This window comes from Pelobates fuscus, chromosome 3 (genome assembly GCF_036172605.1).
Source record: "Pelobates fuscus isolate aPelFus1 chromosome 3, aPelFus1.pri, whole genome shotgun sequence".
Classification (NCBI taxonomy): domain Eukaryota; kingdom Metazoa; phylum Chordata; class Amphibia; order Anura; family Pelobatidae; genus Pelobates; species Pelobates fuscus.
This window is the reverse complement of record NC_086319.1, coordinates 423,180,606-423,429,226: the sequence shown is the minus strand read 5'-3', so window position 1 is coordinate 423,429,226 and position 248,621 is coordinate 423,180,606. Positions and strand designations below refer to the sequence as shown.

Here is a 248,621-nt window from a genome sequence, read left to right as displayed (position 1 = left end):
GTCTGCTCCTCTGTAATGCAGTCTGGCACTTCTGTTGGCTGCAGACTATAAGTAGCTGTCTTTCTAGCTCGGGATAATCAGAGCGCTGCCGCAGATTACCACAGGACACTGCAAGTCCCTGAGCTTGCGAGACAGTTACGCATTGTGGCAAAACTAACCTCGCCACTGGGTCCTGGAGACCTGCTGCCTCTGGACTATGGGCCTCATGTTAAAACCTTCTGCTATGGCGTTTGGTAAATTCAATTTACCGAACAAACATTCGAATGACCGGACCACCTGTGTATGGAGTGTGCAGGCAATTGACCTCCCAGAAGCTGCAGTTAACCGCAGCTTAATTGACGAACGCTTGGTGGCCGTCGTTCGTATAGCCGAACACATGGCGGCGGCCATCTTAAACTGTCGAATGCCCAGCGGTGTTCGTCGATTATTTAATGGAACTGGAAACGGACACTATTCTTCACGAACACCGCTGAAGCCGCCGACCTCCCTTCTCCTGCCTCATTCGTTCATACGAACGCCGGGTCGTTCGGGAGATTAAATAGATGAATGGAGCTACCCCAGATAGCTATCCCATGGAGCCCATTCGTATAACGAAAGACTATGTGAAAGACTTTGGTTCCATGGCAATTGAACTGTATGTATGAGATCTGAGCGCCATTCAGTAATAATGTGCGCTCAGACCTAAGCTATCTGGGGATATGTTGAATATGGGGATTCGGTTCGGGAGTTTTAGTATTATGTATTTTTATTAGGATGTATAAAATGGAGTTTGGCCTCTATCCTCGGAGATAATTAAGTTACTTCCCAATTATCTCCAGGATAGAGAGGAGGGTTTACAATGTACCTTTGGGAGTGTTTATCTCTGTAATTCTCTGATTAGTAAAAACCAAAGAAAAACAAGTTACCTGCGCTCTCTCCTTAATCCCTATGTATTTTTAAACAAATGGAAGGTTTTTTAGTTACCTCCAATGGCCATGAGAGGATGAGGCCACCTGCCAACGTCAAGCCGGACCCCCCTAGGTGGGTCCTAACTCTAACCATTCACCTTGCTTCCTTGAGCCTCTGTCAAAAATCTCTACTGAGACAGAAAGGGGTATTTTTTTTTATATACACCCCTATATATTATTAACCCTTAATAGGGAACACATCAGATGGGCGGCTGCATTGTAACTAGGCTGAGTGATACAAAAAATGGATACAAATGCAGATAAGATAAGTCCTGCGCTCACTCCCATCACTGGGGGGCTGCAATGACTACAGTACACATCAGCCCCAATATATAGTAAAAAACAAAGAAAAACAAGTTACCTGCGCTCTCTCCTTAATCCCTATGGCTCATTAGAGATTTGGCCATTGGAGGTAACTAAAAAACCTCCATTTGTTTAAATATACATAGGGATTAAGGAGAGAGCGCAGGTAACTTGTTTTTATTTGTTTTTTACTATATATTGAGGCTGATGTGTACTGTAGTCAATGCTCTGATTAGCAACTGTATATTTTTGTCACAGTTTTCCACCAGGTCCCCTAGAGGAGTGTCCACCTGGTGGGAAACCTGCATAAATACCGGGCGGTTAGCCCCATTAAACCAGATCACTTCTTGACCCTCAATACGTAGCCTTGTCTCGTACTTGAGGGGATTTATTCGTATGGTTTTTCCTGTTCGGCGGTTTGGTTTATTCGGTAGCTGCCTTTATATCTGGAAAGGGAATATCTCCTAAACGACTTTAACTTCTTTTATACCCGGGGTGCCGTTACACGCATGGTCTGAGGGAAGACCAGATTCAGATCAGCATGACCCTCTCCCAACTAGGCAGGGCCGGATTAAGAGCCCAGTGGACCTGGTGCTGACAATTATGATGGGGCCTAATTACAGAATCTTCTCGACCAAAAACACTAAAACAGTCATACCTCTCAAGCGTCATGTATCTGATGGAGTTGGTGTTGGAGGGGAACTCAAAGGATGCGGCTATAAGAAAACACATACTCTATGGTAATCTCTTTATCTAATTTATGCTTTCATCTTTCAAGTAAATCCATAACCCCTAACAGCAGTGTCCAGTGAAGCAGGAAATCAATGGGCGGTGTAAAAGAGTAGGCCACTGATGCGAATCACATGACCAGAACTGCAAAAAGGGACGAACATGCCCAAAAAGGGAGTATGTCTGTCCAAAGAATTGGAAGGCCAGCCTGGCATCAGTTTCCCCATGCATCACAGTGTCCGTGTCCCCATGGCACCCAGTCCCCTAGTCTCCCAGTGTCTGTGTCCCCATTTCTCCCAGTGTCCCCATGTCTCAGTGTGTCCCGTGTCACTAGGATACTAGGGGACACAGAGACATGGGGGCACTGATACACTTGGGGAGACTGGGAGACATGAGGGCACTTGTGGATACAGACATGGGGACACAGACATTTGGGGACACTGGGAGAAATGGGGTCAGAGACATGGGGGCACAAACACTGGGAGACATGGGGACACAGACACTGGGAGACATGGGGACACAGACACTGGGAGACATGGGGACACTAGAGACACTGGCTGGAAGACATAGGGACACTGGTAGACATGGGGACACAGACACTGGCTGGGAGACATGTGGACACTGGGAGACATGGGGACACAGACATATGGGGACAATGGGAGACATGGGGACACAGACATTTGGGGACACTGGGAGCCATGGGGACAATGGGACACTGGCTGGGAGGCATGGGGACACTGGGGGCCATGGGGACACTGAGACACTAGGGACACTGGCTGGGAGGTATGGGGACACTGGGAGACATGGAGACACTGTGTCCCTAGTGTCTCCGTGTCCCAATGTGTCTACCTATGTCTCACGGCGTCCCCATGTGTCTTAGTGCCCCCATGTCTCACAGTGTCCCCACGTCTCCCACTGTCCCCTAGTGTCTCAGTGTCACCATGTGTCCCCTAGTGTCTCAGTGTCCCCATGTCTCCCTGATGCCTTTCCCCTCATCCCTCACTTCCCTGAGCTGTAGTCTGGCTCTGCAGGCTGGGAGTTGCTGTCTGAACTTTCTGTGCTGTGTAGCTGCTCCCGTGTGTATCAGTGAGTAGAGAGAGGCAGGGAGGCATATGCTGTAACTTCCTATCCCTGCCTCTCGCCATACATAGTGACCCCTACTGGTCGGTGCTGGTATTGCAGAGTAATCTCCGTTTATACTGAGAAAAATATTTGCATTTGTATTGCCGGTTTTACTGCAATACCATCACTGCCAGGCAGCCTCAAATACAGGCTGTGCCTTAAAATACCAGTCAGGTGGCAAACCTAAGAGTAGTGTGTAAAAAAAAAAAAAAAAAAAAAGTAACAAAAAAAAATTTTTTTTGTGTGTTTTTTTTAAATGGGCCTATTCCATGGGCCTGGGCCTGGAGCTGCAGCTCCATCAGCCCCTATGTTAATCCGGCCCTGCAACTAGGTAACAACAGGAAAGGAGGAATGAATATTTGTTTTTAAATCATTATTAATTTAATCCCCTATACAATCACTACACTCTTATACACACACACTATACATGGATGAGGGGGGAGGGCGGGGGCGCTGTGAAGATTTTTCGCACAGAGCGCATAAAGGCATAAGGTCGGCCCTGGCTGTAGTTCAGTAACATCTGGAGGGTCAGAGTTTGGAGAACCCTGATCTAGCATGGTCATGCAACCTTCAGCACTCCCGATATATCTCCCATAATGCTCTTACAGCTATAATGGTGGCAAAGCACCAGTAGAGATATAGTCCCCAACGTCAGGAGAGTCGAAGGTTGTCTACCCCTGCACTAATAGTGTTATCCCCAGATCATGCTGTATGTAGAGTATAATGAAGAAACGTCAGAAATAACTATAAAACACGCGTCCTCCCAAGGCATATATTCAAATTAATCCGTATTCGTTTTTTGTTTTTTCTTATTTATATTTTTGTCGTGCATAAAGAACCTGGAACAACAAAACACAAAAAATGCCAAGGGGAGGTGGGGGAGGGGGTGGGGGGGGGGGGGTGAATACTTTTGCAAGGCACTGTATAATTGAATAGTTCATCCAAGTGTGAAATCATTTGAAAAGCTTAATTCCTGTCCATATTTAGGACGGTCTGTCCCCAGGTAAAACTGTAATAAGCATAGACCAAGATAAAATGTTCGTTAATTTTCACATTAATCTTATCTCCTTTACCATACGACTAGATCAAGAAGGGATTTTTGAAAATCCCAATTCGAATTGTTTGGACTCCTTCGTAACTTATTGTGTGTTTGTTTATTTTCATGTGTTTATTACCGGCTCCAGTGCTAAAAAGGAAACCCTTGTTTTGGCTTGCTGCAATATGAGAAACGAAACCGAGGGAGCCGTGCCTGTTACATTGTATTAAGTTGCATTGTCTGTGAAATGAAACAGTCCGTCATATACAGCAGAATGAAAGGTGTCAGATTAACTTCCAGTAAACACTCTAACACGTCACCTGGTAACGCTCTCTTCTCCTCTTAATGGCCTTGTCAATCAAAGCGGATCATGTGACATATCAACCCTAGGTAAACCTGTGCAGGTAGGAGCAGCTAATGTCAAAAACGCTGTGTAATAAAAAGGTTAGGAGCTACACCTATTATTTATCTTTATTACATACCTTATCTTTCCCTCGGACATGCTGTACAATGTCAAATACGTCACTTTGTCTAATGTCGCTGCAAAACATATTATGATGCTCAGCTTTCCATGTTTTTATTAGTAATGAACTCTGTGCTGCTAGGTAATAGCCAGTAGGTTGGCCGTTTACGGCATGGTCAGCAGTTTGACAATTTACGGAATGGCCAGCAGTTTGACAATTACGGCATGGTCAGTCTGTTGACCATTTACAGCATGGCCAGTAGGTTGGCTGTTTACCGCATGGCCAGTAGTTTGAAAGTTTACGGCATGGCAAATCTGTTGACCATTTACGGCATGGCTAGCAGTTTGACAATTTATGGCATGGCCAGTCTGTTGACCATTTACAGCATGGCCAGTAGGTTGGCTGTTAACCGCATGGCCAGTAGTTTGAAAGTTTACGGCATGGCCAGCAGGTTGACGGTTGTGTCTAATGGTAAGTGGAAGTGAAAGCCGGTGGTAAGGAGCCAAAAACCGTAGTGACGTTGGCCTGACAAAGTTCTCGCCATCGTAAATTTGTTAAAGGATGAGAAGTTGCAATTATATGAATAGCGATATATAAAATTGAATTTTCTCTGGTACACCTCAGGTGTGACCGCAAATCTGGCCAATAAAATCTCCTTAATCTTAATTTTGAATGTCCTCATCAGGTACGTCCAGTTAGGCTTCCGCTGCCTGCCCTGAGAGCTTGCTGCTGAAAACCGCAGCCCAGTTATCTGCTTCCAGTCCTTCCAACGTACACTGCCATTCAAAATCCTGCAGGTAATTGTCAATGTCTGTTTCACATCAACAAAAGCTTTAAAGGCTGCATAGTTTATCTTTTTTGGGTGCCCATTAGTATATCCTGGGGAGGTTAGGGAATCCCCTTGCAGTGACCCTGCTCTTGATTCCCGAGCAATTTGTGAATCTTTGGCATGTGTGACGATTTGTACCACTGCCTCTTGTGATGGATTGGGCCCCAGTAGACTAATCATCCATCTCACCTCCTTCTGGAATTCCTTTTCCTCTGGATGCTCTCCTTCCCTGCTGCCGGTTCTGTCACTCTGCACTAGCACTGCAATTAGCGTGGCTTTTTTCTTGTTGCTTGCTGCTATGCCTCGAGCCTCCAGCAGGTCCTTTAATGTTGTCCTTTTCAGTAACTCATACTGCTGAGCCATTCAGTTTCCTCTGGTTCGGAACGTCCATTCGGGATATGAATCCCGCCGCATGTCACCAATTGTAACGAACCCTGAAGTGGTAGCTAGGGGTTCGTCGGTTTTTGCCTGAACGGCTAAGAGCAAGAGTGATTATAGCTCGCCGTTCGGATCTCCGTTCGTCTAGTATTCCAGAGTAGATGAAGCGCTCAAGCTGAATTTCCCCAAAGCAGTAATCAGGTACCCAAACATCAGCCGAAACATGATGAAGGGTGTGACAGGAATGAAATTGTATTGTGCCACACTGGCTTTTAATATAAGTCTCCAGGCCAGGGGAACACCCCCTTGGACCTGGTGGGAAAACAGGGACACAACTTAGTACAACCAATAGGAATACAAAGCAAAACAGTGACACTCCCAGTACAAACAGTTAATCCCCTCCTCTCTGCCTAGAGATAAAGTAATAACTTAATTATCTCTGGGCATAGGGGACACAATTTTCACAATATCTGGAAAACACCCCAAAACATACAGGACCCCCACAAATGTCACATCCCCGGATAGCCCCGATCAGGGTTTTTTGAATTTTATGGAAGTCCCATTTGACCAGCCGCACACAAGGCTCCTGCCCAGAACAGTTTCATGAGTTTAGGCTGTGCGGTCGATCTATTTAGTTAAGTCATAAAAACTGAACATATACACAAATGGATCCCTCTGGCTCATAGCAGCGATTGTTCCCCTGGTTCGTGGGAACCAAACTACCGAACAGCTCTCTCCTAGCTGTTCGGGAAAAGGAAGCAGGCGTTCGTCAGTTTGACAGGTGTTTCGGCAAGTCGAGTGTCCGATTTTAGTTCCAGACACTCGGCCACCAAGTCTCGCTGGCTCCGTTCGTGCAAACAAGATGGCCGCAGTTTTCTCTTCCATGTGGCGTTCGGCTATATGAACGGCGGCCACACATAGAGAGTGCTTAATTGAAGGTTTCCTGTAGTAATAATGTGCCAGATGGGTGGTCGAATGTTCGGTAGTTTGAAAACTCCTAAACAAATAAACAAAATATAAACAAAAATCCGAAATGTTGCATGAACAAAGTTAGAATAGGCTGATTTTCTCACAGAGACCAATGTCCCTATGTCTCAGTGTTTCCCAATGTCCCTATTTCTCACAACGTCTGCATGTGTCTCAGTGTCCCCATGTTTCCCAGTGTCCGCAAGTGTCTCAGTGTTCCCACGCGTCCCCTAGTGTCTCAGTGTCCCCATGTCTTCCTGCTGCCTTTCCCCCCATCCCTCACTTCCCTGAACGGTAGTCTGTCTCTGCAGGCTGGGAGATGCTGTCTGTTTTTTTTCACATGGGCCTGGAGTTCCAGCTCTATCAGCCCCTATTTTAATCTGGCCCTGTATAGAAGTGAAATGTATTGCTCTGTGCTTCTCCCCCTCCCCCTCCCTCTTCCTGTAAGGATGTGTACACAGGGACACTGACAGCTCAGGTTGCAGGGGCTGCTGTGTCCCTCTTCCATTCCCCCCCAATCAGCTTCTTGGGATTGAAACCCCTGTTTTGTGTTGGAGACCCCATGTAGGGGTCCGTGTATGTAAAATCATGTGTGACTTAATAAATTAAGTCAGTCAGTGTTGTAACCTCCAGAGCTGTGTCTTATCCAGTTACTGGGGGGAAAATGGATGCCTGCTTGTTGTAAGGGTTCCTAAATGGCTGAAGGAAGGGAATTAGTGGAGGTGACCCGCGGAGTTACCCGGGGATCCGCTACAGTAACGACCTGGGCAGAGAACCTCAAGAGGTCATGCCTTACCACATCAATCATTTTTGGCTGAGATTCACACGCCACAGGTGGCGCTCGACACTGGGATTTTCCGACCACCCCCAAAGTGGGATAGACTAGGTTCCAAAGAATCATCAAGTCTGTGAATTGTGGATGATGGCCCTCATACAGACCTGGGGCTGGAGGGGTGTTCTGACCCAGCAATGTACCGCAGTTGCCCTCTCTTGGACACTCTCCTGTCTTGTCACCCAGAGGGATTGGCTGACCCGGGATTCGGGTCATTAATTCCAGATGGAGATAGCCATTTATCTTGCAATTCCTTGATAGATGCCCGGTTATTATTTACTATTTTCCAAGTTATTTTACTCTGATTACGAGCAGTTTTACAGCGCGTTTCATTGATTCAGTGGTTACTTTATAGGCAAGCTAAGCTTACTTATCCCTCGGAAAGGTTAATTCAAGCCTATTGTGACTTACAACTCACCATGTCTAAGTTTACTCCACTTAATATGCTTTGTTTATTACTATGACATTAGACATGTCTCCGTAACATCCTAGATAATTTTATTAATAGGGGCTGCTTTTATTAAGCGTTTTCCAATGATGACTTATGTTATTGTATTGCCTATACGCCTAATTATTTTTACTGTATGACTAAACTGCCTCAATAAAAAGAGAATGACAACAAAAAAAGTGCAAAGGGTCTAATGTTCAAATAAAGACCCAATAAATTAGTAATAAGTAGTCAGAGGTCAAATAAGAAAGTAAGACTTTGACTTGGTCAATGGTTCCCAAGCCAGTCCCCAACTCACTCCAGTCCAGACCCTGTCACCATCCTGGTTGGAGCAGAGCTGGGAATGTGATGGATTGCTAGTAAGCTGCGAGCACGGGGCTGGGAACCACTACTCAGGGCTACAATGACATTTCAGGAATCGTTTAAGATTCTTTTTAGAAGTTTTTATAATTTTGTTGGAATAACATAAAACTTTTTGGAGATTTAAAAGTTTATTTTTTTATGCAAAAACAAGGGGAGCGGAGACAAAAAGTAAAGCGATGGGAGGGGGTAGAGAGGACCATTAAAGTGTAGGATACGTAGATACCTACATGGTAACATTGACAGTACAATTTATTTATAATTGTCCTATTTATAGTTAAATCCCCTCTCATAATATTGTAAAGCGCTACGGAATCTGTTGGCGCTATATAAATGGCAATAATAATAATAATAATAATAAAAGGAAAAATGTGAAATACAAACAACAAACAGAAATGGAGAATGAGTGAGACCGAGCTATCCGTGCCTGTCAGTCGCAGTTATTAAAGAGGATGTTATCGTGTCCCCTGTGCTAAAATCAGCCATTTACTGAGATGTCGATGACACGTTTACCTCGAATTTTCCTAGAGCTTTAGTGCTATTTATTACATTTGCTATTTTTTTTGGGGGGGGTGGTGGGTCTGAACTTGTTGCTCCTTTTGCAGACTAACCATGATTGTTTCGGTCATGCCATGTATGTACGTGTTAATCTTTACACCCCATTCTGGAATGTAAGTGTTCTGTTTCACTTCTCTGTTTTTCTCCACTCTAAAATGTGCAATCTGCTCATCTGGAAATTTCTGCCAAAACAGGCAGTGTTTACTAATGAGAAAACTGTCACCTCTAACTGTGGTCAAAGTAGTGGAGGAATGTAACTGTCAAGTTGAAGGTGTGTTTGAAGCACAGTCGATGTGGGAAGGTGTAGTTTACGGCGATTTTCCATATAGTAGTTAGGGGTGGAGGGGAGATGTTGGAGTTATCATCTAAATGATACTCTTTGTAAAAAGAAAGTATTCTTCCCTCATGCCCCAGACACTTCATTTCGGAGCTGGTGTGACATTGTTTTCTCCTGATGAAGTACGATAAAGAGGTAAAGTCATAGTTTATTGGGTCCAGAGCCCAAACCTGCTGAATCACCCCACCAGCGGTAACAGTCTCTGATTTGTAAAATAAGATGCAATAAGGTTTCACTCAGAGACCAAATCTAGTATGGGGACAGGGTGACGTCAGAGTTAAGCTGATAATTGGGAACTATTTCCTTTTACAACTACAAATGTCTCATCCTGCAAGTGCCATTTATTTACTCTCAGGGAGCCTTCACTCAGTGTACGGATCGCTGGAGCGTGATGGGACCAGATGATATCACGATACCATTGTATGAGAGAGCACTGCTGGCCACAAGAATGAGTCCATTCTCAAAATAGAATTTTGAACCTGAGTCATATGTAACTTCCTTGGCAGTTGGGTTACTAAGTCTCCAGGACTCAAACATGTTGTGTAAGTCTGAACAATATGGAGGGCTGGCTGCATAAAGACAGCAATTGTTTCTTATGTTAATCCGTCACTCTGCCGAGAAGTCGTGTTCAGGTGATTGAATAGCATAAAAGTCACCACAGGTGACCTGGGCCATATTTATAATCCATTTGTATTCAGGTTTGAAAGGGAAATGTTTATACTTCGATGTTGTGGATGGTTTGACCTTTTCAGGACTGGAGGCTGATTTCCCTCAAAAACCAAAAGGGTAAAAAATTGGCAAAGTAGTATAAAAAAATAGAAATAATACAATATTTTGCATTTACTCGATCGGCACATTTTCCTGTCATTTCGTTCACATTTCAAATAGGAAAAGTAACCAATAAAGGGAAAAACAGGAGAAGCCATATAAATTCTATATTTCTATATTATATATTGTGACGGACCACCTGGTACCCCGACTGGGTGCCTACGCCAATCGATGCTCATAGTGCTCACTGAGTACACCAAGCACTCCACCAGACACCATCAGCACTGCAGTCCAGCGTTACAGCTTGGCTGGGGTCTCGCTGTCCTCCACCCACCCTGGAACAAGACCAAGATCCAGATTCCAGTGGGTAGACCTCTCCTCAAACAGAATGTAGCAATATGCTCTTAAAAAAACATGTGATTATAACCCAGGGGAGTATAGTGATATAACAATCCCCAGGGTAGGTACAGCGTTTCCCCCACACATGAAATTAGACTCTATGTTGAGGGTAAGCAGGAACTCATTTAATGGGAGCCACATATGAAAGTCCCCATGCAAGGACACTCCCCCCTGGACCTGAGAGTAAACCACAGTATAAACAATTACACAACCACATTGGCTCTCAGATCCAGGGCACTCCCATACATAATCAAATAATCCCCATTGGGAGATAATTGGATCAGCAACTATACTAATCTAATCCAATTATCTCCAAACACAGAAAAACATACAATTTAAAAGTTATATCCCCCTGATAGCCCCGATCTGGGGGACCAACATATCCAAAGATCACCCATATCGGTTCAGGGGTACAAGATTTCCATGGAAGTCATATTTTGACCAACCGCACAGGAGGCTCCTGCCCAAAATATTCCATGAAATCAGGCTGTGCTGCATTTTGGGAATACATGAAACAGTCTAAATACGGAACGTAGATGTTCATATGGGTCTATGTCTCTGGTTCGGGCGTGTGTTTCCACCGAAATCCGCTCTTCTCATACGAATGCAAATGAACGTATGAATGTATGGAAGTCCCAGCAGTGTTCGCGCCGCCAAGTGTCCGATTATAGTTCCATGCACTCGACGACCAACCACAGCTGCATGTGTTCGCGGCTAAAGATGGCCACCGCCACGTGTTTGCACATATGAACGGTGACCACCCAGCCGTTCACCAGTTAAGTTGCGGTTAACCTTAAGTCAGGGAGGTTAATGGGATGCACACTCCACTTGCGGGTGGTCTGACTGTTCGGTAGTTTGTTCGGTATACGAAAACAAACTCCCAATCCGTTCGGTAAGTTCCGTACCGAACCATATAAATTATAAATCCAAACATACGAACAGGGCTTTTAACCAAGCTGTATCTCTGGGGCCAGAGTCCTGGGGTAGGAGGCTGGCAAGCAGGCCAAATTTGCCACATATGCCACATGCCACATATATTTATACAATACATTATATATAAAGACACAGTCAAATCTTAAAACCAAAGAAAAATGTTACCTGCGCACTATTCCAAATACCAATGCATGTTTATATAAATGGAGGTTTTTAGTTACTCCAATGACCATGAGATGGAAGCCCACCTGCCACATCAAGGCAAACCTCTCAGGTGGGTCCTACACAGACTAATCACTTTGCTTCCTTGAGCTTCAGGCAAAGATATCTCTAATGAGACAGAGACGGGTATTTTTATAAACCCCTACATACTTATTAAACCTTCAAATCTTCATTCAACATAAAATCCTTTAAGAGATCTATGGCGACATACCTCAAAGCAGAATGCACCTCAATCATGGTTGATGATATATTTCTTACTTGTTCAATGTTACATTTTGTGTTTGTGTGTATGTGTAGATTTATAGTATATTGTATTTTTTTTTGTAATGTTATGTTGTACCCGATTGTAATAATGCAGTGTTTGAGGGACCAGGAAAAGAAATCTCAATGTATACTTCCTGGTAAAATATTTTATAAATATAATAAATAAATATAGAAATATAATAATATTTTTTCATGGCTACTCCATTAATTTCATGTAAGCCACAATAATGTCTGAAAGAGAGACTCTCAAATGGCACGTAGCATATAGAATGCATAGACCACCTCGGGGCGTGAGAATAAATTAGGGCATTGATGTAACCAGAACGAGTTATTACGAAATCTGCTATGGTAAAATATAACACTGATAAATTGCAAGTCAAACAGAACCAAAAGAAACTAGTCTGATCGGATTCCACGAGAAATTGCAGCATTAGCAGAGGTGTCACATTAGGAAATCAGAGATCCACTCTGGGGAGTACAAATAATTTAACAATTATATCTTACAAAGGCCACGAACTTATCAAACAGTTTTATATTAATAAATAAATGAAAAACACATCTGATACCATTTATACATGACCGGTTTATAGTCGCCATATGGGCAGTCGGATTCCAGGACAACCCTCCCACCTACTTTCCCCAATAACGCACTGACACTAGGGTATATGGGAAAAATTGTCCACAGCTTTATTAAACAATCTTGAATAATCCTAATAACAATATTACTTATAAATTAATAATAATAATAATCACAATAATAACTTAACAAATAAACATGGGTCATTGCCCCCATACTCCGCCCTCGCATCCGAATCCTTCTGTTAATATAAAAGGCAATGACCCCCATATAATAACACATATATATAACATATACCAACATTATTCCAACATACCAACTTAAAGTGCCAAACACAATTTAACCATGGCAGGGGTATACCCGGATACCCCTACCCCACCAGGTTCTGAGCCACCGACAGGACTCGAAACCTACCAACCACCAATGACCACAGTTTTCCGTTTCTGTTACGTTCATCCTAGGGAGCCTATTCCTTCTCCTTCAGCTCCCTATCCCGCCGCTGTGAAAAAACGGGAGAACCCCCCCACTGGCAACAAAATACAGGGAGGGTGGGCGGGACAAACTCGGTCAGGTAAGAAATTAAAAGTGACTTCACTCAAAATGGCTGCCTATTTAAATATCCCATCCCACTTACCCATAACTCCATACTTCCTTTCCTCCTCCTATGCCCGCCTGCTCAGTGAGTTTACATGTTAGAGGGAGTGGGGTATAGTGACACAGTAACAGAGGGATTGAGGGACTGCTCAGTGAGTTTACATGTTAGAGGGAGTGGGGTATAGTGACACAGTAACAGAGGGATTGAGGGCCCTGCTCAGTGAGTTTACATGTTAGATGGAGTGGGGTATAGTTACAGTAACAGAGGGATTGAGGGCCCTGCTCAGTGAGTTTACATGTTAGAGGGAGTGGGGTATAGTGACACAGTAACAGAGGGATTGAGGGCCCTGCTCAGTGAGTTTATATGTTAGAGGGAGTGGGGTATAGTGACACAGTAACAGAGGGGTTGAGGGCCTGCTCAGTGAGTTTACATGTTAGAGGGAGTGGGGTATAGTGACACAGTAACAGAGGGATTGAGGGCCTGTTCAGTGAGTTTACATGTTAGAGGGAGTGGGGTATAGTGACACAGTAACAGAGGGATTGAGGGCCCTGCTCAGTGAGTTTACATGTTAGAGGGAGTGGGGTATAGTGACACAGTAACAGAGGGATTGAGGGCCTGCTCAGTGAGTTTACATGTTAGAGGGAGTGGGGTATAGTGACACAGTAACAGAGGGATTGAGGGCCTGTTCAGTGAGTTTACATGTTAGAGGGAGTGGGGTATAGTGACACAGTAACAGAGGGATTGAGGGCCCGCTCAGTGAGTTTACATGCTAGAGGGAGTGGGGTATAGTGACACAGTAACAGAGGGATTGAGGGCCTGCTCAGTGAGTTTACATGTTAGAGGGAGTGGGGTATAGTGACACAGTAACAGAGGGATTGAGGGCCTGCTCAGTGAGTTTACATGTTAGAGGGAGTGGGGTATAGTGACACAGTAACAGAGGGATTGAGGGCCTGCTCAGTGAGCTTACATGCTAGAGGGAGTGGGGTACAGTGGCACAGTAACAGAGGGATTGAGGGCCCTGCTCAGTGAGTTTACATGTTAGAGGGAGTGGGGTATATTGACACAGTAACAGAGGGATTGAGGCCCTGCTCAGTGAGTTTACATGTTAGAGGGAGTGTGGTATAGTGACACAGTAACAGAGGGATTGAGGGCCTGCTCAGTGAGTTTACATGTTAGAGGGAGTGGGGTATAGTGACACAGTAACAGAGGGATTGGGGGCCCACTCAGTGAGTTTACATGCTAGAGGGAGTGGGGTATAGTGACACAGTAACAGAGGGATTGTGGGCCTGCTCAGTGAGTTTACATGTTAGAGGGAGTGGGGTATAGTGACACAGTAACAGAGGGATTGAGGGCCTGCTCAGTGAGTTTACATGTTAGAGGGAGTGGGGTATAGTGACACAGTAACAGAGGGATTGAGGGCCTGCTCAGTGAGCTTACATGCTAGAGGGAGTGGGGTATAGTGGCACAGTAACAGAGGGATTGAGGGCCCTGCTCAGTGAGTTTACATGTTAGAGGGAGTGGGGTATATTGACACAGTAACAGATGGATTGAGGCCCTGCTCAGTGAGTTTACATGTTAGAGAGAGTGTGGTATAGTGACACAGTAACAGAGGGATTGAGGGCCTGCTCAGTGAGTTTACATGTTAGAGGGAGTGGGGTATAGTGACACAGTAACAGAGGGATTGAGGGCCTGCTCAGTGAGCTTACATGCTAGAGGGAGTGGGGTATAGTGGCACAGTAACAGAGGGATTGAGGGCCCTGCTCAGTGAGTTTACATGTTAGAGGGAGTGGGGTATATTGACACAGTAACAGATGGATTGAGGCCCTGCTCAGTGAGTTTACATGTTAGAGGGAGTGTGGTATAGTGACACAGTAACAGAGGGATTGAGGGCCTGCTCAGTGAGTTTACATGTTAGAGGGAGTGGGGTATAGTGACACAGTAACAGAGGGATTGAGGGCCTGCTCAGTGAGTTTACATGTTAGAGGGAGTGGGGTATAGTGACACAGTAACAGAGGGATTGAGGGCCCTGCTCAGTGAGTTTGCATGCTAGAGGGAGTGGGGTATAGTGACACAGTAACAGAGGGATTGAGGGCCTGCTCAGTGAGTTTACATGTTAGAGGGAGTGGGGTATAGTGACACAGTAACAGAGGGATTGAGGCCCTGCTCAGTGAGCTTACATGTTAGAGGGAGTGGGGTAAAGTGACACAAAAGGTAAGGGAAGTGTTAGGGAAGTAGATTGGTAGAATAGTATTCCATGAAGGCTTAATGTGGGGTTTTGGAGCCATTAACAGTTTAATTGATACGATTTTGTTAAAAGGGGAGTTTTTATGGATTTTTTGAATGAGTGGAGACTGCGTGATTGAAAGACTATCAGTCCAGACCCTGTCACCATCCTGGTTGGAGCAGAGCTGGGAATGTCTTGTGATGGATTGCTGCGAGCACGGGGCTGGGAACGACTACTCAGGGCTACAATGACATTTCAGGAATAAGATTAAGATTCTTTTTAGAAGTTTTTATAATTTTGTTGGCATTACATAAAACTTTTTGGAGATTTCAAAGTTTATTTTGAATGCAAAAACAAAGGGGGCGGAGACAAAAAGTAAAGTGATGGGAGAAGGTAGAGAGGACCATTTAAGTGTAGGATACGTAGATACCTACATGGTGACATTGACAGTACAAAGTAAAAATGTGAAATACAAATACCAAACGAAAGCTGGTCGGACGAAAGCTGCCTGCAGCAGTATGGACGACGAACCCACACCTAGCACCCAAGCTCTCCCAAAACCCGCTCATCAGAGCCTCCCTGAAGGTGTGGATGTCCACTCGGCTGAAGAGCACGCTGACCACGACCCCATCACCCCTGACATCACTGACCCACAACCCAAAGGTAGCAGGAGGGCTTACACTTGAGACGTCACGGAGCTGGGAGGTTCAGACTGGCTGTATATGAAACAACTATGCGCGACTACGAAACTCAAGCCCCTCCACGACCTGGCTCCCACAGCGGTCCCCTCGTACATGGGTAGTTATCGTTACCACCAGATCCAACATTACTACCACTCCATTACGGGCAAACACTTGGTCCACAGAAAATAACTGTGCTCGTCCAGAGACCGCCCAGACAAGGGCATCTCACTTCTCTACTCCCTGCTACACACCTCTACACCCCGTGTACCCCCGAAATACATGTCTAGATGGGAACAGGCCACGGGGTGCACACTGACGGACCCACAATGGGAAAAAATACACATACTAACACACCAGAGTACCGTCAGTGCTAGAGTGCAGGAGCTCAACTATAAGCTCCTCGTGAACTGGTATCAGACCCCGGCAAAACTACATCACATGAAGAGTGAACTCTCCGTGATGTGCTGGAGGTGCAGGAGTGAACCAGGGACGGACCTACATATTTGGTGGTCGCGCACGGAAATTGCACCGTATTGGCGAATGGTACACACCGAGATCACCGAAATTCTGGACCCGGACTTGCCCTTTCAGCCACTGCCGATGTTGCTACACCACACATCTATTTCCCTTTCAAAATACAAACGATCTCTCACCAGACACCTCCTGAACGCAGCCAAATCACTTATACCGCTTAAATGGTGAACGGCTCACATACCGACCATCAAACAATGGATGAACAGTGTGGAGGACCTATACAGTATGGAATCTCTCATGGCCTCACTACGAGGCACCTTGGCGAAAGGTGCCCTAACATGGTTCCCTTGGTGCACGTATATGGCGCAGAGGGCACCACGGAGAGTCGCAGAACCTACAACTTCCACCAAAGTCGTATAAGAAGACATCAGGCCCACCTCACAGGATGATGCGGCCTCCAGAGTGGCCCAGGTGGAGGGAGGGCCTGATGGGGGTCGCCGTCCCGATGGTCAGAAGCTCACAACACTAACATCACCGTTACACACACACTAACAGCACCCTTATACATACAATAACAGCACCCTTACACATACACACACACACACACACACACTAACATCACCGACACACATACAGCACCCTTAGACACACATACATCACCCACACACACACACAGCACCTTCACACACACACACACAGCGCCTTCACACACACACACACACACACACACACACACACACACACACACACAGCACCTACACACACACACAGCACCTACACACACACACACAGCAGTATGTGTGTGTGTGTGTGTGTATATATATTAATACGCGGCGTGTGTTTCTGCTTTAGGGTGCACACCCTTATACAATAGGCTGTGCACGCTTATGCCTATACTTGGTCTCAAATGTGCTCTGTTATCTATGATTGTCATTCATGCTTGTTGAATATGTCTTAATTGCCGCCTTTGCAGAATAGTGCACCCTCACGTACCCGTCTATATCTGCATCCTAAATATCAAGTACTAGCCTCGTTGTATACTCATGGCATATCCTACTGTGCCATTCTTGGCTTGTATATTTTCTCTATGCATCATTTTGCCTCTATTATAACCTAAGAAAAATGCAACAACTAAATAAAGATTGTCTAAAAAAAAAGAGGGACGGGGAGTGATCATGAGAGGACAGGTAGATCTGCGTGTCATCTGCATAGAAATGATATTGGAAGCCAAAGGAGCTGATGAATTTACCAAGGGAGGCAGTATAGATGGAGAACAGTAGGGGACCAAGGACTGAACCTTGAGGAATGCCAACAAATAGGAGTTGTGAGGAAGAGGCAGAGCCAGAGAAATACTAAAAGAGCGCTGGGTGAGGTAGGAGGAGCACCAGGAGAGAGCAATATCTTGTAGACTGAGATTACGGAGATGAGAAGAAGCTGTTGATGATCAACAGTATCAAAAGCAGAAGAAAGGTCAAGGAGAATTAGGATAGAGTAGTGACCATGAGATTTTGTAGCGAGTAGATCGTTTGATACTTTAGTCAGAGCCGTTTCCACAGAGTGCTGAGCGCGGAAATCAGACTGAAGTGGGTTGAGCAGAGAATTGGACTGGAGGAAGTCTGTCAATCTCACATACACAAGTCTTTCAAGGAATTTGGATGCAAAAGGCAGTAGCGAGATAGGACGATAGTTGGGCTTTTTTAGATCGGGGTTACAGTTGCATGTTTGAAGGGTGATGGAAATATGCCAGAGGAGAGGGAGAGATTGAGAATTTTAGTGAGAGTCAAAGCAAGAGAAGGAGACAGAGTACGGATGAGATGTGAGGGAATAGGATCAAGGGAGCAGGTTGGGGATGGGGAGGATCGGAGCAGATCACCTATTTTCCAACACCGTGCCAGTCTTGCCGCACCTGGCTCGCCACCATAACTGAGATTATCAATTACCAATCAGCATCTCCTCATAGTGAAGCATTAAAGCAAGGCATCTTTATGGGGAACGTTCAGCAACGCCTCCTCGCCGAATGTAGCACTGAGACATTGTGCAGCACTGAGATAGTAGACACTTTAGTGGCCGTTTGAGTGACTGCCACTAGAGGTGTTACTAGGCAGCAAGGTAAACACTGCCTTTTCTCTTAAAAGGCAGAGCTTACATAGATAAACCTACAGGGACAAGTGTTTTGACACCAGTGTCACTAAATTAAGCTGCAGTGTTTCTGGTGACTACAGGGTCCCCTTAAGAATTATATTTTTGATGCTGAAATAAAATGGCTCCTAATTGATTGAAAGCAAATTTGTCAAGCCCTGATAAAGACTTGCGACTCTCAGGCCTAACTCTCTTTGATTCATCCCAGGGTTAGAGGGATCGTACAGCCAAGCCAACAGGTCCAAAGACTCTGTCACTGGGATCCCTTAAAATCCAAACACAATTCCAAAATAAACTTAAATACTCAGCTTTATGTTTTACTCGGGACTAGCTCATGTGCTCATTACGTATAGCTTACTGTGAAAACTCAATAAAATTTACAAATAATCAAATCACATCAGACAACATACAGCAACTTATTATAACACAATAACATATTTATAAAGGGGAGGGGAAGACAATAATTAACAGAAAATATCTCTCCTGCTTACAGAATTAGCAATATGCAAATCTCCTTATTATGCAAATTAACTAGCCTAGCTATTCAGGTAATGCATATTGCTGTTGCTACAAACAGAGGGTACTACACAGGCTCCATAGCTAAATCCACTTAGTTGGTAGCAATCCTCAGCAGAACAGGAGAGCACAAAAAACAGAAGATTGGAAGTTAGCGAATGTTGTGCCCATTCACAAGAAAGGTAATAGGGAGGAGTCGGGCAACTATAGGCCAGTAAGCCTTACTTCAGTAGTGGGGAAAATAATGGAAACCATGTTAAAGGATAGGATTGTTGAACATCTAAAAACACATGGATTTCAAGATCAGAGACAATATGGGTATACTTCAGGGAGATCATGCCAAACTAATCTTATTGATTTTTTTTGATTTGGTAACTAAAATTATAGATCAGGGTGGTGCAGTAGACATTGCTTACCTAGATTTCAGTAAGGCTTTTGACACTGTTGCACATAGAAGGCTTATCAATAAACTGCAATCTTTAAGTTTGGATTCCAATATTGTTGAATGGGTAAGGCAGTGGCTGAGTGACAGGCAACAGAGGGTTGTAGTCAATGGAGTATATTCGAAGCTTGGGCTTGTCACAAGTGGGGTACCTCAGGGATCTGTACTTGGACCCATTCTCTTTAATATTTTTATTAGTGATATTGCAGGAGGTCTTGATGGTAAGGTATGTCTTTTTGCTGATGATACTAAGATATGTAACAGGGTTGATGTTCCAGGAGGGATAAGCCAAATGGCTAATGATTTAGGTAAACTAGAAAAATGGTCAGAGTTGTAGCAACTGACATTTAATGTGGATAAGTGCAAGATAATGTATCTTGGATGTAAAAACCCAAGGGCAGAGTACAGAATATTTGATAGAGTCCTGTGACGGTACAATCCGTTACTCCGTCAAGCATTCCCTTCTTCCCATAAAATAAAATCAGCAAGTAATCCACAGAGTAATAAATTGCTGGTCTCGCCAAATAATCCACACATGAGCCAAGGCTTAATGCTGGAACAAGAATGACTTAATGACACACACTCTGCTTTTATGCAATTCTCCCCTGCAAGAGAGACGCCCACAGACAATTATGAATTACCCAATCACACAATGGTTACATCCCACATATCTCCTCCCCTTAGCCTGAGAGGTAACCCAATTATACGTACAGTTTAAAACATACTTTTTACCTAACATTCATAACTCTAAAACCATACATCACATTCACATAAAAATTGCATATTCACAATCAATCCATTCAGGGGAACAACATATTAAAAAATGGCATGAATCAGACCAGGGGTTAAAAAGTTAGTAAAAGTATATTTTGGTCCCTGGCTGGCAGCATGGCAATCTGGTTTAAACCGGTTTTACAGAGGCCTCTTTCCTGGAGACAATGGGGAAAGTAATCCAATTATCCAGGGCTAGAGGCAGACTCCATTGAGCACATGGTTGCAAAAAGACATAAAACACTTTATACATTTTAAACCGAACCATTTTATACATTTTAAACCGAACAGATACAGGTATTTAAATAGCAGGGAGAGGGTTTAACTGAGGGCCCACAGGCAAGTACATGGAAAATCCTTCACAATGGCCCCCCTTTTTCTCCCTGCTCCGGCAGACATGACTGGACCTTTCCGGGTCCAGTGGGGCTGACGGGACTGCCAGTCATTAGTCCCAGAATAAGTCTGTTTGGTGGGCCAGCCCACATACAGCATTCAAAGGGCCAGACCTCCCCGGGTCCATAATCCCAAGGCAAGAGGCCGGCGAGTAGTCCTCTCCAGGCGCACAGACCCCTGACCTTCCGCCTGTCAGTACCCCGGTTAGTCAGGCAGCCCACCCACAAATAAAAATTAGCAGAGTAGCCCCCCCACAATAACCAGTACTGGCCTGTAGGTTCAAGTTTGTAGTGGGACAGCTCAACACCCTCGGTCTCCCTGGTGCAGCTAGGTAAACTGCTGATGATGCTTGGTGGGTAGAGGCCAGTGGCGCTCTGCCCTGTTGCCAGCTCTTCCACTGGGGTACCCCGTGGTAAGCCAGGCTCTTGACCCGGGAAAAAGGGAGGGCAGAGGCTAACAGCGCTCTGTCCAGATGCCAGCTCTGCTGCTGGGGGAATTGGGGCATAGTCCTGCCCGGTGGCAAAGGGAACGTGGGGGTCAGTGGGGGTTAACATCTCCACTGTTAACCCTGGGCCCAAGTTAGGAGTTAGCTGGGGAGGGGGGATTGGCTTACCTCCTCCTCCTGATACTCCTGCGGCCGTTGGGAAGGGAGGTCGATGCTCTCCGCTCCCTGTGGAACATGCTGCGGCTGGGGGGAGAGACCGGTTGTCTCCTCTCCCTGAAAGGCACACTCTGGCTGTGGAGGGAGGTCGATGCTCTCCCCTCCCTGTAGCTGGGTCTGTCGCTGGGGATCTGGGCCGCCTGCCCAGGATCCCTGTAGGGCCGGTAGAGAGACTGCGGTCCCATCTCCACCTGCCTGCTGGGGGTCCTCCCAGGACCATTCTATGAGGCCTGCTGCCTCGGGTACCCCTGGTTGTGGTTGGGGAAGGAGACCGGTTGTCTCTTCCCTCTGTACGGTGCACTGCTGCTGGGGAGGGAGGTCGCTGATCTCCTCTCCCTGTAACTCAGGCTGCCGCTGGGGAGGGAGGTCGCTGCTCTCCGCTCCCGGTAACTCACCCAGGGGTTGGGGATCTGGACCGACTTCCCAGCATCCCTGTAGGGCCGGTAGAGAGACTGCGGTCCCATCTCCACCTGCCATCTGTGTGCGTCCCCAGGACATGTCTATGAGGTCCACTACCTCAGGTACCTCTGGTTGGTGAAGGAGAGGAAGGCCGGTTGCCTCCCCTACCCAGGACGCTGGTTGCTGTACGGTGGAGGGATCTGCCATCCCCTCCTCCTGGAACTCAGGCCGCCGCTGGAAAGAGAGACCGGGTGTCTCCTCTCCCTGTGATATGCACTGCCGCTGGGGATCTGGGCTGGGTACCCAGCATCCCTGTAGGGCCGGTGGAGAGACCTCGGTCCAATCTCCACCTGCCATCTGTGGGTCTCCCCAGGACCGCTCTATAAGGTCGCTCACCTTTGGGGCTGGTTGAACAGAAGGGGGTACGGTGTCCAGGTGATCCTCTGGGCTGAGGGACAGTGGTTGGGCGAAGTCGAACAGTTGATGGTAATCCTGTTCTAGCTCCCATTCGATGGTGATCAGGCGGGTGATATCTGGTTCCAGGTCAGTAGCATCAGGGAGCTCCAGTGCATCCAATCGCCATTCCCTGATGTCCCAATACCGGGACTCCTTGGTGCTGCCAAAGTCACTGTCCTCCTCCAATGCCTCCCATAACAGACCAGGGCCATCGTAGTCACTGCCCTCTGGCCTCTCACTCTCAACCATCCAGGGGCACCTCTGGACTGAGAACCACCGTAGCGCCCGGTATGCCTCATCCAGCCACAGTACTTTTCTGATCAACCTCTGCAGTTCCAGCACCCCCTCGCTTGGGGGTAGACACCCCAGGAAGGGCATCCTCAGCGCCGCTTGTTTCTGACTGCGCTGTGCTTCACTTGGGAGATTTTCTCCCCATGAACCTCGTGTCCGCTCCAAGGCCTCGTGCCAGAGATCTCGCCGTAACCCATCTCTCCAGGCCAGCTCCTCCTCGGCTGAAATAGGGCCACACTCCTGGGCCAAGGCATTTTGTAGCCTCCATAGGAACTCCTCCTCGTAGGTTGACACTGCCAGGGGGCTAGCTTGCTCCATCCCTTTGAGTTCCTCCGAAGCCAGGGTTTCAGCTAGCTTCATTTGCAGCTCTATTTCCCTCTTTTGTTTCGCCTCTTTCGCTACAATGGTCATTACCTGTAGAACAATGTCAGCTGTTGGGTTCGGACCGAACCACGCTAGTCTCTCCCGAATCTCCCTGTTGGCTGGCAATTCATTCTCCCGAATTGCTGGTGTCTCCATCTCTTGAATGGTTGGTGTTGCTGCAACCAAGTTCTCCCGGTCTAGCTCCATTAACTCAACCATAACGACCTGCTTGGTTTTGCTGCTAGCAATCCTTCCATGTTGCTGTGGATAGGGACGCTGCCCGTAGCTAGCTCTATCTCTTGAGTTCCTCCGAAGCCAGGGTCGCTGCACGAGTGCTAGCGTTGCCCTCCATGCACTATACACCAGTGCTTTCCTTGAATCCTCTGTGCAGGGAAAAAGAAGGGAAAATCCCGCCGCTTGCCACTGATACCGGAGAAACTGACGGAAGCCAAGCACAGAGAGATGGACACAGGTTTCTTCAGGAAGGAAGAGATTCTTTATTCGATTCACCGAACGGGACTCAGAGGGACTAATGTCACCAAAATACAACAAGATCTGAGCCCCGGACAATAGTGTAGGCTCCTTATATAGGCATGTAACTCCTCCCATAATAAGCTCCACCCACACAATCAATCGAACAAGAACTAACTTCCTGTTTGACCGCATGGCTTGCCCAGCACAATGGAGGAGGGGAATACTACTTCCTGTATTCTCACACATGCTCCGTACACTACTGATTGTATCTTTGCCACGTGCAACCAACCGACCGATACACCAGTATATGCACGTAAACATGCCACGTGGTAATCTCGGCCTACTAAATTTATTTTTACCGAGATTCCACCACACCACCAGTTGTGACGGTACAATCCGTTACTCCGTCAAGCATTCCCTTCTTCCCATAAAATAAAATCAGCAAGTAATCCATAGAGTAATAAATTGCTGGTCTCGCCAAATAATCCACACATGAGCCAAGGCTTAATGCTGGAACAATACTGACTTTTAATGACACACACTCTGCTTTTATGCAATTCTCCCCTGCAAGAGAGACGCCCACAGACAATTATGAATTACCCAATCAAACAATGGTTACATCCCACACATCTCCTCCCCTTAGCCTGAGAGGTAACCCAATTATACGTACAGTTTAAAACATTCTTTTTACCTAACATTCATAACTCTAAAACCATACATCACATTCACATAAAAAATGCATATTCACAATCAATCCATTCAGGGGAACAACATATTTAAAAATGGCATGAATCAGACCAGGGGTTAAAAAGTTAGTAAAAGTATATTTTGGTCCCTGGCTGGCAGCATGGCAATCTGGTTTAAACAGGTTTTACAGAGGCCTCTATCCTGGAGACAATGGGGAAAGTAATCCAATTATCCAGGGCTAGAGGCAGACTCCATTGAGCACATGGTTGCAAAAAGACATAAAACACTTTAAAATACATAAAGTCACCTTTTACACATAACACACACATTTATTTTATACATTTTAAACCGAACAGATACAGGTATTTAAATAGCAGGGAGAGGGTTTAACTGAGGGTCCACAGGCAAGTACATGGAAAATCCTTCACAAGTCCTAACCTCAACATCTGAGGAAAGGGATTTAGGGGTGATTATTTCTGATGACTTAACGGTAGGCAGACAATGTAATAGAGCAGCAGGAAATGCTAGCAGAATGCTTGGTTGTATAGGGAGAGGTATTAGCAGTAGAAAGAGGGAAGTGCTCATGCCATTGTACAGAACACTGGTGAGACCTCATTTGGAGTATTGTACGCAGTACTGGAGACCGTATCTTCAGAAGGATATTGATACCTTAGAGAGAGTTCAAAGAAGGGCTACTAAACTGGTTCATGGATTGCAGGATAAAACTTACCAGGAAAGGTTAAAGGATCTTAACATGTATAGCTTGGAGGAAAGACGAGACAGGGGGATATGATAGAAACATTTAAATACATAAAGGGAATCAACACAGTAAAGGAGGAGACTATATTTAAAAGAAGAAAAACTACCACAACAAGAGGACAAGGTCTTAAATTAGAGGGACAAAGGTTTAAAAATAATATCAGGAAGTATTACTTTACTGAGAGGGTAGTGGATGCATGGAATAGCCTTCCAGCTGAAGTGGTAGAGGTTAACACAGTAAAGGAGTTTAAGCATGCGTGGGATAGGCATAAGGCTATCCTAACTATAAGATAAGGCCAGGGACTAATGAAAGTATTTAGAAAACTGGGCAGACTAGATGGGCCGAATGGTTCTTATCTGCCGTCACATTCTTTGTTTCTATGTAACAGTATACATACACACACATTATAAACACCCTGCACCTATAATGGGCACAGGGTGACTATGACATAGGAGCTATTTAGGAACCTTTGTAAAGTGTCCTTCTGCTCCCAGTAATGGTGACTGCCGTCACACTTACAAAATGTACATTTTTTATTTGTTCATCTTTTATAGGGACAACAAGGGAAGAATGTTTTAGTTACTTTATGGTGTCCTTTTTCTTGTAATATATCAAACAGGGAATGGAATATTCATATACAGACAGAAGTAACACTAGTGTATGACAAAAAGAGACAAATACATATAGTAACTGTAACGGAACCTTCCGTTAATGGGCGCTTTCTAGCTTGCGCCGAGGACAACAAGCACCGCACCGGACACCACAACCACCGCAGACTCCACAACCGCCACAGCTTAACTGGAGTCTTGCCGTCTTCCGTCCACCCTGGATCAGCTTCTGTCTTCCAGGACCGTGTGGGAAAGACCTCTCCTCCAGGATATTCCATGCTATAGAGCCTGGGTAACATTAAATTAGTCTGATATTCCATGCTATAGAGCCTGGGTAACCTTAAATGAGTCGGATATTCCATGCTATAGAGCCTGGGTAACCTTAAATGAGTCGGATATTCCATGCTATAGAGCCTGGGTAACATTAAATGCGTAGGATATTCCATGCTATAGAGCCTGGGTAACATTAAATGAGTAGGGTATTCCATGCTATAGAGCCTGGGTAACATTAAATGAGTCGGATATTCCATGCTATAGAGCCTGGGTAACATTAAATGAGTCGGATATTCCATGCTATAGAGCCTGGGTAACATTAAATGAGTCGGATATTCCATTCTATAGAGCCTAGGTAACATTAAATGAGTCGGATATTCCATGCTATAGAGCCTGGGTAACATTAAAAGAGTAGGGTATTCCATGCTATAGAGCCTGGGTAACATTAAATGAATTTTGCAGTTGCTCCCAGTCAGATTTGAAGTACGTAGAAGCCACCAGGATGGCACCCCAACTTTATTGTATCACCAGTTGCCTCTTCACCTCCCTGACATACTCTCCAAAGAGTGCTCTGAGAATCTGCACCCAAGCAAAAGCTTTTTGAAGTTTCACCAAGTCTCGGCTATTCTCCATTTCAGCAAGGAGTTCTTGGAGCTCTGTGGAGAGGAGAGCTAGCAAGTCCTGAGCATCTTCCTATGTCTCATTACCTCTTCAACAACCTCTCCACATAGCATCATGACTGGTCATTGTGAAACTGAGCAACACCCGATCAGGTTCACTGATTATCAGTACAGGTTCCATTTGGTTAGTAGTTCCACACCGATCCAGGATATCTCCAAGTCAGGCGCTCGATACAAGAATGGGTCCAGGCTATTCCCACAGTTCGACCAGCTGCAGCTTATCAAAATAAGCTTGGTTTCTGTTGTGGTGATTGCAACATTTATTTTGAGGAATCTAATTCTAACCACAGAATCAAACAAGTTCTCCAACTTTTATCTCACCCATATGCAAACGAGGGATTAAATTTACCAAAAGGAAGCTACACATCCCATCTCCTATCCCTTTTACTCCTGAGGATGGGGCAGTAATGACCTACCAGATGGGCCTCAGATTCCCAACCAAGACGATGTACCAACTGATAATGTAAAAGTAAGGAGCTGGTCTTATTTGTAACAGATATTAATTACCCAATCCTCAAATCCTACTCTCCCACCAGAGAGTTACCCAATCCCCAGATCCTACTCTCCCACCAGAGAGTTACCCAATCCCCAAATCCTACTCTCCCACCAGAGTTACCCAATCCCCAGATCCTACTCTCCCACCAGAGAGCTACCCAATCCCCAAATCCTACTCTCCCACCAATCCCCAGATCCTACTCTCCCACCGGAGAATTACCCAATCCCCAAATCCTACTCTCCCACCAGAGTTACCCAATCCCCAAATCCTACTCTCCCACCAGAGTTACCCAATCCCCAGATCCTACTCTCCCTCCAGAGAGTTACCAAATCCCCAAATCCTACTCTCCCACCAGAGAGTTACCCAATTCCCAGATCCTACTCTCCCACCAGAGAGTTACCCAATCCCCAGATCCTACTCTCCCACCAGAGAGTTACCCAATCCCCAGATCCTACTCTCCCACCAGAGAGTTACCCAATCCCCAGATCCTACTCTCCCACCAGAGAGTTACCCAATCCCCAGATCCTACTCTCCCACCAGAGAGTTACCCAATCCCCAGATCCTACTCTCCCACCAGAGAGTTACCCAATCCCCAGATCCTACTCTCCCACCAGAGAGTTACCCAATCCCCAGATCCTACTCTCCCACCAGAGAGTTACCCAATCCCCAGATCCTACTCTCCCACCAGAGAGTTACCCAATCCCCAAATCCTACTCTCCCACCAGAGAGTTACCCAATCCCCAAATCCTACTCTCCCACCTGAGAGTTACCCAATCCCCAGATCCTACTCTCCCACCAGAGACTTACCCAATCCCCAGATCCTACTCTCCCACCTGAGAGTTACCCAATCCCCAAATCCTACTCTCCCACCAGAGAGTTACCCAATCCCCAGATCCTACTCTCCCACCAGAGAGTTACCCAATCCCCAGATCCTACTCTCCCACCAGAGAGTTACCCAATCCCCAGATCCTACTCTTCCACCAGAGACTTGCCCAATCCCCAGATCCTACTCTCCCACCAGAGAGTTATCCAATCCCCAGATCCTACTCTCCCACCAGAGAATTACCCAATCCCCAGATCCTACTCTCCCACCAGAGAGTTACCCAATCCCCAGATCCTACTCTCCCACCAGAGTTAACCAATCCCCAGATCCTACTCTCCCACCAAAGTTAACCAATCCCAAAATCCTACACTCCCACCAGAGAGTTACCCAATCCCCAGATCCTACTCTCCCACCAGAGAGTTACCCAATCCCCAGATCCTACTCTCCCACCAGAGAGTTACCCAATCCCCAGATCCTACTCTACCACCAGAGAGTTACCCAATCCCCAGATCCTACTCTCCCACCAGAGAGTTACCCAATCCCCAGATCCTACTCTCCCACCAGAGAGTTACACAATCCCCAGATCCTACTCTCCCACCAGAGAGTTACCCAATCCCCAGATCCTACTCTCCCACCAGAGAGTTACCCAATCCCCAAATCCTACTCTCCCACCAGAGAGTTACCCAATCCCCAAATCCTACTCTCCCACCTGAGAGTTACCCAATCCCCAGATCCTACTCTCCCACCAGAGACTTACCCAATCCCCAAATCCTACTCTCCCACCAGAGTTACCCAATCCCCAGATCCTACTCTCCCACCAGAGAGTTACCCAATCCCCAGATCCTACTCTTCCACCAGAGACTTACCCAATCCCCAGATCCTACTCTCCCACCAGAGAGTTATCCAATCCCCAGATCCTACTCTCCCACCAGAGAATTACCCAATCCCCAGATCCTACTCTCCCACCAGAGAGTTACCCAATCCCCAGATCCTACTCTCCCACCAGAGTTAACCAATCCCCAGATCCTACTCTCCCACCAAAGTTAACCAATCCCAAAATCCTACTCTCCCACCAGAGAGTTACCCAATCCCCAGATCCTACTCTCCCACCAGAGAGTTACCCAATCCCCAGATCCTACTCTCCCACCAGAGAGTTACCCAATCCCCAGATCCTACTCTCCCACCAGAGAGTTACCCAATCCCCAGATCCTACTCTCCCACCAGAGAGTTACCCAATCCCCAGATCCTACTCTCCCATCAGAGAGTTACCCAATCCTCCTATTAGCATCTAATCGCTGAGCTCTTTCACAACTTTCTCATCTTCAAAATTAAATGGCTTCCAAACAAGTCATTATATAACATGGGAAAAAACTCCATGAAACACTTGAGAAACCAAATATGATACAGCCGGTATAGTTTAAATGACAAAATAAATACATAAAAGGGAACCATTAACCCCTCTCTCGCTGGCATGCTATTTGCCCCCTTGGTGAAATAATCATAGAATAACGCCCCATCCTCCCGACATTCCCAAATCAGAATAAATAGAACAATAAATATAGTAATAAAGGGTCAGATATAATGAATTAAATATGAAATAAATCCTGAATAAGGGATGCAAAACTATCTAGAACAAGGTTAGACAGCATCACCCTCTGCTGGTCAACTAGAGAACTACACCCAAAGTCTAGTAATACACACAGAGCTTAGTATAATTAGAGATACCGCACTATAGATTAGATGAATTCGTCGTTTTGTTGTTTTTTTACTTACGCAAATGAGTGTTTTAAATTAATATCAGAGAAAGATAAATTGTACCAATATCAGATTATACTTTGCTGCCCCAATATACGCAGCTCGTATATACACAGTCTGAATACACAGTCTGAATATACATAGTATGTAAATACATTTAGTAATGGAGTGATATTATAGCATTATAGAGATTTGTTTATGAAACATAATTTAGCACAATATATCAATAATGCATTGACAGACTCCTGAGTCACCGCAATAAATGCTTGGTCAAAGTAATTTTATTGTAACACTATAACACGGCTCAGAATGCAGTAGGACAGCTGGTAGCATCTCACCAAGGAGGACGTAGTTGGTCACGCTGTATTCCTCTACATTATATTTCTACAGCACCTGCTAAAGTCAGATTGTGATTGGCCAGATTCACACCAGCGCAGGCTTCATAAAGCTATTTCATTGCTGTGTAAATGGTGAAAGATTCATGGTTTGGCAGAATCCAGGCCTTGGACTGCGGGGTCTGTAGTGATTCGTCGCAGGGCATCCGGTGGGAATCGGAACATTCGCCATCCCTCTTCCTTAGATAGATTGAGAGCCCCTCGAGACATGTAGAAAGAGATGGCTGGACTATTCCAATCCAAGCATGACAACTGCAGGTGGCAACAGCCAAGATCCATGCAGGACTGAAGAACAAAGAGATAAATTAATAAAATGAGGACACGGCTGAGCTACCAGAACACCTTACTATAGAAGATCTTAGTTTTAAATAGAAGCTACAAAGAGCACCTTACAATAAGTAACCAGAAGTTCTCAGGACCAGCGACAGCAAATTTGGGTCAACTAAGTATCTGAAGATACTCCATCATCTGCTAGTGATCAGGAAGGTATCAGTACAAAGACTATGTTCTATAAAAGCTGCAGCACTTACCTTGGCAACCGCAACAAAGAGCGTTGAGCCAATCCCTTTACCTGTCAGAAACAGGGGGTTCAGTTTAGATATTCATACAGTGCACCCGCGGGTCCTCTGTTCCCCAAGACTCTGAACTAGAACGGAGTCCTGTGTGACAATATAGCGTTCTATACTCACCTCTAAAGGCTGGCATGACGTATAGATCCTCCAGGTACAGTGCCCGACCCTTCCATGTGCTGTATATAAAGTACGAGAGTGCATACCCCACGATGGCAGGGCCTGGAACACACAGACATTCAGACTCGTTAGTATTTTATTAGTAGTCATTCTATACAGGGAGTGCAGAATTATTAGGCAAATTAGTATTTTGACCACATCATCCTCTTTATGCATGTTGTCTTACTCCAAGCTGTATAGGCTCGAAAGCCTACTACCAATTAAGCATATTAGGTGATGTGCATCTCTGTAATGAGCAGGGGTGTGGTCTAATGACATCAACACCCTATATCAGGTGTGCATAATTATTAGGCAACTTCCTTTCCTTTGGCAAAATGGGTCAAAAGAAGGACTTTTATTTTGATTCTTATTTTTTATTTTCAATTTTATTTCTATTTCTATTTCTATTTTTATTATTTTTATTTTTATTTTTATTTTATTTTATTTATTATTTCTTATTTCATTTTTATCTTTATTTTTATTTATTTATTTATTTTTTTTCCCATTGTGACTCCAAATTTTACTTAATTTTCTTATTCCGTTTTTTTGCATCAATTTTTTTATCTCTTAGGATATTTTTGATTGTCACCCAAAAGACATATAACTTATGGTATTTACCTTTAAAAGAGAAAGAAACAAAGGTGCAACATAAACGGGTTTCACCATCATATCGATATCAGTATATATACATTGTTTATGGTACCAGAATCATAATATGTTAAATCATATCGCTATTCTTTCCTTATATGTTTTCTATAAGTGACATCATCATCCTCTCCCTATGTTTTTTATAAATAATATTATTATCCTCTTATTACCTATGCTGTATAAATGATGTGAAAAGCATAAAAAACATAAAATATGTAAGGGAAGCAACTTCTAGCAACTTTCATCTTTTATTTTTCTCTCATAAAAAGGGATGTATACACATGCCTTTACCAACATGTTATATGGTAAATATACAGTTCTGATTTTGTTTTATAATTGTAAGTGCCATCCAGAGAACCGTTTTAACTACTTTTCCCTCCCCCTCTCCGTTTGGTGCACCCGTCTACACATGTTCTGAGTCTTTGCAATGAAAACAGACCAACGATCGCGACCCACTTCCGGGTCTGTGGAACGCATGGTGGAACGCACGTGGCGTACGCGATGACGTCATTCGGCCCAAGACCGCGAAAAACGAAAAGTGAACACCAGCTGAAAGACTTTGAACACTAAATGGGGATGTATAAAAGGACTGCGGGAGGGATATTTTTATTGCTGTTAATATTTGTGATTGCACCTTATCTCACCAAGTCCCTGAGGAAGTCCAGTCCAAGGACGAAACGCGTAGGACGTCTTATGGTGACATGCTGTTTATTTTTTACCTGAATGTAAGTTATTAAAACTTTTTTTACTTAAACTCTGGAAGTGCACTACAATTTCTGTATATATTTTGTCTTCTGAGATATATACGTCCATCCGCTGATGAATATGTAAAGAGGGACAACACATTGGATACTGAAGAAAGAGATACCTTTCAAGGCTGTTTTAACTCCACTAATTTGTGAGTGTCCAATTGTGATTACACATTAACACCAGTCCCCACACAGTTATACGCTATGTTTTTTTATTTTGCTTGTGTTTAGCAGATTTTCCCCTATCCTATTTGCAAAAGAAGGACTTGACAGGCTCAGAAAAGTCAAAAATAGTGAGATATCTTGCAGAGGGATGCAGCACTCTTAAAATTGCAAAGCTTCTGAAGCGTGATCATCGAACAATCAAGCGTTTCATTCAAAATAGTCAACAGGGTCGCAAGAAGCGTGTGGAGAAACCAAGGCGCAAAATAACTGCCCATGAACTGAGAAAAGTCAAGCGTGCAGCTGCCAAGATGCCACTTGCCACCAGTTTGGCCATATTTCAGAGCTGCAACATCACTGGAGTGCCCAAAAGCACAAGGTGTGCAATACTCAGAGACATGGCCAAGGTAAGAAAGGCTGAAAGACGACCACCACTGAACAAGACACACAAGCTGAAACGTCAAGACTGGGCCAAGAAATATCTCAAGACTGATTTTTCTAAGGTTTTATGGACTGATGAAATGAGAGTGAGTCTTGATGGGCCAGATGGATGGGCCCGTGGCTGGATTGGTAAAGGGCAGAGAGCTCAAGTCCGACTCAGACGCCAGCAAGGTGGAGGTGGAGTACTGGTTTGGGCTGGTATCATCAAAGATGAGCTTGTGGGGCCTTTTCGGGTTGAGGATGGAGTCAAGCTCAACTCCCAGTCCTACTGCCAGTTTCTGGAAGACACCTTCTTCAAGCAGTGGTACAGGAAGAAGTCTGCATCTGTTACAAATCGCTATTTGTAACTGGCCCTTTAAATGAGAAATTGCCCTGCTTCCCTGGATTGTGGAGAAGCATGTTTGCCAGCCTCCTGCCTCATGACTATGGCCCCTGGAAGATTGTGCCCCTGAAAACTTATTAACATTTATTGGGTGTGTATGGCCCTTTAAGAACCGTCTGGGGACATATTGTGACTTTGCTGAACAATACCCCTTTAAGACTATGTCCCCAGACCTGTAAAATAACTTGCCCCTGGGTCTCTCCCACTTGGTTCAGTAAATAGGGCTTACTGAACCAAGTACCACACAGGCGGACCACCCAGAAGTTAAAGTGTGCAGGCAATTTACCTCCCAGGCTGTGAGGTTACTGACTGTTAATTGCCGAGCGCTGGGTGGCCGCCATTCGGCAGCCGAACACGTGGCGGCGGCCATTTTGGTCATTCGAATGCGGTCAGCGGTGTATGCTAAAGATTCTGTGGAACTAAAATCGGCTACACATTTTGCCGAACACCGCTGACCCTTACCTTCTCCCATACTGAACTTGCAGCTCCAGAGACCAAGTCCCGTTCGAAATGGGACTTAGTCGTTTTTTCGCATGAAATTGACCGACCGCACAGCCCAAATCTATGGAACTGTTTTGGGCAGGAAATTGTGCTTGCGGTCGGTCATAAAGGGACTTCCAGCTAACTTTTGATCCACTGGAGGGATTTGGCTGATTTTTGGAAGGGTTTATGTTTGATGTATGCTGAGTCTGAATATGCATTGGATGTATGGTTTTAAAGTTACAGTGTGTGTGTAAAAACTGTATTTTTTATTGTATGTAATAATTGGTTTAACTGTTTATCTGAGGGGAGGGAACCTGTGGGCTGTACTATGCTGTTATTGGTTAATTTCATCCTCCCCCTGGGAGTGTCCTGTGTGTACCTTATCCTAATAAAAAGCAGGCTGGGTGTTCCACTCCTCAGACCTCTTCTGACCCTCAATACGTAGCCTTGTCTCGTTATTGGAGGGAACTGCTATATCACACTGGGGATTGCTATGCTCTGCATATTCCCCTGAGCTCTTAATCACTTAGCTCTTTGAAGAGCTTGTTCCGGATACGCTCTCCTGGAGGAGAGGTCTTCCCCACACGGTCCTGGAGGACAGAAGCCGATCCAGGGTGGAAGGAAGACGGCGCGGCTCCAGTTAAGCTACGGCGGTTGTGGAGCCTGCGGTGGTTGTAGTGTCGTCTGCAGTGCTTGGAGTCCTCTGAGAGCGCTAGGAGCATCCATCAACGGAGGGTACTCGGTCGGAGTACACGGAGCTCCGTTACAGCATCCTTCAAGAACATCCTTCAAAAACATGATTTTCATGCAGGACAATGCTCCATCACACGCGTCCAAGTACTCCACAGTGTGGCTGGCAAGAAAGGGTATAAAAGAAGAAAATCTAATGACATGGCCTCCTTGTTCACCTGATCTGAACCCCATTGAGAACCTGTGGTCCATCATCAAATGTGAGATTTACAAGGAGGGAAAACAGTACACCTCTCTGAACAGTGTCTGGGAGGCTGTGGTTGCTGCTGCACGCAATGTTGATGGTGAACAGATCAAAACACTGACAGAATCCATGGATGGCAGGCTTTTGAGTGTCCTTGCAAAGAAAGGTGGCTATATTGGTCTTTGTTATGTTTTTGAATGTCAGAAATGTATATTTGTGAATGTTGAGATGTTATATTGGTTTCACTGGTAAAAATAAATAATTGAAATGGGTATATATTTGTTTTTTGTTAAGTTGCCTAATAATTATGCACAGTAATAGTCACCTGCACACACAGATATCCCCCTAAAATAGCTATAACTAAAAACAAACTAAAAACTACTTCCAAAAATATTCAGCTTTGATATTAATGAGTTTTTTGGGTTCATTGAGAACATGGTTGTTGTTCAATAATAAAATTAATCCTCAAAAATACAACTTGCCTAATAATTCTGCACTCCCTGTACAGTACAAAACACAATCGCTTTGATTTGGGCCATGCCATTAAACCACATCGACATAAACACACAAATCGGCAAAGTTAAGACCAAAATAGCAAAAAAATAACAAAGGAGGATTTTTAAAACTTTGATCTAAAATGCATTTTATTTTCTGGTGAATTCCCAGTTTTTGTGAGTAAATCTTTTTAAATAAATAAATCTGCTTTTTAGCTACTCTCTCTCCTATTTTATTTAAAGGGACACTGCAATGGAAAATATAAATACAAATCACTGTTTCTTAGATATACTCCAAAAAACATGCATTTATTAATGATGTGTTTGGGGATATATCTAAAACAGACGTCAGCCTTTAAAAATACTCCTCTCCGTCCCTGACGGACTTTCAGTAAATGGTGGAATAAACCAGATGCTTCTCAAATCAGAGCTTTTATAAAGTATCAAAAACAGGACAGGCTCCAGACGTTCCTCTGTGTGGCGTGTTCCTTTAAGCAGAGACCTAAATTTAATAACACAGCATTTTTATACCATGAGTCCCTACTCCCATAAGAAATGCACAGGAAGAAAGGAATATATATTTAAATAAACAAGAACTGTATTAAAACAAATCAAACAACAAATTTACATCATTTGTTATTTTTGTTCATGTTAGACACCTCACTTCTACCATCACTTGTCAAGTTGGTGACACAGAGTACCAATAGGACGGAGCTCCCCCTATCCCGAAGGGCATGTGACAGTTACCTGATAGACCGGTCTGTAATACTGTGACTGTTAGCCGATAGACCGGTCTGTAATACTGTGACAGTTACCTGATAGACCGGTCTGTAATACTGTGACTGTTAGCCGATAGACCGGTCTGTAATACTGTGACAGTTACCTGATAGACCGGTCTGTAATACTGTGACTGTTAGCCGATAGACCGGTCTGTAATACTGTGACAGTTACCTGATAGACCGGTCTGTAATACTGTGACTGTTAGCCGATAGACCGGTCTGTAATACTGTGACTGTTAGCCGATAGACCGGTCTGTAATACCGTGACCGTTAGCCGATAGACCGGTCTGTAATACCGTGACCGTTAGCCGATAGACCGGTCTGTCATACTGTGACCGTTAGCCGATAGACCGGTCTGTAATACCGTGACCGTTAGCCGATAGACCGGTCTGTAATACTGTGACCGTTAGCCGATAGACCGGTCTGTAATACTGTGACCGTTAGCTGATAGACCGGTCTGTAATACTGTGACCGTTAGCTGATGGACCGGTCTGTCATACTGTGACCGTTAGCTGATAGACCGGTCTGTCATACTGTGACCGTTAGCTGATAGACCGGTCTGTAATACCGTGACCGTTAGCCGATAGACCGGTCTGTAATACCGTGACCGTTAGCCGATAGACCGGTCTGTAATACCGTGACCGTTAGCCGATAGACCAGTCTGTCATACTGTGACCGTTAGCTGATAGACCGGTCTGTCATACTGTGACCGTTAGCTGATAGACCGGTCTGTAATACCGTGACCGTTAGCTGATAGACCGGTCTGTAATACTGTGACCGTTAGCTGATAGACCGGTCTGTCATACTGTGACCGTTAGCTGATAGACCGGTCTGTAATACTGTGACCGTTAGCTGATAGACCGGTCTGTAATACCGTGACCGTTAGCTGATAGACCGGTCTGTAATTCCGTGACCGTTAGCCGATAGACCGGTCTGTAATACTGTGACCGTTAGCTGATAGACCGGTCTGTCATACTGTGACCGTTAGCTGATAGACCGGTCTGTAATACCGTGACCGTTAGCTGATAGACCGGTCTGTAATACTGTGACCGTTAGCTGATAGACCGGTCTGTAATACTGTGACCGTTAGCTGATAGAACGGTCTGTAATTCCGTGACCGTTAGCCAATAGACCGGTCTGTAATTCCGTGACCGTTAGCCAATAGACCGGTCTGTAATACTGTGACCGTTAGCTGATAGACCGGTCTGTAATACTGTGACCGTTAGCTGATAGACCGGTCTGTCATACTGTGACCGTTAGCTGATAGACCGGTCTGTCATACTGTGACCGTTAGCTGATAGACCGGTCTGTAATACCGTGACCGTTAGCAGATAGACCGGTCTGTAATACTGTGACCGTTAGCTGATAGACCGGTCTGTAATACTGTGACCGTTAGCTGATAGACCGGTCTGTAATACTGTGACCGTTAGCTGATAGACCGGTCTGTAATACTGTGACCGTTAGCTGATAGAACGGTCTGTAATTCCGTGACCGTTAGCCAATAGACCGGTCTGTAATACTGTGACCGTTAGCTGATAGACCGGTCTGTAATACTGTGACCGTTAGCTGATAGACCGGTCTGTCATACTGTGACCGTTAGCTGATAGACCGGTCTGTAATACCGTGACTGTTAGCAGATAGACCGGTCTGTAATACTGTGACCGTTAGCTGATAGACCGGTCTGTCATACTGTGACCGTTAGCCGATAGACCGGTCTGTAATACTGTGACTGTTAGCTGATAGACCGGTCTGTAATACTGTGACCGTTAGCTGATGGACCGGTCTGTAATACTGTGACCGTTAGCTGATAGACCGGTCTGTAATACCGTGACCGTTAGCTGATAGACCGGTCTGTAATACTGTGACCGTTAGCTGATAGACCGGTCTGTAATACTGTGACCGTTAGCCGATAGACCGGTCTGTTATACTGTGACCGTTAGCTGATAGACCGGTCTGTAATACTGTGACCGTTAGCTGATAGACCGCTCTGTAATACCGTGACCATTAGCTGATAGACCGGTCTGTAATACTGTGACCGTTAGCTGATAGACCGGTCTGTAATACCGTGACCGTTAGCAGATAGACCGGTCTGTAATACTGTGACCGTTAGCTGATAGACCGGTCTGTAATACTGTGACCGTTAGCTGATAGACCGGTCTGTAATACTGTGACCGTTAGCTGATAGACCGGTCTGTAATACTGTGACCGTTAGCTGATAGACCGGTCTGTAATACTGTGACTGTAACGGCTACCCAGATAGAGAGAGGGTTTCTGCCGTTGGAGACGTCCTTTTTCCCTGCAAGCTGCTGTGGAGAAGTAGGCTGATATAATCCCATCCACGATATCCAGAGCGAAAATCAGGTTCAGCTGCAACAGGAACAGAATAACCTTCCCAAACAATCCCCTTTCAAGAACGAGACGAGGCTACGTTATGAAGGGTCAAGATGAACTGAGGACTGGGACACCCAGCCTGCTTTTTATTAGAAAAGGGTACACACAGGACACTCCCAGGGGGAGGATGAAAACAACCAATTATGCACAGGGTAACACCCCCACGTCTCCTCCCCTCAGATAACCACATAATACAATTAGAACATACAATATTTTGCCCCAGTTCTGGATGTACCCCAAAAACAGGGGGTACACCTTTAAATCCGGCACCGCTTGAGAGATCTTCGTTCGGGGAACACTCTGTCCAAAAATCAGCCCGATTGGGTGAACGGTTCGGGAGTTACAGAGTTTCAAAGTTTTGACCGACCGCACAGACCAACTAGCCGAAAATAGTTCCATGAGTTTTGGCCTTGCGGTCGGTCTCTGTTCGCACGGTAAAACGGTATGAAAATCTTGTCATCCATCCGAATCGCGGGGTTCGCTGAAATCCCCATAGGTGACTGAGTATAACTACCGAATGGTGGGGTGTTCGGTAGTTTCTGTGCGAACTTGTGGAGGTCTGGAGGACTCAGCGGTGTTCGCCTGTTTGCGTATCCGTTTTTAGTTCCATGCGGTTACAGGCAAACACCGCTGTTCGCACACAAGATGGCCGCGACCACGTGTAAAGTCCTGAAATGGCGGCCACCTACATTTCACATACGGACTTCGCACGAAATCAGGCGAACAGAGGCATGAACCGAACAAAAGAAAAGACTAAGTTGGAAGGATCTGTTACACTGCTCCCCTTTTGTGGAACACTCCGGCAGACCCGGATTGATCCTTTTCGGGTCAACTTGGGGCTGTCCGGTTCCTTGTTAGGGTAATAGTTCTGTTTGTCTGGACAGACCATCGGCATTCCCGTTGAACCTGCCCGGGCGGTATTGAATGGAAAAGTTGTAGGGTTGCAGTGCTAGGCTCCATCTCAACAAGCGTCCATTATCTCCAGCTACTCTGTTTAACCACACCAGGGGGTTATGGTCGGTGATTAATGTAAATTCCTGTCCGTACAAATATGGGGTGAGTTTCTTTAATGCCCAGACCAGGGCTAAGCATTCCTTTTCCACTGCCGCGTAGCTCACTTCTCTAGGTAACAGTTTCCTACTGAGATACGCGACAGGGTGCTCGCCTCCATCTTCTCCGACCTGGCTTAGAACTGCCCCCAGTCCATACATGGATGCATCTGTATGAACGACAAATCTTTTGTTAGGGACGGGGGCAGACAGGACAGGTGCATGAATCAGAGCATTCTTTAGGGCCTGAAAGGCTGTTTCACAGGCGGGAGACCACAGGACTATCCTAGGCAAGTTCTTTTTGGTTAGGTCTGTTAATGGTTTTGCGATGGTACTATAGTCAGGGACAAACCTCCTATAATATCCTGCGGTTCCCAAAAATGCTAATACTTGAGTTTTGGTGTGGGGTGTGGGCCAGTTAGCTACAGCTTCAATTTTAGCGGGTTCTGGGCGCTGCTTCCCACATCCCACTCGATGTCCCAGGTACTGGACTTCTGCCATGCCGAAGTTACACTTTTCTGGTTTCAGAGTCAACCCTGCGGCCCGAATCTGATCCAGTACGGCCTCTACATGCCTTAAGTGCTCTCCCCAGGTTTCGCTATAAATCGCAATGTCATCCAGGTACGCGCAGGCGAAATCCTGGAAGCCATCAAGGAGGCGGTCCACTAAGCGCTGAAATGTAGCCGGGGCGTTTTTCATCCCAAATGGCATGACCTTAAATTGGTACAAGCCAAATGGGGTGACAAAGGCCGACTTAGGGATAGCCTCCTTGGCCAGGGGAATCTGCCAATACCCTTTACACAAGTCGATGGTGGTCAGATAACGTCCCCTGGCAATACGATCTAATAGCTCGTCTACTCGGGGCATGGGATATGCGTCTGTCAGGGTTTTGTCATTGAGACGTCGATAATCGACACAGAACCGGGTAGTCCCATCCTTTTTGGGGACTAGGACCACCGGTGAGGCCCACGGGCTGTCAGATGGCTCTATCACTCCTAGTCTTAGCATCTCCTGGATTTCCTTCCTCATCTCATCTTTTACTGCCTCAGGGATCCTATAGGGAGTTTGCCGGAGAGGGGGTTGGCCTGGGGTCTCTACATAGTGAGTTGCTAAGGGGGTGTATCCGGGCTCTTGGGAAAATGTCAACCTCTTTTCAGTCAGCAGTTGTCGGATCTGTCCCTTTTCAGCGGGGGTTAGTCGCTCCCCTAGCTGTATGGTATTGAGCAGGGTCTTAGGTTCCGAGTTAGCTAAAAGGTCGGGTATGGGTAAGCTGTCAGGGTCTTCAGTGGCTGGTATACATATGGCTGCTATATCCTCGGGCCTTTCTTGATATTCTTTTAATAAATTTACGTGAAAGGACTTCTGGATCCTTTCATCTTGGCTGCTGGCAATTACATAGGTGGTGTCACATACCTGTGCTACCACTTTGTAAGGGCCCTGCCAGGAGGTCTGGAGCTTATTCCCTTTGACAGGTCTAAGCACCAGCACCTTCTGGCCTACTTGGAACGTTCGCTGGCGGGCGCCCTGATCGTACCAACGTTTCTGCCGGCCCTGGGCCGCATGGAGGTGGTCCCGTGCCATCCGGGCTAACTGTTCCATGCGGTCCCGCATTTCTAGTACATATGGTACGATGGGGACACCCTCATGTTCTGTCTCTCCCTCCCAGTGCTCTCGGATGAGGTCGAGGGGGCCTCGTACTCTCCGGCCATAGAGCAGTTCAAAGGGAGAGAACCCTGTGGATTCCTGTGGCACCTCCCGATAAGCGAACAGGAGGTGCGGCAAGAATCGTTCCCAATCTTTGTATTCCGCTGTAAAGGTCCGTAGCAATTGCTTTAGGGTACCGTTAAAACGTTCACAGAGACCGTTAGTCTGAGGGTGGTACGGGGAACTAAGTAGGGGTTTAATACTACAAACCTTCCATAGCTGCTGGGTTAGGTCTGCGGTAAACTGGGTCCCTCTATCGGACAAGATTTCCTGAGGAAATCCCACTCGGGTGAATATCCCGACTAGAGCACTGGCGACAGTGTCAGCCTGGATATTCGTCAGAGCGACAGCTTCCGGGTAGCGAGTAGCATAGTCCACTACGGTAAGTATGTATTTCTTACCAGAGGGACTGGGGTTAGGTAGGGGTCCCACTAGGTCGACTGCCACCCTGCTAAATGGTTCCTCGATCACAGGCATAGGTAACAGTCGAGCTTTAGGGTGATCTCCTCTCTTCCCTACCCGTTGGCATACGTCACAAGTGCTGCAGTAACGTCGTACATCCTTTGAGATCCCCGGCCAAAAGAAGGTCTGGGTGATCCGGAAGGTGGTACGGTTACCCCCTAGATGCCCTGCCAACGGAATGTCGTGGCCGATTCGGAGAAGCTCCAACCGGTACTTTCTGGGTACCACTAGTTGGCGCTTCTGTGAAGGGGGACAGCCTCTCTTTTTCCCTTCTGTCAGTCTGTACAACCTGTCCCCATCCCATAGGAAACGTTCCTGTTTGCCCTCCCTACTGTCTGCTAATTCTCGATACTTTTGGAGGGTGGGGTCCTCTCTAGTTTCCCTCCCAAACTCCTCTGGGGTGTCCCAAGCTATGGGCCTGCTTGTTGTAGTGGGGTTACATGTGGGTGCTTGGCTTACCTGGGTCTCCCGGCCTGTATTAGGGTCATCTGTGACACGGGCCTGTGAGCGGGTGGTTACGGGACAAGCGGCAGCAGGTGTGGGCAAATATGCTGAGGTCAAGGGGCCAATGTCATTTCCCAAGACGACCTCGGCAGGCAAGTTGTCCATGATGCCAACTGTAGTTTTCCCCGATCCGACTCCCCAGTCTAAGTGTACTCGGGCAGTGGGCAAGCGAAAAACAGCGCCCCCTGCGACCCGAACAGCAACAGTGCGGGTAGACACATTCTCTGGCTTTACTAGGTGCTTTTGGATCAACGTGATGGTAGCCCCGGTGTCTCTTAGGCCTTGTGCTGTTTGTCCATTCACCCGAACTTCCTGCCGATGATGCTGTCGGTTATCTGGCGAAGCAGCTTGTATGGGATCTGCTTCATACAAAATCCCCAGGCATTCCTCAGGGCCCATTTCAGCTTCCACACAGTGAGCTGCAGAGGGTCGTGATGCAGGGGCCTCTGCGTTGGGAGTTGTGCGTCTCCAATTGTTACTAGTGGATCTTAGGGGACAATATCGAGCAATATGTCCGAGGTTGCCGCAGTGATGGCACGTCACTTTCGACAAATCTCGGGGGTAGTTGGTAGGTCCCTGAGGACGGGGTGGTCCTGGTGGGACTGGAGCTCGAAACTCTGGGCGTGAGACAGTGGCTGGGGTACGTGGCTCTATCTTATGAGCTGGTCGTGGAGTACCCTGGCTTACTCTCCTTGTCTCGGCGTATTCATCGGCCAGCCGAGCCGCCTCATTTAAATTAGCGGGGCGCCGGTCTCGTACCCAGTCTTGTAGGTCCGCAGCCAAATTTTGAAAGAAATGTTCCATTAAGAATAATTGTAATATCTCCTCTCCGGTGTTGGCCTTACATCCTTGGACCCAATGTGATGCCACTCTTTGTAGTCGGTTGGCCCATTCCATGTGGGAGTCCACAGCTTTCTTTTTGGACTCCCGGAAGCGGCGACGGTAGGCTTCTGGGGTTACCGCATACCTGGTGAGCAGTGCCTCTTTTACTGTTTGGTACTGCGTGATCTCCTCTGTAGTGAGCGCTCGAAAAGCCTCACTAGCTTTTCCTGATAGTTTTCCCGCCAGGATAGTGACCCATTGCCCTGGCGGTATTTGATGTAGCGAGCACTGTCTTTCAAAGTCCGCCAAATACCCATCAATTTCCTCTTCATTTTCTGCAAAGGTTTTAAATGCATTGAAGGGAATTTTCGTTACTGTAGTAGTGGGTAGCGGGGTAGGAACTGTCTGTGTAGTGAGCTGTCTGGCTCTTACCAGTTCCATTTCTTGATCCCTCTTGGTTTGGATCTCTTCCCTTGTTTCCCGGAGTAGTTGGGTTATTAGCTCTGTAGACGTGACTGGATACAACGCTAATCTCCGCTGCACAATTGCCGTAATCACATCGTCCTCACTGATGGGTGCCCTGGGTTCCGTTACCTCCATGGACCTATCCATCTCGTCCAGCTCCAGCAGGTCAGCTATCAGCTCCCTCCGTGGTCTGTTGCTGGCACTTCTACCACGATTCTCCAATAAATCCTTTAGTGTGGGTCTTTTCAGCTTAGCATACTGAGACTCCATTCAGCACTTGCTCCTTGGATAAAAGGACCATCCCACCGCTTGCCACCAATGTAACGGCTACCCAGATAGAGAGAGGGTTTCTGCCGTTGGAGACGTCCTTTTTCCCTGCAAGCTGCTGTGGAGAAGTAGGCTGATATAATCCCATCCACGATATCCAGAGCGAAAATCAGGTTCAGCTGCAACAGGAACAGAATAACCTTCCCAAACAATCCCCTTTCAAGAACGAGACGAGGCTACGTTATGAAGGGTCAAGATGAACTGAGGACTGGGACACCCAGCCTGCTTTTTATTAGAAAAGGGTACACACAGGACACTCCCAGGGGGAGGATGAAAACAACCAATTATGCACAGGGCAACACCCCCACGTCTCCTCCCCTCAGATAACCACATAATACAATTAGAACATACAATATTTTGCCCCAGTTCTGGATGTACCCCAAAAACAGGGGGTACACCTTTAAATCCGGCACCGCTTGAGAGATCTTCGTTCGGGGAACACTCTGTCCAAAAATCAGCCCGATTGGGTGAACGGTTCGGGAGTTACAGAGTTTCAAAGTTTTGACCGACCGCACAGACCAACTAGCCGAAAATAGTTCCATGAGTTTTGGCCTTGCGGTCGGTCTCTGTTCGCACGGTAAAACGGTATGAAAATCTTGTCATCCATCCGAATCGCGGGGTTCGCTGAAATCCCCATAGGTGACTGAGTATAACTACCGAATGGTGGGGTGTTCGGTAGTTTCTGTGCGAACTTGTGGAGGTCTGGAGGACTCAGCGGTGTTCGCCTGTTTGCGTATCCGTTTTTAGTTCCATGCGGTTACAGGCAAACACCGCTGTTCGCACACAAGATGGCCGCGACCACGTGTAAAGTCCTGAAATGGCGGCCACCTACATTTCACATACGGACTTCGCACGAAATCAGGCGAACAGAGGCATGAACCGAACAAAAGAAAAGACTAAGTTGGAAGGATCTGTTACAGTGACCGTTAGCGGATTGTGACAAAACCCACTATTGTACCTTCCCCAGAGCTGTTCTCTTCCTCAGTTCACTGACGGGTTCCTAGACTTCATTTATGCTTTCCCTGCATTTGGTATAATAAACTACCGAACACCCCCCCCCCCCCCCCCCCCCCCCGGCTCATTAAGTACAAAGAAACCGCAGAATTACAGTGCCTTGCAAAAGTATTCACCCCCTTGACTTTTTACCTATTTTGTTACATTACAGCCTTAAGTTCAATATTTTATTAATCTGAATTTTATGTGATGGATCAGAACACAATAGTCTGAGTTGGTGAAGTGAAATAAGAAAAATATATACATAAAAGTATTTTTTAGAAATAGAAAACAGAAAATTGGCATTTGCGTATGTATTCACCCCCTTTGTTATGAAGCCCATAAAAAGCTCTGGTGCAACCAATTACCTTCAGAAGTCACATAATTAGTGAAATGATGTCCACCTGTGTGCAATGTAAGTGTCACATGATCTGTCATTACATATACACATCTTTTTGAACGGCCCCAGGGGCTGCAACATCTAAGCAAGAGGCACCACTAACCAAACACTGCCATGAAGACCAAGGAACTCTCCAAACAAGTAAGGGACAATGTTGTTGAGAAGTACAAGTCAGGGTTAGGTTATAGAAAAAAAATCCAAATCTTTGATGATCCCCAGGAGCACCATCAAATCTATCATAACCAAATGGAAAGAACATGGCACAACAGCAAACCTGCCAAGAGACGGCCGCCCCACCAAAACTAACGGACCGGCAAGGAGGGCATTAATCAGAGAGGCAGCACAGAGACCTACGGTAACCCTGGAGGAGCTGCAGAGTTCCACAGCAGAGACTGGAGTATCTGTACATAGTATAGAGAAAAGTGCAGACTCTTTCACCATATCACTCTGTGATATTATAATTTCACCAATATTGTATATAACACCAAGTGCCTCCAGTGAATAAAAAATTCAGAAACTTCCCTCTAAGTTGTGGATTTAAACCCGAAGATCTCCTCAAATCTTCCACAAATACATGAATACAAATATGGGTCAATCCAACTATAGGGAAATAAAAAAATAACATAGTGCAACTCCGTATGATATTTTTATATAATAGTGATATGTGCCAAATGGATCACTCACACTTTTTATACTTTGCGCACATCTTTCTACTTTTCATTCTGGATGCATTTTATTTTTTCTATGTAATTGAGGAAGACCATACATTGGAATTAGAAAACTGCCTGAGAGCTACATGGATTTCTGATACCCACTAAAGCCGACAAGCTCCAAGCCGCTTGGCTGGGTCCCTTTAAAATAGTCAAAAGAATCAGTGACATGACCTATATAGTCGTGTCACTGATGAAAGGATCAGAAAGTCCTTTCATGTGAACATGCTGAAGCCTTATCTGGAAAGGACAGAGAAGGTGTCTGCCGTTTGCACTCCTGCCTTTAAAGACAGTGAAGGGCTTCCTTTGCCCGATATGCTTCCCACCACCCCAGTGGGAGTAGAGCAAGTCAGTTTAGGAGGCGACTTAAGCACATCTGAGAGCTAACAAGCCTACCAACTGCTAAGGAAATTTCGGCAATATGTTTTCTGCCCTACCAGGGTGTACGACGTTGGCGGTCCACCGAGTTGAGACCTCAGGTCAGGCACCTTTCCGGCAGCAACCATATCACATCCCCAAAGCCAGTAGAGAAAGCATGCACAAAGATTCAAGACATAATAGAGTTAGGGGTCATAGAACCCTTCCAGAGTCCTTGGGCTTTCCCGGTGGTTCTGGATGGTACAATCCGCTTTTGCATTGATTACCGCAAGCTCAACGATCGGTCAGTTTCGGACACCTACCCTATGCCCCGAATAGACAAGCTATTGGATCGGATGGCAGGAGGGAATTATTTGACCACTATAGACCTGTGCAAAGGGTATTGGAAAATCCCCTTGGAGCCTGACGCTGCGCCTAAGTCGGCATTCGTCACCCCATTAGGCTTGTACCAGTTCAAGATTATGCCATTTGGGATGAAGAATGCCCCCGCCACTTTTCAGAGGATGGCGGATCGGCTCTTAGAGGGAATTCAGGACTTTGCGTGTGCCTACCTGGATAATATTGCTATCTTCAGCCGCACATGGAAAGCCCACCTGGAACACATATCTGTAGTGCTCAAAAGAATTTGAGCCGCCGGTCTAACGCTCAAATACGAAAAATGCCATGTAGGGATGGCGGAAGTCCAGTACCTGGGGCACAGGGTGGGCTCCGAGAAGCAGCGGCCCGAGCCAGCCAAAATAGAAGCCATAACCCAATGGCCACAACCCAATAGTAAAACGCAAGTAATGGCGTTCTTAGGCACGGCCGGATATTAGCAGAGGTTTGTATAGGATAACAGCACCATAGCTAAGCCCCCTCACCAGAAAGTCCTTACCCAGGCAGGTTTTATGGTCTCCAAAATGTGAGGACTCCTTCTAGAAGCAGAAAGTGGCCCTGAGCAAGGCACCTGTATTAGCTGCACCAGGCCAAACTAAAAGATTTCTCATTCCTACAGATGCCTCAATGTTTGGACTGGGAGCACGCGGTGACCTACCTGAGTAGTAAGTTATTACCTCGTGAAGTCAGTTATGCCACTGTGGAGAAGGAGTGCCTAGCCTTAGTTTGGGCACTAAAGAAACTACAGCCTTACTTGTGTGGGCGCTCTTTACCGTCATGACCAACCCCAACCCCTTAATATGGCTTAACCGAGTGGCCGGAGATAACCCCAGGCTGTTAAGATGGAGCTTGGAACTGCAGCCCTACAACTTTACCATGCAATACCTACCAGGAAAGCAGAATGCCAATGCCAATAGGTTGTCCCAGCAGACCGAACTGGAAAAATAGCGATCACTTGCCCGGACATCCCCAAGCCAACCCGTTAGGGTCTAGGCGGGTATGCCGTCCCATAGATCTGGGGGGGAGCTATGTGACAAAACCCACTATTTTGCCTTCCGATTTTTCCGATTCTCTTCCTCAGTTCACTGACGGGTTCCTAGACTTCATTTATGCTTTCCCCGCATTCGGTATAATAAACTACCAAACACCGAACATCCCCCGGCTCATTAAGTACAAAAAAAAAACGTAGAATTACGTGATCTCTCCATGCCATCTTGTCGCACAAACGCAGGCAGCAGGACTTGGTCATCGAGTGTCTGGAACTCTAAGATGGACACTGGACGGCCCAAACAGTGGTGAAATCATACGAACGACTGTTTCTTTCCGCGACAAGCCAGGAGAGCGCTACCTCGAAGCCTATGTGTGACAGACCACCCTGTCACTGGATTATTAAAGCTCTTTTTATTCTCTGGTTCATTCGGTATACTGTGTTCGCCTAAAATGTTACATGGAACATAGAATGTGATGGCAGATAAGAACCATTCGGCCCATCTAGTCTGCCCAATTTTCTAAATACTTTCATTAGTCCCTGGCCTTATCTTATAGTTAGGATCTCATGCATGCTTAAACTCCTTTTCTGTGTTAACCTCTACCTCTTCAGGGTGGTGATTTTAGGATTTATACAAGGGTTGTTGTCATTAGCTTGGCTAATATAGCTTGGTTGCTTCATCTAAGTGTTGCTTCTAAGTGTGTGGTTGGAGATATTCTGGAGAGTGTTGCTTCTTTTTTTTTTATATTCTTTATTTTTCACTCAATAGAACATAGCAAGTGTACATTCCCTGTGGGCGAGCCAAGGGTTCAGGCATAAATACAATTCTCAAAGAACATAAAACATGTGTCAGGATCGGGACAGGGATCCAACACGCAGAGTACAAACAGTAGCCAGATACGTATACCGGACCTTAGAATGGCCGGACTAACGTAAGTAGTACAGTATAGAATGGTCAAAGACAAGCCGAGGTCGAGGGTAACAGAAGACAGGTAAGCGAGAGACAAGCCGAATCAAGGGTAACAGAGATAAGCAGAGTAAGGTAAACAAGCCGGGTCAAAACCAAAAGGGATAATAGAATACACAAGCACTGAGTGACTAGAACAAGCTAGAACCACGACAGGGCAATGAGCTAATGAAAGAAGCTCTGTTAAATACCCTGCTCAGAGCAGTAACCACGCCCCCAAGGCGTCCTGATTGGTCCTGCAGCCATTGACTGACAGGTTGTTCTGGGGGAGTGTCCTGATGACTACTTCCTGCCTAGATGCTGTAAAAGGCAGTCACTCCCTCGCGGCCGGCCTAGCATGACCGGATAGACCGCGGGGAAGGGAGCCATCAGACCGTCTGGATGGAGGAACAGCTAAGTCTCTACCTCTTTCGGAGGTAGAGACCACAGGTACCCTGACAGTACCCCCCCTCTCAGATACGCCCACCGGGCGGAATGAACCGGGACGAGATGGGAAGCGAGAGTGATACGCCCTGCGAAGACGGGGAGCATGAACATCCTCCTGAGGTACCCAACTCCTCTCCTCAGGACCATATCCCTTACAATCAACCAGATATTGTACTCTCCCCCGGGAGATTCGAGAATCAATAATAGAGTTAACCTCATACTCCTCCTGACCCTCCACCTGAACGGGGCGAGGAGGGGCTATTGTGGAGGAAAATCTGTTACATATGAGTGGTTTCAGCAATGAAACGTGAAACGAGTTCGGGATGCGTAAGGTATTAGGAAGAGCTAAACGATACGCAACTGGATTGATACGGGTCAGCACCCTGTAGGGTCCAATATAACGAGGAGCGAACTTCATGGAGGGCACTTTTAAACGGATGTTCCTCGTGCTCAGCCATACCCTATCACCTGGAACAAAGACCGGAGCCGCCCTTCTACGTTTATCAGCGTGTTTCTTGACCAACATAGAGTTGTGCACAAGGATTTGTCGAGTTTGATCCCACAACTTCCTCAAATTGGCAACATGAACATCAACCGACGGCACCCCCTGGGAAGGGAAATCCGAAGGAAGAATAGACGGATGAAAACCATAATTCATGAAGAAGGGGCTTGAATGAGTAGAATCGCAAACGAGATTGTTGTGTGCAAACTCCGCCCAAGGAATCAAACCGACCCAATCATCCTGGTGTTCAGAAACAAAGCATCGTAAATATTGTTCAATTTTCTGGTTGGTACGTTCAGCAGCTCCGTTAGACTGAGGATGATAGGCAGAAGAAAAGTTTAATTTAATACCAAGTTGAGAGCAGAAGGACCTCCAAAAGCGGGAAACAAATTGGGAGCCTCTGTCCGATACAATTTGAGAGGGTATCCCATGTAGGCGAAAAATCTCCTTAGCGAATATCTCTGCCAATTCGGGAGAAGACGGGAGTTTAGGCAGGGGAATGAAGTGTGCCATCTTAGTAAACCTGTCAACCACGGTGAGGATAACAGTCTGTCTTTTAGAGATAGGTAGATCGACAATAAAGTCCATGGCCAAACAGGACCATGGTTTTTCTGGAACCTCCAAGGGTTGCAGGAATCCACATGGAAGCGTATGGGGTTGTTTGGTTTTAGTACAAACTTCACATGCAGCGATGAACTCCTCAATGTCCCTCCGTAAAGCAGGCCACCAGAAGTCCTTAGAGATCAACGCGTAAGTTTTGCGGATACCAGGATGTCCCGCCATCTTGCTATTATGTAAACACTGTAAAAGTTCCAGTTGAAGAGCAGGAGGAACGAAATGACGGCCCGCAGGAGTCTGTTTAGGTGCTAGATGTTGCAACTTAATGATCTCGGCCAGTAATGGAGAATCCTGAGATTCGTATTAGCAATGATATTGCATTTCGGAACTATAGAAGAAAGAACTGGTTCAGGTACAGTAGAAGGTTCATATTGGCGAGATAATGCATCGGCTTTAGAGTTTTTAGAACCAGGTCTGTAAGTCAGTACATAATTGAAGTGAGTCAGGAATAAGGACCAACGAGCTTGTCTAGAGGATAAGCGCTTAGCCTCCCCAATATAGGACAAGTTTTTGTGGTCCGTCAAAATCGTAATAGGGTGTAGGGTCCCCTCCAACAAATGTCTCCACTCCTTTAAGGCTTTAATGACTGCTAACAGTTCCCTTTCCCCGATGTCATATCTGCTCTCAGGCCCAGAAAATTTCTTAGAGAAGAAACCACAAGGGTGTAACGGTTTATCCACCCCTAACCTTTGAGACAGAACAGCCCCAACTGCTGTCTCAGAGGCATCGACCTCGAGCAAGAAAGGCAGAGTCGTATCAGGATGGACTAGAATGGGAGCCGAGGCAAAAAGTTCCTTGAGAGTCTTGAAAGCACCCAGAGCTTCCTTAGACCAGAACTTAGTATCAGCCCCTTGTTTGGTCATATTGGTAATAGGCGCAATGATAGAGGAGTATCCTTTAATGAAGCGCCTATAGTAGTTGGAAAAACCAATAAACCTTTGGATAGCCTTGAGTCCTTTGGGCAAGGGCCAGTCTAAAATAGATTGAAGTTTTACAGGATCCATTTTAAAACCCTCCCCAGAAATCACGTATCCAAGAAAGTCTACCTGAGACTGATCAAAACTGCACTTCTCCAATTTGCAATATAGACCATGTTGCAGCAGCTTGTGTAATACCTTTCTGACCTGTCTATGGTGAGTCTCAATCTCCTTAGAGTGTATTAGTATGTCGTCCAGGTAAACAATAACACAATCATGCTGAAACTCCCTAAGTACCTCATTAATCAAATCTTGAAATACTGCAGGAGCATTGCATAGTCCAAATGGCATAACAGTGTATTCGTAATGGCCATACCGGGTATTGAATGCCGTCATCCACTCGTGACCTTGCTGGATTCTCACCAAATTGTAAGCCCCTCTGAGATCTAACTTGGTGAAGATTTTGGAGCCCTTAAGACGATCAAATAACTCGGTAATCAGTGGGATAGGATAGGCATTTCTGACAGTTATTTTATTCAAGCCTCGGTAATCGATACAAGGTCTCAGCGTGCCATCCTTCTTCTTAATGAAAAAGAACCCAGCCCCAGCCGGAGAAGAAGACCTCCTGATGAATCCCTTTTCTAAATTCTCCCGAATATACTCCTCTAGAACCGAGTTTTCCTGAACAGACAAAGGATATACATGGCCCCTCGGAGGCATAGTGCCGGGTAGAAGCTTAATCTTACAGTCAAATGACCTGTGTGGAGGCAAAGAATCGGCATTCTTCTTGTCAAACACTGCCCTTAAGTCTAGGTAAAGGTCTGGTATTTGTCTTTCTGTGGACTGAGTAGGATTCTCCGGTATGTTAATATTAGCTAATGGAGAAACCTTGCACAAACACCGATCCTGGCAGCCCTGGCCCCACGAGAGTATCTCTCCTAACTCCCAATCGATAATAGGGTTATGTTTTTTCAACCATGGGTACCCCAGAACTATGGGAACGGAAGGAGACGAAATGAGCAGAAGAGATAAATTCTCCACGTGTAGGATACCCACATTTAAATTAATGGGTATGGTCTCACGAAAGATAACAGGGTCTAGTAGTGGTCTACCATCTATGGCCTCAACGGCCAAAGGTGTCTCCCTTAGCTGGGATGGGAAATTGTTCTTACTAGCAAAGGCTTGGTCGATAAAATTCTCAGCAGCACCGGAATCTATCAATGCCATAGCCCTTACTACTTCCTTCCCCCAAGTTAAGGAAACTGGTAGCAGAAGCCTGTGATCTTTATAATCAGGAGTAGAGGACAAAATAGAAACACCCAAGGCCTGTCCTCTAGAGAGACTTAGGTGCGAGCGTTTCCCGGGCGGTTAGAACAGTTCGAGAGTAAATGACCCTTGGCTCCACAATACATACACAAACCCTCTCTTCTCCTGTGCTGTCTTTCCTCCTCAGAGAGGCGGGTATACCCTTTCTGCATAGGTTCAGTAAGCAAAGATATCGTGGAGTCAGGACTTGGAACAGCGGGAGCTAACCTAAAAGAAGGTCTCTGGTTCCCCTCTCGAGTGTTCTGTCTCTCTCTTAGACGTTCATCTATACGAGAGATGAACGAAATTAAATCCTCTAAATTCTCAGGGAGTTCTCTGGTAGCAACCTCATCAAGGATTACATCAGATAGGCCATTCAAAAATACATCCATATACGCCTGCTCATTCCACTTGATTTCTGCCGCCAGAGACCTGAACTCTAGTGCATAATCCACCAGTGTTCGGTTCTCCTGTCTCAGGCGCAACAGTAATCTGGCTGCATTAACCTTTCTACCTGGAGGGTCAAATGTTCTTCTAAAAGCAGCTACAAATGCGTTATAGTTATAAACTAATGGATTATCGTTCTCCCATAGTGGGTTGGCCCATCTCAGAGCTTTCTCAATGAGTAGGGTGATAATAAATCCTACTTTTGCCCTATCTGTAGGATAAGAGCGAGGTTGCAATTCAAAGTGGATACTAATTTGGTTTAAAAAACCACGACACTTCTCAGGAGCCCCACCATAGCGTACTGGGGGGGTAATGTGAGAAGAAGCACCCACTGTGGCTACCTCTAGACCTGAACCGACAGGAGAAACAGGGGTATTACGTATCTCCTCTGGTGGTTTATTGGCACAAGCTAATAGAGCCTGTAGCGCAAGCGCCATCTGATCCATTCTGTGATCCATGGCTTCAAACCTAGGATCAGGAGCAGCCAGCTGACTGTTTGTACTTGCAGGATCCATTGGCCCTGTCGTAATGTCAGGATCGGGACAGGGATCCAACACGCAGAGTACAAACAGTAGCCAGATACGTATACCGGACCAGTATAGAATGGTCAAAGACAAGCCGAGGTCGAGGGTAACAGAAGACAGGTAAGCGAGAGACAAGCCGAATCAAGGGTAACAGAGATAAGCAGAGTAAGGTAAACAAGCCGGGTCAAAACCAAAAGGGATAATAGAATACACAAGCACTGAGTGACTAGAACAAGCTAGAACCACGACAGGGCAATGAGCTAATGAAAGAAGCTCTGTTAAATACCCTGTTCAGAGCAGTAACCACGCCCCCAAGGCGTCCTGATTGGTCCTGCAGCCATTGACTGACAGGTTGTTCTGGGGGAGTGTCCTGATGACTACTTCCTGCCTAGATGCTGTAAAAGGCAGTCACTCCCTCGCGGCCGGCCTAGCATGACCGGATAGACCGCGGGGAAGGGAGCCATCAGACCGTCTGGATGGAGGAACAGCTAAGTCTCTACCTCTTTCGGAGGTAGAGACCACAGGTACCCTGACAACATGTCAACAAAATACAATACATGCCCATACATTATAATACCAACAGTACTTGCCGTCCAAGTAAAGGAGTTTAAGCATGCGTGGGATAGGCGTAAGGCTATCCTAACTATAAGATAAGGCCAGGGACTAATGAAAGTATTTAGAAAATTGTGCAGACTAGATGGGGCCGAATGGATCTTATCTGCCGTCACATTCTATGTTTCTATGTCCATTGAGGGCTTTTATCATGAAGGACAGACATTTAGGCGATACCAGTAGCCCAATCTATTCAAGAATTAAGTTTGCGTTTGAGCTACCTTGTTCCTCCAACCGTATAATCATGCCTGGAGAAAATAAAAAAGAAAAAGAAAAACCACTTTCCGTGGCGGAGCCCTGGGAAGGGCTATAAAAATGAACACAAATTAAAGTGAGACCGAAAAAGCGAGAAAATCTAGAGATGAGGAAAAGATAAGAAGAAATGAAGTGGAAAAAGGAGAGCAGAGAGGATATGGATAGGAAAAGGAAGATAAGGATGGGAAGGAAGGCGGAGGAGAGGGGGGGGGAGTGAGGGCGCGGAAACCCCGCCACATCAATGTGGGAGCCATGTCCCCCTCCAGGAGGGATCCCCTCTAAATCTGGACATATACCCCAATAAAAGGCCCTGTCAGTCCCCGTTTGAGCCCACTAAACTGTTGTCCCATGGTTCCCAAAGTTTTTGAAACGTCGCAATTGTCCCTCTCACTCTTGCTGTCAAGTCGTCCATGATTCTACATTCTCTAATCCTAGATATTACCCCAGAGAATTCTGGGCCCTCTGGTGAGAGCCATGCAGTCGCTATAGTCTGTCTCAAAAGACCCTCCACGGACCTCCAGAAGCTACTTCTCTTCGGGCAGTCCCACCACATGTGGATATATGTGCCTCGGGATCCACAGCCCGCCAACAGTCGTCAGTAGTCAATTTGTGCATTCGATATAATTTAACTGGCGTGGTGTACCACCGAAGCATAGTTTTCCATGCTTGCTCCGGAAGAGTGACACAGATTGAAACAGAGGCATTTGCCTCCCATGTCTCTTGACTTGGGAGGCAAACTCCCTCTAAGACTTCCCCGAGATCCGTTTCCCATTGATCAGTATAAGTCAGACTTCCCCATTCTCCATTTTCTGTACTCAGATGAGCGTATAAAAGCGTGATCATACCTATAGGGGCTGCTCCATCCATACAGAGCCTTTCATAAAAGGTCAGTTTTCCCAAGGCTGCTGTTTTAATGCGAGGTATTCTAGCAAAGTCGTGGATCTGGACATATCGGAAAAAAGTTAAGTGGGAGCCTTGTTGGATTTCAGCAAATTGAATGACCGCTCCATTCCGATATAGCTGATGGAGCCGTTGGAGTCCGGTCTTTTCTATATTACTAAATTCTCTGGGTGCCATGCCAGGGAGAAATTCTCTGTTTCTAAGGATTGGAGTTATAGGAGAGGGAGACGCTGCTAGCCCATATTTGGTATTGCAAGCGTCCCAAATTCTGAGTGAATTGAGTATGGCAGGACATGTGATCCATATCGCAGGTCTATGTTCCTTGAGAACCCACATGGTAAACTGGGGGACATCAACCCCCACCATCATAGACTCTATATCCACCCACCGTCTCTCTTCCGGCGGGGAGTGCCACATGGCCACCTGCGTCAATTGAGCCGCGAGATAGTAGAAGTATAGGTTCGGGAGGCCTAACCCTCCCCTGTCTTTACGTCTATATAGTACTCGTCTGGAGATTCTATGCCTCTTATTTTGCCAAATAAAGTCCCCCATTGATCTTTGCAGAGGGATCAATTGAGTTTTTGTGACACGGATGGGTAACGCTTGAAACAAGAATAGTATACGTGGAAGTATGTTCATCTTCACAGAATTGATCCGGCCTATCCAAGAGAGAGGCCTATCCGTCCACTTGTTTAGGTCTCCTATCAAGGCTCTAATCATCCGGGTGTAGTTCTCAAGGCATGGGCGCCCAGGGTCAGCCGTCAGATGAATCCCTAGGTACTTTATGGAGTCTGTTTCCATCCGTATTTGATAGGTCTCCCTTATCCGAGCAGCATCTGCCTCCGAGAGGCAGACCGGAAGAGCGCTAGATTTCTGGATGTTTGCTTTGTATCCCGATAAAGCACCATATTCCGTTATTACCTCCTGTAGCGCCAACATAGATTCCATCGGGTTCGTAACGGTCAGGAGGACATCATCCGTAAATTCTGTATCACCCAACCTAACTCCTCCAATGTTCGGATGCTGACGAATAGCTTGCAATAAAGCCAATACGAATAGGATGGGGGAAAGAGGGCACCCATGTCTGGTTCCATTGTAAAGCTGAAAAGGGGTCCGAGGGGCTCCCGTTAACTGAACCTGAGCTCGCACATTATGGTACATTGCTTTTGTTATCGCCAGATAACCTTCCGGGAAGCCCATATTCCTCAGAACCGGGAAAAGCAATTGCCAGCGGACTCTGTCGAAGGCCTTTTCCGCATCTATGGACACTACCAGAGTGGGTGTCCCCGTGGCCACTTGCCTCCAAATCAAATCAATATTCCTCCTGGTATTTTCAAACAATTGCCTACCCGAGATAAAACCTACTTGATCTGCATGGATGAGCGAGTTCAACAATGGGTTCAGTCTGTCCGCTTGTATCTTTGCCAAAATCTTCAGATCGTGATTAATTAGTGATATGGGCCTGTAATTTTCAGGAAGAAGTGGATCCTATCCTGGTTTGGGCAGCAATACAATGGTAGCCAGAGACATATCAGGGTCCAATTTTCCTCTCTGTCTGAGGTGTTCGAAAAGGCGCACCATATGAGGAGCAAGCTCCTCCCGAAAGGTTTTGTAATATGTGCCGTCAAATCCATCCGGACCCGGCGCTCTGTTATCTTTCAAACTCAAGATAGCTTTGTCCACTTCGTCCTCAGTAATTTCCGCCTCCAAAACGCCCACCGCCTCTCCACTTAGTTTATTCATCCCCAGGTTGTCCAAATATTGCAATATATGAGCCTCCTCATGGTCTCCATAGGGACTTCTGCCCGGTGTGTGGTTGTATAACCTTTTATAGAAATCTTCGAATACCTTAGCTATCTCGGTGGGTGTCGATTTCGTCGTACCGTCAGCGTGTCTAATGGCTGTAATGTGAGTCCGTTCCTGCCTGGGCCGGAGTGGCCTAGCAAGGAGAGTGTCCATCTTGTTTGCCTTTTTTAGTATGTCCGTTTTGACCAAACCATAGATCTGGCCGTGTCATCCAGCAAAAGGGTACGGATGTCTCTTTGCACTGCTTCTAATTGCCTGTATATTCTCTCATCCGGCACTGTTTGGTGTTTCTGTTCGAGAGTTCTCAATTGTCCCAGTAAGGTCTCCAATTTCTGGTGTTTCATTTTCTTCCTCCTGGTAGCGAGTTTGATCAAATTCCCTCTCGTGACCACTTTATGAGCCGCCCATAATGTGCTCGCGAGAACTTCTGGGGTTGTGTTCAATTCAAAATATTCATTGATCCCTTTCTGAATCTGTTCTCGTATCTCCTCGTCCCGTAACAAGGACGCGTTTAGTTTCCACGTCCAAGGTGATGCTGCACATAGGTTGCCCAAGGTAATAGACATATCCGCGTGATCCGACCACGATATATTACCCACCATCGACCCCACAATTCGAGACATGCCTGTCGTGTTAGCCATAAAAAGGTCTAGCCTCGAGTACGTGCCATGGGGAGCTGAGTAAAACGAGTATTCTTTATCACCCGGATGATGAGCCCACCATATGTCCATCAACCCCGTTTTTGCTATGAAGTCTTTAAGCAGTCTATCCTGACAACCCCTGCCCTGGGATCTAGGTATTCCATCACGCAAGCTCCTGTCAACGGCCGGGCATGGGACAGCATTAAAATCGCTCCCCACGTACACCATGCCGTGGGGTAGTGCCGATAGTTTTTCGCGGGGCATAGTCCAAAAACCTGGGTCCGGCTGATTTGGCACGTAAATGTTTATCAGATGTACGATATGCGAGTGTAGAGTACCCGAAAGGAGGACAAAGCGCCCCTCCGGGTCTGTCTCCTGAGAATTCACTTGAAAAGGGCAGCTGCGTCTAATAAGTATCGCCACCCCATTACGTTTGCGATGGGATCTGGCTTCAAAAGAGCCGGCAAAGGTGTGGTCTCTAAGCCGAAACTGGGCTTGTTTTGGCAGATGGGTCTCCTGGACAAAAGCTATATCAGCTTTCTTCCTTTTCAGTTCTTTAAACATTAGTCGGCGCTTCCTTGGTGCGTTAAGACCCTTTATGTTCAAGGAGGTGATCTTAATCTCCATCTCGTGATGCGTTCACACCCACCATATATACTAGACCTATTTTCTTATCCGTGTCGCTCCCTTTCAAGTCCCCAGGCTCCGGCGTCCACCATCCCCCAGCCCCCGCCGCCCCCCAGAATAGGATAAAAGACAAAGTGAAGAAGGAAAGAAGAAAAGGATAGAAAAAAGGTGAACAGCATCTGGACACAGTCCGATGCAGAACTACTCTGGTCTTACCAGTTGCCAGAGTTATGTGGGGAACATGTTCCCACATCCCTGCCATGATCAATGTTGGGAGGAACAATGGGTCTATGAGCTCCTACAACCTAGGCGCCTCTCATTGGATAAATTGGCCTCTGGTTCGCCCCCATCGCATTGGTGTTTCTGTGAACCATTAGGAACCCCATCCTTCCTCCTGTTCACTTCTAGTATTCTCGGGAATTCCCGGGTCGGGGCCTTGCCGTCAACTTGTCTATGTAAGTCGGTGGTGGTCTATACATGTTTCCAAGGCGAAATCTCATTGTTAGCAGTCGTAAATGACCTATATCGTCCTCCGAAGGAAAAGTACCCGTGTCCATTTCTGGTCATCCTGTAAGTCGGCCTTTGGCCCTGTTCCGTATTCCCTCGGTCCTCAGTACCTCTAGCGTACCGCTTATGTCCGTCAGTCTATGCTACTCTAAGTCTTCATGCCTCCTTGCACCGTAGCCCCTTCCAACCCCGTCTAGATATGTGTGGTAGCCTGGCTGCTGTCCACCAGCCGGGGGGGAGGAATCAATGTTTCTTACTGTAAAATTTTGCCTGCCCGCTTCTGGAATCTCGCCTATAGGCACGGTTTAAGTCTCCCCATAAAAGGGCCCCTATTATGTCGGCTACCATCCTTTCTATCCAGTGCTAAAGCTACTAGATCCCTACCGCGGAATGGGTACGCCATGTGATGGTGTGCATTTTTGCCTTCCAAGGAGCCCTCGAAAACAGCCAGACTATATTATCACTTGAATCCAGGTTTAGACCCTTCAGCCACTCCAGTTAATCAGGGGGAGGGGAACCGCTACGTAAAAAACATCCTCCCGCCACCCTCAGATGCAGTAGTGACCCCCCCACCGGTGTCCCCTATCCCGTTCAAGAAACAAAGAAGACTGTTTCCCAGTCTTCCATCTGGTCCCCTAGGGGAGTGTCCACCAGGTGGGAGACCTGCATAAATACCGGGCAGGTAGCCCCAGTAAAGTTCTGCTTGACCCTCAAACGAAGTCTCGTCTCGTTCTCGTCTCGTGCTGTTACAGTGCGTCTGCCAGGAATGTTAACTGTTCGTATGGTTTTTCCTGTTCGGCTGTTTACAGCATTCGTGTGTTTCCTGTTCAGGAGTTTGGAGCATTACCCTGGTTCCAGGTCAGGAGATTGGTGAATTCATGTGCTTGCAATTCGGGAGATTGGTGATTGCAGTAGCTGCCTGTGCATCTGAAAAGGGGAATATCGCCTAAACGGTTTTTAACCTCTGGGTGAGCAAAACGGTCCGTTACAATTTGATAGAGTCCTAACATCAACATCTGAGGAAAGGGATTTAGGGGTGATTATTTCTGATGACGTAAAGGTAGGCAGACAATGTAATAGAGCAGCAGGAAATGATAGAAACATTTAAATACATAAAGGGAATCAACACAGTAAAGGAGGAGACTATTTTTAAAAGAAGAAAAAATCAGGAAGTATTACTTTACTGAGAGGGTAGTAGATGCATGGAATAGCCTTCCAGCTGAAGTGGTAGAGGTTAACACAGTAAAGGAGTTTAAGCATGCGTGGGATAGGCATAAGGCTATCCTAACTATAAGATAAGGCCAGGGACTAATGAAAGTATTAAGAAAACTGGGCAGACTAGATGGGCCTGAATGGTTCTTATCTGCCGTCACATTCTATGTTTCTATGTTTAATAAATACATTCACATACCCCTCCTCTGTGCCTGAGAGATAATAGAGTCAGGGACTGTACAAACTCCATTATCTCCAGATACAGAACAACACACAATTTTCAAACACCCCAAAAGTACCCCCAAAATCCATGGAAAACCCATCATATCCAAAAATTACTCAGATCGATTCAGTGGTTCGTATTTCCTATGGAAGTAACTGTTTAACATGTCTTTTTACATGGCCAATAGTCTTTGGGCAGGAGGTAGCCAGCAGGCCCTTCCAGGAACACGTGACAGAGGCATCTTTGCCACATAACCCAAGTCTAGGCTGATGTTTGGGGACTTGGGAGCTATAATCACTATTTCGCTTGAGACATTGGAGCTTCAAAACAGGTATACTCGGGGCGGGGCCTGACCGCCGAGCTGTAAAGAAGTGACTTACATGAGCTCCTCATAGCATTTGGCAAAAAAGCGATTTTTAGCCTAAATAAATCGGAGACAAACCCTGCTACAACCTTCCCTGCCTCGGAACCGAACAGCAAGGAACCACCAAGGGCAGAAGCTTGACCGAAACCGACGAGCGGCACACTCCGAGCCATGCGGCCCTCTGACCACCGGGCGGGAGGGACGGCCGACCTCCCAGCTCTGAGAGGCACAGGGACATACAGGGTGGAGCAGGCAACCCGTTACCCCCCCCTTTGGACCGGCGGGGGTGATCCCGGTCCAGCCCTGGGAGAACTCTCCGACCCACAGCACAGGGGGGACGGAGGGGCTACACTTATGGGCACATCTACTGACTCAGCCAACATGGCGGATGCCACGAGGCAACCTGACAATGCAGCAGTAATGGCAGACATCGAGATCAGACTGGACAGAGCCTTTGCAACATTCTGGCGCAACCTGGAGGAGAAAATGCAGCTCTCTGCCCAACAGCAAGTAAACGAACGCTCTCCCCCACCGCCGCTGCTAACCAAACGACGGATGCATGCAGTCCCAACACGGATGAAGGGCCCAAAATGGCGGGATGTCCCCATCGCACTGGCGGAGAACAGCCACTTAACGCAGCCTGGGAACGCTGTAACACTAAGAGCCACCGCGATGACCCACTGCACCGGTGCAGGGACGAAACAGATACTCACCCCTCCAGGTACTACCGCTCCAATGCCCACAGCTATGCCAGCTTCCCACCACTCTCCTGGGCCGGGGTCCCTCCTGGAACACACACCAGGTAGCCGTCCATACACCCTAGGGGGCACCGGAGTAACAGGACCCCTGGGGGCAAGAGGTCTTACCACGGGCAATGTACACAGGGCACTGGCCCCCTTTCAAGCCCGGAGCCATGATCGTGGGAGACAGCGGCTGGGAGGCCTACTACACCTACACAGCACGTATAATGGCGGGCCGGAGGGGATGCAAGACAATCCAGAGATGGACCACTACGCACATGCCTGGACTGTCAGGGGCATAGGGTGAGCTGATCAGCAGACACCCAGAGCAGCACCGCGACAAGCTCCTAACACTAGTGCTGAGAGAAGAGTCCCACCTGTGTGCCATGTGTTTCCCTTATGTTTTCCATTGTGCTTCTCTTTGCCTCTCGTTCTTATTATATGTCTGCGAGAACGTGACAGGATAAACCTGTTAAATAAGTATACTGTATACCCTTTTCGAAACTGCAATATCACATACCTTCTCAAGTTCTCATAACTTTAAGCATTACTAATAATCTCATCTACCTAGCCTAGCATTCATATAGAAAAGTTAATTTGTTTAGCGGGCAATTTGTTTAGTGTGAAGTTTAAGTAAATAATGCACAATGTACCAATACCACAGATGAAACGAAAAAGCCTAAATACTATATGTTCTGACAAAACCAAGCGAAGTAAAATCATACTGCTGATACTGCTTTTATATTAAGCTTTATGTGCTCAAGCTACCCACGTCTGAGTGCTAGCATGATGTGAAACCAATTACCCACAGCTTAGGCAGACAAGTGAGATGTATCACCACTCGTTCATCAGCCTAGCGAGAGCTAACTAGTATAATCTTGAACGTAGATTGTATGCTCAAACCTTGTTCTCCTCCTTTGTCTCTCTTCTACCTACTTTTCCATGACATGTACATTTTAATAAGCATAACTTTCAACAATTCGCATACTGTTAATGTTGATTGCATGTATTAGTACGCATACTTACCCACAAAAATGTGCAGATTAAACCTGTCATAACAATGTTTACGTTGATATACCTGTGACTGCTGTTGTGGCATAACAGGCTTGCTTGTAACCCATAATGCACAACAAAAATAAAGAATAAAAAAAAAAAAAACAGATATACTCTCCTGGAGTATAGGGGATCCGTTATACTGACAGGCCGGTCTGTAATGAATTGCATTTATAAATCGGAGAGCAAAGCCAATCTGTAGGGTGCAAATAATGCTAAATCGTACAGCCTAACCACTCGGTGACTATCGGTACACAGCTACAAAAACGTGAACAAAAGTAAATAGTTATTTAAGGTTCTCTCAAGTTGAAGTAAAGATACTAAATTTGGTATGTCGTCCAATTTATAATTAAGAGGATAATTAAGGGTAATAAACTAAAAGATTCAGTATCTTAGAGGGCTAGTACTGTCGAAACGTATTTATTGTTTTATTGTCTATATATTTTTTTTCTTTTATTAAGTCCTGTACTGTCCTGTATTGTCTATTGTGATACATTTTTTTGAAAAAAAAAAAAAAAACGTGAACAAAACGTCACCATGGACGAAGAACTTACCTCCATCTTCTCGATCTTTCTCTTCAAGTTCTGCCACTAGACACTTAAACAGGGGTGAGGGCTCCTCAAACCCATCACGTCGGAGAACTGGAGAAGACATACACATGCAGTTATAGTGATACAGTTATAGAAATTTAGATCATACGATATTAGATATAAAATATAATACGAGATTCATTGTTGGCCGAACATGGTGAAGATCCTAGGAGAAACATGCAGAAACGATGAGTAGAAGAACAGTGTGACTGTAACGCACAGCGTCCATTTGATACACACATACAGTTAGCACCACACAGGCGTCCATTAATACACGCATACAGTTAGCACCACGCACAGCGTCCATTTATACACACATACAGTTAGCACCACACAGGCGTCCATTAATACACACATACAGTTAGCACCACACAGGCGTCCATTAATACACACATACAGTTAGGGTCACGGACAGCGTCCACTAATACACACATACAGTTAGGGTCACGGACAGGGTCCATTTAATATACTGTGAGGATATTTATGGGATGATAATATTAAACAGTTAGATCTTAGAGATCGTTATCATGTAAGTGAAACGTATTCCATACAAATAAAATCACAATTTGTTATAAAAATAGATACAATTTATTGTGACAAATTAAATAATAATAATATGTAACATGCGTGATAATAATCAGTGAATATTTAGTATAACATGGTATGCAATACAATGGCAATGTTAAAACACGTTCCAATGGCTAACAGCATCAACTGTCAAGACTTTAGATTTATGAGGGTACTTCACAGACAGAAAAAGCAAAACTTCACACAGTCCAACGAAAAGCTATAAAACCTTGGTTAACAGCATCAACTGAGTAACCCTTTCAATGCTGGCTAGATCCTCCTTGGCATATAATATCCTATTCTCATGTAATTTTCAATTAAAATAACATTTAAACCAGCTTATTAATCATTTCCTGGAATCATCCAATAAGAATAATCTACCAGATTCTATAAGCCGAATTTTAATTTGCCTAAAAAGATATATCTTATTTTAGAGCAAATCAATACACCTGGATAAAAACAACAGTATGCCAACACGTGAATATCACATTAATATATGAGAAAATGTTACTTGCGCTTTCTCCTTAATCCCTATGTATATTTAGACAAATGGAGGTCATTTAGTTGCTCCAATGGCCATTGGAGGGAATGCCCGCCTGCCAACGTCAAGGCAGACCCCCCTAAGCGGGTCCTAACACTGACCCTTCAGCCTGCTTCCTTGAGCTTCTGGCAAAGATATCTCTAATGAGACAGAAAGGGGTATTTTTTATATACACCCCTTTACTTATTAACCCTTAATAGGGAACACATGGGATGGGTAGCAGCATTGTAACCAGGCTGTGTGATACAAAGTAAATACAAATACAAAAAGAGAAGTCCTGCGCTTAAGCAGCAAGGACTACAACACACATCAGCCCCAATATATAGTAAAAACCAAAGAAAAGAAAATGTTACTTGCGCTTTCTCCTTAATCCCTATGTATATTTAGACAAATGGAGGTCATTTAGTTGCTCCAATGGCCATTGGAGGGAATGCCCGCCTGCCAACGTCAAGGCAGACCCCCCCTAAGCGGGTCCTAACACTGACCCTTCAGCCTGCTTCCTTGAGCTTCTGGCAAAGATATCTCTAATGAGACAGAAAGGGGTATTTTTTATATACACCCCTTTACTTATTAACCCTTAATAGGGAACACATGGGATGGGTAGCAGCATTGTAACCAGGCTGTGTGATACAAAGTAAATACAAATACAAAAAGAGAAGTCCTGCGCTTAAGCAGCAAGGACTACAACACACATCAGCCCCAATATATAGTAAAAACCAAAGAAAAGAAAATGTTACTTGCGCTTTCTCCTTTCAATCAATCCATTCAGGGGAACAACATATTAAAAAAATGGCATGGATCAGACCAGGGGTTCAAAAGTTAGTAAAGTATCTTTTAAAACCCCTAGCTTTCCAGCTTCCTTCTCTGTGCTGGAGAAGTAATCCAATTACCTCCCAGCACAGAGACAGACTCCATTAACCACATGGTTACAGAAAGACATAAAAACCACTTTAAAATACAGAAAGTTACTTTTTATCCATAACACACAGACATTTCACATATCCCCAGATAGCTGGGATCTGAGCGCACAAAACTACCGAATAGCGCGCAGATCCTATTCACACAGTACAATTGCCATGGAGCTAAAGTCTTTCCCATAGTCTTTCATTATATGAATAGGCTCCATGGTATAGCTATCTGGGGTATCACATTCCCATAAAGTCTGGTCCATAGTCCAAAGGCAGCAGGCGGGCAACCAGGCTTCTCCAGTTCACAGTGGCGAAGTTGGTTTCGCCACAATTCTCCCCTTTACCAATTAAACTAACAGGGTACCTGACCTCCTGCCGGTCAGTGCCCTGGTTAGTCCAGCAACCCACCCACAAAACAGAAACCGCAGAGCAGCCCACCCACAATAAACAGTTACTACACCTGGGTGAGGGAGAATCTTGTCCAGGTTCAGGTGCTGCACCACGGCTGTGTGGGGGACTGGTAGGCTGCCTTGGTGGGATGCTGAGGGGGCAGAGACCAGCGGTACTCTGTCCTGTTGCCAGCACTACCACGGGAGTAGTCTGGTTGGAGCCTGGTTGCTGGAGACCGACTGTCTCCCCTTTGGATATATCGCTCTGTGGCTGGGGGACAGGACCGACCATCCCTACCCCTGGTGCTGTAAGTGCCGAGACTACGGTCCCATCTGCACAGATGTGGGGCTTAACATCTCCCCTTGGTGGGTTAGGCTGCCGCTGGGGAGGGGGGTTAGCAGGCTCCTCTCCCTGCCACTCTCTCTGCTGGTGGAAAGGGAGACCAGCTGTCTTCCCTTTCATTCTCTTGTCCTGCTGCTGGGGTGCGAGACTGACTGTCTCTGCTCCCTGCAGGACACACTGCCGCTGGGGAGGAAGGACGGCACCTTCTGCTCCCTGGGTTACACACTGCCGCTGGGGAGGATGGACGACACCATCAGCTCCCTGGGGTACACACTGCCGCTGGGGAGGAAGGACTGCACCATCAGCTCCCTGGGGTACACACTGCCGCTGGGGAGGAAGGACGGCAACTTCGGCTCCCTAGGTTACACACTGCCGCTGGGGAGGATGGACGACACCATCAGCTCCCTGGGGTACACACTGCCGCTGGGGAGGAAGGACGGCACCTTCTGCTCCCTGGGTTACACACTGCCGCTGGGGAGGATGGACGACACCATCAGCTCCCTGGGGTACACACTGCCGCTGGGGAGGAAGGACTGCACCTTCTGCTCCCTGGGACACACACTGCCGCTGGGGAGGACGGACGACACCATCAGCTCCCTGGGTTACACACTGCCGTTGGGGAGGAAGGACGGCACCTTCTGCTCCCTGGGTTACACACTGCCGCTGGGGAGGATGGACAACACCATCAGCTCCCTGTGGTACACACTGCCGCTGGGGAGGAAGGACTGCACCTTCTGCTCCCTGGGACACACACTGCCGCTGGGGAGGACGGACGACACCATCAGCTCCCTGGGGTACACACTGCCGCTGGGGAGGAAGGACGGCACCTTCTACTCCCTGGGGTACACACTGCCGCTGGGGAGGAAGGACGGAACCTTCTGCTCCCTGGGTTACACACTGCCGCTGGGGAGGACGGACGACACCATCAGCTCCCTGGGGTACACACTGCCGCTGGGGAGGAAGGACTGCACCTTCTGCTCCCTGGGACACACCTTTGAGTCCCCGAAACGCACTCTGCCGCCGGATAGGGCGACCGATACCCTTGGCTGGATCTGCCATGAATCGCAGGTACTCGTCTGCCTGGCTCCTTACGAACTGTACGTATTTCTCCTCTGGGTTGGGTCCAAAGTACGCCAGCCGCATGGCAACCTCTCTGTCAAACTCCTCCTGAGTGTAGCTGGGTGCCATGCTTGCTCTGCTGCAGTTGGTTCCTTGTAGATAGGGGCGCTGTACGGGTACTGGCGTTGCCCTCACTTTGTAATCCAGGAATGGTGTTGTCTGTAGCTGTCCCTCTGGTTGTAGGAACGATCCCGCCGCTTGCCACCAATTGTAACGGACCGTTTCAGCATAAAAGGGAATAAAACCCGTTTAGGCGATAATCCCCTTTTCCATAGACCAGCAGCTACCATAAGCACCAATTTCCCGAACTCCCAAACTGCACGAATTCACCAACTCTCGAACAGCAGACACACGAACCCTGGAAGCAGCCGAACAGGAAAAGCAATACAAACAGCTTACACTCCTGGCAATCGGCATACAGTCCCCTTCCCCCAAGAAAGAGACAACACTTCAGCTTCAGGGTTAAACAGGAACTCTAGTTTAACCTGGGTGATATGTATGCAGCATTCATCTGATTGTTCGGTAGAATCACTCCATTCATTATATTGAGTGAAACTACCGAACAACCAGACCACCCAGGAATAAGTGTGCCTCCAATTACAGTTTGCAACAATGTTGCAAACGGGTAATTGGCAATCAGTGTAATGTCTTCTTTGTCCTCTGGGTGGCCGCCATTCGGGAAACAAACACGTGGCGGCGGCCATCTTAAACTACCGAACAGCGGTGTTTTGCCGTCGAGTGTCTGGAACTGAAATCGGACACTTGACTAGGCAAACACCGCTGAGACCTCCATACTCCCAGAAATTCGTATATAAACTACCGAATGACCCGCCGTTCGGTAGAAAGAAACATACGAACTAGGGGATTCATGCGAATCCCCCTTAGTCTCTATAACCCAAGTAATTCGTCTGTTTCATTCACTTGTTTGTGACCGACCGCAGGGCCAAAATGCATGGAACTGTTTTCGGATACTTTACCCATGCGGTCGGTCAAATCTTTGGAACCTCATATCTCCTCATATCTCCCGAACCATTCATCCGAATGACCTGATTCTTGAATATGTTGTCCCCCTGAATAAGGGCTATCAGGGGATGTAACGGATCACCTGGCACCCCGACTGAGTACCTCCATTAAAGGATGCTCCTAGTGCTTCCTGAGGACTCCAAGCACTCTGGCAGACACCATAATCACCGAATCCAAGAAACCTTTAAATTCTCCCAAGCGTATGAATGCTGTAGACCATTGAATAGGAACCATACGAATAGGCTTGTACTCCTAGCAGTCAACTGGAACAGCATGCAATAAATCCTTCCCCCAATAATGAGACGACACATCACTTTGAGGTTAAAACAGGAACTCAGGACTGGCTCATCCAGCCTGGCTTTTATTCACAAACAGGTACATACAGGACACTCCCAGGGGGAGGATGATATTGACCAATCACATGGATGTACCTCCCACACATTTCCTCCCCTTAGATTACCACTTAACCCAATTATACAGTACACACTTTTCCCCAATTCCTGGATGTACCCCAAAAACAGGGGGTACACCTTTAAATCCAGCATCGCTGGATAGCCCTTATTCAGGGGGACAACATATCCAAAATTCAAGTAATTCGGATGAATGGTTCATGAGATATGGGGTTCCAAAGATTTGACCGACCGCATGGGTAAAGTATCCGAAAACAGTTCCATGCATTTTGGCCCTGCGGTCGGTCACAAACAAGGGAATGAAAACAGGCGAATTGCCTGTGTTATAGAGCCTGGAGAGGGTTTGAATGAATTCCCTTGTTTATGGGGTTCTTTCTACCGAACGGCGGGTCATTCGGTAGTTTCCATACGAATTTGTGGAAGTATGGAGGTCTCAGCGGTGTTTGCCTAGTCAAGTGTCCGATTTTAGTTCCAGACACTCGACGGCAAAACACCGCTGTTCGGTAGTTTAAGATGGCCGCCGCCACGTGTTTGTTTCCCGAATGGCGGCCACCCAGAGGACAAAGAATACATTACATGGATTGCCAATTACCCATTTGCAACATTGTTGCAAACTGTAATTGGAGGCACACTTATTCCTGGGTGGTCTGGTTGTTCGGTAGTTTCACTCAATATAATGAATGGAGTGATTCTACCGAACAATCAGATGAATGCTGCATACATATCACCCAGGCTAAACTTAACACATGAATACATATACAATATTACAGGCAGCACACTAGAACATGCTTCACAGTCTTAAAGGGACAGTAGTCCCAAAAGTCCCAATGTGTCCATAGATGCTGTTAAAAGGGCCAGTAGCAGCAATATACAGTACAATATGCCCAAATATAAATCTTTAAGTGTACCAATTTTCCGGGGGCCATAGTCAGCAGGTAAGAGGCAGGCAGCCAGGCCCCTCCAATGTCCAGTGGCGAGGTGGGTTCCGCCACAGGGGATACCTGTTTTGGAGGTGTAGCATATGTATACCCTCTATATAACACACGTTCTGTATACCCTCTATATAACACCCATTCTGTATACCCTCTATATAACACCCATTCTGTATACCCTCTATATAACACACGTTCTGTATACCCTCTATATAACACACATTCTGTATACCCTCTATATAACACACATTCTGTATACCCTCTATATAACACACATTCTGTATACCCTCTATATAACACACATCCTGTATACCCTCTATATAACACACATCCTGTATACCCTCTATATAACACACATTCTGTATACCCTCTATATAACACACACATTCTGTATACCCTCTATATAACACACATTCTGTATACCCTCTATATAACACATCCTGTATACCCTCTATATAACACATCCTGTATACCCTCTATATAACACACACATTCTGTATACCCTCTATATAACACACATTCTGTATACCCTCTATATAACACATCCTGTATACCCTCTATATAACACACATCCTGTATACCCTATATATAACACACAGCCTGTATACCCTCTATATAACACACATTCTGTATACCCTCTATATAACACACACATTCTGTATACCCTCTATATAACACACATTCTGTATACCCTCTATATAACACATCCTGTATACCCTCTATATAACACACACATTCTGTATACCCTCTATATAACACACATTCTGTATACCCTCTATATAACACATCCTGTATACCCTCTATATAACACACATCCTGTATACCCTCTATATAACACACATTCTGTATACCCTCTATATAACACACATTCTGTATACCCTCTATATAACACATCCTGTATACCCTCTATATAACACACATCCTGTATACCCTCTATATAACACACATTCTGTATACCCTCTATATAACACACATTCTGTATACCCTCTATATAACACATCCTGTATACCCTCTATATAACACACATTCTGTATACCCTCTATATAACACACTGTAACGGAATGCAGTAGTATAGTCCACGATCTCCGTTGGTATTGTAGGTAATCCACAGTCAGAGTTAGAAAGCACGGCAATATTCCCAATCCTCCCAATAACCGGACGAAACACAGTTTGGGAGTCAACTAACTCGGTTTATTCACAGACTTCCATATTTATGCAGTTCCCCTTGCAAGGGGTTTCCTTACAGATGTTACAGGGGATTTCTCCCATCAGGCAGTACGATTATCCCAACAGGCATTGCTGCACGAGAGGGATCCTCCCACTAAAATGGACGATTAAGTGGATTATCCCCCCGTGCAGCAAAACTGACAATTCACATAGAAATCCATATTTCATACAATATTGCTCGCTTTTATACGAATGACCATTCGGTAGATAGCTGGGGTCTGCGGGCACATTTAGTGAGAATACCGCTCAGATCCCAGCTATTCTAACCGAACGCCGCACAAAATACATTTATCCATCGAGTTCGGTTTAAAACTACCGAACATCGATGGGGAACAGAATGTGGCGAACGCGGGGCTCCCGAACGCTCTGGAAGTCCAGCGGTGTTCAAGTCATTGAGTAGCCGTTTTCAGTTCCAGGCTCTCGACGACCGAACACCGCTGCAGAAACAAAGGATCCAAGATGGCCGACCGCCGCATGGTCGGTAGCCGAACGACGGCCACCTAGGAGAGCCTTCAATTACCGATTGCAACATTGTTGCAATCGGTTAATTAGTGCCACACGACTGTGAGTGTGTGGTCTACTTGGGGAGCCCGCATTCGTTTGGCGAACGGCCCGGATAGCCGTGTTTCGTCAAACGAAAGGCTTGCATGCTGTTAGCGTACGGCTGCCAGCATGCGAACGGACATAATATAGTACATACACAACCATGATATACAGTAATACATTCAGCCTACGGACAACCTTTGTTAACTAGAGACCAGAAGTGGCTAGTTTTGCCACAATGCTCCCCCAGAACCAAGCCGGCATACACAGTCTGATCCCAACGGATCGGCTTGGGGATGTCCGGGAGAGTACTCACAGATCATTTTTCTAGTTCAGTTTGTCTGGACAACCCGTCGGCGTTACCATTTTGTTTCCCTGGGCGGTAGTGGATGGTGAAGTCGAAGGGCTTTAGGGCCTGTGACGAACCCTGCTGCATAGACCTGTATTGCTGGTTCGTCTGTTTTCATTGGATTCGTGGATTTCCTGTCCGTACGCTGTTGTTCGTACGTTTTCTAAAGTACCGATTGAAACTACCGAACATCGGCCACCCAGGAGAGGAGTGTGCGGCTCATTAACACCTTGACCACAAATTAGAACGTTGTGGTTAACCGCAAACACCTCTCCATTCCATTTCGTACGGGTGGTCGTCGTTCGTATGCCGAACACGAGGCGGCGGCCATTTTGGACACGAGGCGAATCAGCGGTGTTCGGTGCAAAACCCATGGATCTAAAAACGGACTCTTTATCTACCGAACACCGCTGGAGACGGCCGTCTCCCCTTCTATTCCCTTGGAGGCATACGAACACTGTTCCGTTCGGGAGTTTCTTTCATCCGTATGAACTTACCCAGATAGCCGTCCCATGGAGTCATTCGTATACCGAAGGACTTATGAGAGACTTTGACTCCATGGCGATTGGACTGTGTACATCGGACCTGAGCGCTATTCGGTAGGAATATGCCCTCAGATCCAGGCTATCTGGGGATACGTTGCACGAACACTATATATTCGGTACTTCTGATTTTATGTATTTTATTGCATTTTTTGTGTTTGGTTTTAAAATGGCGATGGTTCCTATCCTCGGAGTTAATTAGGTTTCTCCCTAATTATCTCCAGGATAGGAACAGATGTATTATGGGTAAAATGGGAAGGGCTTGTGTTATAGCCACTGTGATTGGCTACTGTTTAATATATTTTACAGTCTTCCACCAGGTCCCCTAGGGGAGTGTCTACCTGGTGGAGACCTGCATAAATACTGGGCAGGTAGCCCCCATTAAACACATTCTGCTTGACCTTCAAAACGGAGCTTTGTCTCGTTTGTGGAGGGATTGACTATTGGGACAGCGCTTTCGTTTATTTCTAGCTGTGGAAGGATTTCGGATGGATTGCTGATCGGGAGTTACCGCATTCGTATGCTCCGTTCGGGAGTTTTATGATCGGTTATACTGGAATTGCATTTCTGGAGAAAGGGGATTATCGACTAAACGGCGGCTTCACTCTCCAGGCGGTGAGTGTCGTAACAGCGCCAAACTCCAGCGCAGCAGCCTGGCATTGTCCCCAGCCACACGGTTGAGCCACACCAATGGGTTGTGATCTGTGAGTAAGGAAAAAGGTTGTCCATACAAATACGGCTGTAACTTTTTAAGGGCCCACACCACGGCCAGGCATTCTTTCTCAATGGCGGCGTAGCTCACTTCACGGGGCAACAACTTTCGGCTTAAGTAGGCTACGGGATGCTCTCCGCCATCGGCTCCCACTTGGCTCAGCACTGCCCCCAATCCAAACATTGAAGCATCTGTGTGGACAAGAAATCTTTTAGTTGGATCAGGAGCAGTTAATACAGGAGCATGAGTCAGAGCCGTCTTGAGTTGTTGGAATGCCTGCTCACACTCTGGGGCCCAGACAACCATTCGGGGAAGGTTCTTTTTGGTCAGGTCCGTCAGGGGTTTGGCCAGGGCGCTGTAGTCGGGAACAAATTTTCTATAATACCCTGCAGTCCCTAGGAAAGCTAGCACTTGGGTTTTGGTCCTTGGGGTAGGCCACTTGGCTACGGCCTCAATTTTGTCTGGCTCGGGTCTCTGCTGCCCACACCCTACTCGGTGCCCCAGATACTGCACTTCGGCCATCCCTATGTGGCACTTACTGGGCTTTAAGGTTAACCCTGCTTCCCCAATACGGTCTAAAATAGCCCCTATATGGCGTAGGTGGTCTTCCCAGGTCTGGCTAAATATGGCTATGTCATCTAAGTAGGCACAGGCATACTCCTGAAAGCCGTCCAGTAGCCGATCTACCATCCGCTGAAAGGTAGCCGGAGCGTTTTTCATTCCGAAGGGCATGACCTTGAACTGGTACAGGCCAAACGGAGTGACAAACGCCGACTTGGGGATGGCGTCATCGGCTAGAGGAATTTGCCAGTATCCCTTACACAAGTCAATGGTAGTGAGATACTGGCCCCGTGCCATCTTATCTAGCAGCTCGTCTATCCGAGGCATCGGGTAGGCATCAGACACCGTTTTGTCGTTTAGCCTCCGGTAGTCGACGCAGAACCGGGTTGTGCCGTCCTTTTTAGGTACCAGGACTACCGGTGATGCCCAGGGGCTATCTGATGGTTCGATAACCCCTAGCTGTAACATTTCATCTAATTCTGCCTTCATATGGGTCCGGACTGATTCCGGAACCCTATATGGAGCCTGTCGCATAGGTAGCTGTCCCGGGGTTTCGACTCGGTGGGTGGCTAGCGGAGTGTACCCAGGTAAATTGGAGAAGGTAGTCCCTTTAGCTACAATCAGCTGTGCACGCTCGTGAGGGCTTAGCCGCTCCCCCAGCTGATCCCCCCGGGAGGGCTCTATCGGCTCTTCCGGTTCTAGCAAGTCAGGTAGGGGCAGATTCTCCTGATCTTCTGAGGCGGAGGCACAGATCGCCGTCACATCCTCTATCCTCTCATGGTAGGGTTTGAGCATGTTCACGTGGAGCATGCGTCTCTTCCCTACCCCTGAGCAGGGGCCAATCACATAGGTAGTGTCGCATCGCTGCTCTACTACCTGGTATGGGCCTTGCCAGATGGCCTGCAGCTTGTCTGTGCGGACGGGTTTTAAAATTAAAACCTTCTGCCCCACCTGAAAGCTGCGGTCTCTGGCTCCTCTATCGTACCAGCGCCGCTGGCGTTGCTGGGCCGCCTGGAGGTTGGTGCGCACAGTCTGAGTCAGCGCCTCCAGACGGTCTCTGAACTCCAGTACGTAGGATACGATAGGGGTTCCGTCTGTAGTACTCTCTCCCTCCCAGTGTTCCCTAATCAAGTTCAAGGGTCCCCGCACCCTCCTCCCAAACAGTAGTTCAAACGGGGAGAATCCTGTCGACTCCTGGGGAACCTCTCTGTACGCAAAGAGTAGGTGAGGTAGGAACCTCTCCCAGTCTTTGTGGGTTTCCCCGAACGTACGAAGCATCTGCTTCAGCGTCCCGTTGAACCTCTCACATAGTCCATTAGACTGGGGATGGTATGCGGAATTGACTATTGGCTAAAAAGCCACATACTTTCCACATATGTTGGGTGACCTCGGCAGTGAATTGGGTGCCCCGGTCCGATATTATTTCTTGGGGGAACCCTACTCTGGAAAATACTTTCATCAAGGCCTCAGCTACGGTTTCGGCATGAATGTTAGTGAGGGCCACAGCCTCGGGGTACTTGGTGGCGTAGTCCACTACGGTTAGAATGTACTTTTTGCCAGAGGGACTGGGTTTTGGCAGGGGCCCCACTATGTCTACAGCTACCCGGCTGAAGGGCTCTGTAATAATGGGTAGGGGACATAGCTTGGCTTTGTGGCGGTCCCTTCGTTTGCCTACTCGCTGGCAGACGTCGCAGGAGGTGCAATACTGTCGCACGTCCTGAGAAATTCCGGGCCAGAAGAAAGCATGCGTTAGGCGATATCTGGTGCGGGTCATCCCTAGGTGTCCTGACAAGGGAATATCATGAGCGATCCTAAGTAGCTCCTGTCTATATTTCTGTGGTACCACTAACTGTTTCTTTGTCAGGGTGACAGACCCTCCCACTTCCTTTGCCGTGACGCGGTATAATAATCCTTTCTCCCACGTGTACCGCTCCCCCTCTAGCCCTGCCTGGTCAGTGTGTGCCCGGTCCCTATATACTTGTAGGGTGGGGTCTGTCTTTACTTCTGTCGCAAAGGTAGTCGGGGTATCCCAGGACATGTGAGTCGGGTGGGGTTCATGGTCTCTTACCTGAGCCTCAGAGTGTATCGGTGTAGCCGTGGTGCGAGCCTGCTGCCGTGTAGTCACGGGATGGGCCTCCTGGTATGGAGCCTGGGGTATAAAAGCAGAAGTCATCTGGCCCAAGTCATTCCCCAGTACAACATCTGCGGGTAACTTTTGCATAAGCCCCACTTCCACAGTTCCCTCTCCCACACCCCAATCCAAATGTACCTTGGCAGTGGGTAGCCGGTATACTGCTCCCCCTGCCACCCGTACTGCCACTGATCCGCCAGTGTGAGTTGAGCCTGGTACCAAATGTGGTGCAACCAAAGTTAGAGTGGCTCCCGAATCTCGGAGCCCTTGTACCTCCTTCCCCTCCAGGGTCACTAGCTGACGATGATGTTGTCGGTTGTCGGTGGCTCGGACCGACATTACCTCGTGGAGTACTCCTAGAGGTTCCTCGGTCTGGGCGCTCAGCATTTCCTGGGTGGTTGGGGCTACTTGATAGTGATGCGCAGCAGCCCTTGGTGTTAAGTTTTGTCGCACCTGGTTCCATGCTTGCCGGCTCCGGTTTTGCGTGCACTCACGAGAAATATGTCCCCACTGTTTGCAGGTGTGACATTGAATGTTAGCCCGGCCATTGTATCGAGAGGGGGGTGGTGGATTATTTGGTGTGGGCCTGGACAGGGTTACTGTGGGGCCGGTAGGAGAAAAGTTATTGGGTGGCCCGGTAATCCGAGGGAAAGACTTACTTTGAAGTCCGTGATGCCTCCTGGCATCAAAATGCTGATCCGCTAGTCTAGCCGCTTCGGTTAGGGTGAGTGGTTTCCGATCTCTCACCCATTCTTGTGCTTCTGGGGACAAGCCATTAAAGAATTGCTCCAGCAGCATCAACTGCCGCAAATCTTCCATAGTGGTAGCGTTGCTGGCTTGTATCCAGCCTTGTGATGCTTGGTCCAGCTTGTGTGCCCACTCTGCATGGGAATCTTTCTCAGGTTTGCGCAAGCCCCTGAACTTGCGTACGCCTCTGGGGTAATGGCATACCTCTCCAAGATCGCCCTCTTTACTTTTGGGTAATCTTTGCTGTCCTCTCGGGGCACAGCGCGGTAGGCTTCGGCTGCCCTACCCGATAATTTGCCTGCCAGTACGGGTACCCATACCGCGGGTTCCAAGTCGTGCAAATCACACAGCCTCTCGAAATCCTGTAAATACCCGTCAATCTCGTCCTTTTCTTCACAAAACACTTTAAATGCGTGATGTGGGACTTTGGGTTTTACCTGTCCGTATATGGAGGCAGTAACAGACTCTGCCCTAGGCGGTGTCTCTGGTGTGCGGTTTGCCATCAGATAATCATGCACATCTGACATCAGCACGGTCATTATTTCCATGGGTACTGGCTGTGGCAGGAACTCCATCCTGGTTCTCAGCTCTCTCTGGTATAAGGTCTCTTCCATGGCTGGTGGAGGTGTAGCGCTGCGGGCTCTGTCTCCCTCCATCAGTTCAGCGATCAGCACAGCTTTGGATTTGTTGCTGGCTATCTTACCCCTGGCTTCCAGTAGCTCCTTTAAAGTCTGTCGTTTCAGTACGGTATAATCAATCTCCATACGAATTGCCCTTGCTTTCCTTGTTCGGTAGTTTCAGTTTACACGAACACTGCTTTTCGGCTGTAAGGTTCGGATCCCGTCGCTTGCCACCAATTGTAACGGAATGCAGTAGTATAGTCCACGATCTCCGTTGGTATTGTAGGTAATCCACAGTCAGAGTTAGAAAGCACGGCAATATTCCCAATCCTCCCAATAACCGGACGAAACACAGTTTGGGAGTCAACTAACTTGCTTTATTCACAGACTTCCATATTTATGCAGTTCCCCTTGCAAGGGGTTTCCTTACAGATGTTACAGGGGATTTCTCCCATCAGGCAGTACGATTATCCCAACAGGCATTGCTGCATGAGAGGGATCCTCCCACTAAAATGGACGATTAAGTGGATAATCCCCTCGTGCAGCAAAACTGACAATTCACATAGAAATCCATATTTCATACAATATTGCTCGCTTTTATACGAATGACCATTCGGTAGATAGCTGGGGTCTGCGGGCACATTTAGTGAGAATACCGCTCAGATCCCAGCTATTCTAACCGAACGCCGCACAAAATACATTTATCCATCGAGTTCGGTTTAAAACTACCGAACATCGATGGGGAACAGAATGTGGCGAACGCGGGGCTCCCGAACGCTCTGGAAGTCCAGCGGTGTTCGAGTCATTGAGTAGCCGTTTTCAGTTCCAGGCTCTCGACGACCAAACACCGCTGCAGAAACAAAGGATCCAAGATGGCCGACCGCCGCATGATCGGTAGCCGAACGACGGCCACCTAGGAGAGCCTTCAATTACCGATCACAACATTGTTGCAATCGGTTAATTAGTGCCACACGACTGTGAGTGTGTGGTCTACTTGGGGAGCCCGCATTCGTTTGGCGAACGGCCCGGATAGCCGTGTTTCGTCAAACGAAAGGCTTGCATGCTGTTAGCGTACGGCTGCCAGCATGCGAACGGACATAATATAGTACATACACAACCATGATATACAGTAATACATTCAGCCTACGGACAACCTTTGTTAACTAGAGACCAGAAGTGGCTAGTTTTGCCACACACACATTCTGTATACCCTCTATATAACACACATTCTGTATACCATCTATATAACACACACATTCTGTATACCCTCTATATAACACACATCCTGTATACCCTCTATATAACACACATTCTGTATACCCTCTATATAACACACACCCTGTATGCCCTCTATATAACACACATTCTGTATACCCTCTATATAACACACATCCTGTATACCCTCTATATAACACACACACATTCTGTATACCCTCTATATAACACACATCCTGTATAGCCTCTATATAACACACATCCTGTATACCCTCTATATAACACACATTCTGTATACCCTCTATATAACACACATCCTGTATACCCTCTATATAACACACACCCTGTATACCCTCTATATAACACACATTCTGTATACCCTCTATATAACACACATTCTGTATACCCTCTATATAACACACACCCTGTATGCCCTCTATATAACACACATTCTGTATACCCTCTATATAACACACATCCTGTATACCCTCTATATAACACACACACATTCTGTATACCCTCTATATAACACACATCCTGTATAGCCTCTATATAACACACATCCTGTATACCCTCTATATAACACACATTCTGTATACCCTCTATATAACACACATCCTGTATACCCTCTATATAACACACACCCTGTATACCCTCTATATAACACACATTCTGTATACCCTCTATATAACACACACATCCTGTATACCCTCTATATAACACATCCTGTATACCCTATATATAACACACAGCCTGTATACCCTCTATATAACACACATTCTGTATACCCTCTATATAACACACATCCTGTATACCCTCTATATAACACACATTCTGTATACCCTCTATATAACACACACATCCTGTATACCCCCTATATAACACACATCCTGTATACCCTCTATATAACACACATTCTGTATACCCTCTATATAACACACATCCTGTATACCCTCTATATAACACACATTCTGTATACCCTCTATATAACACAAATTCTGTATACCCTCTATATAACATATCCTGTATACCCTCTATATAACACACATTCTGTATACCCTCTATATAACACACATCCTGTATACCCTCTACATAACACAAATTCTGTATACCCTCTATATAACACACATTCTGTATACCCTCTATATAACACACATCCTGTATACCATCTATATAACACACATTCTGTATACCCTCTATATAACACACATTCTGTATACCCTCTATATAACACATCCTGTATACCCTCTATATAACACACATTCTGTATACCCTCTATATAACACACATCCTGTATACCCTCTATATAACACACATTCTGTATACCCTCTATATAACACACATTCTGTATACCCTCTATATAACACACACACATTCTGTATACCCTCTATATAACACACATCCTGTATACCCTCTAGATAACACAAATTCTGTGTATATTTTTACCGTCTGCGCTGGTTTTCACCTGATCTGGTAATTTCTCGAATTCCGCTAACTCCTGGAATGAAGAAATAAAAACCAACTGAATACGGGAAAATACACGTCAATACGAGAGACCCCCAGAATTCTGCCCCTCCCTGCAGAGACCCCCAGAATTCTGCCCCTCCCTGCAGAGACCCCCAGAATTCTGCCCCTCCCTACAGAGACCCCCAGGATTCTGCCCCTCCCTGCAGAGACCCCCCAGATTCTGCCCCTCAATGCCGATACCCCAGGATTCTACCCCTTAATGCCGATACCCCAGGATTCTGCCCCCTTAATGCCGGACCCCAGGATTATGCCCCTCCCTGCAGAGACCCCCAGATTCTACCCCTTAATGCCAATACCCCAGAATTCTGCCCCTCAGTGCAGAGACCCACAGATTCTGCCCCTCAATGCAGAGACCCCAGGATTCTACCCCTTAATGCCGATACCCCAGGATTCTACCCCTTAATGCCGATACCCCAGGATTCTACCCCTTAGTGCCGATACCACAGGATTCTGCCCCTCCATGCAGAAAATCTGTGTTTTATATATATATATTTTTTTAATAACCAACGTCCATTATGGCATTCTGAATTAAACCAATTTTTTATTACAAAGGGTCGGGGTAACCCTATACACATAGAAACACAGATTGTATTATTCCCCTCTATTGGTCTCTTCTCACTCGATCCATAGTAAATCCAGGTGTACTTACTGTCCCCAAACCACCAATCATCTCCCAGCCACAAAACTAATGAAACCATTCGTCCATTGTAACGTCTGCTTTGTGATTGGTCCATATAGCGTCGTGGAGTTGCGGAATTTGGAAGAACCAAAGATGTCCCAAAATTTGGACCAATCACAATTAGTTTGAAACCAAAAGCAGATGTCAATCAGTGACTCGAGTCACTTAATAAATGACATAATGTGCGTGTGATATTAAACTCCCCCATACAATATACTACGTAATATACACTGTATACTGCACGTTACCTTAATCATTCGCATAATGTCTTCACAGTCTCCAGGCTCTGCCGCTCGCACCGTATACCCTACCATTCTACACACACTCTGCACATAAAATGCTCTGCACCTGCTTGTTCTACTATAAGCTCTGCACATACAATGCTCTGCACCTGCTTGTTCTACCATATGCTCTGCACATACAATGCTCTGCACCTGCTTGTTCTACTATATGCTCTGCACATACAATGCTCTGCACCTGCTTGTTCTACTATATGCTCTGCACATACAATGCTCTGCAACTGCTTGTTCTACTATATGCTCTGCACATACAATGCTCTGCGCCTGCTTGTTCTACTATATGCTCTGCACATACAATGCTCTGCAACTGCTTGTTCTACTATATGCTCTCCCCTGTAATATCAAAAATGCTCTGCACAAACACATTCAATGCTCTGCCCTGTGCTCTGCAGTTTGTTAATGCTCACAGCTCACATTCAGCTCTGTCACAAAACTCTCACATGGTGCCCTTCAGACTCTATTTCCTCCTCCCCCTCTCACACTCCCCCCCCCCCCCCTGATACTCCCTCCTCCCCCCTGATACTCCCTCCTCCCTCCTGATCCCCTCTCCCCCCTCTGATACTGCCTCCTGATCCCCTCTCCCCCCTCTGATACTGCCTCCTGATCCCCTCTCCCCCCTCTGATACTGCCTCCTGATCCCCTCTCCCCCCTCTGATACTGCCTCCTGATCCCCTCTCCCCCCTCTGATACTCTCCCGTTCCCCCACAACATTCCCTCTTCCTGTGTGACGGTGCTGAGAGGGGGAGTCTATTAATATTTAAATTCTATACATGGCAGAGTCCGTTACCCAGCCTCCCCCCTCGCTGAGTGTTAGATTACACAGATCCAGGTGTCTGAATGAGCTCAAAGTATGAAATATTAACCCTTTAACAGCGTAGATTACCAAGCGTTTCAGAACCTTAAATTAACACCGTGAGCTCCATAGCGCGTGCGCACAGGGTGTGCCGGGTGTGCCTGCTGTGCCGGGTGTGCCTGCTGTGCCGGGTGTGCCTGCTGTGACTGGGCACACCCTAATCCCCGCAGCACGCGCTATGGAGTGAGACCGGCAGGGGAGATCTCAGGATCCCCCCTGCCGGTCCATGCAGAGCTGGCTCTGCTCTCAGCCTCCCTCCCCACCGACCCACAGGCAGCATGGAGGGAGGCAGGAGAGGACCCGGGGAGCTGGTGCCCCCGCAGTTCACTCACCACTGGACCACCAGGGATGGCAGCAAGGAACAAGAATCCCCCCTCCCAGGCATAAAGTAAGAAGGGAGGGGGGATATTAAGTAATGTACCCCCACCTCCACCCCCCACAATCACCCACCCACACACATACATACACAGCACCCACACACATACACAGCACCCACACACATACAGCACCAACACACATACACAGCACCCACACATATACACAGCACCCACACACATACAGCACCCACACACATACAGCACCCACACACATACAGCACCCACACACATACACAGCACCCACACGCATACAGCACCCACACACATACACAGCACCCACACACATACAGCACCCACATACATACACAGCACCTACACACGTACAGCACCCACACACATACACAGCACCCACACACATACACAGCACCCACACACATACATAGCACCTACACGCATACAACACCCACACACATACAGCACCCACACACATACAGCACCCACACACATACACAGCACCAACACACCTACAGCACCCACAGACATACACAGCACATACACACATACAGCACCCACAGACATACACAGCACCTACACACATACAGCACCCACAGACATACACAGCACCTACACACATACAGCACCCACTGACATACACAGCAACCATACACATACACAGCACCCACACACATACAGCACCCACAGACATACACAGCACATACACACATACAGCACCCACAGACATACAGCACCCACACTCATACAGCACCCGCAGACATACACAGCACCTACACACATACAGCACCCACACACATACAGCACCCACAGACATACACAGCACCTACACACATACAGCACCCACTGACATACACAGCAACCATACACATACAGCACCCACACACATACACAGCACCCACACACATACAGCACCCACAGACATACACAGCACATACACACATACAGTACCCACAGACATACAGCACCCACACTCATACAGCACCCGCAGACATACACAGCACCTACACACATACAGCACCCACACACATACAGCACCCACAGACATACACAGCACCTACACACATACAGCATGCACACACATACAGCACGCACACACATACAGCACGCACACACATACAGCACCCACAAACATACACAGCACCTACGCACATACAGCACCCACACATACACAGCACCTACACACATACAACACCCACACACATACACAGCAACAACTCACATACAGCACCCACAGACATACACAGCACCCACACACATACAGCACCCACACACATACAGCACCAACACACATACAGCACCAACACACATACAGCACCTACACACATACAGCATGCACACACATACAGCACGCACACACATACAGCACCCACACACATACACAGCACCCACACGCATACAGCACCCACACACATACAGCACCCACACACATACACCACCCACACACATACACAGCACCCACAGACATACATAGCACCTACACGCATACAGCACCCACACACATAGAGCACCCACACACATACACAGCACCAACACACCTACAGCACCCACAGAAATACACAGCACATACACACATACAGAACCCACAGACATACACAGCACCTACACACATACAGCACCCACACATACAGCTCCCACACACATACAGCACCCACAGACATACACAGTACCTACACACATACAGCACCCACACACATACAGCACCCACTGACATACACAGCAACCACACACATACAGCACCCACACACATACACAGCACCCACACACATACAGCACCCACAGACATACAGCACCCACACACATACAGCACCCGCAGACATACACAGCACCTACGCACATACAGCACCCACACACATACAGCACCCACACACATACACAGCACCCACACACATACAGCACCCACAGACATACACAGCACCTACGCACATACAGCACCCACACACATACACAGCAACAACTCACATACAGCACCCACAGACATATACAGCACCCACACACATACAGCACCCACACACATACAGCACCCACAGACATACACAGCACCTACACACATACAGCACCCACAGACATATACAGCACCAACTCACATACAGCACCTACAGACATACACAGCACCCACACACATACAGCACCCACACACATACAGCACCCACAGACATACACAGCACCTACACACATACAGCACGCACAGACATGTACAGCACCCACAGACATACACAGAACCTACACACATACAGCACCCACAGACATACACAGCACCCACACACATACAGCACCTACTCACATACAGCACCCACAGACAAACCACACCTACACACATACAGCACCCACACACATACAGCACCCACACACATACACAGCACCTACACACATACAGCACCCACACACATACAGCACCCACACACATACACAGCAACAACTCACATACAGCACCCACAGACATACACAGCACCCACACACATACAGCACCCACACACATACAGCACCAACACACATACAGCACCCACAGACATACACAGCACCTACACACATACAGCAACCACAGACATATACAGCACCAACTCACATACAGCACCTACAGACATACACAGCACCCACACACATACAGCACCAACACACATACAGCACCCACAGACATACACAGCACCTACACACATACAGCACGCACAGACATTTACAGCACCCACAGACATACACAGCACCTACACACATACAGCACCCACAGACATACACAGCACCCACACACATACAGCACCCACAGACATACAGCACCTACTCACATACAGCACCCACAGACAAACCACACCTACACACATACAGCACCCACACACATACAGCACCCACACACATACACAGCACCTACACACATACACAGCAACAACTCACATACAGCACCCACAGACATACACAGCACCCACACACATACAGCACCCACACACATACAGCACCAACACACATACAGCACCCACAGACATACACAGCACCTACACACATACAGCACCCACAGACATATACAGCACCAACTCACATACAGCACCCACAGACATACACAGCACCTACACACATACAGCACCCACACACATACAGCACCAACACACATACAGCACCCACAGACATACACAGCACCTACACACATACAGCACCCACACACACAGCACCCTCACAAACACACACAGCACCCTTACACACATTACACAAACAGCACCCTAGCACACAGCACACACACACACAGCACACTAGCAGAACCCTCACAAACACAAACCTGACCCTAACAAACACACACACAGCACACTACCAGTATCCTCAAGGAAGACCGGAACGGGTCGAAACGTCGGTCAACTTATTGTAAACCTTTTTATGGAATAAATACTTTTGTTTGTTATTTCAAAGACCCAAGAGTGCTACCTTTTTCTATTTACTTTATATACATACATATATATACGCGGCGTGTGCTTGTGCTTTAGAGTGCACACCCTAATGCAATAGGCTGCGCACGCTGTGGCGAAACTGACCTCGCCACGTGTCCTTGGAGGGGGCTGATTGCCCGCCTCTTGCCTTCAGGGCCGGACTGGGGATACAAAGTAGCCCTGGAAAAAAAAATCTATGCCAGCCCCATAAGTCATTGCGCCATATATTGTCGCAATATATATATATATATATATATATATATATATTGCTTTTTCTAATATAATATATTGGTCCTTTCAGAGTAAAACATTTAATTATACAGTAAGCATACTCACATGCAGACACAGACAATCTCACTGACACACACAAGCTCATTGATACACAGCCTCATAGACAAACAATTTCACTAATATACATAAGCTCATTGACATAAAAACACAAGCTCACTAACTAGCAGGCACACACACACACACACACACACCACGACTGACACACACACACCATAACAGACAAAGACACACACACCATGACAGACACACACCATGATACAGACACACCGTGACACAGACAGACACACAGCATGACACATACAGACACACACACACAGCGTAACACAGACAGACACACACACAGCGTAACACAGACACACACACAGCGTAACACAGACAGACACACAGCATGACACAGACAGACACACAGCATGACACAGACAGACACACAGCATGACACAGACAGACACACACACACAGCATGACACAGACAGACACACAGCATGACACAGACACACACACACACCGCATGACACAGACAGACACACACACACACCGCATGACACAGACACACACACAGCATGACACAGACAGACACACACACACCATGACAGACACGCACACCATGACAGACACACACACACCATGACAGACACACACACACACACACCATGACAGACACACACCATGATACAGACACAGCATGACACAGACAGACACACAGCATGATACAGACACACACACACCTCATGACACAGACACACAAACAGCATGACACAGACAGACACACACACACCATGACAGACATACACACACACCATGACAGACATACACACACACCATGACAGACACACACCATGATACAGACACAGCATGACACAGACAGACACACAGCATGATACAGACACACACACACAGCATGACACAGACAGATACACAGCATGACACAGACATAAACACAGCATGATACAGACACACACAGCATGACACAGACACACACACACAGCATGACGCAGACACACACACACAGCATGACGCAGACACACACAGCATGACACAGACACACACACACAGCATGACGCAGACACACACACAGCATGACGCAGACACACACTGTGGCAAAACCGACCTCGCCACGTGTCCTTGGAGGGGGCTGATTGCCCGCCTCTTGCCTTTGGACTATGGACCAGACTTTATGGGAATGTGATACCCCAGATAGCCATACCATGGAGCCTATTCATATAATGAAAGACTATGGGAAAGACTTTAGCTCCATGGCAATTGTACTGTGTGAGTAGGATCTGCGCGCTATTCGGTAGTTTTGTGCGTGCAGATCCCAGCTATCTGGGGATAGGTGAAATGTCTGTGTGTTATGTGTAAATGTGACTTTATGTATTTTAAAGTGTTTTATGTCGTTTTGCAACCATGTGGTTAATGGAGTCTGCCTTTAGTCCTGGGTAATTGGATTACTTCTCCAATTAACTCCAGGGCAGAAGGGAGGAAACCAGGGTGCATTGTGGGGATGTTTTTCTGCCAGCCAGAAAGGAACAAAAGATACTTTTAGTAACTTTTGAACCCCTGTTCGGATTCATGCCATTTTTTAATATGTTGTTCCCCTGAATGGATTGATTGTGGATATGTATTTATATGTGAATGTGATGTATGGTTTTAAAGTTATGAAAGTTGTGTAAAAGTATATTTTACACTGTATGCATAATGGGATTATGTGTCACACTAAGGGGAGGGGATGTGTGGGAGGTAACATCTATGTCATTGGTTCTTTTATGCCTCCCCCTGGGTGTGGCCTGTATGTGTGAGTTGGAAATAAAAGCCAGGCTGGATGAGCCAGTCCAGAGTTCCTGTTTTACCCTCAAAGTGAAGTGTCGTCTCATTATTGGGGGAAGGATTTATTGCATGCTGTTCCAGTTGACTGCTAGGAGAGTAAGCCTATTTGTATGGTTCCTATTCAACGGTCTACAGCATTCAGAGGCTTGAGAAGATTCATATGCTGAATCGGTTCGGTGATTGGGGTGTCTGCCAGAGTGCTTGGAGTCCTCAGGAAGCGCTAGGAGCATCCATTAACGGAGGTACCAAGTCGGGGTGCCAGGTGATCCGTTACACACGCCTATGCAGAGCTCCCTGTATTGTATTAATTCATCGTACATTCATTTGTTGAGATGTCTCGGATTGGCCAAGATAGTATCAGTACTGGGGGCGAGGAACCCTCTCGCTGGGGGAGTCCAGGAACTAACATTTTATTTACAGAAGTGTGGGCGAAGGGCCCCAAGATACACAGTAACACAGATACATGTATTTATTTACACCGCTAAAGTGTTCCTTTACACTTCCACAAGTTTGGTCACTTGTGTTGCCCATAACACAAGCCGTTCTTCATGAAACCAACTGTAGCAGACACACCTAGCGCACCTTGGGCCTTACTGAAAAGCCTTGAGGTAGCATCATATTCAACCAACAGCAAAAAACAAATGTGAGGAAGGCTGAACTTGATGGACGCAAGTCTCTTTTCAGCTATGTAACTATGTAACTATTTAACCAGTGACCCACATCTTCCGTTCCCAATTCAAGGGAGGAAGGAATTTCTGGCAAAACAGTTTGGTAATCCTGCAAAATACTGTATGTGTAAGCCAATAAAATAGCCTCAAGATGTTGAATACTAACAGAAATATTAGGGTGTATTTGTGTCCTAAAACTGCAGGGAAAAAAATAGACAGGTGCAGGGCAAAAAAGGGCAGTTCTCTTGAAACACTTTGGAAAAATATTTTTAAAAATTTCAGGTCGACAGAATTTAATTTAGTCAGTGGTTCAAATAAATTGAATGTGGATAAATATTCAGGAACCCAAACGAGAAGCAAAAAAAAAAGCTGACATGCAAAACCAGCTACGCAATATTTACAAATATAGAAACATCTTTGGGGAGAGGTGAATGGCAAATTGGATCTCAGCTAGCAGATAATGACCACATTTTGCCCAATTTGGGGTGATTGAACGTGAGGAAGGAGACACCGTTCAGGAGTTACCCTGCCCAGCCGCCATTAGCAGCTTTCCCTGGTTCAGCACTTTCCCTTCATTTGAATGGACCTGAACGCTAGCTCCCTGGCGGCCATTCGCATGAACCAAACTCACGAATGGTCCTCAGCGGTACTTAGCCTACAGTAGGAGCCAAATTAGCTTCAGACAGGTAAGCTCTTACAATTTCAGAGATACTTCTCTCCTTTTGACTGCTTGCTTCTTCACTAACTCCCACCAAACCACCAACAACATTAGCCTAAGTCCGAACTGCTCCACTCTGCTGTGCTGGGGTTATGCTGCAGATGCGGCTGCGGGGAAAGGAAGACAATGACAACACTGTCAGTTCATTGTGCAACTCTTCTTCAACCAGCAGATCCTCTTTCACTGCAAATCACAAATGTGATAAGTCTGCCCCTCTAAGCTGTTGTATTGGAGGGATATTGCCCCCTTAACCCATGGATCACACATAAAAGCTGGGATCAGTTTGGGGCAATTAGTATCTCACCTTCTATAAGTGAAAAGGAAGCTCCCCCTACAGGGATCAGCTGGGCAATCGGATGGGTTATTTTAAAAGCCCCTGGCATGCAATCCAACAAAATGTCCAAGAGTGGGCAGTCGGTCATGTCCCTGGATAGCATGGTATGTCTGCCTCCTAGTGGTGCAAGGATTAGCATCCCCAATGCTCTGCCTTAGGGTGGCAGAAGTGGAGGAGGTATCGAGGGTGGTCGTTGGTTGCGTAGAATCAGACACAGTACTTTCACTTTCTGCTTCTTCCCTCAGTTATACAGACTTGTGGGGTCTTTACATAAATGGGTTCCGACCGACACTACTGAAGTGACCTTTCACTCTCATCCTACTCACTTCTTTGCACTTTGCAATTCATTTTTCTGGGAGGCTGTGAAATTAATGCCATACTGTAAAATATAGCTTGGAATCGTCATTGTTAAATCTTCTTAATTTCTTCTTTTCTTCAGTTGATTGATATATGTACGTCTTTTGTATATATAGTCTTGGGCCGAATGCTCGCCACAATAATATATGTCTATATTATTGAAAAGTACTAATACGCAATCTGACTTACGGTTTCTTCAGGTTTATTCTTAGTTACGTATACATAATAAAACAACAAATGATGTTACAGGATAATGGACATTCAACAGCAGATGGTAATTGCTGGACTTCTTTACATCCGTACATCTTTACATCGAGAGAGAGCCAGAGAGCCAAGAACCAAGAACCAAGAGCCAAGAGAGAGACCTTGTGTCCCTCGGTTACTATATATCTGTGCCCATACTGATGTCAGACTATAACTCTAGTCATATAAGGACAAGACCCCCAAATCCACATTCCAGAACTCTCATGTAAAGAAAGCCTTGTGACTTAGACCATCTGTTACTTATGTCAATCCAGACATCCATGTATAATCAATAGAAACATAGAATATGCAATATTCTACATTCCCTCTGTTTATGGTTAGTCTTAAAACCATAACACAGTGTCACTAAGCTGTCCATTCATACATCACTCGTATCACAGTCATTGAGCATAGAACAAGATGTAGTCACAACTTTCTATTATATGAGAGTTCTTAGAAGGTAGAGTTTCTATCCCTTATACTGCTTACTTTACTTCAAACTCACTCTGTTTCAGCTATGTATTGATATCCATATCCATGTTACATCATAACTACTTGAACATAATATATACATATATATAACAATAATAAATTAATGAAATAAAATATTTACAAATGTTGATCCAATAAACAATAAAGCAATCAGAAAGATCTACCTGCTCAGCTACAGTCATGTCTTTGTAGACAACAAAATCAAGATTGTAACTTTCTAGATAATCACTGTGTATCACTATCATATTCCTACAGACACATATAACAAAGTATTTTCATTCTCAATACCTGATATTACTTAAGTACTAATACATGTATTACTTTTATATCCCGTCCACTTATTTTTCCATGAATGTCTTCTAGTGAACGTAAAATCTTTAGGTCATTTGTATTCATGAATTACATTCCTATACCATTAATACCACCTAGTGATGATTGTATCAGTACTTTACAATCATAGTATTTAATTTGTATATTCAGTAGGCTCTCACTACCTGAAATATATCAACACTACTTATAAAACTCATAATAGTTTGTAAACCTTCAAAGGTTGTGTTGTTATCAACCATGAAGTTCTATAATAATTCTTCAAATAATGTTCATGGTGTTGACAATACTTATTGTCCTAGAAATTCTCCACCCAGAAATCTTTCTATCATAGATTTGTTTTTGTTTACATCATTATAATTTTCACCTTGAAGTAACAAACTTTTTATTCAATAGAAACATAGTTTACTTTAAAATAACTTGGAAAGAATAATTTAAATGCATTAGCATCACTCTCTTCATTAGACCTTAATTGTGATGACTTATTAATGTAATACATCTTAAAAGCAGGATTGTCCTAATGTTCTGACCAATCCGTATTCCTTAGTACACTTCAACTGACTAAAATAAAATAAACTTGGGGTCATACTGCCCAGAAACTCGTATTCCCAGTCTGTGTCTAACAAACTCAGGGTAATCATTAGTGATGTACCGCACTATTTGCTGGCGAATAGTTCCTGGCGAACATAGCGTGTTTGCGTTCGCCGCCGCGGGCGAACACATGCGCGGTTCGATCCGCCCCCTATTCGTCAACATTGAGTAAACTTTGACCCTGTGCCTCACGGTCAGCAGACACATTCCAGCAAATTAGCAGCAGACTCTCCCTTCCAGACCCTCCCACCTCCTGTACAGCATCCATTTTAGATTCATTCTGAAGCTGCATTCTTAGATAGAGGAGGGAAAGTGTAGCTGCTGCTCATTTGATAGGGAAATTGATAGCTGGGCTAGGGTATTCAGTGTCCACTACAGTCCTGAAGGACTCATCTGATCTCTGCTGTAAGGACAGCACCCCAAAAATGCCCTTTTTAGGGCTAGAACATCAGTGTTTTTTTTTTTTCTGTGTAATGTAATTGCAGTTGCCTGCCTGCCAGCTTCTGTGTCAGGCTCACAGTAGATACTGTGCCCACTTGCCCAGTGCCACCACTCATATCTGGTGTCACAATAGCTTAAGCTTGCATTTAAAAACAAAAACATTTTTTTCACTGTAATAGATTGAATAGCAGTTAGTTGTCTGCAAGCGTCTGGGTGTCAGGCCTTCAGCGTGTACTCTGCCAACCTCAGCAAGTGCACTTTGCCACTCATATCTGGTGTGACTATAGCGTGCCTTTAAAAACAAAAAGGTTTTTCACTGTAAGCTAATAGCAGTTAGTTGTCTGCAAGCGTCTGGGTGTCAGGCCTTCAGCGTGTACTCTGCCAACCTCAGCAAGTGCATTTGCCACTCATATCTGGTGTGACTATAGCGTGCCTTTAAAAACAAAAAACGTTTTTCACTGTAAGCTAATAGCAGTTAGTTGTCTGCAAGCGTCTGGGTGTCAGGCCTTCAGCGTGTACTCTGCCAACCTCAGCAAGTGCACTTTGCCACTCATATCTGGTGTGACTATAGCGTGCCTTAAAAAACAAAAAAATGTTTTTCACTGTAAGCTAATAAATAGCAGTTAGTTGTCTGCAAGCGTCTGGGTGTCAGGCCTTCAGCGTGTACTCTGCCAACCTCAGCAAGTGCATTTGCCACACATATCTGGTGTGACTATAGCGTGCCTTTAAAAACAAAAAAAGTTTTTCACTGTAAGCTAATAGCAGTTAGTTGTCTGCAAGCGTCTGGGTGTCATGCCTTCAGCGTGTACTCTGCCAACCTCTGCCAGTCCCTTTTGCCACTCATATCAGGTGTGACAATAGCGTGCTTTTAAAAAGAAAAGTTTTTACACTGTAATAGATTGAATTGCAGTTAGTTGTTTGCCAGCTTCTGTGTCAGGCTCACAGTGGATACTGTGCCCACTTGCCCAGTGCCACCACTCATATCTGGTGTCACAATAGCTTAAGCTTGAAATTTAAAAACAAAAAACTTTTTTCACTGTTATAGATTGAATAGCAGTTAGTTGTCTTCAAGCGGGTGTCAGGCCTTCAGCGTGTACTCTGCCAACCTCAGCAAGTGCATTTGCCACTCATATCTGGTGTGACTATAGCGTGCCTTTAAAAACAAAAAAAAGTTTTTCACTGTAAGCTAATAGCAGTCAGTGTCCTTAAAGCGGGTGTCAGACCTTCAGCGTGTACTCTGCCAACCTCTGCCAGTCCACTTTGCCACTCATATCTGGTGTGACTATAGCGTGCCTTTAAAAACTAAAAAAGTTTTTCACTGTAAGCTAATAGCAGTTAGTTGTCTGCAAGCGTCTGGGTATCAGGCCTTCAGCGTGTACTCTGCCAACCACAGCAAGTGCATTTGCCACTCATATCTGGTGTGACTATAGCGTGCCTTTAAAAACAAAAAACATTTTTCACTGTAAGCTAATAGCAGTTAGTTGTCTGCAAGCGTCTGGGTGTCAGGCCTTCAGCGTGTACTCTGCCAACCTCTGCCAGTCCACTTTGCCACTCATATCAGGTGTGACAATAGCGTGCTTTTAAAAAGAAAAAAAGTTTTTACACTGTAATAGATTGAATATCAGTTAGTTGTCTTCAAGCGGGTGTCAGGCCTTCAGCGTGTACTCTGCCAACCTCAGCAAGTGCACTTTGCCACTCATATCTGGTGTGACTATAGCGTGCCTTTAAAAAGAAAAAACTTTTTTCACTGTTATAGATTGAATAGCAGTTAGTTGTCTTCAAGCGGGTGTGTCAGGCCTACAGCGTGTACTCTGCCAACCTCTGCCACTGCACAGTGCCACTCATATCTGGTCTCACAGTAGCTTGCACGCATAGTGCCACTAATCCAAAAAAAATGACAGGCAGAGGCAGGCCACCCGCAGGGGCCATCGTGGTCGTGGTGCTGTGATTCCCTTTGGCCATAGAATAATGCCCAGTTTTCAGAGGCCACGTACCCTGAACTTGAAAGTTCTGAGGACATAGTTGACTGGCTAACACAGGACACCCAATCTTCTACAGCTTCCGCTCAGAACCTTGACGCACCATCCAGCTTAGCTTCGGGCACCTCTCAAGATACCACTCACCCGCCTGCCGCCACCACCAAAACTAGCACCACAGCCGCTTCACTTGGTATGCAAATATACAAGAAAAGTGGAAACCACCCAGAATACGTTTATATATATATATATAGAATAGAATAAACTGTATTCAGGTAGAATATCCGAGGATATGCTCTGTGTGATAAAATCAAATAGCTAACATAGCGTAAAATAGTATAGCATTGAAATATGAATAAGTGAAATTATGAATGCACTCACAAACGAATGAAAAAATCAGGCCTTTCACCCACTCAGGGGTACTGTAATGGATATGAGTTGAGGTATCTTCCAACCAGGTATGTAAAATAAAGGAAATCAAATATGGTGAAGATTGTTATAAAATTATATAAGATACATTTATTGGTCGCACTTACAAATAGAAGATATAAAAACAGCGTGTCTCCAAATAATCATAGGACTCCTGCATGGTGTTGTCAAAATATCCACAGTGGGAGTCCAGGAACAACGATATGGATATAGCAGAAAATGAAAATAAACAAATATAAGTATAAAAAAGTACACAAGGAATAAATCCAACGCGTTTCGTCCGGTAAGGTGCTGGACTTCTTCCCTGAAGAAGTCAGCAGCTTACAGGACGAAACGGCACCCCCCCAGCTCCCCAGGTACTATTCCACATCCCGGATATGGCAGTGTCACGCCGTCTTGGGTTTGACTTGCTTGAAAGCAGAGAGTCAAACCGGACAAGCACTCCTGTCCGCCCTGAACGCACAGGTGGAAAAGTGGCTGACTCCGCAGCAACTGGATATCGGCAAAGTGGTTTGTGACAACGGAAAAAAATTGTTGGCGGCATTGAAGTTGGGAAAGTTGACACATGTGCCGTGCATGGCACATGTGTGTAATCTGATCATACAACGCTTTGTGCATAAGTACACAGGCTTACAGGACGTCCTGAAGCAGGCCAGGAAGGTGTGTGGCCATTTCAGGCGTTCCTACACGGCCATGGCGCACTTTGCCGATATCCAGCGGTGAAACAACATGCCAGTGAGGCGCTTGATTTGCGACAGCGCGACACGTTGGAATTCAACACTCCTAATGTTCGACCGCCTGCTCCAACAAGAAAAAGACGTTAATGAATATTTGTATGACCGGGGTGCTAGGACAGCCTCTGGGGAGCTGGGAATTTTTTTGCCACGTTACTGGACGCTCATGCGCAATGCCTGTAGGCTCATGCGTCCTTTTGAGGAGGTGTCAAACCTAGTCAGTCGCACCGAAGGCACCATCAGCGACATCATACCATTTGTTTTCTTCCTGGAGCGTGCCCTGCGAAGAGTGCTGGATCAGGCCGTAGATGAGCGTGAAGAGGAAGAGTTGTGGTCACCATCACCACCAGAAACAGCCTTATCAGCATCGCTTGCTGGACCTGCGGCAATGCTGGAAGAGAATTGTGAGGAAGAGGAGCCAGAGGAGGAATGTGGCTTTGAGGAGGAGGAGGAAGACCAACCACAACAGGCATCCCAGGGTGCTCGTTGTCACCTATCTGGTACCCGTGGTGTTGTACGTGGCTGGGGGGAAGAACATACCTTCATTGACATCACTGAGGAGGAGGAACGGGAAATGAGTAGCTCGGCATCCAACCTTGTTCAAATGGGGTCTTTCATGCTGTCGTGCCTGTTGAGGGACCCTCTGTAACGGACCGTTTCAGCAGACAAGGGATTAAAATCCGTTTAGGCGATAATCCCCTTTTCTCAGAAAGGCACAGCTACTGCAGAACATCAAAACTCACGAATTGGATATAGGTGAATGCATCAAACTCCCGGACTGCATACCAGGGAATAAGATAGCACTCCAAACTGGAACCTCACGAATAGCTGCTAGCAGACGAATAGGAAAAGCATACATCAGCTTACACACCTAGCAATCAATCTCCAACAGCATACAGTGAATCCCCCCAAGGACGAGACAAGGCTCCGTGTTGAGGGTCAAGCAGTGGTCTGTTTATTGAGGGCTACCTGCCCCTGTATTTATGCAGGTCTCCCACCTGGTGGACACTCCCCTAGGGGACCAACTGGAAGACTGTAACAAAAGACAGACATTTAGCCTTTCAGGACAAACAGAAGTAAAACATCCCCACAATGCATCCTGGCTTCCTCCCTTCTGCCCTGGAGATAATTGGAGAAGTAATCCAATTATCTCCCAGGCCAAAGACAAAACTCCATTACACATGTGGGGACCCAAATGCAGTATTATGTTTTAAAATATATAAAGTCACTTTTATTACACCAAACACAGACATGTTACATATCCCCAGATAGCTCAGGTCTGGGTGCACATTATTAGATGAATGGCACCCAGACCACACGAATACAGTTTAATCGCCATGGAGCCAAAGTCTTTCATCACACAAATAGGCTCCATGGCATAGCTATCTGGGTCACTACAGTTCACATAAAAATACCGAAGGTACGGCTGTTAGGCTACATCCCCACGAATGGGAACCAGGAGACAGACGGCTCAGCGGTGTTCGTGCAAATAAGTGTCCGTTTATAGTTCCATAGTTCAGGTGTCGAACACCACTGGCCGTACGGTACTTGTAAAATGGACGCCGCCACTAGTTCGGTCGACGAACAAAGACCACCCTGGATTAGTCAATTAAGCTGCGGTTAACCGCAGCTTCACAGAGGTAAATTGAGGGCACACTCCAGCTCCCAGGTGGTCGCGCATTCGTTAGTTTGTTCGGTAGATAAAATCTACCGAACACCCCGGCAGAAAAGGCACAAATAAGCCTTTCTGCAGGGCAAATAAGTCTTTTAAAGTCTGGTCCATAGTCCAAAGGCAGCAGGTGGGCAACCAGGCTCCTCCAATGTAATGTGGCGAGATTGGTCTCGTCACACCCTCGTATAAAAAGGCTGAAGGAGAACGACCTGTACTGGGTGTCCACGCTACTAGACCCCCGGTATAAGCAGAAAGTGTCGGAAATGTTACCGAATTACAACAAGTCGGAAAGGATGCAGAATTTGCAAAATAAATTAAAATGTATGCTTTACACAGCGTATAAGGGTGATGTCACAGCACAACGGGAATCTAACAGGGGAAGAGGTGGAAGTCATCCTCCTCCTCCCACGACCATGCCGGCAAGGACAGGACGCTTTAAAGACGTGTTGTTTATGGAGGACATGCGGAGCTTTTTAAGTCCTACGCATCGCCACAGCCCTTCGGGATCCACCCTCAGAGAACGACTCGACCGACAGGTAGCAGACTACCTCGCCTTAACTGCAGATATCGACACTCTGAGGAGCGATGAACCCCTTGACTACTGGGTGTGCAGGCTTGACCTGTGGCCTGAGCTATCCCAATTTGCGATAGAACTTCTGGTCTGCCCCGCTTCAAGTGTCCTGTCAGAAAGGACCTTCAGTGCAGCAGGAGGTATTGTCACTGAGAAGAGAAGTCGCCTAGGTCAAAAAAGTCTAGATTACCTCACCTTTATTAAGATGAATGAGGGATGGATCCCGAAGGGACTGACACTGGGCGATACATTCGACTAAAAAAGGCCTGATGAGATGAGCTGCCTTGGGCTAAAAATGGTCCACACGCTGCTGTATTTTAGCTCTGACTTGCGTGACTTATCCGCCACCAACTAGGGTTCAAGCCGCAATGTTTTAGGGCACTTTCTGCCTGGGAAACAAACATAAATTTTTATGGCCGCTGCTACACCAATACCTAATTTTTCAGGCATGTGTACATGCCTAATTTTTCGGCCCTCTGGTCCTGCACTGTGGCTTCAAAAACCAAACCAAAAAAAAGGCACATAGTGACCCTATGTAGGGGGAACAGTCCCTACTCTGCTCTGTGTCAGTGTGTATCAGGGATCATTAGGATAGGTGTCAATCCATATCTGCCAAGTGACCCTATGTAGGGGGAATAGTCCCTATTCTGCTCTGTGTCAGTGTGTTTCAGGGATCCTTAGGATAGGTGTCAATCCATATCTGCCAAGTGACCCTATGTAGGGGGAACAGTCTCTATTCTGCTCTGTGTCAGTGTGTATCAGGGATCCTTAGGATAGGTGTCAATCCATATCTACCAAGTGACCCTATGTAGGAGGAACAGTCCTTATTCTGCTCTGTGTCAGTGTGTATCAGGGATCCTTAGGATAGGTGTCAATCCATATCTGCCAAGTGACCCTATGTAGGGGGAACAGTCCCTATTCTGCTCTTTTCAGTGTGTATCAGGGATCCTTAGGATAGGTGTCAATCCATATCTGCCAAGTGACCCTATGTAGGGGGAACAGTCCCTATTCTGCTCTGTGTCAGTGTGTATCAGGGTCCCTGAGGACAGGTGTCAATCCATATCTGCCGAGTGACCCTATGTAGGGGGAACAGTCCCTATTCTGCTCTGTGTGAGGAGGAGGAACGGGAAATGAGTAGCTCGGCATCCAACCTTGTGCAAATGGGGTCTTTCATGCTGTCGTGCCTGTTGAGTGACCCTCGTATAAAAAGGCTGAAGGAGAACGACCTGTACTGGGTGTCCACGCTACTAGACCCCCGGTATAAGCAGACAGTGGCGGAAATGTTACTGAATTACAAGTTGGAAAGGATGCAGCATTTGCAAAATGAATTAAAAAGTATGCTTTACACAGCGTATAAGGGTGATGTCACAGCACAACGGGAATCTAACAGGGGAGGAGGTGAAAGTCATCCTCCTCCTCCCACGACCACGCCATATCTGCCAAGTGACCCTATGTAGGGGGAACAGTCCCTATTCTGCTCTGTGTCAGTGTGTATCAGGGTCTCTGAGGACAGGTGTCAATCCATATCTGCCAAGTGACCCTATGTAGGGAGAACAGCCCCTATTCTGCTCTGTGTCAGTGTGTATCAGGGTCTCTGAGGACAGGTGTCAATCCATATGTCGAGGTGTCAATATGTCATATGTCAGGTGTCAATCCATATCCATTGTGATTTAGGCATGTTAGGTGATTTCTGCCCTTTATGTTTTTAAACCAGACTCTGCATCAACTGTGTAATTTTCCATGGGAGTTTTGCCTTGGATCCCCCTCCAGCATGCCACAGTCAAGGTGTTAGTCCCTGTGAAGCAACGTTTCCATCACTTTTGTGGCCAGAAAGAGTCCCTGTGGGTTTTAAAATTCACCTGCCCATTGAAGTCAATGGCGGTTCGCCCGGTTCGCGAACGTTTGCGGAAGTTCCCGTTCGCCGTTTGCGAACCGAAAAATTCGTGTTCGCGACATCACTAGTTGTTATCAACCATGAAGTTCTATAATAATTCTTCAAATAATGTTCATGGTGTTGACAATACTTATTGTCCTAGAAATTCTCCACCCAGAAATCTTTCTATCATAGATTTGTTTTTGTTTACATCATTATAATTTTCACCTTGAAGTAACAAACTTTTTATTCAATAGAAACATAGTTTACTTTAAAATAACTTGGAAAGAATAATTTAAATGCATTAGCATCACTCTCTTCATTAGACCTTAATTGTGATGACTTATTAATGTAATACATCTTAAAAGCAGGATTGTCCTAATGTTCTGACCAATCCGTATTCCTTAGTACACTTCAACTGACTAAAATAAAATAAACTTGGGGTCATACTGCCCAGAAACTCGTATTCCCAGTCTGTGTATGCCATTTGACACTTTATTTGGACACTTTATTTTAGGATACCTTTTAAATACTTTTACTTTGGATTAGTCTTTTACACTTTGTGTGGCAGCAGCCATTTTTAAAACAGTTTTTTCCTTTAACATGTACGTACCACTTTAAGAACCAAGGGTACGCGGGTGTAATGTATTGCAGGTTCATAGCGTTCGTATGCTGGCGGCATAAAAACCCGTCGGCATTCAGGTAATCGTTCCACGAACAGTGATTTCCATCTCTGTTCGTGAAACGAACAAACTGCCGAATGGAGACCACCCTCAGGAGATCTGAGGCCCATCTGGTAGGTCATTACTGCCCCATCCTCAGGAATAAAAGGGATAGGAGATGGGATGTGTAGCTTCCTTTTGGTAATTTTAATCCCTCGTTTGCATATGGGTGAGATAAAAGTTGGTGAACTTGTTTGGTTCTGTGGTTAGAATTAGATTCCTCAAAATAAATGTTGCAATCACCACAACAGAAACCAAGCTTATTTTGATATGCCTTTCTAACATAGCTGTTGTACATTACAACATGCTTTATGGTGAATAAACCCATATACCATCTGCAGACAGTTCTGAAAGATCCGTCTCATGATAGTGTTGTGCTTTTGTTTTTTATAATTGTAATGGATGCCTCTATTCCTGGGGCTCATAAAGGGGTCTGGAGCCTCCTAACAGACTATAGACTTTGTCCAAGAACACTCTAAAAAGAATAAGAGGGATTTTGTCACTGTAGGTTATGGAGGGCACTGGGTGCTTTATCTGCAGCTGCAGCTGGTCGAACTGTGGGAATAGCCTGGACTCATTCTTGTATCGAGCGCCTGACTTGGAGATATCCTGGATCGGTGTGGAACTACTAACCAAATGGAACCTGTACTGATAATCAGTGAACCTGATCGGGTGTTGCTCAGTTTCACAAAGACCATCATGGTGCTATTTGGAGAGGTTGTTGAGGAGGTAATGAGACATAGGAAGATGCTCAGGACTTGCTAGGTCTCCTCTCCACAGAGCTCCAAGAACTCCTCGCTGAAATGGAGAATAGCCGAGACTTGGTGAAACTTCAAAAAGCTTTTGCTTGGGTGCAGATTCTCAGAGCACTCTTTGGAGAGTATGTCAGGGAGGTGAAGAGGCAACTGGAGATACCCTATAGTTGGGGTGCCATCCTGGGGGCTTCTACATACTTCAAATCTGACTGGGAGCAACTGCAAAACTGTATGGAGTTCTGTGCCAGATCAGAGCATGAGTAAAAAATGGGTCGCAAGAGAATACTGAGAACGGGCAGCAGCTGAAATAGCGTGCCCTTCGGTTGGTCCCCGCTCATTTCTCAAGCTGTTTTTTGCTCATCATGTGCCATTACAGAGAGAACTTCTCTGAAACATATCAGACTGGTCCCACCCATACGGGCAGTCCAGATCCGAAATGCCAGCAAGTTCCCTCTGCACGAGAGACACAGCAACCCCAGACGATCGTTTCAGCCTTGTTAGGCATCATCAGTGAGGCATAGCTGATATCTCCCTAGGCACCGTGAGCAAGGGGTCCACGTCTGGATTATCCCTTTAAACTTATGGGTGGGATCAGTCTGATTTGTTTCAGAGATGTTCTCTCTGTAATGGCACAAGATGAGCTAAAACCAGCTTGAGTTCTGAGCGGGGACCCACTGAAGGGCAGGCTATTTCAGCTGCTGTCCGTCCTCAGTGTACTCTTCAGACTTTTTTTTCGCTCTCCACAATATTAAAGGGTAATCCAGACGTGGACCCCTTGCTCACGGTGCCTAGAGAGATATCAGCTATGCCTCACTGATGATGCCTAACAAGGTTGAAACGATCGTCTGGGGTTGCTGTATCTCTCGTGCAGAGAGAACTTGCTGGCATTTCGGATCTGGACTGCCCGTATGGGTGGGATCAGTCTGATTTGCTTCAGAGATGTTCTCTCTGTAATGGCACAAGATGAGCTAAAACCAGCTTGAGTTCTGAGCGGGGACCCACTGAAGGGCAGGCTATTTCAGCTGCTGTCCATCCTCAGTGTACTCTTGCGACTTTTTTTTCGCTCAGATCAGAGCATGGCCTTAATACCGTCAAACTTTAAAATACTTGTGCATGGTACCTCTGGTCCTGTCTCTCTTTGGGCAGTGCATAGGTTAGTGTGTGATTTCTCTGGGGTTTCGATGTTTGGAAAATAAAGTTTGGCGGCTCAGATTCACTAACACCCCTATTGGCAGAGTACACTGCATGTAGGTAATGTCATAAGCCTGAACTGATCTAATTAACAATTATCAGCCCAGACTTGGTGGCACTGGGAAGAGAATTGTTCTTTGTTTGGTAATCACCCCCTGCAGGGTGAATATACATTGCCAACAGTATACATATGTGTGTGTTGTGTTAGTAAATCAGTGCTTGCTTTACACTTGCTAAATCTCAACTAGGGTATGGCAATAAAGGATATAAACACTAGATTTCCCCCTTCATCAAGTCACGACTGATGTTTGGGTGAACTGCTATAACTACTCTGAACATCCTGTAATGATAGGAGGGAGATTTACGGTGAGATAGTCAGGATGAATACCAAGCTCCTTTACAATTAACATGTATTTATTGTATCCTGGAGGTTTGTTTTACATGGACACACTTATGAAATGCCGATTATAATGGCAACTTTTCCTACCACAATGTCCCAATATGTAACATGACAACATTACAAATCGAATTCATGAAGAATATGACGTGTTGAGTGAAATTTGGCATGGGGCAAGGCAGTTAATGCTAGGAGTAGTGCATAATAAATGAGTCTGCTATAGAGCCTGGGTAACATTAAATGAGTCGGATATTCCATGCTATAGAGCCTGGGTAACACTAAATCAGTAGGACAGTCCATTCTATAGAGCCTGGGTAACATTAAATGAGTCGGATATTCAATGCTATAGAGCCTGGGTAACATTAAATGAGTCGGATATTCCATGCTATAGAGACTGGGTAACATTAAATGAGTCGGATATTCCATGCTATAGAGCCCGGGTAACATTAAATGAGTCGGATATTCCATGCTATAGAGCCTGGCTAACACTAAATGAGTCGGATATTCCATGCTATAGAGCCCGGGTAACATTAAATGAGTCGGTTATTCCATGCTATAGAGCCCGGGTAACATTAAATGAGTAGGATATTCCATGCTATAGAGCCCGGGTAACATTAAATGAGTCGGTTATTCCATGCTATAGAGCCCGGGTAACATTAAATGAGTAGGATATTCAATGCTATAGAGCCTGGGTAACATTAAATGAGTCGGTTATTCCATGCTATAGAGCCCGGGTAACATTAAATGAGTAGGATATTCCATGCTATAGAGCCCGGGTAACATTAAATGAGTCGGTTATTCCATGCTATAGAGCCCGGGTAACATTAAATGAGTAGGATATTCAATGCTATAGAGCCTGGGTAACATTAAATGAGTCGGATATTCCATGCTATAGAGCCTGGGTAACATTAAATGAGTCGGATATTCCATGCTATAGAGCCTGGCTAACACTAAATGAGTCGGATATTCCATGCTATAGAGCCCGGGTAACATTAAATGAGTCGGTTATTCCATGCTATAGAGCCCGGGTAACATTAAATGAGTAGGATATTCCATGCTATAGAGCCAGGGTAACATTAAATGAGTCGGTTATTCCATGCTATAGAGCCCAGGTAACATTAAATGAGTAGGATATTCCATGCTATAGAGCCCGGGTAACATTAAATGAGTCGGTTATTCCATGCTATAGAGCCCGGGTAACATTAAATGAGTAGGATATTCAATGCTATAGAGCCTGGGTAACATTAAATGAGTCGGTTATTCCATGCTATAGAGCCCGGGTAACATTAAATGAGTAGGATATTCAATGCTATAGAGCCTGGGTAACATTAAATGAGTCGGTTATTCCATGCTATAGAGCCCGGGTAACATTAAATGAGTAGGATATTCCATGCTATAGAGCCCGGGTAACATTAAATGAGTCGGTTATTCCATGCTATAGAGCCCGGGTAACATTAAATGAGTAGGATATTCAATGCTATAGAGCCTGGGTAACATTAAATGAGTCGGATATTCCATGCTATAGAGCCCGGGTAACATTAAATGAGTCGGATATTCCATGCTATAGAGCCTGGGTAACATTAAATGAGTCGGATATTCCATGCTATAGAGCCTGGGTAACATTAAATGAGTCGGATATTCCATGCTATAGAGCCCGGGTAACATTAAATGAGTCGGATATTCCATGCTATAGAGCCTGGGTAACATTAAATGAGTCGGATATTCCATGCTATAGAGCCTGGGTAACATTAAATGAGTCGGATATTCCATGCTATAGAGCCTGGGTAACATTAAATGAGTTGGATATTCCATGCTATAGAGACTGGGTAACCTTAAATGAGTCGGATATTCCATGCTATAGAGCCTGGGTAACATTAAATGAGTCGGATATTCCATGCTATAGAGCCTGGCTAACACCAAATGAGTCGGATATTCCATGCTATAGAGCCTGGGTAACATTAAATGAGTAGGATATTCCATGCTATAGAGCCTGGGTAACATTAAATGAGTCGGATATTCCATGCTATAGAGCCTGGGTAACATTAAATGAGTCGGATATTCCATGCTATAGAGCCTGGGTATCATTAAATGAGTCGGATATTCAATGCTATAGAGCCCGGGTAACATTAAATGAGTCGGATATTCAATGCTATAGAGCCTGGGTAACATTAAATGAGTCGGATATTCCATGCTATAGAGCCCGGGTAACATTAAATGAGTCGGATATTCCATGCTATAGAGCCTGGGTAACATTAAATGAGTAGGATATTCCATGCTATAGAGCCTGGGTAACACTAAATGAGTAGGATATTCCATGCTATAGAGCCCGGGTAACATTAAATGAGTCGGGTACTCCATGCTATAGAGCCCGGGTAACATTAAATGAGTAGGATATTCCATGCTATAGAGCCTGGGTAACATTAAATGAGTCGGATATTCCATGCTATAGAGCCTGGGTAACACAAAAATAAGTAGGATATTCCATGCTATAGAGCCCGGGTAACATTAAATGAGTCGGATATTCCATGCTATAGAGCCTGGGTAACATTAAATGAGTCAGATATTCCATGCTATAGAGCCCAGGTAACATTAAATGAGTCGGATATTCCATGCTATAGAGCCTGGGTAACATTAAATTAGTCTGATAGTCCATGCTATAGAGCCTGGGTAACATTAAATGAGTCGGATATTCCATGCTATAGAGCCCGGGTAACATTAAATGAGTCGGATATTCCATGCTATAGAGCCTGGCTAACACTAAATGAGTCGGATATTCCATGCTATAGAGCCCGGGTAACATTAAATGAGTCGGATATTCCATGCTATAGAGCCCAGGTAACATTAAATGAGTCGAATATTCCATGCTATAGAGCCTGGGTAACATTAAATGAGTCGGATATTCCATGCTATAGAGCCCAGGTAACATTAAATGAGTCGGATATTCCATGCTATAGAGCCTGGGTAACATTAAATGAGTCGGATATTCCATGCTATAGAGCCTGGGTAACATTAAATGAGTCGGATATTCCATGCTATAGAGCCCGGGTAACATTAAATGAGTCGGATATTCCATGCTATAGAGCCCGGGTAACATTAAATGAGTCGGGTATTCCATGCTATAGAGCCTGGGTAACATTAAATGAGTAGGGTATTCCATGCTATAGAGCCTGGGTAACACTAAATGAGTCGGATATTCCATGCTATAGAGCCTGGGTAACATTAAATGAGTCGGATATTCCATGCTATAGAGCCTGGGTAACACTAAATGAATAGGATATTCCATGCTATAGAGCCCGGGTAACATTAAATGAGTCGGATATTCCATGCTATAGAGCCTGGGTAACCTTAAATGAGTAGGATATTCCATGCTATAGAGCCTGGGTAACATTAAATGAGTCGGATATTCCATGCTATAGAGCCTGGGTAACATTAAATGAGTCGGATATTCCATGCTATAGAGCCCGGGTAACATTAAATGAGTCGGATATTCCATGCTATAGAGCCTGGGTATCATTAAATGAGTCGGATATTCAATGCTATAGAGCATGGGTAACATTAAATGCGTAGGATATTCCATGCTATAGAGCCTGGGTAACATTAAATTAGTCTGATATTCCATGCTATAGAACCTGGGTAACACTAAATCAGTAGGGTATTCCATGCTATAGAGCCTGGGTAACATTAAATGAGTCGGATATTCCATGCTATAGAGCCTGGGTAACATTAAATGAGTCGGATATTCCATGCTATAGAACCTGGGTAACATTAAATGAGTCGGATATTCCATGCTATAGAGCCTGGGTAACATTAAATGAGTCGGATATTCCATGCTATAGAGCCTGGGTAACATTAAATGAGTCGGGTATTCCATGCTATAGAGCCTGGGTAACATTAAATGAGTCGGGTATTCCATGCTATAGAGCCTGGGTAACATTAAATGAGTCGGATATTCCATTCTATAGAGCCTGGGTAACATTAAATGAGTCGGATATTCCATGCTATAGAGCCTGGCTAACATTAAATGAGTCGGATATTCCATGCTATAGAGCCTGGGTTACATTAAATGAGTCGGATATTCCATGCTATAGAGCCCGGGTAACATTAAATGAGTCGGGTATTCCATGCTATAGAGCCTGGGTAACATTAAATGAGTCGGATATTCCATGCTATAGAACCTGGGTAACATTAAATGAGTCGGATATTCCATGCTATAGAGCCCGGGTAACATTAAATGAGTCGGATATTCCATGCTATAGAGCCTGGGTAACATTAAATGAGTCGGATATTCCATGCTATAGAGCCCGGGTAACATTAAATGAGTCGGGTATTCCATGCTATAGAGCCTGGGTAACATTAAATGAGTCGGATATTCCATGCTATAGAGCCTGGGTAACATTAAATGAGTCGGATATTCCATGCTATAGAGCCTGGGTAACATTAAATGAGTCGGATATAACATGCTATAGAGCCCGGGTAACATTAAATGAGTCGGATATTCCATGCTATAGAGCCTGGGTAACATTAAATGAGTCGGATATTCCATGCTATAGAGCCCGGGTAACATTAAATGAGTCGGGTATTCCATGCTATAGAGCCTGGGTAACATTAAATGAGTCGGATATTCCATGCTATAGAGACTGGGTAACCTTAAATGAGTCGGATATTCCATGCTATAGAGCCTGGGTAACATTAAATGAGTCGGATATTCCATGCTATAGAGCCCGGGTAACATTAAATGAGTCGGGTATTCCATGCTATAGAGCCTGGGTAACATTAAATGAGTCGGATATTCCATGCTATAGAGACTGGGTAACCTTAAATGAGTCGGATATTCCATGCTATAGAGCCTGGGTAACATTAAATGAGTCGGATATTCCATGCTATAGAGCCTGGGTAACATTAAATGAGTCGGGTATTCCATGCTATAGAGCCTGGGTAACATTAAATGAGTCGGATATTCCATGCTATAGAGCCCGGGTAACATTAAATGAGTCGGATATTCCATGCTATAGAGCCTGGCTAACACTAAATGAGTCGGATATTCCATGCTATAGAGCCTGGGTAACATTAAATGAGTCGGATATTCCATGCTATAGAGCCTGGGTAACATTAAATGAGTCGGATATTCCATGCTATAGAGCCTGGGTAACATTAAATGAGTCGGATATTCCATGATATAGAGCCTGGCTAACACTAAATGAGTCGGATATTCCATGCTATAGAGCCTGGCTAACACTAAATGAGTCGGATATTCCATGCTATAGAGCCCGGGTAACATTAAATGAGTCGGATATTCCATGCTATAGAGCCTGGGTAACATTAAATGAGTCGGATATTCCATGCTATAGAGCCTGGGTAACATTAAAGGAGTCGGATATTCCATGCTATAGAGCCTGGGTAACATTAAATGAGTCGGATATTCCATGCTATAGAGCCTGGCTAACATTAAATGAGTCGGATATTCCATGCTATAGAGCCTGGCTGTCAGGCTTACCTTGCTGGGAGTCCAACATGCAGAGATAAAAGCTCACCCTTGCATTTAGACACAGGCCGAGGTGGTCAAGGTAGAACTCACCTGGCCTGTGAATCTGTGCACGGGGGCTGTGCAGGTAAATGCTTGTAGTCGTAGTACAGACAAGGAAATCCAGGAGAATAGTCGTAGGTAAGCCAATGGTCAGAGGGTGCCGGAAATCAGGGGATACGAGTAACAAGCCAAGGTCAAAGGATGCCAGAATTCAGGAGATACGAGTCACAATCCAAGGTCAGGAGAATACTTAGCACGTGGAGTAGCAACTCTCTAACCAGAGTCATTGAACTGACACTGCCCTTAGGGAGGAGCAGTGTCTTATACCTTGATGATTAGTATATCAGGTTCAGCTGGAGAGTGATCGACAGGTCTGAGCCAGGTGAAGTCCAGCCCCTTAGTGCTGCAGGCAATACAAGATAAAACAGGAGTTATCCCAAGTCCTGAAATGGCTCAGAGGTTAAAGAGCAGGTTCAGAACTGCCAAGTATACAGGTTCAAATCCCTCTTCGGGCAATAAAGGGGCGACCCAGTCTGGCAGTCTGGAGGTCTCGGTGTGAATCCTGACAGTACCCTCCCCTTAAGAACGCACTCTGGGCGTGAACAGGTTTCTTTTGGGAACTGTATTCCTCGTCTTCGGACTCCGTATCACTGAGGAAGTCCTTGTAATCAAAGTATCCAGAGCGGAGTCCCTCAGTCCCCCGATACTTTGGGGTATCAGTGTCGGGTACTGGTGGAGAAAGGTCTGGGCCATTCAGAGACCTGGTGCAGGCGGAAATAAACTTAGTCCCACGAACCATATTATCTGAACTATTACCCATAGGTGAGTTTTCTGGAAGTGGTGATTTCTTGTGGTCTTGAGATCCACTGGCATCAGCAGCCATCGTAGTCTGGGTACTCTTCTGCATCACGGAACGTGGAAATATCCGACAGCACCTTTGACATTTTTTAGGCCGTGTTGCCGGAATAACAGGGTGCAGCTGAATTGTACCCACTTGAAGAGGTTCAGGCCGAGTTGGGCGAATAGGGCAGTGAGAGATAAAGTGCCCTTCTTCACCACAATAAAAACAGAGACAACGCGCCCTCCTTCGATCTCTTTCTCTAGATGGCAGTCTTGTTTTAGAGCGGACGAAGCCTATTTCCATGGGTTCCTCCCTGTCCACTGGAGATTCACAGCTAGCTAGAGGAAAACCAGGGTCACAAGGCGGTTCCTCCATGTCCATTGGAGTTTCATAGCTAGCTTGAGGGAAAACAGGGGTACAAGGAGGTTTACTGGAGGAGGGTTTGCGTTGTGACCTTATGGGGACTTGGTAGGAGTCCTTTTCTTTAGGTAACAGCGATCTGCGGTTAGATGGAGCAGGCTTGGGAGTAGCTTTCCTGGAGGTAGAGCTCTGAGAGTCCATTGCGGACATAAATGACTCCCAACTGTCCAAGACAGTGTTTTTCTCCTGTAGCTTCCGGTATGCCCACTCCTTGATCCGTCCGACAAGTAAGTTGATGGCCGAACGGACCTTGACAAAGTCACTGTTGTAAGTTTTAGGCTTGAGAGCAAAAAGAAGTTCACAATCCAGTCTGAATGCTGTGAAGGAGGTACGGGAACCATCAAAGCGGTCAGGCATCACAACAAACGGTTCTGGAACTGGGCGTACTGTGCCTTTAAGAGATAAAAGTTCTTGCTGCAGTTCCGAAACAGTCTGGGTCAGGCTGGACACTTGCTGAGCAAGGGAGGTGAGCATTATCTCTGTGGACTCCATAACGGTCAGTTCAATATGTCAGGCTTACCTTGCTGGGAGTCCAACATGCAGAGATAAAAGCTCACCCTTGCATTTAGACACAGGCCGAGGTGGTCAAGGTAGAACTCACCTGGCCTGTGAATCTGTGCACGGGGGCTGTGCAGGTAAATGCTTGTAGTCGTAGTACAGACAAGGAAATCCAGGAGAATAGTCGTAGGTAAGCCAATGGTCAGAGGGTGCCGGAAATCAGGGGATACGAGTAACAAGCCAAGGTCAAAGGATGCCAGAATTCAGGAGATACGAGTCACAATCCAAGGTCAGGAGAATACTTAGCACGTGGAGTAGCAACTCTCTAACCAGAGTCATTGAACTGACACTGCCCTTAGGGAGGAGCAGTGTCTTATACCTTGATGATTAGTATATCAGGTTCAGCTGGAGAGTGATCGACAGGTCTGAGCCAGGTGAAGTCCAGCCCCTTAGTGCTGCAGGCAATACAAGATAAAACAGGAGTTATCCCAAGTCCTGAAATGGCTCAGAGGTTAAAGAGCAGGTTCAGAACTGCCAAGTATACAGGTTCAAATCCCTCTTCGGGCAATAAAGGGGCGACCCCGTCTGGCAGTCTGGAGGTCTCGGTGTGAATCCTGACACTGGCTAACACTAAATGAGTCGGATATTCCATGCTATAGAGCCCAGGTAACATTAAATGAGTCGGATATTCTATGCTATAGAGCCTGGCTAACACTAAATGAGTAGGATATTCCATGCTATAGAGCCTGGGTATGGATTGACACCTGTCCTCAGAGACCATGATACACACTGACACAGAGCAGAATAGGGACTGTTCCCCCTACATAGGGTCACTTGGCAGATATGGATTGACACCTGTCCTCAGAGACCATGATACACAATGACACAGAGCAGAATAGAGACTGTTCCCCCTACATAGGGTCACTTGGCAGATATGGATTGACACCTGTCCTCAGGGGCCCTGATACACACTGACACAGAGCAGAATAGGGACTGTTCCCCCTACATAGGGTCACTTGGCAGATATGGATTGACACCTGTCCTCAGAGACCATGATACACAATGACACAGAGCAGAATAGAGACTGTTCCCCCTACATAGGGTCACTTGGCAGATATGGATTGACACCTGTCCTCAGAGACCATGATACACACTGACACAGAGCAGAATAGAGACTGTTCCCCCTACATAGGGTCACTTGGCAGATATGGATTAACACCTTGTGACAGACCCATCTGTATGGACTAAAATTACTGGATTCGTCTGTTTGCTTGTTTCACGAACTCGCCTATTTCTTATGCCTGGATCTAAGGGAATTGACTTTGTTCACGAACAAAACTGCCGAACGGACGGCCACCCAGAAGAGAAGTGTGCTGCTGGTTAACCTATTGATCCCAATTAGAACGTTGCGGTTAACCACAGACACTTCTCAATTAAAACCGAATACAGGGTGGTCGTCGTTCGTATGTCGACCACGAGGCGGCGGCCATTTTAAACCATGCGAAAGGTGTTCGGTACTAAACTCATGGAACTGAAAACGGACACTTTTTCAACCGAACACCGCTGAAGCCATCGACCTCCCTCCCCATTCGACTGAAGTGTACGAAGACCGGCCGTTCGTGAGATTTAAAGAACCAAATGGACTTACCCCAGATAACCCCATGGAGTCAATCGCATACCGAAGAACTGTAACAGACTTTGACTCCATGGCGATCGAACTATGCGTATGGGATCTGAGCGCTATTCGTCAATAATATGCACTCAGATCCAGGCTATCTGGGGATGTGTTACACGAATGAGAAATAATCGGCAATTATAAAGTTATGCATTTTTATGTATTTTATGGTTTATATTTAAAATGGCAATTTGCCTCTGCTTTGGGAGATAATTGAATTACTTCCCAATTATCTCCCAAGCAGAGGGGAGGAAACTGTGATGTATGCTGGGAATATTGTGTGACTGTATGTCCTGAAATGTCATATGTCCTTCTGCTATTTCAGTCTCCCATTTGGTCCCCTAGGAGAGTGTCCACCAAGTGGGAGACCTGCATAAATACGGGCGGGTAGCCCACAGTAAACCCAGTTTGTGTTTTACCCTCAATGCGGAGCTTGGTCTCGTTATTGGGGGGATTATATTACCAGCGACTAGAGACTGCTTATTGGGATTATTTGCCGCTTGGGAGCTATTGGCGTTCGGCTGATGCTGCCGGTTCGTGAGCTTAGTGCTCGAGGAGGAAAGTGACCGTATGGAGACCGTTCGGGAGTTTGGAAGGTTCCCTTACTTATGGTTCGCATGATTGTAGTGAGTACGCATACAGTCTACACCATTGTGAACGGGGAACATTCACTAAACGGCGGTTTGTACATTTCATGCTGAGGGTACCGTAACACACCTGTCCTCAGAGACCATGATACACATTGACACAGAGCAGAATAGAGACTGTTCCCCCTACATAGGGTCACTTGGCAGGTATGGATTGACACCTTTCCTCAGAGACCATGATACACACTGAAACAGAGCAGGATAGAGACTGTTCCCCCTACATAGGGTCACTTGGCAGATATGGATTAACACCTGTCCTCAGAGACCATGATACACATTGACACAGAGCAGAATAGAGACTGTTCCCCCTACATAGGGTCACTTGGATTGACACCTGTCCTCAGAGACCATGATACACACTGACAAAGAGCAGAATAGAGACTGTTCCCCCTACATAGGATCACTTGACAGATATGGATTGACACCTGTCCTCAAAGCCCCTGATACACACTGACAAAGAGCAGAATAGAGACTGTTCCCCCTACATAGGGTCACTTGGCAGGTATGGATTGACACCTGTCCTCAGAGACCATGATACACACTGACAAAGAGCAGAATAGAGACTGTTCCCCCTACATAGGGTCACTTGGCAGATATGGATTGACACCTGTCCTCAAAGCCCCTGATACACACTGACAAAGAGCAGAATAGAGACTGTTCCCCCTACATAGGGTCACTATGTGCCTTTTTTTTTGGTTTGGTTTTTGAAGCCACAGTGCAGGACCAGAGGGCCGAAAAATTAGGCATGTACACATGCCTGAAAAATTAGGTATTGTTGCAGCCGCTGCTGTAGCAGCGGCCATAAAAATTGATGTTTGTTTCCCAGGCAGAAAGTGCCCCAAAACATTGCGGCTTGAACCCTAGTTGGTGGCGGATAAGTCACGCAAGTCAGAGCTAAAATACAGCAGCGTGTGGACCATTTTTAGCCCAAGGCCTTTCATCAGGCCTTTTTTAGTCGAATGTATCGCCCAGTGTCAGTCCCTTCGGGATCCATCCCTCATTCATCTTAATAAAGGTGAGGTAATCTAGACTTTTTTTGACCTTCTCTTCTCAGTGACAATACCTCCTGCTGCACTGAAGGTCCTTTCTGACAGGACACTTGAAGCGGGGCAGGCCAGAAGTTCTATCGCAAATTGGGATAGCTCAGGCCACAGGTCAAGCCTGCACACCCAGTAGTCAAGGGGTTCATCGCTCCTCAGAGTGACGATATCTGCAGTTAAGGCGAGGTAGTCTGCTACCTGTCGGTCGACTCGTTCTCTGAGGGTGGATCCCGAAGGGCTGTGGCGATGCGTAGGACTTAAAAAGCTCTGCATGTCCTCCATCAACAACACGTCTTTAAAGCGTCCTGTCCTTGCCGGCGTGGTCGTGGGAGGAGGATGACTTCCACCTCTTCCCCTGTTAGATTCCCGTTGTGCTGTGACATCACCCTTATACGCTGTGTAAAGCATACTTTTTAATTTATTTTGCAAATGCTGCATCCTTTCCGACTTGTTGTAATTCGGTAACATTTCCGCCACTTTCTGCTTATACCGGGGGTCTAGTAGCGTGGACACCCAGTACAGGTCGTTCTCCTTCAGCCTTTTTATACGAGGGTCCCTTAACAGGCACGACAGCATGAAAGACCCCATTTGCACAAGGTTGGATGCCGAGCTACTCATTTCCAGTTCCTCCTCCTCAGTGATGTCAATGAAGGTATGTTCTTCCCCCCAGCCACGTACAACACCACGGGTACCAGATAGGTGACAACGAGCACCCTGGGATGCCTGTTGTGGTTGGTCTTCCTCCTCCTCCTCAAAGCCACATTCCTCCTCTGACTCCTCTTCCTCACAATCTTCTTTCAGCGTTGCCGCAGATCCAGCAAGCGATGCTGATAAGGCTGTTTCTGGTGGTGATGTTGACCACAACTCTTCCTCTTCACGCTCATCTACGGCCTGATCCAGCACTCTTCGAAGGGCACGCTCCAGGAAGAAAACAAATGGTATGATGTCGCTGATGGTGCCTTCGGTGCGACTGACTAGGTTTGTCACCTCCTCAAAAGGACGCATGAGCCTACAGGCATTGCGCATGAGCGTCCAGTAACGTGGCAAAAAAATTCCCAGCTCCCCAGAGGCTGTCCTAGCACCCCTGTCATACAAATATTCATTAACAGCTTTTTATTGTTGGAGCAGGCAGTCGTGCATTAGGAGTGTTGAATTCCAACGTGTCGGGCTGTCGCAAATCAAGTGCCTCACTGGCATGTTGTTTCGCCGCTGGATATCGGCAAAGTGCGCCATGGCCGTGTAGGAACGCCTGAAATGGCCACACACCTTCCTGGCCTGCTTCAGGACGTCCTGTAAGCCTGTGTACCTATGCACAAAGCGTTGTACGATCAGATTACACACATGTGCCATGCACGGCACATGTGTCAACTTGCCCAACTTCAATGCCGCTAACAAATTTTTTCCGTTGTCACAAACCACTTTGCCGATATCCAGTTGCTGCGGAGTCAGACACTCTTCCACCTGTGCGTTCAGGGCGGACAGGAGTGCTTGTCCGGTGTGACTCTCTGCTTTCAAGCAAGTCAAACCCAAGACGGCGTGACACTGCCGTATCCGGGATGGGGAGCTGGGGGGGGGGGGTGCCGTTGATGTGGAGCAAGACGCAGCAGCAGAAGAGGACTCAGCCGAGGAGGTTATGGAAGAGTAGAGGAGGTGGCAGCAGGCCTGCCTGCAAGTCGTGGCGGTGTCACCAACTCCTCTGTAGAGCCAAGCATTCCATGCTTGGCAGCCGTCAGCAGGTATACCCAATGCGCAGTGTAGGTGATATACCTGCCCTGACCATGCTTTGCAGACCAGGTATCAGTGGTCAGATGGACCCTTGCCCCAACACTGTGTGCCAGACATGCCATTACTTCCTTTTGCACAATCGAGTACAGGTTGGGGATTGCCTTTTGTGAAAATAAATTTCGTCCGGGTACCTTCCACTGCGGTGTCCCAATAGCTACAAATTTTTTGAACGCCTCAGACTCCACCAGCTTGTATGGTAAAAGCTGGCGGGCTAATAGTTTGGACAAGCCAGCTGTCAGACGCTGGGCAAGGGGGTGACTTTCTGACATTGGCTTCCTACGCTCAAACATGTCCTTGACAGACACATGACTGTGGGCAGATGAGCGGGAACTGCTCAAGGCGGGAGACGGGTGGCGGATGGTTGAGAGGGGGCAAGGAGGACAGCAGTGGTTGACGTAGCTGAAGACACTGGACCAGGAGGAGGATGGCAGCTTAGAGTTTGCGTGCTGCTTGTACTCATGTGTTGATCCCATAGGCGTTTGTGATGTGCGATCATGTGCCTACGCAAAGCAGTTGTACCTAGGTGGGTGTTGGACTTCCCACGACTCAGTTTCTTTTGGCACAGGTTGCAAAAGGCATCGCTGTTGTCAGAGGCAGACACACAAAAAAAAATGCCACACTGCTGAGCTCTGCAATGACGTCATTCTGGTGGTGGACACAGCATGCGTTGATTGGCGTGCTGTCGGGCTGACCCCGGGTGCCGATGCATGCTGTCTGACTGTGCCACTAGCTCCTTGCGACGACCTCCCCCTGCTTCCAACTCTTCTCCTCCTCCTCCTCTCTTTCTCCCAATCTGAACTTTCGCAGAGGGTGATGCTGTCTAACCTTGTTGTTCCCAACCAAGACTATGTACCAACTGATAATGTAAAAGTAAGGAGCTGGTCTTATTTGTAACGGATATTAATTACCGAATCCTCAAATCCTACTATCCCACCAGAGAGTTTCCCAATCCCCAGATCCTACTCTTTCAACAAAGTTACCCTATCCCCAAATTCTACTCTCCCACCAGAGAATTACCCAATCCCCAAGTCCTACTCTCCCACCAGTTACCTCAAATCCTCTCCCACCAGAGTTACCCAATCCCCAGATCCTACTCTCCCACCAGAGAGTTACCCAATCCCCAAATACTACTCTCCCACCAGAGAATTGCCCAATCCCCAAATCCTACTCTCCCACCAGAGAGTTACCCAATCCCCAGATCCTACTCTCCAACCAGAGATTTACCCAATCCCCAGATCCTACTCTCCCACCAGAGAGTTACCCAATCCCCAGATCCTACTCTCCCACCAGAGAGTTACCCAATCCCCAGATCCCACTCTCCCACCAGAGAGTTACCCAATCCCCAGATCCCACTCTCCCACCAGAGAGTTACCCAATCCCCAGATCCTACTCTCCCACCAGAGAGTTACCCAATCCCCAGATCCTACTCTCCCACCAGAGAGTTACCCAATCCCCAGATCCTACTCTCCCACCAGAGAGTTACCCAATCCCCAGATCCTACTCTCCCACCAGAGAGTTACCCAATCCCCAGATCCTACTCTCCCACCTGAGAGTTACCCAATCCCCAGATCCTACTCTCCCACCAGAGAGTTACCCAATCCCCAGATCCTACTCTCCCACCAGAGAGTTACCCAATCCCCAGATCCTACTCTCCCACCAGAGAGTTACCCAATCCCCAGATCCTACTCTCCCACCAGAGAGTTACCCAATCCCCAGATCCTACTCTCCCACCAGAGAGTTACCCAATCCCCAGATCCTACTCGACCACCAGAGAGTTACCCAATCCCCAAATCCTACTCTCCCACCAGAGAGTTATCCAATCCCCAGATCCTACTCTCCCACCTGAGAGTTACCCAATCCCCAGATCCTACTCTCCCACCAGAGAGTTACCCAATCCCCAGATCCTACTCTCCCAGCAGAGAGTTACCCAATCCCCAGATCCTACTCTCCCACCAGAGAGTTACCCAATCCCCAGATCCTACTCTCCCACCAGAGAGTTACCCAATCCCCAGATCCTACTCTCCCACCAGAGAGTTACCCAATCCCCAAATCCTACTCTCCCACCAGAGAGTTACCCAATCCCCAGATCCTACTCTTCCACCAGAGAGTTACCCAATCCCCAGATCCTACTCTCCCACCAGAGAGTTACCCAATCCTCCTATTAGCAATCGCTGAGCTCTTTCACAACTTTCTCATCTTCAAAATTAAATGGCTTCCAAACATGTCATTATATAACATGGAAAAAAACTCCATGAAACACTTGAGAAACCAAATATGATACAGCCGGTATAGTTTAAATGACAAAATAAATACATAAAAGGGAACCATTAACCCCTCTCTCGTTGGCATGCTATTTGCCCCCTTGGTGAAATAATCATAGAATAACGCCCCATCCTCCCGACAGTCACCCCTATTTGGCAGGAAAGGTAGAACACATCTAAATTCCAAAATCAGAATAAATAGAACAATAAATATAGTAATAAAGGGTCAGATATAATTAATTAAATATGAAATAAATCATGAATAAGGGATACAAAACTATCTGTGATTTCCATCTCTGTTCAAGGTTAGACAGCATCACCCTCTGCTGGTCAACTAGAGAACTACACCTAAAGTCTAGTAATACACACAGAGCTTAGTATAATTTGAGATACCACACTATAGATTAGATTAATTCGTCGTTTTGTTGTTTTTTTACTTACGCAAATGAGTGTTTTAAATTAATATCAGAGAAAGATAAATTGTACCAATATCAGATTATACTTTGCTGCCCCCATATACACAGCCCCAATATACACAGCTCGTATATACACAGTCTGAATACACAGTCTGAATATACATAGTATGTAAAGACATTTAGTAATGGAGTGATATTATAGCATTATAGAGATTTGTTTATGAAACATCATTGTAGCGGAGAGGCAGTATAATCCACAAGATCTCCGCTGGTAGACAGGAACACAGGCAATAATCAGCATAGGCAGGTACAGCATACAATATTCCAGGTAGCGTAGTAAGAATCCTTCCCTCCCAAGAACTAGACGAGACATAGGCTGGGAGTCAACTGAGTGCTTTATTCACAGGTCACAGTATTTATGCAATTCCCCATGCAAGGGGTTTCCCTACTGACATTGCAGGGTTTGTACAGTAGGGGACTACATGGGGAACTTAGCAACCTGGACATTTCTCCCATAATACACTGCTGCACGAGAGGGACACTCCCACCAGAACATACAGTTAAGTGGATTATCCCCTCGTGCAGCAGAACCAATATTTCACATAAAAATATATATTTTACACAATATTCATCTGATTTAAACGAATGGACGTTCGGCAGATAGCTGGGGTCTGAGCGCACATTTCGTGAAAGTACCGCTCAGATCCCAGCTTAAATAACCGAACGCCGCACGAAATACACATATTTTCTAAGTTGCCTTCAAACCACCGAATGGCTCTATAGAAACACATTACCGAAGGACCGGGGCTACCGAACTGCTTGGAAGTCCAGCGGTATTCGTGCCGTCGAGTAGCCGATTTTAGTTCCAGGCGCTCGACGACCAAATACCGCTGGGCTTAACAAAGGATCCAAGATGGCCGACCGCCGCGTGGTCGGTAGCCGAACGACGGCCACCCTGAATCCTCTTAATTGCCGATTGCAACAATGTTGCAATCCTTAATGGGCACCACACGACCTCTTGTGTGTGGTGTCCATTCGGTAGATTGTTCGTTTCACGAATGGTGTTGAAATTCACCGTTCGTGAAACGATTACATGAATGCTGGCGGTTTTCGTATGCCGGCAGCATATGAACATTAAGATTTCCCTTAACTATTGTACACAGAATACATGCGCTTGGTTCTTAAAGGCGTATACACATATGCATAACATTATAGACATAAAGGACAATGAACAGTGGCTGGATTTGCCACAATCATTTAGCACAATATATCAATAACGCATTGACAGACTCCTGAGTCACCGCAATAAATGCTTGGTCAAAGTAATTTTATTGTAACACTATAACACGGCTCAGAATGCAGTAGGACAGCTGGTAGCATCTCACCAAGGAGGACGTAGTTGGTCACGCTGTATTCCTCTACATTATATTTCTACAGCACCTGCTAAAGTCAGATTGTGATTGGCCAGATTCACACAAGCGCAGGCTTCATAAAGCTATTTCATTGCTGTGGAAATGGTGAAAGATTCATGGTTTGGCAGAATCCAGGCCTTGGACTGCGGGGTCTGTAGTGATTCGTCGCAGGGCATCCGGTGGGAATCGGAACATAAGCAATCCCTCTTCCTTAGATAGATTGAGAGCCCCTCGAGACATGTAGAAAGAGATGGCTGGACTATTCCAATCGAAGCATGACAACTGCAGGTGGTAACAGCCAAGATCCATGCAGGACTGAAGAACAAAGAGATAAATTAATAAAATGAGGACACGGCTGAGCTACCAGAACACCTTACTATAGAAGATCTTAGTTTTAAATAGAAGCTACAAAGAGCACCTTACAATAAGTAACCAGAAGTTCTCAGGACCAGCGACAGCAAATTTGGTTCAACTAAGTATCTGAAGATATTCCATCATCTGCTAGTGATCAGGAAGGTATCAGTACAAAGACTATGTTCTATAAAAGCTGCAGCACTTACCTTGGCAACCGCAACAAAGAGCGTTGAGCCAATCCCTGTACCTGTCACAAACAGGGGGTTTAGTTTAGATATTCATACAGTGCACCCGCGGGTCCTCTGTTCCCCAAGACTCTGCACTAGAACGGAGTCCTGTGTGACAATATAGCGCTCTATACTCACCTCTAAAGGCTGGCATGACGTATAGATCGTCCAGGTACAGTGCCCGACCCTTCCATGTGCTGTATATAAAGGAGGAGAGTGCGAACCCCACGATGGCAGGGCCTGGAACACACAGACATTCAAACTCGTTAGTATTTTATTAGTAGTCATCCTATACAGTATAAAACACAATCGCTTTGATTTGGGCCATGCCATTAAACCACATCGACATAAACACACAAATCGGCAAAGTTTAGACCAAAATAGCAAAAAAATAACAAAGGAGGATTTTTAGAACTTTGATCTAAAATGCATTTTATTTTCTGGTGAATTCCCAGTTTTTGTGAATAAATCTTTTTAAATAAATAAATCTGCTTTTTAGCTACTCTCCACCTCCTATTTTATTTAAAGGGACACTGCAATGGAAAATATAAATACAAATCACTGTTTCTTAGATATACTCCAAAAAACATGCATTTATTAATGATGTGTTTGGGGTTATATCTAAAACCGACGTCAGCTTTTAAAAATACTCCTCTCCGTCCCTGATGGACTTTCAGTAAATGGTGGAATAAACCAGATGCTTCTCAAATCAGAGCTTTTATAAAGTATCAAAAACAGGACAGGCTCCAGACGTTCCTCTGTGTGGCGTGTTCCTTTAAGCAGAGACCTAAATTTAATAACACAGCATTTTTATACCATGAGTCCCTACTCCCATAAGAAATGCACAGGAAGAAAGGAATATATATTTAAATAAACAAGAAATGTATTAAAACAAATCAAACAACAAATTTACATCATTTGTTATTTTTGTTCATGTTAGACACCTCACTTCTACCATCACTTGTCAAGTTGGTGACACAGAGTACCAATATAAACTCAGCTAGGACGGAGCTCCCTCTATCCCGAACGGCATGTGACAGTTACCTGATAGACCGGTCTGTAATACTGTGACTGTTAGCCGATAGACCGGTCTGCAATACCGTGACCGTTAGCTGATAGACCGGTCTGTAATACTGTGACCGTTAGCTGATAGACCGGTCTGTAATACTGTGACCGTTAGCCGATAGACCGGTCTGTAATACCGTGACCATTAGCCGATAGACCGGTCTGTAATACTGTGACCGTTAGCAGATAGACCGGTCTGTAATACCGTGACCGTTAGCCGATAGACCAGTCTGTCATACTGTGACCGTTAGCTGATAGATCGGTCTGTAATACTGTGACCGTTAGCCGATAGACCGGTCTGTAATACTGTGACCGTTAGCCGATAGACCGGTCTGTAATACTGTGACCGTTAGCTGATAGACCGGTCTGTAATACCGTGACCGTTAGCTGATAGACCGGTCTGTAATACTGTGACCGTTAGCTGATAGACCGGTCTGTAATACTGTGACCGTTAGCTGATAGACCGGTCTGTAATACTGTGACCGTTAGCTGATAGACCGGTCTGTCATACTGTGACCGTTAGCCGATAGACCGGTCTGTAATACTGTGACCGTTAGCCGATAGACCGGTCTGTAATACTGTGACCGTTAGCCGATAGACCGGTCTGTAATACTGTGACCGTTAGCCGATAGACCGTTCTGTAATACTGTGACCGTTAGCTGATAGACCGGTCTGTCATACTGTGACCGTTAGCTGATAGACCGGTCTGTAATACTGTGACCGTTAGCTGATAGACCGGTCTGTCATACTGTGACCGTTAGCCGATAGACCGGTCTGTAATACTGTGACCGTTAGCTGATAGACCGGTCTGTAATACTGTGACCGTTAGCTGATAGACCGGCCTGTAATACTGTGACCGTTAGCTGATAGACCGGTCTGTCATACTGTGACCGTTAGCTGATAGACCGGTCTGTAATACCGTGACCGTTAGCTGATAGACCGGTCTGTAATACCGTGACCGTTAGCTGATAGACCGGTCTGTAATACCGTGATCGTTAGCCGATAGACCGGTCTGTAATACCGTGACCGTTAGCTGATAGACCGGTCTGTCATACTGTGACCGTTAGCTGATAGACCGGTCTGTAATACTGTGACCGTTAGTTGATAGACCGGTCTGTAATACTGTGACCGTTAGCCCGGTCTGTAATACTGTGACCGTTAGTTGATAGACCGGTCTGTAATACCGTGACCGTTAGCCCGGTCTGTAATACTGTGACCGTTAGCTGATAGACCGGTCTGTAATACCGTGACCGTTAGCTGATAGACCGGTCTGTAATACCGTGACCGTTAGCCGATAGACCGGTCTGTAATACTGTGACCGTTAGCTGATAGACCGGTCTGTCATACTGTGACCGTTAGCCGATAGACCGGTCTGTAATACCGTGACCGTTAGCTGATAGACCGGTCTGTCATACTGTGACCGTTAGCTGATAGACCGGTCTGTAATACTGTGACCGTTAGTTGATAGACCGGTCTGTAATACTGTGACCGTTAGCCCGGTCTGTAATACTGTGACCGTTAGTTGATAGACCGGTCTGTAATACCGTGACCGTTAGCCCGGTCTGTAATACTGTGACCGTTAGCTGATAGACCGGTCTGTAATACCGTGATCGTTAGCCGATAGACCGGTCTGTAATACTGTGACCGTTAGCTGATAGACCGGTCTGTAATACTGTGACCGTTAGCTGATAGACCGGTCTGTAATACTGTGACCGTTAGCCGATAGACCGGTCTGTAATACTGTGACCGTTAGCTGATAGACCGGTCTGTAATACCGTGATCGTTAGCCGATAGACCGGTCTGTAATACTGTGACCGTTAGCTGATAGACCGGTCTGTAATACTGTGACCGTTAGCTGATAGACCGGTCTGTAATACTGTGACCGTTAGCCGATAGACCGGTCTGTAATACCGTGACCGTTAGCCCGGTCTGTAATACTGTGACCGTTAGCTGATAGACCGGTCTGTAATACCGTGACCGTTAGCCGATAGACCGGTCTGTAATACTGTGACCGTTAGGTGATAGACCGGTCTGTAATTCCGTGACCGGATTGTGACAAAACCCACTATTGTACCTTCCCCAGAGCTGTTCTCTTCCTCAGGTTCCTAGACTTCATTTATGCTTTCCCTGAATTTGGTATAATAAACTACCGAACACCCCCCCCCCCCCCCCCCCGGCTCATTAAGTACAAAGAAACCGCAGAATTACAGTGCCTTGCAAAAGTATTCACCCCCCTTGACTTTTTACCTATTTTGTTATATTACAGCCTTAAGTTCAATATTTTATTAATCTGAATTTTATGGGATGGATCAGAACACAATAGTCTGAGTTGGTGAAGTGAAATAAGAAAAATATATACATAAAAGTATTTTTTAGAAATAGAAAACAGAAAATTGGCATGTGCGTATGTATTCACCCCCTTTGTTATGAAGCCCATAAAAAGCTCTGGTGCAACCAATTACCTTCATAAGTCACATAATTAGTGAAATGATGTCCACCTGTGTGCAATCTAAGTGTCACATGATCTGTCATTACATATACACACCTTTTTGAAAGGCCCCAGAGGCGCACATCTAAGCAAGAGGCACCACTAACCAAACACTGCCATGAAGACCAAGGAACTCTCCAAACAAGTAAGGGACAATGTTGTTGAGAAGTACAAGTCAGGGTTAGGTTATAAAAAAATATCCAAATCTTTGATGATCCCCAGGAGCACCATCAAATCTATCATAACCAAATGGAAAGAACATGGCACAACAGCAAACCTGCCAAGAGACGGCCGCCCACCAAAACTAACGGACCGGCAAGGAGGGCTTTAATCAGAGAGGCAGCACAGAGACCTACGGTAACCCTGGAGGAGCTGCAGAGTTCCTCAGCAGAGACTGGAGTATCTGTACATAGTATAGAGAAAAGTGCAGACTCTTTCACCATATCACTCTGTGATATTATAATTTCACCAATATTGTATATAACACCAAGTGTCTCCAGTGAATAAAAAATTCAGAAACTTCCCTCTAAGTTGTGGATTTAAACCCGAAGATCTCCTCAAATCTTCCACAAATACATGAATACAAATATGGGTCAATCCAACTATAGGGAAATAAAAAAATAACATAGTGCAACTCCGTATGATATTTTTATATAATAGTGATATGTGCCAAATGGATCACTCACACTTTTTATACTTTGCGCACATCTTTCTACTTTTCATTCTGGATGCATTTTATTTTTTCTATGTAATTGAGGAAGACCATACATTGGAATTAGAAAACTGCCGGAGAGCCACATGGATTTCTGATACGCCCTGTTTTAACAGTCAAAGTGTGAGTGATCCATTTGGCACATATCACTATTATAAGAATATCATACGGAGTTGCACTATGTTATTTTTTATTTCCCTATAGTTGGATTGACACATATTTGTATTCATGTATCTGTACATAGGACGACAATAAGCCATACGCTCCATAGAGTTGGTCTTTATGGCAGAGTGGGCAGAAGAAAGCCATTACTTTCAGCAAAAACACAAAATGGCACGTTTTGAGTTTGCGAAAAGGCATGTGCGAGACTTCCAAAATGTATGGAGGAAGGTGCTCTGGTCTGATGAGACTAAAATTTAACTTTTTGGCCATCAAAGAAAATGTCTGCTGCAAACCCAACACATCACATCACCCAAAGAACATCATCCCCACAGTGAAACATGGTGGTGGCAGCATCATGCTGTTGGGATGTTTTTCAGCAGCCGGGACTAGGAAACTGGTCAGAGTTGAGGGAAAGATGGATGGTGCTAAATACAGGGATATTCTTGAGCAAAACTTGTACCACTCTGTGCGTGATTTAAGGCTAGGACGGAGGTTCACCTTCCAGCAGGTTTGACCCTAAACACACTGCTAAAGCAACACTTGAGTGGTTTGAGGGGAAACATGTAAATGTGTTGGAATGGCCTAGTCAAGGCCTAGACCTCAATCCAATAGAAAATCTGTGGTCAGACTTAAAGATTGCTGTTCACAAGCGCAAACCATCCAACTTCAAGGAGCTGGAGCAGTTTTGCAAGGAGGAATGGGCAAATATCCCAGTGGTAAGATGTGGCAAGCTCATAGAGACTTATCAAAAGCCACTTGGAGCTGTAATTGCCACAAAAGGTGGCTCTACAAAGTATTGACTTTAGGCGGGTGAATAATTATGCATATTGACTTTTTCTGTTATTTTGTCCTATTTGTTGTTTGCTTCACAATAATAAAAAACAAATCTTCAAAGTTGTGGGCATGTTCTGTAAATCCTCAAACAATCCATGTTAATTCCAGGTTGTGAGGCAACAAAAACACGAAAAATTACAAGGGGGTGAATACTTTTGCAAGGCACTGTAAGTGCTCTCTCTGTGTGGCCGTTGTTCGTATTACCGAACGCCACGTGGTGGAGAAACTGTCATCTTGTTGCACGAACGCAGACAGCGGGACTTGGTCATCGAGTGTCTGGAACTATAAGACGGACACTCGACGTCCCGAATATCGCTGAAATCGTACGAATGCCTGCTTCTTTCCTCAAGTTAGGAGAGCGCTGTTCGGTAGGTTTGTTCATATAGACCAAACAAACAAATGCTACCTATGAGCCAGGGGAACAGTTCGCTTTTTTGTGCATTGTGGAACTCCCTGTGGGTTCCAATTGGAGAAGGCACTATTGTACCAGGTGACCGGAGGAACCGGGGTGGGAGCGAGCCAAGTGGCCAAGAGACAGTTAGTAGTACCCCGGAAATACCAGGCTGAGCTACTAAGGATCTGCCACGATATTCCCCTAGCTGGCCACTTGGGTATCAGAAACACTAAGGATCGTTTGACACCGGCGTTTTTTTTGCCTGAAATCACTTGGGACTTACAGCAATATTGTAATGCTTGCGATGTCTGTCAAAGGATAGGGAAGAGGGGTGACCACCCTAGGGCTAAACTTAGACCCCTACCTTTTTCCAGACCAGATTCTCCCCCTTTGAACTATTATATGGGAGGAGAGTCCGGGGACCCTTGGACCTTATACAGGAACACTGGGAGGGAGATATGATAGAAGCAAGTACCCCTATCGTGCCCTATGTCCTGGAGCTGCGGGACCAGCTGCTGGCTCTAACTGAGTCAGTTCGAGAGAACTTGCGGGCGGCCCAGCAACACCAGAAACATTGGTATGACCCGGGAGCTAGAGACCGCATCTTAAAACCAGGGCAAAATGTGTTTGTACTGAGACCCACTAAAGCCGACAAGCTCCAAGCCGCTTGGCTGGGTCCCTTTAAAATAGTCAAAAGAATCAGTGACATGACCTATATAGTCGTGTCACTGATGAAAGGATCAGAAAGTCCTTTCATGTGAACATGCTGAAGCCTTATCTGGAAAGGACAGAGAATGTGTCTGCCGTTTGCACTCCTGCATTTAAAGACAGTGAAGGACTTCCTTTGCCCGATATCCTTCCCACCACCCCAGTGGGAGTAGAGCAAGTCAGTTTAGGAGGCGACTTAAGCACCTCTGAGAGCTAACAAGCCTACCAACTGCTAAGAAAATTTCGGCAATATGTTTTCTGCCCTACCAGGGTGTACGACGTTGGCGGTCCACCGAGTTGCGACTTCAGGTCAGGCACCTTTCCGGCAGCAACCATATTGCATCCCCAAAGCCAGTAGAGAATGCACAAAGAGATTCAAGACATAATAGAGTTAGGGGTCATAGAACCCTTCCAGAGTCCTTGGGCTTTCCCGGTGGTTCTGGATGGTACAATCCGCTTTTGCATTGATTACCGCAAGCTCAACGATCGGTCAGTTTCCGACGCCTACCCTATGCCCCCAATAGACAAGCTATTGGATCGGATGGCAGGAGGGAATTATTTGACCACTATAGACCTGTGCAAAGGGTATTGGAAAATCCCCTTGGAGCCTGACGCTGCGCCTAAGTCGGCATTCGTCACCCCATTAGGCTTGTACCAGTTCAAGATTATGCCATTTGGGATGAAGAATGCCCCCGCCACTTTTCAGAGGATGGCGGATCGGCTCTTAGAGGGAATTCAGGACTAATTCCTACCTGGATAATATTGCTATCTTCAGCCGCACATGGAAAGCCCACCTGGAACACATATCTGTAGTGCTCAAAAGAATTTGAGCCGCTGGTCTAACGCTCAAATACGAAAAATGCCATGTAGAGATGGCGGAAGTCCAGTACCTGGGGCACAGTGTGGGCTCCGAGAAGCAGCGGCCCGAGCAAGCCAAAATTGAAGCCATAACCCAATGGCAACAACCCAGTAGTAAAACGCAAGTAATGGCGTTCTTAGGCACGGCCGGATATTAGCAATGGTTTGTACAGGATTACAGCGCCATAGCTAAGCCCCCTCACCAGAAAGTCCTTACCCAGGCAGGTTTTATGGTCCCCAAAATGTAGGGACTCCTTCTAGAAGCAGAAAGTGTCCCTGAGCGAGGCACCTGTATTAGCTGCACCAGGCCAAACTAAAAGATTTCTCATTCCTACAGATGCCTCAATGTTTGGACTGGGAGCACCCGGTGACCTACCTGAGTAATACGTTATTACCTCGTGAAGTCAGTTATGCTACTGTGGAGAAGGAGTGCCTAGCCTTAGTTTGGGCACTAAAGAAACTACAGCCTTACTTGTGTGGGCGCTCTTTACCGTCATGACCAACCCCAACCCCTTAATATGGCTTAACCGAGTGGCCGGAGATAACCCCAGGCTGTTAAGATGGAGCTTGGCACTGCAGCCCTACAACTTTACCATGCAATACCTACCAGGAAAGCAGAATGCCAATGCCAATAGGTTGTCCCAGCAGACCGAACTGGAAAAATAGCGATCACTTGCCCGGATATCCCCAAGCCAACCCGTTAGGGTCTAGGCGGGTATGCCGTCCCATGGATCTGGGGGGGTGCTATGTGACAAAACCCACTATTTTGCCTTCCGATTCTCTTACTCAGTTCACTGACGGGTTCCTAGACTTCATTTATGCTTTCCCCGCATTCGGTATAATAAACTACCGAACACCGAACATCCCCCGGCTCATTAAGTACAAAAAAAAAGTAGAATTAAGTGCTCTCTCCGTGCCATCTTGTCGCACAAACGCAGGCAGCAGGACTTGGTCATCGAGTGTCTGGAACTCTAAGACGGACACTGGACGGCCCAAACAGTGGTGAAATCGTACGAACGACTGTTTCTTTCCGCGACAAGCCAGGAGAGCGCTACCTCGAAGCCTATGTGTGACAGACCACCCTGTCACCGGATTATTAAAGCTCTTTTTATTTTCTGGTTCATTCGGTATACTGTGTTCGCCTAAAATGTTACATAAAAACATAGAATGTGATGGCAGATAAGAACCATTCGGCCCATCTAGTCTGCCCAATTTTCTAAATACTTTCATTAGTCCCTGGCCTTATCTTATAGTTAGGATAGACTTATGCCTATCCCACGCATGCTTAAACTCCTTTTCTGTGTTAACCTCTACCACTTCAGCTGGAAGGCTATTCCATGCATCCACTACCCTCTCAGTAAAGTAATACTTCCTGATATTTTTAAGCCTTTGCCCCTCTAATTTAAGACTATGTTCTCTTGTTGTGGTAGTTTTTCTTATTTTAAATAGTCTCCTCCTTTACTGTGTTGATTCCCTTTATGTATTTAAATGTTTCTATCATATCCCCCCTGTCTCGTCTTTCCTCCAAGCTATACATGTTAAGATCCTTTAACCTTTCCTGGTAAGTTTTATCCTGCAATCCATGAACCAGTTTAGTAGCCCTTCTCTGAACTCTCTCTCAGGTATCAATATCCTTCTGAAGATACGGTCTCCAGTACTGCGTACAATACTCCAAGTGATGTCTCACCAGTGTTCTGTACAATGGCATGAGCAATTCCCTCTTTCTACTGCTAATACCTCTCCCTATACAACCAAGCATTATGCTAGCATTTCCTGCTGCTCTATTACATTGTCTGCCTACCTTTAAGTCATCAGAAATAATCACCCCTAAATCCATTTCCTCAGATGTTGAGGTTAGGATTCTATCAAATATTCTGTACTCTGCCCTTGGGTTTTTACGTCCAAGATGCATTATCTTGCACTTATCCACATTAAATGTCAGTTGCCACAACTCTGACCATTTTTCTAGTTTACCTAAATCATTAGCCATTTGGCTTATCCCTCCTGGAACATCAACCCTGTTACATATCTTAGTATCATCAGCAAAAAGACATACCTTACCATCAAGACCTTCTGCAATATCACTAATAAAAATAATAAAGAGAATGGGTCCAAGTACAGATCCCTGAGGTAGCCCCACGAGTGACAAGCCCAATCTTCGAATATACTCCATTGACTACAACCCTCTGTTGCCTGTCACTCAGCCACTGCCTTACCCATTCAACAATATTGGAACCCAAACTTCAAGATTGCAGTTTATTGATAAGCCTTCTATGTGCAACAGTGCCAAAAGCCTAGATGTTCAACAATCCTGTCCTTTAACATGGTTTCCATCACTTTCCCCACTGCTGAAGTAAGGCTTACTGGCCTATAGTTGCCCGACTCCTCCCTATTACCTTTCTTGTGAATGGGAACAACATATGCTTGTACTGTTCGAATACTGAACAAAACCACTAACTACCAGACCACACGTATGTTGCTTCGTAACCTCCATCACCCCTGTCAACACCTCATTAACACTTGTAACCGCAGCATTCTAAACGGTTCGCAGAGTGGTCGCCGTTTGCATGTACGAACACATGGCGGTCATCTAGTGCCACGAACACAGGCAGCGGTGTTTGGTCGTTGAGTGCATGGAACTTAAATCGTACACTTGACTGCCCAGACACCGCTGAACTTTCATTCCTGCCTGCGTTCTTCTATTTTTATCTGAAAGGTACACTGTTCGGTTGAATAATACTCCCGAATGAGGGCCACATAAACAGCATACGGACTAAGACCTACGTTCATTATTATGTTTGTTTTTATACCCCCGAAAGAGACCGACCGCTCATCCTGATTCCATGGAACTATTTTGGGCAGGAGCCTCGTGTGCAGTAGGTCAGAACTTTGGTGGTGGTGTTTGGGCTGCATTCGTGGGATCTAAGCGATATTTGGACAACTTGGGCGCTCAGATGTGGGCTATCCAGGGAAGTAATATTTGTAGGGGTTATCATGTATTTAATATGTGTTTTTATGTATTTTCAGATTTTGTGTAATTATTGCATAGTCATGGTGACACTGCAATTTGGAGACATTGTGTGGGTGTGTTTATGAGAGTGTCCTGGGCGTGTTTAATGTGTCTCTGTACTGTATAAAAGTAGACCGTTGAGCCTGGATTAAACAGATTCGTTTCTGGATCCAACTCCAAGTGGGTAGACCTCTCCTCCAGAGAGTATAGCAGGTATAGCCAATATAACTGTTCCCCCCACACATGAGCCGAGACTTAATGCTGGGAGTAGACTGTTTAATCCAGGCCAACACTCACAGTTTATACACACACATGTTAAACCCCCAACAGTCTCATTTACATTCAATAGGGTACATAGAGCACTATAGTTCAAGGACGGGTGGGGTCAGACAATAGCAAGGGCTGATGGGAGATTGAGGAGGGACAAAGCAGCCAGTTTAAACTGGCCTGGCAGTGTCCATGGGTCACTCAATAGAACATAGCAAGTGTACATTCCCCGTGGGCGAGCCAAGGGTTCAGGCATAAATACAATTCTCAAAGAACATAAAACATGTCAACAAAATACAATACATGCCCATACATTATAATACCAACAGTACTTGCCGTCCATTGAGGGATTTTATCATTAAGGACAGACATTTAGGCGATACCAGTAGCCCAATCTAATCAAGAATTAAGTTTGCGTTTGAGCTACCTTGTTCAACCGTATAATCATGCCTGGAGAAAATAAATAATAAAAACCACTTTCGGAGGCGGAGCCCTGGGAAGGGCTATAAAAATGAACACAAATTAAAGTGAGACTGAAAAAGCGAGAAAATCTAGAGATGAGGAAAAGATAAGACGAAATGAAGTGGAAAAAGGAGAAGGAAGAGAAGGATGGGAAGGGAGGCGGAGGAGGGGGGGGGAGTGAGGGCGCGGAAACCCCGCCACATCGATGTGGGAGCCATGTCCCGCTCCAGGAGGGATCCCCTCTAAATCTGGACATATACCCCAATAAAAGGCCCTGTCAGTCCCCGTTTGAGCCCACTAAACTGTTGTCCCATGGTTCCCAAAGTTTTTGAAACGTCGCAATTGTCCCTCTCACTATTGCTGTCAAGTCGTCCATGATTCTACATTCTCTAATCCTAGATATTACCCCAGAGAATTCTGGGCCCTCTGGTGAGAGTCATGCAGTCGCTATAGCACGGCTTGCGCTCAGAGTTATCTTATGCATTAATTTCTGTTATCTCCTAGTCAATCCGTCTAGAGATCTATTTAACAGGTATATCCATGGGTCCATGTCCAGAGGCCTGTTGAACGTCTGTCTCAAAAGACCCTCCACGGACCTCCAGAAGCTACTTCTCTTCGGGCAGTCCCACCACATGTGGATATATGTGCCTCGGAATCCACAGCCCCGCCAACAGTCGTCAGTAGTCAATTTGTGCATTCAATATAATTTAACTGGCGTGGTATACCACCGAAGCATAGTTTTCCATGCTTGCTCCTGAAGAGTGGCACAGATTGAAACAGAGGCATTTGCCTCCCATATCTCCTGCCACTTAACTCCCTCTAAGACTTCCCTGAGATCCGTTTCCCATTGATCAGTATAAGTCAGACTTCCCCATTCTCCATTTTCTGTACTCAGATGAGCGTATAAAAGCGTGACCATACCTTTAGGGGCTGCTCCATCCATACAGAGCCTTTAATAAAAGGTCAGTTTTCCCAAGACTGCTGTTTTAATTTGAGGTCTTCTAGCAAAGTCGTGGATCTGCACATATCGGAAAAAATCCGCAGGAGTTAATGGAAGCCTTGTTGGCTCCATTCCGATATAGCTGATGGAGGCGCTGGAGCAGGGGTGTATTAGCCGCGAGGCAAACAAGGCATTTGCCTTGGGCGGCATTTTCCAGGGGGCGGCCAAAAAAGCCACCCCAAATGCCCAAGGCAAATGTCTTGTTAGCCTTGCGGCTAACAGACATGCCGGCGGGCGGCGCTGGTGGGTGGCTGGCGTGAATGCACTTCCTCTGAGCTGTCTGCTCAGCTCCCTCGCGTGCCGCAGAGTGAGGCTGGGAGCCGGAATATGACGTCATATTCCGGCTCCGCTTCCCAGCCTCACTCTGCGATGCGCGAGGGAGCTGAGCAGACAGCTCAGAGGAAGTGTTCCCTCGCCAGCCTGCCGCCCGCCAATGCCACCTGCCCAGCAGCCACTGGACCAAGAGAACCCCCCCCCCCAGCATTTCCAAAGGTAAGGAGGCTCGGGGGGTTACATTTAAAAAAAAATATGTGTTAAAAATGTGAGTGTGTGTGTATGCTAGTGTGTATGTGTGTCTGTTAGTGTGTGTGTCTGCTAGTGTGTGTATGTCTGTTAGTGTGTGTGTATGTATGTCTGTTAGTGTGTGTGTATGTATGTCTGTTAGTGTGTGTGTATGTATGTCTGTTAGTGTGTGTGTATGTATGTCTGTTAGTGTGTGTGTATGTATGTCTGTTAGTGTGTGTGTATGTATGTCTGTTAGTGTGTGTGTCTGTTAGTGAGTGTATGTATGTCTGTTAGTGTGTGTGTGTGTGTGTGTGTGTGTGTGTCTGTTAGTGTGTGTATGTGTGTCTGTTAGTGTGTGTGTCTGTTAGCGAGTGTGTGTTTCTGTTAGCGAGTGTATGCATATCTGTCAGCGAATGTGTGTGTGTGTATTTAGAAGGTCGGGGAAGGGTTGGGTGGGGGTGGCGGGGGAAGGGTTGGGAGGGGTGGCGCGGGCGGGAGGGGGGCGCCTGAGTTTTGTCCTGCCTAGGGCAGCACAAAACCAGGATACACCACTGCATTGGAGTCCGGTCTTTTCTATATTACTAAATTCTCTGGGTGCCATGTCAGGGAGAAATTCTCTGTTTCTAAGGATTGGAGTCATAGGAGAGGGAGACGCTGCTAGCCCATATTCGGTATTGCAAGCGTCCCAAATTCGGAGTGAATTGAGTATGGCAAGACATGTAATCCGTATCGCAGGTCTATGTTCCTTGGGAACCCACATCGTAAACTGGGGGACATCAACCCCCACCATCATAGACTCTATATCCACCCACCGTCTCTCTTCCGGCGGGGAGTGCCACATGGCCACCTGCGTCAATTGAGCCGCGAGATAGTAGAAGTATAGGTTCGGGAGGCCTAACCCTCCCTGTCTTTACGTCTATATAGTACTCGTCTGGAGATTCTATGCCTCTTATTTTGCCAAATAAAGTACCCCATTGATCTTTGCAGAGGGATCAATTGAGTTTTTGTGACACGGATGGGTAACGCTTGAAACAAGAATAGTATACGTGGAAGTATGTTCATCTTCACAGAATTGATCCGGCCTATCCAAGAGATAGAAAAAAACAAACAAACAATACAAAGTATTCACCCGTTACAATTATGTGGAACAAGACACACAGGCAGTATTTGTAATAAAATACCAAAACGATTCTCGGCTGTAGATAAAATAGGACTCCTCCCAGTCCTCACTGTACAATATATAAAAACAAAATCTACAGAAAAGAGAATAGAAACTCATAGAGTAGTATAGTCAATATGCATTGATACACCAGTATTACAGGTTACACTCACAAAATTAAATTGATAGTAGGCGTATCTCAATAGTGTAGGATGATATGAGGTCCCCAACACGAGAGCATGGGCATGTAGGAGGAAAGATAAAAGAAACCAAAAATAAGTGCAGATGATAAAAACTTTTGTCTTGCGCTGTAATAAATTACACTTACAAAAATTTAGTGATATACAAGCGTATCACAAGATGTATTCCTCCACCATCCTCCTCCAATCGTATAAGTAGGGAGATGAAGAATATAAGGAATATAATTTCAAGCTTAAAATCTATTTATTAAAGCCAAAATTAAAATAGCAAACAGTAACAAAATAAAATTAATAATCTAATACACTCTCACTACAAAAGCCCAACCCTACGCGTTTCGTCAGTTTCAACTGGGCTTCCTCAGGGGTAATAACTCTCCCGTACAGTGTGACCCTTCCTTCCTCCGGCGTCGTTTTAAATCACCGGGTGAGGCTCCCGCCTTCCCCAACCAACTATCGTCAGCGGGGAAATCAGCTGTGCTTCATCCGTAGAAAAAGCGTTCCAAGCCTCGTTTTCATGTGCCATCCTTCCTTCTGCGCATGTGCACAGAACGGCATATTTCTTTCATCACCGGGAGATCAAAAATGAAACTTAGTGCACCGTGTAGAGTCCTCATATCTCATTTTGTAATGTCCCAACGTAGTAGATCCAAAAAACGGAACACACATAGATAAAAAAAAGATGTATATTACACATATTGAATTTCTATTGTTACAAAATGCAGAACGTGCTTCCACTGTCCCAACTGAATTATCATATGTCTAAAAGATCACACAAGTGACTTCAAGAATTAAGAAATTAATACATAGCTTCATATCACATAGTAAATATCAGAACTAATACAAATATTTTCTAAATATTATCTAAAAGACCACCCAAAAGTCTAAGTTCAAATCTTAAAGGAGACCTCAGCAAATTGATCTTAAAAGGTAAACTCTAAACTCCTCTAAATGGAAAGAGAGACCCTATAGGAATTAAAAATATATTAAGAAATATAAAAAAGATATAGGGTGGCCTGACTGCACATGTGAGCGTATGTGCAGAAACGGAGCTCTCCCGGTCCGCGGCAATAAACCGACTTTAACAGCCAGTTAAACCCTAGAAAACGGGCGTACAGAAACACCCAGCCATAGGTGAACATCCAGCACAGATGGCATCGAAAAAATTTAAGCAAAAAACCCTAAATTTACACCTGGAACGGCCCCAAACCGCGGAGCCGAAAATCCAAGATGGCGCCGACGGTCGGCACTCTCCTACCCACGGCTCTGAAACAGGAGAATATCAACCTGCGCCTGACAGCCCAGCGACAAACGCCTCAATCAGGCTAATCATGCAGGAGCTGCAAACTTCATTCAAAGCTGACATCCAAAAAATGACTGCGGACATCAAAGCTGACATCCACAGCATAGGGGAACGCACTGCCTCCTTGGAGGACAGGACTGAAGAATTGGTGGACGCACACAATGTGATGGCTGAGGCCTACACTGAACTTGAACGCAAGCTTAAGTTTCTGGAAGACAAGATGGCCGACCAAGAGGACAGAAGCAGGCGGAATAACATCCGTATAAGGGGTATACCTGAGGCCATAACCTACCCAGGTATGTTAAAGACCTGTTTAAAATCCTGATCCCGTCACTGTCGGAGTGTGACCTCATACTTGACAGAACTCACAGACTTCCCAAGCCTAAACATCTCCCACCTGAAACTGCAAGAGACACAATCACTAGAGTGCATCACTTCACTGTCAAAGACAGGATCATGCAGACCTCTAGGACCGCGAACAAGTGGCCGGAACAGTACAGAGATATCAAACTGTTTACAGATCTCTCTGCAGCGACTATGACCAAAAGGCGCACGTTTGCACCAATAACAGAAGCGCTGAGGAGCGCAAATATTCCTTACAAATGGGGTTTCCCCACAAAACTGCTCGTTAAAAGGAATGGCATCGACAGACCCATCATGACTCCTGAGGACGGCAAAAAGGCGCTACAAGACTGGGAAGTACCCTTCCTAACCACCAGCCCCAAGAAGAAACAAGCCCCAGCCCAAACACCTAAGACACTGCAGAAGGACTGGTCGCGAGTGTCTAGAGCCTCCCAAGCACGCACAGATCCCGGAGAGGCGCCGACCTGAGAACATCCGACTACTGCCAGGTCGCCCTTTATTAAGGACTTTGAATACAGGTTTATACCGTTCATGTGTTATGTTTATGTTATAATACTTGTAGCGGAACGCAGTAAGCCTGTCCTGCAATATGCCTGTGTGACTATATTCGTTATAATTTTGCCTATGTTGAATTGCTATTCGTCTATTTAAAGTGTGAATTGTATGTTATTCGGTAGTTTCCATCCGTACTATATGCTTATGGAAACTACCGAACGGAGGGACCACCCCGGAGAGAAGTGTGCCAGCAATTAAGGTTCACATTCTTTCCAAACCGCAAGTTAACCGGCTCATTAACATTGTATCTGGGTGGCCGCCATTCGGCATGCGTACACGTGGCGGCGGCCATCTTACGCATGAAAATCTCAGCGGTGTTTTGTCGTCGAGTGTCTGGAACTCAAATCGGACACTCAAACAACCAAACACCGCTGAGACCTCCAGAGCTCCGTAACTGCCGAACGGAGAGACCTAACGAATCCCCATTCGGTAGTTACAAAGTACCGAATGAGGGAATCACTATCTAGGTGAATTAAAGTATGGATGGCAATTATAAATGTCTGTTTTAACTGCCGAACGGAGACCGACCGCAGGGCCCATTCTCATGGAACCCTTTTCGGATACCAACTCGTGTGCGGTCGGTCAAATTTCACCTTCCTGTAACTGCCGAACCACTGGTCCGATCTGGGTGAATTTTGGATATTATATTCACCCAGATCAGGGCTACCTAGCGGTACCCTAATATTAAGGATATGTGATGGTTTAGGGGTACATCCAAGTTCGGGGTAAAGTACTGTACAAGTTAAGGGGATTATGACTCACTCTGAAGGGAGGAGATGTGTGGGAGGTAACAAGCACTGCATTGGTTACTGTCATAATTACTGTAGTTCCCTCCCTTGCATGGGAGCAGGCTTTATAAGAAACCTTGGAATAAACGATTGTCAGTTCTACTCCTGAAACTGTGTGTCGTCCAGTTATTGGGAGTGCTGTGGGGATTTTTGCTGTACCTTTTTACCTGCTGGGAACTCTGCTGTGGATTTACTAATGACTTGTTCCTGAGCCTTCCTTGGATCTAAAGTGGAGAATAGCTGCGAGAAATCAGCTCTCCGCTACAATACTGTTCACCTATGTCACCCTACCAGGGTTTAACTGAAGGCCATAAGCCTAGCCGCTACGGGTGAGTAACACCCGGATGCACCATGCTCTGCGTTAAGATATTATAGATCTCTCACGCACCGAGACCTTAGTGTTACACCTCGTGTGGTACACCCCCAAGGCCTTAGTAGCCTTTCGTCTCCGTTGCCTTAGGCAACCACATGTCACCGGAATGTGACTTTCGGAATGATGTATATAGTTTAACCCCCTGTTCTGCTTTCCATCCCTATCCCACCCCCCCGATGAGAGTATCGTGCAGACATAACCTAACTCCTGCACAACATTGCAAATCGCCCAAACCTATCAGGGCTACAAAAAACGTGAATACCCCTCAGCATAGCCTGGGCGAGAGGTCGACAGAGGTCGCAGCACGCCACGCACTGGTTAGATGGTGATTAAAATAATGTCCCTCAATACTAAAGGGCTTAACTCCCCAAATAAGCGGCGCCTGGCCATTCAAGAGGCAAGGAGGAGTGGAGCCCAAGTGGCATTTTTCCAAGAGACCCATTTTAAATGGGGCTCTAGACCCAAATTCACCTCCAAGTGGTACCCGCACGATTTCCACTCCTGCTACTCGGCCAAAAAAAGTGGAGTCTCCATAGTGATTGGCAAAGATGTGGTGTTCTCCTTGGTTAGAAAGATTAGTGACAAGAAAGGTCGTTATCTAATTATACAATGTATGTTGAACAATGCTCCATATACTCTCATTAATGTGTATAGCCCCAACGGTAACCAAAATTAATTTTTGTTAAGGATTTTAGCGCTGACTGATATGTATAAACATGGGGAGGTGATCATTGGAGGCGACACAAATTTTTTATTAGATAGTACCCTGGACTCCTCATCGACAGCTCAAGTCAAAAGTTGCACACTCAAACACAGGCACGCACTTACAACAAAGATATGTTCCACGCTAGCCGCAGCACGCATAGTAGACCCGTGGCGTATTCTACACCCAACAGATATAGACCACACTTGCTACACGGCAGCCCACAACAGCTATTCCCGGATAGATAGATTCCTTATTTCTTCTATGTCAATGGCCCGGATAGAGGGAGCCACAATTGGAGTAATGACATGGTCGGATCATGCCCCCATCACACTCAGCATTAGCGAGACGTTCTCCAACAGGGGCTCAGGCTCCTGGAGACTCAATGAGTCCCTCCTAACAGACCCATCGGTGGTGTCCCAAATAACACAAGATCTACAACACTATATCACCGAAAACAAAACCGATGAATCCTCAATTGAAAATATCTGGTTAGCACATAAAGCGGTCATAAGAGGCAGTTTCATAAAACATGCTAGCCATGCCAAAAAACAGAGAATAGCTGAATACACCAACCTCTTAGAAAATATCCGCACTCTAACTCACCATAACAAAAGGGACCCAAACCCCGCCACTAAATCAGAACTTCTGGCCCTACATAACAAGCTAAACACCATCGAACTGGCCAAAACAACATACACACTTAGGAAGCTTAAACACAATTTTTTTATGAGTGGCAACAAAGCTGGGGCTATTTTGGCGTCGCAGCTAAAGAGAAGAACTGTCGCCTCCAGGATCGCCTTCCTCCATGATTCTAAGGGTATGAAAATAACAAACCCCCAGACTATCGTAGATCAGTATGGTGAACTATATAACCTGAAACATGACCCCAACGTCGCTAAGCCGACACCAGATACAATAGACGGTTTTCTATCCTCACTCCAACTACCTAAACTGACAGAAGAAGACCTTATACCCCTAACACGTCCCTTCTCCTTGGACAAATCGCTTGGACAAATCGCTTGGACAAAAGCGATTTCCCGACTCCCAGCACATAAATCACCAGGCCCAGATGGCCTCACAAACGAATATTATAAGACATTTTCTCCTACCATAGCACCACTACTCCTCCAACTAGTCAATGAATGCGCCACTAAAGGTGCGCTTCCTGACGAAATGCTCTTAGCACACATCTCCACTCTCCCCAAACCCGGCAAACCTCCCACACATTGCAAAAACTACCGACCCATCTCCCTCCTAAATGGGGATGCCAAATTGTATGCAAAACTGATCAGCAACCGACTAGCCCCCCTCCTCCATAAAATAATTCATAATGACCAGTCAGGGTTCATCCAGGGCCGACAGGGCTCAGACAATACCAAAAAAATTCTGAATATGATCTCGACGTTAGAGTCCAGAAAATCACCAGGCCTCCTTCTCGCGTTAGACGTGGAGAAGGCCTTTGATCGCCTCAACTGGACCTACATGGCCAAAGTTCTAACACACTTTAACTTCCCGGCGCCCATTGTCACTAGCATTATGGCCCTATACCACCGCCCAGCAGCGAAAGTCTCACACGGGGGATTCCTATCCACTGCTTTCCCCATCACAAATGGTACCCGACAAGGTTGTCCTCTGTCACCCCTTCTATACATACTCGCACTAGAGCCCCTAGCCCAGAAGATCCGATCTCACCCAGAAATAATAGGAGTCGATATCCACAATAAACCGTACAGCTTAGCCCTGTTCGCCGACGATATATTTATAGCACTGTCGGACCCAAACCGCTCCCTCACCCCATTGTTAGACCTCCTACATCACTTTGGAGACATATCCTACTACCGCCTCAACCAGGATAAGACCCAAGCCTTACCAATAAACCTACCCAAACCTCTGCTGACCTCGCTCCAAATTTCCCACCAGTTTGATTGGAAGTCAACTTCAATTACGTACTTAGGAGTAAAAATAGCCGCCTCAATCTCCACTACCTCACATTTGAATTATAAACCTCTACTGACGTTATGTAAGGTAGAAATGGGCAGATGGAAACACACTAATATCTCATGGTTAGGGAGAATTAACACGTACAAGATGATGATCCTCCCACGTATCCTGTACATCTTTCGTATGATACCACTGGGGATTACCCCCCAATTCTGTAAAGCCCTACAAAAACTATGTGGCACCTACATATGGAACGGGAAAAAAACAAGGGTATCATTGGGGCTTCTCCAAACAGCACCACGACTTGGAGGAGTGGGACTCCCAAACCTACAACTATACCATAAAGCCGCGATGCTTTCTGCAGGCGTGCTCTTACATGCGCACCCAGGTACGCTACAATGGGTGGACATGGAGAGGGCACAATTCACAGATGCATCCCTAATAGAACACCTATGGACACCGAGGAAATTTAGGGCCAAACGCACCGACCTGTTCCCGACCACGCAAATTACAATATCCACATGGGATACATTTATGGACCAGGTGGGCCACAGAGACAGATTGCATCCCAAATCCCCACTCTCCATCTTACGAGCTATAGTGCCCAACATCCCCCTAAAAGTATGGAACACAGCAGGTATCACAACACTGTCACAGCTTATGGACACTAAGGGTACAATCCCATTTCCAACCCTCCAGCAACAGTGGCAACTCCCGAACAAGGCTATATTCTCCTATTTCCAAATCAAAAGTGCACTACAAGCACACACGCTCCCACTACATACCGCACCAAGCATTACCAAAATTACCCCTTCCATACTTCTGAGTAGGTGCTGGACGGCACCCACGAAACCCAAAACACTCACGCTGTGCTACAAAGCTTGGCAAGAACTATACTCTACCACATCACATCCCTACAAAACTCACTGGGAGACAGACTGTGGGACAACACTGACAGACCAAGACTGGCTTCGAGCCCTCAATGGCCTCTCCAAATGGACAAAGTGCTATACGCACATTGAAGCCCACAGAAAACTCCTATACCGATGGTACATGACCCCTCAGAGGCTCCACCGCATATACCCCAACACATCGCACAATTGCTGGAGGTGCAATGACAATGTGGGTACTCTGGAGCACCTGTGGTGGTCGTGTAGCGATATCCGGCCTCTTTGGACCGCGGTATCAACAACACTGGACCAACTGCAGATCCCCAAATTTCACCTGACAAAAATCTCCTGTCTCCTACTAATACTCCCTGACAACCTCTCCATCCCACAAAAACAAATCACAGCCCTCACTATATTAGCAGCAAGAAATCTGCTGACGCATAATTGGAAATCTCAGACCTGCCCATCTTTGGCCCAACTCCAGAATAGACTCTCCCAATACAAGACATATGAGAGAATGGCAATTATGTCTCCACAAAAGAAATTAGCATTTGACACGGGATGGGGTCAATGGGAAGGGGAGCCAAACGACACAAGTGGGATCTCTGGACCCGATACCCGCGATGACACTAACACGAAGACACAACCAACCATCTCCCCAGGTCCTCCAGCATGCCCCAAGTAAATTGAGCCCATACTAACTGAAGAATTGTAATCACGCAGCGCATAGAAAACTAGGCGCAAGGTATTCTTAAGGTACTCTCAAGCCCCCCCCAACTAATCCACTACCTCTTATATGATCTCCCCCACCCTTCCCATCCCTACTACGCCTCCTACCCTGATTCATATTTCAGCTCTAACTCGTCCACTCCACAAAGCGATGACATGCAAGCACAGAACCGTGACCTAGTCACGTGAACAATAGATCCGCTAAACTATAATGTATCAATGTGGTAACCACCTCTAAGTGTCAACCTTTGTTCCAACGACAATGCTAATATGTTCATGAAAGAGCTGTAAATCTATGTAACCCCCCGTTTACCTTCCCTTTCTTCATTCTGTATCCCATATTATGCTTGCGGAAAAACAATAAAATATAAATTTGAAGAAATATAAAAAAATATATAAAAAATATGTATAAAACCTTCAAACAAAAAATAAAGAATGGTACAAAAATGATACAAAAAACTTTATAAAATCTTCCTAAAAAAGTACCATAGATAAAAGAGGGAAAAAAAAATCTATTTTAAGAAACACACCAAATCAAAATCCACGTTCAAGCCTCGAGGTTGCATGGTCTTTAACCTATGTATCCAGAAGCCTTCTCTTTTTCTTAATTTCAGCATTAAATCACCTCCTCTCATCTAAATGTACTTGCTCTATTGCTACTAAATTTATATTATTTCTGAAAAAGGGGTTGTTGTTCCAAATATTGGATCTTTCCCAACCATCCATAAAAATATTCGCATAGCTTGGCGCGAACTTGGTGCCCATGGCAGTACCATTGATCTGAAGATAAAAATTCTCATTAAAAATAAAAAAATTATGATTAAGAACAAAATCTATAGACCTCAATAAAAAAATCACTAAAAATCGGCTCTATTTCGTAAGGCTTCATGTGGGTAATCCTAGATGTCACCTCTCTCTATACAGTTATAGAGCATGTAAGAGGTTTGGAGGCGGTTAAACTCAATTTGGAAAGAAATGACGAAATAGAGACGATTTTTAGTGATTTTTTTTAGTGATTTTTTATTGAGGTCTATAGATTTTGTTCTTAATCATAATTTTTTATTTTTAATGAGAATTTTTATCTTCAGATCAATGGTACTACCATGGGCACCAAGTTCGCGCCTAGCTATGCGGATATTTTTATGGATGGTTGGGAGAGATCCAATATTTGGAACAACAACCCGTTTGACGCGAACTTGGTGCTCTGGAAGAGGTACATTGATGATATTTTAATAATTTGGAAGGGTCCTGAGGCAATTTTGTCTGATTTTTTTAATTTCATTAATAACAATGATCTATCCTTTAAATTAACTCCTAGTTTTAATAAACATCAAATTGATTTTCTTGATCTTACTCTCTGTGGAAAATAATCAAATTAAAACTAAAACTTTTTTTAAAAAGACAGACACAAATAGCTACATAGAAAGAAACAGTAGCCGCCATCCAAAATGGCTGACGGGAGTGCCCAAGAGTCAGTTTACTCGTATTCGGAGAAATTGCACAGATAAGGAGATGTTTTTTGTTCAAAGTGGAATACTTAAAGATAGATTTTTAGAAAAGGGTTACTCCAAAGATTTCTTGGATGTAGAGACTGATAAAATAGGACAAAAGGAGAGAGAAAGCCTTTTGAAAGAAAATAATTGTACTAGAAGTAATCCAGGTTATGAATTTGCTTTCAATACACAATATAATTCTAAAGCTTTCGACATTCAAAGAATTGTAAAAAAACATTGGTCATTGCTCTTGGAGGATGATTTTCTTAAGACGAAAATCCCCACTAACCCCAAAATGATTTTTAAGAGAGGGAATAATCTAAAAAATATTTTGGCCCCGAGTACTTTTCGTATGAGGATGGAGAAAAATAAATTCCACACAGGTTGTTATACCTGTGGGAATTGTAAAGCCTCTAGACCCACATTTACATCTTTCAGTGAGTTTAAGAGCACCCAAACCAAGGAAGTGTTTAAGATTCAAGGTAGAATTTCGTGTTCCTCCACACATGTTGTGTACCTTATCACTTGTGGCTGTGGTGCACAATATGTGGGGAGGACCGGAAGAAAAGCTAAAGTGAGGTGCCTTGAACATTATAACAACATACGTAAGAACGTTGTCACACATTCAGTTCCAGAACACTGCAATAAATGCCCCTTTTTCAGAAATAATATAAATTTTGTATCAATAGAGCAAGTACATTTAGATGAGAGAGGGGGTGATTTAATGCTGAAATTAAGAAAAAGAGAAGGCTTCTGGATACATAGGTTAAAGACCATGCAACCTCGAGGCTTGAACATGGATTTTGATTTGGTGTGTTTCTTAAAATAGTTTTTTTTTTCCTCTTTTATCTATGGTACCTTTTTTAGTAAGATTTTATAAGTTTTTTTTTGTATCATTTTTGTACCATTCTTTGTTTTTTGTTTGTAGGTTTTATACATATTGTTTATATATTTTTTTATATTTCCTAATATATTTTTAATTCCTATAGGGTCTCTCTGTCCATTTAGAGGAGTTTAGAGTTTACCTTTTAAGATCAATTTGCTAGGGTCTCCTTTAAGATTTGAACTTAGACTTTTGGGTGGTCTTTTAGATAATATTTAGAAAATATTTGTATTAGTTCTGATATTTACTATGTGATATGAAGCTATGTATTAATTTCTTAATTCTTGAAGTCACTTGGGTGATCTTTTAGACATATGATAATTCAGTTGGGACAGTGGAAGCACGTTCTGCATTTTGTGACAATAGAAATTCAATATGTGTAATATACATCTTTTTTTTATCTATGTGTGTTCCGTTTTTTGGATCTACTACGTTGGGACATTACAAAATGAGATATGAGGACTCTACACGGTGCACTAAGTTTCATTTTTGATCTCCCGGTGATGAAAGAAATATGCCGTTCTGTGCACATGCGCAGAAGGAAGGACGGCACATGAAAACGAGGCTTGGAGCGCTTTTTCTACGGCTGAAGCACAGCTGATTTCCCCGCTGACGATAGGTGGTTGGGGAAGGTGGGAGCCTCACCCGGTGATTTAAAACGACGCCGGAGGAAGGAAGGGTCACACTGCACGGGAGATTCCTGAAGTTATTACCCCTGAGGAAGTCCGGTTGAAACGGACGAAACGCGTAGGGTTGGGCTTTTGTAGTGAGAGTGTATTAGATTATTAATTTTATTTTGTTACTGTTTGTTATTTTAATTTTGGCTTTAATAAATAGATTTTAAGCTTGAAATTATATTCCTTATATTCTTCATCTCCCTACTTATACGATTGGAGGAGGATGGTGGAGGAATACATCTTGTGATACGCTTGTATATCACTACATTTTTGTAAGTGTAATTTATTACAGCGCAAGACAAAAGTTTTTATCATCTGCACTTATTTTTGGTTTCTTTTATCTTTCCTCCTACATGCCCATGCTCTCGTGTTGGGGACCTCATATCATCCTACACTATTGAGATACGCCTACTATCAATTTAATTTTGTGAGTGTAACCTGTAATACTGGTGTATTAATGCATATTGACTATACTAATCTATGAGTTTCTATTCTCTTTTCTGTAGATTTTGTTTTTATATATTATCCAAGAGATAGGCCTATCCGTCCACTTGTTTAGGTCTCCTATCAGGGCTCTAATCATCGGGGTGTAGTTCTCAAGGTATAGGTGCCCAGGGTCAGCCGTCAGATGAATCCCTAGGTACTTTATGGAGTCTGTTTCCATCCGGATTTGATAGGTCTCCCTTATCCGAGCAGCATCTGCCTCCGAAAGGCAGACCGGAAGAGAACTAGATTTCTGGATGTTTGCTTTGTATCCCGATAAAGCACCATATTCCGTTATTACCTCCTGTAGCGCTGACATAGATTCCATCGGAAGGACATCATCCGCATAGGCAGATACCGTAAATTCTGTATCACCCACCCTAACTCCTCCAATGTTCGGATGCCGACGAATAGCTTGCAATAAAGGCTCTAAAGCCAATACGAAAAGGATGGGGGAAAGAGGGCACCCCTGTCTGGTTCTATTGTACAGATGAAAATGGGTCCGAGTGGCTCCCGTTATCTGAACCTGAGCTCGCACATTATGGTACATTGCTTTCATTATCGCCAGATAACCCTCCGGGAAGCCCATATTCCTCAGAACCGGGAAAAGCAATTGCCAAGCGGACTCTGCCTTTTCCGCATCTATGGACACCACCAGAGTGGGTGTCCCCGTGGCCACTTGCTTCCAAATCAAATCAAATCAATATTCCTCCTGGTATTTTCAAACAATTGCCTACCCGGGATAAAACCTACTTGATCTGCATGGATGAGCGAGTTCAACAACGGGTTCAGTCTGTCCGCTTGTATCTTTGCCAAAATCTTCAGATCGTGATTAATTAGTGATATGGGCATGTAATTTTCAGGAAGAAGTGGATCCTTTCCTGGTTTGGGCAGCAATACAATGGTAGCCAGAGACATATCAGGGTCCAATTTTCCTCCCTGTCTGAGGTGCTCGAAAAGGCGCACCATATGAGGAGTAAGCTCCTCCCGAAAGGTTTTGTAATATGTGCCGTCAAATCCATCCGGCCCCGGCGCTCTGTTATCTTTCAAACTCGAGATAGCTTTGTCCACTTCGTCCTCCGTAATTTCCGCCTCCAAAACGCCCACCACCTCTCCACTCAGTTTATTCATCCCCAGGTTGTCCAAATATTGCAATATATGAGCCTCCTCATGGTCCCCATAGGGACTTCTGCCCGGTGTGTGGTTGTATAACCTTTTATAGAAATCTTCGAATACCTTAGCTATCTCGGTGGGTGTCGATTTCGTCGTACCGTCAGGATGTCTAATGGCTGTAATGTGAGTCCATTCCTGCCTGGGCCGGAGTGTCCTAGCAAGGAGAGTGTCCATCTTGTTAGCCTTTTCGTAGTATGTCCGTTTTGACCAAACCATAGATCTGGCCGTGTCATCTAGCAAAAGTGTACAGATGTCTCTTCGCACTGCTTCTAATTGCCTGTATATTCTCTCATCCGGCACTGTTTGGTGTTTCTGTTCGAGAGTTCTCAATTGTCCCAGTAAGGTCTCCAATTTCTGGTGTTTCATTTTCTTCCTCCTGGTAGCGAGTTTGATCAAATTCCCTCTCGTGACCACTTTATGAGCCACCCATAATGTGCTCGCGAGAACTTCTGGGGTTGTGTTCAATTCAAAATATTCATTGATCCCTTTCTGAATCTGTTCTCGTATCTCCTCATCCCGTAACAAGGACGCGTTTAGTTTCCACGTCCAAGGTGATGCTGCACATAGGTTGCCCAATGTAATAGACATATCCGCGTGATCCGACCACGATATATTACCCACCATCGACCCCACAATTCGAGACATGCCTGTCGCGTTAGCCAAAAAAAGGTCTAGCCTCGAGTATGTGCCATGGGGAGCTGAGTAAAATGAGTATTCTTTATCACCCGGATGATGAGCCCGCCATATGTCCATCAACCCCGTTTTTGCTATGAAGTCTTTAAGCAGTCTATCCTGACAACCCCTGCCCTGGGATCTAGGTATTCCATCACGCGAGCTCCTGTCAACGGCCCGGCATGGGGCAGCATTAAAATCGCCCCCCACGTACACCATGCCGTGGGGTAGTGCTGAGCATAGTCCAAAAACCTGGGTCCGGCTGATTTGGCGCGTTAATGTTTATCAGATGTACGATATGCGAGTGTAGAGTACCCGAAAGGAGGACAAAGCGCCCCTCTGGGTCTGTCTCCTGAGAATTCACTTGAAAAGGGCAGCTGCGTCTAATAAGTATCACCACCCCATTACGATTGCGATGGGATCTGGCTTCAAAAGAGCCGGCAAAGGTGTGGTCTCTAAGCCGAAACTGGGCTTGTTTGGTAGATAGGTCTCCTGGGCAAAAGCTATATCAGCTTTCATCCTTTTCAGTTCTTTAAACATTAGTCGGCGCTTCCTTGGTGCGTTAAGACCCTTTACGTTCAAGGAGGTGATCTTAATCTCCATCTCGTGATGCGTTCACACCCACCATATATACTAGATCTTATCCATGTCGCTCCCTTTCAAGACCCCAGGCTCCAGCGTCCACCATCCCCCAGCCCCCGCCGCCCCCCAGAATAGGATAAAAGCCAAAGTGAAGAAGGAAAGAAGAAAAGGATAGAAAAAAGTCCGATGCAGAACTACTCTGGTCTTACCAGTTGCCAGAGTTATGTGGGGAACATGTTCCCACATCCCTGCCACGATCAACGTTGAGAGGAACAATGGGTCTATGAGCTCCTACAACCTAGGCGCCTCTCATTGGATAAATTGGCCTCTGGTTCGCCCCCCATCGCATTGGTGTTTCTGTGAACCATTAGGAACCCCATCCCTCCTCCTGTTCACTTCTAGTATTCTCGGGAATTCCCGGGTCGGGGCCTTGCCGTCAACTTGTCTATGTAAGTCGGTGGTGGTCTATACATGTGACCAAGGCGAAATCTCATTGTTAGCAGTCGTAAATGACCTATATCGTCCTCCGAAGGAAAAGTACCCGTGTACATCTCTAGTCATCCTGTTAGTCGGCCTTTGGCTCTGTTCCGTATTCCCTCGGTCCTCAGTACCTCTAGCGTACCGCTTATGTCCGCCAGTCTATGCTACTCTAAGTCCTCATGCCTCCTTGCACCCTAGCCCCTTCCAACCCCGTCTAGATATGTGTGGTAGCCTGGCTGCTGTCCACCACCCGGGAGGGAAGGAATCAATGTTTCTTAATGTAAAATTTTGCCTGCCCGCTTCTGGAATCTCGCCTATAGGCACGATTTAAATCTCCCCATAAAAGGGCCCCTATGTCGGCTACCATCCTTTCTATCCAGTGCTAAAGCTACTAGATCCCTACCGCTGAATGGGTACGCCATGTGATATCGTGCATTTTTGCCTTATAAGGAGCCCCTCGAAAACAGCCAGACTATATTATCACTTGAATCCAGGGAAAAAACAATGGTGAATTGAACTTACATATTCATTTAAACATGACCTAGGTCCCCTTCCCATCTGTTCACTGTGTTTTTAAGAGCGACAGTCTACTCCTTGTTTTTACATGACATTATTATGTATCATGACGGCATTTAAAACACAAAGTTTGGTCCCTCATTAGCTATAAATGGTGGTTTCGAACTCAGGGCTGTACACATATCCAGAATCACACACATGAAATCCCAACCTTAGGAACCCCCCCTTGTAAATAACATAACATAAAAATCAAGTGCAAAGACAACCCTTTGTACAACAGTGTTATGCTCGTATCACTTCAGGGCCCTACTCGTTAGCCCGGTCAGACCCTTCAGCCACCCCAGTTAATTAATCGATATGGGAGAGGGACAAGCAAACCAAGAGACCCGAGATAACCCCGCCCCCTCCACAATGGTCAAAAGCCACGTTATTGCCAAATTAGCACCCTACCATGTTGACGGCTTGCATCTCCCCCGGCACCGCATCCAGCAGGGCACGTCGGTATCAGGGGGAGGGGAACCGCTACGTAAAAACACCTTCCCGCCACCCTCAGAAGCAGTAGTGACCCCCCCCACCGGTGTCCCCTACCCCGTTCAAGAAACAAAGAAGCCAAATGGGTCGGAAACTACATGGAAATAGGTCGGACCATAGCTAAACCGAGTTGGGGTAGAATTCTAGAGAATATAATCAGGTCCCGTATCTGTATACCCCTATTCCGTCCCTTGTGAAGCCACGCCAATCGTGTATTGTTTGAAGCTACACATTGGTTTAGTACATCGCACAAAATATAATTTACGATGTACAATTTCGCAATTCCTATATGATCCCATTCACAACTGTTTCTATTCTTTTTGAATTTTTGCTTTTTTTTTTTTTTTTACATATATATACATATACATATATATATATATATATATATATATTTACAAATTCTGGCACTCTTCCCAAAAAAATAAACACTTAGAAAGAATCAGACCAAGGTGCTTCACAGTGCTGAATATGTAAAACAACGAAAAAATGAGAGCACTCACTGGTTTTGCAAAAGCTGTGTATTCAAGTTCTAGGCAAACGAATCAACGTTTCGACCGTCAAGCGGTCTTTATCAAGATGCCAAATCATTACAAACATAGACAATATATAGCATGTGTACAAATAAACTTACCCTATCACCGTGTAAAACCCATTAACCCGACCTGCCCCTTTGACCGGCGCCAAAAACCGCTGACGTGCGTGATGACGTCATGTCATGTGATCGTGATACTACCAATTGCTTAGTTACGGGCACACCATGTGACCTGCAATCATGTGATCGCAACCCAAGACAGTTGCTAAGAAACGCCTAAATAACCTGGACTATAGTGCACAGTAAATCGGAGGGAAAGAAAAATATAATAAAAATAGAAATAAAAACATACATGGAGGATATACTTATTGTTCAAGTGGCTGGATTGAATGCTCTAATGTATATGGGAATCTCACATGTGGGCATCAGAATGGCAATGTTAAAGGAACCAAAGAGAGCTAAAAAATGTACTATACTGTGAAAAACGTGAATGTGGTAAATAAGTGAATAAATAAATAGATAAAAAGACATGGACAAAAAATAAATATAAATAAAAATAAATATAAATATAAAAATAAAAATAAAAATAAAAATTAACATAAAAATAAAAATAAAAATAAAAATAAATATAAATATAAATAAAAATAAAAATCAAGATAAATATAAATAAAAATAAATAAAAATAAAAATAAAAATACAAATAAAAATAAAAATAAAAATAAATATAAAAATGCAAAATAAAAATAACAATCAAAATGAATATAAAAAAATATAAAGTGTTGTGAATGAAGAAACCTGATGATAATACTGGTGAAATGGTATCTCAAATTATGTGGACGGCTAACTGTATGTGTATGGGGACTGAGTGAATAATGTATCGATCGGAGTAATCCGATATGTGGTGTTGTTGGAACCAAAATAGCCCCTGTGCTGTGAATATGTGAAACTAAGAGTATGTGAATCCATCTGTGAGATGAGACCCTGTCACAAGCATGGTGACCAGAGAAGTGAACCAAGAAGTGCAAAGCTAATGAAATTTGAACAAAGTGCAAAGAGCACCTCCTAAAAGAAGCTTAACATGCCATAGGTGCCAACACCATACTGCTGTCTTTGCAACTTATAAAATGACAATCCAATTTACAATGTTACATATAGAGCCTATCTGACAAAAGGAAATTATAAATGCTTGGGAATTGGATAAGATACTGCTTATGCAATCCAACATCTTTTTGTTGGACTTCCAAGAGAATTAAGGAACAAAAACATTTTTTGCATTTTTTGCATATGACCCAAAATTATTCCAACCAAGAACGGGTCTGGAATTTGCTGGGGACCCTGAAAAAATGTAGATATGTCTTAACGAGTGTTTAAAAAACAACTGAAGCTGTTGTATTCATTCAGTCCCTTGGGTTGGACCGTGTCAAGGTAGTGAATCCAAAATGTCTCTCTTTGAAGAAGAATTTTTGATCTATCGCCACCTCTAACCAAAGGAGGAATGTGATCAATGATGGTGAATTTGAGGGTTGGTAAATGATGTTGCAATTCAAGGAAGTGTTTCGCCACCGGTTTATCTGTTTTGCCGTCTCGGAATGCCGTCATAATCCCCGATCTATGGCCTCTAATACGATCTCGAACTGTCATGTCTGTCTTGCCCACATAATATTTGCCACAAGGGCAGGAAATTAGGTAAACCACATGATCACTTAAGCAGGTCAAACGGTGTTTAATTTGTATCCGTCTGCCTGTGTGTGGATGTGCAAATGACGATCCTGTGAGCATGTGGCCGCAGGTGACACAACCTAAACATTTGAAGCAACCTTTCTTTGTATTCTCCTTATGAGAAATATAGCGACTTGGTGTGTCAGTTCGAACTAAAATGTCTTTTAAGTTTTTGTTGCGTACAAATGCAATGCGTGGTTGTTGTGTGAAGATAGGATTCAATGTTCTGTCCGAGGACAGAATGTCCCATCTTTTTTTAATTCTTTGTGAGAATCGTTGGTGTGGCGAAACCAGCTTCGCCACTGTGAACTGGAGAGGCCTGGCTGCTGGCCTCCTGCCCGCTGACTATGGCCCCTGGACGTGTTGCACTTTAGAAACTATATTTGGGCAGGTAATAATTTGTATTGCTGCTGCTGGCCCTTTAAAAGCATCTATGGACATATTGGGACTTTTGGGACTACTGTCCCTTTAAGACTGTGATACATATTCTAGTGTACTGCCTGTAATATTATATGTGTATTAAGTTTAACCTGGGATATGTATGCAGCATTCACCTGATTGTTCGGTAGAATCACTCCATTTATTATATTGAGTGAAACTACCGAACAACCAGACCACCCAGGAATAAGTGTGCCTCCAATTACAGTTTGCAACAATGTTGCAAACGGGTAATTGGCACTCAGTGTAATGTATCCTTTGTCCTCTGGGTGGCCGCCATTCGGGAAACAAACACGTGGCGGCGGCCATCTTAAACTACCGAACAGCGGTGTTTTGCCGTCGAGTGTCTGGAACTAAAATCGGACACTTGACTAGGCAAACACCGCTGAGACCTCCATACTTCCAGAAATTCGTATGGAAACTACCGAATGACCCGCCGTTCGGTAGAAAGAACCCCACAAACAAGGGAATTCATTCTAACCCTCTCCAGGCTCTATAACACCGGCAATTCGCCTGTTTTCATTCCCTTGTTTGTGACCGACCGCAGGGCCAAAATGCATGGAACTGATTTCGGATACTTTACCCATGCGGTCGGTCAATACTTTAAAGTTCCATAACTCCTGAACCATTTATCCGAATGGGCTGATTCTTGCATATGTTGTCCCCCTGAATAAGGGCTATCAGGGGATACCTGTTTTGGAGGTGTAGCATATGTATTTGGGGTACATCCAGGAATTGGGGAAAAAGGTGTACAGTATAATTGTGTTAAGTGTTAATCTAAGGGGAGGAAATGTGTGGGAGGTACATCCATGTGATTGGTTAATTTCATCCTCCCCCTGGGAGTGTCCTGTATGTACTTGTTGGTAATAAAAGCCAGACTGGGTGTCCCAGTCTGGAGTTCCTGCTTAACCCTCAAAATGAAGTGTCGTCTCGTTCTTGGGGGGGATTGGATTGTAAGCTGACTGCCAAGAGTGTAAGCCGATTGTATGCTTTTCTTGTTCAGCTGTTCCAGTTCGGAGTGTATTTCGTATCCAGCTCGTGAGTTCTGATGTTCTGCAGTAGCTGTGCCTGTCTATGGAAAAGGGGATTATCGCCTAAACGCATTTTTCCCCTTGTATGCTGAAACGGTCCGTTACAATTGGTGGCAGCGGTGGGATCGTTCCTACAGCCAGAAGGACAGCTACAGAACACCATTTCTTTGGATTTACAATTTGAGGGCAACGCATTTCTGAGTACAGCGACCCTGACAGCACCAGGATGGAACCAGCAGTGGAGTACAATAAGGGTGACATGGATGACCGGGATGCAATAAGGAAAGGCATCTGGTACCAGGCCCTGGATAATGTACAATACCAGCGGGGTGAGAGTCTCCCCAGTGAAGAGCAGCGGTTGCAGAAGCAAGTGGCCCTGCGGATGCCCTTCCTGGGAGAGCAGCCCCTGGAGGAATGGGTGAAGGAACTAGAGCACCGGGTATGGCAGGAGCTATGGCTGGAGGATGCCTACCAGGCGCTCTGGTGGTATATGGCACAGTATATACCCTGGACAGCCGAACATGACAAGCCAGAGGGAGAGGAGTTTGATGGTCCTGGCTTGTTATGGGAGTCCTTTGCAGAGCCTGGCTTCGGGAGCCCTGCGCAAACCAGACTGCAGGACATTTTCTATGAGAGGGAGGCTAGGCATGAGTGGGATGACCCCCATGAGGTAGAGCAAGACCTGGCTCACCTAGCAGCCCTGGAGTGGGAACTGGAGCAAAACTACCAAGATCTCTTCCGCTTCATTGGGAAGGCTCAGCAGGACAGTAAGGTGACAGACCCAGATCCAGACCCCTTCCGCTGGGAAGATATTGTAGAGATTTACTGGGAAGAACCCCAGGTGGCCTGTAGAGATGGGACCGAGGTCTCTCCACCGGCCCTGCAGGGAATTGGGAGCCCAGTCTCCATTCCCCAGCGGCAGGCTGAGTTACAGGGGGCAGAGGTAGTTGGTCCCACCCCCCAGCAGCAGAGTGATATGCCGGGAAGGCAGTGTGAAGTGCAGGGAGAGGAGAGCAGCGTCCTCCCTCCCCAGCGGCAGGCTGAGTTACCGGGGGCAGAGGTAGTTGGTCCTACCCCCCAGCAGCAGAGTGATATGCCGGGAAGGCAGTGTGAAATGCAGGGAGAGGAGAGCAGCGTCCTCCCTCCCCAGCGGCAGGCTGAGTTACAGGGGGCAGAGGTAGTTGGTCCTACCCCCCAGCAGCAGCATGATTTTTTGGGAATTGGGAGCCCAGTCTCCATTCCCCAGCGGCAGGACACTGTATTAGGAGAAGAGACGGTCGGTCTCCCTCCGCAGATGATGGAAGTATGCATGGGAGAGGAGCTTATTACCACCTCTCCCCAGCGGCGGATTATTAATGGGCAGAGTGTTCTATCGGGAGAGGAGCTTGTTACCCCCTCTCCCCAGCGGCAGTTTAATGTACCAGGGGGAGACTGTAAGCCCCCCACCGGTGCAGATGGGACCGTGGTCTCTGCACTTACAGCACAAGGGATAGGGACGGTCGGTCCTGTTCCCCAGCCTCAGTGTGATGGATCCAAAGGGGAGACAGTCGGTCTCCCCCTCCGGCAGTCGAGCGGTGCACCTAAAGGGGAGACAGCCAGTCTCCAGCAACCAGGCGCCCACCAGACTACTCCCGTGGTAGTGCTGGCAACAGGACAGAGTACCGCTGGTCTCTGCCCCCTCAGCAACCCACCAAGGCAACCTACCCGTCTCCCACCCAGCAGTGGTGAAACACCAGAACTTGGACAAAATCCTTTCTCACCCAGATGTAGTAACCGGTTAGTGTGGGTGGGCTGCTCTGTTATTTCTGTTTTGTGGGTGGGTTGCTGGACTAACCAGGGCACTGACCGGCAGAAAGTCAGGTACCCTGTTAGTCTAATTGGCAAAGGGGAGAAATGTGGCGAAACCAGCTTCGCCACTGTGAACTGGAGAGGCCTGGCTGCTGGCCTCCTGCCCGCTGACTATGGCCCCTGGACGTGTTGCACTTTAGAAACTATATTTGGGCAGGTAATAATTTGTATTGCTGCTGCTGGCCCTTTAAAAGCATCTATGGACATATTGGGACTTTTGGGACTACTGTCCCTTTAAGACTGTGATACATATTCTAGTGTACTGCCTGTAATATTATATGTGTATTAAGTTTAACCTGGGATATGTATGCAGCATTCATCTGATTGTTCGGTAGAATCACTCCATTTATTATATTGAGTGAAACTACCGAACAACCAGACCACCCAGGAATGAGTGTGCCTCCAATTACAGTTTGCAACAATGTTGCAAACGGGTAATTGGCACTCAGTGTAATGTATCCTTTGTCCTCTGGGTGGCCGCCATTCGGGAAACAAACACGTGGCGGCGGCCATCTTAAACTACCGAACAGCGGTGTTTTGCCGTCGAGTGTCTGGAACTAAAATCGGACACTTGACTAGGCAAACACCGCTGAGACCTCCATACTTCCAGAAATTCGTATGGAAACTACCGAATGACCCGCCGTTCGGTAGAAAGAACCCCACAAACAAGGGAATTCATTCTAACCCTCTCCAGGCTCTATAACACAGGCAATTCGCCTGTTTTCATTCCCTTGTTTGTGACCGACCGCAGGGCCAAAATGCATGGAACTGATTTCGGATACTTTACCCATGCGGTCGGTCAATACTTTAAAGTTCCATAACTCCTGAACCATTTATCCGAATGGGCTGATTCTTGCATATGTTGTCCCCCTGAATAAGGGCTATCAGGGGATACCTGTTTTGGAGGTGTAGCATATGTATTTGGGGTACATCCAGGAATTGGGGAAAAAGGTGTACAGTATAATTGTGTTAAGTGTTAATCTAAGGGGAGGAAATGTGTGGGAGGTACATCCATGTGATTGGTTAATTTCATCCTCCCCCTGGGAGTGTCCTGTATGTACTTGTTGGTAATAAAAGCCAGACTGGGTGTCCCAGTCTTGAGTTCCTGCTTAACCCTCAAAATGAAGTGTCGTCTCGTTCTTGGGGGGGATTGGATTGTAAGCTGACTGCCAAGAGTGTAAGCCGATTGTATGCTTTTCTTGTTCAGCTGTTCCAGTTCGGAGTGTATTTCGTATCCAGCTCGTGAGTTCTGATGTTCTGCAGTAGCTGTGCCTGTCTATGGAAAAGGGGATTATCGCCTAAACGCATTTTTCCCCTTGTATGCTGAAACGGTCTGTTACAGTTGGCCTTCAGAATGATATAGTAACGGAATCGTGATCCTTGAAACAGTGTTCTGTTGTTTAATTTCTCTTCCTTCAAAGATTTTTTTAGCCTTTACAAGGCAATTTTGTAGGACTTTTCTTTTATATCCCCGTTCCAAGAAGGAATTGGTCATGTCCTGAAGTTGAGTGTTACAAGTAGTTTCTTCCGAGTTGTTTCTTAACACTCTAATAAATTGCGAGATAGGCAAGGAGTTTTTTAAGGCATTGGGATGGGAACTGTTTGCATGCAATAAAGTATTGCGATCCGATGGTTTTCTGTATAACCGATGTGCTATACCTTGATCCTTTCGATACACTTCCACGTCCAGAAATTGTATCTTTTCATTGTCACATGTGAGAGTAAGTTTAATTGGTGAATCGAGGGTATTAAGTTCCTCCACCATAATTTCCAGCTCATTTATCGTGCCTTTCCATAATATGAAAATATCGTCCACGAATCTGTGGTATTGTATCAATTTCTCCTGATACTTAGAGATTATGTGTGTATTTTCATATGCGTACATGAAACTGTTGGCATATGTTGGCGCTATTGCTGATCCCATTGCTGTACCGGTTTCCTGGATATAAAAATTCTTTTCAAAACGAAAATAATTATTAGACAGCGTAAGAGATAAACCTTCAAGAAGGAATTCGATCGGAGGTCCTTCATAAACTTCAGATCTTGTCAGGAGAGTGCGCATTGCTTCAATGCCCATTGTGTGTGGAATCACAGTGTACAAATTCTTAACATCTGCCGTTGCAAAAATGTACTGAGACTCTGTAAGTTTACAATTTTTAATCTTGTTAAGAAAATCTTGAGTGTCCTTTAAGCATGTTGATAATTGTGCCACTGTGGGTTTGCAAAAGAAATCTACAAACTTCGCTACTGGCTCCAATATTCCTCCCCGGGCGGATACTATGGGTCTACCCGGTGGCTTTTGTGGGTCTTTGTGTACCTTCGGTAAGGTGTATAGAATCGGGATTTTCGGATGTTTGTTCAATAAAAATTCTGCCGTGTGTTGGTCGATCCAATTTGATGTAACACCAAGCTGAATCCAATTCTGTATTTTGATGCTAATTTTGTCTGTAGGGTCAAAGGTTAATTTTTTATAGGTTTTACTATCAGACAACTGTGTCAGAATTTCTGTTGTGTAATCTTGTAGGACGATGGCTCCCCCTTTATCTGCGGATCGAATCACTAGTGTATCATCCTCCTTCAGATCTTTTAGTGCGATCCTTTCAGTGCGAGTCAAGTTGTCTGGCCTGTCTCCTTGTTGAGACATCATTTTGTTAATATCCGTTTTGAGGACAGTTGAAAAAGTTTTAATGGACTGATGAGTGTTCTTGGGTTCCCATGTGCTTTTTAATTTAAATAGAGAACCTGTTCTTGGTGTTAGCGCATTTTGTAAGGCTTGTATATTTAATGTTCTGTTGATCTTAAATAATTCAATATCCATCTTGAACTGCTCTGGTTTGGAGGTGGGAACAAAAGAGAGTCCCTTGGATAATATGTTGATATGAGCAGAGTTCAGGATTTTGGATGATAAATTGAATATGGGATTCATTTCCTCTTGATCGGTGGTTTTGACCTTGTGTTTATATATCCTGTTCTTTTGTCCTCTTCTAATGGGTCTCCATCTTTTGAACCTCTTCCTGGACGTGTAGATTTGCCTGGAGGATCGTTGGTGTGTTGGGCCATCTCTAAAAAAGACGAGGGATGTGATTGATGTGTGCCTCGTAGCGAGCCTCTTTGGCTTGAGTCAGACCTGGTTTCTGTTTCAGAAGTAGATTCTGCTGAGCTGGTTTCAATGGAAACAAACTGTGGTTTGCGAACTCGCTGTCTATTCCTTTGGAATGGCGGTCTGCGTCTTTCCCCCGTAATCCAGTGATACACCTGATGGTGTGTATAATCAAAATTGACTTTTTCTAGCTTCTGTTTCTTGAATCTTATGAGTTCATTCCTATATCTCATGATTTCATCCTGTAATTTTACCAAATATTGAGTAGAAGAAGCTGCGTTTAACGTGGTTACGTGAGACATCTCAAATTTATTGATTGAATCCTTCGTGAATACTAGCTCGTATTTAACCTCATCCACCACTATAATCATCCAATCAAGTGAACACTTGTTGGCAATCCCTATCCATTTTTTACAAAATTCTGGATTTTGTCTCCCAATGGTAGGTGAGTTCCTTACCCTAAAGCCTCTTGGAATTCTTTTCGCACGATAATAGTCTGAAATGAATATTCCATGTAGATCCGCAGATAAAGGGGGAGCCATCGTCCTACAAGATTACACTGATTACACAACAGAAATTCTGACACAGTTGTCTGATAGTAAAACCTATAAAAAATTAACCTTTGACCCTACAGACAAAATTAGCATCAAAATACAGAATTGGATTCAGCTTGGTGTTACATCAAATTGGATCGACCAACACACGGCAGAATTTTTATTGAACAAACATCCGAAAATCCCGATTCTATACACCTTACCGAAGGTACACAAAGACCCACAAAAGCCACCGGGTAGACCCATAGTATCCGCCCGGGGAGGAATATTGGAGCCAGTAGCGAAGTTTGTAGATTTCTTTTGCAAACCCACAGTGGCACAATTATCAACATGCTTAAAGGACACTCAAGATTTTCTTAACAAGATTAAAAATTGTAAACTTACAGAGTCTCAGTACATTTTTGCAACGGCAGATGTTAAGAATTTGTACACTGTGATTCCACACACAATGGGCATTGAAGCAATGCGCACTCTCCTGACAAGATCTGAAGTTTATGAAGGACCTCCGATCGAATTCCTTCTTGAAGGTTTATCTCTTACGCTGTCTAATAATTATTTTCGTTTTGAAAAGAATTTTTATATCCAGGAAACCGGTACAGCAATGGGATCAGCAATAGCGCCAACATATGCCAACAGTTTCATGTACGCATATGAAAATACACACATAATCTCTAAGTATCAGGAGAAATTGATACAATACCACAGATTCGTGGACGATATTTTCATATTATGGAAAGGCACGATAAATGAGCTGGAAATTATGGTGGAGGAACTTAATACCCTCGATTCACCAATTAAACTTACTCTCACATGTGACAATGAAAAGATACAATTTCTGGACGTGGAAGTGTATCGAAAGGATCAAGGTATAGCACATCGGTTATACAGAAAACCATCGGATCGCAATACTTTATTGCATGCAAACAGTTCCCATCCCAATGCCTTAAAAAACTCCTTGCCTATCTCGCAATTTATTAGAGTGTTAAGAAACAACTCGGAAGAAACTACTTGTAACACTCAACTTCAGGACATGACCAATTCCTTCTTGGAACGGGGATATAAAAGAAAAGTCCTACAAAATTGCCTTGTAAAGGCTAAAAAAATCTTTGAAGGAAGAGAAATTAAACAACAGAACACTGTTTCAAGGATCACGATTCCGTTACTATATCATTCTGAAGGCCAACGATTCTCACAAAGAATTAAAAAAAGATGGGACATTCTGTCCTCGGACAGAACATTGAATCCTATCTTCACACAACAACCACGCATTGCATTTGTACGCAACAAAAACTTAAAAGACATTTTAGTTCGAACTGACACACCAAGTCGCTATATTTCTCATAAGGAGAATACAAAGAAAGGTTGCTTCAAATGTTTAGGTTGTGTCACCTGCGGCCACATGCTCACAGGATCGTCATTTGCACATCCACACACAGGCAGACGGATACAAATTAAACACCGTTTGACCTGCTTAAGTGATCATGTGGTTTACCTAATTTCCTGCCCTTGTGGCAAATATTATGTGGGCAAGACAGACATGACAGTTCGAGATCGTATTAGAGGCCATAGATCGGGGATTATGACGGCATTCCGAGACGGCAAAACAGATAAACCGGTGGCGAAACACTTCCTTGAATTGCAACATCATTTACCAACCCTCAAATTCACCATCATTGATCACATTCCTCCTTTGGTTAGAGGTGGCGATAGATCAAAAATTCTTCTTCAAAGAGAGACATTTTGGATTCACTACCTTGACACGGTCCAACCCAAGGGACTGAATGAATACAACAGCTTCAGTTGTTTTTTAAACACTCGTTAAGACATATCTACATTTTTTCAGGGTCCCCAGCAAATTCCAGACCCGTTCTTGGTTGGAATAATTTTGGGTCATATGCAAAAAATGCAAAAAATGTTTTTGTTCCTTAATTCTCTTGGAAGTCCAACAAAAAGATGTTGGATTGCATAAGCAGTATCTTATCCAATTCCCAAGCATTTATAATTTCCTTTTGTCAGATAGGCTCTATATGTAACATTGTAAATTGGATTGTCATTTTATAAGTTGCAAAGACAGCAGTATGGTGTTGGCACCTATGGCATGTTAAGCTTCTTTTAGGAGGTGCTCTTTGCACTTTGTTCAAATTTCATTAGCTTTGCACTTCTTGGTTCACTTCTCTGGTCACCATGCTTGTGACAGGGTCTCATCTCACAGATGGATTCACATACTCTTAGTTTCACATATTCACAGCACAGGGGCTATTTTGGTTCCAACAACACCACATATCGGATTACTCCGATCGATACATTATTCACTCAGTCCCCATACACATACAGTTAGCCGTCCACATAATTTGAGATACCATTTCACCAGTATTATCATCAGGTTTCTTCATTCACAACACTTTATATTTTTTTATATTCATTTTGATTGTTATTTTTATTTTGCATTTTTATATTTATTTTTATTTTTATTTTTATTTTTATTTTTATTTTTATTTTTATTTTTATTTGTATTTTTATTTGTATTTTTATTTTTATTTGTATTTTTATTTTTATTTTTATTTGTATTTTTATTTGTATTTTTATTTTTATTTTTATTTTTATTTTTATTTTTATTTGTATTTTTATTTGTATTTTTATTTGTATTTTTATTTTTATTTTTATTTTTATTTATATTTATATTTTTATTTTTATTTATATTTTTATTTATATTTATATTTATATTTATATTTATATTTATATTTATATTTATATTTATTTTTATTTTTATTTTTATTTTTATTTTTATTTTTATTTTTATTTTTATTTTTATTTTTATTTTTATTTTTATTTTTATTTTTATTTTTATTTTTATTTTTATTTTTATTTTTATTTTTATTTTTATTTTTATTTTTATTTATATTTTTATTTATATTTATTTTTATATTTATATTTATATTTATTTTTATTTTTATTTTTATTTTTATTTTTATTTTTATTTTTATTTTTATTTTTATTTTTATTTTTATTTTTAATGTTAATTTTTATTTTTATTTTTATTTTTATATTTATATTTATTTTTATTTTTATTTATATTTATTTTTTGTCCATGTCTTTTTATCTATTTATTTATTCACTTATTTACCACATTCACGTTTTTCACAGTATAGTACATTTTTTAGCTCTCTTTGGTTCCTTTAACATTGCCATTCTGATGCCCACATGTGAGATTCCCATATACATTAGAGCATTCAATCCAGCCACTTGAACAATAAGTATATCCTCCATGTATGTTTTTATTTCTATTTTTATTATATTTTTCTTTCCCTCCGATTTACTGTGCACTATAGTCCAGGTTATTTAGGCGTTTCTTAGCAACTGTCTTGGGTTGCGATCACATGATTGCAGGTCACATGGTGTGCCCGTAACTAAGCAATTGGTAGTATCACGATCACATGACATGACGTCATCACGCACGTCAGCGGTTTTTGGCGCCGGTCAAAGGGGCAGGTCGGGTTAATGGGTTTTACACGGTGATAGGGTAAGTTTATTTGTACACATGCTATATATTGTCTATGTTTGTAATGATTTGGCATCTTGATAAAGACCGCTTGACGGTCGAAACGTTGATTCGTTTGCCTAGAACTTGAATACACAGCTTTTGCAAAACCAGTGAGTGCTCTCATTTTTTCGTTGTTTTATTTATATATATATATATATATATATATATATATATATATATATATATATATATATATATATATATATATATATATATATATATATATATATATATATATATTCCTTTTAAAAGGCTTGCAAAACAATTAAAGAAACTCCTCAGAGGTAAGGGGAGGACCCATAAGTCAAAGACTAGCTGGACCACCGCTTGCTCAATAGGAATTTCCAACTTGGGGGAGGGTTGGGGAACATAGTAGCTCCCTCCGGGTGCCATTGAGCCACTACCCTGGGAACCTCATTGGGACATCTACATCTACATTCTCTACTTAAGTCTCGAAGCATCAATGTCCCGAAACCATCCTTGTTGTCATCACCCGGGGGGGTAGGAGCTATCTCTGCATCTGTAGAGGCTCCAACGACAACAATTTGTGACCAGGGCAGTCTAGATATGGCAATAAACCACAAGACCAGGACAACCCCAGACAAAACCATATCTCCTCGGGTCGTGGGCTGTCCCCAAAAAAGCCTTCAGAGGCCGGGTGAGAAAAAAGGGGGGGGTGTACAAAAAGGGGATGAAAACAAAAACAAAAAAGAGAGGGAACGAAGAACCGTTGAACCAGGTACCAGTCCCCCACCACCCCCTTCCCGAGAGTGTTGCTTCTAAGTGTGTGGTTGGAGATATTCTGGATAGTGTTGCTTCTAAGTGTGTGGTTGGAGATATTCTGGAGATACCCTGGAGGTAATCTGAGGTATTCAGGAGGATAAATAAAAAGTTACAATTTGTTTGATTTAAATTATTCACCTCATTGGAATGGCAGACTTAGTTCAGTGTAATAGTTGCTATGCATTTGTTTCACGTTCCACCTTTTGGAGGTTTGGTTGTTGTCTAATCTGTAGACAGTTCTCTATCTTGCGGTAGGAGATTGTATTTTTGAAGTCTGAGATTTGTAAATTATCTGGTAAACAAACTCAGGCTGTAACTGCTGCAAAGCCACTGCCGCAGAGACAGACTAGGAATGGCAAATGGATCACTGTAGGATCTGGTAGACTTAGAGTTGTGGATAAAAGGCATATTGCACAGTCTGTTGCTCTACATAATTCATTTTCTGCACTTTCAGAGTGTAATGGTGTTGTGGAGACAGGCATTGAGGCTAGTGGTGTTGTGGAGAGAGGAATTGAGGCTAGTGGTGTTGTGGAGAGAGGCATTGAGGCTAGTGGTGTTGTGGAGAGAGGCATTGAGGCTAGTGGTGTTGTGGAGAGAGGCATTGAGGCTAGTGGTGTTGTGGAGAGAGGCATTGAGGCTAGTGGTGTTGTGGATAGAGGCATTGAGGCTTGTGGTGTTGTGGAGAGAGGCATTGAGGCTAGTGGTGTTGTGGAGAGAGGCATTGAGGCTAGTGGTGTTGTAGAGAGATGCACTGAGGCTAGTGGTGTTGTGGAGAGAGGCTTGGAGACTATGGTGAGGCCTAATAGAAAGCAGTTGATGGGGGATTCCATCATAAGAGGTGTGGAGATGGACAATGGTGGTCTTGTGAGGTGTCTTCCCGGAGCTACTGCTCACAGAGACAGGAGACGTATCTGTAATATTGTTAAGCGAGCAAAGCAGGAAGGGGAATTTGATGTACTTGTCCATCTAGGGACAAACCACTTGGCTTGCAATGAGGTTTCAGAGGTTAAGGAAGTCTTGAGTGTTTTTGCCAATGATCTACGGCAGGTTGCTTCCACACTGTCATTCTCTTGTGGCTTGGTAAATGGTGTCGGGAGCAAGGATTTGGCTTTATTTCTCATGGTAGCTCTGTTTGGAATGGAAATAAACTGTACAAAAAAGATGGTTTGCATCTTTCTCAAAAGGGAACACATGTTCTCAGTGAGCAGTTCAGAGGTTTTGCTAGGATGCATTTAAACTAGGGGGGGGACGAAGTTCAGTTTCAAATAAATAGATTACCCATAAATAAAACCCCGGGTCCGGATGGTTTTACAAATTTATATTATAAACATATGCAGTTTCTGTTGACTAAACCTCTAACGGATATGTTTAATCAAATAGCCATAAACGAGTCCTTTCCAACCGAACTATTACAAGCAAATATCATTCCAATACTAAAACAAAAAAGCAGTACCGATCCTAGTAATTACAGACCTATAGCGCTAATTAATGTAGACATGAAGCTATATGTGGCTATAATTGCGGAGAGAATCAAGTCCATAATTACGACCCTGATCCATCCCGATCAGATTGGATTTGTACCGGGTAGGCTAGCATCTAGCAATACTAGGAGAATAATAGATATTGTTGATTTGGCTAATAGAGATCAGCTGCCCCTCCTGGCCCTGTCTTTAGATGCTGCAAAAGCATTCGACAGGGTCGGGTGGGGCTACTTAGCTGAAGTTCTCACTGCTTTCGGGCTTACAGGCTGGATACAAAATGCCATAATGGCTTTGTATTCTGCTCCCTCTGCGCGCACTGTGGGCCCTAATATTACCGCAGGGTGGTTTGCTCTTAAAAATGGAACGCGTCAAGGGTGTCCACTCTCCCCCTTGTTGTATATTCTGTCCATTGAGCCTTTGGCTATTAATATCAGGAACAATGCACGTATTAGAGGTGTTCAAATGGATACTCTGGATGTTAAAATATCTCTCTATGCGGATGATGCGTTACTTACGCTCTCCGCTCCAGAGTCGTCTCTGAAATTCCTAATGTCTGAAATTGACAGATACTCCATTATTTCAAATTTCAAATTAAATATTAACAAATCCACAGTAATGTTCATGAATATGAGCAGTGAACAAGTTACTACCTTAGCCGACACTTATAAATTTATATGGACAGATTTAGAAATAAACTACTTGGGGCTAGTTATAACTGCTAACCCGGCTGGAATAATGGAGAGGAATATTTTGATTTTTATTCGCAATATGAACCTTAAACTTAAAAAATGGAGAAATTTAGAAACCTCATGGCAGGGTAAAATCAATATTATCAACTCATATATTCTACCTAAATGGCTATACTTGTTCTCCATGATCCCACTTAAAGTCCCTGTACCCTGGTTGGCAATGATTCAATCAAGCTTTAACAATTTTATCTGGAATTGTAAAAAACCCAGAATTACTCAAAAGATTCTAACCAAAAAGTTGAGCAATGGCGGTCTAAACTTCCCTAGCATTGTATATAGTTACCAAGCAAATATTATTAGGCATATTTATCTTCTCCAGGATCCCATGCAGGTTTCTGAGCCCTGGTATATTATAGAATCCAAAGTGGCTCATTTGGATAAATTACAACATTCTTTGTGGACAACCACAAAGATTTCTCTTAAAAATTCTCCACTAACTAGCTCGTTGATATTATCCCAGACTCTGGAAGAATGGCTAAACATTAAGAAAAAACTAGGCATAAATAATTCCATACCTAAAACATGTACGCTCGACATACTGGAAATATTGATAGAAGATTTCTCGTTAAAGCACTGGAATAATGTTGGCAAACTGAGGATTGCAGACATCATGCAGGGAGACAAGATCGTACCTTTTCAAATCATTATAGATACTCGCCATATTCCAGGCGGAGAAATCTTTACTTACCTCCGCTTAAAAAACTTCATCCATAAAAACGTTATTAAATCATCTAATATATTTGCAAAGAAATTGGAATTTATTTTTCGAAGTCAAGCTATCAGAAAAATTTCGTCTGTTGCAGCGTCCTTGTTGGAGCTGCTAAAAGAATCCCCTTATAGAGTGATCAAAAGGTGGGAATTAGAACTAGATTTGCAGATTTCTGTAGAGGAGTGGAACTCCTCTCTAACTATGGTAAATAAATATATACACTGCCTAAACCTGTCTGAGTGCCATTTTAAGGTTTTATACAGATGGTACTATACTCCAGCCAGACTGGCCAGAATATATGATTCTACCGATCCAACGTGTTGGAGATGTGGAAGTCAGCCAGGCACTTATACACACATATGGTGGACCTGCCCTGCGGTTAGATATTTATGGCTATGGGCGTTTAATATCTTTACAGCTATGACGACAAATAGAATTGAGGAGAATGCTGCTTCGGCCCTCTTACATCTAAACCTGATTTTTTTTTTTTTTGTAAATATAATTTTTATTGTATTTTCTGTTTGGTTTTTTTTTTTTGCGATAAGTAGTTATACACGATTCTACATGGAGACTCGCAGGTCTCTAGCTTACTCATAGTCACGTGAGCGCGCAGGCTCATTGTTCAACAAGTCTTAAGCGGCTCGCAGGCCGCAGGTGAAAGTTTAGTATGAAAGATCCAAACGTCAGTTTCGGCTCAATAACATTTCAATTGGCATTTCAAGCTAAGTAGGTATCGGGTGCATTGATACGCGCTTCGTCTGGGTGTTTGTGACTAACTTCCTCAACAGAAGCTGCTGTGTTCCCATTAATTGGCCATGTCCATCCTAGCCTACGTTTTGGCCCTCTCGTGACCTCTCGTCATGGGTGTCAGTTAAGGCTAATTGTCTATGTCACCTTTGGCTAGTATTAACTACTGATTCGGTCCGTGTCTCCTATCTATCCCGTCCAGCGTTCCCTGGTCAGGATCCCGGTCCTTCCTACTCGGGATGTATAGGGTAGATTGAGGATATAGGATTGGGGTTAGGGGGCAAGAGGGGGGTTGGGTGCGTCTGATGTCTCTTGTGTCTCGTGCCTGTCTACCAGTCTCAGTCGGTCCGTAAAGTCTGGGTCGGAGGTCTGTATTATCCAGTGTGTCCACGTGTTGAAGTATGTCTGTTGTGTGTTTGCTGCTGTGTGTTGGAATTCTTCTAATGCTCGGAGGTCCTCCATATGGGCGAACCATGTGGTCAGTGGTGGTGTTGTGGCTTGCTTCCAGTATTTTGGGATGATGGATTTAGCTGTGTTCAGTATTCGTATGGACAGTGATTTTTTGTATGCGGATCTTGATATTTTGGTGTGGTGCAGTAGCATTTCCGCGGGCTTAAAGGGGGGTGGGTCATCTGAGAATAGCTGTAGCATCTTGTAGATCCCCTGCCAAAATGGGGTGATACCACTACATTCCCACCAAATATGTAGGTGTGTGCCCCTCTCCTTCCCGCATCTCCAGCATTGTGGAGATTGCGTTGGGGAGATTGTGTGCAGCGTCGAAGGTGTGCGGTACCATTGTGTCAGTATTTTGTACGCAGTGTCCTGGGTCTTGCTGTAGCTAGCGCAGTGGTGCGTAAGGTAGCAGATTTTCTCCCATTCGGCTTCTGTAAGTGTGTGCCCTAATGCTTCCTCCCATTTTCCCATGAATCCCGGTGTGGCCGTTGGTGTGTGGGTCAGCAACATGTTATATAGAGAGGAGACTCCGTGTGCCAGTGGTTGGGGTTCCAAGCATTCCTTTTCGAATGCCGTGGGGGCTCTCAGGAGTTGTGTACCTTGAGGGAGTGTGGCTATGTAGTGTCTTATTTGTCTATATCTGAGTTGTGTCAGAAATGTGTCAGGGGCTTCTCCTCTGAGATCCCTCAGGGTTTTGATGCCTTCAGGTCTAGAGATGTGTTTGAGCCTAGGTATGGGGTCCGGGATTATGGTTCTAAAAGCTTTCGGGTCTTGACCTGGTGGGAACTCTGGGTTATGTGTCAGAGGTAGCATGGGTGAGGGGTGTGTCGTCAGGTTGTGTTTGCCCTTCGCCCTCTGCCACTCCTGCATGGTGGCTCTCGTGTAATGGGATAGTGTTTGTGTTCTGTTCCCTGATCCTGGTGGTATCCATGGTATTATAGCCGTGGGTATTCCCGCCTCCCCCTCCTCTGCTTGCTTCCAGAGCTTTTGTACCCCTGCCTTGGACCATTCTACTATTCGTAGGAGGTGACATGCCCTGTAGTATAGATGAAAGTCCGGAAGGGCTAAGCCGCCCCTGTTTTTTGGGAGTGTCAGCGTGTTGTGGCTTATCCTGGGTTTCTTCCCGTCCCATACGTATCTGCCTAATGCGGAGCGTAGTGTGGTGAAGAATGTACGCGGGATTGTTATGGGGATGGTCTGGAACAGATACAGTAGGCGTGGCAAGAAGTTCATCTTGACCACCTGTATTCTGCCCAGCCAGGACACGTGCGGATACGCCCATTCCCTCATGTCTGCATGAAGCTGTGTGTGCATTGGTGTGAAATTCTCCCGATACATGTCCCCTGCCCGCCTAGTTAGCCAGATGCCCAGATAGCGGATTTTGTGTGCTGCCCACCGAAAAGTGTAGTTTTGTCGCATGTGTGTCGTCCTGGTTTCTGGTACGCTAATATTGAGTATGAATGATTTTGAGTTGTTAATCTTCAAATTAGATATGGTCCCAAATTCTTGTAGTGTCTTTAAGATGTTGGGGAGGGATACCTCTGGGTTCGTCACATAAAATAACATGTCGTCAGCGTATGCCGCGACTTTGTGATGTGTGTTCCCTACCGTCACCCCTGTGATGTCTGGGTTTGCTCTTACGGCCTGTAGAAGTGGTTCTAGTGCCAGGACAAAAAGTAACGGGGATAGGGGACAGCCCTGGCGGGTACCATTTCGGATGTCGAATGCTGTTGTTAGTGCCCCGTTCACCGTCACCTGCGCGGATGGTTGTGTGTACAGGGCCTCTATCCATCCTCTGATTCGGGGGCCCATGCCCGTGTGTGCCAGGGTCCTAAACATGTATGACCATCCGACTCTGTCGAAGGCCTTCTCCGCGTCCGTGGACAGCAGGAGAAGGCCCCCACGGGTGTGTTTCTGGCCGTGTATCAGGGTGAGGGTGCGCATAGTGTTGTCCCGTGCCTCCCTTCCCGGCACGAACCCGGTCTGGTCCGGGTGTACCAGGCCTGGCACATGGAGCTGTAATCTGTTGGCCAGTATTTTGGCCAGAAATTTTAGGTCGCAATTGATGAGGGAGATGGGCCGGTAGCTTCCACAGTGTTCCCCGTCTCTGCCCTCTTTTGGGAGGATGGTGATGTGGGCCGCGAGTGATTGTTTGGGGAAGTGGTGGCCTTCCCTGATGGCATTGTATGTGTTTACTAGGGGGGTGTAGAGTATATCTGCAAATGTTTTGTAGTAGCTCCGTGGCAAGCCGTCGGGGCCTGGGCTTTTGCCTGGTTTTGTCTGTTTTATCGCATGTGCTAATTCTTCGGGCGTGATCTCCACTTCTAGGAGGTCAGCGGTGGTCTTGTCTAGTGTGGGTAGGTCTTGCGTAGTGAGGTAATTATTTATTTTATCCGTCAGGCGTTCATCTGCTGCTGTCGTCGGTGGACGGGGCAGGTTGTAGAGGTTGGCATAATATGTTTTAATTATGTCCTGAATCTTCGTGGGTAATCTGTGTAGTGTGTCTTTATCGTCTCTGATGCGTTCTATATACGTCTGCTGTCTGCGTTTTGCTAGCATCCTAGCGAGTAGTTTACCGCTCTTGTCGCCGTGCAGTGCAAAGAACGCTTTATGTCTCAATGCTTCCCTGTGATGTCTCCTCAGTAGGAGTCTGGCTAGTTCCCTGCGGAGTGTGAGTAGTTTATCTTGTAGTGTGTGTGTGATTGGGTGCCCTTGTTTTGGTCGTCTATCCCCTGGATTTCGGTGACTAGTGCGGTCATCTCCGCCTCCCTCCTTTTTTTCAGCATGGCTCCTTTTTGGAGAAAGTGACCCCTTACTACACTCTTATGTGCCTCCCATAGTATTGTCGGTGTCGTATGTTCTGGTGTATTTATAGTGAAGTATTCTTTTAGTACAGTGCTAATGTCCGCTTTAATGTCGGGTTGTGTTAGTAATTGTTCGTTTAGGCGCCATTTGGACACCTTTGGTCTGTGCAGGGGGGATGCTATCGTGATGGAGATCGGGGCGTGGTCTGACCATGTCGCCGTGCCTATTTCCACTTGCTCGACCAGCGGGAGGTGGAAGTGTGTCATGAAGAAATAGTCGATCCTGGTGTAGGTGTTGTGCGGGTGGGAAAAGAAGGTATAATCCCTCTCATCGGGGTGGAGGGCTCTCCAGCAGTCGACTAGTTTTTGTTTAGACAGGAGCATTTTAAGTGCTGCCAAGTGTTGGGTCGGGACATGTGTTGTTCCCGAGGAGGTGTCCCATCTCGGGTCTATTGCTACATTGAAGTCGCCTCCCAGGATGAGCACCCCCTCTGCAAATTTCTGGAGTGTGCGTATTGTGTGGGATAAAAACCTATAGTGTCTCTGGTTGGGAGCGTAGATGTTGGCGAATGTGTAGGTTTGACCCACTATCTTCCCTTTCACGAAGATGTATCTGCCCTCTCTGTCTGTCAACGTCTCCTCTTCTAAGAAGGGGACTCTCTTATGCATCAGAATCGCCACCCCCCGTGCCTTGCCCCCTTGGAAATCGCTATAGAACCCTCTTGAGAATCGGTGGTCGTGGAAGCGGGGTCGTGCCCCCTCTCGAAAATGAGTCTCTTGTATGTAAACTATGGATGCTTTGAGAGTGTGGAATTCACGCAACGCAGTTGACCTTTTTTCCGGTTTATTAAGCCCCCTGGCGTTGATGGACACCAGTGTGAGTGTCGTGGGTCTGAGTGACATGTTTGGTGTGTGGCTGTATGTCTATGTCTTCAGTCGTCTGGTCTCGGGGTGTGTGGTGGGATGGGAGGGGTGGGGTGGGAGTTGGGAAGGGTGGGAGGGATAGGATGGGTGTATGGAGTAACCGTCACCTGGATGACGTTAGGGTTATGGCGTCGAGGTGCGTGTGTGGACCTGGGCCTTTGGTGTGCCCAGTGACCCACTCACCTGAATGTGGCGCCTGTCCCGTCGGGGTGTGGGAGGAACACCGAGAAGTGTCGTGACCTCGTGGGAAATGCCTCTCCCGCGTGATCCGGCTCTCGTATTCTTCCTAGTCTGGGTGGTCTGGGAACGTCTGTATCCCTCGTCTCCCTGTTTTAGTGGCTTCAGTCGTGTTCATACGTGGCTGTCCCCGCCTGTGGACGTTTCTGCAACCGGATCGTCACCCTGGGCATAACATCAAATAACATAAAAGCGAAATAACAGTAAACATTAACATATATAAACCTTCATGAACATTCAGATTGTTGTGGCGTGGCTTTGTGGACCGGCCGGCCCCCCTCCCCCTCCCTCCCCTTCCACAGCATAGTAGTGATACAGTAATACATTTTATGATTTCAGTGGCCTCCCCCGCTAAGCGGGCTATGGTGTGCCTCCAGCCCCCAGTTACACTCTATTACGTTAACTTGTGGTCATGTGTGCCCCAGTGGCCTTTGTATTCCTCTGTGTTCTGAGTGGACCTCCTAAGTTTTCTGAGTAGGTGTTTGTGCCTGTATGCGAAGCGGTCTGTACCTGGTGGCCCAGGTTCTCCTTTCCCTTCTCCTTCCTGTGCAACTGTCCTGTACGCCTCGCGTTATGTCCCCCTTCCTCCCGCTTCAAACCCCCCTGCTACAGGCTGATTCTGCTCAGTTGGTACCGGAGTGAGCCGGGCCCACGCCCCTCCTGCCCGCTCCTGTGGAGGTCGTCACGGGCCCTATGTGGGAGAGGCGTTTTCCCAGCTCAGTCTGCCCTTACATGTGCCCGCCACCCTCCAAGTGTATGAGCTGTCTGCTGTTGCCTGGGTGCCCTTGCCCTCCCGCCACCCCCCCCCCCCTCCCCCTCAAGTGGTTAAACCAGTTCTATATCAAGAGTCCAGCATATACTTGCGAATTTGTCTACAGGAGCGCCGTCTCGGTACTAGCCGGGGGGCGGCAGTTCTGTGGTAGGGTGTTCAGAGTTCAGTGTCCATGCCGCACCCGGGGTTTTGCATCTCTTTAAGCGAAAGTCTCTGAGCAATGGGCTTCTAGGCTCCGGGTATAGCGCTTGGTACAGTCTATGAGGCGGGCAGGTCCTTCTTTTCGGAGTGTGGGAGGCCAGTGAGATTAGTGACTGTCCGCCTCTGTCTAGATGTTCTTTACTGTGTCAGGGGAGTTACTGTCTGTGGTTGTCGGCCGGTGTTGCCCGCCATTTTGGCACGTGTCTTCAGCTTCTTCAAAGTTGGGCCCCTAAGGGTCTCAGCGCCTGTTGCCGCGTAGTTCTTCGGGTCTGTGTTCTCTGCGGTTGTGGTATGGCCCCTTGGGCAGGTTGTGTGTAAGGTGCCAGTGGGTCCGGCCACTGTAAGGGTGCCGGTGTGATGTGAAGTTCCTCCGCCAGGACGTTTAAGTCTTGTCTGTCTTTCACTAAGAAGGGTCCTTTTGGTGTTTGTACTTGTAACCCCGTGGGGAAGCACCAGCGATAGCGCAGTCTATTTGCCTGTAGTTGTTTGGTAAAAGGGCGCAGCGCTCTTCTGTATGCCAGCGTTGCCGGTGCCAGGTCGGGAAAGAGTTGTACTTCGGTACCGTCCAGGTGTACCGTGCCTGCTTCCCTGGCCCTTCTGAGGATTTCTTCCTTAAGTTGGTAGCTCATCAGGCAACATATGATGTCTCGGGGTGAGCTCCCCTCTGGGCCTCTGGGCCGTAGTGCCCTGTGTGCTCTAACAAATTCAATGGGGTCTTGGTGTGTGCGACCCAGTATATTGTTAAATAGGCCGGTCAGTGTGGCCTGTATCGGGGATGAGTTGTCCGTCTCCTCCGGAATCCCCCGGACTCTAATATTCTGCCTCCTACCTCGATTGTCCAGGTCTTCCATGTGGCCCGCCATTTGCTGTAGCTGGAGGGTGTGGAGCCGTAGTGTGTCCGTGTTCGCGGACTGCGCCACTGACATGTGGTCGCAATCTGCCTCTATTTGGCCGACCCGTTGGTGTAGGCCTCTGATTTCCTCCTTCAACGTTTGGAGCTCCGTTGTGATGGAGGTGCGGAGCTCCGCGTTAGCCGCCTTTAGATCCGCTTTCGTGGGTAGGTTGCGGAGCAGTTCCATCCAGTCCTGGTGTTGGGTGGCTGGAGTGGCTGATAGGTCGTCCGCCTGAATCCCATCACCGTCTAGTGAGTGTGGGAGCGGGTTCTCCAGGGCCGAGAGAGATGTGCAGGCCGGAGTGTCAGCGTCCGCTTGTGCGGTTAGGAATTGCCGCATGGAGGGGTTTTGAGATCGCCTGGGGGTGTCCGCTTGCTTAGGGGGTTGAGGTGGTCGGTTCGTCTTGCCCATTTTCGGGGTGAGAGTATGCTTTAGGCGGTGTTTTTGCGGCGCCTTACAGGGAGCTCTAGGTTTATGCTGCCATCTTCTTCAGCGTCCAGGCCACGCCCCTCCTAAACCTGATTTTTAACTCCCAGAAGGACGTTTGTTTTGCCATACATTGCCTAGTGGCTGTTAAAATTATTATTGCGCGACATTGGAAATCATCAAAGCCGTTTGACAAGCGGCTACTGATCGATCAGATCATGTTCCAAATGTCAATGGAATTTGCGCTGATCAACAATTCGACTTTTAGGTCGAAGAAGAAACAATGGTACACAGATTGGTTAAAAAAATACAAGGGCTTATTTGGACACCCTTCTATCTAGATAGTTTGTTATATTTGTATTTTACTGTGATGTATTTGTTGGCCTTATTAAGGGATAAATCAAATACTATATAAAATAGATGCGGAGCTATATAGATTAATTTAGGAAGTTAAAAATAATCGATTATGTGCTCTAAATTATCTGCTCTAAAATTTGGTGATGTTTTTTTTTTTTTTTTTCATTTTTGTTATTTATGCTGGTTCCTATGGGATCATTGTGACAATATCTTTCTGTACAATGTCAAATAATGTGTAATAATTTATTCTAATATTTATTTGTTTGTAACACTGTACATGAATTGATTCTCTTAGGCCCAGTATAATTGTCTCTTACTGTGAAAAAGGAAAATATTTCAATAACAATTTATTTAAAAAAATAAATAAACTAGGGGGGGGGGGGGCAAAAGGGTGATAATACATCAATCCAATTGTCCCTCAAAACAAGGACAGAAGGTGCCTGTAGCAAGTGTGTTAAAAAATGATAAGCTTAGAGTCATGTCTACAAATGCTCGCAGTTTAGGGAATAAGATCCATGAACTTGTGGCAATAATGGCAACTGATAGTGTAGATTTAGTCGCTGTTACGGAGACATGGTATAATGAGAACAATGACTGGGACATAGCAATACCATATAGAAAAGACAGGGAAGGCAGGAAAGGGGAGGGGTGGCCCTGTATGTGAAGGATAGCATAAAATCTAGCCTAATAAAAGTTAGTGACGCGAACATAGAGTCCGTTTGGGTTACGTTAGAATTTGGTAATCACACAGTAATTCGTGTAGGTGTGATTTATAGGCCCCCAGGACAAATTGAAGAGTTAGATAATCTACTAGTTGAGGAAATAGCTAAAATGACAATGAAGGGGGAAGTTATCATCATGGGTGACTTTAATCTTCCTGATGTGAATTGGAAAACAAAAATAGCTACTTGTGTCAGGAGCACACATATTCTTAACTCCCTACTGGGATTGTCTATAAAACAAGTCGTTGAGGAGCCAACTCGGCCATACTAGATTTAGTGTTAACAAATGGAGATTTGGTATCCGATATTACTGTAGGTGAAAGTTTAGGATCCAGTGATCATCAGTCAGTGTGGTTTAATATAAGAACAGTGATTGAGTCACACCACACAAAAACAAAAGTTTTAGACTTTAGAAAAACAAACTTTTCTAAAATTAGAATATGTGTAAAGGAGTCATTATCAGACTGGAGCGATTTAAATGGAGTCCAAGAGAAATGGGATTATTTAAAAGTTGCACTACTGAAGGCAACAGAAAATTGCATTAGGCTTGTCAGTAAAAGCAAAAAATTCAAGAAACCACTGTGGTACTCCGCAGATGTGGCCAAAATAGTAAAAAACAAAAGTTAGCATTTAGTAATTATAAAAAAAAACAGAGTGAGGAAGACAGAGTGATCTATAAGATTAGGAAGAAAGAGGCTAAGCAAGTTATAAGAGCTTCCAAATCACACACAGAAGAGAAAATAGCACAGTCAGTAAAAAAGGGGGACAAAACTTTTTTTAGATACATAAATGAGAAAAGAAAAGTAAAACAAGGATTAGTTAAATTAAAAACAAAAGAAGGGAGGTATGTAGATGAGGATAAAGGTCTAGCTGACTGCCTCAATGAATATTTTTGCTCGGTATTTACAGATGAAAATGAAGGAAAGGGACCTCAGTTAAGAAAAAGTTTAAAAAGAGTCATTTATTACACGTGAGTTTACAGAGGAAGAGGTTCTATTTCAATTGTCAAAAGTAAAGACAAATAAGTCAATGGGACCTGATGGAATACAACCAAAGCTATTAAAAGAGCTTAGTGGTGTACTAGCAAAATCATTAGCAAATTTAACCAATCATTGATAACAAGAGTAGTCCTAGAAGATTGGAAGTTGGCAATGTTGTGCAAATTCACAAGAAAGGTAACAGGGAGGAGTCGGGCAACTATAGGCCAGTAAGCTTTACTTCAGTAGTGGGGAAAGTGATGGAAACCATGTTAAAGGATAGGATTCTTGAACATCTAAAAACATATGGATTTCAAGATCAGAGACAACATGGGTTTATTTCAGGGAGATCATGCCAAACTAATCTTATTGATTTTTTTGATTGGGTAACTAAAATAATAGATCAGGGTGGTGCAGTAGACATTGCTTACCTAGATTTCAGTAAGGCTTTTGACACTGTTGCACATAGAAGGCTTATCAATAAACTGCAATCTTTAAGTTTGGATTCCAATATTGTTGAATGGGTGAGGCAGTGGCTGAGTGACAGGCAACAGAGGGTTGTAGTCAATGGAGTATATTCGAAGCTTGGGCTTGTCACCAGTGGGGTACCTCAGGGATCTGTACTTGGACCCATTCTCTTTAATATTTTTATTAGTGATATTGCAGAAGGTCTTGATGGTAAGGTGTGTCTTTTTGCTGATGATACTAAGATATGTAACAGGGTTGTTGTTCCAGGAGGGATAAGCCAAATGGCTAATGATTTAGGTAAGCTAGAAAAATGGTCAGAGTTGTGGCAACTGACATTTAATGTGGATAAGTGCAAGATAGTACATCTTGGAAGTAAAAAAACAAGGGCACAGTACAGAATATTTGTGTGGCGGAACCAACCTCGCCACTGGCCACTGGAGGAGCCTGGTCGCCCGCCTCCTGCCACTGGACTATGGCCCCATGTTTAACACTGTTCTTTTTCCCTGCAGAAAGGCTGGTTCGTGCCTTTCTGCGGACTGTTAAAGCCCTGCTACCCCAGATAGCTATGCCATGGAGCCCAGCCGTATATTGAAAGACTGTATGAAAGACTTTGGCTCCATGGCAATTGAACTGTATGTATGTGATCTGAGCGCCATCCGGTAATAATGTGCGCCCAGATCTAAGCTATCTGGGGATATGTAGAATGTGTATGTTCTATGTGATAAATGTAACAGTATGTATTTTTATGTATTTTATTGTCCTTTGTCTGCCATGTGGTTAATGGAGTTTTGCCTCTGTCCTTGGAGATAATTGGATTACTTCCCAATTATCTCCAGGACAGAGAGGAGGGATTGTGATGCATTGTGGGATTGTAAGCTTGTGATTGGTCAATGTCCAATATGTTTCCCGGTCTTCCATCTGGTCCCCTAGGGGAGTGTCCACCAGGTGGGAGACCTGCATAAATACCGGGCAGGTAGCCCCCGTAAAGTTCTGCTTGACCCTCAAACGAAGTCTCGTCTCGTTCTTGGGGGGAATTGGATTGTATGCTGTTACAGTGCGACTGCCAGGAGTGTAAACTGTTCGTGTGGTTTTTCCTGTTCGGCTGTTTACAGCATTCGTGTGTTTCCTGTTCGGGAGTTTGGAGCATTCCCCTGGTTCCAGGTCGGGAGATTGGTGAATTCATGTGTTTGCAGTTCGGGAGTTTGAGTATTCATGTGCTTGCAATTCGGGAGATTGGTGATTGCAGTAGCTGCCTGTGCATCTGAAAAGGCAAGCAACGGGATCATTCCCACAGCCCAGACGGACAGCTACAAGGTAACACCATTCCCTGGATTTACAAATTGAGGGTGTGACAAACTGCCATTTGCCACTGGGCATTGGAGAGGACTTGTTGCTAGCCTCCTGCCCTGCGACTATGGCCCTGGAAGGTATTGCCCTTTGAGACTTGTATTTGGGCCCAATGGATGTTTGTATGCTGTTCCTGGCCCTTTAAATACTTGGGAGCAGTGTTCCAACTTTTGAACTGGCACTTCGAATGCAGTCGATGTGCCGAAGCGCCGAAGCCGTCAAAGTGCCGAAGCCGTCGAAGTGGCCGCCATTACAGTCGAACACATGGTGGCAGCCATTTTAATCCAGTCGAACGGGGGAGCTGTACATTCCCCTACCCTTCGACACTGCGGCTGGAGACTAAGTCCCGTTCGAAGATTCAAACACACGTTCGAACGGGACTTTGTCATTTCTGGGTGTAAAACAGACAATATAACACCACGGAAACAACCCCGGTTTCACTTCGACACTTCGCCAAAAGTCGAAGTGAGTTCAATGATTCGAACGGTGCCTTCGGATGGAACTTTGTAACTTTTCAGGGCAGAAATAGACCGACCACACAGCCTGAATCTGTGGAACTGTTTTGGGCAGGGAAACGTGCTTGCGGTCAGTCATAAAGGACTTCCAGCTAACTCTTTAACCCCTGAATGGAATTAGCTGAATTTTGGATATTTTTGTAAGTAAAGTATGCGGATTATTAATATGTGGTTTTTATGAAGATTGTATGCATAGTTTTAGAGTTATAGAAATGGATGAAAATGTATGTTTAAACTGTATGTTATAATTGGGTTACCTCTCAGGCTAAGGGGAGGGAATCTGTGGGAGGTAACCATTGTATGGTTGGGTAATGCTTAATTGGATGTGGGCGTCTCCCTTGCAGGGGAGAATTGCATAAAAGCAGAGTGTGTGTAATTAAACCAGAGTTCTTCTTGACCCTCAATTCGTAGCCTTGTCTCGTTATTCGAGGGAACTGCTATATCACACTGGGGATTGCTATGCTCTGCATACTCCCTTGAACTTTAATCACTTAGTTCTTGTTCCTGATACTCTCTCCTGGAGAAGAGGTCTTTCCCACACGGTCCTGAATGTTGGAGGTTCATTCAGGGTGGAAGGAAGACGGCGCGGCTCCAGTTAAGCTACGGCGGTTGTGGAGTCTGCGGTGGTTGTGGTGTCGTCTGCAGTGCTGGGAGTCCTCAGGAAGCGCTAGGAGCATCAGTCAACGGAAGGTCGTCCGTTACAGAGGGCAACGTTAGTACCCGTACAGCGACCCTATCTACAAAAGAAGCAACGTCAGCAGAGCAAGCATGGCGCCTGGCTACACTGAGGAGCAGTTTGACAGAGAGATTAATGCGGTGCTGTCTGTCTATGGACCCGACCCCTCGGAGAGATCCGTGCAGCATGTCAAGAAAATAATAGGAGAGTACCTGCAATTCCTAGCAGATTTGGCCCGGTGGGAGAGACCCCATCGGCCGAGTGAGTTACAGGGAGACAAAGGTACCGTCCTTCCTCCCCAGCGGCAGTGTGAGTCCCAGGGAGCTGAACGTGTCATCCTTCCTCCCCAGCGGCCGAGTGAGTTACAGGGAGACGAAGGTGCCGTCCTTCCTCTCCAGTGGCAGTGTGAGTTACAGGGAGCTGAAGGTGCAGTCCTTCCTTCCCAGCGGCAGTGTGTGTTACAGGGAGCCGAAGGTGCCGTCCTTCCTTCCCAGCGGCAGTGTGTGTTACAGGGAGCTGAAGGTGCCGTCCTTCCTCCCCAGCGGCCGTGTCGGTTCCAGGGAGCTGAAGGTTCCGTCCTTCCTTCCCAGCGGCAGTGTGTGTCACAGGGAGCTGAAGGTGCCGTCCTTCCTCTCTAGCGGCAGTGTGTGTTACAGGGAGCTGAAGGTGCAGTCCTTCCTCCCCAGCGGCGGTGTGTGTCACAGGGAGCTGAAGGTGCCGTCCTTCCTCCCCAGCGGCAGTGTGTGTTACAGGGAGCTGAAGGTACCGTCCTTCCTCCCCAGCGGCAGTGTGTGTCACAGGGAGCTGAAGGTACCGTCCTTCCTCCCCAGCGGCAGTGTGTGTTACAGGGAGTTGAAGGTGCCGTCCTTCCTCCCCAGCGGCAGTGTGTGTCCCAGGGAGCTGACAGTGCCGTCCTTCCTCCCCAGCGGCAGTGTGTGTTACAGGGAAACGAAGGTGCCGTCCATCCTCCCCAGCGGCGGTGTGTGTCACAGGGAGCCGAAGGTGCCGTCCTTCCTCCCCAGCGGCAGTGTGTGTCACAGGGAGCTGAAGGTGCCACACTTCCTCCCCAGCGGCGGTGTGTGTCACAGGGAGCTGAAGGTACCGTCCTTCCTCCCCAGCGGCAGAGTGTCCTGCAGGGAGCAGAGACCGTCGGTCTCACACCCCAGCAGCAGGACAAAATATTGAAAGGCGGAGACAGTCGGTCCCCCCCTCCACCAGCAGAGAAAGTGTCAGGGAGAGGAACCTGCTACCCCCTCTCCCCAGCGGCTGAAAGTGTTCCAGGGAGAGGAATCGTGACCACCTCTCCCCAGCGGCAGCTTAGTTTACAAAGGGGAGATCCTATTCTCCCAGAAGGGGCAGATGAGGCACGCGGTCTCCCCCTCAGAAGCAGGACAAACATAGCAGTAGAAGTAGAAAGAGGGAAGTGCTCATGCCATTGTACAGAACACTGGTGAGACCTCACTTGGAGTATTGTACGCAGTACTGGAGACCGTATCTTCAGAAGGATATTGATACCTTAGAGAGAGTTCAGAGAAGGGCTACTAAACTGGTTCATGGATTGCAGGATAAAACTTACAAGGAAAGGTTAAAGGATCTTAACATGTATAGCTTGGAGGAAAGACGAGACAGGGGGGATATGATAGAAACATTTAAATACATAAAGGGAATCAACACAGTAAAGGAGGAGACTATTTTTAAAAGAAGAAAAAGGGGCAAAGGTTTAAAAATATCAGGAAGTATTACTTTACTGAGAGGGTAGTGGATGCATGGAATAGCCTTCCAGCTGAAGTGGTAGAGGATAACACAGTAAAGGAGTATAAGCATGCGTGGGATAGGCATAATGCTATCCTAACTATAAGATAAAGCCAGGGACTAATGAAAGTATTTAGAAAACTGGGCAGACTAGATGGGCCGAATGGTTCTTATCTGCCGTCACATTCTATGTTTCTATGTTTAATAAATACATTCACATACCCCTCCTCTGTGCCTGAGAGATAATAGAGTCAGGGACTGTACAAACTCCATTATCTCCAGATACAGAACAACACACAATTTTCAAACACCCCAAAAGTACCCCCAAAATCCATGGAAACCGCATCATATCCAAAAATTACTCAGATCGATTCAGTGGTTCGGATTTCCTATGGAAGTAACTGTTTAACATGTCTTTTTACATGGCCAATAGTCTTTGGGCAGGAGGTAGCCAGCAGGCCCTTCCAGGAACACGTGGCAGAGGCATCTTTGCCACATAACCCAAGTCTAGGCTGATGTTTGGGGACTTGGGAGCTATAATCACTATTTCGCTTGAGACATTGGAGCTTCAAAACAGATATACTCTCCTGGAGTATAGGGGATCCGTTATACTGACAGACCGGTCTGTAATGAATTGCATTTATAAATCGGAGAGCAAAGCCAATCTGTAGGGTGCAAATAATGCTAAATCGTACAGCCTAACCACTCGGTGACCATCGGTACACAGCTACAAAAACGTGAACAAAACGTCACCATGGACGAAGAACTTACCTCCATCTTCTCGATCTTTCTCTTCAAGTTCTGCCACTAGACACTTAAACAGGGGTGAGGGCTCCTCAAACCCATCACGTCGGAGAACTGGAGAGGACATACACATGCAGTTATAGTTATACAGTTATAGAAATTTAGATCATACGATATTAGATATAAAATATAATACGAGATTCATTGTTGGCCGAACATGGTGAAGATCCTAGGAGAAACATGCAGAAACGATGAGTAGAAGAACAGTGTGACTGTAACGCACAGCGTCCATTTGATACACACATACAGTTAGCACCACACAGGCGTCCATTAATACACACATACAGTTAGCACCACGCACATCGTCCATTTATACACACATACAGTTAGCACCACACAGGCGTCCATTAATACACACATACAGTTAGGGTCACGGACAGCGTCCATTAATACACACATAAAGTTAGGGTCACGGACAGCGTCCATTAATACACACATACAGTTAGCGCCACATAGGCGTCCATTAATACACACATACAGTTAGCACCACACAGGCGTCCATTAATACACGCATACAGTTAGCACCACACAGGCGTCCATTAATACACGCATACAGTTAGCACCACACAGGCGTCCATTAATACACACATACAGTTAGCACCACACAGGCATCCATTAATACACACATACAGTTAGCGCCACATAGGCGTGTATTAATACACACATACAGTTAGCGCCACATAGGCGTCTATTAATACACACATACAGTTAGGGTCATGGACAGCGTCCACTAATACACACATACAGTTAGCGCCACATAGGCGTCTATTAATACACACATATAGTTAGGGTCACGGACAGCGTCCACTAATACACACATACAGTTAGGGTCACGGACAGCGTCCACTAATACACACATACAGTTAGCGCCACATAGGCGTCTATTAATACACACATACAGTTAGGGTCATGGACAGCGTCCACTAATACACACATACAGTTAGGGTCACGGACAGGGTCCATTTAATATACTGTGAGGATATTTATGGGATGATAATATTAAACAGTTGAGAATTGCCCACTATTTCAATTCTCTTAGATCTTAGAGATTGTTATCATGTAAGTGAAACGTATTCCATACAAATAAAATCACAATTTGTTATAAAAATAGATACAATTTATTGTGACAAATTTAATAATAATAATATGTAACATGCATGATAATAATCAGTGAATATTTAGTATAACATGGTATGCAATACAATGGCAATGTTAAAACACGTTCCAATGGCTAACAGCATCAACTGTCAAGACTTTAGATTTATGAGGGTACTTCACAGACAGAAAAAGCAAAACTTCACACAGTCCAACGAAAAGCTATAAAACCTTGGTTAACAGCATCAACGGAGTAACCCTTTCAATGCTGGCTAGATCCTCCTTGGCATATAATATCCTATTCTCATGTAATTTTCAATTAAAATAACATTTAAACCAGCTCATTAATCATTTCCTGGAACCATCCAATAAGAATAATCTACCAGATTCTATAAGCCGAATTTTAATTTGCCTAAAAAGATATATCTTATTTTAGAGCAAATCAATACACCTGGATAAAAACAACGGTATGCCAACACGTGAATATCACATTAATATATAATTATTCTTAATTCCACCTGCAAAATGGAATGTGTATAACTATATTGTTACAAAACTGTTACAAACACGGATTATGTTGGCTCTTTTGTGATACTATGGCTTCGGTAGTTGAATTCTGCACCCTCTCCCGAATGGATTATACATGTACCGGTTCGTTAAACGAACAACCGACCACCCGGCTCCTGGTGTGTGCCGCCACTTAACCCCGGTCACCTTTCAAACTACCGAACGGTCGACCACTTGGCTGGGAGAGTGTGCCACCAATTGATCACCCAGGGAGTTGCGGTTTGCGGTTAACCGCAGGCTAATTGACGGCCCCAGAATATATCCGTTCGTGCCTTATCTACCGATGGTTAAACTACCGAAAGGGTCACGAACGAGGACCACCTTCAACCTGGCGTGTGGCCTTAATTAGAATGTGGAATGTTGCAGTTAACCGCAGGTTAAGTGTCCTTCACGGAGGGCTAAATTCGTTTCCCGAACAACGAGTGCGGGTATTCGGGCACAACTCTGGCCGTTATTAGTTCCACGAGTTGACGCCGAGGTCCCGCTGCCTATTGTTGCACCCATCTCCAGCCTGCGACCAAATACACGAACATACTTTATCACAACGAAATACAGCAGAGGGTTCATGAGTTTGGGTCGCTTTTCGGTGAACTAGTACACACAGACCAGAGCTACAAAATGAATGGTGAAAGTACCGAAGTATATATTAAAATGCTAGAGTTATGTATTTTTAATCTGTTTTCTGTGTGTAAAATAAACGTGGGTTTTGGGCGCTTGGAGATAATTGTATTACTCTAACCGTTGGATTTATTATCTCCAAGCTGGGCGGTAGCAAATTCAAATGATACAATGTATTCTTATTGGTTGATCCCTTGTGTTATCCATGTATCCCATCAGGTCCAGAGGGGGCTGTCCCTGGACCTGAGATTTTGCATGAATACCGATGCCTGTGTGCCATTAAAACCAGTTCTTGTTTGACCTTCAAATCGCAGCCTCGACTCGTTTTGGATATCGAGCTAAAGCGGCTTCTCTCTCTCTCTAAACTGGGATCCAGACTATCCAAGCGGTCCAGCTTCCAGCTAGCCTGGGAGTAACCGTAACATTTGGTGGCAGCGGTGGGATTGTCCTGGAATTCCTAGGAGAGATGCTGAACGGATGGAGAGCGCTTACGACAAATTGAAACGTACGACTCTAAAGGATTTACTCGAAAGCCGAGGGGGTACGCCAGCAACCGTCCGAGAAGGGAGCTGATCGCAGAATTAACAGAACTGGATCAGAGCTTCAAGATGGCAGAAACCCCGACCACGAGTAGTGACGAAAAGACCAGGATTGTTCGGGAGAGGCTCTCACTATATGGGCCGAACCCTTCTATGGAACTGGTGCAACAACTGATGGCAGAAGCGGACAAGGACATACGGAAAGCTAGAGCCCACGAGCTCAGCCTAGTGACCGCACACCGCAACGCCGAAGCGCCTCAGGTAATCGTTCCTGTAGAAAACACCGGGAGACCAAAGATACCGTATGCGGCTTTGAGACCCTTCATGGAGAACGAGACAGGAATCGATGAATATTTGGCGGACTTCGAAAGGCAATGCGCACTGCACCAGATTCCCAACAGAGAGTGGCCCATGATATTGTCTGGGAAACTATCCGGACTCTGATCGCTGAGGAAGTAACACAGTATGCGCTGGTCAAATACACACTGTTGCGGCGGTACGCTGTAACTCCTGACACGTATCGCCGACAATTTCGTAGCACGAAAGAGAAGCCCAATGATACGCATATGGAATGGGCGCACCGAATGCGGAGAGCGGCAAATCACTGGATGAACGGAAGTAAAGCCGTGACCGGTGAGGAAATTTTACAATTATTCCTATTAAAACATTTTTATAACGGCATGGAGCAACAGGAAAAGGAATGGCTGCGAGACAGACGACCTGCTACCCTAGAAGAAGCAGCCAAAGTGGCTGATGAGCATTACGACTCCCGTCTACACAAACCCACAAACTACCGAACCCCGGCACGGGTCGAACACAAGGACACTTACCGTACGTCCCCCCGCACCGAATTCCGAGCTCCGGTACCCGCGGGGCCCGTATGGTACTCAGGACCACCCAGTAACAACCCCTCTGACCGTCCCAGGCTAACATGCTACCGATGCAAGCAGCCAGGACACCTCATGGCATGCTGCCCTCTTAATGCACACCAGACCGCCCGGAATTATAATTACCCTCCTGGGTCCTCTCGTCCTGCCAGGGCACTCTGTGTGAACCAAGAGGCCCCTATGGAAGAATATTTGGGACCACTCCACGAAGCAGATCCTGTATATGCCGCTTCGGATAACCACCAGCACCATCGTCAGAAGGTATGGCTCGAGGCTCGATCTACTGAGGGTCTAAGAGACACGGGGGCTACCATTACACTGGTCCAAAGCCATTTGGTGCCGGAGCACAAGCGATCAGGACAGACTGTGGCCATTAGAGTGGCGGGGGGGATGTGTACAAAATTACGACCGCTAAAGTGCACCTTGATTGGGGAGCGGGGAAAGTTGCAGAAGTACTACTGGGCAACAATTTCGGCCCCATGACTTCTGCCTTTGCTCCAGTATACAACAATGAGGCGAATCCGGTGACTACTCGAGCCCAAGCCCGGATGGAGCAAGAAGCCTCACCAGAGCGGGAGACACAGGTAAGGCATACCCCTACCTGGACTGACACCCCAGATGCTTTTGAGACAGAGTCTAAGACCGACCCGACATTACAAAAATACCGGGAACGAGCAGAGACCGGAGGGGGCGGGCTAGATAATTAAACCTTTTTATGGGAAAAAGGGAAGCTATATCGCTTAAAGGAGAAAAGGGGGCAGCATAGGCTGGTAGTGCCCCACAAATAATGTCAAGAAATACTCAAGATAGGACATCCCCTTGGCAGGTCACCTAGCTGTAACCCGCACACTACACCGCATCACCCACACGTTCTTTTGGCCAGGGGTACACGCTGATGTCCGAACTCATTGTAATACATGCGATGTGTGTCAGCGAGTAGGGAGGAGAGGCGATCACCCTAAAGCCCACCTAGTAAATATGCCCATTGTAGAGGAGCCCTTCAGCAGGGTTGCCATCGATTTAGTAGGACCACTGGCTACCCCTAGTCCCTCCGGTAAGCGTTACATTCTTACCGTAGTAGACTACGCTACCAGGTACCCGGAAGCCGTTGCCCTATCTAACATCCAAGCGGATACGGTAGCGAATGCGCTGGTTCAGGTGTTCTCTCGGGTAGGATTTCCAAAAGAAATCCTGTCCGACCGAGGCACCCAATTTACTGCCGAATTGACTCAGCAGCTCTGGCAGGTCTGCAAAATTAAGTCCCTTCTGAGCTCCACATATCACCCCCAGACGAACAGGCTTTGTAAGAGGTTCAACGGGACCCTCAAACAAATGCTCAAAACCTTTACCCAGGAGTACAGAGACTGGGAACGCTTTCTGCCGCACCTCCTATTTGCTTATCAGGAGGTGCCCCAGGAAACGACAGGGTTCTCTCCCTTCGAGTTGCTCTACGGACGAAAGGTACGAGGACCCCTAAACCTGATCCGAGAGCACTGGGAGGGAGAGATGGAGACTGACGGTGTCCCCATTGTGCCGTACGTGCTGGAACTCAGGGACCGAATGGAGCAATTAGCCAAATCCGTGCAGGCTAACCTCCAGTCGGCCCAGAGAAGACAGAAGGTATGGTACAATCGGGGGGCACGAACGAGAATCTTTACCATAGGGCAAAAAGTGTTAGTGCTTAAGCCAGTTAAGACTGACAAACTCCAAGCGTCCTGGCAGGGTCCCTACCAAGTAGTAGAGAAGAGGGGAGACACCACTTAAGTGATAGCTAGCTGCCATGACAGCAATCTTAGAAAGACGTTCCATGTAAATATGCTCAAGGAATACTTTGAGCGACCAGAGAACGTGACAGCCATATGCTGTCCCCCTCAAGAAGACCCCGACAGTCTACCCATCCCAGATCTGTTAGAAAAGAGTCCCCACTCAGACATAGCAGTTCAGGTCAAGATAGGGGACCGACTTAGCCCCACTGAAACGGAGCAGCTTAACCAGCTCCTGCAGTCCAAAAGCCCCACTTTTTCCCAGAAGCCGGGATACACTACCTTAACCACCCACCAGGTGGATACCCCGGGACAAGCACCCTTACGCCAGGCTCCTTACCGAATCCCCAAGGCAGTTAGGGCAGAAATGAAGAAGGAGATCGATGAGATGCTCCAACTCAGGGTAATTGAGCCCTCCGATAGTCCATAGGCCTCACAGTGGTCCTGGTGCCCAAGAAAGATGGGACTACCCGGTTTAGTGTGGACTATCGGAGGCTCATTGAAAAGACAGTGATGGACGCTTACCCTATGCCCAGGGTAGACAAGCTACTTGATCGAATAGCCAGGGGAAATTATCTGACCACCATTGACCTCTGCAAGGGTTACTGGCAGATTCCTCTGGCCCAGGAGGCTATCCCCAAGTTGGCATTCATCACCCCGTTCGGCTTATACAATTTTAAGGTAATGCCGTTCGGGATGAAGAATGCCCCAGCTACCTTCCAGCGCTTGGTGGATAGGCTCCTGGATGGCTTCCAGAGTTTTGCTTGCGCATATCTGGATGACATAGCGATTCACAGTGAGTCCTGGGAGGACCACTTAGCTCATGTAGGAATGGTTCTGGATCAGATCCAGGCCGCCGGCCTGACTCTGAAGCCAGAAAAATGACACTTTGGGATGGCCGAGGTACAGTACCTGGGTCACCGGGCGGGGTGTGGGAAACAGCGACCAGAGCCGGCTAAGATAGAAGCCGTCGCCAATTGGCCCACCCCCACCACTAAGACCCAGGTCCTAGCCTTCCTGGGCACTGCAGGGTACCACAGACGGTTCGTGCCCGACTACAGCATACTTGCCAAACCCTTGACTGACCTGACCAAGAAAAACGTACCACGACAGGTCCTGTGGTCTCCCCACTGTGAAACGGCTTTTCAGGCTCTCAAAAATGCTCTGGTTAACGCTCCTATCTTGGCAGCCCCAGCCCTTAAACGTTTTATCGTCCATACAGACGCTTCCATGTTCGGGCTGGGAGCTGTCCTCAGCCAAGTAGGAGAAGACGGAGGGAAGCACCCAGTTGCCTACATCAGTCGTAAGCTCCTGCCACGCAAAGTGAGCTATGCCGCGGTAGAAAAGGAGTGTTTGGCTCTGGTGTGGGCACTAAAGAAATTGACTCCCTATTTGTATGGACAAACATAGAAACATAGAAACATAGAATGTGACGGCAGATAAGAACCATTCGGCCCATCTAGTCTGCCCAGTTTTCTAAATACTTTCATTAGTCCCTGGCCTTATCTTATAGTTAGGATAGCCTTATGCCTATCCCACGCATGCTTAAACTCCTTTACTGTGTTAACCTCTACCACTTCAGCTGGAAGGCTATTCCATGCATCCACTACCCTCTCAGTAAAGTAATACTTCCTGGTATTATTTTTAAACCTTTGTCCCTCTAATTTAAGACTATGTCCTCTTGTTGTGGTAGTTTTTCTTCTTTTAAATATAGTCTCCTCCTTTACTGTGTTGATTCCCTTTATGTATTTAAATGTTTCTATCATATCCCCCCTGTCTCGTCTTTCCTCCAAGCTATACATGTTAAGATCCTTCAACCTTTCCTGGTAAGTTTTATCCTGCAATCCATGAACCAGTTTAGTAGCCCTTCTTTGAACTCTCTCTAAGGTATCAATATCCTTCTGAAGATAGGGTCTCCAGTACTGTGTACAGTACTCCAAGTGAGGTCTCACCAGTGTTCTGTACAGTGGCATGAGCACTTCCCTCTTTCTACTGCTAATACCTCTCCCTATACAACCAAGCATTCTGCTAGCATTTCCTGCTGCTCTATTACATTGTCTGCCTACCTTTAAGTCATCAGAAATAATCACCCCTAAATCCCTTTCCTCAGATGTTGAGGTTAGGACTCTATCAAATATTTTGTACTCTACCCTTGGGTTTTTACGTCCAAGATGCATTATCTTGCACTTATCCACATTAAATGTCAGTTGCCACAACTCTGACCATTTTTCTAGTTTACCTAAATCATTTTCCATTTGGCTTATCCCTCCTGGAACATCAACCCTGTTACATATCTTAGTATCATCCGCAAAAAGACACACCTTACCATCAAGACCTTCTGCAATATCACTAATAAAAATATTAAAGAGAATGGGTCCAAGTACAGATCCCTGAGGTACCCCACTGGTGACAAGCCCAAGCTTCGAATATACTCCATTGACTACAACCCTCTGTTGCCTGTCACTCAGCCACTGCCTTACCCATTCAACAATATTCGAATCCAAACTCAAAGATTGTAGTTTATTGATAAGCCTTCTATGTGCAACAGTGTCAAAAGCCTTACTGAAATCTAAGTAAGCAATGTCTACTGCACCACCCTGATCTATAATTTTAGTTACCCAATCAAAAAAATCAATAAGATTAGTTTGGCATGATCTCCCTGAAGTAAACCCATGTTGTCTCTGGTCTTGAAATCCATGTGTTTTTAGATGTTCAACAATCCTATCCTTTAACATGGTTTCCATCACTTTCCCCACTACTGAAGTAAGGCTTACTGGCCTATAGTTGCCCGACTCCTCCCTATTACCTTTCTTGTGAATGGGCACAACATTCGCTAACTTCCAATCTTCTGGGACTACTCCTGTTTTCAATGATTGGTTAAATAAATCTGTTAATGGTTTTGCTAGTACACCACTAAGCTCTTTTAATAGCTTTGGGTGTATTCCATCAGGTCCCATTGACTTATTTGTCTTTACTTTTGACAGTTGAAATAGAACCTCTTCCTCTGTAAACTCACGTGTAATAAATGACTCATTTATCCTTTTTGTTAACAGAGGTCCCTTTCCTTCATTTTCATCTGTAAATACCGAACAAAAATATTCATTGAGGCAGTCAGCTAGACCTTTATCCTCATCTACATACCTTCCTTCTTTTGTTTTTAATCTAACTAATCCTTGTTTTACTTTTCTTTTCTCATTTATGTATCTAAAAAAAGTTTTGTCCCCCTTTTTTACTGACTGTGCTATTTTCTCTTCTGTGTGGGATTTGGAAGCTCTTATAACTTGCTTAGCCTCTTTCTGCCTAATCTTATAGGTCATTCTGTCTTCCTCACTCTGGTTTTTTTTATAATTACTAAATGCTAACTTTTTGTTTTTTACTATTTTGGCCACATCTGCGGAGTACCACAGTGGTTTCTTGAATTTTTTGCTTTTACTGACAAGCCTAATGCAATTTTCTGTTGCCTTCAGTAGTGCAACTTTTAAATAATCCCATTTATTTTGGACTCCATATAAATTGCTCCAGTCTGATAATGACTCCTTTACACATATTCTAATTTTAGAAAAGTCTGTTTTTCTAAAGTCTAAAACTTTTGTTTTTGTGTGGTGTGACTCAGTCACTGTTCTTATATTAAACCACACTGACTGATGATCACTGGATCCTAAACTTTCACCTACAGTAATATCTGATACCAAATCTCCATTTGTTAACACTAAATCTAGTATGGCCTCTTTACGAGTTGGCTCCTCAACGACTTGTTTTAGAGACAATCCCAGTAGGGAGTTTAGAATATGTGTGCTCCTGGCACAAGTAGCTATTTTTGTTTTCCAATTCACATCAGGAAGATTAAAGTCACCCATGATGATAACTTCCCCCTTCATTGTCATTTTAGCTATTTCTTCAACTAGTAGATTGTAGCGGAGGGCAGGTATTAAAGACCACAATCTCCGCTGGTTCCACGAGTACATCCACAGTCAGCGCTGAAGGGTAAGACAAATCCCCAAATCCTCCCAATAACCGGACGAAACACAGTCTGGGAGTCAACTAACTCGTTTTATTCACAGCTGGCATATTTATACAGTTCCCCATGCAAGGGGTTTCCAGACAGTAAATCCAGGGGATTTCTCCCATCATACATTGTAACTTTCCCAACAGGCTGTGCTGCACGAGAAGGATACACCCACTAAAATGGACGATTAAGTGGATTATCCCCTCGTGCAGCAGAACTGACAATCTATATTAAAATACGGTTTTCACATTTTATTCGGTAGATTTAAATGACCGAACGTTCGGCAGGTAGCTGGGGTCTGAGCGCACCTTTCGTGAGAATACCGCTCAGATCCCGGCGGAATTGACCGAACGCCGCACAAATATAACTTTACATAGAAGTTCCCCTCAATCTGTCGAACATATCCAGGGGAACGATTCTACCGAAAAACCGGGCTCCCGAATGGCTTGGAAGTGCAGCGGTGCTCGCATCATCGAGTAGCCGTTTTTGGTTCCAGGCACTCGACGACCAAGCACCGCTGCCAAATAGACGAATCCAAGATGGCCGACCGCCGCATGGTCGGTAGTCGAACGACGGCCACCCAGAATAGTCTATAATTACCGATTGCAACATTGTTGCAATCGGTTAACAATTGCCACACGACCCTAAGTGTGTGGTCTATCAGGGGAGCCCTTATTCGTTCGGCGAACGGCTTAAGTCACCGCTGTTCGTCGAACGAAGTCTTTGTATGCTGGTAGCTTACGGCTGCCAGCATGCGAATCGCCCTAACATAACACATACACAGCAAATATACATGGCACATAATACAGCCTCCAGACAACCTTCCCAGATTATAGTTCCACAGTGGCTAGGTTTGCCACAATGCTCCCCCAAAATCAAGCCGGCATACACAGTCTGATCCCAACGGATCGGCTTGGGGAGGTCCGGGAAAATACTCACAGATCACTTTTCAAGTTCAGTTTGTCTAGATAACCCGTCGGCGTTACCGTTTTGCTTCCCTGGGCGATAGTGTATCGTAAAGTCAAAGGGCTGCAGCGCCAAACTCCAGCGCAGCAGCCGGCCGTTGTCTCCTGCTACACGGTTAAGCCACACCAACGGGTTGTGATCTGTGAGTAGGGAGAAAGGTTGTCCGTACAAATAGGGCTGTAATTTCTTAAGGGCCCACACCACGGCCAGGCACTCCTTCTCAATGGCGGCGTAGCTTACTTCGCGTGGTAATAGCTTTCGGCTCAAGTATGCTACGGGGTGTTCTCCGCCATCAGGTCCAACTTGGCTCAGCACTGCCCCCAATCCAAACATTGAAGCGTCTGTGTGGACAAGAAATCGTTTAGTTGGATCAGGAGCATTCAGTACTGGAGCATTGATTAGTGCCGTTTTTAGTTGTTGGAAGGCCTGGTCACACTCTGGGGCCCAGATAACCTGTCGAGGAAGATTTTTACGGGTCAAGTCAGTCAGGGGTTTGGCCAGGGCGCTATAATTGGGTACAAACTTCCTATAGTACCCGGCGGTACCTAGAAATGCTAACACCTGGGTTTTCGTTCTAGGGGTTGGCCATTTAGCTACCGCTTCTACTTTAGCAGGTTCGGGTTTCTGTCGCCCGCTTCCCACCCTGTGGCCCAAGTACTGCACCTCTGCCATCCCTATATGGCATTTACTGGGTTTCAGCGTCAATCCTGCCTCTCCAATGCGATCGAGTATGGCCCCTATGTGTTGTAGATGTTCGGCCCAGGTCTGACTGAATATAGCTATATCGTCTAAATAGGCACAGGCGTATTCCTGGAATCCATCCAGTAGCTGATCTACCATCCGCTGGAAGGTTGCCGGAGCGTTTTTCATCCCGAATGGCATGACCCTAAATTGATACAAGCCAAACGGGGTGACAAACGCCGACTTAGGGATGGCATCCTCGGCTAGTGGAATCTGCCAGTATCCTTTGCATAGATCTATGGTAGTGAGATACTGACCCCGTGCCATCTTATCCAGCAGCTCGTCTATCCGGGGCATCGGGTAGGCATCAGACACCGTTTTGTCATTTAGCCTCCGGTAGTCGACACAGAAACGTGTCGTGCCGTCCTTTTTGGGTACCAACACTACCGGCGATGCCCAGGGGCTATCTGAATGCTCGATCACCCCTAGCTGTAACATTTCCGCTATTTCCTTTTCCATGTGAGCCCTGACGGCTTCAGGAACGCGGTACGGAGTCTGCCGCATGGGTAGCTGTCCTGGGGTTTCAACTCGGTGGGTGGCCAGCTGAGTGTACCCTGGTAAATTGGAGAAGGTAGCTCCTTTCGCTACGATCAACTCTTGTACCTGGGCACGCTCCTGTGGGCTTAGCCGCTCCCCCAGCTGAACCCCCTTGGAGGGCTCGGTCTGCTCCTCCGGTTCCAATAGGTCGGGTAGGGGTAAATTCTCCTGATCCTCCGAGGCTGAGGCGCATATCGCCGCCACGTCCTCTATCCTCTCATGGTAGGGTTTGAGCATGTTCACATGGAGCATGCGTCTCTTCCCTACCCCTGAGCAGGGGCCAATAACGTAGGTGGTGTCACACTTCTGTTCCACCACCTGGTATGGGCCTTGCCAGATGGCCTGCAGCTTGTCTGTGCGGACAGGTTTTAAAATCAAAACCTTCTGTCCCACCTGAAAGCTGCGGTCCCTGGCTCCCTTATCGTACCAACGGCGCTGGCGTTGCTGGGCCGCCTGAAGGTTGGTGCGCACCTCCTGAGTCAGCGCCTCCAGACGGTCCCTGAACTCCAGCACGTAGGATACGATAGGGGTTCCATCTGGGCTACTCTCTCCCTCCCAATGCTCTCTAATGAGATCTAATGGTCCCCGCACCCTCCTCCCGAATAACAATTCAAACGGGGAAAATCCGGTGGACTCTTGGGGTACCTCTCTATAGGCGAAAAGTAAATGGGGTAGAAAACGTTCCCAGTCTCGGTGTGCCTCCCCAAACGTACGGAGCATTTGCTTTAACGTACCATTAAATCTTTCGCATAAACCATTGGACTGGGGATGGTATGCGGAATTTATTATGGGCTTAATGCCACATATTTTCCATAGTTGCTGAGTGACCTCGGCGGTGAATTGGGTGCCCCTATCAGATATTATTTCTTGGGGAAACCCTACCCGGGAGAATATTTTCATCAATGCCTCGGCTACTGTCTCGGCATGGATATTTGAGATAGCTACGGCCTCGGGGTATCGGGTGGCATAGTCCACTACCGTCAAGATATACTTTTTACCGGAGGGACTGGGTTTGGATAGTGGCCCCACTATGTCTACGGCCACTCTACTGAACGGTTCGGAAATGATCGGGAGGGGACATAATTTCGCTTTGTGGCGGTCACCTCTTTTGCCTACTCGCTGACATATATCACAGGACGTGCAGTAGTGTCTCACATCTTTAGAAATCCCTGGCCAGAAAAATGCATGTGTCAATCTATATCGGGTGCGAGTCACCCCTAGATGTCCGGATAAGGGTATATCGTGCGCAATCTTAAGTAGCTCGGGCCGGTACTTTTGGGGAACCACTAACTGTTTGGTAGACACTGTGGCGGACCCCCCCACTCCTCGTTCTGCAATGCGATATAGTAGCCCTTTTTCCCACGTATACCGCTCCCCCTCTGTCCCCGCTTGGTCATTGCGTACCCTGTCCCTATACACCTGTAATGTGGGATCTGCTTTTACCTCGGCTTCAAACTTAGCTGGGGTATCCCAGGACATACGTATCGGGTGAGGGTCTTGGTCTCTTACCTGAGCCTCAGAGTGTGTAGGTGGAGCCGTGGTGCGGGCTTGTTGCCGGGTGGTGACTGGTTGTGCCTCTTGGTAGGGAGCTTGGGGAACAAAAGCAGAGGTCATCTGTCCTAGGTCATTCCCCAGTACCACATCCGCAGGTAGGTTTTGCATGAGACCTACTTCTACAACTCCCTCCCCCACACCCCAATTCAAATGTACTTTAGCAGTGGGCAAACGGTACACTGCTCCCCCTGCTACCCTCACGGCCACTGATCCCCCAGTGTGAGCGGTCCCGGAAACTAGGTGGGGTGCAATCAAAGTGAGGGTGGCTCCGGAATCGCGAAGCCCCTGTAACTCTTTCCCCTCCAGCGTTACCAGCTGCCGATGATGTTGTCTGTTGTCAGTAGCTCTGACCGACATCACCTCATGTAATACTCCTAGTGGTTCCTCCGGTTGTACACTCCACAGTTCTTGGGCCGCTGGTTCCCGCTGATAATAGTGGGCTGCAGCCCTTGGGGCTGGGTTTGGTCGGGCTTGGTTCCAGGTGGGTCTGCCCCGGTTTTGGGTGCATTCCCGGGCTATATGCCCCCACTGTTTGCAAGAGTGGCACTGGATATTGGCACGGCCGTTGTACCGGGAAGCCGGTGGTACATTCCCTGGGGCCGTGCGAAAAGGGGTTGTAGTGGGACTTGGGGTAATGGGAGTGCTGGGTGACCCCGTGGGTCGTGGGTAGCCCTTGGAGAGGGTTACCTGATGTCTCCTTGCGTCAAAATGCTGGTCGGCCAATTGTGCCGCCTCGGTTAGGGTGAGAGGTTTCCTGTCTCTTACCCATTCTTGGGTCATTGGAGCTAGTCCATCAAAAAATTGCTCCAGCAGTAGTAACTGCCGCAATCCTTCCATGGTCGTGGCTTGGCTCGCTTGTATCCACCCTTTGGATGCTTGGTCTAACTTGTGTGCCCACTCGGCATGTGAGTCTTTCTCTGGTTTCTTTAGGTCTCTAAATTTTCGCCGGTAGGCTTCTGGGGTGATGGCGTACCGGTCTAGTATCGCTCGTTTTACTTTCTCATAGTCCTTGCTGTCCTCGCTGGGTACAGCGCGGTATGCATCGGCTGCCCGCCCTGCTAGTCTGCTTGCCAGCAGGGGGACCCATGTGGGTCGTGCCAAGTCATGTAAATCACACAGCCTCTCAAAATCTTGTAAAAACCCATCGATTTCCTCCTTCTCCTCGCAAAATACTTTAAATGCTTGATAAGGAACTTTGGGTGGTACCTGGCTGTGTGATGACTCGGTCGTGGTCCCGGTCCGAGGGGTTGCATACTGTGGGCTGTGTGCCATCACGTACTCCTGCACATTCGCCATTACTAGGTTCATCATGTCCGCTGATATAGGCTGTGGTAAAAATGCCAGCCTGGTCCTCATTTCTCTCTCATAGAGCGTTTCTTCCATGACTACTGGGGGTGTAGCGCTGCGGGCTTGGTCTCCCTCCATTAGCTCGGCAATTAGTACAGCCTTAGGTTTGCTGCTGGCTACTTTACCCCTGGCTTCCAGTAGATCTTTTAGTGTCTGTTTCTTTAATTTAGAATAATCCGTCTCCATTCACTTCGGTAGTCGGTTCTTTCGTTGGGTTCTGCTTGCCATTCCCTTTTCCTCCTTCAGCAGTTACGATTTGCACGAATTGCGCTCTTTCGGCTGTAAGGTCGGATCCCGTCGCTTGCCACCAATTGTAGCGGAGGGCAGGTATTAAAGACCACAATCTCCGCTGGTTCCACGAGTACATCCACAGTCAGCGCTGAAGGGTAAGACAAATCCCCAAATCCTCCCAATAACCGGACGAAACACAGTCTGGGAGTCAACTAACTCGTTTTATTCACAGCTGGCATATTTATACAGTTCCCCATGCAAGGGGTTTCCAGACAGTAAATCCAGGGGATTTCTCCCATCATACATTGTAACTTTCCCAACAGGCTGTGCTGCACGAGAAGGATACACCCACTAAAATGGACGATTAAGTGGATTATCCCCTCGTGCAGCAGAACTGACAATCTATATTAAAATACGGTTTTCACATTTTATTCGGTAGATTTAAATGACCGAACGTTCGGCAGGTAGCTGGGGTCTGAGCGCACCTTTCGTGAGAATACCGCTCAGATCCCGGCGGAATTGACCGAACGCCGCACAAATATAACTTTACATAGAAGTTCCCCTCAATCTGTCGAACATATCCAGGGGAACGATTCTACCGAAAAACCGGGCTCCCGAATGGCTTGGAAGTGCAGCGGTGCTCGCATCATCGAGTAGCCGTTTTTGGTTCCAGGCACTCGACGACCAAGCACCGCTGCCAAATAGACGAATCCAAGATGGCCGACCGCCGCATGGTCGGTAGTCGAACGACGGCCACCCAGAATAGTCTATAATTACCGATTGCAACATTGTTGCAATCGATTAACAATTGCCACACGACCCTAAGTGTGTGGTCTATCAGGGGAGCCCTTATTCGTTCTTAAGTCACCGCTGTTCGTCGAACGAAGTCTTTGTATGCTGGTAGCTTACGGCTGCCAGCATGCGAATCGCCCTAACATAACACATACACAGCAAATATACATGGCACATAATACAGCCTCCAGACAACCTTCCCAGATTATAGTTCCACAGTGGCTAGGTTTGCCACATAGATTATCTAACTCTTCAATTTGTCCTGGGGGCCTATAAATCACACCTACACGAGTTACTGTGTGATTACCAAATTCTAACGTAACCCAAACGGACTCTATGTTCGCCTCACTAACCTTTATTAGGCTAGATTTTATGCTATCCTTTACATACAGGGCCACCCCTCCCCCTTTCTTGCCTTCCCTGTCTTTTCTATATAAAGAGTACCCTGGTATTGCTATGTCCCAGTCATTTTTCTCATTATACCATGTCTCGGTAACAGCGACTAAATCTACACTATCAGTTGCCATTATTGCCACAAGTTCATGTATCTTATTCCCTAAACTGCGAGCATTTGTAGACATGACTCTAAGCTTATCATTTTTTAACACACTTGCTACAGGCACCTTCTGTCCTTGTTTTGGGGGACAATTGGATTGATGTTTTATCACCCTTTTGCCCCCCCCTCCTAGTTTAAAAACATCCTAGCAAAACCTCTGAACTGCTCACTGAGAACATTTGTTCCCTTTTGAGAAAGATGCAAACCATCTTTTTTGTACAGTTTATTTCCATTCCAAACAGAGCTACCATGAGCAATAAAGCCAAATCCTTGCTCCCGACACCATTCACCAAGCCACAAGTTAAAGTCCCTAATACGCATCCGCCTGTCGTTCTGAGTGTTATGCACAGGCAGAACTTCAGAGAATGACAGTGTGGAAGCAACCTGCCGTATATCATTGGCAAAAACACTAAAAACTTCCTTAACCTCTGAAACCTCATTGCAAGCCAAGTCATTTGTCCCTAAATGGACAAGTACATCCAATTCCCCTTCCTGCTTTGCTTGCTTAACAATATTACAGATACGTCTCCTGTCTCTGTGAGCAGTAGCTCCGGGAAGACACCTCACAAGACCACCATTGTCCATCTCCACACCTCTTATGATGGAATCCCCCAACAACAACTGCTTTCTATTAGGCTTCACCATAGTCTTCAAGCCTCTCTGCACAACACCACTAGCCTCAGTGCCTCTCTGCACAACACCACTAGCCTCAGTGCCTCTCTGCACAACACCACTAGCCTCAGTGCCTCTCTGCACAACACCACTAGCCTCAGTGCCTCTCTGCACAACACCACTAGCCTCGGTGCCTCTCTGCACAACACCACTAGCCTCGGTGCCTCTCTGCACAACACCACTAGCCTCAGTGCCTCTCTGCACAACACCACTAGCCTCAGTGCCTCTCTGCACAACACCACTAGCCTCAGTGCCTCTCTGCACAACACCACTAGCCTCAGTTCCTCTCTGCACAACACCACTAGCCTCAGTGCCTCTCTGCACAACACCACTAGCCTCAGTGCCTCTCTGCACAACACCACTAGCCTCAGTGCCTCTCTGCACAACACCACTAGCCTCAGTGCCTCTCTGCACAACACCACTAGCCTCAGTGCCTCTCTGCACAACACCACTAGCCTCAGTGCCTCTCTGCACAACACCACTAGCCTCAGTGCCTCTCTGCACAACACCACTAGCCTCAGTGCCTCTCTGCACAACACCACTAGCCTCAGTGCCTCTCTGCACAACACCACTAGCCTCAGTGCCTCTCTGCACAACACCACTAGCCTCAGTGCCTCTCTGCACAACACCACTAGCCTCAGTGCCTCTCTGCACAACACCACTAGCCTCAGTGCCTCTCTGCACAACACCACTAGCCTCAGTGCCTCTCTGCACAACACCACTAGCCTCAGTGCCTCTCTGCACAACACCACTAGCCTCAGTGCCTCTCTGCACAACACCACTAGCCTCAGTGCCTATCTCCAGGACACCACTACACTCTGAAAGTGCAGAAAATGAATTATGTAGAACAACAGACTGTGCAATATGCCTTTTATCCACAACTCCAAGTCTACCAGATCCTACAGTAATCCATCTGCCATTCCTAGTATGTCTCTGCGGCAATGGCTTTGCAGCAGTTCCAGCCTGAATTTGTTTACCAGATAATTTACAAATCTCAGACTTCAAAAATACAATCTCCTGCCGCAAGATAGAGAACTGTCTACAGATTAGACAACAACCAAACTTCCAAAAAGTGGAACGTGAAACAAATGCAAAGCAACTATTACACTGAACTAAGTCTGCCATTCCAATGAGGCGAATAATTTAAATCAAACAAATTTTACCTTTTTTTTTTTATTTGTCCTCCTGGATACCTCAGATTACCTCCTGTTTATCTCCAGAATATCTCCAACCACACACACACTTAGAAGCAACACTTGGGTGAAGCAACCAAGCTCTATTAGCCAAGCTAATGACAACTACCCTTATATACTCCTAAAATCACCTCCCACTAGGAATGTTTAACACCTGGGTAGGCCTCTGCTTATTAGCAAACAATAGCTAATTTAAATAGCAATCAATAGCAAGTAGCTACCTAATCCAATCAAATGCCTTATAATTACCAACAGGAAATCAAACCTTGTGCAGTCAGTAACCTTTTCCTACAGATGAATCTTACCTGTAACAGTAAAAAAGAACTCTTAGCACAACTATTAGACAGTTGAAGCTTCTGTAAAACTCTCCAGAATATCTCCAACCACACACACACTTAGAAGCAACACTTAGATGAAGCAACCAAGCTCTATTAGCCAAGCTAATGACAACTACCCTTATATACTCCTAAAATCACCTCCCACTAGGAATGTTTAACACCTGGGTAGGCCTCTGCTTATTAGCAAACAATAGCTAATTTAAATAGCAATCAATAGCAAGTAGCTACCTAATCCAATCAAATGCCTTATAATTACCAACAGGAAATCAAACCTTGTGCAGTCAGTAACCTTTTCCTACAGATGAATCTTACCTGTAACAGTAAAAAAGAACTCTTAGCACAACTATTAGACAGTTGAAGCTTCTGTAAAACTCTCCAGAATATCTCCAACCACACACACACTTAGAAGCAACACTTAGATGAAGCAACCAAGCTCTATTAGCCAAGCTAATGACAACTACCCTTATATACTCCTAAAATCACCTCCCACTAGGAATGTTTAACACCTGGGTAGGCCTCTGCTTATTAGCAAACAATAGCTAATTTAAATAGCAATCAATAGCAAGTAGCTACCTAATCCAATCAAATGCCTTATAATTACCAACAGGAAATCAAACCTTGTGCAGTCAGTAACCTTTTCCTACAGATGAATCTTACCTGTAACAGTAAAAAAGAACTCTTAGCACAACTATTAGACAGTTGAAGCTTCTGTAAAACTCTCCAGAATATCTCCAACCACACACACACTTAGAAGCAACACTTAGATGAAGCAACCAAGCTCTATTAGCCAAGCTAATGACAACTACCCTTATATACTCCTAAAATCACCTCCCACTAGGAATGTTTAACACCTGGGTAGGCCTCTGCTTATTAGCAAACAATAGCTAATTTAAATAGCAATCAATAGCAAGTAGCTACCTAATCCAATCAAATGCCTTATAATTACCAACAGGAAATCAAACCTTGTGCAGTCAGTAACCTTTTCCTACAGATGAATCTTACCTGTAACAGTAAAAAAGAACTCTTAGCACAACTATTAGACAGTTGAAGCTTCTGTAAAACTCTCCAGAATATCTCCAACCACACACACACTTAGAAGCAACACTTAGATGAAGCAACCAAGCTCTATTAGCCAAGCTAATGACAACTACCCTTATATACTCCTAAAATCACCTCCCACTAGGAATGTTTAACACCTGGGTAGGCCTCTGCTTATTAGCAAACAATAGCTAATTTAAATAGCAATCAATAGCAAGTAGCTACCTAATCCAATCAAATGCCTTATAATTACCAACAGGAAATCAAACCTTGTGCAGTCAGTAACCTTTTCCTACAGATGAATCTTACCTGTAACAGTAAAAAAGAACTCTTAGCACAACTATTAGACAGTTGAAGCTTCTGTAAAACTCTCCAGAATATCTCCAACCACACACACACTTAGAAGCAACACTTAGATGAAGCAACCAAGCTCTATTAGCCAAGCTAATGACAACTACCCTTATATACTCCTAAAATCACCTCCCACTAGGAATGTTTAACACCTGGGTAGGCCTCTGCTTATTAGCAAACAATAGCTAATTTAAATAGCAATCAATAGCAAGTAGCTACCTAATCCAATCAAATGCCTTATAATTACCAACAGGAAATCAAACCTTGTGCAGTCAGTAACCTTTTCCTACAGATGAATCTTACCTGTAACAGTAAAAAAGAACTCTTAGCACAACTATTAGACAGTTGAAGCTTCTGTAAAACTCTCCAGAATATCTCCAACCACACACACACTTAGAAGCAACACTTAGATGAAGCAACCAAGCTCTATTAGCCAAGCTAATGACAACTACCCTTATATACTCCTAAAATCACCTCCCACTAGGAATGTTTAACACCTGGGTAGGCCTCTGCTTATTAGCAAACAATAGCTAATTTAAATAGCAATCAATAGCAAGTAGCTACCTAATCCAATCAAATGCCTTATAATTACCAACAGGAAATCAAACCTTGTGCAGTCAGTAACCTTTTCCTACAGATGAATCTTACCTGTAACAGTAAAAAAGAACTCTTAGCACAACTATTAGACAGTTGAAGCTTCTGTAAAACTCTCCAGAATATCTCCAACCACACACACACTTAGAAGCAACACTTAGATGAAGCAACCAAGCTCTATTAGCCAAGCTAATGACAACTACCCTTATATACTCCTAAAATCACCTCCCACTAGGAATGTTTAACACCTGGGTAGGCCTCTGCTTATTAGCAAACAATAGCTAATTTAAATAGCAATCAATAGCAAGTAGCTACCTAATCCAATCAAATGCCTTATAATTACCAACAGGAAATCAAACCTTGTGCAGTCAGTAACCTTTTCCTACAGATGAATCTTACCTGTAACAGTAAAAAAGAACTCTTAGCACAACTATTAGACAGTTGAAGCTTCTGTAAAACTCTCCAGAATATCTCCAACCACACACACACTTAGAAGCAACACTTAGATGAAGCAACCAAGCTCTATTAGCCAAGCTAATGACAACTACCCTTATATACTCCTAAAATCACCTCCCACTAGGAATGTTTAACACCTGGGTAGGCCTCTGCTTATTAGCAAACAATAGCTAATTTAAATAGCAATCAATAGCAAGTAGCTACCTAATCCAATCAAATGCCTTATAATTACCAACAGGAAATCAAACCTTGTGCAGTCAGTAACCTTTTCCTACAGATGAATCTTACCTGTAACAGTAAAAAAGAACTCTTAGCACAACTATTAGACAGTTGAAGCTTCTGTAAAACTCTCCAGAATATCTCCAACCACACACACACTTAGAAGCAACACTTAGATGAAGCAACCAAGCTCTATTAGCCAAGCTAATGACAACTACCCTTATATACTCCTAAAATCACCTCCCACTAGGAATGTTTAACACCTGGGTAGGCCTCTGCTTATTAGCAAACAATAGCTAATTTAAATAGCAATCAATAGCAAGTAGCTACCTAATCCAATCAAATGCCTTATAATTACCAACAGGAAATCAAACCTTGTGCAGTCAGTAACCTTTTCCTACAGATGAATCTTACCTGTAACAGTAAAAAAGAACTCTTAGCACAACTATTAGACAGTTGAAGCTTCTGTAAAACTCTCCAGAATATCTCCAACCACACACACACTTAGAAGCAACACTTAGATGAAGCAACCAAGCTCTATTAGCCAAGCTAATGACAACTACCCTTATATACTCCTAAAATCACCTCCCACTAGGAATGTTTAACACCTGGGTAGGCCTCTGCTTATTAGCAAACAATAGCTAATTTAAATAGCAATCAATAGCAAGTAGCTACCTAATCCAATCAAATGCCTTATAATTACCAACAGGAAATCAAACCTTGTGCAGTCAGTAACCTTTTCCTACAGATGAATCTTACCTGTAACAGTAAAAAAGAACTCTTAGCACAACTATTAGACAGTTGAAGCTTCTGTAAAACTCTCCAGAATATCTCCAACCACACACACACTTAGAAGCAACACTTAGATGAAGCAACCAAGCTCTATTAGCCAAGCTAATGACAACTACCCTTATATACTCCTAAAATCACCTCCCACTAGGAATGTTTAACACCTGGGTAGGCCTCTGCTTATTAGCAAACAATAGCTAATTTAAATAGCAATCAATAGCAAGTAGCTACCTAATCCAATCAAATGCCTTATAATTACCAACAGGAAATCAAACCTTGTGCAGTCAGTAACCTTTTCCTACAGATGAATCTTACCTGTAACAGTAAAAAAGAACTCTTAGCACAACTATTAGACAGTTGAAGCTTCTGTAAAACTCTCCAGAATATCTCCAACCACACACACACTTAGAAGCAACACTTAGATGAAGCAACCAAGCTCTATTAGCCAAGCTAATGACAACTACCCTTATATACTCCTAAAATCACCTCCCACTAGGAATGTTTAACACCTGGGTAGGCCTCTGCTTATTAGCAAACAATAGCTAATTTAAATAGCAATCAATAGCAAGTAGCTACCTAATCCAATCAAATGCCTTATAATTACCAACAGGAAATCAAACCTTGTGCAGTCAGTAACCTTTTCCTACAGATGAATCTTACCTGTAACAGTAAAAAAGAACTCTTAGCACAACTATTAGACAGTTGAAGCTTCTGTAAAACTCTCCAGAATATCTCCAACCACACACACACTTAGAAGCAACACTTAGATGAAGCAACCAAGCTCTATTAGCCAAGCTAATGACAACTACCCTTATATACTCCTAAAATCACCTCCCACTAGGAATGTTTAACACCTGGGTAGGCCTCTGCTTATTAGCAAACAATAGCTAATTTAAATAGCAATCAATAGCAAGTAGCTACCTAATCCAATCAAATGCCTTATAATTACCAACAGGAAATCAAACCTTGTGCAGTCAGTAACCTTTTCCTACAGATGAATCTTACCTGTAACAGTAAAAAAGAACTCTTAGCACAACTATTAGACAGTTGAAGCTTCTGTAAAACTCTCCAGAATATCTCCAACCACACACACACTTAGAAGCAACACTTAGATGAAGCAACCAAGCTCTATTAGCCAAGCTAATGACAACTACCCTTATATACTCCTAAAATCACCTCCCACTAGGAATGTTTAACACCTGGGTAGGCCTCTGCTTATTAGCAAACAATAGCTAATTTAAATAGCAATCAATAGCAAGTAGCTACCTAATCCAATCAAATGCCTTATAATTACCAACAGGAAATCAAACCTTGTGCAGTCAGTAACCTTTTCCTACAGATGAATCTTACCTGTAACAGTAAAAAAGAACTCTTAGCACAACTATTAGACAGTTGAAGCTTCTGTAAAACTCTCCAGAATATCTCCAACCACACACACACTTAGAAGCAACACTTAGATGAAGCAACCAAGCTCTATTAGCCAAGCTAATGACAACTACCCTTATATACTCCTAAAATCACCTCCCACTAGGAATGTTTAACACCTGGGTAGGCCTCTGCTTATTAGCAAACAATAGCTAATTTAAATAGCAATCAATAGCAAGTAGCTACCTAATCCAATCAAATGCCTTATAATTACCAACAGGAAATCAAACCTTGTGCAGTCAGTAACCTTTTCCTACAGATGAATCTTACCTGTAACAGTAAAAAAGAACTCTTAGCACAACTATTAGACAGTTGAAGCTTCTGTAAAACTCTCCAGAATATCTCCAACCACACACACACTTAGAAGCAACACTTAGATGAAGCAACCAAGCTCTATTAGCCAAGCTAATGACAACTACCCTTATATACTCCTAAAATCACCTCCCACTAGGAATGTTTAACACCTGGGTAGGCCTCTGCTTATTAGCAAACAATAGCTAATTTAAATAGCAATCAATAGCAAGTAGCTACCTAATCCAATCAAATGCCTTATAATTACCAACAGGAAATCAAACCTTGTGCAGTCAGTAACCTTTTCCTACAGATGAATCTTACCTGTAACAGTAAAAAAGAACTCTTAGCACAACTATTAGACAGTTGAAGCTTCTGTAAAACTCTCCAGAATATCTCCAACCACACACACACTTAGAAGCAACACTTAGATGAAGCAACCAAGCTCTATTAGCCAAGCTAATGACAACTACCCTTATATACTCCTAAAATCACCTCCCACTAGGAATGTTTAACACCTGGGTAGGCCTCTGCTTATTAGCAAACAATAGCTAATTTAAATAGCAATCAATAGCAAGTAGCTACCTAATCCAATCAAATGCCTTATAATTACCAACAGGAAATCAAACCTTGTGCAGTCAGTAACCTTTTCCTACAGATGAATCTTACCTGTAACAGTAAAAAAGAACTCTTAGCACAACTATTAGACAGTTGAAGCTTCTGTAAAACTCTCCAGAATATCTCCAACCACACACACACTTAGAAGCAACACTTAGATGAAGCAACCAAGCTCTATTAGCCAAGCTAATGACAACTACCCTTATATACTCCTAAAATCACCTCCCACTAGGAATGTTTAACACCTGGGTAGGCCTCTGCTTATTAGCAAACAATAGCTAATTTAAATAGCAATCAATAGCAAGTAGCTACCTAATCCAATCAAATGCCTTATAATTACCAACAGGAAATCAAACCTTGTGCAGTCAGTAACCTTTTCCTACAGATGAATCTTACCTGTAACAGTAAAAAAGAACTCTTAGCACAACTATTAGACAGTTGAAGCTTCTGTAAAACTCTCCAGAATATCTCCAACCACACACACACTTAGAAGCAACACTTAGATGAAGCAACCAAGCTCTATTAGCCAAGCTAATGACAACTACCCTTATATACTCCTAAAATCACCTCCCACTAGGAATGTTTAACACCTGGGTAGGCCTCTGCTTATTAGCAAACAATAGCTAATTTAAATAGCAATCAATAGCAAGTAGCTACCTAATCCAATCAAATGCCTTATAATTACCAACAGGAAATCAAACCTTGTGCAGTCAGTAACCTTTTCCTACAGATGAATCTTACCTGTAACAGTAAAAAAGAACTCTTAGCACAACTATTAGACAGTTGAAGCTTCTGTAAAACTCTCCAGAATATCTCCAACCACACACACACTTAGAAGCAACACTTAGATGAAGCAACCAAGAGTTCACTCTGGTCACAGACCATAACCCGTTGGTGTGGCTAAATAACAATTCTAGAAATATCACTCTCACCAGTGAATATAGTACCTCCCATGTAAATTTTTTAGACCTGGTTATCTATATAGAGGATTCTTGTATTAAAACGTTTTTTAAACTGGTTGACGTCAATAGTTACATTGACACAACCAGTTGCCATTATGCCCCTTGGATCAACAACATGCCAAAAGGACAATATATAAGAATGCTGAGGAACTGTACAGATCCCCATCAATTTGATAACCAAGCAAACACATTGACGTCATTTTTTAAAGAGAAACATTATGATCCTACAGTCCTGAAAGAACAGATTCAACAAGTGAAGAACATGGATAGAGTTGAGGTATTAAAACCTAAACCAAAGAAAGATACAATAAGTAGGGATAAAGAGTATGTACCTTTAATTTTGGATTATAATATCAACTCTAAACAAATTAAACACATAGTGAATAAACACTGGCATATTTTAAAAACGGATGGGGATCTTAAAGATATCATAGGTGAGAAACCGAAGGTTATTTTTAAAGGGGCTAAAAATATTAAAGATCACTTGGTTAAAAGCTTTATTAATTGCAAACAGGGTTACAAGAATGTTTTTAACCAAAGGCCAGGTTTTTATCCATGTAAAATGTGCTTACCGTGCAAGAATACTACTTTTAAGAAAGATACACAGAGCACGTTTAAATCCAATGTTACAGGAACTAGTTTTAAAATACGTGATGTTGTCACATGCCACTCCACTAATGTGGTGTATCTCCTCTGGTGTCCCTGTGGGCTCCAGTATGTCGGCATGACCACTAGAAGCCTAAAAACTCGCATTATGGAGCACATGGGGAACATACGGAGGGGATACACTAAACATAGTGTGTCAGCACATTTTATTGAATTTCATAATGGTGACACTTCTCTCTTAAGTTTTATGGTTATTGGGAAGAAGCGGATGAATTGGAGAGGAGAGGATAATGTCCGAGAACTTAGTAAGTTAGAGGGTAAATGGATTTTCACTTTGGACACTATGTGCCCTAAAGGTCTCAACATATATTTTGAGTTAGTCCATTTTTTATAATATAATATTTTATATATTTTTTAAATATTTTTTAAATATTATATTTACATTTTTATATTAATATCTTTTCTTCTAGGACGGTTCCTCTCCCTTCCACATCCCCCTGAGTTACATTTCTTCTATTTTATATATGATGTTTTATATGTACCTATATTAACAAATATTTTGTATTTTATATTTCTATTCCGATTTATTTATTCACAGCTTACTCAATTTGTTTATTTATTCTACTATATTATTGTATTATTTGTTTGGGCAAATGCCCTCTTTCAATATGAACACTTTCTGTAGTCAATTCCACCATGCCCGAGTGTGGAACGCATGGTGGAACACAAATACATCACATGACCGCATCCAACCGGAAGTCACATGTTTTTTAAAATAAAATTTTTTTTTTTTTTTTTTTTTTTCCAAAACCGGAAGTGATATGGCTGGCGGGATTTCTGAAGCACAGCTGGATGCAGTTGGACTTATCAAGGGGGCTACTTAAGCCCTGAAGGTTCTCCAGGAATTTAGCACTGAGGAAGGCCCTATCTAGGGCTGAAACGCGTTTGCACTTTACTGGACTTTTTACTGGGACTTTCATTTGGCGGTATTGTTATTTTGTGTATATGCTGTGGTGCTTTGCTGCTTTTAATTTTGGCCATTATTGCAGTACCATACCACGCTGTATTTTATACATATATCTGCCTATTTTTGTCCTATATTATTAATATTTTAATATAATATTTTATCAATTAATAAACCCTTATTTACTCTTGAATTCGTGGAGTCTGGGTCTTCAACTGAAAATTATCGAAAGCCTGAATAGGCACCCGAGAGCGAAGTACATAGAGCCTAAGAGGCTCCATCCTTGTGAGTTCAATCCTCATATGATACAATTGTTTGTTTTTACCTGTATGGAAAACACTATGTATGTCTTATTTGTTTTACAGATGTAACCACCATATCTATATCTGCAATAGGTGGTATATCCTTTTTACTCTGTATATTTTTCTAAGTGGGTGTGAATTATTTTAATTGTTTCACTTTACCTCTGGGGATAATGGCAGACTATTACGGTGGAGTTTATCGTTACAACCTTTTAACTTCACCATTACCTACAGCCCTGGGAAACAGAACGGCAACGCCGACGGGTTGTCCAGGCAAACAGACCTCAGCCCAGCATAACCAGCAGTCTGGACAGCCTTAGTCTGCCCCAAAAAGGGGTCAGACGGTGTCTGCCAGAGTGTTCCACAAAAAGGTAGCACTGTTACAAAACTGTTACAAACACGGATTATGTTGGCTCTTTTGTGATACTATAGCTGTAAAATAGCTAGTGGGATTGTTCTACACTTACAGGATCCTTCTGGATATCGAGCTAAAGCGGCTTCTCTCTCTCTCTAAACTGGGATCCAGACTATTCAAGCGGTCCAGCTTCCAGCTAGCCTGGGAGTAACGTAACATATATATTCTTTAGTTAACTAAGATTTCTAAATATTGAAATCTGACCGTGATTTATCCAGTCATATATCATGCTATTAGATTTTAATTAATTTAGATTAATTAAATAAAGCCAGCATAATTACCAGTTAAAGGAACACTATAGTCACCTAAATTACTTTAGCTAAATAAAGCAGTTTTAGTGTATAGATCATTCCCCTGCAATTTCACTGCTCAATTCACTGTCATTTAGGAGTTAAATCACTTTGTTTCTGTTTATGCAGCCCTGGCCACACCTCCCCTGGCTATGATTGACAGAGCCTGCATGGGAAAAAAAAAAACTGGTTACCTTAAATAATTGTATCTCAATCTCTAAATTGAACATTAATCACATACAGGAGGCTCTTGCAGGGTCTAGCAAGCTATTAACATAGCAGGGGATACAACAATTGCTTAGATTAAACTTCCCACATACACCTCCCTCTACTGCCAATAGGTAATCCAAGGCTAATCTATTCTGGTAGACGGCTGTCCTCATCCTAGTGTTATGCTTTGCTAGGAGATTAAGCGCTTGTGATGTTTCATTGGTAATTATCTCAACCACTGCCTGTAATCTTATGATACGGTTAAGCATGTATATTGGGGTTCTGTATCCCTAAGTACCATACTGTGCCCACGTAGCTGGCCCATAATAATCTATAATACGCTGGGGAGGCCACTCATTATCTTCCCAGGTACCTATCTCTAGGGGTCCCCTTTTCTTTCTATGATTTACATCATACTTTAACTCTCAAAGTCTCTCCTGTTTCAATTGGCAACAAGAGGAAGGATGGTTTGAGCATACCTAATACACATGCCCCTTACCAGTCCTGTGGTAACTCCGAATAGGCTTTCTTACCACAGATCCAGTACAAATTTGCTGGGGCTTTCCAACTAGATGTAGCAGATAAGTCAAACCACACATTCTTTAAACTGGAATAAATTGCAAACGGATTAGGTGGTTCTGAGACATTTGAAGCTGACCACCAAGTTGTATCTTTTGTATCATCATTATAAGCTTTTTGCCCTAGACAAGTCAATTCTCCTACAGATGTATTAAACATCATTCCTTTCCTTGCTATGCAAACATAACCTATAATGGAGGTCTTTAATCGCCACTCAGATTTACCTCTAACACTCATTTGATAATCAGTTTGAGAAGATATTAACTGTTCAACTGTCTCAGAACCGGAATACATTACCTCCTTTGCTTCCCATGGCCATTGGTCTCCCATATTAGTACCTCCACACACATAGCAGTTGGTTACATTAAGACTACCAGCAATACTCTCGGCTAGATCTATAAATAAGTTTTTCGCATTATGGGGGATCTTATTTTCCACACTCATCTCCTCATAGAAGGAATGAAAGACCTGATGGGTCTGGGTTGCCACAATATCGGTCTCTATTCCTATAAATAATATTGTCCCAGGATCCAAACCTGTTCCATATATCTGGAACCCAAATAAGTTCCCAAACCTATCTATGAATAGTTCTGTGTTACAGGAACCTTATTTCACTGTGTGCCTTTAAATGCTATTTTCACCTTTCTGACTTATTTGCAGCCGTTCGTATGGTTCAGCACGAATCCTTTGTGTAAACGTATAGGTGGCCGCCATTTCGGGACTTTGCACGTGTTCGCGGCCATCTTACGTACGAACAGCGGTGTTTGCCAGCAATCGTCTGGAACTAAAAACGGAGCCGCAAACAGGCGAACACCGCTGAGACCTCCAGGATAGCATAACTTCGTGCTGGACCTACCGAACGGCCCACCGTTCGGTAGGACGATTACTCTTTGCATGGGGAGTACAGCGACCCCCGGGATAACTATGGATGGCAATGGGTTCGTGGAGTTTTACCGTACGAACAGAGACCGACCGCAAGGCCTAAACCTGTGGAACCATTTTCGGCTAGAAAGTCTGTGCGGTCGGTCAAAACTTTGGAAACCCATAACTCCCGAACCGTTCATCCGAACGGGCTGGTTTTCGGATATGTTGCTCACCGGAACAAGAGCTATACAGCGGTGTAGGATTTAAAGGGGTACCCCCTGGGTTTGGGGTACATCCAGAACTTGGTTGAAAATATGTACTGTATAATTGGTTTAACTGTTTATCTGAGGGGAGGAGATGTGTGGGAGGTACCAAATGTGTGATTGGTGATTTTATGCCTCCCCCTGGGAGTGTCCTGTTTGCATGTAACCACAATAAAAAGAAGGCTGGGCATCCCAGTCCTCAGTTCTTGTTTGACCCTCAAATCGCAGCCTTGACTCGTTTTGTGGGCAAAAGGGTATCCTAGCTGTGCTATAGCTAGTGGGATTATTCTACATTTACAGGACTCGTATGGAATACTATGGAAAGCAGCTTCTCCCCTCTTCAGCAATAGGAATCCAGACTACTAAGCGGTCCAGCTCTCAGCAAGACTAAGGGTAACCGTAACATTCTGGGTCATTGATAAGTATATGGACTGGGTTACACTCCCTAGACTTACAATATGGCTTGGTAGGTGTGGCAAACCTGGCCACTTCTGGACTGTAATGTAGAAAGGTTGTCTGTACTATGTGCTGTGTGTATTTTGCTAGGTGTACTGGGTGGTATATGTAACTTTACTGTGTATCTGGGACTATGGTAATTCGCCTGCTGGCAGCCGTAAGCTACCAGCATGCGAGTACTTTGTTCGACAAACAGCGGCTCTCCGGGCTGTTCGTGGAATGAATGCAAGCTCCCCTGATAGAGCACACACTTAGAGGCGTGTGGCGCTTGTTAACCGATTGCAACAATGTTGCAATCGGTAATTAGAGGCTCTCCTAGGTGGCCGTCGTTCGGCTACCGACCATGCAGCGGTCGGCCATCTTGGATTCGCCATTCTTCAGCGGTGTTTGGTCGTCGAGCGCCTGGGACTGAAAACGGCTACTCGACGACACAAACACCGCTGGACTTCCAGACCGTTCGGGAGCCCGGTGTTCGGTAAGATCGTTCCCCTAAGTATAATCGACAGATTGAGGGGAACTTCAATGTACAACTGTATTTGTTGCGGCGTTCGGTCAGTTCAGCTCGGAGCTGAGCGGTATTCTCTCAAAAGATGCGCTCAGACCCCAGCTATCTACCGAACGTTCGGTTAAGCCTGTATACCGAATAAACTCAAACGGTATTTTAAAGTAAATTGTTGGTTTTGCTGCACGAGGGGATAATCCACTTAATCGTCCATTTTAGTGGGAGTTTCCCTCTCGTGCAGCAAGGCCTGTTGAATTATATTGCATGATGGGATAAATCCCCTGAAACCTCTGTAAGGAAACCCCTTGCATGGGGAACTGTATAAATATGCAAGCTTGTGAATAAAGCCAGTTGTGTTTCGTCCGGTTATTGGGAGGATTGGGATATTGCCTTACTTTTCAGCGCTGACTGTGGATTTACCTGTGATACCAGTGGAGATCGTGGATTCTAATACTGCACTCCGCTACAGTAGGCAACTTAGTGACGATCATATCCTTATCTACTGTCTGTCCCCAGGTTTCCCACCCCACACAGGACCAATACGGACAATAATTGTATTCTTTATTTGGGCATTTTGGATCTATATATTTATACTTACTACTGGGGCAAATATACTTATCATTAGACCCATACATTCTTTCCCATTTAAGATCGCCACATACATTCCACGGTTTTCTACCACCTGATATCGCCTTACATGCATCAAATAGCAAAACACCTGGAGAGTGTACGATTTCTAGTATGGTCTTATTTATCAGGGTCCCCTGTGAGTCTCCATTCCGAATAGTCAACAAAATTGTACGAGGTTGATACTCAGGACTAAAACACCTAGGTTCTCCTGCTCTTAGATGGCATACACTATAATCTATGCCTAAGTATCTACACTTAGATACATGTCCTTTACACTCATACTGGGAATGCCAAATAAGGGTCTGGGAAATGCGATTGCCGGTTTTCGTAGTCTTAATGCAAACCTCACAGCCTGGTGTGTCGGTACCTCTACCTTCCTGAATAATTAAAAACACACATAAATACATTATTAAACACATCACTCCTGACATCTTCTTCCTAACTCTTCGACCGTGCGATGGCACCTCAGCTTCCAGGATGTGAGGGCTGCAGGGAATGGAGTCCTTCTGATCCTCACTTTCCTTCACAGAGATCCCTTCAAGACACTCTGGCTATGAAACGTAGGCAGGTGGTCAGGCTTTATTGTGGCCTCTTCTCAAAAATCACTTTCAATCCAACTGGGTCACTCTCTTCAACCGGATCTTGCAGGAATTCTCAGGATCTGGTGTAGCCTGCCAAGAACCTGCTGCTGCTGGTTTAACCCTGGAGTGATGAATCCACGGAATCACTTCGGCCACCTTTATAGCTGTTGGGGTAGACAAAAGAACAACATAAGGACCCCTCCACTTTGGCCCCAACGGTACACTGTTCCACTCCTTTATCCAAACTTGGTCTCCTGGATGATAAGAATAGACAGGTGGATAAATATTCACAGGTAATCTATCTTGTTCCCATTTCTGTACCTCCTCCATAGTCTTACCCAACTCCACAACCTGCTGCCGGATAATTCCTTCTCCCAACTGACTCAAATCCCCCCTTTAAGTTACTAAGTACGGGAGGTGGACGCCCATACATAATTTCAAAATGTGAGAGACCCATCCTTCTGGTAGGTGTACTACGAATGCGCAACAGAGCTATTGGCAAAAGAACATTCCACTTGAGTTGGGTTTCTTGACACATTTTTGCCAATTGGCTCTTAATAGTTCTGTTCATCCTTTCCACTTTCCCAGAACTCTGAGGCCTATATGCCGTATGAATTTTCCACTTAATACCAAGCATATGAGTCAGTTGTTGTAGGCACTGGTGAACAAAGGCTGGACCATTATCTGATCCTATAGAACATGGTAGTCCATATCGGGGTATTATTTCCCGCACCAGAAATCGCACGACTTCTCCTGCTTTCTCTGTACGAGTGGGACATGCTTCTACCCATCCTGAGTAGGTGCACACAGCTACTAGTAGGTAACGATGTCCGCCGGATTTAGGCATTACCGTGTAGTCTATTTGGAGATCGGACATAGGGAGCCCTCCCATGTACAGGACTCCCGGTGGTTTCACTGGACCTTGCCTTGCGTTGTTTTGGCACATAACACACATCTTCTTACAATGGCTTGAGTCAAGTTGGACAATCTTGGTATGTAAAAATGCTTCCTAAGAGATTCTTCCATACTCTCTCTCCTGGAATGTGTCCCATTGTGATAGTTCTGGACAATTTCTACAGCTAGCGATGCTGGAATAACTATCCTTCCATCTTCTAACTGATACCAATTATTCTCCAAATATTTTCCAGCTTCAGTCTTTAACCACTCTTCTTCTTGAGCTGTATAAACTAGAGTCCACTGATACAGAGGGGTCGGTATGAGAGTAGCTATACACTCCACATATTCCTGTTGTCCCGATTCAGCGGCACGCTTGGCTGCATTATCTGCCATCCGATTTCCTTTCACCACATCACCATCACCTTTCAGATGTATGATACCAACTTCCTTCTGTTCCTATACGGCTTCCAATAGTTGTAATATCTCAGCTGCGTACTTGATTTCTTTACCCTCTGAGTTCATTAGTCCTCTTTCTTTATACAAGTTTCCATGGGCATGAGTGGTTAAAAATGCATTCTTTGAGTCCGTATAGATTTTTACCCTCAATCCTTCAGCCAATTGTAACGCTCGTGTGAGTGCGATTAATTCTGCCTTCTGTGCCGATGTTCCTTTTGACAATGGCCGAGCTTCTATCACCTTGTCCATGGTTATCACTGCGTATCCTGCGTAGCGAATCCCTTCTTTCACGTAACTACTGCTGTCCGTATAGTACTGGACATCGGGGTTCTGGATGGGAAAATCACGAAGGTCCGGTCTGCTTGAGAACACTTCATCCATCACCTCCAGGCAATCATGTTGACTCTCAGTAGGTTGTGGCAAAAGGGTAGCTGGGTTCAAGGTATTGACAGTTTCACATAACATGGCTTGATACTTAGTCATACGGCTATTGCTAAACCAATGATTGCCTTTATAGTCTAGCAACGTCTGTACTGCGTGTGGGACTCGCACGTAGAGTTCCTGACCCAGAGTGAGCTTGTCAGCTTCGGCTACCAGCAGGGCGGCAGCAGCTACGGCTCTTAGACAAGGTGGAAGACCACTGCATCCAGTTGTTTAGACATATATGCAACAGGTCGTTGCCATGATCCCAAGTACTGTGTCAGTACTTCCACAGCCATCCTTCTTTGCTCGTGTACATATAAGTAGAATGGACGTGTATGATCAGGTAGATCTAATGCTGGGGTGCTCATCAATGCCTTCTTAACATCCTCAAATGCCTTCTGCTGTTCGATGGTCCACAGGAAGGGACGTGTTCTGTGCCTTTTATAGCTGCATAAAGGGGTTTCGCCAATATCGCATAACTGGGAATCCATATCCTGCAGAAGCCTGCTGCCCCCAAGAACTCTCACACTTGTCTTCTATTCTTGGGTGTTGGTATTTGGCATACAGCTTCTTTTCTCTCAGGCCCCATTATCCTTTGACCTTCAGAGATATGGAATCCCAGATACTTGACAGTTGGCTGACACAGCTGAGCTTTCTTCCTGGACACCTTGTATCCTGCCTTCCAAAGAATGTGCAGTAAATCATATGTTGCTTGCTGGCATATCTCTTTTGTAACTGCCGCTATCAACAAATCATCTACGTATTGTAGTAGTACACATTCTCCTGGGATGGTCCAAGTCATCTGGCGTTTCAAGCCCGTTACAGCATTTTCCCATTGGAATGCAAAGATACACTGGCTTTCTGTAGCAATTCGTAGGCAAAAGAAGGCATCTTAAAGGTCCAAAACTGTAAAGTAAGTAGCCCCGCCCGGAATTAAGGCAAGCAGGTTATATGGATTGGGCACAACTGGATGTATACTTACTACCGCATCATTGACTGCTCTCAAGTCCTGCACAGGGCGATACACATCTGTCCCAGCCAACAATGGGGTGTTCCAGTGGGAAGTACAGAATTTTAGGATACCATACCTTATGAACTTATCCAAATAAGACTGTATGTTCTTCTTTGCCTTTTGGGGAATATGGTATTGTCTTAGGCTCACTAGATAAACCCCAAGTTTTAGTTCAATCCGTATAGGTGGGATATTGCAAGCAAGTCCTGGTGGGTTACTCTCTGCCCACACTCCTGGTATATTTAACAAGGATTCATCACTCCTAGGGTTTTGGCTGGTCAACACTGTATAAAGTCGCCACTCTTCTTCTTTCGGCATTGATATTGTCATTATACCTGAGGGTCCATTAAACTTCAAGGATATCGTTCCGTTAGGCAGAAATGTTATCTGTGCTTGTAACTTCGATAACAAATCTCGTCCTAGAAGTTGGACTGGACATTCAGGCATATAAAGGAACTGATGTTTTACTACGTGGCCTCCCAGTGTACAGAGTCGACTTTTAAGAACTGGTTTAGCAGCACTCCTCCCAGTTGCTCCTATTACAGTGATGGTTCTTCCAGAAGGAGGAGCGACTAGGTTAGTCACCACAGAATGTTCAGCACCAGTGTCGATCATGAAAGAACTCCTTTTTCCCCCTATTGCTACATCGACCGTAGGCTCCGCTCGGCCAAGGGGGATGGAGCCCGGTCGGTATCAATAGTCCTCCATGACAGTGTCAGCCAAACCCACAAAGTCTCTATCTTCTCTTTCTCGGGGGCTCTGCACTGCTGGGTAATACCTATCCCCATGAACGCTTCCTCTATTATTCCCACCATTTCCTCAAGGGCCTCCTCTTCCTCTCGCTCTGCCTCTCGCTCTCATATTGTTCCCTCAGTGGACACTCACTTCTCCAATGCCCTTCTTCCTTACAGTATGCGCATTGGTTCCTACTTAAAGGCTCCCTATTCCACTTATTCTCGCTTTTCTCAGTTCCCCTATACACTTCCTTTTCCCTTCTATCTACACCCGCGATAGCTACTGCTAATAAAACCTTATTCGCTATCTCCATTAGTTGAGTTATAGACATCCCTACAAACCCTTCTAACTTTTGTAATTTTCTCTTTATATCTCCATAGGCCTGGCTGACAAAGGCAGAGTTAACCATCCGGGAATTCTCAGGAGCCTCTGGATTAAAGGGGGTATACAACCGCTATGCCTCCAATAATCGATCATAAAAGGCACTGGGCGACTCATCACATTTCTGCAATACCTCAGCCGTCTTTGACATATTGATCGCCCTTTTTCCTCCGGCTTTCATGCCAGCAATAATGGCGTCCCTGTAAGCTCTTAAACGGGCCATATCTGCGCCATTAACATTCCAATTCGGATCTGTGTTTGGATAATGGGCTGCGGCCCATGCTGCCGTGTTGGCCTGATTTTGAGTACGGGCCACTTCTTCAAGCGCTTTAATTGCCGCCTGATTTATCCGAGTTCTTTCCTCGTTATTAAACGATGTCATAAGTAATTGCTGGCAATCATCCCAAGTGGGATTATGCGTCTGGATTATAGAGGTAATCAAATCTGTCATGGCTTGAGGTTTATCTGTGTAGGAGGAGTTATGGGTCTTCCAGTTGAATAAATCAGTAGTGGTAAAGGGAACATAGACAAATACGGGATCAGCATGTTGTAACTGGCCCTCACCGTTAATATGTGTTGGGCCCGGTGTCAGTCGGAGAGGCATTTGATAATGTCGGGGTTGGAGGGTACCGGTCAGTTGGCGGGTTAGTATGGGGCTTCGTTGAGGAAGGTTAGTTATGGGTTCCGGTCGAGGGTAGTAAGACAAGGGGAAGGGGATGCTTTTTCTTTACTGAAGGGAAGATCAGTAAGTAGAATATTCCGGGCCAGGCTGGGAGGAGCCTGACCAGGAATCAGAAATGACGCCAAATCTGGATAGGTGGGGTTAATAGGGGTAGGTACCGGAAGGGGAGGGTTTAAAGCAAGTGGGCTAGACTCTGAGCTAGAGGAGGGGGTAGGTGGAGACAACGGAGCAAGGGGAGTAGTATTACTAGCAGCGCCTCCTCCTCCTGTAGAGGAGGAATAAGGAGGTGGCATGGGGATCTCTGACTCAGGGGGCGTGTCCAGAATGGGCGTAATCACGGCCTTGGTGGACAAACAAGTTCTGCCCAACAGGAGGCGACAGTTGCATACCCTGATCCATTTTGGCAAGTCATCTACGGCCCGCTTCCAACAATCAATATACGGAAACTGGCTGTAAATTTCAGGCCTACCCGATACAGCCACGTGTACGCGCTGCACCAGATTAGGATCAAGACTACCACGTGTAGGCCATTCCCTACTACATAAAGTAGTCAGGCGTGTTGGGGACATCTTTACTCCAAAATCATGTACATTGTATCCCTTTTTAAAGTTCTTTAACATGCATTCTAAGGGATCAATGAATCTTTGAATCCGAAGCACCCATACTTAGCAACGGAGCGTCGTCTCCAATAGAAGCAAAACAAACACACTTCCAACGGTCACACCCGTTCCCCTTGGCAACAGCACCACGTGGTACGGTTACTAGGCCAAACGTACACAAAAAAACATACAGGGAATTCCCGTACACACACAGCTGTTACACCAGTCACTAAATAACTATTACTGTACCTTTTGGTGAAACTATACAATCACCCACGTTATAATTCTCAGTATTTAAATTACCCGTCTATAACATGCCCTAGTAACATCGTCTTTACAAACAGTAGTTATAGTACGGTTAGCATTGGTTAGAGTACAATTTTTAAAGTCACAGGTCAGTTAGTAGTGGTTATGATGTTAAACATACAACATAAACGACAGTTATTAGTGGTTATTTACAGCATCAGTAATTATAATACATGGTTATGGTACCGTGCGCTATGATACAGTTACACACTATTCACACCCTCGCCAGATGGCAGAGCTCACGCTATCTAGCAAGATATACACTCTACTACAATAAGTTTTAACACAATTACAGTTTCCCAACTAATCTATTGGCCAGTACCTTGAGGGACTACCTAAAACTATTTACATCCGTTTTGGTTAGCCGTCGCTGCCCAAGCACCACATATAGCGAACTAGAGGGCGGAATGTACACAAAACCCTCTTAGTCTATCTACTCTATCAATAGTCTAGTGGGTTCCAGATTTACACGCCTTCCCACTTAGCCAAGATAGGTTGAGATCTAGCGGACAGAATATACAACAGGGTCCGCTTAGTCTCCCGGTACCTCCGACCTAGCGAACAAAATATACACCCTAGATACGCTAGTCTAGACAAGACACCGGTGTCCGGCTTGGGCTATTTACACAGGACCCAGCCTGACTCCAAACCAGGATTAAACGAGCTGACTACAGGGCGTTTAATTACGAGCGGTGCGCCTTCGCTCCTTCCCTCTACTGAGGGGGCCAATTCCATACACAATTCCAGATACAAACCCCTTATGGGCCTACCGCACAATCGGTATCCAATACCCCTAGTGGGTCCACCGTCTAAAACAGTAGTCGTCTTACCTCCTCGTTCCTGAACCTGAGTTCACACTCATCGACGGGGGCACCCCAGAACTTACTACGTAGAGGCCGATGATTTCCTGGACAACAGACCAGTGGTGCCGATACGAAGGGAGGTCCACGCAAAAGTTCAGGGGTGCAGCCGTAGAGAGCGTGGGCAAAGATAGACCGTCTCACGCCTCTGTTTCTCAGCTACCGTTGAACGATGAGATTCCCGGCCAATGCACCAAATGATACCGGAGAAACTGACGGAAGCCAAGCACAGAGAGATGGACACAGGTTTCTTCAGGAAGGAAGAGATCTTTATTCGATTCACCGACCGGGACTCAGAGGGACTAATGTCACCAAAAACAGCTAAAATCTGAGTCCTGATCGTACAGTGTAGGTCCCTTATATAGACATATAGCTCCTCCTATAATCAGTTCCACCTACATGTACTCTAACCCAATCAACAGAATAAAGACTAACTTCCTGTTTGACCACTTGGCTTGCCCAGCACAATGGAGGAGGGGAATACTCGTATATCCTGTATTCCTGCACATGCTCCTTACACTACTGATTGTATCGTTGCCACGTGCAACCAACCAACCGATACATCAGCATATGCACGTGCACATACCACGTGGCAATCTCGGCCTACTAAATTTATTTTTACTGAGATTCCACCACAATATAGCACACATTCTGTATACCCTCTATATAACACACACATTCTGTATACCCTCTATATAACACACACATTCTGTATACCCTCTATATAACACACACATTCTGTATACCCTCTATATAACACACATTATGTATACCCTCTATATAGCAAACATCCTGTATACCCTCTATATAGCAAACATCCTGTATACCCTCTATATAACACACATTCTGTATACCCTCTATATAACACACATCCTGTATACCCTCTATATAACACACATCCTGTATACCCTCTATATAACACACATTATGTATACCCTCTATATAACACACATTATGTATACCCTCTATATAACACACACATTCTGTATACCCTCTATATAGCAAACATCCTGTATACCCTCTATATAACACACATTCTGTATACCCTCTATATAACACACATTCTGTATACCCTCTATATAACACACACCCTGTATACCCTCTATATAACACACATTATGTATACCCTCTATATAACACAAATTCTGTGTATATTTTTACCGTCTGCGCTGGTTTTCACCTGATCTGGTAATTTCTCGAATTCCGCTAACTCCTGGAATGAAGAAATAAAAACCAACTGAATACGGGAAAATACACGTCAATACGAGAGACCCCCAGAATTCTGCGCCTCCCTGCAGAGACCCCCAGGATTCTGCCCCTCCCTGCAGAGAACCCCCAGATTCTGACCCTTAATGCAGATACCCCAGGATTATGCCCCTCCCTGCAGAGCCCCCCAGATTCTATCCCTTAATGCCGAGACCCCAGGATTCTGCCCCTCCCTGCAGAGACCCCCCAGATTCTGCCCTCAATGCAGAGACCCACAGATTCTGCCCCTCAATGCAGAGACCCCAAAATTCTGCCCCTCAATGCAGAGACCCCCAGATTCTACCCCTTAATGCCGATACCCCAGGATTCTACCCCTTAATGCAGATACCCCAGGATTCTACCCCTTAATGCCGATACCACAGGATTCTGCCCCTCCCTGCAGAGACCCCCCAGATTCTGCCCCTTAATGCCAATACCCCAGGATTCTGCCCCCTCAATGCAGATACCCCAGGATTATGTCCCTCCCTGCAGAGCCCCCCAGATTCTATCCCTTAATGCCGAGACTCCAGGATTCTGCCCCTCCCTGCAGAGACCCCCCAGATTCTGCCCCTCAATGCAGAGACCCACAGATTCTGCCCCTCAATGCCGAGACCCTAGAATTCTGCCCCACAATGCCGAGACCCCAGAATTCTGCCCCTCAATGCCGAGACCCCAGAATTCTGCCCCTCAATGCAGAGACCCCCAGATTCTACCCCTTAATGCCGATACCCCAGGATTCTACCCCTTAATGCCGATACCCCAGGATTCTACCCCTTAGTGCCGATACCACAGGATTCTGCCCCCTTAATGCCGAGACCCCAGGATTATGCCCCTCCCTGCAGAGACCCCCAGATTCTACCCCTTAATGCCAATACCCCAGAATTCTGCCCCTCAATGCAGAGACCCCAGGATTCTACCCCTTAATGCCGATACCCCAGGATTCTACCCCTTAATGCCGATACCCCAGGATTCTACCCCTTAATGCCGATACCCCAGGATTCTACCCCTTAATGCCGATACCCCAGGATTCTGCCCCTCCATGCAGAAAATCTGTGTTTTATATATATATATTTTTGTAATAACCAACGTCCATTATGGCATTCTGAATTAAACCAATTTTTTATTACAAAGGGTCGGGGTAACCCTATACACATAGAAACACAGATTGTATTATTCCCCTCTATTGGTCTCTTCTCACTCGATCCGTAAATCAAGGTGTACTTACTGTCCCCAAACCACCAATCATCTCCCAGCCACAAAACTAATGAAACCATTCGTCCATTGTAACGTCTGCTTTGTGATTGGTCCATATAGCGTCGTGGAGTTGCGGAATTTGGAAGAACCAAAGATGTCCCAAAATTTGGACCAATCACAATTCGTTTGAAACCAAACGCAGATGTCAATCAGTGACTCGAGTCACTTAATAAATGACATAATGTGCGTGTGATATTAAACTCCCCCCATACAATATACTACGTAATATACACTGTATACTGCACGTTACCTTAATCATTCGCATAATGTCTTCACAGTCTCCAGGCTCTGCCGCTCGCACCGTATACCCTACCATTCTACACACACTCTGCACATAAAATGCTCTGCACCGGCTTGTTCTACTATAAGCTCTGCACATACAATGCTCTGCACCTGCTTGTTCTACTATAAGCTCTGCACATACAATGCTCTGCACCGGCTTGTTCTACTATATGCTCTGCACATACAATGCTCTGCACCTGCTTGTTCTACTATATGCTCTCCCCTGTAATATCAAAAATGCTCTGCACAAACACATACAATGCTCTGCCCTGTGCTCTGCAGTTTGTTAATGCTCACAGCTCACATTCAGCTTTGTCATAAAACTCTCACATGGTGCCCTTCAGACTCTATTTCCTCCTCCCCCTGATACTCCCTCCTCCCCCCTGATACTCCCTCCCCCGCCTGATACTCCCTCCCCCCTGATACTCCCCCCCTGATACTCCCTCCCCCCTCTGATACTCCCTCCTCCCTCTGATACTCCCTCCTCCCTCCTGATACTCCCTCTTGATCCCCTCTCCCCCCTCTGATACTCCATCCTCCCTCCTGATACTCCCTCCCCCTGATACTCACTCCCCCCTCTGATACTCCCTCATCCCTCCTGATACTCCCTCCTGATCCCCTCTTCCCCCCTGATCCTCCCTCCTGATCCCCTCTCCCCCGATACTCCCCCCCTCTGATACTCCCTCCTGATCCCCTGTTCCCCGCTGATACTCCCCCCCTCTGATACTGCCTCCTGATCCCCTCTCCCCCCTGATACTCCCTCCTGATCCCCTCTCCCCCGATACTCCCCCCCTCTGATACTCCCTCCTGATCCCCTGTTCCCCGCTGATACTCCCTCCCCTCTGATACTGCCTCCTGATCCCCTCTTCCCCCCTGATAATCCCGCCTGATCCCCTCTCCCCCGATACTCCCCCCCTCTGATACTGCCTCCTGATCCCCTCTTCCCCCCTGATAATCCCGCCTGATCCCCTCTACCCCGATACTCCCCCCCCTCTGATACTGCCTCCTGATCCCCTCTCCCCCCCGATACTCCCCCCCCCTCTGATACTGCCTCCTGATCCCCTCTTCCCCCCTGATACTCCCTCCTGATCCCCTCTCCCCCGATACTCCCTCCCCCTCTGATACTGCCTCCTGATCCCCTCTCCCCCTCTGATACTCTCCCGTTCCCCCACAACATTCCCTCTTCCTGTGTGACGGTGCTGAGAGGGGGAGTCTATTAATATTTAAATTCTATACATGGCAGAGTCCGTTACCCAGCCTCCCCCCTCGCTGAGTGTTAGATTACACAGATCCAGGTGTCTGAATGAGCTCAAAGTATGAAATATTAACCCTTTAACAGCGTAGATTACCAAGCGTATCAGAACCTTAAATTAACACCGTGAGCTCCATAGCGCGTGCGCACGGGGTGTGCCGGGTGTGTAGATATCTATCCTAGCTGTTCATATAAAGGTTCATTTGGCATTTTATCTTCTGTTCTCGGAAATAGGATTTATATAAAATCCGAGTTACGGGAAAAATACTGATTTCGAAATAACTTGTTAATTGTCCAAGATATTGGTATTTGTAAATATCTGGTTTTAATCAAATATGTAATGCATTTCAGAACCTTAAATTAACACCGTGAGCTCCATAGCGCGTGCGCACGGGGTGTGCCGGGTGTGCCTGCTGTGCCGGGTTTGCCTGCTGTGCCGGGTGTGCCTGCTGTGTAAAGTAAGAAGGGAGGGGGTATATTAAGTAATGTACCCCCACCTCCACCCCCCACAATCACCCACACACATACACAGCACCCACACACATACAGCACCCACACACATACACAGCACCCACACCCACACAGCACCCACACACATACACAGCACCCACACCCACACAGCACCCACACACATACACAGCACCCACACACATACAGCACCCACACACATACAGCACCCACACACATACAGTACCCACACACATACACAGCACCCACACACATACAGCACCCACACACATACACAGCACCCACACCCACACAGCACCCACACAGCACCCACACACATACACAGCACCCACACACATACACAGCACCCACACCCACACAGCACCCACACACATACACAGCACCCACACACATACAGCACCCACACACATACACAGCACCCACACAGCACCCACACACATACAGCACCCACACACATACAGCACCCACACACATACAGCACCCACACACATACAGTACCCACACACATACACAGCACCCACACACATACACAGCACCCACACACATACACAGCACCTACACACATACACAGCACTAGTGAAATTTTCGGTTTGTGAATGGCAAATGGGAACTTCCGCAAACGTTCGCGAACCGGGTGAACCGCCATAGACTTCAATGGGCAGGCGAATTTTAAAACCCACAGGGACTCTTTCTGGCCACAAAAGTGATGGAAAAGTTGTTTCAAGGGGACTAACACCTGGACTGTGGCATGCCAGAGGGGGATCCGTGGCAAAAGTCCCATGGAAAATTACACAGTTGATGCAGAGTCTGGTTTTAATCCATAAAGGGCAGAAATCACCTAACATGCCTAAATCACAATGGATATGGATTGACACCTGACATATGACATATTGACACCTTGACATATGGATTGACACCTGTCCTCAGAGACCCTGATACACACTGACACAGAGCAGAATAGAGACTGTTCCCCCTACATAGGGTCACTTGGCAGATATGGATTGACACCTGTCCTCAAAACCCCTGATACACACTGACACAGAGCAGAATAGGGACTGTTCCTCCTACATAGGGTCACTTGGCAGATATGGATTGACACCTATCCTAAGGATCCCTGATACACAATGACACAGAGCAGAATAGGGACTGTTCCCCCTACATAGGGTCACTTGGCAGATATGGATTGGCACCTATCCTAAGGATCCCTGATACACACTGACACAGAGCAGAATAGGGACTGTTCCCCCTACATAGGGTCACTTGGCAGATATGGATTGACACTTGTCCTCAGAGCCCCTGATACACACTGACACAGAGCAGAATAGGGACTGTTCCCCCTACATAGGGTCACTTGGCAGATATGGATTGACACCTATCCTAAGGATCCCTGATACACACTGACACAGAGCAGAATAGAGACTGTTCCCCCTACATAGGGTCACTTGGTAGATATGGATTGACACCTGTGCTCAGAGACCATTATACACACTGACACAGAGCAGAATAGAGACTGTTCCCTCTACATAGGGTCACTTGGCAGATATGGATTGACACCTATCCTAAGGATCCCTGATACACACTGACACAGAGCAGAATAGGGACTGTTCCCCCTACATAGGGTCACTTGGCAGATATGGATTGACACCTATCCTAAGGATCCCTGATACACTGACACAGAGCAGAATAGGGACTGTTCCCCCTACATAGGGTCACTTGGCAGATATGGATTGACACCTGTCCTCAGAGACCATGATACACACTGACACAGAGCAGAATAGGGACTGTTCCCCCTACATAGGGTCACTTGGCAGATATGGATTGACACCTGTCCTCAGAGACCTAATTGTGTAATAATGGTAATACTATTACCTATTATATAATATTGGCAGGGGCAAGGAAATTCCCTCTAAATAGATGGGTATAGGCAGAGAGTATGGAGACCGGAGTGATAAAGTGTCAATAAGGTGATATAAAGTTAAATGTATCACAGACACACAGCCACCCTTTCTCTTAGCTAGTTTCCAGAAATGCTGGATAGGTAGAAGGGCTATAAAGACCCAGAGAGGTCTAAGAAGAATCCTCTAAACTAGCCCTAATCTCCTTACACACCTTCAAGGGTGTTCTAAGCTAAAGCTCAATCTAAACGTTTAGATGACTGCCTGATTTCCCATCACAGATGCTGGCTAGGAATAACACTGTGCAAGACAAAGAGTGGGTCTAAGTGCCCATAGTGCAGTAAAGTGTCCCTAGTGAAGTGAAAAAGAGAATAACGAGCTGGCGCCCTATCAGGGGACGTGTATATGGCATCAATTTTAGAAACCGGGAGATGGAAAAAGATGCTTGGTCGGTCCTCCTACTTCAAATTTGGGGCACTGTGCGTGCAATCTAATGTGCCACCAGATAGGAATAGTACTACTTAACACACCACTCCTATCAGTTTAATCCCTGTTATGTGCCTTTTTTTTGGTTTGGTTCTTGAAGCCATAGTGCAGCACCAGAGGGCCGAAAAATTAGGCATGTACACATGCCTGAAAAATTAGGTATTGTTGCAGCGGCCATAAAAATTGATGTTTGTTTCCCAGGCAGAAAGTAGACTCTTTCAAGTAGGAGTTAGAAAACCAGGAGTTGGAACTAACTAGGGGTTTAAACTATCAAGGTAATTTTAAATTTTTTATTTTATTTATATATATATATATATTTTTAATTTATTTATTTTTTTATCTGTATCTGGGGAAATGAGTGTTAGCAAGATTGTTAGTTTAACTCAATGCACATCTTGTTGCATGTATGGATGCCTGGATGTACCCGTCCATGGTCCATACCTCTGTGATGGTTGTGTGCAAGTGGCTTCTCTGGAAGCTCAGATTGGAGATCTTGAGAGGCAAATCGCAACTTTGAGGGAGATCGACAATCTTGAGAGGAGTCTGCTGCTGACTGAGCAGAGTTTAGTGGGGACAGGTAGTGGAGAGGGAGGAGATATGACAGATGGGGAACAGGCATGTAGCTGGGTGACAGTGGGGCGAGGAAGCAGGGGGGAGGGAAGAGGAAAGGGCTAGCTAGTCCTGATTTGGTGCAACCTAGCAGATTTGCCCGTTTGAGGGAAGATGTTGGGAGCATCAGCTCAGGAGTAGCTGTATTAGAGGAAGCTGTTACTTCTAACAGCCGAGGTGACAGCCCCTCTAGTACGGGTGGGGATCAAAATGTAAGGAAGGCAAGACAGGTTGTGGTGGTAGGGGACTCTATCATTAGGAGAGCAGATAGGACAATCTGCCACTCTGATCGGCTCAACCGGACAGTTTGCTGTCTCCCGGGTGCTCGGGTCCGGCATGTTGCTGACAGAGTGGATGGATTATTGGGAGGGGCTGGGGATGACCCAGCGGTCATGGTCCATGTTGGTACCAATGACAAAGTAAGAGGAAGATGGAAGGTCCTAAAGAATGATTTCAGGGAATTAGGTAGCAAACTCAAGAAAAGGACCTCCAAGGTGGTATTCTCTGAGATATTACCTGTGCCACGTGCTACAGTGGAAAGGCAGCGGGAGATTAGAGAGGTTAATGCGTGGCTGAAGTCTTGGTGCAGGAAGGAGGGTTTTGGGTTTTTAGAGCACTGGGCCGACTTTGCGATTGGGTACAACCTATATAGTAGTGATGGATTGCACCTAAACGGAAGGGGGTCTGCAGTGCTGGGGGATAGGATGGCTAGAAGGTTGGAGGAGATTTTAAACTAGTAGTAGGGGGGGAGGGTCATAGCAATCTACAAAATGGAGATAGGACAGAAAGGAGATGGGCTTTAGAACAGTATAAGGAGGGTGGAGACGGGGGGAGGGGCAAGCTCAGAACAGAGAAGCTATGTAATGTTGGTAATTCACAAAATAAACAAGAGACGCATGATATTAACCCCTTAAGACCGCAGCCAAATGTACAAGTTGTGATCCAAAAAAACGTAAACAAAACCTGGCATTTGCGCTATATGTCTGTCCAACCATAATTCACCTCTTTCATATTAAATGCACCCCCCATTATTATATATCATTTTATTCAGGGGAAACGGGGCTTTCATTTAACATCAAATATTTAGGTATGGAACATAATTTAATATGAAAAAAAATTTAAAAAATGGGAGAAAATAAGATTTTTTTACATTTTTTTAGTTTTACGTGACATTCTAACTGTGAATGTCATAATACTGTTTGCTTTTACTGCAATACAATACACATATTTGTATTCAGCGATGTCTCGCGTGTAAAACAGTACCCCCTATGTACAGGTTTTATGGTGTTTTGGGAAGTTACAGGGTCAAATATAGCGTGTTACATATTTCAGTTTTTTTACATTGAAATTCGCCAGATTGGTTACGTTGCCTTTGAGACCACATGGTAGCCCAGAAATAAGAATTAACCCCATGATGGCATAACATTTGCAAAAGTAGACAACCTAAGGTATTGCAAATTGAGTATGTCCAGTCTTTTTTAGTAGCCACTTGGTCACAAACACTGGCCAAAGTTAGTGTTAATATTTGAAAATGCAAAAAAGTAATTTGAACGCAAATTTTGGCCAGTGTTTGTGACTAAGTGGCTACTAAAAAAACTGAACATACCCTATTTGCAATACCCTGGGTTGTCTACTATTGCAAATGGTATGCCATCATGGGGATAATTTTCATTCCTGGGCTACCATACGGTCTCAAAGGCAACCTGGCGAATTTTAATGTGAAAAAACTGAAACGCAAACCTTATATTTGACTCTGTAACTTTTGAAAACACCATAAAACCTGTACATGAGGGGTACTGTTATACTCAGGAGACTTCGCTGAACACAAATATTAGTGTTTCAAAACAGTAAAACGTATCACAACAATTATATCGTCAGTGTAAGTGCCATTTGTGTGTGAAAAATGCAAAAAATGTCACTGTCACTGACGATATCGTCGTTGTAATATATTTTACTGTTTTGAAACACTAATATTTGTGTTCAGCGAAGTCTTCCGAGTAAAACAGTACCCCCCATGTACAGGTTTCATGGTGTCTTGGAAAGTTACAGAGTTAAATATGGTGCTAGACAATGTAATTCCCTGAACTTTTGGCCTGGGTTGTCAGGCAGGTCCTGCAAATTGTAATTAATAAAATGACCTAATTATGTAAAATTATTACATAAATATATGCGTAGAATTATTATATATATATGTGTGTATATAAATATTTGTGTATATATATGTATATAATTTTTTTTTAATAATTTTTATTTATATATAGGTATATACATAGTGATATATACGTATATACTTATGTATATAGATATATATATTATTTCGTTCTACATGTATTTTGATATCAATATATATATATTAATTTTAAAATACAGTTAGAACGAAATTACGCATGTTTATATATTTTTTATCTATTTTTTTTTATTATTTTTTTATTTATTTTTTTAACGTATTTATATATTTATTTATTTTTTATTATATATAAATATATATATATAATGAAAATTATATATATATTTAATCAATATCATTGTACGTGTATTTTGATATTAATATATATATATAATTATGTATATATTAATATTAAAATACACGTAGACAGTGTATGCATATTTATGTGTATGTGTGTATATGTGTGTATATATATACTTAGATCATATATATAATAAATATATATATGATCTAAGTATATATAATTTATTTTTACACTGTTTTAACATTTTTTATTTTTTTTTCAGACAGCAGGGGGAGTACCTGTCATTACAGGCACTCCCCCTGCTGGCAATGCCTTGGACGGCTATGCCGTCCATGTGATCGCGGGGTCCTCGCAAGGACCTCGCGATCACATGGCCCTGGGCGGCTGAAGAGGACGCAGGGGGACTCCCTGGGCTCCCAGGTAAGTCCCCCATACCGCGATCGCCGGCGTGGGATCGCCGGCGAACGGGTAAGTACATAAGGGAAAATAACTCTCTAGAAGAGTGGGAATACCAGGAGCTGGCTCGGTGACTAATGGCTAAAATACTACTAAATAGAGAATAAAAATATAAAAATATAAATATGTGGTACTATGCCTTTAAATCTGGAATAGACAAAGTATCCCTATAAATGTGCAAAAATGTGAATAAAGGTGCTATGAGTGGAGATCTCAAATAAACGTAATATCCCTTTAAATGTGCAAAAATACAAAGAGAATGCTGCTATACCTTTAAATATCCTTTAAGAATGTGCAAACATGCAAAGCAGTGCTATATAGGGGGGTGATAAATAGAAAAAAAAAAAATCATATATATATATAAATAGATACAAAAATATAAAAAGGAAAAAATGAGAGACCAAATTCTCTGCTGGATGACCAACAAATATGTATGAAACTGGTGTCTATATCCCAAACAACATGAGGGATAAATGATACCTGTTGCAAATAATATACTTAGTAAAAGATAGAAGTAACAAATAAGCTATACAGTACAAGGAACTGTTAGCTTTAGGCAATAAAAATGGAAACAATATATCGCTGGAAAACTGAAGCATAAAACTGGATCACTTCATATAAAAAATGCCAGTTTATTGAATATATTAAAATAACTTGGAAAAAGTTAAATATAATAAAAATACAGGTCACACTAGATTCAGAAGTGCATTACCAGACTGATGCATAGAAAAATAACAGCAAGGACCTTCGGATTGTTAAAGGACCACTCTAGTGCCAGGAAAGCATACTCGTTTTCCTGGCACTAGAGTGCCCTGAGGGTGCCCCCACCCTCAGGGACCCCCTCCCGCCCGGCTCTGGAAAGGGGAAAGGGGTTAAATCTTACCTTTTTCCAGCGCTGGGCGGAGAGATCTCCTCCTGCTCTCCTCCTCCGATCCTCCCCGTCGGCTGAATGCGCACGCGCGGCAAGAGCTGCGCGCGCATTCAGCCGGTCACATAGGAAAGCATTCATAATGCTTTCCTATGGACGCTTGCGTGCTCTCACTGTGATTTTCACAGTGAGAATCACGCAAGCGCCTCTAGCGGCTGTCAGTGAGACAGCCACTAGAGGACATAGGGGGAAGGCTTAACCCATTCATAAACATAGCAGTTTCTCTGAAACTGCTATGTTTATGAAAACATGGGTTAACCCTAGAAGGACCTGGCACCCAGACCACCTCATTAAGCTGAAGTGGTCTGGGTGCCTAGAGTGGTCCTTTAAGGATGGACACGGATTGTGATGATTCAATATACAGCTGCCGGTGAGGATGGCTTGTGTCTGTGAGCACGTCCCGAGCAGGAGCCTCACTTCAGGGGACGTGCAGGACAGATGCCTCCGGTGGCGGTACTTTCCAAACAGGTCCTGCGTATGGAGATTAGTGGTGCTGCTGGTACATGCATCTGATCCTGTGTGTTGCTGGGACGCCTGGGTAAGTACATAAGATCGCAGGGCGTACTATGCCGTCCTGCGGCTTTTAGAGCCACCAAAATAAGGACGGCATAGTACGTCCTGCGGTCTTAAGGGGTTAAATGTATGCTTACTAATGCAAGGAAAGTAACAGATCAAAGAACACAGTGTAGTTAATATCAAAAAATAAATAAAATGGGCAGCAACATACATATACAAGCGACTAAATTTGAGTGTAAGCTCACGATATAGAATGCATGTGCGCTCCTAAATAAACTGTAAAGATAACCAAAATTTATACAAATATAAATGTATTTATTATTAAATGATAAATAAAAAGATAGCTAGATAGATCTATAATTGATAAGGTTAATATAATATATGATGTATGATATAATATAGCTATCTAGATATATAAAAAACACACAATGATATAAAAATGAAGCAAAAATATAAATGAGAAAACTCGATAAAAGTACCTAACCTCGGTGGGGGCCCCCACCGAGGTATAAACCAGAGGAATACTCGGGAGCAGGACGAAGTCCGACGTGTGAGGAGTGTAGTGCTGGACCGCGGTCGGTGTCTTCTAAAAAGACCGCGGTGAGTAGAGAAGGCACTCGTTGGAGTGGCCAAGGGACGAGAATATCATTTTGCCTCTCTATAAATCACTGGTAAGACCACATATTGAATATGCTGTGCAATTTTGGGCACCTGTTCTCAAGAAGGATATCATGGCACTAGAAAAAGTGCAGAGGCGAGCTACAAAATTAATAAAAGGAATGGAACATATCAGCTATGAAGAAAGGTTAACAAATTTAAACCTATTTAGTTTAGAAAAACGTCGCCTGAGAGGGGATATGATAACATTATACAAATATATTCGGGGCCAATACAAACCATTGTGTGGAAATCTATTCACAAACCGGACTTTACATAGGACACGAGGCCATGCGTTTAGACTGGAAGAAAGAAGATTTCGTCTAAGGCAAAGGAAAGGTTTTTTTACTGTAAGAACAATCAGGATGTGGAATTCTCTGCCTGAAGAAGTGGTTTTATCAGAGTCCATACAGATGTTCAAACAGCTACTAGATGCATACTTGCAAAGACAGAATATTCAAGGATATAATCTTTCAATGTAGGGTAATAACTGCTTGATTCAAGGATAAATCTGACTGCCATTCTGGGGTCAAGAAGGGATTTTTTTGTCCTAGCTTGTTGCAAAATTGTGCTTCAAACGGGGTTTTTTTTGGATCAACAGCAAAAAACAGGTGTGAGGAAGGCTGAACTTGATGGACGCAAGTCTCTTTTCAGCTATCTAACTATGTAACTATGTAAGAAAGTGCCCTAAAACATTGCGGCCTGAACCCTAGTTGGTGGCGGATAAGTCACGCAAGTCAACCGGCATTCAGAGCTAAAATACAGCAGCGTGTGGACCATTTTTAGCCCAAGGCAGCTCATCTCATCAGGCCTTTTTTAGTCAAATGTATCGCCTACTGTCAGTCCCTTCGGGATCCATCCCTCATTCATCTTAATAAAGGTGAGGTAATCTAGACTTTTTTGACCTAGGCGACTTCTCTTCTCAGTGACAATACCTCCTGCTGCACTGAAGGTCCTTTCTGACAGGACACTTGAAGCGGGGCAGGCCAGAAGTTCTATCGCAAATTGGGATAGCTCAGGCCACAGGTCAAGCCTGCACACGCCAAGGGGTTCATCGCTCCTCAGAGTGTCGATATCTGCAGTTAAGGCGAGGTAGTCTGCTACCTGTCGGTTGAGTCGTTCTCTGAGGGTGGATCCCAAAGGGCTGTGACGATGCGTAGGACTTAAAAAGCTCTGCATGTCCTCCATCAACAACATGTCTTTAAAGCGTCCTGTCCTTGCCGGCGTGGTCGTGAGAGGAGGAGGATGACTTTCACCTCTTCCCCTGTTAGATTCCCGTTGTGCTGTGACATCACCCTTATACGCCATGTAAAGCATACTTTTTAATTTATTTTGCAAATGCTGCATCCTTTCCGACTTGTTGTAATTCGGTAACATTTCCGCCACTTTCTGCTTATACCGGGGGTCTAGTAGCGTGGACACCCAGTACAGGTCGTTCTCCTTCAGCCTTTTTATACGAGGGTCCCTCAACAGGCACGATAGCATGAAAAACCCCATTTGCACAAGGTTGGATGCCGAGCTACTAATTTCCCGTTCCTCCTCCTCAGTGATCTCAATGAAGGTATGTTCTTCCCCCCAGCCACGTACAACACCACGGGTACCAGATAGGTGACAATGAGCACACTGGGATGCCTGTTGTGGTTGGTCTTCCTCCTCCTCCTCAAAGCCACATTCCTCCTCTGACTCCTCTTCCTCACAATCCTCTTCCAGCGTTGCCGCAGGTCCAGCAAGCGATGCTGATAAGGCTGTTTCTGGTGGTGATGGTGACCACAACTCTTCCTCTTCCTCTTCACGCTCATCTACGGCCTGATCCAGCACTCTTCGCAGGGCACGCTCCAGGAAGAAAACAAATGGTATGATGTCGCTGATGGTGCCTTCGGTGCGACTGTCACCTCCTCAAAAGGACGCATGAGCCTACAGGCATTGCGCATGAGCGTCCAATAACGTGGCAAAAAAATTCCCAGCTCCCCAGAGGCTGTCCTAGCACCCCGGTCATACAAATATTCATTAATAAAAGAACCAACAGATATAAACACCACAAAGTAGTGTAAAATTACTTAACTTGGATTAATGTGCAGCCTCCCGGGATCGTTATCCACAACAAACGATCTTTACAAATATAAAAAACACAACCGAAGCGGGATACGGCTGAAAATTCTATAAAGAGAACATACAAAAAAAACACAATAGTGTGATACAGTAAATACAATGTATCTTGCGCTAATAATAAATGCACTCACGAGATGATGTAGATAAAAGCGCTCATAAGGTACCTCCCCTGATGGTATGGGGGACTCCGAATAGGATCAAACTCCAAATCTTGTTATTATATAATATGTGAAATAAACACCATTAAGATCAATATTAGAAATGCGGTATTAGGTCCTACGCGTTTCGTTCAAGACATGAACTTCATCAGGGTCCGCAATAAAAAATAACCACATACAATCTTACAAGCAGTAAAATCATGCATCCTACTCCCCCCTTAATACAATCCCCTTAAATAGGGCTAGTCCCAGTGTTCAATTAATCAATACTGTGGGTGTTCCCAATCTTCTCATTCCTCATCGGTCCTGGGACAACTCCTCTCAGCTGATAGTATTTTCGGCATCTAGATCAGTAAAATCGAGCGCGCTCAAATCAAAACGGAAACCGGAAGTGAGTGCGATCTTCCGCATGCGTTCCATCTGTATGACACATTCATTGCAGCAAGAAACAGAGTGCTTGTGCACATAAACGCAATTTATTGAGAAAAAACAAGTGCTTGTCTATATAAAGAAGAAAATGTGTTAGTATATACAAAATATTGATCTTATCATTTCTAATGCTGTGTCCATGTGACCCACAGTCTTACATTATTTACATACTCTGTATGGAGTGACACATATAACATCAGTGTATTAAACCACCCTTATCATTTCATGTTTTTAATTTTTTTTTATATAGTTTTTTCATATTGACAATATATTCGTATATATATATAAAGAAAATAAATTGTTAATTCAAATACTGTGTCTATGTGACCCACAAAATTATATTATTTACCCAATCTATATAAAGTGACTCATATGACATCAATGTATTGAACGACACATATCTTTCTTTTCAACACATTGAAAATGTTCCCTCATTAATAATAAACACATCCAATTTTATACTTATATTTTAATTAGTACACACATCTATTAAGGTGGATATTATTCACCTCTAAGAATACTCCCTACCAGGCAACAAAGTTATCCACATCACAAACCCTGCTACCTCCACAATACCTAAATCTTCAGGCCTATAACAGGTAGATAGAATCAGGGGTGGAATAAGAAAAACAGAGGTCCCAAAGGGTCAATCTAAAAAACACACCAAATCAATCCCTACATTGAGACCCCTAGGAACCAGGGTCTTAAGTTTATGTATCCAAAAGGTCTCCCTCTGGAATAACCTCTTGACCCTATCACCCCCACGCCAGAATTGGAGGACCTGTTCAATACCCATACATAAGAGTCCCCTAAAGGAAAAAAACGGACAATTACTACAATGGTCAGAGAATGAATGGGTATTGAGTCTCTTCCGAATATTGTTCAGATGTTCCAGAACTCTAACCTTCAGAATACGCTTGGTTCGACCTACATACTGCTTACCACACGGACACTGCAGCAGATAAACCACATAGTCCGTGTGGCAACCAATCTCCGTCTTGACCCCAAACGTATCCCCTGTAACGAAACTTACAAATTCTTTTGATCTTCCAGTATACGTCGTAGTGCAGACCTTACATACACCACAACCTCTAAATGAACCTGAGGTTACAATTGGATGATCCCTCTTGGATTTGAGGGCATAGCTAGGGGCCAGCATATTTTTTAAGTTTTTATTCTTTTTAAAGATTACCGCTGGACGGTCAGATAAAGAACTACCTAAGACTGGGTCCTGTTGTAAAATGGGCCAAAATTCATTCAGGCTTCGCTTAATCTTAAAATGATCAACATTGTACTGAGTGACAAAGGCTGATCTAAAACTGGTGTTAACCCCAGTTGTGGGAACTTTTTCCTCCAAAAGTGTATTACGCTCAAGGAGGCCAATAGATCGAATTTCTTTTTCCAAGCTATTTTTTTCATAGCCCCTGACAAGTTATTCTTTATATGAGAGGATTGGGTATAAAAGTCCTGAGGCTGGGAGCAGTTGCGCTTCAGCCGAGTGAATTGGCTTCTCGCTATGCCCCTCAGCCAGGGCTTATGGTGACAACTTCGTTGGTGAACATATCCATTACCATCTGTTGGTTTAAAAAAACATTTGGTATGAATCTGACCCTGATCACAAAAAATAGCCAGGTCTAAGAAATGAATTCCATTTTGGTTCCACTCAGGTGAAAAAATTAAATTATAAAGATTAGAATTGAGATACTGAACAAAATAAAAAAAAACAGATGAGGACCCCTTCCAGATGATGATCACATCATCGATGTAACGCCGCCAGAGCACCAGGTTCTCCCTCCAGCCATGCCCCGACCACACAAATAATTCCTCCCACCTCCTCATGTAGGTGTTGGCATAGCTGGGGGCTAACCTGGTGCCTATGGCGGTCCCGGTGATCTGTAAATAATATTGGCTATTAAAAAAGAAAAAGTTATGTTCCAGAATGAACTGGACAGCAGTTAATATAAATTTCTTTTGATCCTGAGATAGATCCATGTCCTGAGACATGTAATGATCGAGGGCCTCCAGTCCCAAACTGTGACTAATTACCGTATACAGAGAGGTCACATCTAGTGTGGCCCAACTGTATTCGGGATCTCACTCTATGCTCTCCAATTCCTGAAGGAAAGATTTTGTGTCACGTATATATGATGATGCCCCTTGGGAATATTTTTGGAGAAAAGAGTCTACATAAGCGGACAGATTGGCCGTTAGAGAATTGACTCCGCTTATGATAGGACGACCTGGTGGGTTGGGGAGACGCTTGTGGGTCTTAGGGAGAAAATAAAAAATCGGAGTGACAGGGTGTTTCTGAAACAAAAATTCTAAATTCTTTGGTGATATAATCTCATTGTCTCTGGCTGCAACCAAAATACCCTTAAGTTCAGAGTTAAAAACAAATATTCATTAATGGCTTTTTCTTGTTGGAGCAGGCGGTCGAACATTAGGAGTGTTGAATTCCAACGTGTCGGGCTGTCGCAAATCAAGCGCCTCACTGGCATGTTGTTTCGCCGCTGGATATCTGCAAAGTGCGCCATGGCCGTGTAGGAATGCCTGAAATGGCCACACACCTTCCTGGCCTGCTTCAGGACGTCCTGTAAGCCTGTGTACTTATGCACAAAGCATTGTACGATCAGATTACACACATGTGCCATGCACGGCACATGTGTCAACTTGCCCAACTTCAATGCCGCCAACAAATTTGTTCCGTTGTCACAAACCACTTTGCTGATATCCAGTTGCTGCGGAGTCAGCCACTTTTCCACCTGTGCATTCAGGGCGGACAGGAGTGCTTGTACAGTGTGACTCTCTGCTTTCAAGCAAGTCAAACCCAAGACAGCGTGACACTGCCGTATCCGGGATGTGGAATAGTACCTGGGGAGCTGGGGGGGTGCCGTTGATGTGGAGTAAGACGCAGCAGCAGAAGAGGACTCAGCCGAGGAGGTTATGGAAGAGGATGGAGTAGGAGGAGTAGAGGAGGTGGCAGCAGGCCTGCCTGCAAGTCGTGGCGGTGTTACCAACTCCTCTGCAGAGCCACGCATTCCATGCTTGGCAGCCGTCAGCAGGTTTATCCAATGCGCAGTGTAGGTTATATACCTGCCCTGACCATGCTTTGCAGACCAGGTATCAGTGGTCAGATGGACCCTTGCCCCAACACTGTGTGCCAGACATGCCATTACTTCCATTTGCACAGGTTGGGGATTGCCTTTTGTGAAAAGAAATTTCGTCCGGGTACCTTCCACTGCGGTGTCCCAATAGCCACAAATGTTTTGAACGCCTCAGACTCCACCAGCTTGTATGGTAAAAGGTGGCGGGCTAATAGTTCGGACCAGCCAGCTGTCAGATGCTGGGCAAGGGGGTGACTTTCTGACATTGGCTTCTTACGCTCAAACATGTCCTAGACAGACACCTGACTGTGGGCAGATGAGCGGGAACTGCTCAAGGCGAGAGACTTTTTTTCTTTTTAAAGGCACGCTATAGTCACACCAGATATGAGTGGCAAAGTGGACTGGCACAGGTTGGCAGAGAACACGCTGAAGGCCTGACACCCAGACGCTTGCAGACAACTAAATGCTATTCAATCTTTTACAGTGAAATTTTTTGTTGGTTTTTAAATGCAAGCTTAAGCTATTGTGACGCTAGATATGAGTGGTGGCACTGGGCAAGTGGGCACAGTATCCACTGTGAGCCTGACACAGAAGCTGGCAGACAACTAACTGCTATTCAATCTATTACAGTGGAAAAACTTTTTTTCTTTTTAAAAGCACGCTTTTGTCACACCTGATATGAGTGGCAAAGTGCACTTGCAGAGGTTGGCAGAGTACACGCTGAAGGCCTGACACCCAGACGCTTGCAGACAGCTAACTGCTATTCAATCTATTACAGAGCAAAATTATTTTTGTTTTTAAATGCACGCTTAAGCTATTGTGACACCAGATATGAGTGGTGGCACTGGGCAAGTGGGCACAGTATCCACTGTGAACCTGACACAGAAGCTGGCAGACAACTAACTGCTATTCAATCTATTACAGAGAACAATTATTTCTGTTTTTAAATGTAAGCTTAAGCTATTGTGACACCAGATATGAGTGGTGGCACTGGGCAAGTGGGCACAGTATCCACTGTGAGCCTGACACCCAGACGCTTGCAGACAACTAACTGCTATTCAATCTATTACAGTGAAAAGAAAATTTTTGTTTTTAAATGTCAAGCTTAATCTATTGTGACACCAGATATGAGTGGTGGCACTGGGAAAGTGGGCACAGTATCCACTGTGAGCCTGACACCCAGACGCTTGCAGACAACTAACTGCTATTCAATCTATTACAGTGAAAAAACATTTTTGTTTTTAAATGCAAGCTTAAGCTATTGTGACACCAGATATGAGTGGTGGCAATGGGAAAGTGGGCACAGTATCCACTGTGAGCCTGACACCCAGACGCTTGCAGACAACTAACTGCTATTCAATCTATTACAGTGAAAAAACATTTTTGTTTTTAAATGCAAGCTTAAGCTATTGTGAAACCAGATATGAGTGGTGGCACTGGGCAAGTGGGCACAGTATCCACTGTGAACCTGACACAGAAGCTGGCAGACAACTAACTGCTATTCAATCTATTACAGAGAACAATTATTTCTGTTTTTAAATGTAAGCTTAAGCTATTGTGACACCAGATATGAGTGGTGGCACTGGGCAAGTGGGCACAGTATCCACTGTGAGCCTGACACCCAGACGCTTGCAGACAACTAACTGCTATTCAATCTATTACAGTGAAAAGAAAATTTTTGTTTTTAAATGTCAAGCTTAATCTATTGTGACACCAGATATGAGTGGTGGCACTGGGAAAGTGGGCACAGTATCCACTGTGAGCCTGACACCCAGACGCTTGCAGACAACTAACTGCTATTCAATCTATTACAGTGAAAAAACATTTTTGTTTTTAAATGCAAGCTTAAGCTATTGTGACACCAGATATGAGTGGTGGCAATGGGAAAGTGGGCACAGTATCCACTGTGAGCCTGACACCCAGACGCTTGCAGACAACTAACTGCTATTCAATCTATTACAGTGAAAAAACATTTTTGTTTTTAAATGCAAGCTTAAGCTATTGTGACACCAGATATGAGTGGTGGCACTGGGAAAGTGGGCACAGTATCCACTGTGAGCCTGACACCCAGACGCTTGCAGACAACTAACTGCTATTCAATCTATTACAGTGAAAAAACATTTTTGTTTTTAAATGTCAAGCTTAAGCTATTGTGACACCAGATATGAGTGGTGGCACTGGGCAAGTGGGCACAGTATCCACTGTGAGCCTGACACAGAAGCTGTCAGGCAGGCAACTGCAATTACATTACACAAAAAAAAAAGCAGACTGATGTTTTAGCCCTAAAAAGGGCTTTTTGGGGTGCTGTCCTTACAGCAGAGATCCGATGAGTCCTTCAGGACTTTAGTGGACACTGAATACCCTAGCCTAGCTATCAATTTCCCTATCAAATGAGCAGCAGCTACACTTTCCCTCCTCTATCTAAGAATGCAGCTTCAGAATGAATCTAAAATGGATGCTGTACAGGAGGTGGGAGGGTCTGGAAGGGAGGGTCTGCTGCTAATTTGCTGGAATGTGTCTGCTGACCGTGAGTTACAGGGTCAAAGTTTACTCAATGATGACGAATAGGGGGCGGATTGAACCGCGCATGTGTTCGCCCGCCGTGGCGAACGCAAACACCCTATGTTCACCAGCGAACCGTTCAGTACATCACTAGTGGACATCGGAGTGGCACATTTGAGACACAGCCATTCCAGTTTTTTTCAAACTTAAAATTTTTACGCTGTGCCCATGTCCCATTTTAGAGTATTTTACCAGGCTATATAATCCAAATACCCCATAAAGCCATACCATTTCTTAAAGAAGACATCCCAGGGTATTTCAAAAGGCATATTTTGAACCTTAGCGTGGGATAATTTTTCCGCTAGCTTGTACCAAGTGTAGTGGTAATAAGAGTTTTTTCTGCCTTTTTGACACACAAAGTGAGTTTGCACAGTATATTTTGCAAATCTTATGTGTGCTACTGACAGCCTTCTGGGCCCCTGGACAAAATTAGATCCAGGGCCCTTCGAAGACAAAATATTAAAGTAGCACTATAGTGCCAGGAAAACAAACTTGTTTTCTGGCACTATAGGGTCATTATGTCCCCCCCACCGCTGGGCTGAAGAGGTTAAAACCCCTTCAGCCACTTACCTTTCTCCTGCGCCAGGCTCCCTCGGCTCTGGGGAATTCTCCTTCCTCTGCCGACGTCAGATTCGAATGCGCATTCGCGGCAAGAGCCGCGCACGCATTCAAACCGCCCATAGGAAAGCATTACTAAATGCTTTCCTATGGACGTCCAGCTTGTCTTCTCGTTGTGATTTTCACAGTGAGAATCGTGGAAGCGCCTCTAACGAACTGTCAGTGAGACCGCCAATAGAAGCTGGATTAACCCTTAGTGAAACATAGCAGTTTCTCTGAAACTGCTATGTTTTCAGCTGCAGGGTTAAAACTAGAGGGACCTAGCACCCAGACCACTTCATTGAGCTGAAGTGGTCTGGGTGCCTATAGTGGTCCTTTAAGGACTAAGTAAATGTTACAAAGAATTTTAAAGTAAGTAGTCAAACCGTTTGAGAACAGTTTGACAACTTACCTGGGGTCTGCTGGGACATGAGGCTGTAGTAGGGCATAGGAGCAGTGGTGTGTGTGAGTGGTGCAGTGTGTGTGAAAGGTTCAGTGTGTGTGTGTGGGGGGGGGTGTAGTGAGTGAATGTGTAGGGTGTGTGTTTGTTGCAGTGTATGTGTGTATGGGGGCAGTGTGTGAATGTGTATGGTGTGGGGGCAGTGTATGTGTGTGTGGGGCAATGTGTGAATGGGGAGGGCAGTGTGTGGGGGCAGTGTATGTATGTGTATGGTGTGTGTGGGGGCAGTGTATGTGTGGGCGGGCCGTGTGTGTGTATGGTGTATATATAGGTGGGCAGTGTATGCAGTGTGTGTGTGTGTATATATATGGGTGGGCAGTGTGTGTGTGTGTATATATGGGTGGGCAGTGTGTGTGTGTATATATATGGGTGGGCAGTGTGTGTGTGTATATATATATGGGTGGGCAGTGTGTGTGTGTGTATATATATGGGTGGGCAGTGTGTGTGTGTGTGTATATATATGGGTGGGCAGTGTGTGTGTGTGTATATATGGGTGGGCAGTGTGTGTATATATGGGTGGGCAGTGTGTGTATATATGGGTGGGCTGTGTGTGTATATATGGGTGGGCTGTGTGTGTATATATGGGTGGGCAATGTGTGTGTATATATGGGTGGGCAATGTGTGTGTATATATGGGTGGGCAATGTGTGTGTATATATGGGTGGGCAATGTGTGTGTATATATGGGTGGGCAGTGTATGCAGTGTGTGTATATGTGTGGGCAGCGTATGCAGTCTTTGTGTATATAACGGTGGGCAGTGTATGTAGTGTGTGTGTGTGTATATATTGGTGGGCAGTGTATGTAGTGTGTGTGTATATAAATGGGTGGGCAGAGTCTGCAGTGTGTGTATATATATGGGTGGGCAGTGTGTGCGTGTATATATGGGTGGGCAGTGTATGCAGATATATGGGTGGGCAGTGTATGTATATGGGTGGGCAGTGTATATATATATATGGGTGGGCAGTGTATATGTATATGGGTGGGCAGTGTATATGTATATGGGTGGGCAGTGTATATATATATATATATGGGTGTGCAATGTATTTATATGGGTGGGCAGTGTATATGTATATGGGTGGGCAGTGTATATGTATATGGGTGGGCAGTGTATGTATATGGGTGGGTAGTGTATATGTATATGGGTGGGCAGTGTATATGTATATGGGTGGGCAGTGTATGTATATATGGGTGGGCAGTGTATGTATATGGGTGGGCAGTGTATATGTATATGGGTGGGCAGTGTATATGTATATGGGTGGGCAGTGTATGTATATATATATATATATATATAGGTGGGCAGTGTGTATATATGGGTGGGCAGTGTATGTATATGGGTGGGCAGTGTATGTATATATGGGTGGGCAGTGTATGTGTATATGGGTGGGCAGTGTATATGTATATGGGTGGGCAGTGTATGTATATGGGTGGGCAGTGTATGCATATATGGGTGGGCAGTGTATATGTATATGGGTGGGCAGTGTATATGTATATGGGTGGGCAGTGTATGTATATGGGTGGGCAGTGTATGCATATATGGGTGGGCAGTGTATATGTATATGGGTGGGCAGTGTATGTATATATATATATATATATATGGGTAGGCAGTGTGTGTAGGGGGGGCAGTGTGTGTATGGGGGGGCAGTGTGTGTGGGGGGGCAGTGTGTATATATGGGGGGGCCGTGTGTGGGGGGGGGCAGTGTGTGGGGGGGGGGGGGCGGTGTGTGTTTGGGCCTGCTTACCTGTACAATGTGATGTTTTCTCCCTCCATCTCCTGAAGCAGCACTCTGGAGGCCAGGCTTCTCTTCTCACCCTCCATCCGCTGTCAGTGCGCTCCGTGTGAGCTGGAAGCAGGGGGTGTGAGGTCACTTCCCACACTGAGCATGGAGAGAGAAAGGAGACCTGGCAGAGTGGCAGTGAGAGGAATGCTGCCAGGTCTCTCACTGGATTGGGGGGGATGGGTTACAGGGGGGGCCCTTTGATTCATTATGGGCCCCTGCAACCTTCTTACAGCACTTTCTTTAACTTCCTTCTGCTGTGGAGATCTCTGATCTGATCTCTGATCTCTCCAGCTGGAGCATGGCTGTGCTGCCGGGCCCCTGACTGCCTCGGGCCCTCGGTCCATGACCCCCCCCCCCCCGACCTGTCAGTCCGCCCCTGGGTGCTATGACTGTATAATACTTCATATGTTGCTCAGCTATGTGGGCTGAGTACAGCAATACCCCCGTATGTACCTTTGCCAGGTATATGTGGATGTTGAAGGGGCACACTTGAGACGCAGCCATTCAGTTTTTTTTCTAACTTTGAAGTTTTACGCTGTGTCCATGTTCCATTTTGGAGTAGTTTAGCTGGCTGGTTATTCAAACTTCCCCACAAACACATACTATTTATTAAAGAATACACCACGGGGTAATTCAAAAGGCGTATTGTGAACCTTAGCGTGGGATCATTTTTTCTCTAGTTTGTTCCAGGTGTAGTGGTAATGAGCATTTTTAAATGTATTTTTTTACTAGTTTTTAAACTTTTGTTTAGCTTATTAATTTTTTTAAACTTTCCTAAACTTTCTTAAAGCTTTTTTATTTTACAGAGTTAACATTTTTAAGCTTTTTTTTTTTTTTTACAGTTAACCCCTAACTATCAGTAAGCAGCACTAACCGTAAATGCCCCACTTTCCCATAACTCCCAGCCACCCCAGCTAGCAAAATATATAATTATAAAATATTTAAATTAATTAAATAAACTGAACCCCTGAGGGTTAAAAAATAAATAAAATGTAATCCTCAGGGGTTTAAAAAAATTAGATCACAGTATAATACTGTGATCTTTTGATCACTGTAGGCAGTGATCGACTGGCAGGGAAGGGGTTAATTTTTATTTGGACTGGGTAAAGAGGGTGGGATTTTTTTTTACTTAAACATTACTCAAACATTTTTTTTAAACTTTTTTTTACCTTTTTAAAGCTTATTTTAAAACTTTTTTTAACGTTAACCCCTAGTTAGCCTAACACCAAATCCCCCAATTCCCCACTAACTTCCACCCATCCAAGCTAGCTAAATATATAATTTTAAAATATTTAAATTAATTAATAAAATAAATTCAACCCCTGAGGGTTAAAAAAAAAAGAACCCTCAGGGGTTAAAAAAGAAATCAGATGACAGTAATATGTATACCCTGCCAATTGATCACTGTAGTCAGTGATCAATTGGCAGGGAAGGGTTTGATTTTTAATTAAAATGGGTAAAGGGGGGTGGGATTTCGATGAAACTTTATTTAGTTGTTTTTTTAACAGGGAGATGATCAGCTCTGATCCGTCTCCCTGCACTTCACAGTGAACCCGGTGTTCTATCAAAAAACCCTACCCCGTGAAAATTCCCTACCCTCGTCACTTCCGGTGACGCAGCCGCACCGGAAGTGACCCTCATCCAATGGAGGAGGAGGGTGTGCGCCGCCGCGCAGGCGCACAACAACTAGGCTAGGTAGGGATTTTTCACGGGGTAGGGGAAATTAACGCCACAGTGCGCACGCGCGGCAAAGTACTCCCGTCGGAGGTACAGCGCGCGTGCGCACTAGTGGCAAGGGAGAGAGGCTTTAATCCGACGATCAGAGTTCGCGCGTGCGCAGTATAGGGGTAGGGAATTTTGATGGCTATTAGCCCTGTGAGATCTCCCTACCCCTATACTGCGCATGCGCGGACTCATCATGAGATTAAAGCCTCTCCCTGCTCCCAACACTCTCAGCCATCCAAGATTGAGGGTGAATTATGGTGGGACGGTGGGTGTTTATGTGCATTATATTGGGGGGGTCTGCGCAGAATTGGGGGGTCTGTGCAGAATTGGGGGTCTGCACAGACCCCCCAATATAATGCACATAAACACCCACTGTCCCACCATAATTCACCCTCAATCTTGGATGGCTGAGAGTGTTGGGAGCAGGGAGAGGCTTTAATCCGACGATGAGTCCGCGCATGCGCAGTATAGGGGTAGGGAGATTTCACAGGGCTAATAGCCATCAAATTTCCCTACCCCTATACTGCGCATGCGCGGTTTGTGAAGCGCTCCCTTGCAACTCGTGCGCACGCGCGCTGTACCTCCGACGGGAGTACTTTGCCGCGCGTGCGCACTGTTGCATTCATTTCCCCTACCCCGTGAAAAATCCCTACCTAGTTGGTGTGCGCTTGCGCGGCGGCGCACACCCTCCTCCTCCATTGGATGAGGGTCACTTCCGGTGCGGCTGCGTCACCGGAAGTGACGAGGGTAGGGAATTTTCACGAGGTAGGGTTTTTTGATAGAACACCGGAAGAGCAGGGAGGCGGAAGGTAAGTACATGCAGCACATGTGCTCGCTCTGACAGCCTGTCAGAGCGAGCACTGCTGCAGGGGGCAGCGTGATCGGGTGCTCCCGGACTGCCTCTAATACAGAGGCAGACCGAAGCACCATTAACCCAGCGATTGCGGCGACCTGGGGTTAACTTTACCGCATGGCGGACCTGGTCCGTCATCCGGCGTTAACCCTCTCCCAGCCATGACGGACCAGGTCCGTCACCCGGCGGGGGGCTATTATATCACAACCATGTTTAATAAAATGAATAATACCTAGAGTACTGAGAGGGAACGTTCCTTAACGCCTCAACCTAAATCTAGCGATTCCTGCTGTTTCTATAGGTTTTCACGTAACCAACCAACCAAGCAGGTTCTCTGCACAATCTTACAAATCGCCACGTCATTTAAATAACGGAAGATCTTTATTACCACTGAGCTGGCCATTAAAGGTTCATTCCTAGGTGTCCATATGAGTAGTGGGAGTTTGAGCGCAATACACCATTTTGTAAGTTTTATTTGTACAATGCTGCCACCCGTCCCATGTGTTCCCTATTAAGGGTTAATATGTAGGAAGAGGTTTATAAAAAAACAAATAGAAGAAAAAAAAATAAAAAAACAGGGTTGGTAATTGGGCAAGGTAAGGTAGCAAACAAAAACCAGGAGCAACGATAGATTCTCACCTGAATGTGTATTTGAACCCGCCATATAAGGCTACTCCTATGCCCTAATAGAGCTAATAAATAGCAAAATATGATTATAAAAAATCCCCCTTTCTGTCTCATTAGAGAGGTATTTGCCTGAAGCTGAAGGAAGCGAGGTGAAAGGTCAGTGTAGAATCCACCGGGGGGGGTCTGCCTTGACGTGGCAGGTGGGCTTACATCTAATGGCCATTTAACAGTAAATCCAGTTTGTGAAATGTGGTAAATCAAGGTTAGCTAGCTGGACTGCCTAGGGGTTAGATAAGAACCAGACTGCCCTGAAGATGCTGATATTACCTTAGCCCCATTTCCATAACAGTAGGGCCATTAATTAGTAACCTGTATTTCGAACATTAGTTAACACATATTGAAGTGTTCGGTCTCCCTTGTTCTCCATGTGGGTTTCTCCCTTTATGTTTGCGCCCTGATGTTTTGATTATTTAGAAAGCTCCAACAAGTTCCGCAGCGCTGAACAATGGGTGGACAAACAGACACGTATTTTTAACCAGAGAAGTTGGACGCACAGTAACAGAGGGATTGAGGGCCCTGCTCAGTGAGTTTACATGTTAGAGGGAGTGGGGTATAGTGACACAGTAACAGAGGGATTGAGGGCCCTGCTCAGTGAGTTTACATGTTAGAGGGAGTGGAGTATAGTGACACAGTAACAGAGGGATTGAGGGCCTGCTCAGTGAGTTTACATGTTAGAGGGAGTGGGGTATAGTGACACAGTAACAGAGGGATTGAGGGCCCTGCTCAGTGAGTTTACATGTTAGAGGGAGTGGGGTATAGTGACACAGTAACAGAGGGATTGAGGGCCTGCTCAGTGAGTTTACATGTTAGAGGGAGTGGGGTATAGTGACACAGTAACAGAGGGATTGAGGGCCCTGCTCAGTGAGCTTACATTCTAGAGGGAGTGGGGTATAGTGGCACAGTAACAGTGGGATTAAGGCCCTGCTCAGTGAGTTTACATGTTAGAGGGAGTGGGATATAGTGACACAGTAACAGAGGGATTGAGGCCCTGCTCAGTGAGCTTACATGTTAGAGGGAGTGGGGTATAGTGACACAGTAACAGAGGGATTGAGGGCCTGCTCAGTGAGCTTACATACTAGAGGGAGTGGGGTATAGTGACACAGTAACAGAGGGATTGAGGGCCCTGCTCAGTGAGCTTACATTCTAGAGGGAGTGGGGTATAGTGACACAGTAACAGAGGGATTGAGGGCCTGCTCAGTGACCTTACATTCTATAGGGAGTGGGGTATTGTGACACAGTAACAGAGGGATTGAGGGCCCTTCTCAGTGAGTTTACATGTTAGAGGGAGTGGGGTATAGTGACACAGTAACAGAGGGATTGAGGGACTGCTCAGTGAGTTTACATGTTAGAGGGAGTGGGGTATAGTGACACAGTAACAGAGGGATTGAGGGCCCTGCCCAGTGAGCTTACATGCTAGAGGGAGTGGGGTATAGTGACACAGTAACAGTGGGATTAAGGCCCTGCTCAGTGAGTTTACATGTTAGAGGGAGTGGGGTATACTGACACAGTAACAGAGGGATTGAGGGTCCTGCTCAGTGAGTTTACATGTTAGAGGGAGTGGGCTATAGTGACACAGTAACAGAGGGATTGAGGGCCTGCTCAGTGAGGATACATGTTAGAGGGAGTGAGGTATAGTGACATAGTAACAGAGGGATTGAGGGCCTGCTCAGTGAGTTTACATGTTACATGGAGTGGGGTATAGTGACAGTAACAGAGGGATTGAGGGCCTGCTCAGTGAGTTTACATGTTAGAGGGAGTGGAGTATAGTGACACAGTAACAGAGGGATTGAGGGCCTGCTCAGTGAGTTTACATGTTAGAGGGAGTGGGGTATAGTGACACAGTAACAGAGGGATTGAGGGACTGCTCAGTGAGTTTACATGTTAGAGGGAGTGGGGTATAGTGACACAGTAACAGAGGGATTGAGGGCCTGCTCAGTGAGTTTACATTCTAGAGGGAGTGGGGTATAGTGACACAGTAACAGAGGGATTGAGGGCCCTGCTCAGTGAGCTTACATTCTAGAGGGAGTGGGGTATAGTGGCACAGTAACAGAGGGATTGAGGGCCCTGCTCAGCGAGCTTACATTCTAGAGGGAGTGGGGTATAGTGACACAGTAACAGAGGGATTGAGGGCCTGCTCAGTGAGCTTACATTCTAGAGGGAGTGGGGTATTGTGACACAGTAACAGAGGGATTGAGGGCCCTGCTCAGTGAGTTTACATGTTAGAGGGAGTGGGGTATAGTGACACAGTAACAGAGGGATTGAGGGACTGCTCAGTGAGTTTACATGTTAGAGGGAGTGGGGTATAGTGACACAGTAACAGAGGGATTGAGGGCCCTGCTCAGTGAGCTTACATGCTAGAGGGAGTGGGGTATAGTGACACAGTAACAGTGGGATTAAGGCCCTGCTCAGTGAGTTTACATGTTAGAGGGAGTGGGGTATACTGACACAGTAACAGAGGGATTGAGGGTCCTGCTCAGTGAGTTTACATGTTAGAGGGAGTGGGCTATAGTGACACAGTAACAGAGGGCTTGAGGGCCTGCTCAGTGAGGATACATGTTAGAGGGAGTGAGGTATAGTGACATAGTAAAAGAGGGATTGAGGGCCCTGCTCAGTGAGTTTACATGTTAGATGGAGTGGGGTATAGTGACACTGTCACAGAGGGATTGAGGGCCTGCTCAGTGAGCTTACATGTTAGAGGGAGTGGGGTATAGTAACAGAGGGATTGAGGGCCCGCTCAGTGAGTTTACATGTTAGAGGGAGTGGGGTATAGTGACACAGTAACAGAGGGATTGAGGGCCCTGCTCAGTGAGTTTACATGTTAGAGGGAGTGGGGTATAGTGACACAGTGACAGAGGGATTGAGGGCCTGCTCAGTGAGTTTACATGTTAGAGGGAGTGGGGTATAGTGACACAGTAACAGAGGGATTGAGGGCCCTGCTCAGTGAGTTTACATGTTAGAGGGAGTCGGGTATAGTGACACAGTAACAGAGGGATTGGGGGCCTGCTCAGTGAGTTTACATGTTAGTGGGAGTGGGGTATAGTGACACAGTAACAGAGGGATTGAGGGCCCTGCTCAGTGAGTTTACATGCTAGAGGGAGTGGGGTATAGTGACGCAGTAATAGAGGGATTGAGGACCCTGCTCAGTGAGATTACATGTTAGAGGGAGTGGGGTATAGTGACACAGTAACAGAGGGATTGAGGGCCCTGCTCAGTGAGCTTACATGTTAGAGGGAGGGGGTTATGGTGACACCGTAACAGAGGGATTGAGGGCCTTGCTCAGTGAGTTTACATGCTAGAGGGAATGGGGTGTAGTGACAGTAACAGACGGATTGAGGGCCCTGCTCAGTGAGTTTACATGTTAGAGGGAGTGGGGTATAGTAACACAGTAACAGAGGGATTGAGGGCCGGCTCAGTGAGCTTACATGTTAGAGGGAGTGGGGTATAGTGACAGTAACAGAGGGATTGAGGGCCTGCTCAGTGAGCTTACATGTTAGAGGGAGTGGGGTATAGTGACACAGTAACAGAGGGATTGAGGGCCTGCTCAGTGAGTTTACATGTTAGAGGGAGTGGGGTATAGTGACACAGTAACAGAGGGATTGAGGGCCCTGCTCAGTGAGTTTACATGCTAGAGGGATCGGGGTATAGAGACAGTAACAGAGGGATTGAGGGCCCTGCTCAGTGAGTTTGCATGTTAGAAGGAGTGGGGTATAGTGACACAGTAATAGAGGGATTGAGGGCCCTTCTCAGTGAGTTTACATGCTAGAGGGATCGGGGTATAGAGACAGTAACAGAGGGATTGAGGGCCCTGCTCAGTGAGTTTACATGTTAGAGGGAGCGGGGTATAGTGACACAGTAATAGAGGGATTGAGGGCCCTTCTCAGTGAGTTTACATGTTAGAGGGAGTGTGGTATAGTGACACAGTAATAGAGGGATTGAGGGCCCTGCTCAGTGAGTTTACATGTTAGATGGAGTGGGGTATAGTGACACAGTAACAGAGGGATTAAGGCCCTGCTCAGTGAGCTTACATGTTAGAGGGAGGGGGTTATAGTGACACCGTAACAGAGGGATTGAGGGCCTGCTCAGTGCGTTTACATGCTAGAGGGAGTGGGGTAAAGTGACACAGTAACAGAGGGATTGAGGCCCTGCTTAGTGAGTTTACATGTTAGATGGAGTGTGGTATAGTGACACAGTAATAGAGGGATTGAGGGCCCTGCTCAGTGAGTTTACATGTTAGAGGGAGGGGGTTATAGTGACACCGTAACAGAGGGATTGGGGGCCTGCTCAGTGCGTTTACATGCTAGAGGGAGTGGGGTATAGTGAAACAGTAACAGAGGGATTGAGGGCCTGCTCAGTGTTTTTACATGTTAGAGGGAGTGGGGTATAGTGACAGTAACAGAGGGATTGAGGGCCCTGCTCAGTGAGTTTACATGTTAGAGGGAGTGGGGTATAGTGACACAGTAACAGAGGGATTGAGGGCCTGCTCAGTGAGTTTACATGTTAGAGGGAGTGGGTATAGTGACAGTAACAGAGGGATTGAGGGCCTGCTCAGTGAGTTTACATGTTAGAGGGAGTGGGGTATAGTGACACAGTAACAGAGGGATTGAGGGCCCTGCTCAGTGAGTTTACATGCTAGAGGGAGTGGGGTATAGTGACACAGTAACATAGGGATTGAGGGCCCTGCTCAGTGAGTTTACATGTTAGAGGGAGTGGGGTATAGTAACACAGTAACAGAGGGATTGAACGGCCGGCTCAGTGAGCTTACATGTTAGAGGGAGTGGGGTATAGTGACAGTAACAGAGGGATTGAGGGCCCTGCTCAGTGAGTTTACATGTTAGAGGGAGTGGGGTATAGT

At 45.3% G+C, this 248,621-nt stretch overlaps 2 protein-coding genes across 3 annotated transcripts; both read right to left on the bottom strand.

Annotated features, from left to right (window-relative positions):
• Positions 1–29,696: 29,696 nt before the first annotated feature.
• On the bottom strand, positions 29,697–219,750 carry LOC134603654 (thialysine N-epsilon-acetyltransferase-like). Of its 2 annotated transcripts, none has more exons than XM_063449821.1 (7): positions 219,709–219,750; positions 79,768–79,867; positions 78,760–78,811; positions 62,399–62,485; positions 30,520–30,621; positions 30,361–30,401; positions 29,697–30,115 (listed from the first exon to the last, which is right to left on the bottom strand). In XM_063449821.1, coding segments are annotated over exons 1-7 (585 nt in total). In that variant the 5' UTR covers positions 219,711–219,750; the 3' UTR covers positions 29,697–29,914. The 2 variants fall into 2 exon arrangements, with proteins under 2 accessions (XP_063305891.1, XP_063305892.1); XM_063449822.1 differs by lacking the exon at positions 219,709–219,750 and adding an exon at positions 79,938–79,990.
• LOC134603655 (thialysine N-epsilon-acetyltransferase-like) lies at positions 117,429–178,905 on the bottom strand. Its single transcript, XM_063449823.1, has 4 exons — positions 178,599–178,905; positions 118,252–118,353; positions 118,093–118,133; positions 117,429–117,847 (listed from the first exon to the last, which is right to left on the bottom strand). The coding sequence occupies exons 1-4, from the start codon at positions 178,702–178,704 to the stop codon at positions 117,647–117,649; spliced, it is 450 nt and encodes a 149-aa protein (XP_063305893.1). The 5' UTR covers positions 178,705–178,905; the 3' UTR covers positions 117,429–117,646.
• Positions 219,751–248,621: the final 28,871 nt, after the last annotated feature.

Bases quoted from the DNA above. Each gene is read 5' to 3' on its own strand.
- LOC134603655 (XM_063449823.1), bottom strand. From the start codon at position 178,704: ATGTGTATGTCCTCTCCAGTTCTCCGACGTGATGGGTTTGAGGAGCCC. The intron at 118,354-178,598 runs GTAAGTTCTTCG...TGTGTGTTCCAG, and splicing joins GAAAGATCGAGAAGATGGAG to GCCCTGCCATCGTGGGGTTC. The intron at 118,134-118,251 runs GTGAGTATAGAG...TGTTTGTGACAG, and splicing joins CGTCATGCCAGCCTTTAGAG to GTACAGGGATTGGCTCAACG.
- LOC134603654 (XM_063449821.1), bottom strand. The intron at 78,812-79,767 runs GTAACGTGCAGT...TCTTCATTCCAG, and splicing joins ACATTATGCGAATGATTAAG to GAGTTAGCGGAATTCGAGAA. The intron at 62,486-78,759 runs GTAAAAATATAC...TGTCTTCTCCAG, and splicing joins GGTGAAAACCAGCGCAGACG to TTCTCCGACGTGATGGGTTT.